General features: G+C 35.6%; 1 protein-coding gene, 4 long non-coding RNA genes and 1 pseudogene across 28 annotated transcripts; 2 read left to right on the forward strand and 4 right to left on the reverse strand.

Annotated features, from left to right (window-relative positions):
* Positions 1-17,614: 17,614 nt before the first annotated feature.
* Positions 17,615-50,357, reverse strand: LOC140603708 (uncharacterized). Of its 4 annotated transcripts, none has more exons than XR_012006662.1 (6): positions 50,242-50,357; positions 49,827-50,001; positions 44,435-44,532; positions 38,368-38,639; positions 37,259-37,400; positions 17,615-18,479 (listed from the first exon to the last, which is right to left on the reverse strand). It is a non-coding gene; the product is annotated as an uncharacterized lncRNA (long non-coding RNA). The 4 variants fall into 4 exon arrangements; XR_012006664.1 differs by having other exon boundaries at positions 38,069-38,639; XR_012006665.1 differs by having other exon boundaries at positions 49,810-50,001.
* A 79-nt stretch (positions 50,358-50,436) lies between these two features.
* Positions 50,437-227,210, forward strand: EMC2 (ER membrane protein complex subunit 2). Of its 19 annotated transcripts, none has more exons than XR_012006669.1 (16): positions 54,644-54,889; positions 56,411-56,524; positions 57,228-57,292; positions 60,534-60,619; positions 65,984-66,041; positions 76,644-76,729; positions 76,881-76,940; positions 82,399-82,480; positions 83,306-83,416; positions 85,542-85,646; positions 111,082-111,242; positions 203,390-203,443; positions 204,131-204,228; positions 215,326-215,686; positions 224,530-224,606; positions 224,863-227,210. XR_012006669.1 is itself a non-coding variant. In XM_072774238.1 (12 exons), the coding sequence occupies exons 1-11, from the start codon at positions 54,826-54,828 to the stop codon at positions 111,235-111,237; spliced, it is 987 nt and encodes a 328-aa protein (XP_072630339.1). In that variant the 5' UTR covers positions 54,643-54,825; the 3' UTR covers positions 111,238-111,242; positions 167,972-167,994. The 19 variants fall into 19 exon arrangements, 7 of the variants coding, with proteins under 7 accessions (XP_072630343.1, XP_072630339.1, XP_072630337.1 ...); XR_012006668.1 differs by lacking the exons at positions 215,326-215,686; positions 224,530-224,606; positions 224,863-227,210 and adding exons at positions 161,539-161,641; positions 162,615-162,678; positions 204,514-205,097; XR_012006676.1 differs by lacking the exons at positions 54,644-54,889; positions 215,326-215,686; positions 224,530-224,606; positions 224,863-227,210 and adding exons at positions 50,531-50,574; positions 54,549-54,595; positions 204,514-205,122.
* On the forward strand, positions 103,513-110,528 carry LOC140603713 (uncharacterized). Of its 2 annotated transcripts, none has more exons than XR_012006679.1 (2): positions 103,513-103,704; positions 110,391-110,528. It is a non-coding gene; the product is annotated as an uncharacterized lncRNA (long non-coding RNA). The 2 variants fall into 2 exon arrangements; XR_012006678.1 differs by having other exon boundaries at positions 103,513-103,670.
* On the reverse strand, positions 173,252-175,443 carry LOC140604343 (heat shock protein HSP 90-beta pseudogene; annotated as a pseudogene).
* On the reverse strand, positions 190,172-195,847 carry LOC140603715 (uncharacterized). The gene is made up of 3 exons (XR_012006682.1): positions 195,673-195,847; positions 193,966-194,069; positions 190,172-190,505 (listed from the first exon to the last, which is right to left on the reverse strand). It is a non-coding gene; the product is annotated as an uncharacterized lncRNA (long non-coding RNA).
* LOC140603714 (uncharacterized) lies at positions 205,374-228,862 on the reverse strand. 2 transcript variants are annotated; one of them, XR_012006681.1, is made up of 4 exons: positions 228,524-228,862; positions 227,145-227,202; positions 216,633-216,704; positions 205,374-205,756 (listed from the first exon to the last, which is right to left on the reverse strand). It is a non-coding gene; the product is annotated as an uncharacterized lncRNA (long non-coding RNA). The 2 variants fall into 2 exon arrangements; XR_012006680.1 differs by lacking the exons at positions 227,145-227,202; positions 228,524-228,862 and adding an exon at positions 217,023-217,535.
* Positions 228,863-288,358: the final 59,496 nt, after the last annotated feature.

Raw genomic sequence — 288,358 nt, forward strand, 5'->3', positions numbered from 1 at the left:
AAATATATTTTTAAAGGATTTTATTTATTTGAGAGAGAGGGAGAGGGAAAGTGGCAGAGGAAAAGAGAGAATCTGGAGCAGACTCTGCGCTGAGTGCAAAGCCCGATGCAGGGCTCAATGTCAGGACTCTAAGATCATGACCAGAGCCAAAATCAAGAGTCAGACATTGACTGAGCCAGCCAGTAAAAAAATACTTTTTAATTCTACATTTGTCCCTGCATAAACGATTTTTAAAAAATGTGAATAAAATCACATCACTCTGTCTAAAGTTCTTTAGTGACATTTTCCTGTGCTTTATGATAAAGTCCAAACTCCTTCTAATGCATAATCTCCAGTCTCAGTGCTTACCATTCCCCCTCTAGGTTTTACAAAGGCTGGAGATTTTATCTCTATTAAAAATCTTCCTTGACAGCTCTAATATAGTCCCTCCACTCTGTCCTGCCCTCCTTCCTCGGTTTCTCTTTAAAACATCACCCTGTTTGTTTTTCATTCTAGTACATATCACATTCTGAAGTGATGTTATTTGCTTACTTGTTCATTGTCTGCTTCTTCCACTCGAGTATAAGCTCCACAAAGGCAGTCTTGTTCATGTTAGTATTCCCAGGGCTTAGACTAATGCCAGGTACATAGTTGGTATTAATAAATGCTTTTTGAATGAATAAAAAAACAGTTCTTTCTCCTCTTATCCACAATTATCTCAAATATACACTCTGTATTTTCTGACTGCCTTGACTCTAAGGAAGAAAATTATCAGATGTTGGAAAATTGGTCAAAGATAAGAATAAAGATCAAAGTTTTCTAGATGGCTATTTAAAAATATTATTCTTCCCAAATGTTAGGAAGATAGGCAAATGTGTTGCTATTGAATGGGCAGCCTTTCCAGGTGAGGTTCTAGTCTAATCCAAGTTTTCTGGAGGTTAACATGGCTTCTTAGTGGTACAACTATGCCTCTCACAATGATTCTTCTGCTGTTCTATAGGTTCAGGCATTTTGGGACTGGGTGGGGGGTGCCTATGGATAATTGTGGGGGATGGGGCACTGGTATCTCAATCCCAAAGTTTCTGTTCCACGTCTTGTTGTTCTCTCTTCCTAGTGTCCTCCCCCAGAAGTTCCTCTACCCTCTCTTTATAGGCTTTCTCCCTAAATATTTAAGTTTATTTCTTTGCTAGAAGATAATTGTCCAAAAAAAGATCACAAGTTTCGAATTCCAGTCTTTTGCAACCTAAAACTTGTACACCTTATCTTCAGAAAGTCTAGTCTTTAAAAACATGGTGACATTTTACCATGAACCACTGAAGACTTCATATTCTGCTCCAAATGTACACTTGTTTCTATAGGTCAAGGATTGGAGCAAATAATGCTGAGACCTCTACTGTGCTAGTTAACATGGAAAGAGAAGAAGCCAAGATTGTAGTAGAGGCTGGAACCAGAGAACATAACTCAACAGTGAGATGTGAAAGTTGAAAAGACATTAAGTCCGCTGTGATCCAGGAAGCCATTCTGTCTTGTTACAACTCTGTAACTGGGGAAGGGGTGGTTCCAGGAAACAGTAAATATTTAAAGTCAGGCAAATGTTTTTATTATATCTATTCATGTAGAAGACATTAATTTTGTTGTAAGACCAGGTAAGCAGCTGATGAGTCATCATCTACCATCTATATATTCAACCAGTTCAGCAAGTCAGCCTCAACCTCTTCCTTTCCAAATGCCCTTCATTCACTCAGTAAATCCAGCTTATTATTTATTATTATTAAGCTCATTATTTTAGTTTTCAAGAGGTCCAGAAGCAGGTTGGCCAAAAGTCATGAATGCAGCAGCTCAAAGAACTTGTCAAGGACCTGAAATTTTGTTTCCTTCTTTCTTTTCTGCCATCCTCAACATGTTGGATCTTGTTGTTAGACTTTTTTTTTTTTTTTTTTTTAATCATGGCTGCAAGATGGCTGCTGCAGCTTTAAGCATTATATCCTCACAAATCCACATCAAGCAGCAGAAAAAAGATGAATCCCTGCCTCTGTCCCCTTCTAAAGTTGAGAAAAAAATTTCCCAGAACACTTCCAGCAAACACCTCATTACATCTTACTGGCCAGTGTTTCATGCTTAAAAAGATCACTGACAAGATAAATGGGATAATTATGATTGGTTTACACTAGTCAATATTCACTCTCTGGAGCTGGAGAGGGGCCCATCGGTTGTTTTACTTTCAAATACCTGAACAAAATTTGAATTCTATTAACAAGGAATAGAAGTGAGAATGGTTGTTGAATAGGCAGTTCCAGCAGACACTGTTGGTGCCCCAATGATATTCCACAGGCCTGTGGAATCTCTGAAGGACTCCTGAAGTTTCCTCACACACCCATGGCTTCCTATTTCACTCTGCTTCAAAGTGTTCTCTGCCTATGGGAGCTTGCTCTCTCAGGAGAAATCTTCAACTAATGAAGATAGATGATACTCCTGCTTGCCCTTAATAATGGAACAAATTCAAGGCATATTCCACACAATTTCCCAGGGAAATTGGCCACCAGTAAGATGGACTCCAACTTGCCCACAGTGGCAGTCCACTCATTCACATAACATTCATTGACTTTCCTCCCTTTAGTGTCTCACTGCTTCCTGGTACCACACCCAAATCAATGTCTTGTGTTCTGCTTTTGTGCAAATTCTAAGTCATCAGTCAACAGTGTCTGCCAGTTATAGCACAGGTGCTTCTCTCTTGTTAATGCCTTGCCTGGTCTCCAACAGGGTTGGAGACCCTGTTGGAGGGTTATTAAGGGTTATAAGGGTTATTATTCCTTTGTGTGGCTGCTATCTTATATAACCCACTAATATAACACACATTGTTTCATGTGTACTTATTTCCTACTATATTCTATGTTCCTGTTCTAGTCTTTGCTACACACTTAGTATCCTGCACAGTACCTGACAGTAGGTACTCCCTAAAAGGAAACATTTCCAGAGCTCACTGTGTGGCTTCTTACCGAGGATTTCTCTCAAAAAACAAAATGACACAATCCTTTGACCACCCCAGTCATGACCCTCCCTTCTCTCTTTTATTTTTATTACTTCCATTGCTCTCTGCTTCAACTGCTGCCTGCAAGGTTAAAACTCTGGATTTCTCCAGATTAGGAAGGTATTCATATGGGATAAATATGCTTTCCACGATAAGTGAATACCCCATGACACATTTTTTTTTTTTTTTACCTATGTTTTAGCATTCCAATCTCTGAGATCTTTTAACCTAAATATTGCCTCACAGCTGGCAGATCATGTCCAGACCCACTGAACTCCAGCTCCCTATGAAGGCCAATAATTCAATGGCCTAAAATATGGACAGCAAGGCAGAGGGCTTCCCTGCTGCTGCTGCAAGGAGATTTTATTTGAGAAACTCTAATTCTTAGTGACATATTTAGTATATTCTCATTTCCCCCCCTAACTTTATTGCCTTATCAGTAATACTGAAACTGGGGCACCTGAGTGGCTCAGTGGCTGAATGTCTGCCTTTGGCTCAGCTCATGATCCCAGGGTCTTGGGATGGAGACACACATCAGGCACTTCTCCCTCTGCCTATGTCTCTGCCTCTCTCTTTGTGTCTCTCATGAATAAATAAATAAAATCTTAAAAAGAAAGAGTAATACTGAAACTGCCTTCGAATATAGAAACCGAGTAGCTGGGAAATAAAAGTCACATGAATGATGTAGTTAGTGGTTGCTGTCCATTTGTCTTACTCTTGCTCTTTAAAAATTAAAAAAAAAACAGAAAAAATAATTACTGTTGCCAATAAAATAGATGCCAATTCATGATGTAGAGTGACAGTTAAAGAAGAAAAAATAGAAGATTTGGGACTTGGGGAAGAATTTTATTTTATTTTATTTATTTTTTTTAAATGTTTTTTTTTTTTTTAATTTTTATTTATTTATGATAGTCACAGAGAGAGAGAGAGGCAGAGACACAGGCAGAGGGATAAGCAGGCTCCATGCACCGGGAGCCCGAGGTGGGATTCGATCCCGGGTCTCCAGGATCGCGCCCTGGGCCAAAGGCAGGCGCCAAACCGCTGCGCCACCCAGGGATCCCAAGGGGAAGAATTTTAGAAAGAGGAAGAATAAGATTTTCAGGCCAGTGTGAAGCTAGAGCAACACTAATGTAACTACTGACCTCAATAGCTTGGTTATCAGTGTATTAACAGCTGTTGTGAGGTTGGCTTCCTATACTGATAGCCAATTGGCACTTAGTTGAACACAGTAAACAGGAGCAATGGGAGTGGGGAGAAAGGGTGAGGCTGCATCAAGTGTCAGACAGTAATCTGTGACATGAATGTGGCTCAGATATTATGTCTTGCAAATGTTGGACCTAAGCGCAGAAAGAAACATGTTGCAATCAAGATTTCAGTCCTGCATTAACGGAGGCAAATTTATTGTGGAACTAAATGAAGCTTGGGTTTTAGACTCCCTTCACTCCTACATGTCCCTACTAAGGGCCAGTGCCTAATTTGTATCGATTATTTTTCTTTCAACAAGTTCCCCCAAATTGTGTGAGCTCCAAGCTCTGAAATACCTAATTCTCCCCTACATTTAATTTTTAAGAAATTCCCAAAAATATCAGCCAATATTGTAATGAAATACTGTTTTAAGAGGGTATGAAAGACCCCAATTCTGATAAACAAATAAGTCATATCATTTCACTAAATAAGTATTTATAACTTCTGACAAAGAGGTTTAAGATCTGTTTCTTTAAAAATATTATACTGTAATTGAGGAATCAAGGCTTAGGCTTATGAAAATAACTATTGCAATTAAAATTGAAAAATGGGATGTATTCATTAAAGAAGAATTTGTTGTGAACTCTGTGACAGAGTATACCAGACAGAGTATCCAATAGTTAATAAAACAGACATTAGCTTTCATGAAGCCTATAGTAGGAAAGAAGTTTTTAAAAAGTAAATTAGTGAATAAATAGAATCATTAAAAGTTGTGAAAAGTCCTATAAAAAAGACTATCAGGTTGCTAAAACAGAGATTAAAATAAAAAACCACTTTCATATTGGGTAGTCAGTGAGGATCTATTTGAGAAGGGGGCCCACCAAAAAGGAGAGAAGAATCAACAATGAAAAGAGATGAAAGGAAATATGTTCTGGACAGACATGTGAAGATCTGAGGAAGGAAGTATCTGGGGCCCTCTTGAGCAACAGAAATGCAGCCAGAGTGGTCAGGTACAGTAAGCAGCCAGAGAGAGACATGAGATGAGGCAAAAGACTCATGGTACTTGCAAATGAAGACTTCCAAGTATTTTCCATATTACATTTCCTTCTTAACTTGTAAAATGATGAGACTTGAAAACTGACTTTGCTTTTTAGAACATAGTAGTACCAGTAGTACAAGAGACAACCATTGTGTTCCAGGAGATAGTTTATAAAGTTACAACAGAGGAAGAAAAATTAAGCATGTGCTGTTTCATCAAGTTCTTAAATTCCAATCTCTATTTAAAAAAAAATATAGCCTACCTTCCAGTATTGCACATTAGAAACATGATAATTGGATGCCAATACTATCATTCATTTGGGTTATAAAAGAATGGATAACACTGTACTCCTCATCACCTTTGGAAGAAATTACCAGCATGTTCATGGACTTTAATCATGGGTGAATTTTATTGTATCTATGGTGGAGGAGTGGTATTAGGAACAGCAACTGCAACTGTCCTGACTTCTGAAAAGTAATCTTGCTACCTGAGGTCTGAAAAACTATGTTGGTAAAATTTTATTACTTAATGTTAAGCTAGATAAAAATAACGAAAGGAATTTTGGTAAAAAACTTTTGGTTGATTTCTTTCTTTTGGAGTTCTGAATCCCCATTTCACCTCTCAATGAAAGAGCTAATCAATTAGAGCTTGACAAAGAGGAGGTAGAGAGGGATCTGATCATACCTGGTCTTTGAAGCCAATGGCATAGAGACTGGATTTTGATTTAAAGTCCATGGAAAGCTGGGGCACTAGAGTAGCTCAGTCAGCTCAGGTCATGATCTCAGGCTCATGAGATTGAGCCCCACATCAGGCTCCATGATCAGCGAAGTCTGCTTGAGATTCTCTTCCCTCTCCCTCTGCCCCCAACTTAAAAAATAACTAGATAAAATAAAGTCAATGGAAAGCTATTTAGAAGTCTTATCTTAAAAAATCATTTGGTTCAGTTCATGTTTTAGGAAGCTGTATGTTTTAAGAAGTAGCACAGACAATGAATTCTGTATTGGAAGATTAGTGTGTGCTGATCATAGAGAAGAGGACTTCTGAGTGTAGATAAAATTGAGACTTTAAGTGATGGGTGAAAATTGATAAGCAGGGGAGAGAACAAGAAAGGGTATTTACGGTAAATTCAATGAAATGAGAAAAGGCTTTGAGGTTGGCTAGGGTGGGAGAAGTTAAAGAATATGCCCATCTGATTGAGGTATATTTAAGTTCTAATCAAATTATAATGGATTCTGCTGATCAGACTAGGAACATTTAGGTCATAGGAGACTCCAAAAAATGTATGCATGATATAATGGAAGTAAAGCTTCAGAAACACAAAATTGGTAGAAATGTGAAGGTAGGATCTATTCAAAAGTGTAAAAGAAAGTAAAAACAACTAAATAAGAAAAATCTAAGCAACAAAATACTTTCTGAAGTAAAATATACACTTCATTTTTCACTTTCAGTTAAAACCTAGATAAGCTTGGCAACAGTTGTTTTATTATTTTATTAGCAGACCAGGGAGAAATAGAGAGCAAGACCACAGTAATACAGATGGAGCTAGGATTAGCTGTAGGACAGGTCCCAAAGGAACATGACAAGAATAAAAAATCAGACTGAGTATGGCAACTTGGGCTTGGGTATGATTCAGCTGGTATCATGTATGTGTTGACATGATGATTATTAGTGTTGTTACAATCAGGTAAGTGGTCCTAAGAGTGGGAATGAGAGAGAGGCATGAGGAAGAAGGGAGGCTGGCAAGCTAGGTCATTTGTTAAAACTCATGATGGAAGTTAATTTCCCACAACTCAGTCATAATACAAGTATCCAAAGTTGGATTTGGGGTATTCTGAGTTCAAGTAGGTAAAATACTAATTAAATATCCCAACCATTGGGAAAAAGGGGCACCGACCACTTGCAAGCCTAGGTTCCAGTGGTCTCAGGATGGGACAAATCTGAGTCCACTTAATGTAGGGAGATAGTGTGGTTTAATGTAAAAGAATGTAGGGACCTGGACTCACAACCAGGCTTCTCTCTGCCACTTGCTAGCCGGGTGAAAAGCTATAAAGCTCTGAACCTTACTTTCTTTTTCCAAAATATGAGGATACAAATGCCTAAATGGCATGCTTGCAATGACAATGTTTGTAAAAGTCTTTGATGCAGAGAATGATTTGCTAAATGGCAGCTATTAAAAAAATAATGTCATTAGCAAAATAGTCTGGAACCTATATCAAATGTTACCTTAAGGACTGTTAATACAACCTGAAATACCTATTCATTTCCCCTTAAGATAAAGAAGTCATAAGGATAAACATGAGTATTGTGTCTCTGCTTCCTGGGCCATAAATGGGAATATACTGATGGTAAATAATAAGGAACATCAGATCAGGACTTAGAATGTAGAGTGATTCCTTGGTGAGCATGATCTATACCTTCACCTCTAGAATACTGATATGTCATGGCATTTTAGAAAAGGCTACTCAGAATCTAAGGAAAAACTGTTATAAGCACCAGCTCTTTATGGAGACATTTGAAAAATGATACAGCATCAAGTCACTTGGCAGATGGTGCAGAAGAAGAGGAAAAGTGTTTCACATTAATGAATCTGCATACTGAAAAGCCCAGTATGCTTACAGGAGAAGGGTCTTTAAAAGACTTACATATTACTTTCAGCTATAACGAGTAAAATTATTTATAAAAGCAAAGTTACTATAGAAAAGAAATAGTGGATATTTAGCAAGTAGTGGAGCTACTGAAAGTTCCTGAAAAATAAAGTAGAATCATACAAGGGAAATATAATCATAGAGGAAAGAGAAGTGATTGCTTAGGGGAAAGTCTCTTGATGTGTTCTCCTACATCCTGTGCTTCCACCATTGCAGCACTTACTTCCTAGAATATAATTAACCATCTGTCTATTTTCCCCATGAATTCACAAGCCCCATAGCAAGAGGAAGTCAGTCTAGCTTATTTATGATTGTTGGTACAATCCCCAGGCTCTAGAGCAGTGCTTGGTACATCATAGTAGCTGCTTAATAAATATTTGATATTAAATAATAAAGCTAACATCATAGAAAACACTGTATCAACCTGAATGGAAGATAAAGTAAATTAAAGAATTTCACAGGAGGAAAAAAGAAAGAAAAGAGGCACTGCAGCATATAGGCAGATATGTGTTTTAGAATGTCTTAATGTTTCATGCCTAAAAAATATAAAACCAACTTCTCCATCTGTGACCCTGATGAATAAAAGAGATAAAGAAAAATGAACTCTAAGTTGTAGGTGGGTGTATATTAAACTTTAAATTGTGGCCATAGTGGCTACAAATCAGATTCAAGGTCAACATAGGGTGAAAATAGTTGTCATTTTATTTATCTTATGATTTACAAAAGATAAATACCACTGGTTATTTTACATATATGATCCTGTCTTGGAAAACTTTTATAAGAAAGGAGAAAGAATCTCCCAGTATAAAATTAAAATGTAATCAGGGGCAGTAAAAACAATACGGTTGTTACTTCAGCATCGAAGAAGATAAAACTCCAGGTCCAAGAGCCTCAGAGAACTTTGACAAATGTGACCCATGAGAGATGTAGGATGACCTGGAGGTGTTGGAATTGGATGCACACATCTACTGCTATATGTTACAGCTGGATGATTTAAGAGACCCCAATGCTAATGAATATCACAAGGAACCAGAAACTCCCTTGACAGCCATGTATACACTTGTAAAATAACAAAGAATCTGAATGTAAGTATTTGTACTTCATCACTCAGTCTGAAATTCTACCCAATCCAGTCAGGCCTAGAGAAATGTGCAGCTTTAGCAAAAATCAGTCCCTCCCTCGAAACAAAATATTAATGTTACCACTGATGCATCCGCTGCTCTTCTAGGCATTCTTCATTTCAGATGTTCTCAATAGAGCTCTGACACTGCTTCTAATCAATCCATATTAAAGGGCCAGCTATAGGATGTGACATTTCTTCTGGAAAATTGTATGTGTTAATATAAAATCTGGGCTTTTGCCACAGAGATATTTTTGTAGTGAGTGAAAATTGCTGCCTAAGAAACAAAAAAAATTGCCTGAGGAAAATTGGGAACTTTTTTATCCAGCTTACTTTGATACTGAAATTCAAAAAACAGGACAGGATTAATATGTTGCTTTTTCTATGATGATATTTATGCATTAGATGGAACTACTCTTGCTGTTTGTGTCCTTGTGTTTTCTTTTTTTTTTTTTGTCCTTGTGTTTTCTATGGTACAGTTTACCCCACAGTAGATCTAAATTTAAAACAATAAATGTTTTGAAAGAAATAAATTAGCTTGAGGGAAAAAAAATGTCAGCTAAAGTTCATGTGGACTAGGCTCATTGGACAACCAGACAGCATACAGCATCTTTCTAGAAAGCCTGTGGTTGTATTGTGGACAGTTTATATCTTCTCCTAATATATAAAATATTATATAATAACAAGGATAACTGAGCTTTTATTAACTTCATCATGAGATAACTGGTGCCTTTAATGTCAGAATCATCATTTTTAAGATTTGGAGACTTAAAAAGGCTTTGAGTATAAACTGTAGCCCTGCCTCTTTAATAATTATATTGCTTAATATATACTGATTTGTACTGGCCAAAATTTGATTGCTAATACCATTAATTCAATACAATCCATACTTGCTCAGCTTTTTACAAGACAAAAACATGAACTAAAATTAAAAGCTTGTACTGACAAAATCATATATTGTGATGATAAGCTGGATGATCACGAAAGCTCAAAACTTATAGACATCAACACTTCATGCTTTATTTTTTTTTTTAATTTTTATTTATTTATGATAGTCACACAGAGAGAGAGAGAGGCAGAGACACAGGCAGAGGGAGAAGCAGGCTCCATGCACCGGGAGCCTGACGTGGGATTTGATCCTGGGTCTCCAGGATTGCACCCTGGGCCAAAGGCAGGCGCCAAACTGCTGCGCCACCCAGGGATCCCACACTTCATGCTTTATAACAACTGAGTCTTGCCTGGCCAGAGAGTCTAAATTTTGCTTGGACCTTTTGAACCTCTTCTTCTCTACCCAAGTTCCTGAGTTTAGATAGCATCAGTAATTAGTTCTGGATCCTCTTCTTTTCTCTGTCTAGGCTCTATCCTTAGGCAATCTTACCCACTCCTAGGACTCTATATAACATCTCCAGCACAGACCACTTACCTAAACCTCCACTTAGCTGACACATGTCCATTTTAGAATCTACTCTCCACAGAGTTTCATTTACTTATTTGTTTGTTTATGAGTAGGCTTTATACCCAATGTGGGGCTTGAACTCACCAACCCTGAGATCAAGAGTCACATGCTCTACTGACTGAGCCAGCCAGTCGCCCCCACATAGTTGTATTTTTAAAAAGTGAATGAGATTGTGCCACTTTTCTGGGTACATTTCTTAAGTGGCTTCCATTTCTTTCAGAATAAAGTTCAGATTTCCTTACCATGGTCTAAAATGCCCGGTCTGATGATTTCTTTCTAATTTCTCATGTCATCTCTCCACTGCTCTTAGCTATTGTGATTTTCTTTCCCTTTCTTGGAGGGTTTGCTCTTTTCAGACCTTTACACTTGTTCCTGGACTGCTCTGCTTTTCCTGCAGCTGTTCCTTTGGGCTTACTTATCCTCAACCTTGGGTCAAGGAGCAGAGACCACCCTCTCAGAGGCTTTCCCTGGCCACCTTCCAATAACTTTTCTCCCTCCATTTCTCTCTCCTCCTCACTCAGGGTTTTTTTTTTTTTTTTTCTTTTTCATCTTAGTAATATGAAACTACTTTGATTTTTAAAATTTTGAATTTTCTAAACATGCTTTTGTTCTCCCACCTATTTGTGTCCTACTCTTTGTTCAGCTAGAGGCTTCCATTGTCTTAGGGAGGATTAGGGTTGCTATAGCATGAATGAGAGGAAAAGATGGAATCAGCGTTCTGCCTATTTCACTGGCAGCAATTATAAAACATGAAGCCTTTTGATTTACAAGAGCTTTTTAAAAAGGTTTTTGAGGAGGAAAATGTTTTTTCCCTAAACTTCTGAAGGAGTTTTAGTTTATTCACACATGACAGGCTTAAAAGAAAATAGAAAACTATTGATTGTTGTAGAAAATTGAAGAATTGTGGAAAATATAAGTGCGGGGTGAAGTGAGGTAGAGGTGAGGAGCTTTAGTTAACCGTTCTCCACAGGATGCACTTAATAAGGTAGGGGGAAACTGAAAGCCTTTTCTCCCGCCTCAGGGTCAGACTTCCTCAGATTGACTTCTCAATCTCCTGAGAGTCTTTGAGCCAGATGCCCTGTTGTCTTATCAGTAAAATTATGGTAGTATTTCCCACCTCCTAGAATCTTGAGGATTAACGTAGTTAACACATATCTAGCACTTTAGAATAAGGTCTAATAACACAGGGAAGAACTCAATATTTACTAGTCTTTACGACTTTCTGCATAACAACCTCTCATTCATTGTTTAAAATTGTTTAAGTCTTATAGCTCTTCTCTGAAGACTTTCTTTAAAATTATCCCTTTCCTAATCCCTCTACCCCCAAAACACACAAAGTATTTGCACCTTTGTTCTTTGTATCTATTTGAATTACTCAGTATTGTGAAGAATTTACGGCTAGTCCAAACCTTGTAAACTAGATAAAGATGGGTTAAATTTTTCTCAATTACTTCTAATTCCTTTTAAAGGAACAAAAATTTCTGTAATGGTAATTTCTTAGAAATATATATAAATAAAATTATGGAATTACAGAACTTTTAATTACAAGTAAAGTTTATCTCCCCAAAGAAACTTTGAGTCACACTGGTAACTTCATTTTTTAAAAAGAGCTTGAGAAGAGTATTTATATGCTGTTCTCAATCATTAAACTTTATAAATTGAAGATTTCTCTAAGTGATTTATTATTGGGAGGGATAGTATACCCTTCTTAAGTTCTGAATCAAATGTTAATGTCCTCATGTTATACTTATGGCATCATTATTATAAGAACACAAAATCATATTCCAATTATTTTCAATTGCATGTTGCTATGACTTTTTCCCTCTGAGATTGTTTACTTAAAAGTACATCACATGCACATGTGCGAACTTCTAGAAATCACACTAATTAAGTGCACATGGAAAAATTCCTTAGCATTCCAGGGTTGCTTCATAGGCTATACTTAGATAATAGATTAGCACAAGTGGAGCAAGAAAAATAAAGTAAACCATAAGTCAAAGGAATGATCAGTTTTAAACCTGTGCCCTGAAAGGTAATATATACCTTCTACCTTAGAAGATTGCTACTAACCATTTATTGTATAGAAGCTTTTAAAAATACATGTTGAATCAATAACTACAGTTTTTGGAATTCTTTATAATTCTAACAAACTGCTATTGATATATGTCAGAAGACAACTCTGGAGATTAAGTTTCTAATCAACGAGAGTGATTCAGCTGTAATAAAAGTCTCTGAAACACAATTCTATTTTGGTAAAGTGTTGAATTTCATCTTTGGTCTTAGGAGTGAACATACTCGTGATCTAAATAATTTCATTGATATAATGAAGATCTTTTGCCTTTCTCCATGAAAAACTTTTCATTAACCACCTTGGTGTTATACTTGGAAACATATTTACATAAATAGTCATTTCCGGGGATCCCTGAGTGGCTCAGCAGTTTGGCGCCTGCCTTTGGCCCAGGGCGCGATCCTGGAGTCCTGGGATCGAGTCCTGCGTCGGGCTTCTGCATGGAGCCTGCTTCTCCCTCTGCCTGTGTCTTTGCCTCTGTCTCTGTGTGTCTATCATAAATAAATAGATAAATCTTTAAAAAAAATAGTATTTCCTTTTCAAATGACTGTTGCAAACCCAAATGTATAAAGCATAATTTTTAAAAGATTTTTATTTATTTATGAGACACGCAGAGATACAGGCAGTGGGAGAAGCAGGCTCCATGCAGGGAGCCCAATGTGGGGCTTGATCCCAGGTCTCTGGGATCAGGCCCTGGGCTGAAGGCAGCACTAATCTGCTGAGCCACCTAGGCTGCCCTAAAGATCTTATTTTTAAGCAAGCTCTACACTCAACATGAGATCAAGAATCACATGCTCTACCAACTGAGCTATCCAGGTGCCGCCTATATATGTGCTGCCAAAGCAAGCCAGGTACCTCCTATAAAGCATACCCTTTAACCTACTCTTGGAATGTCCTCCCTTTTTATACCTTACCTCCTATCAAATACACTTTCCTTTCTGCATCAAAGCTCCCCCAAATCTCACCCTCTCCCCAAAACTTTGCAAACTGTCAATCTATTATGCTTTAAGCCTAAATCTCACAAAATGGGCCAGTTTAGTGTAAAAACATTACTTTGTCTTTTTTTAATCCAGTCCTTACTTGCCTCTGCTTGTCGTAACTTCACTCCTACTATAGAGCTCTGCTCTTTATGGCTCTTAGCCTCTATTTCTATAACTTTTACCTGTCTTTCATTCCATTCCTTCAGGGCTTTCAAGTGATGATTAGATCATTTGAGAAACTAATTTGAACTAATGTATTGAGGCAGTACTATCTATGGTCATGTGATAGGATGGGTATAAAACACAAAATCTGAGCCTGTATGAGCTCAGAGAGCAGAGATCATTAGTCACCAGGCAAGGGACCTGGAACCAGCTACTCAGATTCTACCACAATTAGGGAAAGGCTTCATTTCTGGTATGTTTTATACCTTATGGTATATATTTTAAGTTTTGGTATCTTAAGGAAAATTAATGACTAGTAAAATTCTTCATTTAGAGAACACAGTCTTTAAAAATCTCATGGAATAAATAGGTGTTACTGGAACTAAACCTTAATGAATTATAATTAAGTGGCTATTGTAATACATGCCTTCTCATTAGATATTACTTTCCTTGAGCATACTCTGACGCACCAATCTAAAAGCCAAGTGACTTCATTCTTCCCAGAATGGCAATTTCCCAGCATAACACACCCTGGAATGTATTATTGTGGTTTCAAATGGTCTGTGTAGTGGCAAATTTGTCATAATTAAGATGTTTTGCAGAAAATAATGACAGCCTATTAAATACTAAGTGAAAGTTATTCCTAATTATAAATGTTGATATGTCTAAAGATTTATGTATATAAATACATATAATATTCTTTTGCATTTATATTTTATACTTATATAATTCATAAAAATGTATATAAATACACACATATAACTCATATGGCTTTATATATATTACATAATTTAAACTCATTTTAACTTTTTCCAGATTTAGTTCATAGTCTTTCGCCATGCAATTTATTTAGCTGGCATCCTCCTTAACTATAAAACTTCAGAGGAGACTGATGAATGAAGAATAAGGTAAGTGAAGTCTTCATGAATTTAAAAAGCAAATAAATTAACACCTCTCTTAGTAGGAGTAGGGGGTAACGGGTGAGTTCTCTTATCACTAGTGAAGATGTATATTGTTATTTTTTTTTTCCTGGAGGTCAAGTTAGTCTTCATAGTTAATGCCTTAAAGTTGTGCATACCTTTTCTATCTAAAAAATCCCCTTCTAGTGATTCATCCTAAGGAAATAATTAAAGTATAAAACTGCATATATAGGGATGTTCACTGTAGCACTGCATATCACATTAAAATGATGCTAATCATCCAAAAGTACAAAAAGAAAAGCTTGATTAAATATATTGATATACCACTAAAATGAACAATTCGTGCTTTAAAATGACTATGCAGATTATGTAAATTAACATGGAAAATGTTTATCTGTGTTCAGTGAAAAAAGTCATAATATAAATATTATACACAGTATGATCCATTTATACTTAAAACATGTATTTATATATTTATAAACACCTTGTGTGTATGTATGCATGTGTGTGTCCACATTTCTTCACACATGAAAAATCTACATTTACAGTACTGATGAATGAGTCTTCCGTGATGAAGGAAATGTTCCATGTCTTTGCTAACACAGTAGTCCCTAGCCACTTCTGGCTGTTGAGCACTTGAAGTATGTCTAGAGCAAATGAGGAACTGAATTTTTATTTATTTATTTTTAAGATGTATTTATTTGAGCAAGAGAGATAGCTAGTGAGCACAAGAGAGAGCAGAGGAGGTGGAGAGAGGCGGGTACTTGGCTGAGCAGGGAGCTGATGCAAGGCTCAATGCCAGGACCCCAAGATCAATCACTATCTGAGCTGAAGGCAGATGCTTAATTGAGCCAAGCACCCCCTGATTTTTTATTTTATTTATTTTAATTTAAATACCACATGTGGCTAGTAGTTACCACATTGAGCAGCATAGAGCAAGAAGGGTGTATGCCATGATATTAACAGTGGTTATAATTTGTTATCGTTTATCTTTTTTTTGCCCTTCTAATCTCTAAGGTTTACAAATGAACATGTATTACATATATGATAAGAAAAGAATAAAGTTCTTTTTTGAGAAGTCAAGGATGGAATTCAAGTATTGATCTAAGTAAGAGTCTGAAGACCTGGATTTGAGTACCAGTTCTGCCATTTATTGGCTATATTAATTTTTAGTTCAAATTTTTAAGCCTGGGGGATCCTTGGGTGGCACAGCAGTTTAGCCCCTGCCTTTGGCCCAGGGCGTGATCCTGGAGTCCCAGGATCAAGTCCCACGTCAGGCTCCCTGCATGGAGCCTGCTTCTCCCTCTGCCTATGTTTCTGCTCTCTCTCTCTGTCTCTCAGGAATAAATAAAACCTTAAAAAAAAAAAAAAGATTTTTAAGCCTGTGTAATGCCTGTAGCATCTCTTATATTATTTCATGGTATTTTTATTAAATTAATTAATGTTTGTGACCAATGACTTCATTTAGAGAAAGTTAGGAATAAAGTATTCTATTTCTATGTTTTAATTTTTATGTAGAGAATTAAAGAATGTTTAAGAAAGAAGAAATTTAAGAATAGTGAAATCAACTATGATTCTGATGTTTATGAAATAGGAAATAAAAACTAAAAGCTTGCATAGAGTGAGAGAAGAGTGGCCATACTTACCAAAGAAGATGAAATTACTTGAGACAGAGTCATTAATGTGAAAAAAATCTTTGGCATGTGCCTTACAGTTAGCTATTAACCATTTTAATAAGGCATAATAAATACAAAAACATTCATCTAAGAATCTCACTGATTAGATGAGTTATCCAAAATGTTAATAGAAGCCATGAGCTCTCATTTAAGTTTCACTAATTAAATTTTAAAATCCGCATGAATGCAATGAAAATATCACATTTTGTTTGTCCAACAAACAATAACATTGGAATTAAAAAGTAGTTCTCTACTTTTAGTAGTAGTTTGAAGAGACTGGACAAAGATCTTCATAAGATAATATTTCGTAAATTCAGAAGAACCCTGCTTAAAGAGTTCTCAATTCAGTGAAAAGGCTTATTGTTTCATGAGGTCAACAGAAATGCTCTGATGGTAGTATTTTAAAAAATATAGCAACACTTTATTTTTATTTATTTAGTTTTTAAAGCTTTTATTTATTTATTCATGAGAGGCAGAGAGAGAGAGAGAGGCAGAGACACAGGCAGAGAGAGAAGCAGGCTCCATGCACGGAGCCTGATGCGGGACTCAATCCTGAGTCTCCAGGATCACACCCTGGGCCGAAGGCGGTGCTACATTGGTGGGCCACCCAGGCTGCTGCATATCAACACTTTAAAAGCATTTATTTAGAAGTCAGATGAACACCAAATTATGGATTTTATACTCATAAATGAAATTGAACATACAATATAATGGCACTTGGAAGCTGACATTTAAAGCAACCCAAAAAACTCTTGTCATGGATGTCCATGGAGAATAATGTTTTCAAAGAGTACTGAATGTATCTTAGGATATTATTGTAGGTTTCAAATATGAAGTCAAAAGAAATAAACTATATGAAGAAAAATAAAAGATAAAGATGTTATTAAATATATTAGGTATGAGAAAATTGAAAGAGTATCTCGACTAATGATTAGATTGAAGTGTTATTATTTATTTTTAAATTCTTTGAAAAACTTGTTTGTGGCTGATTCATCTAGGTGGCTACAAATGGATGAAAGACCAAAGATGGCACTAAAATATATGAGAAAACAGGTAATTTTCTCAACTGAGAAATTTCCAGTTTGTAACTTTCAATTCTTTCCTCTTACGTTTTTAAAGGCATTAGCTGAAGACATCACAAGCCACTAACAATAATTTCAAACCCTGAGGAGACTGGCCAGATGCCAATGGGCTAGGTTCTAAGTGCTTATAACCACAGAGAGGAAAAAAACGTTAGAAGCTATAGATTCATTACATCAACTACATAACTCAGAAAATATTGATATATATTTCAAAGAAATAGACTTGCAGTCATCTAGACCACAGATTTAAAAAAAAAAAAAACAAATTTGGCCCTTTTTCTTTCTTCCTTAAGATTTTATTTATTTGAGAGAGAGAGAGCAAGAGAGAGTGAGAAAGCACAAGCAGTGAGGAGGGGCAGCAGGAGAGGGAGAAGCAGACTTCCTGCCGAGCAGGGAGCCCAATACAGCTTGATCTCAGGACCCCAGGATTATGACCTGAGCCAAAGGCAGGCACTTAACTGACAGAGCCACCCAGGTGCTCCTACCCCTTTTTTCTTTGTTTGTTGTAATTTAAAAACGACCATAGCGGGCACCAGGGTGACTCAGCGGTTGAGCATCTGCCTTCGGCTCAGGTTGTGGTCCCAAAGTCCTGGGATCGAGTCTCACATGGGGCTCCCTGTGGGAAGCCTGCTTCTCCCTCTGCCTATGTCTCTCATGAATAAATAAGTAAAATCTTTATAAAAAATGACCATTGCAATTATTTCTAAGTTTTTGCATTTGAGCAAGAGATTGCAATATTAGTTATTTGTAGTTTATAAAATGTTTTTGCATGTTGCTTTTATTTTTACCACAAAACCTTAAGTCAAGATTGATTAAGACGAGAATTTTACAGATGAGAAAATTCAGGGAAATTGGTAAATTTATCCAAGGTAAGTGGCATTGGTGGGGCTTGAACCTTGGTTTCTTGATTTTAAGGCTGGTCTCCCAGACTTTATGACCACTTTGAGGCAGAGTCATACCAGGTACACAGCTGTTTATGGATCCAGACATCTTTATGCATTCCCAGAGCTTAAGGGATGAAGGCCTGATGCATCTTTTCTCCTCTTCATTACTCACGGCCCCACTCCCAATAGCATAGGCAGTGTGGCTTCTTCCTGGTACTCAATTATTCTTGTTTTGAGTCAGGGATACATGCCCTTCTGTTTGGAATATAGCAGATTATTACCATATACTTAAAAAATAAACTCCAGTCTAGACCCATTGATTCTTTTAACAACATGCAATATCAAACTACATGTAAACATTATTATAAGCTGCTGTTCTGAAATGTCAGGAAACTATTGTCCCAAGGACAGAAAATCCTCAGACCCACATAGTTACCTAGTTTTACAAGCAAAACATGTAACAGGAAAGAGATATTTGGTGTGTCATTTGCAACTGTTTGGTTCTTCTCCTTTCCAGAGAATTCTTACACTGAAAAGAACAAACTCTTTATACCAACCAAATGAAAACTCAGCCTGTGGTTGACAACTTAATAAAGTTATCTGTGGTTGTATAGCACTAGTGCAAATGATAAGTTTGGGATTCTCCAAGCCAAAAAAGAAAATATAAGTTAAAGCTATATTTACCTTTGCACATACATGCATGCATGTATTTTCAACAATTATATCCCTTTTTTCCATGAGTTTTTAGAAATGTTTTCATTTCTTTTGGTAGAAGTGATGTTTAAAGTTCACATATTGATCTCCAAGATAACCCAAACAGCTGAACCTTTTCCAAATGTATGAGGCAAATGAGAACATGAAAGAGTCAACTATCTCCTTAATCTGCATGAACACGACTAGTTCATAGAACAGCCATACTTGCCTCTTTTCTTGTGGAACTCATTTCACAAAAGCTATTTCCAACTTGTAAAATAATTTAAAATAATAATCATGTTGGTACTGAAGAACACCTTTTATTTTAGTCAGGCCTCTCTCTGGAGGGTGACGTTAAAATCTGGTGAATATGACGTGTGATAGTAACTCTTCTTTAGAATTCTGACAGAACACACATTTTGCTTATGGGGTAAGAAAAAACTGATAGTAACTTAATCATGTTTTAAATAAGACATTTTAATTTTCATGTTTATAATATTTATAATACTTTAACAATTACCTTGAAAGGGTGAACATACAATAAATGTAGAATTCATGCTCAAATTAACATATGAATTAGCTTTTAATATTTGAATATGTCTTGAGCATCTGTTATGTGCTTGGCATTAAGCTAAATGCTTTACCTACATTATCTTGGCTACCCCTCATTAATAATCCTAGGCATTTAAAAAGGATTATGTCCCATGTTATACATTTATTTTGTATATTAGCATTTCCCAGCATGTTCCATAGATCATTAATTCTAAAAATCATTCGATGAAAAAAAGGGCTCTGTGGTCAAAATCCTATCATTGTTCCTCCTAGAGATTTAAAAAATACTTTATAAAAGATATAAGAATTAACAATATCAATAGCCTGAAAAAGAAAACCAATATAATCTTTTCAACAGCTATAGAAAAATAATTTGACAAAATTCAACATCCACTCATGATAAAAGCTCAATGAACTAAGAAGGGAAGGGGACTCCTTCAACCTGATAAAGGAAATTTACAAAAACTTAGAGTTACCTATCATATTTAGACTGAAAGCTTTCTCCCTCAGATCAGGAAGAAGGCAATGATATTCTCTTCACTAGTCTAACATTGTCCTGGAGATTCCAGCCAGTGAAGTGAAGCAAGAAAAGAAATACGATTAATCCAGATCAGAAAGTAAGTAGTAAAACTTTCTTTATTCATAGATGACATGATCTCCAATACAGGAAAGCCTACAGTGTACAAAAAAGTCACTAGAACTAGTAAGTGAATAGAGAAAACTTGCAGATAAAAATATCAGCAAAAATAATTATATTTCTACATATTAGTGACAATTGCAATTTGAAATTTGAAAGGAACTATTTATAATAGCATAAAAATCATAAAACACTTAGAGATGCACCCCGATGTGTATAGCAGCAATGTCCACAAGAGCCAAACTATGGAAAGAGCCCAGATGTCCATCAACAGATGAGTGGATAAAGAAGACGTGGTATGTATATACAATGGACTACTACTTGGCCATCAAAAAAAAAAATGAAATCTTGCCATTTGCAATGATGTGGATGGAACTAGAGGATATTATGCTAAGCAAAATAAGTCAATCAGAGAAAGACAATTATCACATGATCTCATTCATATGTGGAATTTAAGAAACAGAACAATCATAGATGAAGAAAGGAAAAAATAAAACAAGATGAAATCAGAGAGGAAGACAAAGCATAAGAGACTCTTAATCATAGGAAATGAATTGAGGGTTACTGGAGGGGGTGGGGGGGACAGGGTAACTGGGATATGAACATTAAGGAGGGTATGTGATGTAATGTGCACTGGGTATTATATAAGACTGATGAATCACTGACCTCTACCTCTGAAACCAATAATATATGTTAATTAAATTTGAATAAAAATTTTAAAAAATAAAAATAGAAATATACATAAAAATAAATACATGAAGCATAAAATACTTTAAGAAACTATTAAGATAAACATTTTGTTAAAAAAGAGATGAACCTTTAAGATACATAATATTTGTATCCTGAAAACTACAAAATATTAATTAAAGAAATTAAGTAACTTAAAGATATGAAAGAACACCTAAATAAGCAGAGATAAATCAAATTCATGGGTTGGAAGAGCACATTGTTACGATGTAATTCTCCCCAAATTTATCTCTAGATTCAAAAAAATCCCACTCAAATCTGAGCAGTCTTTTCTGTAGAAATTAACAAGTAGATTTCCAAACTTTAATGGAAATGCAAAAAATCCAGAATAGCAAAAATCATTTTGGAAAAGAACAAAAACTGTAAGACTCATGTTACTTGATTTGAAGATCATGAAGCTGTAAAGGTAGAGTAATCAGTGTTTTGGCTTAAGGATAAATGTTTAAATAAATGGAACAGAATAGAATCTACTCAATTTCTAACAAAGGTGTAAAAAAAATTTATTGGGGAAACTGAAATTTTAATTTCAGTTTTTAAATTTTTTTAAAAGATTTTTATTCATCCATTCATGGGAGACACACAGAAAGAGGCAGAGACATAGGCAGAGAAAGAAGCAGGCTCCCTCTGGGGAGCCCGATGTGGGAATCTATCCTGGGGCTCTGGAATCATGCCCTGAGTCAAAGGCAAGCCACTCAACCGCTGAGCCACCCAGGCACCCCAGGTTTTTGATTTCTTGAAAAGACTATAGCCTTTTCAAACAATTATCGTATGACCAAACAATGTCATTCCTCCACATTTCTCAAAGAGAAATTAAAGTATATGTCTAAAGATCCTGTTACTGAATATTAATACTTAATATTTATTAATAATCAATATTAATATAACATTGTTGCAATTTAAAACTACTCAGCAATAAAAAGAAGCTAATTACTGATAGATGCAATCTCAAGATGTATCTCAAAACATTATGCTAAATGAGAGAACTCAGACAAAAAGCTATAAACTGTATGATTAGACTAGAAAGAGCAAAATGAAAGAAGCAGAAAGCAGATGGTTGTTTGCCATGGGCTGCAGAACGAGAAGAGAATGATTGTGAAGCAGATGGAAGGAACTTTTGGGAATTATGAAAATGTCCCATATCTTGACTGTAGAGGTGTCTATATAACTGCATATTTTTATCAGAATTGGCAGAACCATACATTTAAAAAGGGTATATTTTACTGCAGGTAAATTAATCTTCAGTGAACCTAACTCAAGCAAAAGACTCTCACAATACTTTAGTAAGAAACTGCTTTAAATATTTTTTAACTCAAAGATTTCTAAGATTGTTTTACTGAAAATATTTGAAAAATATCTTTCTGAAAATATGAAAAATATTTTACTGAAAATATGAAAATATTTATATCATAATATTTTAGAATATAAGTATTTTATAAATACATATTTTCAATATTTATAATTACAAAAATTAAGTTTCTTAAAGTTATTTTTGAGGACCACAGTTATAACACAGACAAAACATTCCATATATTTGAGTACTAACCTCAGAAAAGCAAAGACACGTTTCTTGCCTTCAGGCTGCTTAGAATAAATGTAGGAGATTGGCAAGCCAACTGTTATTGAAAATTCAGCACAATAAATGGAATGTTAGAGGTGTTTACATTACGATATGGAAGTACTCAAGAGGATTGTTCAGTTCTAACTCAGAGAGGGGCAGGTGTGGAATGGCTCAAGGAAAGGTTCCTGGGAAATGCCTACACTAAGTAAGAAAGGACAGGTTGAACTGAGCAAGGCATGGAATGTGGGGTAGGGAGAGAGAAGAGAACTGCAGAAAAAAAAATGTATGATGTATGAGACAATATTATCTTTGAGAGAAAGTTCTAATGATTTAGGATTGTTGGAATGCAAAGAATTTGTGGAGATTTTAATTGGGGAGATATCAGATCTGTATTTTAGAAGGCAATTCTAATTGCTCTGTGGAAGTGACTGGAGATGGAAACTGAGAAACCAGTTAGATCCTTGTGGCAGGAAATTGCTAGGATATGAACTTGGTAATGGTAATGGACATGGAAAAGAGAAGACATTTGATAGAAATATTTAGAGGTGGATTTGGTGTTCTTTGAAGACTGAAGTGAATGGACATTAAGAGTAAGATGAAAGGAGGGATCCTTTCTGGCTCTTGTTAAGAACACATGTAAGTGAAGTTCCAGATAAGAATCCTCAAATTATTAGCACAGGATATAAAACAATATTTATACGAGTTTATTCCCTACAACTCCCCACAGTATGCAACAGGCAGGAGATTCTCAAATACTTCCTGTTGGATGAATGACCAAATGAAAGAATTACAATAGTAATGAACTAATAGGAATAGGTAGGTGAATTTTGTAATAGAATTTCAAGAAACTACAATTGTTCCTAAGGCTCCAGAAATTTTGTAATAGAATTTCAAGAAACTACAATTGTTCCTAAGGCTCCAGAAAGTACAATTCTTCCCAAAGCCATGAGTCAAACATATGAAAGACTTCATAAGATTAAAGGCTCAGTATATTTTTTAATGCCTTAAGTATGTTATAAATTTGAAGATAGTTAACAAAAAATATCAAGATCTTTTAGTGCCATTAAAGTTACATAGATGTACCATTTCTTTGAACTTAAAAATTTTTTACATTTGTATTTCTCTTGAAAAGAACAGCTGTAATTTTCTATTTTAATAGATTTTACCCTGAAAAAGCATTTGCATGCTTCAATAAATTTTCTACCTTATAGTCATCATTCTAAATCTTTTCCATTTTTTCCAAATGTCCATTCTTATTTTTATCCTTCTTATTTTCAGTTGAAGAGCCACCTCCCACTTTACTAACAAAATAGGCATCCAGCCTGAATTCCCTCATTCTCCTTCTCCATACCTCTTAAACTACTGGAAAGAAATTTTCCTTCATGGAAAATGATTTCCATGTATTAGTGAAAGTGACTCACTTTTGGTATATTGGACAAAAAACTAAATATGAACCTTCCTAATATTGTGATATACAAATTGTATATTGATTTAAAAGATGAGCTGGATTTACAACTTAACTTTGACTTATTCAATTAGAGATAAAGAAACTAAGGTCCAAAGAGGTGCAATAAATAGTCCATGATGGCCAAGTGATTTTTCACCTCTAATGGTTCACCCTAGCTCTAAAAATCTATTATCCTATGATTAGAAAGAAAATCTATGAACAGTTTGTGGGTAATAGAAAAATACAAAGTAAATTGGCTATGATTTACCAAAATAAAAGTAGACTATGGTTATTGAAAATCTAGCTGTGAATAAGTTAAAAGTAGAGTATATCAATATATGTTAATTTATTTTTAAAGTGTTCATTAAGGGTCTTCTATATGCCAGGAACTGTTTTAGGCTGTGGAGATAGAAGGTGAACAAAACAACAATCCGTCTTTGTGGGGCTTATACTCTAATGAAAACAAAACTAAATAAGCAAACTACACATCATATGAGATGGTGAGAAGTGCTGTGGATTATCAGAGGGAGAAAGGGGTATACTAATTGCCAAGAGTAGGGTGGAGGGAGAGTTACAGAAAGCTCTCTCTCACTAAGGTCATATTGGAGCAAAAACCAGAAAGAGAAAGAACAAGCCATGCAATGACCTAGGCAGTGGAGGGAGTTTGGAGGGGTGGAGAGGGACGCAGTGGGAAGGTGGAAGGATGCAGGGAAGTGATCTTTTAGGCAAAAATAAAATCAAGGGGAAAAGCTTTGAGGTGTACTATTTCTAGCATGTTTCATGATCAAGAAACTAGAGTAAGAAGGCCAATGGGGTTGGAGCAGAGGAAAGTAGGAGTTAATAGGTAAGAAGAATAGGGAACTACCATAGTAGCAGACTGCTGTAAGGCCTTTATTAAGAATAAGATAGAGGCTGTTGGAAGTTTTTTGTGTAAAGAAATGATAGGATCTACATGATAAATGTTGGTGAGGATGTGGAAAAAAGGAACCTTTACTTAGTGTTGGTGGGAATGCAAACTGGTGTAGCCACTCTGGAAAACAGTATGGGGGTTCCTGGAAAAGTTAAAAGTAGAACTACCACATGCTCCAGTAATTGCACTGCTGGATATTTACCCCCCAAATACAAAAACAGTAGTTCAAAGGAATACATGTACCCCTATGTTTATTGCAGCATTATTTACAATAGCTAAATTATGGAAGCAGCCCAAGTGTTCCTCAACAGATGAATGGAGAGGGACACCTGGGTGGCTCAACGGTTGAGGTCTGCCTTTGGCCCAGGGTGTGATCCTGGAGACCTGGGATCGAGTCCCACATCAGGCTCCCTGCATGGAGCCTGCTTCTTCCTCTGCCTATGTCTCTGCCTCTCTCTCTCTCTCTCTCTCTCTCTCTCTCATGGATAAATAAACAAAATCTTTAAAAACAAAAAACAAAAAAACAGATGAATGGAGAAAGAAGATATAGTGTATATATATTCAATGGAATATTATTCAGCCATAAAAAGAATGAAATCTTGCCATTTGCAGCAAGATGGGTGGAGCTAGAGCATATAATGCTAAGTGAAATAAGACAGAGAAAGACAAACACCATATGATTTAAGAAACAAATGAACAAAGGAAAAATCCAGAGAGAGATAGAGAGAGAGAGAGAGAGACAGACAGACAGACAAACCAAGAAACAAACTCCTAACTATAGAAAACTGATAGTTACCAGAAGGGAGGGAGGTGAGGAAATGGGTAAAAATAGGTGAAGGGGATTAGAGTCCACTTATCATGATGGGCACTGAGTAATGTACAGAACTTTTTTTTTTTTTTAATTTTATTTATTTATGATAGTCACAGAGAGAGAGAGAGGCAGAGACATAGGCAGAGGGAGAAGCAGGCTCCATGCACCGGGAGCCCGACGTGGGACTCGATCCCGGGTCTCCAGGATCGCGACCTGGGCCAAAGGCAGGCGCCAAACCACTGCGCCACCCAGGGATCCCCATGTACAGAACTTTTGAATCACTATATCGTACACCTGAAACTAATATAACAGTTAATATAGTTAACTGTATGTTAACTATACCAGAATTAAAAACTTAAGAAATGATGGGATCTTACTTATTTTTCTAAAGGCCTATTCTGGCTTTTATATTGACTGTAAGAGAATAAGGGGTTATGCAGGAACCACAGGAAGGCAGTACTCCAGGTGAAAGATGGACATGGTGAGAAGAGGTTAAATTCTGAAGATATTTCAAAGGCAAAGCCAGAAGTATTTGCCGACAGATTGGATATAGGATATGAGAGAAAGACTATAAGATTTTTTGGTCTGAACACCTGAAAGGAAGGAGTTGCCATGACTGAGGAAGAGGAGACTATCGGAGACATTGGTTTGGATGGAAATTAAAAAATAGAATCCTAGGTGTTCAATTTTAATTATATTATGAAATGCTTTTGGGATCCCTGGGTGGCGCAGCGGTTTAGCGCCTGCCTTTGGCCCAGGGCGCGATCCTGGAGACCCAGGATCGAATCCCACATCGGGCTTCCGGTATATGGAGCCTGCTTCTCCCTCTGCCTATGTCTCTGCCTCTGTCTCTCTCTCTCTGTGTGACTATCATAAATAAATAAAAATTAAAAAAAAAATGCTTTTTAGACATCCAATTAAGAATGTCAATTATGGGGCAGCCCCAATGGCCCAGTGGTTTGGCGCCGCCTTCAGCCCAGAGTATGATCTTGGAGACCTGGGATCAAGTCCCAGGTTCCCTGCATGGAGCCTGCTTCTCCCTCTCCCTGTGTCTCTGCCTCTCTCTCTCTTTCTCTCTCTCTCTCTCTCTGTGTCGGTCATGAATAAATAACTAAAATCTTAAAAAAAAAAAAAAGAATGTCAATTATGCAGTTAAAATCTGGATGAGATTAAAGAGATGCTCAGAGACTTATAATTCTAATGTTTCTAGGCCAAGAGATATGGAAGATCCAATAAAGGAGTTTAAGAAGTGATCTTCAGGGTAGGAGGAAAACCAAGACAGTAAGTGCCCTGGAAATCACTGTTTAAAACGCTGCTCTTAAGGCAAGCAAGATGAGGAAATAAAATGAACCAGTGTATTTAGAATGGTGAATGTCATTTGTGTTCTTGATAAGACACAGGTGGGGAAAGGAGTGTATGAAGTCTGATATAAAAAGCTACAACACGTTTTATTGCTTAGGATCCATGAAAAAGCAGGAAAAGAGAAGAATTACTGAAATGACAGCCTGAATTAAGAAGAGGGCATGAAATCTAGTGACCAAGTGCAGGGGTTGGTCTCAGAAAAAAGCACAAACAACTCAGAGGAACAAGAGAGAAGTCAGAATATATACTGTTTTCAAAAACAGCTTATATTCATTTATTACTATTACTTTTCTTAGATTCATATTTTATCCTTGACTTATGAGCTCATTATTTAAAAATAATTTAATACCTTTTAATTTTTCTATATTTTACTTTTATATGTAATAAAATAATCTAGAATTTCTAGATTCTAGAATAACTCCTCTCAGTCCAAAGAAGACCAAGCAATTCCAGCATAATGTAAAACTATTCCGAATGGCAGAAATAACTCAGATTCATATGGGGCATTCCAAGTCTCTTTACTATTTTTCTTAACCAGAAATCTTATAAGGGCATTCTGTTAACAGGGATATGCCAAGATAGTATTGTTTTCACACTACATGATTTATGTCAAATATAATCTCCATATATATGAAAAGCCCTGGGATAAATAATATACAGGAAGATTATATTTCAATATTCAGGGAGATAATATTTGACATTTGTTATGTTTATATTAAATAAAATATAGTTGTCCTCTTTCCTATTATTCATAGGAGGAAGTAAGGTTATGTCAGTAAATTATTCAGACTTTAAAAATATTTGTATTGATTTATTAATAAATAATAACCTAAATATTAATAACCTAATATACCAGAACTACAAGTTTCAAAAATTCAAGTTGTCTTACATATAAATGAGAAACGTTATTTTTCAAAGATAGTGACTTCTAAGTTTGTATCTCCCACCTAGAACTTTCTAATTTACTGACTATATATACATGTATATATAAAAATGTTTGCACATATATACACATGCAAATTATATACATATGTAAATTATACATGTGTATACATAATTTATATATAAATATATATAAGTATATAAACCTATACATTTCCCAGAAAAATGGCTCATATACTAGCTGTATTTGAGCTTTTAGCCTAGTAAATTTCATCTGGTAAAACAAAAAAACAAAGCTAATCACACATGTACTCCAATGATGCTACTGAATGCACGACTGACTATATAGCAGTTTTATTCAAGAGGTATAGGTTGAGCGTCTGCCTTTGGCTCAGGGCGTTATCCCAGGGTCCTAGGATCGAGTCCCACATTGGGTTCCCTGCATGGAGCCTGCTTCTACCTCTGCCCGTGTTTCTTCTCTCTCTCTCTGTGTCTCTCATGAATAAATAAAATATTAAAAAAAATAAACACAATCAGGAATAATGTGAAATATAACATTAAATTAACAAAATCGGCAATCTTTTCTCTGTTTCTAAGAAATAATTTTTTTTAAGATTTTTATTTACTTATTCATGAGAGAGAGAGAGAGAGAGAGAGAGAGAGAGGCAGAGAGGCAGAGAGGCAGAGACACAGGCAGAGGGAGAAGCAGGCTCCACGCAGGGAGCCCGACATGGGACTCAATCCCAGGTCTTCAGGATCACGCCTTGGGCTGAAGGCGGCGCTAAACCGCTGAGCCACCCAGGCTGCCCAATAATCTTTCAATTAGTGAAATTTCTAGGAAGGAATACATGATATCCTGGGACAACATGTGCCACTGACTGACTTTTTTTTTTTTTTTTTTTTTATACTAAAGCAGTGTGTTTGTTTTCTAGGGCTCACATAACAAAATGCCACAGACAGGGTGGCTTAAACAGCAGAAGTTTATTTTCTCACAATTCTAGAGTCCAAAATCAGGTGTCTGTAGGGTTGTTTCCTCTGAACAAGGAGAGAGGTTGGCCTCTCTCCTTGCTTGTGTGTTGTGTTCTTCTCCCTGTTTTCACATGATCTTCTGTGTTTTAACCTCCCATTCTTGTAAGAACACCAGTCATTGCCTTATAGGGTCCATCCTAACAAATCGATTTTAATTTAATTACCTCTTTAAAGATCCTATCTCTAAAAGTCACATTCTGAGGTAGTGGAGTTTGAGCTTCAAAAATATAAATTTAGGGTGGGAGGCACAATTCAGCCCATAACAAACACTATAGTTAGTTACAAGAAAATATGCATAGTTTGGAGAAGGCCTTATGGTATTTTTCTATTCTGAAATCATAATATCTTAAATGTGAGGTCCATCAAATTCATCCACTGAAATTCTTTTTATCCCAAAGTTTAAAATGTTCATTCCTTAAACAGAATTGTCAGTCAGCATTCCCTGAAAAACCAAAAATGGTTGAATGGATTATACAGATTTCTTTATAATTTACAGGGCATTTTCATATATCTGTTGTTTGAGTCACACAATTCTGGGAAATTTAGAAAATATGGCTTCTTCATTCTGCATTCAGTGGCCATTTAATTACATTATGTGACACCTAGAAAAGAGAATGGCAGGTGAAAATTTATGAGCATGAGGATTTGGGAGACTCAAAAAATCACCTCATGTGTCTGAGGTGTCTTCTTTGTCTACAAGAATGACATAGGCCTAAGCTCACAGTTGCACAATGCTTTTTTCAAGGACCACAGAATGACTGCATCCATGATATGGCAGCAGAAGCAGGGTGAAATTAAGAAAGGACATACTCATTTGGTAAACTTGACTAAGCTATTTTCCTAACCAATCTGGTATTACTTAGCATATAGTTTATAACCAGACTTTCCTCAGACTCTGATAAAGTAATTTGAAAGTTCTGGCCAAGGTTTAAAAAGTTCAGATGACTTCTGGTGGTGAAAAGTGACTATGGTGAACTAAAATTCTGTACTTTTTTAAGACTGCAGTTTAAAGTGCAGAGCACACTGATAGGATCAGTGGCAAACACATTGCATTCTCCTTCTCTAGGGATGTCCCTCAAGCTCCATCACTCAGCTTGATCATATTAACTGAATCATTGTTCCACTCATTGAGCCAGTGTGTTCACTGACTAAAAATTCACAATGCTGCCAACTGTGGCTACCGCTATTATGGCGTACTTTCTCCTATTGGCTAGTATGATGCTTTTTGTTAAGGAAAACTATAGAACATTATAATTGAAATTTCTCTATGTAAATTCAGGAAAATTTTTCATGCTAGGCCTTTTTTTTTTTTTTTCATGTTGAAATCCCTAAAATATTTTACCCTGGGGAAAAACTCAGGACCTGGCAAGAGCAATGAGCAGAAACATCTTTTTAGAAGGGAATCTAAATTTATACATGAAGGGAGAAAACTTCTGATTAAATATGCCTAAATTTCCTCATTCTCCTGAAGCCCCAGTAAGTAAAGGAATAGAAAGAGAACAACAACAACAAAAAAAGAACAACAACAAAAAATAAAAAGGGAGATAAAGATGATGAGAGATTTCAACAGAATTCTCTGGGAAATGGAAAGCAGCTGGCTAGTGGTGTTCAGTAAAGGAAGCTATAACATGAGTGCCTACATAGGAAGTTATCTGTAAAAACCATGCTTTTTGCCTTTTTTTTCCTCTTTCTTCCTTTTTTTCTTTTTAGTATATTTACCCTACAGAAACCTGGAAAAGTTTAGGATATTGAGGCACAATGTACTGAATGGCAAAATGTACTCAATGCTAAAAACAAGGAAAATGGTTGAAAGTAGCTAGATCCTCAGATTTTGTCTACTACTCCTAAGATAAATAATTCCCTCCCTATTTTCTCCCTACTTATACTTTGGAGGAATCAATGTTTTAGCTTCTAGATAAATTACTACATTCAAAGGCTTTGGACCATGGACACTAATCAGTGTGAGGTATGGGATGGGAAATGAGGCTGAAGCCAAAAGGATTAAGTCCAGTTTTTATACTGATTGGTAGGACTCTGGCCCCCCTTCCCTATCCTGTTCCTAGAATAGAGGTGTTAAGACATACACTCAAACTGGTAGGAGAATAAGAGAACACTTCTCTGGAGAACCAAATGACCTCAAAGAAAAGACCTAATGAAACTGACACTGACAGATCCTAATTTAAGGAAAAAGAAAGCAGGCATCCTATTCATCACAAACACATAGTATTTCCATACAGCATTCTGGTGTCTTATATTTAAATATGAAACACACAGCTAAGTATCACAAGACATTTGAGTAAAATCTTCTACATGAAAGACATACATTAGAAAAGAAAAAGAGAAAATAAAATACCTAGAGAAAATAGAGACACTGAAAGGAGCAGAACATACTTTAAGGAATATTCTGAGAGAGATAACAGATAATGATTGATAGCTAAAACAAGAATAACATGCTATTTAAAAAAAAAAAAAGAACAGAGGACAATGAAGACTTGGAAATGAAAAATAAGATAGCCAAAAAAGACTAATTTAATAGAAAATTTGGAAGATAATATTGAAGATATTTCCCAGCTAGTAGAACAAAAAGATCAAGGAGATGGGAAAGAAGAAATGAAAAAATTAAAGGGTCCAACAAAAGATCTAACTTTCAAACAAGAAAATAAAGGAAATGAAATCATCTAAAGAATTACACAAGGAAATTCCCCAGAACTGAAATGTGTAGAGAACAGTCCAGATTGGAACAAGGCATAGAAGAGAAATAAGAGGAAGAAGAAATTGACTATTGAGCTCTCATAAAACAGTATTGGAAACTACAGTAAATTTAGACAAACTAATAATAAAATCTGGCAAATGAAAACTTTAAGTAGTTGCTAATTCCAGGAAAAAATGAAAGATTGTAGAGAAGGAAGGATCTCTCTGTCCTACTTGACCTATGATGACAAATGTATTTGGGTGTTTGAATAAAGTAAACCCGATATAGAAAGGATGGGCAAAGGGGAAAAGAAGCATTGGCAGAGATAACATTGCTCTACTGAGACAGCAGTAAACTATATTATTCAGAAATACAGAAAAAGCAGGGGGAAACATATATTTAGAAGAACTTAGTGTTCGATTTGGGAAACATCTATTTAGAAGAATTCAGTGTTTGGTGTTATTATAAGTCTTTTAGTGAAATTTACCTCAATATAAAGTACGTACATATATTTGATGAAAATAAAAATTGAATTAATACAAAAAGGGAAATCTAAGATTATAACAAAGGGTAAGAGAGATGGAAAACAGTCAAGACTTATATATTTCATTTACATATAAAATTCATTATAAAAAAAACTTTTAAATATAAAGTTGGACTCCATAATAGTTTTTTTTTTTAGTATGATCAAATAATATTTCTCTTATTTTCACATTATGGTAATCGCTTGATTTATGAAATTTACATCTTTGGCATCTTTATACTAATGTATGTCCTAACTTTTTAAAAATAAAAAGATCCAAATTGATATCTATATCTTACTAAGTTAATTATAGTAACTGTTTAAGAATATATCTCTATGAAACTTTGTTTTCAAGTGAGACTAGGGTTACTTCCTACCTTAGTCATTAGTTGTAAGGAATAAAGACTCAAACTAGCTGAGAAATGATGGAAAATTTATTTAAAGGATAAAACACTTTTAAAAACTCAGGGGCAAGTTTTTTGAGAGACTGGAACAAGGAAACAATGCCATCAAGATCTAAGGCTGTTGATTTCATTCTATTCTCTCCCTCCAGGGCCAAAGGATTCTCATGTCTTTAGTTTTTTATGTGCCTAAAACAATATTTTCTTGCTCTATGGAGATTTCTGGGTTTCACTTATGCAAGCCCAAATGTGATCACTCCAGGGTCGGCTTTCTGTGATCTCCCTAAATGGTCCAAAGTTGCCAAGTAGAATTTCTAAATTCCAATTCCAAAAGCTTGGAAGATGAATGATTGGCTCAGCTTGAGTCAAGTACCTACAATTGATCCAATCAGCTGTGGGTTGTGTTTGGGAGCTGTCATGTGACCTGATACTCCCTGGCAGGGATGGTGGAAGGAGAGAAGAGATTGGGTCCCCTGGGTGGCTCAGAGGTTTGGTGCCTGCCTTCAGCCCAGGGTGTGATCCTGGAGACCTGGGATCGAGTCCTGTGCCAGGCTCCCTGCATGGAGCCTGCTTCTCTGTCTCTGCCCCTCTCTCTGTATCTCTTATTAATAATAAAAAAATAAAATCTTAAAAAAAAAAAAAGAGATGGACAAACAAGCAAATTGACTAACACATTTGCTTTACTTTTTCAGTTATCTTGATAAGGGCTCAAAAAGTCTCTTTTTATTCCTAGCCCGGATGCTCCAAACAAAATAGACACTCCAAACAAAGTGGAATAACTGACAGGTATCCCAAATGAAGTGGAGAGTTGTGAAAAGTATAAAGAATATATGTCTCTCCTCCTGTTCTTGAGCTTTCTTCACATGCATAAATTAAAATTCTAAATCAGGGGAGTTATAGGAAACGTCTTAGTCTTATTTTTCAACGGAGAGACATTCCCACAATTGACCGATATTTTAAGGCCAATATGATTCCCTGGTGATGTTGTTACTTGAAGATTGGCATTATGAGAGTAGAATGTATGAGAGTAGAACCTGTGTCACAGGAAAAGTTTCCCAGAAGTTAATGTTTATGATATTTAAAAATTACAGTTATATTTTCAACTACATGAAGCCAATTCTTGCATCCTTATCTATTATTTTATATCCTGTGTAGAGAAGTATTGAGGAATGGGGTTGGAATGAGTGATGGGCTAGAAGAAATAAACTAGATTCGAACACACAAACTATTTGAACTAGCCTTATGTTAGCCCCCATTAAAATATCACATATGTTCCTTTCTTGGTAACTGTTTTTATTTTCTTTTAAAGCTGAAAAAAAAAGAAAATTATGTTAAATGACACTTCTATCTTGGCTTTTTCCCTAAAAACATTAAAGAGAAATTTCAGAGACAGAAGAAAAAACTTTTTGTTACCAGGGTTTTTCAGTAGTGTTTTTTATGGGTAAAAGAGGTTTGGTTTTAGATTATGTGTGGGAAGAGACGTGAGAACAGATGTGATTATAATGTCATTGCATTCCACATCTTCATAGACAGGTTAGTTTAGAGTAGGCAGTTGCTTATTTTATAAACTGAATAAACCATTTGGGCTTCCTGGATTTCTGGCTGAAAATTTAAGACAACTGCTTGCTGAGTTTATGAATTTAAAATAGATAGATTTGTAAAGTGTGAATAAAAATGCAACAAATAGGAATTATCTCTGCTTCTTCCAAGATATATTTTCAAATCTACATCAGGCTTCTATTTAACTGTCACCAAGGAAATATTACACAGTTTGCTAGATCATCCTGTACTAGAGTTGAATGATGAATGGAAAAGAAAACAGAAGCAGTCCATGAAATGATGACTTCATTACAGTGATTATTTTTAACCCTTAAAGTTTTATTTTATTCATGTCAGGTATTGTGCTATGCCTTCACAGACATTTTCACATTTAATCTTTTTAATAGCCCTTTGAGGTAGGTATTATCTTCTAGCAAATGAGATAATAAAGGACTTATGCCAGGTCATGTTAGGAACAATTGGTAAAGTCAGAAATCAAGTCAAAATTTTAGAATTCCAAGGAATATCACTGTTTTAATATATAAACTGCACTTGAAAAAAACAATTTAATTGAATTTCTTTTTTGGCAGTAACTGTGAGAAATAGCATGTCTCTATATTTGTGTCATGTATTCAGTGATTTTATTCAGATCATTATTTGTATCCCTACTATTTCATTTGAGTTCTATCCCTTAGTGACAATTTCTTTGGAAACAATGGTTTTCTCAGAGGTTTGTCCACTGGTAATTCAAAGACATATTTCAGAAGCTCTGCTTTCAATAGAAAGTTTTTATACTTTGAGTATATGTACTCCCCCCCGCACTCAAATCATAAAAAAATTCTTTTCTAACTAAAAAAAAATATATATTTAAGTTAACTAATGTAACTGCTCTAAAGTGACTGTAATCTGAAACTTTAGAAAAGAACACTCAGAATCAGACCAGTGTACTTTGGTTGAACTTTGGTTTAATTTGGCTAATTGTGTTTAGCATGCAGCTTAGGTTGATAATCTTGTTTGTGCTGACACCAAAGTATCTACTTAATGATATTATACTGACAATTATAACTGTGCTTTAACTGATAAACCAAAGTTAGCTTCTGATAGTTTAAAAATATTTAACTCTTATCATGATATAAATGATATAAATAATTGATATCATCAACAGCATTTTTTTTTTCATTTCCTAGCATTTTTAGAATGTGAAAACTTTTGTTCAAGATTAATGGTTAAAAGTGTTATTAGCTATTCATGAATTAAATGAAAACCTGCAAGACCAGCTTACATTTTAAAAAATATATAGTGTAAGTGTGACTTCTTATGCACTCTACATATATTGAATCAGGCTAGATTAATGATAATAATCATAAATACCATTTCTGGCTACTCAGTTGTTCCTTTAATTAATATATTACGTGGCATCATAATTGAGACAACCAATACATTAAAACAGATTACTTTGCACAAATCAGATTATACATGTTATGTACGTCAAACCAGAGTTAAATGTTTTACTCTTTTATTTTCAAATAATTATGATGAGGCAAAAAAACTCTCTGTAAAAAAAAAAAACATAATTCATCTTGAAAGTTTACAATATATAAAGATCTATATAATACATAAGATTTCTAAGTTTTATTCCTGCATATGGATATTGTTGATCTACTACTTTATTGAGAGGCTGGACTTTAGCTGTGAAATTTACTTGTGAAATTGTTTTATAGCAGAAAATAATATGCTTTTATTTTCAGTATTCTATTTAGTGTACTATTGTAGGAAAAAATGGACTAAAACCAGAATATTAAGGCCTTTTTCACTTTTTTCCGCCTCAGGACAGCAAGAAAGTTATAATACAAAGCAAAATAAAAATAAGAAGAAAGCAGATTTGTGAAGGCACAAGTCAGATTCAGAAATCTCTCCTTGCCTGAAGCATTACAAAAGACACAGCATGCAGGCAGAATCTTTAAGGGAGTCTCCTGTGTCATCAGGGGTCTAGATTACATCATCACTGATTTCATCTTTTCCATCTCCTAATTTTAATGTCTCTGCTTTCCCAAGGCTGCTGTAATTTATCCCATGGGTTCTCAAAATAAGTGACATTTAAAATAGAAACATAGCTTCTGTGTTTTCTTTATTGTCTTTGCCATTTGTCGATACCACACGTATTTGCAGATAAGTACCTTCTGTTCCAGTTCTAATAAAAATGTTCTTTACATATCCACTGTTCTGTCAAGAATTTTTGTGATTTGTAAAATGAAATAAAAATAATACATTTATGTTGCTTTAGTGTAAAACTTAATCAAAATGAATTTTGTTGAATTTATGAGACAAGAGCTATATTCAACATAAATTTGCCAGAAATGTTTTGCGTCATGCGATACTTCAACTATAATTTTATTTTTCTTCTTACATCAGACTGGAGCAACCCTTCCCCAAACATGTTTTAAAGACAAACAAAATTATAATAGTTCCTACTTTTCCTACTTTCTAGTATGTTCACTCCTTCAGGGATTTTTTTTGGGAAAGAGTGAAAAATCTTGAAGAGGATAGTAAGTCCCAGCTGAGAATCATGTGCCAAGATGTTCAGTGACTTTTTTTCTTTAAAGACACAGATGATAAGAATAGGAAACCAACTTTTAGCTATTTGGGATTGTTTCTTTTTCTTTTTTTAAAGATTTTATTTATTCATGAGAGACACACTGAGAGAGAGAGAGAGAAAAAAAGAGAGAGAGAGAGAGAGGGAGACAGAGAGAGAGAAAAGCAGGAACATAGGCAGAGGGAGAAGCAGACTCCATGCAGGGAGCTCGATGTGGGACTCGATCCTGGGACTCCAGGATCATGCTCTGAGATGAAGGCAGATGCTTAACCGCTGAGCCATCCAGGTGTCCCGGGAGTGTTTCTTAAAAAAAAAAAAAAAAAAAAAAAAAAAATCTAGAAGTTGCCACTTTGAAAATAGCTGAGTTATTATTTCAAACTGACTTCTCTGAGAGTAGGAAGGGATTTAAGAAGTTTTCAGCCATTCTTAAATATGTCTGCCATGTGGTGCCAATTCAAGTAGAAGCTGTCATTGATCTCTGGTAAAGAAGTTAAATTTATTCCTTTTCAGGGACTATTCTTATTGAACCCTATGACTCTCCTTTGCTGTTAAAATAGTAATTTTAAGATGAAATTATGGGAAGCTAAATTGCAGTTATTACTTTTAATGTCCTCACTTAGCAAAATAAAAAGTTGGCAACTTATATTGGCTCCTTTACCTTTTTCCTGGAAATTTTACTGGTTCATAAAGCCCCAAATCAGCATTGGTCTAATGAAGCTTCTGTCTTTCCACAAATAATTATTGAGTCTCTTGGGACAGTTCATGAACATGACGCACAGATGTTGAATGGAGCTTAGAGTCTAGTGATAGACACAAATGATGATATATAAGGATTATAATACAGTGGGGTAAGTGCTACAAGGAGAGGAAATACTGGAGCATATGAGCAGGGCACCTAATCCTGATCTGGGCAAATCAGGCAAGGAGGTCTCTCTAGGAAAGAGATACAAAATATGAAGTAGAATATATTGGCTTTGTGAGGAAAATACCCTTTTCAAGGTATCTACGTCCTCAGAAAAGCAAACCAAAGTGTTGCTTTAGCATCATGGAATCAGAACAAAGAGCTATTAATTAGAGCCTATTGAACTTTGATGAAATAATCACATCCCAGCCAATATAACTGTTCTTTAGTGGTCAATTTCTCTAGAAACGAGGCAGTAGGATAACAATCTTAAGGTAAGAAGTGATATTCTCTTTCTCTGCCCATCTCTCTGAGCGTGAAACTTGCCTCACCCTCCTCCACCCTCCTGTCTCATGGAGAGAGTGTCAGGGAAGAAAACTGGGAAGTCAGGAACCTCATTTTTCTGGGTTTGTTTTTCAAAACTCATCAGGATATACATAAGCATGACTGATGTATAACTGATATGGCTGTACTGGTTGGTAAGTTATTAAAGTACTTTGCATTCACTGATAAATAGCCATTTACCCAGAATCACCTACCCTCCCCAAACTAAAGGATGATGCTTACGATAGCAGAGGAGGCTCCAGGATGCTGCATGAGCAATAAGCCAGTTTCTGCATCCTTTCTGATTGTTTGGAGTATTAGTTATCTATTGTTGTATAGCACTTTATTCCCAAAACTGGCAGCTTGAAGCAATAATAAACAATTGTTATCTGACACAGTTTCTGTGAGTCGGGAATTTGGCAACAGCTCAGCTGCTCAGCTGAGTTGTTCTGGCTAACCATGTATCATTGCAGTCACAATGTCAGCTGGATCTGAAGTCTTGACTGGGGATGAGAGGACCAGTACTAAAATATGTCACTCACATGGCTTGCAAGTTGCAGGAGACCTCAGTTCCTCATCACAGCAGTGCATTCGAGCCATTGCTTCAGAGAGATGGATCATGCTCTCAAGTTGTCGCACTGTAATCCTCCATGAAGACTTGGTTACTCCAGAGCCATCCCTCTGGCGGAGACGTTTATACTGTTCCACAATGAAGTCCTCTGACTCTTTAGAAGTCTCTTTAGTCCTCCTCCCTGCACGGAGCCTGCTTCTCCTCCCTCTGCCTCTCTCTATGTCTCTTGTGGATAAGTAAAATCTTAAAAAAAAAAGAATTTTAGAAATGCTGCCATTTTACAGAGTTATACTATTATTCTTGGAAAGATGTTTAAAAATTCTAAATTATTTGTATATATTTGGAATCTGACTGAAAAAAGAAATATGAAATCCTAGATAATTTATCAATGGTAGTAGCATTAATTCCCATCCCAAGAAAAGAATGGATAATTACTGATTAGTGTCTCATAAAAAAATAAGCAAATTTTCAAGTCTCTTTGAGCTATCTATAATCTACTATGTCTTTTCTTCAATGCAAAGCAACCACTGCCGAGCTATTAATCACACACCTTAATCACACACCGGAGAACAACATTCTGTGGAGTTGAAATAAAATTTCCATGTGAGACCTGCTTCTCCACAAAAATGGAAGATTACACCCAGGATGGAATAATAATAAGAATGCTACTGTGGCAGCTAGGGAGGTGCTCTGTTAGAATCTCCCTTCAAGAAAGAACTTGCTATTTAATTGCAAGGAGTGCACCAGCCAGCTTCCAGCTCTTAAAGCCTTCAAAATTCATCTCAGCTTCTGAGCTGGGGTCATGCTCCTCCAGGTACCTTCCTCAATGACTGAACCTTGTGAGGGTTCTAGGGCCTGGCCATTTCTACCCAGTATAGCACTTCTCTAATGGGAAGTCTTTGCTCAGGAGCTTTTCTCATTGAATTTGGCTGATACTTTGTCAGATCTAAATCATGGTGTGAGGCTATTTCTGTCCAATCCAGCTTCCTACTCTCTTTTGTTTCACAGGCATCAAATATGCATTGTGGTCTGAAAGCTTTCCCTCCCCAAGCTTTCCCTTCCAGGAGTACCCAGACGACAAAGCTATTTTTTTTAAATAAAATCCTATTATGTGAAGGACATTGTATAATAATGTGTTTGGGGGAAATTATTTAACCTCTCTAAACTGTTACTTCATCTGTAAAGTGGGATTGTTGTTTGAAATAATCTACAAAGAGCAATTTGTAAAGTGCCAAGTACACAGTAAGTACTCAATAATTGGTATATAATACTATTATTGTACCACATGCCAGACTCTGTGTGATAAATTCCAGTGTTTATTACTTATAATCCTTGTTATAATCAGCAAGTATTAATATGCTTATTTGACATATAGGGAAACTAGGATTCAATGAAGTAAGACAATTTGCTCAAATTGCTTAACCACATAGCTAGAATGAGCAACCTCAGATTAAAACCCAGCAGGTTCTGTAGAAGAGAGTAATGTACATGTATGCTGGCAAATTATCTATTGCTTGGAATGTAATGAAACTCCATGCCCTCTATGACATGGTATATACAATTTATAACTAATACAAACTACTTTGGGAACTCTTTTATAACTCTTAAGTCTGTGCACTTAATTTCACTACATATATGACATTAGAATCTGTCCATGGGCATTTAACACTAAGCATTTGCCTAAAAGCTTAGGAGAGGATTTATATAATGTCACTGCCACTCTCTGATGAGTACCGGTCAGTTATTCTCATAGAATGACTCTCAATCTGGGTTTGTCCGATGTTTTCTCAAGATTAGACTGAGGTTATTTTTAATATTCCATTTCTCTATTGCTAGAAAAACTACATCAATTGGAATCACTCCCTTCTGACTGTTGTGGTTCCCACCCCACCCACATAAATGCTCAAGCCCATTATTAAAAGATGGAAAAGAATCTGTAACGGAACCATAATGGTAGAAGGAAATTAAAATACTATATTGGTCAATTTCTAGTGAGGTGACAGAAATTTGAACTGAGTGGCAGCTTTTGAAGCTCACTTATACTGTTCCTTACCTCACAGTTTCAAGATAAAGAACCACAAGGAGATATGACCTTACACCTATCAGCATGGTTAAACTCAAAGACATGAAATAACAACTGCTGGTGAGGATGTGAAGAAAAAGGAACCCCTCTGTACTGTTGGTAGGAATGTAAATTGATGCATCCACTGTGGAAAACAGTATGGAAGTTCCTCAAAAATATTATAATCCAGTATAATCCATATTATAATATTATAATCCAATATTATAATCCATATAACCCAGTAATTCCACTACTATTTACACAAAGACAGCAAAAACACTAATTTGAAAAGATATATGGACCCCTATTGCAGCATTATTTACAATAATCAAAGTATGGAAGCAAGTCAAGTATCCATCCATAGATAAATGGATAAAGAAGATGTATGTGGTATATATGGACAATGGAAAATTACTGAGCCATAAAGAAGAATAAGATCTTGCCATTCCCAACAACATAGATGGACCTAGAGGATATAATTCTAAGTGAAATAAGGCAAAGAAAAACAAATACCTTATGATTTCACTAATACGTGGAATCTAAGCAACAAAACAAAGAAAAACGGAAACAAATAAACAAAACAAATAAACAAATAAAAAGGCAGACTCTTAAATACAGAGAATAAACAGGTGACTCCCAGAGAGGAGGTGAGTATCTATTTCATAGATATAGATGAAATCTATATCTATTTCATAGAAATAGATAAAGGGGATTAAGAATGCACTGTTTATTTTTTTCCCTTTGTAAACGGTTTTATTGTCAGTGATATTAACAACACTATCTGCCACTTATATTTACATATCTTTTTTTCATCTTTACAACAGCCTTATAAGGTAGATACAAATATTAGACACATTTCACAGATAAGGAAACAGGCTCAGAAAGGTTAAGAAACTTGCCCAGTCACCCAACAAATAAGTGACAGCACAGGCCTCTCCCCAGAGAAGAGTTAGTGAACCCCTATCTCCCCACCCCGGTTACCTGGTAAGGGCAAACATCCGAACCCTGTAACATACAATCTGGGAAATAAATTTCAAAGCTTTTTGTGACTATGGATCTCACCAAACTCCAGGGGTCAAGGACAGAACCTTCCAGCAGTGTTCCTGGTCCATTTTGCACATAAATGCACTGCTTATGATGAGCACTAAGTACTGTATGGAATTGTTGAATCATTGCATTGTACACCTGAAACTAATATATAACACTATGCTAATTATACTTCAATTTAAAAAAAAAAGAATTTTAGGGACAACTGGGTGGCTTAGTCAGTTCAATGTCTGCCTTCATGTCAGGTCATGATCTCAGGGTCCTGGGATTGAGTCTTGAGTCGGGCTCCCCGTTCAGGGGGGAGTTTGCTTCTCCCTTTGCCCCTTGCCCTGCTCATGCTCTCTCCTTCTTTCTTACTCTCAAATAAATAACATCTTAAAAAAAAAAAGAATTTTAACTACAATTTTTAAAAATTATGTTTAAAAAACATTTGAGATCATGTGCTTCCACACTATGAGATAGAGATAGATGAGGCTGGTAGAATGGACTTAGGGGGTGGACAGTTTTCTTAGCAAAATTCTGCTGGGAAACCAGTCTTTTTTTCCAAACAAATTTAAGGGGTTGACTAAGCCCTCCTACATGCAAAAAAGCATATTATTTATGATCTGAAAAATAAGATGGACATGTTGTCTCAGTATTGCTATTGGCATTTAAGTGAATTCTAACCAAGAGTGGTTGGCATGACCATGGAAAGAAAAAGATGACCAGTAAAGTAAATGATATTGTGGCCTGATGGCAAGGGTAAGGTACATCAAAACTATAGGTCTGAATGAACAACTTAAGACACTTGCAGCTAGAATGATGCTAACAAATCTGTAGAAAAATTAAAATTTAATTTGTAACAGAATAACATGTACTTAAAAAATGTATAAAGTTGATATTCAGATATTTTTAAAATATTTTATTTAGAGAGAGAAAGAGAGAATGTACACAAGTGGGGAAGGGGGAGGCACAGAGGGAGAAGGAGAAGCTGACTCCCTACTGGGAAGTTTTATGAAGCAGGGAGCCCCACATGGGCTCTGGATCGTAGGACCCTGAGACTACAACCTGAGCTGAAAGCAGATGCTTAACTGACTGAGCCACCCAGGCACCCCAATATTCGGTATATTTTTGTGTGAGCTTACCCATAATGAAAGTTATTTATTGTGAATACTTTTTTGAACATTTTTTAAGTATAGAATTAGGTTATACTTCTATTGTAGAAAATGGAGTCTAGATGGGTTCCCGAGACCATCAGGTTACTATAATAGTTTACAGAGACTCCTGGATGTTTGGTACCCAAAAGGGATATTTACAAAAATACATTTTTGCACAAAGACTTCTACATATATACAGATGTATGTATGAGAACAGAATATGCACTTTGGGGAAATTAAATAAATATCATTTGAAAAAGTGGACTTTTAAGTATGGTTATAAATCTTAAAAAGAAACAACTCTAATTTATTGCTCATGTGGGAGAAATTCTGGGTGTACTCTTTCTGGATGTACTTTCCTGTTCAATGTTACAACTATGGCACAGAGGGGTAATTATCAGTTTGTGAATTCTACTGTGAAAGAACCAAAGTGATCTCACTGGAAATGTTTCCCAGAGACTCTCCTTTGCTTTCTAAAATAATATAATTGGATGTGAAATGAACTTCTGGCACATATTAAGACATATATTGCATATGATAGCAAAGTTGGAAAAACTAGAAGTGCCTAAATGCTACAGTTGGGCCAGCAAAGGGGGTATAGACTCTTGTGTTTGGAGGCTGGGACATATTAAATTACATAATCTTTTAAAAATGTAATAAACAATGTTCAGAAGGTTCCTAAAACAACTTCATGTTAATCTGGCTTTTGGTAAATAAAACTCTAAGGAAAACTTCCTTCCAAATGTGAATGTGTCACAGTGAAAATCTATTGACATGGAATGAAGATGAAATAAGCAATATTTTGCCTTAAATACAAAGGGATTTATGGCTATGATTCACTAATTAGAAACAATAACATGATTTAAAAGCTATAATAAATTTTATATGAGACTTGTAGTGAGACCAATTTACTTTCATGGATAATTGTCACAGTAAATAGAGGTTATAAACTATGCTATATATTATGGGATATTTTAATTCAGTATGATTAAGATGGAACAAAGCAGATAGTAGATTCTAAATAAATGATGATGATGTTGGATACTGCAAAATCAATTCAAATGGCATTACGCTGTCCTGTTGTATGATGTCCATTTTATAAATGCCATAAGGTTTATTACATATAAGAAGTTGCTTTAGTCTTTCATAATATCTGAAGTTATTAATTGAATTAAGTAAACTTTGACCATAAAAGAGAAGCACTTCAAAGAGCTTCATAGGCCAATCTAGCTTGATAAAGCTTATTCTACCTTAAAGAAAGTGTAGGCTTATTCAAAGTTATTCCTTTCTGACTAGTTCATTCTGATGTATTATTGTTCTAATTATTCAAACATAAGCTTGTAAAAAAATGAAAATCATGAGAGTGTTATATAAAAAAAGCAAGTCATAGATCATATTCATGTGCCTTTTTCATTGATCTACTGAGATCATTAAATGAGACAGTTATTTCCCATGGTGTCTAACATGGCATAATTTAATATTTGGCTGCTTGGATATTTCCTTGATATTTGTCACCAATACTGGGCAGTGTTCAATCAGAGAAACTGGATTAAATATTTTTAACATACATGAACGAATACTTTTTCAAAGGAGTGAAGGTGAGAGAGAAAATTTTGAAAATATTCTATAATAGAAAATTTTGAAAATATTCTATAAAGGTAGATTTATAGAGAGTATGATGTTTATGTTCTCAGGGTTATGGTTTTATCTATGGAAGACATTTTTTATTTACATTTATAATCACATCATAAAATAGAATAAAGAAGAATAAAGAATTTTTGTCACTTACATACCAGTTTTTTCCTGAGTGTTCCGGAGGAGGGCAAGTTTTATTAGACATCTGAAATGTTACAATATGTAAACACAGTCACTTCCCCCGATTCAGAAAGTACTGTTGTTAAAAAAAAAAAAAAATTCTACTTAAATATATTTTTCCTTTAAGTATTTCACCTTTTATCTAAGATTTAAACAGCTTATCTCCTTCATATGCATTTCCCCTTTGTCCTACTAGTGGAAAAAGTTGAGTAAATCCTATCACATCAGGGCCTCAGATTAGAAAACATACACAAAGTTCATTAGTTTTTCAAAGTATGGCAATTACCCCACTAATGGGTTGCAAATAGTTTTTATATATAAAAAAAAAAAAGGAAATCGACTCAATTTGAATAGAAAATATACACACATCATAGTCTAAATTTTTTTTTTTTAGCCTGTAAATTTTGTTTCAGTTTTATATATATGGACACATACTGCGTAATGTCAAATGTATTCCTTAATATAGGTTGCAGGCAAAAAAGTTTTGAAAAGTACAGTTTTAATGATTCATAAATACCTTCTAAGTCTAAAATAAAATCATTCAAGTTTCCAGGTCAGAGATCCTAAAAATGACCTCCTTTAACATAGTGACATAGTTTACTGCCTGAGAGACACTAGCAGCTATTCACAAGGGCATTTAGTTGAAATGACTAGAGAATATTTACTCTCTTAATTAGTTCTGTTAATATCCATTGTATTTAAAAGACATTTTGTTGAGCTTTCACCTACTCAAAAAATTCAACAAAATGTTAGGCATAAACAATTTAGTTTAGTCTACAAATATTAATTTGTAGATGTATGTCACATATACATATGCCACATATTGTGGTAAGGAGCTGGGAGATGTAAAATGAATTGGTATGGTCCCAACTGTGTTTATAATTTTTAGGAAAATATCAGATATAAAAAGAGAACATCCTATCCATAACCAAGGAGTAAAGTTCATATGTGCACTACTATGAAATATTATCCTAATAATCACGAATTCAAGTTGTTGTTTTTTGAGTATCTAATTCACTCATTCAACAAACATCTACTGTATGCCAGGTGCTTTACTAGGTTGGATGTTCCAAGGCTAAAATGACAAAGTCCATACTCTCAAGGAATTTATGTAACAATCAAAAATACAGAAAATAAGTAAACAAAAAAAATCAAAGTGGTAAGTGTTATAATGATGTAATAGGCATTAACTAGGAGTCACTTGTTATTGGATAATCAAGAAAGGCCTCCCTGTAAGTAGATAGTTTTAAATAAAACTGAGATATAAGAGACAAAAATAAGACAGCAACTTAAAGCTATGAGAGGAACATTCCAGGAAAAGGGATATTGGGCAAATGCCAGACCCAAGGCAGAGAGGAGTTTGGAATGTTTGAGGAATAGTAAGTAGGCGAGAATGGCTGGGGTTTAGTGAAGAAAGAATAGTATCCTGATCAAAACTCTTCAGAGTGTAGGGATAGAGGGAACATTCCTCGACATCTTAAAAGCCATCTATGAAAAGCCCACAGCAAATATCATTCTCAATGGGGAAGCACTGGGAGCCTTTCCCCTAAGATCAGGAACAAGACAGGGATGTCCACTCTCACCACTGCTGTTCAACATAGTACTGGAAGTCCTAGCCTCAGCAATCAGACAACAAAAAGACATTAAAGGCATTCAAATTGGCAAAGAAGAAGTCAAACTCTCCCTCTTAGCTGATGACATGATACTCTACATAGAAAACACAAAAGTCTCCACCCCAAGATTGCTAGAACTCATACAGCAATTCGGTAGCGTGCCAGGATACAAAATCAATGCCCAGAAGTCAGTGGCATTTCTATACACTAACAATGAGACTGAAGAAAGAGAAATTAAGGAGTCAATCCCATTTACAATTGCACCCAAAAGCATAAGATACCTAGGAATAAACCTAACCAAAGATGTAAAGGATCTATACCCTCAAAACTATAGAACACTTCTGAAAGAAATTGAGGAAGACACAAAGAGATGGAAAAATATTCCATGCTCATGGATTGGCAGAATTAATATTGTGAAAATGTCAATGTTACCCAGGGCAATATACACGTTTAATGCAATCCCTATCAAAATACCATGGACTTTCTTCAGAGAGTTAGAACAAATTATTTTAAGATTTGTGTGGAATCAGAAAAGACCCCGAATAGCCAGGGGAATTTTAAAAAAGAAAACCATATCTGGGGGCATCACAATGCCAGATTTCAGGTTGTACTACAAAGCTGTGGTCATCAAGACAGCGTGGTACTGGCACAAAAACAGACACATAGATCAGTGGAACAGAATAGAGAATCCAGAAGTGGACCCTGAACTTTATGGGCAACTAATATTCGATAAAGGAGGAAAGACTATCCATTGGAAGAAAGACAGTCTCTTCAATAAATGGTGCTGGGAAAATTGGACATCCACATGCAGAAGAATGAAACTAGACCACTCTCTTTCACCATACACAAAGATAAACTCAAAATGGATGAAAGATCTAAATGTGAGACAAGATTCCATCAAAATCCTAGAGAAGAACACAGGCAACACCGTTTTTGAACTCGGCCACAGTAACTTCTTGCAAGATACATCCACGAAGGCAAAAGAAACAAAAGCAAAAATGAACTATTGGGACTTCATCAAGATAAGAAGTTTTTGCACAGCAAAGGATACAGTCAACAAAACTCAAAGACAACCTACAGAATGGGAGAAGAGATTTGCAAATGACATATCAGATAAAGGGCTAGTTTCCAAGATCTATAAAGAACTTATTAAACTCAACACCAAAGAAACAAACAATCCAATCATGAAATGGGCAAAAGACATGAACAGAAATCTCACAGAGGAAGACATAGACATGGCCAACATGCACATGAGAAAATGCTCTGCATCACTTGCCATCAGGGAAATACAAATCAAAACCACAATGAGATACCACCTCACACCAGTGAGAATGGGGAAAATTAACAAGGCAGGAAACAACAAATGTTGGAGAGGATGTGGAGAAAAGGGAACCCTCATACACTGTTGGTGGGAATGTGAACTGGTGCAGCCACTCTGGAAAACTGTGTGGAGGTTCCTCAAACAGTTAAAAATATACCTGCCCTACGACCCAGCAATTGCACTGCTGGGGATTTACCCCAAAGATACAGATGCAGTGAAACGCCGGGACACTTGCACCCCGATGTTTCTAGCAGCAATGGCCACGATAGCCAAACTGTGGAAGGAGCCTCGGTGTCCAACGAAAGATGAATGGATAAAGAAGATGTGGTCTATGTATACAATGGAATATTACTCAGCTATTAGAAATGACAAATACCCACCATTTGCTTCAACGTGGATGGAACTGGAGGGTATTATGCTGAGTGAAGTAAGCCAGTCGGAGAAGGACAAACATTATATGTTCTCATTCATTTGGGGAATATAAATAATAGTGAAAGGGAATATAAGGGAAGGGGGAAGAAATGTGTGGGAAATTCCAGAAAGGGAGACAGAACGTAAAGACTGCTAACTCTGGGAAACGAACTAGGGGTGTTGGAAGGGGAGGAGGGCGGGGGGTGGGAGTGAATGGGTGACGGGCACTGGGGGTTATTCCGTATGTTAGTAAATTGAACACCAATAAAAAAAAAAAAAAACTGGAGGGTATTATGCTGAGTGAAGTAAGTCAGTCGGAGAAGGACAAACATTATATGTTCTCATTCATTTGGGGAATATAAATAATAGTGAAAGGGAAAATAAGGGAAGGGAGAAGAAATGGGTGGGAAATATCAGAAAGGGAGACAGAACGTAAAGACTGCTAACTCTGGGAAACGAACTAGGGGTGGTAGAAGGGGAGGAGGGCGGGGGGTGGGAGTGAATGGGTGACGGGCACTGGGTGTTATTCTGTATGTTAGTAAATTGAACACCAATAAAAAAAAAATAAAAAAATAAAGATTCAAAAAAAAAAAAAAAAAAAAAAAGAAAGAATAGTAGATGAGGTGAGAGATGTAGGAGAGAGCCACACTGAGTAAAGCCCTATAAACTGTGGTAGTGTTTAGAGTATACTTTCATTGCCTGGGGGAGTCATTTGAGAGCCATAAGCAAAGGACTTCTGTGGTCTGATTTTTTTTTTTTTAAGACAGTAGGGCTGCTAGTATAGAAAATAGATTTTATACAGCTAGAATGAAACTAACATAGTTAAGAGGCTATTACAGTCAGTAAGGTGAGAGATGGTTGTGGCTTAGACTGAAGTAGTACCAGTGGAGATGCAAGTAGACTTGGAAAAAGTTTTGGAAGTACAATACAGTATTTACCGACAGGCTACATATAGGAGGTGGAGAATCGACAATACTTCCTAGAATTTTAGTTTGTGCAACTAAGTGGATAGTTTCATCAACTGCAGTGGGGAAGCCTATTTGGGGGGTGTGGTGGAAGGAATCCAGAATTCTGTTTGGGATATGTTAACTTGGAGATGTGTATTAGCTATCTAAGTGAATATGTCAAGAAAGCAGAACTGGGTCTCAGAGGAGAATTTGGGAGTCATCAGCATATAAGTAGTATTTATAGCCAAAGGACTGGTACCTCCATGGGAGTGCCATGCAATATCTCTTTTAATTTTGATAACAATTCAAAGTAGGTATTTTTCTTTTTATATAACTATAATTAGCTTCTTTTTATACATGAGCAAATGGGATGCTCAGAGATATACATTCCAAAAGTCAACCAGCTACTAAATATTGGAGTTTGGGTTCAAATCTGTCTGATAGAGTTCGTGTTCGTTCTATTGTTTTCTTGAAGCATTAGAATACATGAATTTCTGAGTGGAAGGTTTTTAATTTTTTTGAATGAAGAATTTCTAAAAGGTCTGTTAAGTTTGCAGAGAATGAAGCTCATTCAGAATCGATTCCAAGTTTCTAAGTTCAATAGTCTTTTCTGTCCTTATGTAACTTCTCTGTGGCTGATGCTATTGATAGTTCCTTTTACTTTTTTAAATTCTACTCCCCTGGCTTGTGGGATATGACCCTCCTTTCTCCCTATCTTGATTGCCTCTTCATTGTTCCTTAACTATGGCTATAATGTAGAGATTTTTTGCCTTCTTTCCTCATTTTACATATTCCCTTTACAATTTCATGTTTCCATTGTTTCAAATATTAAATATATGCATATGAATTTAAATTTCTTTTCTTCTACTCCAGACACGTCTCCCTAGCTCTAGTAGACTAGGTCTAATGGTTCCAGAAAGCAAATAGCTTGGTGGGTGAGGGTGGGAAAGGAGGCTCCCCGCCGTGAAGTGGTAGAGGAGGAGCCAAGTGCAGGGACTGGGACCGTCTCCTTTGTACATTTATTCCGTATTTCATTCATTCACTTATTTATAAGGATTTACATGTTGGCTGGTCTTACGAGTTTTCAAATCTAGAATGGCAGACGGTGATCCAGGTTGCCAAGAAGACTTCACGTGAACATTTATTTACTCAGTCCTCGGCCACACAAGCATAATGCGTAAAGGCAGAATCTCGCTTAGTCTCTCAGAGAGATTTAAACAAATTTTTGGAGTGCATCAGTTTAGTCGGACATTCTAAAAGAAAAATGGAAAGCAAATCCCATTACGGAAGGAGGAAAGCTGGCAAATAAAGGACTGGAGCAGATGTGACATTGCAGCAGAGCATGAAGAGAACAAGGTTAGGGAGTGGGAAGAAAACGAATACACCTACGTAGGGAAAAATGAAAAGCCGGGAGTGGCGCATATTAAAAAAAACAAAAAAACAAAAAAAACAACAACCCGCATTTGCTAAAAATCCCTGGTAAAAAAAGTCACCTCGTCCTGGGCGGACTTCACCTTCCGGCCCTTAAGTCACGGCGTCCTCAGAGTCCCTGAACGCCACCAGCCGCCAAGCTCGCCCCGCCCGCTCCGCTCCGCTCCGCTCCGCTCGCCCCGCCCCCTTCCCCAACTTCCCTGCCAGGGGGCCGCGTGCACGTGCGCGGCGGATCCCGCCCCCTCCGGCCCTCTCGACCAATGAGAAAGGGCGTCGCAGTTCGCCACCGCCCGGTCGCAGGTCACGTGACGGTGTCTCCCCGCCCTCTCATTCCCTGCCTCTAGGTTCTGAGAAGATGGCGAAGGTCTCAGAGCTTTACGATGTCACTTGGGAAGGTAACTGCGGGCGGGGAGGGCGCGGAAAGACCAAAAGCCCTGGGAAGCGGTTCGGCAGTACGTGCCGCCGGGCGGAGACCTGGATTCTTTGGTCTGTCTTCCGCACTGGAGCTCTCTCCGGACCGGCCAAGCTGAGGAGGTGGCCGAGGTGGATTTTGAGGCTGACCCTCTCCTTGGCCCGGCCGCCGATTGCAGTCTGTGGTGTTCCCCACCGCCCGTGCTCATCAATAGACTGACTGACCCATGTACCGCCGCGCTGTGCAGTAGCCCAGGATGGCTTCCATTCTGAGACGGGAGGGCCGTCACGCATGTCGTGTGGCTGCTGGGAGGCGCGGAGGAGGCGGGGTGGTTCCCTGCCGAAGCTTCCCTGCAGCCGAGAAATACAGGGCCTCCGAGGCCTTTCATTAAGCTGTGTGAGGGTTACGACTCTGGGCTTTAAAGGTCTGTGGAAGACCCGTGAACAAAATTGATCCTCCCACGTGCCACTTTACATTTCGTTCTCTGCAAAACTGGGTCTCGCATTTCTCTTCTTCAATATCCGCTCCCCCATTCCCCTCAAAGCACACTTAGACACGTAACACAACTTTCTTTCTGCTTCCTGCCAGTAATTCCTTTTCTGAAAGGGGAAAAGAACTGGTTATTTTAGGTATATGCTCAAGTGTGATGGACTTCTTTTCCCATTCTACTTTAAGGGAGAGTGTTCTTTAAATCTGGAAGCAGCCAAACTTTGAGCCCGTTTTACAAGAGATTTTTGTGTTCTTAAAAACTTTAGTGGGAAGCATGGTTAAGAGCCTTGAGTTTCTCTAAGGCATGATAGTTGTGTAATTGAAATTTCTTTTCCCGTTATTTAACGGTAGCTTTAATGGCTTATTTGTTTAGTGAATGCCTTCTTCAGATACTTAAACAGTGACCTGATAACATGTGGACTGAAAGTTATATTGGCCATTTGATGGTGACTGTCTCTCTCAGATATTACAAAATTGCAAACATATGTGGGAAAAGGTAAAATTCCTTTATACCTGAACGGAATTCAGTAATTTATCATTAGTTTTGTGGCCTCTAGCTCACTGTAACCTCAGTATTTCTACCTGTATTGGGGGAGTTCATTATATTAAATAAAAGTATTAGCTGCTTAGTGCTAGATCTTGGGTATATTAAATTAAGGAACACACAGTCCTTACCTTTAGGGAATTTACAGTCTAAGGGAGAAGACAGACCTGTAAAATACATAGTTTTAAAAGGCTTCTGTCAACTGTATATTCGGAAGCCAGATGGTAGATATGTGGCTGTTACTTTTAATGCTTTTTAAAATTTTCTTCGATTATTTCATACTTTTTAGAAAGTGCTACTTTGAAGGTATGTTCAATTCGGTTTCTTAGATGATAGGAGCAAGTAGATATGACCTATTAGCAGATAAGGTAATGATTTAGTAGGTAACTTGGATCTTACCCTTGGGTATTGTAAAGAGGAGTGGATTTAGAATAATAAATACAAACTACTTCACAAGTATGATTGAACAAAAGAGAAAACATGTTAAAATGCTTTTACACCATTAAGTGCTTTATAAAAAGATGATCTAGCTCCTTGTCCATGACTCCCACTTTATCTTAATTATTTCGCCCCTTACTCTTTGGGCTGGCTATGCTGGCTTTTGTTGAATTCCCTAAATGTGTTCTGCTCCTCTTATCTTAGAGCTGGACAGATGCTATTTCTTCCTACTGGGAGTGTTTTTCCTTTCTTGCTCTAGTCTTGCTACCATTATACATTACCGTGTATCGGAATTTCCCTCAAAGGTCATATATTTTGGAGAGCTTTCCTTGACCACCCTATCCTATCCCTTTGCCAAAATGTTTTGAAAAAAAGAATAAAAACAACAACAAAAGCAACAAAATGTACTTCTGGTCCTTTAACTCTGTGTCCTCATATTATTGAAGTCCTTATCCAATTTGTTAAGTTTTAAAATTTTGTTTCCTAGAATGAAGGGAGGGCCAGCCTGTTTTATTCTTGTGCTAGACATTTTGGAAGAGCTTAGTAATTGTTTACTAAGTGAATTGTTAATAGCATTAATAATAAACATTAACAAACTGTCACAAAGGACTATAAGTCATTTTTCAAGTGTTGGAAAAATTTCTGTACCTTAGGTAGACTTCGGCAGCTCATTCTACTAATAGGGTATAGTTTACTTATTTGGAAAATGAAGGTTTCAGACTTTTGTGGAATAAAAGTTCTGTTTCAGGGCTTTTAAAGAGATCCCAGATTTTTCTTTCAAAGACTTATAGTAACACATTTTTAGGATGTTAGAAGGTGATGGAGGACTCTTGAAGATAGTTTTTTGTTTAGATTTTTTGGGGAGGGCATGTCAGCTGGACCTGTGTCCTTAAGAATTCCATTGTATAACATCATGAATTAAAGCTGTGGAAATGGCTTGTTCAAAAAGTACTGTAGTTCTTGTGATAGGAGGATTTGTCACATTTATAAAAGACCCATGTAGTAAGTCTAACACTCTTTTAATCTATTGAGCTCTATAAAAAAAGGTAGAATATATGGTTTACCTATTCAGCCAGTTGAAAATTAATGCTGTTTGTTAGAGTAGTTACTGCTTAGGAGTTTAGAGGTGGGAAAGAGAGTTGTAAGAAGGGTATAGCCAAGTTTCTCAAAAATAAGATATTTGGCCAGGATATGGATAGGATGTCTAGCACACTGCCTTGCCTATAATAGGTACCAAATGAACATTTGTTGAAAAAATACTTGTAAAAATGTTTATTCTCTCTACTTTCTCTTTATTCAGTCCTTCAAACCATAATTTGGTTTCTATGCCCTATCATTCCAGTAAGGTTTCTAGGGAGACCTAATGCCATGTCTAATGAATGTGTTTTTTACACCTGTACTATATTTGTTGTTGCATATCACTCCATGAAACATTCTTTCCTTGGTTTCATAATAACATTAGGGGTCTCACTTTTCAGACCTTACCTTTGTGAGTTTTCTGTATCCATTTATTTGCTCCTTGATTTTTAGTGTCCTTAATAGTTCTTTTCTTAGCACTCTATTATCAGTGGTTTATTAAACCTGAGACCAACAGCCTCCAGACTGATGGAGGGATAAGTTTTATGTGGTTTTTGAATTCTATGAAATTGTATGTAAAATTGAGTATATGTAAACATGTACATATTTCTGGGAAAAAGAGGGTTCAAAGGTCTCATCAGCTTCAAAGAGTACAAAATTAAAAAGTTAAATGCCTTCTGTGGTTGATCTAATTCACATGTAGCTTTAACTATTGGCCTATATACTAAATAACATGTTAATTAAATACATATCTGGAGTACTTGTAACAGGCACTGTTCCACTTCTTGAGGATACAGTGCTGAACATGACAGGCAGGATCCCAGATCTCACGGAACATACCCTGAGATTTCACTTCTAAGCTAAAGATCCATATTTATGAATATGTTTATGTTTTGTGAAAGTAATTTTTTTCAAGGTAAGAGCTAGGTTGTCACCTTGAATGCTAGCGTAATTTGGGTTCAGCATGTGGGCAAAGGGTGCGATGTTATGGAACAGATCTGTAAAACACTAATTTATATTCCCAAGACACTTAACTCCTCTTTTAAAATAATCTGCCAGGTTGGTGTGCCTGGGTGGTGCAGTCATTTAAGCATCTGACTCTTGATTTTGGCTGAGGTTATAATCTCAGGGTCTTTAGATGGAACCTTGGGTCAGCCTCTGTGCTCAGCAGAGTCAGCTTGGGTTTCTTTTTCCATCTCCCTCTGCCCTTCCCTGCTCGTGCACGCATGTGCTTTCTCTCTCTCTAAAATGAATACATAAATAAATCGTTAGAATAAAATAATCTGCAAGTGAACTGTGTTATAGGGGATAGAGTTTGAATGAATTCTGAGAACCCATGCTTTGGTTCTAAGCATAAGGTTCTGTTGTGATGTAATAAGGGATGTGTATTTGTTTTTTTTTGTCCCCAGTTGTGTCACAGAGCTCCTAAACCCTTAGAAATTTCTTGAATGATAAGGTTAGTAGCAACAGCTTTTGTTATATTTAATCTTTTTTTCTTGGTTTTTGACTTAAGAGCCTCTAAGATCTTTGGAGTTTCTAGAATGTTGAGTATCTTTTTGTATGCTAATGAGACTGTTGGTGGCTGGATAGCTTCAGATTGGGGGCTGGTCATCCAAAAGACCAGGGAAAGTAAAAAATTGGAACTCTCATTTCTTGACTTCCTGGGAGAGGATCTGGAGATCAATCATGCCTTGGAATGAAGCCCCCATAAAACCCACTAAGCTATGGTGTTTGGAGAGCTTCCAGGTTGGTAAGCACCTCAAGGAAGGTACTAGGATGGTGTCTTGCTGAGAGAGAGTATGAAAGTTCCTCTGCTTTTCTTTTCTCTTCTCACTTTGCCCTATATATCTCTTTCATTTGGCTTTTCTTAGTTGTAGTTTTTATAAATCCATAATAGTAAGTGAAGCACCTATCTGAGTTCTGTGAGGTATTCTCACAAACCTGAGGAGGAGGTTGTGAGAACCCCAGACTTTATAGCCAGTTAGTCAGAAATACTGGTGGCCCTGACTCTTGATTGGTATCTAAGTTTTGTGGGATTGAGCCCTTAACCTGTGGGGTATGAATGACCTACTTTATTTTTTTATTTCTTAAATTTTTTTGTCTGTTCATTTCCTCTTGAACTTTGTAAGAATCAGTTCAAGGTTATTTCCTTTGCGGAGTGAGAGTCAAGGTGATTTCTGGTTGTCAGTAGAAGGAATTAACTGTGTTAATTTGATTTTTAAGACCATTTAGGATCTATTTTTGTCTTGCAATTTTTTTTTAAGACTTTGAGCTATAGGAACTCAGATAATGCGTATGAAAGTAGTGAAAATTTCATGTTTCTTTTATACTTATTCTCTAGGGGCCAGCTTATGTGTTCAACAATTTAACTGTTTAAATCTCTTCTGTGTCTGTAGAAGGAAGAGGTGGTACCCAGATGAATAAATATGTTAGATTTTCTCAGGTAGGAGTAAGAAATCATATATGTGATTGGCAAATTGGATAGTTCATTCTACCATAACTATATGAAAAAGGGACCTTTTGTTTACTGGATTAGATACTTTTTCCCAGTTATTTCTGTTGTTATCAAAATACTGTTCATTACAACTCCTCAGTTTCCTCTTATTTTATGATATGCAAAGTTGTTCTTGTGACTTTTGCTAGTGCTTTTTACCTTACTTTACATTATTCTTTTTACTTATTATTATATATATAATTGAAAGATTTCCTTTGTTCTGATTCTTTTGCTGTTTATTTTCTTGCATAGCTGTGTATCTTTATACATTATATGTACTGTTAATGTTATTAGGAAGTTTTATGATGAATGTCCTTTCAGTGCAGACAGCCTAATATGATCCCCTGATTATGAAATTTTACATTCTTGAGTGGGTGAGCTTCAGGAGTACTTTGGATTTTTGAGATTTCTACAAATAATTTTGTGTTCCCACCTACAACCCCCCAAAATTATCCCTAGCTTTTATCAGGTTCTGAAAATTGTCTCTAACTTCAAAAAAGTTAAGATCCATAGTTGCTTTAGATCTTAAATCTTTGTAGCAGACCAATCCTATTCATTACTTTTATATAGTTGTAACATTAGTTGTAATGTCTTTTTAATCTTCTAAAGGATCTGTTGCTTTTGTTAAATTTATTTTCTGCTTTATGAATTTTGACATACCTTAGACTTATATCAGTGTGACTTTATTTTCTCTGCCTGAAAAGTTGATTTCAATTTCCTTATCAATTTTTGACACTGATCAAATATATATGTAATAACAAGCTTTATTTTTTTCAGAAATGCGAGATAAAATGAGAAAATGGAGAGAAGAAAACTCACGAAACAGTGAGCAAATTGTGGAAGTTGGAGAGGAATTAATTAATGAATATGCTTCTAAGCTTGGAGATGATAGTAAGTGCTTTATTCATGCTCTTTCCTGTTTTGGGTTTTAGTTTTTTTATTTTTATTCTTTTTTGGGTTTTAGTTTTTTTAAAAAGCATCTTTTCATTACGTTTTTCCTGCAGTCTATGATTTGCCCCCTATTTAAAAAAAAAAAACTCAGGATGTCTAATGATGCATTATTTTGAGAAGGATTTCTAAATTGGCTGGTTGTAGTGAAGCATTCAAATAGACATTTTTGCTTTAAAGCTTAGAGGGCTATAGTCTTGGTCTGGTCACAATGTATTTCATAAAAAATTTTTTAGTAACGCCTGTGTGGCTCAGCTGTTGGGCAGCTGCCTTCGGCTTAGGTCCTGATCCCAGGATCTGGGATCGAGTTCCGCATCGGGCTATTCTGAGGGAGCCTGCTTCTCCCTCTGCCTATTTCTCTGCCTCTCTGTGTCTCTCATGAATAAATAGATAAATCTGTAAAAAAAAAAAGAATTTTTTAGAAGAGGAAAGGTATTAAATAATAGATTTTTTTAACCTTATAAGGTATTAAAATATTTTATATTACTGAAAGCATAGAAGAATGCTTTCTTAATCTATATATAATGCAGTAAAACAATTTTCAGTTACAAGTAATGTTCTCTAAAATATCAGAAACAAGAAAAATGTCTGATTTCTTTTGGGAGATTTTTACATTAAGTTCAATTTTTTTTCTCTCTGTGTCTAGTTTGGATCATATATGAACAAGTGATGATTGCAGCCCTAGACTATGGTCGAGATGACTTGGCATTGGTAGGTATTTAAACTAATTATATTTTATTTTATTTTAAATTTACTTCGTGAATTATAAGTACCTTATAAGCTTTAGTACATGGCTTGTACTTGAATGCTTTTAATGTACAAGCCATGTACGTTGCTTGTTAAGTACCTTATAAGCTTTAGTACGTGGCTTGTACTTGAATGCTTTTATGGGTGAATTTCAGTGCTACTCCTAAGAGTAGGTGAGACTAACTAGGTACTTTGGGACAGTTAAATCTTTTTAACAGTCTTGGGAAGTAGATATTTATTATCCCAGTTTTACTGAAAAGATTAAATTGGTTGGTGAAGGTTGTCCACTTAACAGGTGAATTATGCTATTATAGAGTTTAAAAAAAGAAGCAGATAGTTTAAAACAAGTTTATCTTTTGGGTTTTTGAATGACTTTTATAACACAGAGAGTAGGGATCCCTGGGTGGCACAGCGGTTTGGCGCCTGTCTTTGGTCCAGGGCGTGATCCTGGAGATCCGGGATCGAATCCCACATCGGGCTCCCGGTGCATGGAGCCTGCTTCTCCCTCTGCCTGTGTCTCTGCCTCTCTCTCTCTCTCTCCCTGTGTGACTATCATAAATAAATAAAAATTAAAAAAAAATAAAATAAAGTATAACACAGAGAGTAGAGTCACTGACTCATGATGATTTGACTTACAGTTTTTCAACTTAATTAATAATGGTCTGAAAGCAATACACATTCACAGGAAACTATACTTTGAATTTTGATCTTTTCCTAGGCTAGTGATAAGTGGTACAATACTTTCTCATGATGCTGTGTGGTGGCAGTGGGCCCTACCCTCCCAGTCAGCCATATGATCATGGTCACCAGGGTAAACAACTGATAAACTTACTACCATTCTGTACCCATACAGACATTCTGTTTTTCACTTTCATATAGTATTTAGTAATTAAATATAGTAATACTGTATTTCATATAGTATTTAGTAAATTTAGTAAACATGAGATAGTTGATGTCTTATTATACAGTAGGCATTGTGTTAGAAGATTTTGCCCAACATAAGCTAAAGTGTTCTGAGCATGTGTCAGGCAAGCTAGGCTAAACTATGCTGTTCAGTAGGTTAGGTGTTATTAAACACATTTTTGACTTTCAATATTTTGAACTTAATAATTTATTTATTGGGATTTATTGGGATGTAACCCCACCATAAGTGGAAGATCTGTACATAATGTTAAATACTATTTTGCATTGTTGTAAATGTATCTCTTAAATTATTAGAAAATCCTAACATGTATAGAACATGACTTAGAATATTAATATTGCTTTTAGAATAAAAGAATGATAATAGCTATATTTTTGAATACTCATGTGATAGCCATTGTGCTAAACGCTTTATATCATACTTTATTTAATCTTCACAGTTATTTCTTGATTTGTGCTTGATACTATCATTATATTCATTTTGTAAATGAAAAAGTGAAGGTTTCTGGTTTTTCGTTTTATTGTTCTATATTCCAGAGTTCTTCAGTACAACTTCATGCTATTTCCTCATTTAAGCCAAAAAGAAAGTACATGCAAACAAAGTAGAAATATTAGGAGAACATATGCATATCTGAATTAGCATTGCTTTTTTTCTAAGGTAATTTATGCTACATTGCCTATATATCTAATTTCAGTGGAGCTACTAGTGGTAAAAGAAAAAGTGTTCCATTAAACCTTTTAGATTACCATCAGAACCTATGAGATAGTCTGTCTATCTATCTATCTATCTATCTATCTATCTGAGGGGGAGGGGTATAGGAGAGGGGGAGAGAGAATCTCAGGCAAGCTCTATGCTCAGTGCAGAGCCCAACCCAGGGCTTGATCCCATAACCCTGAGATCATCACCTGAGCTGAAATCAAGAGACGCTTAACCAACTGAGCCCTGAAATAGTCTTTCAAATATTCATAGAGATTGCAGCTTGCATCTTTTTTTTTTTTTAAAGATTTTATTTATTTATTCATGAGGGACACAGAAAGAAGGAGAGGCAGAGAGACACAGGCAGAGGGAGAAGCAGGCTCCACGCAGGGAGCCCGATGTGGGACTCGATCCCGGGTCTCCAGGATCAGGCCCTGGGCTGAAGGCGGCGCTAAACCGCTGAGCCACCCGGGCTGCCCCTGCAGCTTGCATCTTAAGGGAAATGTTTACTTGTTTTTTAAGAAGCCAAATGCCATTTGATGAAGTAGGAGATCAAATTAGATAATATTGGTAACCAAAGCCAGAGATCAACTTAAATGGTAGCTTTTTTTGTAACATAGTATTTTTTTAATGTTCAGAATTTCTATACAGCTTGATTAACCAAGTAGTATGAGTTGTGCATGGTGTCAAAGAAATAAACAAACATCATCTCCAGTTTTGACTAACTTGAATATTTTTCTTAGTGTGGCAGATGTTTAGCCACGTACTTGGAAGCTATACTTCCAGATCATGTTATAACTTTTTTATTACTAATTAATAGTTTCTTCACTAAGGAAAGGTATTTTTTTTTTTTTTTTTTGGTCACTTATGCTTTGGGGCACTAGAATGGACTGTTTTTATAATCCTTAACATTTTAGTGCTTCCAAGACTCTTAAAATCCTCATATGTTGCTGAGAACATAGTTGGTACTCAATAAATACTTGATTGATTATTTATTTATTTATTTATTTATTTATTTATTTATTTATTTAAGTTGATAGGTGGATTATGGATCTCTCCCAAAGGGGATTGGTACTCTTTAGATTTGGTGTCGGTATTTTATAACCCCAAGTCAGGATATGTGTACTGACAGGATGATTGATTAATACATGATTTCAACAGGGCAAAAGTGTTATAGTATTTGGAAGACTTGAGAGTACTGTCAAAGAGCTAAATTTATATCAGGAGAATGCTTAGATAATAGAAACTAAAAGCCAGGAAGTTGTTGTAAGGGTTTAAGTTGGGCCATTATGGAAGCAATTCTGAAGGAGGAGTAATATGGCAACATCTAAAGAATTATTAGTGTATCCCATGACCTGCTTATTTTCCCAGTTAAGAGCATGATCAGTTTCTGAGTACTGTAATTTCAGGGTTCTTCTTTTATCCCTTATTCATTACCAATTAATTTCACTTCATGTTGTTAGAGTACACTAATGAAATGATTTAAGAAGATATATTGAAGATTATATAGGCCATTCCCTCTAGCTCATTTAGTATATGTAATGTAATTCCTACTTCTTAAGTCTTTTTTACCAATTATTTTTTCAGTTTTGTCTTCAGGAGTTGAGAAGACAGTTTCCTGGCAGCCACAGAGTCAAGAGACTAACAGGCATGAGATTTGAAGCCATGGAAAGGTAACTGAACCTTAAAAACAGTATAATCTCAGGGAATGCCTCGGTGGCTCAGTGGTTGAGCTTCTGCCTTCAGCTCAGGGCATGATCCCGGGATCCTGGGAATGAGTCCCACATCGGGCTCCCTGTGGGGAGCCTGCTTCTCCCTCTGCCTATGTCTCTGGCTCTCTGTGTCTCATGAATAAATAAATAAAATCTTTTAAAAAACTCCAGTCTAATCGCATTTTAAAATGGTAAATGTGGGGTCTAGATATAGGTCCTCCTATACTCATGACAGCATCATTAAGTGTGCAAGAACTTTTGCTTTTGAGCTGCAGAAAAGTGTCAGTGCTTTCTCAGCATAAATCTTGCCAGTTACTCCCAATAAATAGGATTTGACATAGGAGTGCAATTTACCATCTCTGACCTAGTGAAATGGGTTTGTGTTTTGGAGTAAGGACTGGTTTTATATCCTGTTCTACGATTTATTAGCTGTTTATCTGGCACATTATTCAACTTATTTAAATCTTTTAGCCTTATTCCTCTGTAAAATGAGACTATTACCAACTTGTCAGGATTGTTTTGGGAATTAGTAATGACATATGTGTAGTACCCTGACAGGTATTCAAGGCATAGAAGCTATTACTATTTCTTAAATGGTATATAGTTGGCATTGTATTAGTTTCAGGTACATGACATCATGATCTGATATTTGTGTATATTGTGAAGTGATTACCACAGTGGGTTTAGTTAACATCCATCACCATACATTGTTACAATTTTTTTTCTTATGAGAACTTTTAAGATTTTCTCTCTTAACAGCTTTCAAGTACATAACACAGTATTGTTAACTATAGTAACTATACTGTATATTATATTCCCCAGGACATATTTTATAACTGGAAATTTGTACCTTTTGAGCACTGTTACCTATTTTCCCACCCCCAGTGCCTACCTCTGGCAACCACTAATCTGTTCTCTGTTTCTAGGAGTTTGTGTTCTTTTTGATTCCACATATAAGTGAGATCATATAGTTTTTGTCTTTCTCTATTACATTTACCATATGCCCTAAAGTTCCATCCAAGTTGTCATAAATGGCAGATTTTTTTTTCTCTTTTATGGCTGAATAATATTTCATGATACCAGTCTTCTTTATCCACTCATTTGTTAATGGGCTTTTAGACTATTTCTGTGTATTGGTTATTGCAAATAATGGTGCAATGAATGTGAGGTTGAAAATACCTATAAGATAGTGATTTTGTTTGCTTTGGTTAAATACCTAGAAGGAGAATTGCTGGATCAAATGGGAGTTCTATTCTGAATTTTGTAAGAGACCTCTACTGTTTTTCATAGTGGCTGTGCCAATTTACATTCCCACTAACAGTGCACAAGAGTTCCCTTTTCTCTTCATCCTTGGCAAGACTTGTTATGTCTTGTCTTTTTGATAATAGCCATTCTGATATGTGTGAGCTAATAGCTCACTGTGGTTTTGATTTTCATTTCCCTGTTGATTAGTAATGTTGAACACGTTTTCATGTACCTGTTTGCTATCTGTATGTCTTCCTTGGAAAAGTATTCAGTTCCTCTGTCTCTTTTTACTTAGGTTTTTTTTCTTTTTCTTTTTTTTTTTTTTTTGCCATTTATTGTATGAGTTCTTTGTACGTATTAGATATTAACTCTTTAGCAAGTAATTGAAAGTATCAGATAATTTGCAAATATTTTTCCAATTCCATAAATTATGTTTTCATTTTTGTTGAGTGTTTTCTTCGTTGTACAGAAGCTTTTGAGTTTGATATAGTCCCACATTTTTTTTGCTCTTGTTGGCCTTTTTTTTTTATAACCTCAGTTATAGTAGCTTTTAGTAAGTAGAATGTATCGATATAATTTTTCTTAATCTCTTTAATCCTTAACTTTTGACTTATGTGTTTGTGTATATGTATAGTTTAATCCCATTGGATTGTCTCTGTAAGCAATCAAAGAGCATAGGTAAAGAAAAATAAATAAAATAGTATTATTCTAGGTTAGCAGAAAGTAATTTAGATTCAAAGGACAGAATGGAGGAAATCTACAATGGATTGTTCCTGAATCTGTGTTTTCACTAATATCATTTTTTGTTTTATTTCAAGTGGTATAAATTTCTAGACCATTCTTAAAATGTATTAATACCCAAACATCCCAGAGTCCAAGATGGTTGATTTTTAAAATTATCTTGTAAAGGTTTGAGAGGTACTAGTTTCCAAAGCACACATTTTAAGTAGTTACTAGCCCTCTACCCGCCTTCCAATCATGCAAAAAAATTGATAGGGTAACAATTTATTTATTTATTTTTAAAGATTTTATTTATTTATTCATGAGAGAGGCAGAGACATAGGCAGAGGGAGAAGCAAGGCTCCCTGTAGGGATCCTGATGTGGGACTTGATCCCAGGACCCCAGGATCATGACCTGAGCCAAGGGCAGACGCTCAACCACTGAGCCACCCAGGTGCCCCACAGTAATTTATTCTTAAGTTTTCTAAGACACAGGTGAACTCTAATTCTTCTAAGCCTTACTCTTTAATTGAAACTCATGTAATCATTTTACTCAATAAGGTTTTACTGCTTTTTTTCTTGGAAGAATGACTACTATGTGTCTTCATTACATAGGACCATTAATAATTGATTCTCATACACAATTGTGTGAATTAGAGTGATCTGTGGAATTTAAAATACATAGTTCCCTACTCCCCACTTAACTGAGATCACTTTTTTAGGAGTGTAATCAGAATCTTTCTTTTAAAAAAAGCCCTTCAGGAGAAGAGACAAGTAGGTTTACAAGTAAGTTTAAGAACATTGCTGACTAAAGGTAAATTCTTGTGGACCTTCAGTGTATTAGGATTCTCTAGAGAAACAGAACCAAGAGGATATTGGTGTACATATACATGGGTGGGAGGAGGGAGGAAGGATATATAGGGAGAGGGAGAGGCTTATTATGAAGCAATCAAGGAAGCTGAGAAGTCCTAGAATCTGCTGTGCAGCTTGGGAGACCCAGGAAAGTTGGTACTGTAATTCAGTTTGAATCCCAAGTCCAAAGGCCTGAGAACCAAGGAAGCCAGACTGAGGACAGGAGAAAATGAGATGAGATGTCCCAGCTCAAGTAGTGAGGCAGTAAAAAGGAGTGAACAACTCTCTTTCCTTTGTAGTTTTATTCAAGCTCTCAAAGGATTGGGTCATGTTCACCCACATTGGGGAAGGCAATCTATTTTAGCAGTAAATCTGTCCACAGATTCAAATGCTAATCTTATCTGAAAACATCCTTAGACATACCCAGGAATAGTATTTAATCTGGGCAGTGCATGGTCAGTCAAAGTGATCTGTCACACTCAGAAAAATTAACCATCACAGTCAGTTTTTACAGAACTTACTATTTTTTTATAGTAAAATTTAAATATATTTAAGTAAACAACTAGCTATTAATGTTTTGTATGTATAGTTTTTTGTGTTTTTTTTCTTAAGATTTTACTTATTTGAGAGAAAGAGATCGTGCACAGGCTGGGGAAAGGGGCAGAAGGAGATGGGGAAGCAGACTCTGTTGAGTAGGGAGCCTGACATGGGGCTCAATTCCAGGACCCTGATATTATGACCTGAGCCAAAGGCAGATTCTTAACTGATTGAGCCACACAGCGGCCCCTATGTATATAGTTTTTTTTTTTTTTTTAAAGATTTATTTATTTATTCATTCAGAGAGAGTGAGAGAGAGGCAGAGACACAGGCAGAGGGAGAAGCAGGCTCCATACAGGGAGCCTGACGGACTCAATCCCGGGTCTCCAGGATCACACCCCGGGCTGCAGGTGGCGCTAAACCGCTGCGCCACCAGGGCTACCCCTATATAGTTTTTATACAACTATAAAAACGATGTAAATTTTCTGATAATACCGAAAAAACTAGAAAACTGCTAAAATTTAGATTATCATTATATTAGTGAAATGAAGTTTCCTATTGTTTTCTGTCATTTGGTGTGTTTTCTAAAGCTTATGTAGTTGGAAAAAAGATTCCCAGGGGGTTCTCATTCTCATGTACTGTATCTTGTGAGCACCCTTGCTCTATAACATTAATTTTGTCCTTGTTTATATACTTCATTGTCTTATTAATATTTAATGATTTTTATTTTACGTTTCTCCATTTAGTTGCAGGTTCTATTGAGGCTAGCATCCTTACTGTATTACCATGTATTTGAGGTCCAAACTAATTTTATTTGAACTAGTCAAGTCTGATTGACTTAGTGTGCCATGATGTTATTTGGCCTCCATATGGTATGAACACATTTACAAATTAAGTCTGCTTTTATTTTTCTCAGTTGTCTACTACAGTTAAAGTAGTCTTACCTACTAGCATGATTATAATCACAAAGAGACTTGGGTGCTAAAATTGTGGGGCAGTATTCAGTTAAAAGATATGTCATTATAATGATACAGAATATTCATGTATTGAATATCATTAAGAGAGAAATATAAAATTAAAAAATTCTCTTAGGAAACTTAAGAAGAGATCTCAAGAACATAGCTATTGTTCCTAGTTTTAGAAACATTGCTGTGAAAGGTTTTAAAGATTGCTTTTTGTTTTCTTTAAAGATCGATATCTGGAAATGGAGAAATTGATTTGAAGTAGAGTTGGGGTTATGGATACTGTTAGGAAGGAATTTCAGAATCAGCTTTTTCCTTACACCTCAAACAAGAGTCATACAAGAGTATATGATGTTCTTTATGTGATTTCTGATGTATCCTTCTGCTTGATTCCTTATCACATAATGTTTATTTTGGCTTGTTAGACATAGGCAGACACATTTGATTATTTTTTCATTTGTGTTGTTGTAAATTGTTAACTATTCCCTTTGTGAGGTTGTAACCCAGCAGGGTGTACTGCAGGTGTATATTTAACAGGTACTTAATGAATTGAACTGAACCAGCTAACTAAGAAAAGCTAAGTATTTATTAAAGGAGAATTAAATCATGGATCATTTCCTTGTGAATTTGTTAAAATGAAACTTGTTCTTATGCTTTATTGGCTATAATTCTAGGTTTACCTAGGACCACAAAGGTATCTATGTTGCTAGTTTTTACCTTTGTATTTAAGCCAAATTGAATCATTGTATTTTAGTTCATCTCTTTTTTTTTCTTTGTTCATGAATCTGTGTTTTTAAAGTAAGTTTTTCTAGAAATACTTTATTCATGAATTTTTTTCTGTAAAAAATAATACTGTAGCAAATTTCTGCTGTTACGTGAAGATCAGAAGAGACTTGGATTGCAATTGTAAACACATTTAAAGCCCTACCAGTTTAATTGTTTTCTGTATTTACTATTTGTCACTAAAATTTGAAAGTAATGATTCTTGATTTTCTTTCTTTTTAAATAGATATGATGATGCTATACAACTATATGATCGAATTTTACAAGAAGATCCAACTAACACTGTAAGTTAGCTGATTGCCCTGGTGATTGTCTAAATTTTATTTTAAAAGGTGAAATTAATTGATTTTTGAAATAATGGAAAAGTAAATATGAAATCAGGTTTTATCTTCTTATTTTAGATACTTTATGTTGGGCCACATTTTAAAACTAGATTTAAAACTCTTCAGTGAAATTTGACTCGTGTATCTTTTTGGACAGAAACTGTGGAAATTTAGAAAGAAAGAATTTTACGTGCTTGCAAAAAGGTCAGCAGAGCTCAGTGGTTTTATAATATTTTGAAGTTTATGATAAATAACTTGTTTGGGTAGTTATATTTTAGTTTTAATGAAAAATGAAAGGGGTTATCAGTAATTGGTATATGGAATTAATAAAGGTGTTTTGATTTGGTTTTACTTTTTCTGTCTTACACTTGAACAGTAATACATATATGTACATATATTTAATATACTTGTGTATGTATACATATACTTGTATATATATGTGTGTATATATATATAAAGAAATATATATATTTTGTTTCCTGTAAGATAACATCTTTAATTTATCCTGATTTGAACAAATATATCAGTATATCGGGCAGAGTATTTGTTCTAAATATACTTATATAGTATTATTTGTCTTAAAAATATGCTGAAGATTTTTTTGATTTTTGAGAATAGTTAGAATTTTATTTTAATATTTTTGCATAATGGCTTTCCTCAGACATACCTTTTACTCAATGAAAAGTTATAGAGATTTTAGATAACATATCAGGCATTTTAATATTTTTTTTATACCCATGCACACATATGCCTGTTAAAAGCAAATCATATTTTAAAATTTTTAAACAAAAACCAGTTTGTTTTGCCCTTTTATAGGAGATATTGCTATATTAACACAAATACATGAACATTTTCTCTTATTTGGCAAGTGTTTCATTGAAAATATACATTTTTGTTAAGCCACTTAATGTGTAATTGTGGATTATAAGATGCAGAAATAATAATTGAACATTAGTTACTTAATTTAAGTAAATTATTCATGCTTTCTTTGGGCAATTATTTAATATTGAAATGTGTAATATTTAGTTAGCTTTTATCTAAGGCTTTCTTTGGTCATAAATCTGATCTCTGCTTGTCTCTTCTGATACTTTGTGGTAATACTTAGATCTATTGCTTAAATGATAGTCTTTTTTCAGCTTTACTGAGATACATTTGACAAGTAACATTGTATAAGTTACACAATGTGTGCATGTATATGTGTATGTGTATGTGTGTGTGTGTGTGTGTGTGTATATATATGTAGTGAAATGGTTTAGATTTTTGCTTTTAATATAATCCCATCCCAGGGACATTTATTCTGGAAAATTCCTAGGTTTTTGGGGGGGTGAAGAGGTAGAGATAGGTACTTGAATGGCAAGGATTTATTATTTTGTGAGGATTCTCAGCATATACAATTTCAGGGAGAAGTTTTGAGAGAGCTGCAATTCTACCCTTGGTAAAAAACAAAAAAAATCAAAAATAGAAAGAGCTTTTGTTAGTATATCTACATATTTCCAATAAAAGTTCATAAAAGTTATGAATAACTTTCCAATTTTAACTATTCTACTCACTTGCCACCTGTTTTAATAAAATAGCACCATTTTTCTTTTCCTGAAGCATTTTCATTTACTTACTTATAAGACTTCACTACAATTTCAAAGGTATTCATTTTTCACGCAGCCAAATATTAAAAATATGAAATCAAGTTTCCAAAAAAAGTTTGCTCCATTTTTTTTTAATACCAAGTTAAAAATCAACAGCTTTTGATTTTTTCTTGGTATTAGGAGTCAAACATTTTACTTCTGTGTCAGTTTAAGTTGGGGATATTTTTAATAAATTATTTCACTTTTTCAGGATCTAAGATAGTATGTAATGATTTTTCTGTATTTGTAGTAATTTCTATGTTCTCTGGCTCTAAGATTGACTAAAAGAGAAATCCAAATGGTTTCAGTCATAGACTATATATGAGGTGTTGGTAACTATGTCCCTTAGTTGCTAGGTAAGTATTTTAAAACAAGGTGACTAAATACATTTTGTTAAATGTATTATTCTTTCATTAAATATTATCTTTAACATCCTCTTAGTGCCTTCTGTAAATGTTTATTGAGTATCTGTCATGAGTCACCAGAATGTTGGGTGTTACTAAGCATAAAGACAGTTTCTATGTATCCATAGAAAGCACTGTGGTAGACTTTGAGAGAGATAACAAAACCATGTAAACCTAGAACTAATTAAGTCTAGTAGGGGAAGACTTCACTTATATTAAACAGTTAAGTGGCAGTGTAGAATACATTACAGTTTCTTTTTTCAAACCAACTATAATGTATTACCTCAAAGGTGGGAAAGTCTAGTTTCACCCTCATCCATAGTTATAATTCAGGCTTTTATACTGTGATTCTTTGTGTTGTATGAAAGTGATCATATGACTATTAATGGTCTTGTGCCTCTGTGTTTCTAGATATCCAGTATAGAAATGAGGTTGTTCATTCAAGCTTTAAGGAGCTTGGAGCTTCCCTTTTATATGTGTTCATTAATCTTTCAAAAAAAATATTTAGTGCTTATGGTGTGCTTGGTGCTGGGAATAGAAGAACAAATTAGACACCCACCTGACTGTGCTTAGGGATGCAGAGTGATCTAGTGAACAGATTATGGACTTTGAAAATAGACTGTTAAATTTTTATTCCTTAGTCACTTGCTGTGTGATTTTTGAGCCTTGCATGGCTTGAAGGATGAGTGTGGTTGAAGTGAAGTAGGGTGGACAGAAACTGTGGAAATTTAGAAAGAAAGAATTTTACGTGCTTGCAAAAAAGTCAGCAGAGCTCAGTGGTTTTATAATATTTTGAAGTTTATGATAAATAACTTGTTTGGGTAGTTATATTTTAGTTTTAATGAAAAATGAAAGTTCTTGTATCTCCTGAATGAATCCTTAGCACTATTTAAGTACAAAGTCTATCTAAGGAAGAAAGAATAAAGTGATTAGAAAGGAAGTTTTCAAATTTCCTTTAGGGAGGTTGCTGAAATGGACTCCTCCCGCCCCTATCCCATCTATTTTTAAAAGGTTGTGAATATTTTTTTGAAAAAGTAATACCTATGTTAAAAATTACAAACAATACAAAGAATATATGGTAAAAAATAAGTCCTCTCACCCCGGATCTCATGTTCTCCTTCACTTAGGCAAACATTGTTAACAATTTCTTAATGTATTCTTCCAGAGGTTTTTTTCCCTCATGTACACACAAATATGCACGTGTGTATGAGTGTATCTCTTTTTTTTTTTTTTTAACATTTTTTATTATTTATTTATTTATGATAGTCACACAGACAGAGAGAGAGAGAGAGAGAGGCAGAGACACAGGCAGAGGGAGAAGCAGGCTTCATGCACCGGGAGCCCAACGTGGGATTCGATCCCGGTTCTCCAGGATAGCGCCCCGGGTCAAAGGCAGGCGCCAAACCGCTGCGCCACCCAGGGATCCCGAGTGTATCTCTTTTGACAGAGTTGTTGGAAAAGCAAATGGTGGCATATTCTCTCTTGCATGCATTGTAAAGATCATGCTGTATGTCAGCACATCCTTACATCATCCTCTCAATAGCTGCATAACATTGCATTGTATGATGTATAAAAAACAGTTTCTTGAAAAACAGTCTCTTGAAGTAAGACCCCTTGATGAACTCTTAGATTGATTCTGATATCTTCCTCCCTGGAACAGTGCTTGCAGTGAATGTCATTTGTACGATGAATTTCTACTCGGGAATCCATCTGGAGGTCCATGCATTTTAAATTTTGATAGATGTTACCAAATTTCCTTGCACAAAAGTTTTTTAGCCATCCATATTCACTTCTGTGGTATAAGAGAGTGCTGCTTCTCCTGTATCCTCCCACATGGTGTACTATCAGCTTTTTTGTTTTTAACCTCTGGCAGTCTAATTGGAAAAAAAAAAAAGTTATCTTGTTATAATTTGCATTATGAGAGACGTTGAATATTTTTAAATATGCTTTAAAAGCCATTTGTATTTCTCTTTCCAAACTGCCTCCCTCCTTTGATATGTTTTCCAAATGAAATTTTATTTCTGTTCTTGTTGAAGAGAGGGCATGGTTCTGGTGCTCTAACTAGTTAACCTCATCCTTCTTCCCCACTCTTTGACTTCTGAGAAAAACTGGGGTTTTGAGGAGCAATATTTTATACCTCTGAATTGGTTCATTGTACACAGTGACTGGAGATGCATCAAGAAGTCCTGTGTTGGGTATCCCTGGGTGGCTCAGCAGTTTAGCGCCTGCCTTTGGCCCAGGGCACGATCCTGGAGTCCCGGAATCGGGTCCCGCGTCTGGCTCCCGGCATGGAGCCTGCTTCTCCCTCTGCCTGTGTTTCTTCCTCTCTCACTCTCTCTATATATCATGAATAAATAATATCTTTAAAAAAAAGGCCTTTGTTTTTTAACAACCTGGTATGTGACACTTAAGAATTTTTATTCTTAGAAAATGGAGAACGAATGGGGTGCCTGGGTGGTTCAGTCAGTTGGGCATCTTTCTCTTGATTTTGACTCAGGTCATGATCTCAGGGTTGCAAGGTCGAGCCCCGCATGAGGCTCTGAGCATGGAGCCTGCTTAAGAGTCTCCCGCCATGCCCCTCTTTCACACACTTATTCTCTCTAAAAATAAAAAAGAAAATGGACAATGACTAGGAAAATCCACCAGATTATTTTTTATTTTATTTTATTTTATTTTATTTTATTTTATTTTATTTTATATTTTATTTTATTTTATTTTATTTTATATTTTATTTTATTTTATTTTATTTTATTTTATTTTATTTTATTTTATTTTATTTTATTTTATTTTGTTAAAGATTTTATATTCATAGAGACACACAGAGAGAGAGGCAGAGACATAGGCAGAGGGAGAAGCAGGCTCCACACAGGGAGCCCGATGTGGGACTCAATCCCGGGTCTCCAGGATCACACCCCAGGCTGTAAGCAGCACTAAACCGCTGAGCCACCAGGGCTGCCCACCAGATAATTTTAGAAATAACTTTGTTAATAATACACGAGATAGGGGCAGCCCCAGTGGCGCAGTGGTTTAGTGCCGCCTGCAGCCCAGGGCGTGATCCTGGAGACCCTGGATCGAGTCCCACGTCAGGCTCTCTGTATGATGCCTGCTTCTCCCTCTGCCTGTGTCTCTGCCTCTCTCTCTCTCTGTCTCTATGAATAAATAAATAAATAAATAAAAATCTTAAAAAAAAATAATACACGAGATAGTTTGAAGAAAGTGCAGAGATTAAATAATTTGTAATTGGGCAGCTGTTCTGTTTTAGGCCAGAGATCACGGGGATCTAAACCTAGGACAAGTAGAATTGGAAAGGTTAGGGAATGGATGAAAGACTATTTTACAATAAAAGTACGCAAACAATTAGAATCACTTAGCTGTGAATGGTTTTTAGAAAGGTAGTTCTCAAATGTGAAATTTTAGTTGTTAACCAGTGAGAGTCAAATATTGGATTAGTCTTACTGTGAGCTTTTATCTCTTAGCTTGCCTAAGCACCAGTCAGTTTTTTCTTTGCTTGCTTTTAAAATAAAAGTAGGCTTTTCTTCCTTTGAAAGCTCCTTAATGGAAAAAATTATGTCTGTTGCATAAACTAATGCCTAGCATATGGTAGGTCTTGAGCGAATACTTGTTGAATGAATACTTTTCAGAAAAGGGGTGTAATAATTATTGTGTTTTAGTTGTATTTCATATTTCAGAAAGAACAGATTTTACCTTGAAATGTGAACTCCCTCTTATGATTTATGAAATATTTAAAGTTTTGTTTTGGAATTAGACGGAATTGCCTCTGTGCCAAGGGTGAAGATGCTTTTAGAATGTTACATTTCCCAGGGTGTTGGGCGTAAGACTTGGTGAACCCAGAACACTGCTTTCCTTCTGTTGGCCAGTGTCCCAGCATCTGCAGTATGGGGAGATCTAGATTGTATTTTGCTGGTAGACCTTAATCTTTTAATCCTTTCCTAGGTGTTCTCCCCCACTTTGCCCCCCAAAGCTTATATTTTAAGACATTTAAGACAAGTTTCAGGAAGAACTGCTGGTTAGCCCCTTTGTACATAATGTTACAGAAGGCATGTAGTAAGTTTGATGAAGATTTGTTCATAGTCATCAATATTTTATATTTTATAATAGGCATTCTAACTCTGTTATTAAATCACTTAATAATCACTTAAAATGTGGAACAGTTTTTGTTTTTAAGACTTAAACTGGCATTTGCAAAGATCGATCCAAACAAGACATTTAGAGAAATTCAGAACATAGGCATATTTTTCAGGAAAAAAAACTATAAGAAAGAAATAAATGGAAATTGATAAATATTCAAGATCCTACTTAACAGTCCAATTAATTCTATTTTAAAACTGTTTTGACATATAATTGATATAGAATACACTGCATATATCTAAGTAAGATGTATAGTTTGATAAGTTTTGACATTTGTATACTTGTGAAACCATCACCATAATCAAGATAGTGAACAAAACTATTATTTTCAGAAGTTTTCTTTGATCCTTTCCATTTTTATATTTCCAAAATATATTCTTGAGCTTTCTTGTGGGATATAATTAAGTTACTTGAAAACGATTTGATCCTTTTGGGTCTTAGACCTTAGAGAGGTCCAGAAAATGCTTATAGGGCTAGTTACTTATTCCCCATTACAATCCTTCTGGGTACCCAAAGCTGAGTGACTCAAGGGAAACCCTTGAGATTCAAGAGGAATCTAGAGTTTTTATTCTGTATTCTTTGTTTCCCAGTGCTGTGTCTACAAACTCTAGCCTTTGATCTTCCTGGGCTCGCAGCTCCTGAACTCAGAGAGTCCACTGAACTCAGCCTGATATTTCTCTTTTTTTAGATTTTTATTTTTTATTTTTTTTAAGATTTATTTATTTATTTATTTATTCAGAGAGAGAGGCAGAGAAACAGGCAGAGGGAGAAGCAGGCTCCATGCAGGGAGCCCGATGTGGGACCTGATCCTGGGACTCCAGGATCACGCCCTGGGCTGCAGGCGGCGCTAAACCGCTGCGCCACTGGGGCTGCCCTGGTTTTTCTCTTTTTGCACAGGATCCCTGAAATTCTCAAAGCAATGAGCCAGGGCAATAAAAATAGGGCTCACCTCATTTATTTTCAGCCTCTCGGGGATCACTGTTTTTTGTTGCCTGTTGTCCTGTGCCTTAAAATTGTTGCGTGTATTTAGTCTAATTCTTTAGTTGGTTCAGGCAAAAGGATAAATCTGTTCCCATCTTGGCCAGAAATGAAATCCCTATAAAATTATCATGATAAATAAAGATCGGTTCTTAGGCCAGCATGTGGTAGTATTTTTCTTTAGAAGAAATAAGGTGGAAACGGCTGTTGCTTGGTATGTAACTTAATAATATATTATTGCCTGTATGATAATTATTGCCATGTAGGTATTTCTTTAAGCTATCATACATAATTTCATTAGGAAGATTGGCTTTGTGTAGCTAAGAGTTGCCACTTAAAAGTTTGTTTTAGACTTTAGACTATTAGGAAATAAAGTGCTGTATCTTAAGTTTTACATGATCAGTCAACATACTGCTTATATAATAGAGATTTTAGGGTATGATTCCTAAGTTGTTTAATATACGTTGGCAAATTGAATTAAAAAAAAAGGGTATATTTAAAACCTTCAGTGAAATGTTAGGTGGAAAGCTCTTCATTTTTAAAATAGGCTGTTGCACAGTTAATACTGAATTTAAGTTAATAGTGAATTTCTCACTTGACGGGATGAGCACTGGGTGTTATTCTATATGTTGGCAAATTGAACACCAACAAATTGAACACAACAATTTATTTATTAAAAATAAATTTATATTAAATACTGAATTTCTCTTTGTTTTACATTATTATAAAATTGTAACATTCCTCCCACTACAAATATGTATAATACAAAATAATAATAATAACTTGTTTTACTTGTAATATTTCGGATTCTTTCAGGAAGTTTCCTAGAAAGATCTAGCATGGGAATCAGAAATTTCTGATTTTATTTTTAATCTTACCTCTCTGATGGCATTTAAGTTGTTTAAACCTCTGATTTCCATCATTTACAAAAGGATTGTTTTTTAAAAGGGATTTTAAAGATTAGTTATCTTTGAAACACTACAGCAGTGCTTTACAAACTATATTCTACAGCATATTGCTGACCTAAAAAATCAGTGTATGTTTAGCAGTAGAGAGATGGTTCTGTTGTTAAATTACTGAGAAAATGAATTAACAGCTAGACAGGTGTTTTTAGTATACCCATCTTCATTTGAAACTTTTGTGCATAATGGTATCCAATACAGTGTTCATACCATAGCTCTTACCATGACTGTAGAGGTGGTAATTGTTTTTAATGTTTATACTTTAACTTTTTGCTTGATATGTCATATTTCAGTGCAGTATTTTCAACAAGTTTCCCCAGATCTATGTAATATCTCAACTGGTGCAAATCCTATAGAGATTGGGACAAGATACTAATATCAAACTAAGTAAGCCTGTGCTGGGCCTTTAAAGATTTCATAGGTAAAGCTTTTGGCAAGGCTTAACACCTATTTTAAGCATAGACTAACTGTATAAAAAGAAGGAAGATAACATTTATTCAATAATATTATATACTATGTACTGTGTTAGTTGCTTTACATTGATATTTGGAGATTTGTGTATTATGGAGGTTTGGGAAGGTTAAATATTTTGCCTTTGGTTAATAAGCTGGTAAGTGCCAAGAGTTGAGATTTATTTCTTGTCTTTTTTGTTTTAAAACATGAACTCTGTTCTACCATATTGTCTGTAGAAGTAGTATCATGATAAGTGAAAGGAATAAACAGTTAAATATGTTTCAAATGTGTTGGATTGGTGAAATTAGATACGACATATCCAAAAGAAATTAGTTTTTAAATTATATGTTAAGTTATCCATCATCTATTTTCAGAAGAACTTGGGAGAAGGCTCTCATTTGGAGTTTAATATTCTTCCTAAAGTCTTCAGGATTGAGTTACTTTTAGAGCTTTTCTTTTACTTTCTTTCTGAATTCTTGAGGCTTTTTAAGTGGTACGTTTATTATGGCACTTTCATTGTTGTACAAAATGAAATTATTCCAAAATACTTGAGTACCTACCATTTGGCAGGTGTTGTGTTAGACCTTTGGCATGAGCTGAATAATCAAGGATATATTTTTTTTAAGCATTTCATTTTTTTTTATTGCCAAAATGCTGTTATCATTGTTATTATAAATATCACTGATAGTCTTATTTGTAGGGAGTCTCTTGATTCTGGTTTTTTTGACTTTCACTTTTTTAGAGCAAAACACACACCTTTTTCACCCATGTTAGATAGCTCCATTTGTTTAAAGAACACCATTAATTTTATTTCCCTTGTCTGCATCTTGTGGAATCTATATTATATAAAACAATAATGATCATGTCCATAATTAATAAATTTAACTTGGCCATAGCTTTTGTTTGTTTTATTGTTTCGCTATCTACATTGAATTAAATAAACAGAGATGGAGGAGATAGAAATTTAATAATTTATATAATGCCCTCCAGTCTCTGTTAACTACAGCTTTAAATGGATAGCCTTGAGTACACACAATGTTACTGTCTGACTACATACAAAGTTGCTGTCTTCCTTGCCTTTGCTTCTGTGTTCCTTCATCTATTCTGTCCTCCACACAATTCCTTCTTTTGCTTTTTTAATGTCTTCTTGTGCTATTTCAGTGTAGGTATCACATCTGGGATCCTCTGCTTTCTGCCCTTACACTTCCTCCATTCTGCCAGTTTGTGTTAGGCTGTCCTCCATGTTGCCACGACACCCTAGATATCTCTATCATTGTCTTTTTATTGGATGTGTCTTTTTCTCATGAGCTGCTGTGAGGAATTATCTATTCTTTTTTTTTTTTTTGACCTCATATTTTCATTGTTTTGCAGAGTACCTGTTAAACAATAAAGTTCAGTATATATTTGATGAATGCATAAATTAATGACACTGATACTTATATTAGTCATTTAAAAAACTTTAAAATGCAAGGTGAAATGTTTTGTCTACTTATAAAATATTTTTTTCAGGTCCTGTATTATTCTTGAAAGACTTACAGATAGATTTTCTCTTAAAACTGAAAAAAGTTATCAGGAGCTATATTTTATAATGACATTCAAGTGGCCATGGTGAGATTTTTTTTTTTCCTAATCTCTACTATTCCTCTATCTTTTAACGTACAAATCTTATGAATGAGACAGAGTAAAGGACTTTAGGCTGGGTAAAGATTAGAATTCCCTGCTGGCTTGTAATTATCAGAATCTGGATGGTTATTTATTTGAATGAAATGATGCATACATTGTGTACATCAAAAGTAAAGCATATGTGATTGTTAGAGGAATGTTTGAATTCCCCAGTGGGATGTCATAGGGTATGTTTATAAACTCCCACTAAGCAGTAGTTTGACAATGGAATTTCGCTGGCATTGAGATAATAATTTGCACAGTCAAATTACCTTCTTTACAAAAACCCAGGGAATCATGAGGGCTTAATCCTTTATTAATGTCAACCCATAGGCTGCAAGAAAGCGTAAGATTGCCATTCGAAAAGCCCAGGGGAAAAATGTGGAGGCCATTCGGGAACTGAATGAGTATCTGGAACAGTGAGTGTCTTACAAGAGGATTGTGTTTTGTTATTCTGATAAATCTTTTTTAATTAAAATGGAATTTGCATTTGATTTTCCTTTTTTGCTTCCATGCTGTTCATTTACAGAATATCTACACCTTTCCCCCCCACCCTTTTCCTCTCACCAGATTTGTTGGGGACCAAGAAGCCTGGCATGAACTTGCAGAACTTTATATCAATGAACACGAGTAAGTTGTAAATTTTGTTAGGAGTGCAGTTTTTTATCACTATTAGATAAGTTCAGAAGACATAGTGGTTTCTGAAGGATTGGTGAAAGAATATGAATCATGTCATTTTAAATTAACTAAATAAATGATAACAGATCAGTTTGTTGATTATAATATGTGAATTGCTTTAATTAGCTCATTTGTGTTTTGCTAATTATTTTTGTTTGAGGAATATGTTTTTCTTTCAAATACAGATGGATTCTTTGGAATTAGAATGGCCTGTATTTTCTGAATTAAGGCTGTTTTTAATGATTCAAAATTGTGAATTTTTAGAGTCTAAGTTGTTCTAATATACAATGAGTATTATACTCCCTGCTGTTTAAAAATTCTGTCAATTGTATGCATTTATTAGTCTTAGAATTAAGAGAATCAACTTTTCCAAAGTAGAAGCATTCTGTTGCCTGGGTAAAAGACCAAGAATAATCAAGAATGTTGAATGCTGTAGGAACTTGCTTATTGGATATTTAATGTTTTTGTTAGCTTTTTTATTGATGCAGTGACAGGAGGAAATCCCAGTGTGAGAGGATTAGCCTAGTCTTAGTCAGTTTTCTAATATTGCAGCATTAATGCTAACCTCCATCTATAGGCAGGATTTTTTTTTTCTTTTCTCCCTTAGTTCTTCTCAATCCGAAGTATATACATTGTTTTGTTTCTTCTTTCTGAGGGAATAGAATCAGATTCTCATGTGCATATTCTTACTGTGTATGAATAACTTCATTCTCATACTACAAATAGCTGACACAGGAAATAAAATAGAATGAAGACATTTATGTCTTAGCTTTGCCCAGGGCTATATGTATAATGTGAAATGGAGAATTAAGGTAATTATCTGTTATTTGTAGTAAAACCAGAAGCTAAAATAAAAGTAATAGCTATCATTTAATGAATGTGTACTGTATTCTGGGAACCATTCTTCAGTTCTCTTCTGTGCTCTGGCTGTCAGAATCTTTTTTTTTTTTTCTATTAGTAAATTATTTTCTGAATCATGTTCATATAGATGTATATATGCTTATATGATCACATATGTAAACATACTCAGGATTATCTTATGTATGTGAGAGTGGTAGTGCATTTGGCTTAAATGGTAATGTCTCCATCTTTCAAAGCTTTGTTCTAACATTTATTTTTATTTTTATTCTGGTATAGTTAATATACAGTGATATATTAATTTTGTATTCCATTTCTCATAGCTTTAAAGTCAGCATTTGTAAAGTATACGGTATATAATTTGAATAACATGAAACTGAATTTTTGGAGAAAAACAAAACAATCAACATTAGTTTTATTTTGTCCCTAAAACAGATGACAGTTATTTAAAATTTTTTTGTGACTTTTGAAGATATCATGATTAAAAGCATTTAAAAACATTTCAGATTAATCAAGGAATTTAAGTTAAAGAAATACCTAATGAAGAAAATTTGGAAAACAAAGTAAAAAGTAAAGACAAAGACCAGAATTATGTGTAATTGCATCACCTTATCTATAATTTATATTTTATTTTCTTTAGTACTTCTTGAAACAGAAACCTAAAATAGAATTATTTTTATAGTTTATGCTTTTCACTTAATCATGTTTTAACATTTCCTATCACAATAAATATTTCACAGTGTGATTTTAATGACTATATTACTCCATCTTATTGATGTTCTCTAATATTTTTAATCAGTTTCCTAGAGGAATAGATATCTTTTTTTTTTCTCTCCCTTTTTTCATTTTTACTGTAATTCTGTATTAGTTTGTTTCCTTGGACTAAATTCTTAGAAATAGAATTACTTGATTATAAGATACGCACATTTTTAGTGGTGTTGATAAATCATTCCTGTTGTTCACTAGAAAGATAGTTACCAGTTTACTCTCACATCAGCAATTATTAGATCCCCCTAACACCGAGTGCCATTATTTTTTTCAATCTTTGTAAATTTTTATAGGTGAAAAATTGGTTACAACTTTGTAAAAGATTTTTAATAGCTCTATGTATAAAGGACAAAAAATAAAGAATACAAACCTTTGTCCTGTCAAAAATATATCCTTGTTATGTATCTTTTTAATATTGATTTTTAACTTACAGGAACTTTGTATTTTTATATAGTGAGATATATCAGTTTTTATTGCTTTCATGTCCTCTAAGAACTACATAAATATATCACCTCTGTTTTCTTTTTTCTTTCTCAGTTTAACTTTTTTGCATGTGTTTCTAATATTTCTGTATTTAGTTCTAAAATAGGCTATAGTTTATTTTTAACCTATTATTTATTATTTGGTTCACCTTGAAATGGCCACGTTCAGTATTGCTTTGAGTCTCTAAAGAGTCATTGAGATAGAGTTGAATGTATACTTAAGAGAAATGAACTGAAAAATCGCAAGAAATCAAGAAATATAAAGACAGAAAAGCATCTGAAAAGTAACTAACTCTTAGGGGAAATGATAATTGTGTTCGACCTAGTCTTTTATCTTGTATCACAAAACTCTTTTTGGTCTTGAAGCTAGGTGTTTACAAAATGACCATTTATTTTTTCTAATTGACCACAGAGGCAATTTTCAGGTTTAGGGTGAGTGGAAAATAAATATCTCTATAGTTTTTAAACTATATGAAAATCAGAATCTGTTCATTTGATTCATTTAACCTGTTTGGGCAAGTCATTGTAGTAAGTAAGGGATTTTTTTGTTTGTTTTATTGTTTGTTTTTGGTAGAAAAGATGAGTTACTGTGTTACCAGTTTAGTACTGTTTTGTGGACACGGTGGCAAAATGTAGCAATTTAGGAGTTGCTGGATATATTTATCATCTTGCCATTCTTTTTTTGCATGGGAATAAGCTACTTTAAGCAGCATTGCTACTCTAGATCTAGAGTTTTTACTCCAAATAAATTTCCAAAGTAGAATGTTCATATAAGCCTATTCATTGTTGTTACAGAAATCAGAGGATATGGAATTCTGCTATGCCCTTTTTAAAAATATCTTTAAATTTTCTTTATATTTGCTTCTGATTTATAAATTCTAGCTTCTATTCAGCGATTGCAGTGGTATATATCATACCAATGGATCATATTGAGACATTTTACTTGTTTTAAATATAAAAAGTTAGTTAAAATGTGTACATTAGTACTACCAGAATGTGTTATAAACAGAAATATGTGTTTTGAACACAATTTTTTTTTTACTTGACTTGTAGTTAAAACTAGATGTTGTATCAGCAAGAAGCGATTAATAATATAAAGTAATTATGGTTGTGGCTGTGGTTCCTTTTTGTAGGTCCAACCTTACTATTAAAATTCTATAACAAATGGAATTATCAAAATCCTATAAGGAAAAATCATAATGTTGATAAAGCAATATGGGGATAAATGTGTGACCTATACAAATGCTTTTAAAAGTGAAGAACTGAAGAACTATGAAAACTTTAATTATTGACTCTGACATACTAATACTAGTGGTTACTTTAAATAGATTAAAATAATTTAAATTCTATAATCAATGAGTCATTGTAATGAATTAACGTTTTTATGGATTTGGAATGGAATTGGCTGTGTACTGTTCTTGGGAGAATTGAGAAAATGGTCACTCACATACTTTCCAATATGGTTTAAATACTCTTGAGTGAACTTCTGTTCAGAAAACTGTCTTGGACCATCTTCTGCTTCTTTTAGCTCTAAGTTTATTTGATTCTATACTTTATCCACAAAATTAGTTTGATTTTATACTTTGTGAAATTAGGAGAAGGGATCCTCCTATGTATAAATATATCCAGCAACTCCTAAATAAATTTTGAGAAAAATATCTTGGCATTCATTTTTCAGTAGACACTCCTACCTATTTTATCTTAGTTAATACTGTATAAAAACGGGAGTCATAGTTGTGCTCAATCCATTTGAGTCTGTAAGAATATTTATTCTTAGCATTAATATGAATTTTTTGTATCATCTTAGTAAAAGGAACATATTTAGAAGGGAAGTGTTTAAGGTAGAGACCACTTTCTTCTTCTCTTACAGAATGATAAATATATACCAGATAGGTAATCACAATACTTTTGTTCTAGACATTTATGTAATCATTCAGTCATTTATTATATACCTATCACATGTCAGGAACCAGTGCTAGGTTTTGGGTATAAAAATGAAAAAGACTAAATAGCTGTATGATCCTTGATAACAGTATGTATATATAAATCTAAAGTGCTATGATTTTGGTAATCTACAGGGTGTTTTTGGTTTCTCAGGCCCTTTTAGTTTGATTGCTGTACCCATTTTTATGTTACCATTGACCTCTTCATCACTACCATCATTACCATGGTTTTTTATTGTGTATAGTGCATAGAGGCAATATGCAGAGTGGTTATGAGTAGGCTGTCCAGAGTGGCATCGCCTAGGTTTCAGTTAGTATCTCTGTGCCTTCTCAACTATAAAATTTTGATAATTTCCTGCTTCCTCGAGTTGTGGTAGGATTAAATGAATTAATACATATAATACACCTAGAGAAGTGCGTGGTACGTAATGAGCATATAAGTTAGCTGTTATTAGTACATATATGTGAAATTGCAGTATGTATACTTTGAAAAGTATATTAGACTTGGTGTGAAGATCGGTAGCTTTGTATGTTGGTGACAAATGCCAAAAATAATTGTAGGTAGCCGTTTTCTGTTAGCTACTGTCATCACCTTTCATGGGGAATAAACTTTAAAACACCTGTGTTCTTTAGGATTTCCTATAAATAGTGACGATATTTACATTGCTTTAAACATAAAATGCATTAATGGGAATTACAGTCACATGGTGTAAAACCATTTTTCCAGAGCCCTTTGTAGCAGTCCTCTCCTCAGGTTTTGAGGAAGATGTTTTTGTTTCTTTACCACATAATGAAATAGTAGTAGAGTACGTATCAGAACCACTAACTTGATCTACCTTTCATGGGTTTAAAATTTCTAACTTCATTATAATTTTGTATTTGACAAACAAGTAATGAAAAGTCTTTGTAATACAATGTGTGGTAGATAATGTCACTAAAGGATTTTTGTGGATAGTATTTAATAAAATGTTTATTTCCTTTTTACACTTCAGCCATTCAGATATTTTATTAAGTGATCAATGGGCTTGAAGTTATTTTATATGTAACCTGATACAAGATTGTGAAGTCTGTGTTGTGAATAATGTTTGGATTTCATAATAGTAACCCAGTTTTAAGAATGTAATATCTACTGATGGTTCATAGGCTGCTTTAGAATCTAAGCCTTTGTTATTTGTATTTAAGAATTCAGCATAACAGGCTTTTTATTAATAAAGCTTTAAATTTGGGGAACAAAATACCTAATATCACAAATTGTTTTAAGATTATTTTCAATCACTGTTTTAAATTATTTTTAAGTTATTTTAGCTAAGGTGGTATTTGTAACTTTTAAAATTGATTTTTCATCTTCATATTTTTCAGCTATGCTAAAGCAGCCTTTTGTTTAGAGGAGCTAATGATGACTAATCCACACAACCACTTATACTGTCAGCAGTATGCTGAAGTAAGTGCTCTCAAAAACAACATGTATATGATTTTATTTTTGTTGATGTTAGGTATTATTTTGGAACTAAGAACATGTCCTAAATGTGAGGCAAGTATATAAATATTTAAAACATCTGATGAAAACTGTAGGTTGTAAAAGATTTAAGTTTTTATTACTATAATGGGAATATGACTTTAAAAATAAAAGCACTTACTTAAAACAGTGAAATTCTTTGTATTTTTTATTGTATACTCTTTAATTTTGAACTAATGATGCCTTAATTGTCACCATTTAATGGCTTCTGAAACATTTACAACAATTATGATTTTTAAATCCATATTCTAGGAAACATGTTAAGATCAATATTTTTGGAAGTAGGAAGTATTTATTTTACTATAAAGAATAGTAATACAATTGAATGCTATAAGGCTAGGATTTCATTAATAAGGAATGTCAGGGTGACTAGAAAAGGGCAGCTCCTATTTAAGTATAGATTTAGAATGCTGCTAATAGAAAATATAAAGTTGTTAGGCATTTAGGCAGCTGAAAAATAAATTATATTGGCTTTTTTACGGACAGCATTTTTTTTAATTAAAAAATTTTTTTTAGCATTTTGTTTTAAAAACTACTCTTATGATCTTAGTGTTCGTAGAATAGAATTTTCAGGGAGATTATGCTTTAAAATTTAGATTAGCTTTAACAACTTTAAGATGAATTCTTTTAACATCTTGCATTTGTTTACAGAATATCTGTTTCAATTACTAATGCCTATGGTATGATGAAACATGCTATATTTCAAAGTAGTAAAATAAACAGATTTCAGCACTCTGCAATTTCTAACAGGTTAAATATACCCAAGGTGGACTTGAAAACCTCGAACTTTCAAGAAAGTATTTTGCGCAGGCACTGAAACTGAACAACAGAAATATGAGAGCTTTGTTTGGGCTTTACATGGTGAGTAAAGATGCATGTTTAATGTTATTTTATGAAATCTGTCATTTAAAGTCCATTAACTATCCCATCCAATCACTTCCCTCTTTTTTTTTTTTTTGTATCTTGTTGATAAGATTATTTTTTCCCCTCTAGTTAAATACTGAAGTTTTATTTTTAAATGGTAATACATCCTATTTGATATTTTATTATAAAATGTGTCCTATTGTATCCGAATTTGTCTACTCTATTAAATAGTAGCAGATATAAAACCATATTATGTATTTTAATTGTTTTGATATTCTTGGGTTTATGCCCAATATTGTATTTCTTACCTTAAATTATAATTGTATGGCAGTTTTAAACTACACAATAAAAGACATTAGTAATAAAATTTCTACTGTCAAAACTTTTCTTATGGTACAAAAAAGAGCTTGGGAATTGTGGGAAGCATGTAATTAAATATTTCTGTGGTTTATGTATGCCAAGTGACGAGCTTAGAAAAGTCAATTAACAAGAGCTATGGGAAATAGAGGAAGAATTTGCTGAGCTTTAAAATATACATAAAATGAGCCCCTCTCTCTACAATTAGAAAACTTTTTTAAATAGGCCAGTTCTTTGAAATTTTAATTTATCCTGATCTTTTCAAGGACTTTGGATGAATGTCTTATTGGGGCTCAGTGAAAAAGAATTGATTGCAGAAATAGAGGCAGGAAGAAATATAAATGAAATCATTTTTAGGAAAGGAATAGCAAAATATAATTAGAAAATGGTTCAAAGGAATTTCAGGAAATTTTTCCTAGATCTACCAGTGCCAATTACAATAGGTTGGAGATAGAGTAGCAGTGCTATCTCTTTATCAAATAAATGAAGTACTAATTTTAAAAGAATTAGTATTTAAAACAATTATTAAATTACAAATCTATTAGTATTTTAAAACAAATTATTAATGATAGTTTATATATAACACTTTATGTGCTAGGCATTATTTTAAATCATTAAATCCTTATATCAACTGTTTGAAAAGATACTATTATTACTACCATTTCACAGAAAGTGAACCTAAAACACATAGAGGTCTAGTGAATTTGTTGAAAGATATCACAGACTTACTAAGTGATTGAGCTGGGATATCAGCTTAGGCAGTTGATTCCAGAGTCATTCTCTTAATCACTGCATTTGCTTAAATTTGTACCAAGAAGGTGATATTAAAGACATAGAAGTATAAAAATAAGATTTTGGTCAATAAATTCCTCACTGACTAAGGAGGAGAGAAAAAAAGACCCTGTAACACAAGCTAAGTATAAAAGAAAGGCTTAATTTTTTTTAATCACTTGGACAAATCCTCTTAAGAATATGATATATTTAAGCGTAAGATAAAAGATCTTCCTCTCTCAAGAAATACAAATATATGCTTAAAAATTAGTATATAATTTTGGTGGTTTACAGATTCTTTCATGGATCCTAGATTAACAATCCCTTGTTTAAGTACATTTTTTAAAAGGAGAGGATGGATCAAATTGCAGTGATTCTAATTGGTACTGTGGAAACATAGTTTGGAAACTCTTGGTAAACTGAAAAGAGAACTAGATTGGAAATGAAGATCTCTTTCTATTTTTAAGGCTTTCATAACTTGCTTTGGTCAAGTCAAATAACTCCTATTGGACTTAAATTTTTCTTCACTTACTAATGTAAATTGGACCAAATTATTTTTGAAATACCTTTTTACATTAATATTAAATCATTCTATAATTCTGACATAGGAAAGCTGAAGTAATACAGTATTAAGTAACTAGAAATAATAATTTAATAACAAGAAGTAATAATGACCTTCAATATTCTACTATTTAAGTGATACTCTACAGTATTTAAGTATTTAATTTTACCTTTAAGAGTTGTGGTAGATAACTAATAAATTTAGGTATTATTTAAGATGCTCTCTCTTTTTGTCATTTTATTCTGTATTTTAAAATATATTTTTATTTTTAAATAGTAATTTCATTCCACTTTATTTTTATTTTAAAAATTGTTTTGGTACAGTTTTTAAAAACCCTTTGTTTTCCCATTGCAACTAAGATCCTACATGTTTTTTGGTTGTCTTGGCTAGAAAAAAGGAATTTTGTTTTTGATGTTTCTTTTTTGTTTATAGTCGGCAAGTCATATTGCTTCTAATCCAAAAGCAAGTGCAAAAACAAAAAAGGACAACATGAAATATGCTAGTTGGGCAGCTAGTCAAATAAACAGAGCTTATCAGGTCAGTATTGATAATTTTATATTATCATATAGGTGAGTTAATATATTTCTTAATTGTTTTTTCTTTCATCAAACTAAGAAGCCAAATGTCTATCATTGAACTTTTATGCCTTTGAGTCTTAATCAGATGTGTTTTAACTGTAGAATTAACTTGTAGGATCACTTGTTTTTCTTCTTTTTTCAAAAGAAGTCCATTACTCTTATGATCCCATAAGTAGCCCTGACCATCTGGAAATTTCAGTAGTCAGCATTTGGGAAATAAAAAGTAATTTTAAAAATCCAGAAAAGGTAAGCAAAATCACAGTGTATTTCAGAATCAGATTGGATATGTGAATATATTATTAATTAGAATATCTCAAGTTATTAAAAGGGAAGAAGAAAAGCCTAAAAGGAAGCTCGTCAGACTATATAAAAAATATTTTTGTACTCTGCTTACATGTCAGATCTTATCTGAAACTTCTCTACTCATTTCTTAGTTTTCTGAAGCTTGTCCCTAAGAGATTCTTCAGGAAGAGCTCATGGGAAAATAGTATCTTCTTAGATCTTGCATGTTTATAAACTCTCTCTGTAGTCTTTATATTTCTGGGATAATTCGACTTTTTTTTTTACAACCTTTGACTTACATTTACTTACCTTTAACATGTTCCATTGTGTTTTAGGTTAAAATATTGCTGTCAAGAGGTCTAATCCCATCCTGATTTTCTTTCCCTAAGTGACTTAGACTTTTTGTCTGGATGTCCAAAGGAGTTTTTTCTTTAACATTAAAATCTGTTAGTTTCACTACAGTGTATTTTGTTGATTGTTATTAGGTCAGTTTTCCCAAATGCATATTAGTCCCATTCGAAATGTAAATTTAATCCTCTGTTAATCTGATAAGAGTTGCTTTTAGTGTTAAATATTTTTTCTGTTTACTTGCCTAAATTTTTTTTCCAGCTCTCTAACAGTTTATTGGATTTCCTCTCTCACCTCGTTCCTCTATCATTCATTTTCTTTCAAATCTTTTTCTGTCAGTTTGGTTTTTTTCCTCTAGTAATTTTTTTATGGAGTTAATCTGTATTCTTTTGTTGTTTTCCTTGTTTAAATCAGATAGTTTTTATTGGAAGAAGGTTTTTGTGGAGTAAGGGTGTCGGAAATAGGATAATTTTCCCAACTTGACTTTTTATGACTTCCTCTTTGATGTACAGAACTTAAATAAGACCTTCTGTATACAGTCTTTCTCAGAATCAGTGTGGTTCAGAAAGATTTTCTGGCTTCGGCCTTCTTTTCTACCCCTAGAGCTCTGTAGATCTTGAATTCTGAGGTGTTGCCCTCAGCTTTAAATGTTGCATTTTGTTGTTAGTTCTTTTATTTTATTCTGGGATTTGCTGACTGTGGACATCACTACCTTTCTCTTACCCACTCCTCTCCCTTTAGTGAGCCATCTCTCCCTTTGTGTTTCTGCCCTATTCAATTTGGTTTCAGTTTCTGGTGATTATCCTTCAGTGTGAGATTTTTTTTTTCCTTCCTAGAAGAGGGTGTTTGCTGGACATTTCAGAGTTTTTGAGGTTGTACACTATTAGGGTTGCTTAACGTCATATTACATGCAGCTTTTAACACTTACCTTTGATTTTCAGCCTTTGGGACTGTCCTGGTTTTTCAGACCATTTGCAGATTCATCAATTCATAACTTTGTTCATTTCTTCAACTTTTAGAGTTATACGTTATTCATCCTACCATACGTAATCCTACCATACAGCTGTTGATCTTTTGTAGGTCTTTCCACTATTGGTGATAAAACCAAATTACAGGGTTTTGGAGTATTGCCTGTAATGTAGGTTTTTTTGAAGATGTTTTCTTTGGGCTTGTTTTTTGTTACTTTGTTTTGGTACTGTTTCTTTTTGTACTCCACCTGGTTGGAGAAGGTTGAGGAGATTAAAAAAAAATCAGTGCCCTCATGATCACATTTTTTAAAGTCACTTGTGTATTTTTATTATATATAATAGAGAATATTAATTCTTTTGGCATATTGTAAGTCAGAATATTCATAAATATTAGCCAGGCTGTGCTTCTTTAAATGTAGTTAGTTTGAGATAGCACAGATCATAATGGGTTTCCATAGTTAGTAGGCCGAGAGAGAGAGAGAGAGAGTGTGTGTGTGTGTATATGTGTGCATGTGTGAGAGAGAGATTTAAAGATAAGACTTGGATAATATAAAACTAAGGGTATGCAGACTATGTCCTTTTTTTTGAGATATTTTTGAGAAACAACTAGCTGCTCAGAGAGTGCTTTTTTTGACATGGCATGATTATATTTTTAAAATCAGTTTTCAGGGGATCCCTTGGTGGCGCAGCGGTTTAGCGCCTGCCTTTGGCCCAGGGCAGGATCCTGGAGACCCGGGATCGAATCCCACATCGGGCTCCCGGTGCATGGAGCCTGCTTCTCCCTCTGCCTGTGTCTCTGCCTCTCTCTCTCTCTGTGTGGCTATCATAAATAAATAAAAATTAAAAAAAAAAATAAATAAAATCAGTTTTCATTACAACATATATAGAAAAAAGAACCCAAGTAATAAATATACATTTCAGTGAATTATGCAAGGTAAATGTATCCATGTCAAGAAATGGGAACATTACAGTACCCCAGAGCCCTCATAGTACATCCTCTTAATTTCTACTTCTATTAACCTCAAGAGTATTGATTCATAATCCCTAGTTTTGGCTTGTTTTTGAACTTTATAGTATCATAGTATGTATTCATTTTTGTCTAGCCTATTTCACTAATATAATTATGACATTTATCCCTTTTCATGTCTAGTTCATTTATTTTCATTGTACTATATAGTCTGTTGTATGAACTATACTACAATTTATCTAGTCAGTTGTTGGTAGGCATTTGGGTTATTTCCTGTTGGGGGCTATTTTGAATAATGCTATACTGAATATTGCTGCAGTCTTTTGGTATACATGTGCTTCTGATGAGTGTATGCCTTTGAGTGGAAATACTGGGTCATAATTTATTTTCCAAATTAGCTTTTTATAGTCCCACCAGTCATGTTTGGCAGTACTCATAGTTCCACATCTTTACTAATACTTGGTCCTGTCAGTTTTTGTAATTATAACCATTCTGATACATGTATAGTGGCATCTTAATGGTTTCATTTTTCATCTCCCTGATGACCAGTGAGATTGAGCATTTTTTCATGTTTATTGGCTATTTGAATATCCTCTTTCTTGAAGTCTATCTTTTTAATTGATTTATGACTTTTTATTTTGTTTTTTAGTTTTCTGATTATGAGCTTTTTGTTATACGTGCAGAAAATTTCTTCAATTGCTTACCTGCTATCTCATGATTTTGATGAGTAGAAGTTCTGAAGTAAAAAATGTTCATTTATATTCTTTTATGGTTTGTGCTTTTTGTGTTTAAGAAATTGGTTGCTACTCATAGTCATAAAGATAATTTTGTGTGTCTTGAGAGTTTTTTTTATTTCTTCTACCTTTTATATTTAGATCCATAATCCATTTGGAATTGATTTCTATGTATGGTGTGAAATAAGGGTCAATTTTCCCCCATGTAGCTATCCAGATAACAGACAACTGGATAACAGACATCTCTGTTCTGTCATGAATCCCATTCGTGGAAGCTAGTATCACCATGTAGGAGTTATGAGAAGAACACCAGTGCTGGATCTGTGTTATATGTCTTCAAAGTTTGGTTCTGACATTAATTATTTATGCAGTTTGGGATAAATTGTATACTATTTCTGGGCATAGGTTTTCATCTCCAAGATGGCTATAGAAGTTTTCTGAGGATTAAAAGAATTAATACATAATTTTCATCAAATTGCTCTAATATGTATTATGTTGTTTTTAATAATTACATGCTCCAGGTTTACTTTGTGATGCTTGCTGTGTTCATTGCAAATATGACCACAACAAGAATGGTTATAAGAGCAAATTCTTCTAGAAAATTTCTTATGAGGTATTTTTCCTATTTTAGAAATAAAGAAATTAAAGCATTGAAAGATTAAATAACTTTCCCAATTAACATAGCTGGTTAATAACAGCTATTTTCAAACCTAGGGAGTCTGACTCCAGAGTTGGTGCTCTTAACAGCTACAATAAACTGCCTCTATAAAGAAATGTCAGGTATAAATGTATCTGAAACTAGAAATGCAGTTTTTCACTCTCCTCCCAGTTATTTTCTCGTGTGAACAATTGAATAATGTGAACTAATTTCAGAGTTTAGTTTTGTTTTACTTTCTCCCTATCTCCTTCGTAATACAATGCCAGACAAGTATGCCCTTTTCTGCCTTAGGAGATGCACCTTACCACTGGACATGAATCTGTTATTTCAGTATTTTAAGCCACTGTTTGTAGATCTAAACCCTGTTAGTAATATTTACCCCTGCCATTCTTTTCTTCTTTTAAATTTTGCCTTACTAGATCCATTCTATTTATAGATTTATAAAGTCTTTGTTCTTTGGAAAGACCTCTAAGAATGTCATTGGTACTCTTCAGTATTTGAGTTTTACATCATAAACTCCTTAGTCCACAGAGATGTTTTACACATCTTTACTGAAGATGTGATTTGCTTTCTCTTGACTCTATAGGAAGGGATAGAAAAAAGAACTTTTGCCAATTTCTATCATTTTTAGATACCACTGCAGGAAGGTAACGTATCTCTGTTGGTCGTGTCCGGTTTCTGTATAGCAACTTCCAATACTCCTCAACTACACCTATCATGCAAAATTTATTTGTCCCTCGGCACCACTAACAGATTTTAAATAAAATCTCTTTGTTCTTTTAAAGCTTGTATATTCTGTGCTTTCTCTTTAGAGGTTTTGTGTTCTTTCTATGAATCAGATTCCATAAATATTTGTATCCATTACCTTTTGCTAACTTAGTGATTTAAAATAACAACTTATTTGCTTATGATTCTATAGGTAGGCTGTTTAGCTTGGACTCAGTTGAGTAATTCTGCTCGTCTCGACTGGGCTTATTTATATTTCTTCAGTATGCTAGTGGTTGATGGCCTCACTTAAATTTCTGACTTTGGCTGTCTGTCAGCTGGGAGGGCTGGGCCTCTTGTTTCTCATTTGGCAGGATAACTTGGACTTACTCATGTGGTGGTCTTAGGATTCCAGGAGTAGCAAACAGTCAAACTCTACTGTGCAAGGACTTTTTAAGTCTCTGCGTCACATTTTCCTAATTTTCCATTGAGCAAAACAAGTCACATGGTCAACCCAGATTCAGGGGATGTAATACTTCACCTCTTGGGAAGAGAGATATGTGGTCATTTGGCAATTTATTATACTATTGTAAAGCTTCATAGTCCCCACCTTCTGTTTTCATTTATCTTGCCTTTTTCTTTTTATCTGCTTTATTGAAGTATGATTTATATACAGTAATGTACATACATTTTAAATGCACAGTTGAAGTATTGACAAATGTATACACCCTTCTTACCATCATCCCATTGAAGATATGTAGCATTTCTGTCACCCCAGAAAGTCCTTCTGCCACTCTGCAGTCAGCCCCTCCTGACACTACAGACAAGCACTGATAGCATTTTTATGACTATGAATTAGTTTTGCCTCTACTAGAACTTTATATAAATGAGATCATAGGTTATGTACTCTTTTGTGCCTGGCTTCTTTCACTCAGTGTAATGTTTCTGAGATTGATCCATCCAGTGTTCCAATTTATTTATCCTAGTACTTTGTCCACCCATATTATTTTGCACAAATTATGCAAAGGTAAATTTTAACCCAATTTATTCCAGTTACCACAGTGGATAAATTATTGACCTTTGAGTTTGATAAAAAAGTTTTTATTTGACAGTGTTTTCTGGTGAGTTTTCTTTAAGATCCATAGAGAATTATGAAAGGAGAGTTTATTTAAGCAAAATCTAACTGTATGAAAACAAAAATGCAGTATTTGTGATTAATATGGAAAATATAACTTTTAGAGATTGACACTTTAGTAATTAGATAAATCTCTGGGATCTAATTGAGAATTTTATGACTCATGTCTAGGCATATAAACAAGTATAAAGTATATAATAAATACTCCTTATTATAATGTTTTTCTAGGCATTTATAAATTAGAGAAAATGAGATTTTAAGAACTGGTTTTCCTTCTTTCTTTCTACTTAATAATGAAACAGAATATGGCTACTACTTGCTCTTCAATTAGGTAATTGGTTTAGCATGTTCAGTAGAGGCAGGCAAGTTTGATTAATGCTCATGAAAAACTTTAATGTGAACCTACTCACAATAATTTTCCAGATAAATGCTTCTTTGGTACACTGTTAAATTCATCTGTGCTAGCAATCCATATGTTATTTATGATTGCAGAGGTGATTCTGTTTCTATCCTTTTGGGAAATGGAAAATTAAATCATGATTTGAGGGAAAAATAGGATTCCGGCTTAATCAGTTAAATTGCCATATAATTCTGGAATAGACAAAATAATTGCATGTCAGGCAAAATTTGAAGTGATAGATTTATATTTCCAACTTTCTTTTTATTTGTTCTGACACAAATAAGTTTGGCTTATTCTAAATTGTACTGGCCTGTCATAGTGTTGACACACAATCTTAGGTGTTTTTTTTAATTACCTAATTTAAAAAATCACAAATTTGTATTTACTATTATTATGTTTAAGTACAAATCAAGAAAAGTGCTGTATTTTAAAATAGTGGTTATGACTTCAGTTCTACAGAAATTTTTCATTGTTCTGTTTTGCTAATTAAAAAATTGGAGTTAATGTTACTATGTGGTATCCTATGTTGGTCAGATCCATCAAAGCTTTTTCTTAGAATTAGTCCTTTAAATATCTGATTAAGACCATTCCTGTTTACTTTGGATAGGCAGTAGTAAAAGAAAAGGCTTTCTGTTCTTGGTAAGTCCTTGTGAAAGTGAATTTATCAACTAGATAATAGGAATAATAACACACCTCATATCTTTTAGTCACCATCGGAAATTATGAAAAGTCAGAATTTTAATTGTATTGCTATTACCATATTTTGTAATTAGGAATTGTATATTTAACATTTGAATTCCTTAGTAATGTCTTATAAAAGGTATAAAGTGATCTTGATTCCTATGAGAAGCTTTTTTCTTCCCCTGGCATTTCTCTAGAAATCCCCATTATTTACTCTATCAAATCAAGATTCAACCATAGAAGCTAATGGTTTAGGAAGTAGAAGAATCATGATGTTAACCTGCAGCCAGAGAGGTCAGAGGCAGGTTACCAATTCCTGAAGTCTATTGCTTCTGTGATTTTACCTGTGCTTGATCACTTAATCTTTCTCAACAGGTCATGAGAAGTTTGCCAAATTAAGTTAATTACAAAAGAGAAGGAACACATCATAAATCAAGTGCTAAGTGCTTAAGACAGCATTGGTATTTGCAGAGAAAATCAGTCACTTGAAAATGTATGAGTGCTTAGACGTATAGTAAAAATACTATATTTTGCTAATAGCAAATGTTAATCAATACTTTAAACAGGGGTACAGAGAATGTTGATATAATAAACCTTCTCTTACCCCCACAAGGAACATTTATTTAGTAAATCTGTAGTATTCAAACTGATAAATGATGAGAATTGTCAGTCTAGTTAGAAAACTCATTTTGAAATCAGCATGGGGTATTCAAGTGTTTTCCTTACTGATTATGTGCATTGTATTGAATTTAATATGCCATGAATTTGCTTTTAAATATGCAAAGATACCGTTTTTAATGCATTGTATTTTGTTTTAATTATAAAATCCAATCCCAATTTGGTTTTATAAAATTACAACTTTATAAACTACTAATGCATATCTTAAAACATGTTTACATTATTTTAATATGTAACAGAGTTTTTATTTTTTTTGTAACGTAGAGTTTTATTTGACAGCCTTTGCTGCAGTAACATATCATCTAGTCCACTAATAATTCCAGAAACTTTTTAAAGATTGTGACTTAATTTAATTAATTTTAGAGATGTCTTACAACTTGAAAATATTTAATAGAAAGTACTTGTACATTTACATTTTACTTTGAAATTGTAAATATTTTTTAGATGTCTGACAAGTAGAAATGGTTTACATTTCTACAGAAGTATAAATTTCATTTGTAAGTTAAACTTTTTATTTCATGAAAGTTTCTAGTTGAAAGAGGATAGTTTTAAAATCAAATTTATGTTTTTATAGGTTATCACACTAAAGCATTTAAATTGGCCAATTTTGCAGTGAAATCATAGTGCACTTCAACTAAAAATGAAACCTTAATGAAAATGTAAAGTCCAAATTTTGAACTTTGATGAAAGAAATTAAAGACGACACAAGCAAAATGGAAGGATATTCCATATTCATGGATTGGGAGAACAGTTATTGTTAAAAGGGTGCTTATTGCCCAAAGTAATCTGAAGATTTAATGCAATCCCTGTCAAAATACCAACAGTATTTTTCACAGAACTAGAACAAATAATCCTAAATTTGTATGGAGCTACAAAAGCCCCTTAATAGCCAAAGCAATCTTAAACAAGAAAAACAAAGCAAAGCTGGAGGTATCACAATTCCTTCAAGTTATTCTACAAAGCTGTATTAATCAAAACAATATGGTCCTGGCATAAAAATAGATCAGTGGAACAGGATAAAAAGCCCAGAAGCAAACCCACAATTATATGTTTAATTAATCTTTAACAAAAGAGGCAAGAATATGTAATGGGAAAAAGTTTCTTCAACAAATGATGTTGGGAAAACTGGACATAGCTACATGCAAAAGAATGAAATTGGACCATTTTCTTATACCATACAGAAAATAACTCAAAATGCATTAAAGAGTAAATGTGAGACCTGAAACCAAAACCATAAAAATCCTAGAAGAGAGCACAGGCAGTAATTTCTCTGACATTGGCTGTAGCAACATTTTTCTAGATAAGTTCTGGAGGTTAAGGAAATAAAAGCAAAGAATAAAACCCAAATTTTGTTTTATTGAAGAAAAGATACTTGATTTCATGCTAGTGACAAAATAGATAATGTTAACTCTTGTCAGCAACATAAAGGTAAGATTATGAGTTTGAACCTGCCATGAAATTGAGCCTAATTGCATTTTTTTTTTTTTTTAAATTAGTTTGCAGGTCGAAGTAAGAAGGAAACTAAATACTCTCTTAAGGCAGTTGAAGACATGTTGGAAACACTACAGATCACCCAGTCTTAAGGTTTCAGACTCTTTCACATTACATTTCACAACTGCACAGTTGAACTTATTGGCCTGTGACTTATTTACTAAATGCCTAGTGCTATTTATATACTAATTTTTGTTAAGAGGGCAATTGTAAAGAATGTTTATATAAACCTAAAAATGCCTTTTATTGCTAAGCAGGAAGATGGAGAAAGTCCATGGAAGAGAGATTTAACAAGATTCATATTGATTGTACATCATTCTCTTCATATCACACATACAGAACTTCTTTTAAGCCACAATGTGATGTAGAAATCCCATAAATAAATCATGTGATTTATTAAACTTGTGTATGAAGATTCTAGATTCTTTTTTGTTATACTCAAGTAGTGAATATGTTGTTTTAGAACTCAGTTTCTAGCTAACTCCTTATTTGTGAAAAGAAATAGATAGCATGCATACCAGACAAGCAAAATATTGGCAAATTATTTTGATTTCTCTTTATAGTGTTAAGTTGGATTTTGCTGTGCATTCCAGTGGGTTATTGTTTTATGCACTATAATATTATTCTGATAAGTCTTGCTTAATATATATCATTCTCCAAAGTTTAGTAATATCTCTGTAAAATTTTTGTTTTGCCATAGGCCATAACTGAGATTTTTTACCTGTAAGCAGTTTTAAGGTTCATATAATAATCAAATTTAACCTTTATGAAAGTTAAAGTTATTAAACTTTTAAGTATAAACTACATAAAAGAATATTAAGACAACATAGTAGAGATTAAAGAGATTTCAGTGAAAAAAAAAGGTTTCAGTGGCTGAGTTATTTTTACTAGGGAAAATAAAATCTAAACTATCTTTAGGGGCAAAATTTTTACAGTTCTCATATTTCATTACTTCCTTAATAAGAATTTCTCTTTCCTTTTTCTCTTTTCATGATAAACAACCATTATACTACCTTCAATAGTGTTTTGCATGTTTCAGTGGAATAGAAAGAAATTTTGAGACACTTTTAAGAACTTTATTCAGACACAAATCAGTTTTTAAGATAGGCAATTAGCCATTCAGGGCATGTATTGGTAGTAGTAGTAGTTTATAATTTACATATATAAATTACATGTTCTATGTATCGCATACATGTATAATTACATATATAAATAGTTTACATATATAAATAATTAGTTCTGTACCATTAGTACAGAAACTTCTACATACTTGTCATTGCTGGATTTAGGCAAATGGGGTTGATGGAGGAATTGACAACCTGGAAGTCTTTAGGAAGAAAACTATTGTCAATATCAGTTTTTAATCTTTTGAATAATTCTGTTAGTAAATTATTCTCCATATCTGGTCTAATTCTTTTATTTTGCAGTCTTTTTAGTTTTATTCTGCCATGAGAAGTGAGCAGAATGTAAAATTCCCCACATAAAGATAATTCTTATCAACAAATCTTTGTTATCACAAGATACACTCTCTTTTGCCCATGAATTTAGTAACTGCATTTTCAACGTAATCACCCATCTCAGATTTGTTTGCTATAAAGTGCTCGTATATTATTCCACTACCTTTCTTCCCTCTAACCTCGTATAAGTCACTAAGGTAGTGTTTACTTTAGCAATTAAATTTGTGTGAGGTAGTGCCTTTTATAATCATCAGCCTAAGTTTCAATTTATTTTTCTAATTTTAAAACCTGCTTGCCAAGAATTTTTTATGAAATACATTGTTAATGTATATAAATTTAATAAACCTCAGTTTAAGTGTACTGATCATCCTATCGTGGCAGATATTTGCCAACTGCTTCTACCACCACTTTTTCCTCATTAACAGTATCTTACATTGTTCGGTAGGACCAGAGATCCTTGTTCTTCAAGGAGATAAGGACCTTACTTTACCTCAGCCCTAGGATATATATCATGATTGATCTAAAAAAACAGAGGTGATTTCATTTCTTATGGTCTGTGATATGCCAAGGTAGTACTTTTTGCAGTGAAGGAAATCTTCTGTTATTTGTGGTGTTCTGTATGGTAGCCACTAACTAACTGTATGTAGCTACTGAGAACTTGAAATGTGGCTAGTAGAAATGAGAAATTGAATTTTTAATTTAATTTTAATTTAAGTAGCTGCATGTGATTCATGGCTACCATAGTGGGCAGTGCAGATATCCAGAGTGCGGGCATGTTACCTATTTAAGGCTAATAAAATGAACAGAAGACTATTGGGAAGGGTTTTCCTTTCAAATTAAAAAGTCAGAGCTTTATGAAGCTTTTTGCCTCTTTCTCTTCCTTCAGGCCATGAGTGTAGTCAACATGTTTAGAGATACAACAGCCATCTTACAACTATGAAACAATAAATAGGAGAATGAAAGCTACCTTTCAGAGATGACTTTGTAGAAAGACTAGGGAGAGCCTGCATCCCTGATGGCATATTGGATACTTGAACAAACATGAGTTGCCATCCTCTGCACTTATCACATGAGAAAAATAAACTCTCCATTGTTTAAGACATTGTTTGGATTTTCTTGTTACTTTTGCCATGTATGTTTCTCACTACTACTATGTCCATTAATTTTTTTAAATATGCAAAGCTCTTATTTTAGACATGCTGGGAATGGTGTTTCAAAATGTAATGATTTAAAGTTAGAGTAGACAAGTACATATAACAAAAGTAGTAATACTTTGTTGTAACTCAACATACACTATTTAAGCCAACCTTAGCCATAGGATATTATTGACTTGGGAGCAGAGGAGGATGTAGAAAAGATAGAAAAGGAAGACCAGTGCTTCAGCATGCTGGGAGCATATAATTTTTATTGATAAATGCTTCAGAGAATCTTTTTTTTCTGATGCCACAATCCATTTATTCTCAAAGTAATTTTATTTCATAGAACTTTTAAGATTTTAGAAGGGACTTTATTATTACTATTTTTTAAGATTTTATTTATTTATGCATGAGAGACAGAGAGAGAGAGGCAGACACAGGCAGAGGGTGAAGCAGGCTCCATGCAGGACTCAATCCTGCGACTCCGGGATCATGTCCTGAGCCAAAGACAGACGCTCAACCGCTGAGCCATCCGGGGCATCTCTGGAAGGGACTAAATGAATTAGTTATATTCTATTTTAGGATGAGGAATCAAGGTTCTGAGAAATTAAGCTCTTCTGTGAAAGAGCAGGACCAGGATGTCAGGGGTTCCCAAGTCCGTGTATTTTCTAGTATACTCTGAGGTATGTATCTATTCTGTGATATATTCTTCCTATTTTAGAATGAGAAAAATAAGAGATAGATGTATCCGAGGGACGTTACTTGTTAGCATAGCGGGGATTAGATTCATATTTTCTGACTTGTAAAACAATTTTTAGTGGAATAATTAAAGTCATAATTTATTTATGAAATTATACTTTCATTTTGAATTAAACTGAACAAACTAAATTGCCCGTTTAAGCTATATTACTTCATTTTTAGTCATTGTGAGAACTATTTCAGACTATTTAGAACTACTTTGAACCTCCCTTCTCACTCTTGACAAGTAACCTCTTGTTATAGACTGAATTGTGTCCCCCTAATATTCATATGTCAAAGTCCTAACCCCCAAACCTCTGAATGTGATTTTATTTGGAGATAGTCTTTAAAGTGATAATTAAGGTGAAATTAGGTCATATGGGTGGGCCATAATCCAATATGATTGGTATCTTTATAAGAAGAACTTAGGACACAGACAACAGAGGAAAAACCATGGGAAGACAAAGAAAGATACCCATCTACAAGCCGAGGAGTGATTCCACAGAAGAAACCAACCCTCCTGACACCTTGATCTTGGACTTCAGGCCTTTAGAACTATGATGAAATAAATTTCTGTTGTTTAAAACACCCAGTTCTCTGTGTGCTTTGTTAAGGCAGCCCCAGCAAACTAACAGAGCTTTCTGACTAATTCACAGAGAAAAACATACCCAGTATCAGACGTTTTTGTACTTGACCTAACCTCTTTTTCTCTTAGAGTAGAAAAAAATAGCCCTGCCCTTGTCTGAATGATTTCCCACCACTGTCCTCATTTTTTATACCTAAGCCTTATTTTAGTTTCACAAATTTGCCTTACTGACTTCTACCACAGAGCATCCTGTCTTCTCTGAAATGTCACATCATTGCTTTTCTTCAAATTTGTCCTTAAACTATTTTTCTTTTGTATCTTTTCTTTCTTTCAACTAGAATTCTTCCTGTTAACACTCATATATGTCCATTTCATTACCTTTTTAAAACAACTCCCTTCATTTTCATGATTCACCTCCAGCTACTACCCTGATTCTGTTTTTTGTTTTTGATTTCAGTCTAATTCCTTCAATTTTCTAAACTTGTATCTGTTCTTCCCCTCTCATTCTTTAAATTGCTCCAGTTTGGTACCTCCCCACACTCCCACTGTATTCCTTTGAAATGGTTTAGTTCTGTGTCATCAATCTGATGGATGTTTTCTTTTAAACCATAACTGTGTTCTATTTATTTAATGCTGTATTACACATTTCAGATCTGCCCATTCTTGTCCATTTTCATTGCCACCACTACCCTGGAACAAGCTGTCATCACCTGACTCCTAAACCACAATAGCCAGAAAGCTAGATTTCTTGCATCTTCACTTCTCAGTCTGTTCTCCATTGCAGTGAGAATATGACTACACATCACTAGAAATGCCTTTTTACCTTTCCCCTCATTAAAACTCTTCAGTTGTTCCCCTTTGTTGCTCTATACATGGCCTGTGAGGTTCCACGTAGTATCAGAACCAGGAAGGATGGTTCAGATTTCCTGATTATAAACTATCTTCTACTCTTCTCCCCTCTATTTCTGAATTTAGCCATATTTAAATTCTGTGGCTTTGTTAATGCTGTCTTTTTCCACAAACTTGGTACTCATTCCCTCTGTATAGAGCAAAAAGCCTTCCTTGACTCATCTATCAGAGGTCAGGCCCCTCTTCTTTCTTCCTACCCTTGTTTTTAAAATAGCGTTTTATTTTACAATACTTTGACTCACCAGAAGTTGCAAAAACGGTATGGGAGTTCCCATGTACCAGCTTCTCCCTATTATCTTAACCACAATATATTGTCATAGGAAATTGACATTGCAGCATTACTATTAACTGAGTTACTGGCCTTATTTGGTTTTCACAATTTTTGCATGCTCATTTTTTTGTTTATAAAACGTTATATATTTGGATTCATGTTACTATCACCATAAGCATAATATAGAACCTAACATCACAAACTTCATTCTTGCTACTTACTAGTTATACCTTCATCTAACCCTAATGACCAGCATCCACTGATCTTTTCTCTATCACTGTAATGTAACTTTAAGAGTGTTACATCAATAGGATCAGACAACTTGTAACCCTTTGAGACTGGCTTTTCACTCAGCATATTTGCCATTTAGATCATAACTGTTGTTGCTGTGTTGATAGTTTGTTCCTTTTTATTGCTAAATAATGTTCCATTGTATGGACGTACCTCAATCTGGTAATCAGCTACCAAAGAAAGCCCTGAATTGTTAGCACAACCATATGATCATATCAATTGATGTACAAAATTATTTGCAGAATTCAACACCCGTTTATGATTTAAAAAACTAATTTAGCTATAGAAGGAAACTTCCTTGATCTGATTTTTTAAAGACCTGTAAAACATATCTAGCATCATCTTGATGAAAGAATAAATGCTATTTTCCTAAGATTGGAATGAGGCAAGGATGTGTATTCTTATCACTTCTATTCAACATAGTACTTGATATCTTTGCTGATGCAGTAAGAAGAGAAAAAGGAACAAAAGGCATACAGATTGGAAAGAAGTAAAGCTGTCTATATTTACAGATAAGCTGATGATCTACATAGAAAAATCCCAGGAAATCTCCAAAAACATCCTGAACTAATAAATGAGTTTTATAAGATCAATACAAGGTCAACAAAATTCAATCATGTTTCTATATGTTAGGAATAAACAATATTTATAATTGCTCAAAATATTAAATATAAAAATTTAAAATATACAGGATATGTTTGCTGAAAACTACAAATGCTAATGAAATCAAAGAGCTAAATAAGTGGAGAGACATACCATGTTCATGGATTGGGAGACAATATAGTAAAGATGTTAGTTGTCCCCCATATGGACTATAGGTTTGGTACAATTAGTATCAAAATCACAGATGCTTTGTAGATAGAGCTTTATAAAAATATATGAAAAGCAAAGGAACTAAAATAGTCTAAACAACTTAACAAATGAAAATAAAGTGGGAAGAAATCCGACTACCAGATATTGCCATATGTAGGTATAGTAATCAAGACAGTGTGGTATTGTTACTGTGTGGTTTTGTCAGAATGATAGACGCATGATAGAGTAGTGGAACAGAACAGAATCCAGAATTGACCCACACCAGTATGACAAACTAATTTTTGAGAGAGATGCATAAGCAATTCAATGGTGGAATTGGGCTGGGACAATTGAAGTTGAAAAAATCAGACATTCATAGCAGAAAAGGCCCTCAAACTAGACCTCTCACCTTATAAAACAGTTAACTCAAAATGGGTCATGGATCTAGATGTTACATGTAAAACTACAATGCTTTTAGGAAAAAAAAAACAGGAAAAAATTTCTTTGACCTAGGATTAGGCCAGAATTCTTCAAGGGACAGCAAAAGTGTAATCCTTTATAAATGAATCAATCAATCTTTGTCAAACAACAAAACCTTGTTCTGAGAATGACCTGTTAAAAGAGATGAAAAGACAAGCCATAGACAGAAAATACTTGCAGTTATCTATTCAATAAAAGACTTTTGTTCAGAATAAAGAACTATGAAAATTCAATAGCAAAAAAGAATGGGCAAAAGACTCAGGCACTTAAGGAGGCCATAGGGATGGCAAATAAGGACATGAAAAGATGTTCAACATCATTTGCTATTAATAAGGATGTGCAGATTGAAGCTTTAATGATAACACCCCCAACACAGAATGACTAGATACATACCCATAATTTTGTATGCTGATGATTATGTGGAGCAACTTGGAAATAGCAAACGTTTAGCTACTCAGGAAAAGTTTGTTGTATACTTTTATATTATCATATACTTTCATTTGGAGCATTTATCACCTTAATTATATTTTTAAATAATTGTTTCCCTCAGTAGATTCTCTAATTACAGGAGGTCAGAGACCATGCCTATATCTGTCCATTTCTTTCTTTCTAGGTTATAGCATGATACCTGTGCATAGTACATAATTCTTTTAATAAAAAAAAATTACTATGCACATCTTGACATAATTTATTTAACAAATCTTCCAGAAGTAGTTTAGTTTCACTTTGTTTTGTGGCAAAATAAATTATAATCAGAAAGTTACCCAAAAATCTAATCAGCATGTTAAATGAACAATATTACAAGGCTGCCAATGAGATTGTATATATGTCATAAATAATTTTAAAAATGCAATGCTTAACAATATAAATGAGATATTCTCAATAAACTGTAGAAATTTCCCAAATGTAAGGATATTGCAACTGGCCAAAAGTGACTAATGGACTGTTGAAAATTTTTGTTAATGGTTCTCAAAGTATTTCTGGACTTGTTAGAAATGCAAATTATTGAGCTTAATCCCAATCTACTATATAAGAAAACTCAGGACACAGTCCGGCAATTTGTGTTTTAACAAACCCATCAGGTATTCCTGAAGCCCACTAAAACTTGAAAACCATTTTTCTACGGTTGACTTGATTGTTGGAAGACTGATTGGAAGAAGCAAGTGATTCTGTGGAGATTGTGTTATTTCCTTTGTTTCTTGTGTTATATTTGTGTATGGTGTTCTTTGTGTTATCCTCTCCTTTGCTTCCTCCCCTTTTTCCCCATTTCATTTTTTTTTTTGCAACCCTATTTCCCCTTGATGCCAAAATAAAAAAAAAAAAAACATGTATACATTTGTTTTATACGTTGAATGTTTTTTCCCTTTGTAATTTTAAAATTAGTACATATGTAGAAATATCGCTATTATTTTTTCTTGGCACTCAAACTGAATTTATTTGATTTGTATTAGTTACCCTCAGTAGTTGTTGTTTTTTTTTTTTTTTTTTTAGACTTTTAAGTGAAAGGAGATGGAAGTGGGTCAGTGGTCTTTAAAAAGAGAAATTCTATGTATTCACACACATACACAGATGTTCATATATATGCCTTTCTCTCTTTCTATGTATACATGGTGTATTTGTATTTTTTGCACTCAATTGTAATAACCATAATGAGGGTGTAGATGGCTTGAATATATATGACAGTGGGTATAGTAGAAAATAATAATAAGTCCTCTGTTGTTCTACATTCATTGTTTCTTAAAATTCTGATTAATAGAAAGATTTTGATGCTTAAAAATTAAATTAGGGGGCACCTGGGTGGCTTAGTTGGTTAAGCATCTGCCTTTGGCTCTGGCCATGATCCCAGGACCTTGGGATGGAACCTTGCCCCACGTCTGGCTCCTGCTCAATGGGGAGCTTGCTTCTCTCTCTCTCCCTGCTTGTGCGCTTTCTCTCTCTCTTTTTCAAATAAATAAATACAAATCTTAAAAAAAAAAAGTTATATTAGAACCATATCACAGCAAACCATTTCAGCTGCAAATGAGTGAATTCCAGTGGGGTCAATTGCATGTCTATTGTTGATGTAAGAAAACAAGCATTATGAGAACATACAACTCCTTTTTAGGTCTTTAGGTCCTAGGTCTACCAACAAACTGCTGCCCCAAAACAACTTGGAGACTAATTTACCAAATAAGTCACTGATGGGGAAATATCTACTTGCAGATGTCCAAGTAATACTGAACTTTTCCAAGTAGAGAATGGACACTAACTTTGAAGAAATATGAGTTTATACCTAAGTAATTTGAGAGATATATTACTAAGATATCCTTTGTGAGTTCAATTATTTTATAGGCAACCTAAATATTAGGTGAAAACATGGGTAAAAATGATTTGAATATGTGATTGTATCAGGTTAATGACCAAAAACATTAAGATTTATCAAAAAAAAAAGCTCTTTAAAAATCTAGGTAACAACGTCTACCATAATATATCAACTTAAAATCAGTTTGAAGCTCTCCAGATTGTTAACTATAGGCAGTAATGTTAAGAATTGGACTCAAATGACAATTTATTTTGGATTTAATTTCACTATATGTTTTATGTGTCATACTTCATATGACAGAGAGAACCAGGGAAAACACAGTCCTTTGGTTGATAATTTCTCAATGTAACCCTCGCCCCCCAATCTGACCAAAAAAGTGTGGGGAAAAATTACCATAATTCTTGTGAGGGTACTCAGAGTTGGGAGGTTCCAGATAAAAATGCCTGAAGAAAAACTATAAAAATTGCCTTCCTACAAAGAACTTCAAATAGCATGATGATTTAAAGGAACTAACAGCAGTCAGGAAATAGACATTATACCAAATATGTGATTGTATCATAAGTGGCACCCAGGAGTCAGAACACTGGTGCTTGCATAAATGCAGTCTTGGGAATATTAGAATGAGAGTTTAAAAAATAAAGATGTAAAAATAATTGAGTATTTTTTTCATTTTACAGGGTACTACTCAATATTTCAGTTTTCTGCATGAGATTTTTTTAAAGATATTTCCACAAGGAAGAATTTAATAGTCTAAAGAGAATCATAATGGAGTATTTTTTGTTAATCTATCCTAATTTAGCTTAGTAACTTTAAATTTGCACTTAATTTTCTATTGACAGATCTCAGATGTTCGTGAACTAATATTGGGATTCATATTTTTAACAGTCATTGATCAGAAATGAAAAAGCTTGATTTTCAATACTTTTTTCCTCCAGCAAGCTTATAGAAGTACGCCACCTAGAGTAAATTTTATTTTACTTTAATTTTTTTTTTTTTATTTTACTTTAATTTTTAAAGTATAAAACTGTTGGACTGATTTAATGTTCCTTTAAACCCCAGAAAGTAGGGATATATTAATCAAAATCAAACTAAATCATATAATTGTGGATTTTTTTCATATATGTTGTTTTCACATGTGACTTTTTTTTTAAGTAGGCCACACATCTGATGTGGAGCCCAACCTGGGGCTTAAACTCATGATCCTGAGATTGAGATCTGAGCTGAAATCAAGAGTTGTACACTTAACTGACAGAGCCACCCAGATGCCCTATATGAGACAATGTTGCTGTATAAAATATTCTGTTAATAGTTTTTGTTAATAGTTCCAGATTAAGCAGTTTATTTAATAAACCCTCTTGCCATGGATAACAAATTAAATCCAGGAGTTACACTTTTTAAAACCCAGTTCAATGAAATTAGGGCTGATTTTGATATGTCATTACCAATTAAAATAAGTATGGAAATATTTGAAAGATATTATGAATAATGAGTTATACACACACACACACACACAGTAAACCTTAATCTTGGTATGGTCAATGAATTTTTTAAGTTTAATTGTAGAAGACATAGCCAGTGAGTGAGCTTGTTGTCGGACCATTACAAGTAGGTAAAGTTTTTCAAATGCTAATAAAATGTGAATGGAAAGAACCTTTTATTTGGTCCCTCATGGTTTTTCAGGTGGGACACGAAGCATATAAAAGAACAAGTTTTAAAATTTATTTGTTGATAAAACACTGCAAGATTTTGAGACCTATAGATTTCTTCGACTAGACAGTGTTAAAAATCATTTTTCCCCCTTTATGGAATATTAAGTGACATATAACATTGTGTAAGTTTAAGGTGTACAATGTAATGATTTGATGCATGTATATATTGCAAAGTGCTTACCATAATAAGATTAATTAATACATCTTTCACCTCATGTAATTTCCATTTTGTTACTGTTATGAAGAAAAAACATTTAAGATTTATTCTCCTAGCAACTTTCAAGTATACATTACATATTGTTAACTAGAATCACCATGCTGTACATTAGATCCCTAGAACTTACTCATTTTAGAATTCAAAGTTTGTGCCCTTTGACTAGTATCTTCTCATTTCCTCAAACTTCTAGCCCTGTTAATTATCAATCTCCTGTTTCTGTGAGTTTGACATTTTTAGATTCCACATATGAATGAGATCATACAGTATTTGTCTTTCTTTGACTTATTTCACTTAGCATAATGCCCTCGAGGTCCGTCTATGTTGTCACAAAAGGCAGAATCTCCTCCATTTTTATAGCTGAATTATATACACACACTACATTTTCTTTATTCATTCATCTATCACTGGACATTTAGGTTCTTTCTGTGTATTGGCTATTATGAATAATGCTGCAGTGAATATAGGAGGGCAGATATCTCTTCAAGATAGTAATTTCATTTCTTTTGGATATATACCCAGAAGTGGAATTGATGGATCCTATAATAGTTCTATTTTTAATTTTTAAAGGAACCTCCATATTGTTTTCTATGGTGCCTGTACCAAGTTACATTCCCACTGATAGTGCAGTAGGTTCCTGTCCCACCACATCTCCAGTATTTATTTCTGATATTTTGATGATAGCCATTCTTACAGATGTGAGGTGGTATCTCACTGTACTTTTGCTTTGCATTTCCCTGATGATTAGTGATACTGAGCACCTTTTCATGTACTTGGTGGCCATTTATACATCTTCTTTAGAAAAATTCAAATTATTTGCCCATTTAAAAGTTTTGGGTTTTTTGCTACAGAGTTATATTATTCCTTACATAATTTGGAAATTAACCTTATCAGATGTGTGGTTTGCAAATACTTTCATTTTTCAGGTTGCCTTTTTATTTTGTTGGTTGTTTTGCTGTATAGAAGCTTTTTAGTTTGATGTGGTATCACTTGTAATTTTTTGCTTTTGTCATTTATCCCTTTGGTGTCATATCCAAAAAATCATTGACAATTCTGACGTCAAGGAAATGTCAGTACTTTGTTGAATAGCAGTGTGAGAGTGGACACCCTTGTCTTGTTCCTCATTTTAGTGGGAATGTTTTCTTTTTTTTTTTTTAAGATTTATTTATTTATTCATGAGAGACACAGACAGAGAGAGAGAGGCAGAGACATAGGCAGAGGGAGAAGCAGGCTCCACGCAGGAAGCTAGACGTGGGACTTGATCCCGGATCAGTGGGAATGTTTTCAATCTTTCACTGCTCAGTATGATGTTATCTGTAGGTTTGTCAGGTATGGCCATTATTATGTGAGGTATATTCTTTAGCCTACTTGTTGAGAGTTTTTATTATGAAAGAATTTTGAATTTTGTTCAGTGCTTTTTGTCTGCATCTATTAAAATGATCATGCGATTTTTTTCCTCTAGCACATTAATGTGTTTTATCATATTGATTGTTTTTCACATAACCATCTTTGCATTCTAGGGATAAATCCCACTTGATTATGGTGTATGGTCCTCTTAATGTGCTTTTGAATTCATTTGCTAGTATTTTGTTAGGAATTTTTGCATGTGTATTCAGCAATGATACTGGCCTGTAGTTTTCTTGTGGTATCCTATTCTGGCTTTGGTATTAAAAAAGTTCTGGCGTTGTAAAATCTATTTGGGAATGTTCTCTCCTCTTCAGATTTTTGGAAGACTTTGACAGGATTAGGATAAATTATTTAAATGTTTAATAGAATTCACTAGTGAAGCCATCTGGTCCTGGACTTTTTCTTTACTGGGAGATTTTTGATTATTGAGTCAATATTCTTGCTAGGAATTGATATGTTATGATTTTCTAGTCATGATTCAGTTTTATTGGGACACCTCGGTGGCTCAGCGGTTGAGCGTCTGCCTTTGGCTCAGGGCATGATCCAAGGGTCCTGGGATCAAGTCCCACATTGGGCTCCCCGTGGGGAGCCTGCTTCTCCCTCTGCCTATGTCTCTGTCTCTCTCTCTGTGTCTCCCATGAATAAATAAATAAAATATTTAAAATATGATTCAGTTTTATTTATTGTTTTTAAAGAGATTATTTATTTGACACAGAGAGAGTGAGCATAAGCAAGGGAAACAGGAGAGGGAGAAGAAGCTTTCTGCTGAGCAGGGAGCCTGATGTGGGGCTTGATCCCAGGACCCCGGGATCATGATCTGAGCCAAAGGCAGACGCCTAATTGATTGAGCCACCCAGGCACCCCATGATTCAGTTTTAATAGGTTGTGTATTTCTATGAATTTATGCATTTCTTGGAGCTTGTCCTATTTGTATGATTGTCCATGGCAGTCTCTTATGATTATTTATATTTCTCTGGTATCAGTTGTAATATCTCCTCTTTCATTTATGGTTTTATTTGAGTCCTCCTTTTTTTCTTGGTAAGTCTACCTATGGGTTTGTGAATTTTGTTTATCTTTTCACAAAACGAGCTCTTCAATTTTTTTATTTTTGGGGGTTGTTTTCTACTCTCTCTCTTTTTAGATAGAGAGCAGGTGCGTGTGTATGAGTGGCAGGGAGGGGCAGAGGGAGAGGGAGAAGTAGGCTCCCTGCTGAGTAGGGAGCCTGACTCAGAGCTGGATTCCAGAACCCTGGGATCATGACCTAAGCTGATGGCAGATGCTTAACCATCTGAGCCACCCATGTGCCACCGTTTTTTTAGTTCCCTAAGGTATAAATTTGGGCTATTTATTTGAGGTCTTTCTCTTTTTAATGTAAGCTCTTATTGGTATAAAATTTTCTCTTAGCACTACTTTTTCTGCATCCCATACATTTTGGTAGGTTGTGTTTTCAATATCATTTGTTTCGAGATATTTTCTAGTTTCTCTTTGTTTTTTGTTTTTAATATTTTATTTATTCATGAGAGACAGTGAGAGAGAGAGAGAGAGAGAGAGAGAGAGGCAGAGACATAGGCAGAGAGAAGCAGGCTCCATGCAGGGAGCCCGACGTGGGACTCGATCCCGGATCTCCAGGATCACGCCCTGGGCCCAAGGCACACTAAACCGCTGAGCCACCCGGGCTGCCCTCTAGTTTCTCTTTGATTTTATCTTTGACTCATTGGCTTTTCAGGAGTTTAATTTTTATGTATTTGTGAATTTTCCACCTTTTCTCCTGTTACTTATTTCTAGTATCAAATCATTGTGTTTGGAAAGGATTCTTGAGGGATCCCTGGGTGGCGCAGCGGTTTGGCGCCTGCCTTTGGCCCAGGGCGCGATCCTGGAGACCCGGGATCGAGTCCCACGTCGGGCTCCCGGTGCATGGAGCCTGCTTCTCCCTCTGCCTGTGTCTCTGCCTCTCTCTCTCTCTCTCTGTGACTATCATAAATAAATAAAATTAAAAAAAAAAAAAAAAAAAAGGAAAGGATTCTTGGTATGATTTCGATCTTCTCAGTTTGCTTTGTTTTATGACCTAATGTATAGATTAGTCTAGTGAATGTTTCTGTGCACTTGAGAACAGTATGTGTTCTGTTGTTGTTGAATGGAATGTATATTTCTGTTAAGTCTTTTTGGTGTAAAGTACAATTTAAGTGTTTCCTTATTAATATTTTGTCGGCATGGTCTACTCATTGTTGAAAGTGGGATATTGAAGTCACCTATTATTAATATGTTCTTGTTTATTATTCCCTTCAGATCTTTTAGTATTTGCTTATATTTAGGTGCTCTGATGTGGGGTACATATATATTTATAATTGTTATATATTTTTGATGAATTAACCCCTTTATCATAATATAATAACCTTCTTAGTTTCTTGTTCGATTTTTTGACTTAAAGTCTGTTTTGTCTGATATAAATGTAGCTATACCTGCTCTTTTTTGAATTCCATTTGCTTGGCATGCCTTTTTCTGTCCTTTCACCTTGAGCCTCTGTGTGTTCTTGAAGTTATTGTGTCTCTTATAGGAATCATATAGTTGGGTCTTGTTTTTTTTTTAATCATTTAGTTGCCCTATGTCTTTTTTTTTTAATTTTTTAAAAATTTATTTATGATAGTCAGAGAGAGAGAGAGAGGCAGAGACATAGGCAGAGGGAGAAGCAGGCTCCATGCACCGGGAGCCCGACGTGGGATTTGATCCCGGGTCTCCAGGATCGCGCCCTGGGCCAAAGGCAGGCGCCAAACCGCTGCGCCACCCAGGGATCCCCACCCTATGTCTTTTTATTGGAGAATTTAATTCACTTACATTTAAAGAAATTAGAGATAGATAAAGACTTACTATTGCCATCTATTTTATTGTTTTCTGACTCTTGTAGGTCCTTTGTTTCTTCTCTTCTATCTTTGTGGATTGATGATTTTCTGTCGTGGTGTACGTTGATTCCCTTCTTTTTATGTTGTATGTATCTATTGTAGGTTTTCGTTTATGTTTATCCTGAGGCTTACATTAAACATCTTATATATATAGCAGTATATTTTAAAATGATAGCAACTTAACTTAGATTGTATGTAAAAATTCTACCCTTTCCTCCTTCCCCTCACATATATTTTTGATGTCACAATTTATATCTTTTTATATTATATATCTAACAAATTACTTGTATCTACAGCTGTATTTAATGCTTTTTTCTTTAATCTTTATCATAGAATTAAGTGGTTACCACACCATCATATTAAAGTATGAGAATATTTTGAATCTGACTATATACTTACCTTTACCAGTTTATTATATATTTTTATGTGTTTTCATATTACTAATTAGTGTCCTTTTACTTTGCCAGGTAAAGTATCGTGGTTGGCAGTTTTTATCTTTCAGAACTTTGAATATGTCACCTCACTCTCCTAGGCCTGCAAGTTCTCTGCTGAGAAAACCAGTGATAGTTTAATAAAGATTCCCTTGTATGAGGGAAATGATTTTCCTCCTGTGCTTTTAACATTCTTTGTCTTTGATTGATTTAAAATTCATGATAATGTAACTTGAGAAGATTGTTTTGGGTTGAGATGTGGGGACACTTATTAGCTTCATGAATTTTGATGGCTAAATCTTCCCCCAGTTTTGGGAAGTTCTCAGACATTATTTCTTTATATAAACATTCTACCCCTTCTCTCCCTTTTTTCCCTTGTGACTTCACTGATGTATAAATGGTTTCCTTTAATGGTATTTTATAATATTGTAGGCTTTCTTCATTATTTGTTAATTTTTCCTTTTGCTTATCTGACTGGATAATTTCGAATGATCTATCTTTGAGTTCATTGTTTATTTCTTCTACTAGGTTGGTACAGTCTCCTGTTGAAGCTTTTATTGATGTCCTCGGTGCAGCCATTGTATTTTACAGTTCCAAAATTGCTCTTTGATTCTTTTTTTATGTTTTTTTCATTTTGTTTTTATATTTCTTTTTTGATTTTATTTTTTGTATTCTTTTGTAGCTCTATGAGCATCTTTATAATAATTACTTTGAATTATTTTATCAGGCAGTTCCTGGATCTCCATTTCTTTGGCATCATTTACTGGAAATTTACTGTGTTCCTTTGGTGGTGTCATGTTTCCCTGCTTTCTTCATGATCCCAGTAGCTTTGCATAAGTGTGCAATTGAAGAAGGAGTCACCCCACGAGACTTTATGGACTGACTTTGGTAAGAAAAGATCTTTACCTATGTTGGGGGGCACGCTGAAATGTGATATGGGGACTATTGGTTTAGGATAACAAGTGCAGGTATGTGTGGTGGGTCTGAGCCCTGCAGGATGTGATTTTTCAATGGCTTGGCCTGCTGAAGTCCATAACATCTACAATTCTGTGGCCCTTGACGAACATTGTGGGGAATCTGCATTGGCTGCAAAGGCTTTTGTTCCTTGGCAGCAATTTCAGGTCCAGTGGCTAGAGACCAGGGCAGGTAGTGGTAGTGGTAGTGGTTAGAGCTCGTGGTATACACACCTTTGGCTCTGGGCACCAGCTGCAGGCTCCAGTATAGTGACTGGGGCTGGTTGTAGACATTCACATAGTGTCAGGGGCCAAGGGAAGCAACAAGGAGTCAAGGAAGCTGTGCACTGGAAGCTGTGGGGGCCTTGGCTGTCAGTGGGAATTCTCATGGCTGCAGGGTTGTGCCTTGGGTATATGTATTACAGTGGAGGTTGGTGATAGGAGTCAGGCTGGACTTATGCAGGAGCACAGCTAGAGGAGCTAGCCCTGAGCATGTTGCATGGTGATGGGATCAGCCATGGGGGTCTAGGCTGAGATCTTGCAATTGTGCAGCAGTAGAATCTACAGTGGAGTGTCAGTGTGGATCTCAAGCTCTAGTAGGGAGGGAATGTGAAAGTGGGGAGAGGAATTCAGTATCTGACTTTTGTCAACATGCAACCTGGGGGGTGAAAACCCATGAAATCTGTGGGGAGCTCTACGTGACTATGCTGGTTTCCTCAGTGGCAAAAACTCCTGAAGTCCTTTGCAGAGGAAGTCCCTGGGAACCATGGTCACTCTCACTATCTGGCTGATATTGGTAGCCCCTGTGCTTCTTATTCCTAGCCATAGCTGTACTTTTTGGCTTTGCTGATGTCTGGGTGATGTGAAACTGAAGGATTCTTCATGCAGTGCTCTGAAAGGATTAGGGAAGCTGATCGCTCATCCTATCACAGTGAGGGGAACCTTTCTAGCTGGTGAGTTCCCTTTTGGCAGGGAACAGTGCCAGCCTGGGGAGATTGAAGCAGGCAAAATGAAGCTGTTCTTTCTTTCCTTTTTGTGTGGCTATTTTCAAGTTTTTTATTCTACTGTATTTGCTAAATTTCTTTTTTTTTAAATTTTTTAAAATTTATTTTATTTTATTTTATTTTTTATTTGCTAAATTTCTTAAGTGGACTCCTGAGCTCTCCCAAAACTGGTTTTTTTTTTTTTTTTTTTTTTTTTTTTTTTTTTTTATGAACAGCTGCCTAATTGTTGACCTTGTGGAGAATTGGAAGCTGGGGTCTCCTACTCTGCCAATTGGTGATGTCACTTTTCAGCATTGACATTTCGCAATGAATGTGATGGGGAAAGATTTTTATAAAAATCAATGCAAAATATTTTGGATTTAAAACCAAACCTATTTGGAGATATCATGAACCTCTGTCTTATCTAAGCTTTAAGAGATGCTTTTCTAGTTTTTTGTATCTGTTAATAAGTAATGCCTGAAATTTTTGCTTTGGAGAGTTCAGACTTCAAAGCAATTGTGGGCAAATGTTGTTTCTTATAGCATCCTATAAAGAATCAGATTTTCTGGTGAAATATTACTTGATTTATTAGTGCCCTATATAAGTGACTTCTACAAACTATGGGAAAAATTCCTGCAAAGTTGAGGTCTTGTCTTCAATTTCCTTTCCCTATAGCATCTGACATATATTGTTGCCACTGTGGATGCTTATAAATATTTGTCAATTTCATATTTTGTCTGTAAGCCAACTGATATTGGTGAGGAATGTCATTCAATTGCTAAAGTTTAACACTCAAGTTATAAGACTGTAATTTTAGTTAGCAGGTTTTTGTTTTTGTTTTTTAGATTTTTTTAAATTAAGTATTGCGAGTTTTACTTAAGCACAGCTGAACCTCCTTGATAGCAGTTATATAGTACAGAAGTTCAGAGTGAAAAACTTATAAAAATTTCTTAGCTCACTAAGAATATGCACCAGACAGAAAAATACCCATTGGGTAATAGTAAGTAGTTAATGTTAGTACTAAAAACTGAACACATTTATATTTCAGTTATAAGGGATGCATGCATTTTATTTACTGTATAGCTTCAAGATTTTATGCTGTCCAGTTGCTATGGGGAGTTCTGTTATCCGTCATTGTGGGGTTTCCTACTTGGCAGCATTATGTATTTATGACGTCATCTGTGTTTGCTGGTTGTTGCATTTGCAGTGGAACTTGTATTTTGGCTAGTTGAAAAGGGAGAGAAAAAGAAAGCAAACTAAACTTGACTCCTTGGCAATGAAGCCGTAGCTTCCTGTTACTTGGAGCCTTATATTCCAAGAACGCCAAATGTAACTTCTGTTGTGGGCCATAGTTACTCTACCTATAATTGACTATGTTTGCATTATAATTATTATAATTATTATATTATTATTATATAATAAACTTATTATTATATAATAAACTTGTATAGTTATATGAAAATCCAAAAGATAAAAACTAAACATACTGTCTTATTAGTTGACATGGTGCTTTTCAGGTGGAATTTTAATATGGGAAGTTAGCCTATGTAGAATGATGCTTATTTTGTTTATTTTGATCAAAGAAAAACCATCATCATTATTAATATTATTATATAAGCTTTTATTTACTGAAAGTACATGAAAATCTAAATGAACTGATAAAAGAAGTTTTCCCTCAATTTTTATAAGATAAGCAAAATAGAAAATAAATTTAAACTCATTAATATCTGAGACTTCTTTTTAAAAACAACTTCCAGTATATATTTTCAAGTTAGCACATACTTAGCTCACAAGCCAGTGTTCTAAACCATCTACATCTACCACATAAACCTGTGATATTTGTTTATAAAGATTTTCAGGTATCCCAAGAAATACCTTCTTAATATTAAAAACACAGAAGCACCTTCTTTTTTTTAAATTTTTTTTTATAAATTTATTTTTTATTGGTGTTCAATTTGTCAACATGTAGAATAACACCCAGTGCTCATCCTGTCAAGTGCCCACCTCAGTGCCCGTCACCCAATCACCCCCACCCTCCACTCACCTCCCCTTCCACCACCCCTAGTTTGTTTCCCAGAGTTAGGAGTCTTTCATGTTCTGTCTCCCTTCCTGATATTTCCCACTTATTTTTCTCTTTTCCCCTTTATTCCCTTTCATTATTTTTTATATTCCCCAAATGAATGAGACCATATAATGTTTGTCCTTCTCCGATTAACTTATTTCACTCAGCATAATACCCTCCAGTTCCATCCACGTTGAAGCAAATGGTGGGTATTTGTCGTTTCTAATGGCTGAGTAATATTCCATTGTATACATAAACCACATAAAGAGGATATTCTTTTTATTTTTTTTATTTTATTATTTATGAGAGACAGAGAGAGGCAGAGACACAGGCTCTCTGTAGAGAGCCTGATGTGGGACTCAATTCCGGGACTTGGGATCACAACCTGAGCTGAAGGCAGATGCCCACCGCTGAGTCACCCAGGCATCCCCAGAAGCACCTTCTTAATATTGATTCTTAATGTAAAAAACTAAGAATTAACTCCTTAATGTTGACATATTAAGTGATATTCATTGTAACTTGTAGATTTATAGATTATGTTCATTGTAGTGTATGTATTTCATTTTATTTTTTGAATATTGGCAGTCTATGAGACAAAGTTTAGTAAATATCTACTAAGTTAACTTGAAACATTGTGTATGCCTCCAACTATGTTGCACAATGATATTCCCTGGTCTGTGGAAGCATATGAAGAAAATGCATGGGTATTACCTGTATGTATAAAACATGTGGAGACAAAAATCTAATACTGAGATCTTGCCCTTAAAGAGCTTACAATTTAGTTTGAAAGCCAGTGTATGAGAATGAAAATTCTATTAGTGTAAATATCAAGTAACTGTCCAGTAGGACAATATAAGAGTAATTCTTACTGCCTGGTGATTTAATATTTTAGTATTAAAATATTATATATAAATATTAATTTATAAACATAAATATATTTAGTATATCTTCAGAAGATATCCCTGTAGGTTGAAAGTTCTTTAGAACTTGGAGAGGCGGAAAAGACTTACTCTTGATACTGAAAGTTGGATGATAGTTTAGATTCAAGGTAGGGGCAACAATTAATTAATTAATAATTTTTAAAAAGATTTTATTTATTTATTCATGAGAGACATACAGAGAGAGGCAGAGACATAGACAGATGGAGTAGGAGGCTCCCTGCAAGGAGCCTGATGTGGGACATGATTCCTGACTCTGGGATCGTGCCCTGAGCCAAAGACAGATTCTCAACTGCTGAGCCACCCAGGCATCCCAGGAGCAGCAGTTTATATGTCAGTCTTGGGACAAAATAACCATCTAGAAATATAGTAAGCAAATTGTTTTCTTTAGGATGAGAATTTAGGAAAATGAGTATAGAGAAAGAGTGATGGGAAGTGTTAATGTTTAGAACAAATACTTCTCTAGCACTTTACAATTTATAAGGTATTTCTGTGTAATTCTCATTTAATCTTTTTTTTTTAATTTATTTTTTATTGGTGTTCAATTTACTAACATACAGAATAACCCCCAGTGCCCGTCACCCATTCACTCCCACCCCCCGCCCTCCTCCCCTTCCAACACCCCTAGTTCGTTTCCCAGAGTTAGCAGTCTTTACGTTCTGTCTCCCTTTCTGATATTTCCCACACATTTCTTCCCCCTTCCCTTATATTCCCTTTCACTATTATTTATATTCCCCAAATGAATGAGAACATATAATGTTTGTCCTTCTCCGACTGGCTTACTTCACTCAGCATAATACCCTCCAGTTCCATCCACGTTGAAGCAAATGGTGGGTATTTGTCATTTCTAATAGCTGAGTAATATTCCATTGTATACATAAACCACATCTTCTTTATCCATTCATCTTTCGTTGGACACCGAGGCTCCTTCTACAGTTTGGCTATCGTGGCCATTGCTGCTATAAACATCTTAAATACCTGTAGTGTAGTATCTCATTATTCCTATTTAAACAATAAATATAGGACTAGGTAACTGGGGTTATAATTACAAAATATAAATGAACAAAGTATAAATGTAAGCTTTGATGATCTTAAGAGAAAAATATAATAAAAATAAGAGAAGGGTGGAGATTACATACAAGGAAAAATGTGATACTCTAATTTTCATTGCAAGGAGACAGTTTAGTGATAAAACACATAGCTTCAAAAGTGACAGAAAAATTTTTATAATTTTTTCATACTTTTAGAGAGTTTTTATGTAAATCTATCTCTTGTGGAGTTATACTTTTATCTGAATTTCAGTAATGCCTTCTATTTATTTAAAAAATTAATTAAAAATAAACTTGATTATTCTATTTTTTCCTGAAATTATATATATATCTGACATCTGAAGTACTCTTTTGCAAATTGTACAGATTTGTGAAGATGTTCAATAGGAATTGGCAATGATTATTTTGGGGTGATGGAATATTGGTAGTCTCTTTTAGTTTCTTCCTGGCACTTTCTAGTATACTTTCTAAACTAAATGTGTACCATTTTTTTCCTCAAACGATAAAGGCATTATTAATTTTAAAAATTCCATAAAGTACTGTTCTGAGGAATATACTTTTGGGAACTACTGATATAGGTAATTACTCCTAAACGTTATGGATGAATTTCACAATAATATATGACCCACCATTTGCTTCAACGTGGATGGAACTGGAGGGTATTATGCTGAGTGAAGTAAGTCAGTCGGAGAAGGACAAACATTATATGTTCTCATTCATTTGGGGAATATAAATAATAGTGAAAGGGAAAATAAGGGAAGGGAGAAGAAATGTGTGGGAAATATCAGAAAGGGAGACAGAACGTAAAGACTGCTAACTCTGGGAAACGAACTAGTGGTGGTAGAAGGGGAGGAGGGCGGGGGGTGGGAGTGAATGGGTGACGGGCACTGGGTGTTATTCTGTATGTTAGTAAATTGAACACCAATAAAAAAAAAATATATGATTTTTCAAACTCAGAAGTTCTAAAAATTACTTTCCAATTTTTCTGTGGCATGTAATGAAGTGATTTAGCAAAAAGTTTTTGTAATTACTATATTTTATTCTTAAGTGATAAACTAAGAGAAAAAGTTGCTACTTATTAGTATACCTCCACATATATATCATAGATATTAGTAGTTTATATTCCCAGTTCAAATAAAGACAAATTAGATATAATAGTCAGTATGGTTTATTTTACTATAATTGCTTTCTGAGGTACAAGAAATACTGATACATTTTTAAAGAATTTTGATGAGACAGATTGAACTAATGAATCTGAAGGAGATCATTTTGAGGCAAATTTATACATTTATTATGTTTATACTCACTAATAGGTGTTAATATATATATTCCAGCACTTTCTTATGTTATCCTTATTTAATCAATGATAATTATGGACATAAATTAGGTAATAAAAGACCAAAAATAGGTTATATAAATTTAAGTAATGATTACTACCTTCATGATTACCAGTAGTGCTCTGCTGAGTTGTAAAAAAAAACTGACAATGACTATATCTGGAGGACCTCCCTCTGATTTCTGATACTCACTATTCATTCTACAGCACTTGCCCTCCCAGGCTCTTCACATGTTCCATTTTAGATGGATATTTAAAAAATAATTTTTATCAACATTTTTAAAAGTAGATACTGAAACAGATACCACTGTTAAGTTTAACATCATAATCTCTTATAAGACCTTTGTAAACCCTTGAGGATTACTATTTGGGAAATGGCCAAATAGGAACTAATGTAGGCATGGATTTCCATGTAATTCCTGAGGAAAAGAGAGAATGTTGAGTGGGGAGAGCAGAAAGTAGGGGATTGAAGCTTAAGGTTTATGACAATTTTGGGGGATAAATACCCAGTAGTGGAATTACTGAATCTTATGATATTTTAATTTTTAACATTTTGAGGAACTTCCATACTGTTTTCCATGGTGGTTGCACCAATTGGCATTCTCCAGCAACAGTGCACAAAGGTTCCCTTCTTTCCACATCCTAATTGACACTTGTTATTTTTCATCTTTTTGATATTAGCCATGCTGATTGGTGTGAGGTCATAGCTCATTGTGATTTTGATTTGTATCATAAGTACAGGGAACAAACTCCTGGTTGCCAAACACACTCAAAGAAAGGGATGGGGGTTGACAAATTAAGTGAAGGAGATTAAGAGGTACAAACTTCCAGTTATAAAATAAATAAGTCAGAGAGATGAAAAGTACATAACATAAGGAATATAGTCAATAATATCATAATGACTTATGGTGACAGATGGTGATTACACTTATTGTGGTAAGCATTGATTAATGTACAGACTTTTGAATCACTGTGTTGTACACCTGAAACTAAATAACACTGTATGTCAACTATACTTCAATAGTAAAAATTTTTAAAAATAATTTTAAATTTAAAAGTAAAAAAAAAAATTGGGAGTGGAAGAAAAAAAAGAGTAAAAGACAAAGAACTAAGGAAATATAACAATTCCAGGGCAATTGCCATAGAATGAATGACATTATATACTGTATCTTATTTCATACAGTATCCAAACCTAATTAGAATGAGAAAGTCGCAACTTAGAAATATAGTTGGAGGAAGGAAGTAGGCTAATTAGAGAGGTGAAAAAAAATGTGACTATAGTAAAAAAGGATGAGAGAAAATGGGCAGATTTAAGAAATATTAAAACTTAAAAGTAGTAAGACTTGATGAAATAGATATGGATGAAACCAGAGAGTATGATGCTAAGTGAAATAAATCAGAGAAATACAAATGCTGTATGATTTCACTTATATGTGGAATTTAACAAGACAAATGAACATAGGGACAAAAAAAAGAGAGAGGCAAACTAGAAAACAGACTCTCTCTCTTTCTCTTTCTCTCTTTTTTAAAAGACTTATTTATTTATTTGAGAGAGAGAGCATGAGAGAGGGAAAGAGAAACCCAAGGAGACTCAGGCTGAGCACAGAGGCCGACATTGAGCTTGATTCCACAGCCTGAGCTGAAACCAAGAATAGTCTGCCTAACTGACTGTGCTACCCAGGTGCTCACAGAAAACAAACTCTAAACTGTAGAGAATAAATTGAGGGGAGGTGGGTGGTGGGATGGGTTAAATAGAAGGGTATTAAGGAGGGCACTAGTGATGAGCACTGGGTGGTGTTGTTAAGGTTTTGGCCATTAGATTTAGTTCTGGTCGACATTTAAATTAAAAAAAGAATACTTTTATTAATTTCACTTAGAGAATTTAGGAAGGGATTCAGGTGTTATTTAACATTACCAAGTTAGAAAGGTAATTCATAGAAATTCTATTTGTGCACTTTCAAATTTGACTTGATTTAGAATATTATCAAATAGAGGAGACCAAATTTTAAAAAAAGAGAACAGCATCAATTTGTGGCACAGAGCTAAATGATAACATTATATGACAAGATTAATAAATAGCTTCATTTAATATTAGGTTTTGATGCAACACTTAAAACACTGCTTTGGTTCAAAGTAAGTTATTGGATCTAGGTAACAAGGAAATGAATAAGATTATTAGCATGTAACAAAGCCCAGAAATGAAATATCATTTGGAAAATAGCAAGCTGGTTAAAGGCCAGGAAGGGAAAAAAATAAGAAATGCAAATGTTCCATCAGAGAACTTGCTTTGAAAATGAATAAAAGAAGTAAATGTATTCCATTTAAATGTTATTTTATACTTATTAGACTTTCATTTCTAAAGGACAAATAACAAAACAGGATCTGGATTTTTTTAAGTGGGAGTAAGAGCTATTGTTCCCTTTTGATTTTAAGTAGGAATATGTTTTCTCTTGATATTTCAATCTAGGACTATTTCTTTTTGCATTAAAAGTTTAGATAGACCAATCTAAAGCAACAAATTACACCAAAGGGAAATTGGAACAGATAAATGTCTTTTAGGACCTATGTTACTGTTTATTAAAAAATACCAATCTTCTACTTTTATATAAACCAAAAGGTTTCATACTTTCTTTTCAAAAGTAGCATGGCAGAAAGCTTTTGTAGGTTAGAACTGCAGAGTAAACACTGTACAAAACTTAATCATGAACAACCTTACTTCCCAATATGGCAAAAATAAAGTATGTAGTTTTGTAACATATATTGCTTATAGAAAGCATTCTATACCAAAAAGCACCGTCTCTTTAATAATTTAAATTCCCCCCCCAAAAAATAAATAAAAAATAAAAAATTCCCAATGAACAAAAGATATTAGTAAGAAAGGAATTCAACTTTATTAAAATCTCCTACTTTGTACCTATGGTGAAAGATGACCTCCTTAGCTTACCAAGTGTTTTAAGCTCCAGTGATTATTTTTCTCTTCCTAAATCCCTAAATGGTCTCTGATTTGCTATCGTGTTTGCTGAATTTGTAGGATTATTCACTTTCACTTTAATCAGTTGAAGATTTAGTAAAATCCAGCATCTTCTTTGATGAGTCAGTAAATAGTTTTTGTATCTTTCAACCTAAGAGTCCTCTTCTCCTGCCCTTTGCTTGCCTGACAGCTTTGTGCTTAGTTTGTTTTAGTTAGAAGGATATTTAACATTGTGGCTGATTTGGACTGCATGAAATAAGATAGTCAACTGGTGGAAGCCAATTCAGGCCACACATATTTAATACTTAAATGCTGAACCTGTATGGTGCATAGGTGTTTTGGAAGTTGCCAAATGAGCCATACAGCCTACATGCAGATGACTGGGCATGGTCTAAAATGGCTTGAACCTTCCAAATTTTCTGACTTTTTCCCCTCATTTTGAATTATACCAAAACAATTTCCTTCAGCATTGAAGCAGCTGGCCAGGTCTTATAGTTTCTTTTTTCTTATGTTCAACTAAGGAAGAAAAATTGATTCAGGGGGAAAAAGGTATGGCTCACCCCAAAGTTTGTGCTAAGGATAAGGCTCAGTGGCACTAAAATGCCCAAGTCTGTGTTTGTGTGGATTTAGGGTGAACAAAATAACGGTATAATTATGTTCAGGAAGTAGAAAAATTAGATTATATCTCTAATTTTTGAGTAAGAGTGCGTCATTTTCTCATTTGTATTTCTCCTTCATTAACACCATGAATTTGTTTAATACTAACTTAAAATTTGTAATATAAGTAATAAGTTTCCTTTGTTGAGGTCCAAAAGTACATTCTCTTCTTAGGTAGTTAGCTCATGTTTCTAGTGATTGAATTTAAAAGTTATTTCTTAATTCCATACTACTATATTATTCATCACCAAATATAAGAGTGATTAGGGATATCTATTAGCTAGCTGGATTAAGAACAAACCATTTTTGTGACATGAAATTTTAGGCTAAACATGCAAATTATTGATTTGCTTTTGATTTTGCTAGTTTGCCAATGATTCTCTTTGAATATAGGGCTTTCACTTAGTAATCTGAAATAATTCTTTGCTATAATATCCTGTAGATGTGAAAAGCATCCAGCCTTACAGTGCACAGAAAATATAAAGCATCTCTATTTAGTTTTGTTGAAGGAAATGCCCATCTATATGGTATTACAGTAAAGAGTTATTTCAGATATCACTAAGTAAAAGCACTATATCCAGATAGGAAACAGTCAGCAAAAGTAAAAGGCAGCCTACAGAATGGGAGAAGATATTTGTAAATTACGTATCTGATAACCGTTAGTATCCAAAATATATAAAGAACTTATAAAACTCAATACCCAAAACCCAGATAATCCAATTTAAAAATGGGTAGAAGACATGAATACATATTTTTCCAAAGAAGACATACACATGGCCAACAAACATGAAAAGATGCTCAGCATCACTCATCATCAGGGAAATACAAATCAAAACTACAATGAGCTGTCACCTCACACCTGCCAGAATGGCCAATATCAACAATGCTAGAAACAACTGGTGTTGGCGAGGATGTGAAAAAGGGGAACTCTCTTGCACTGCTGGTGGGAATACAAACTGGTGCAGCCACTCTGGAAAATGGTATGGAGGTTTCTCAAAAAGTTAAAAATAGAACTACCCTACATCCAACAGTTGCACAACTAGATATTTACCCAAAGAATACAAAAATACTAATTCAAAGGAATATATGTATCTCAGTGTTTATAGCAGCATAATCTACTATAGCCAAACTATGGATACAACCCAAGTGTCTATCAACTAATGAATGGATTAAAAAGATGTAGTATATATATACAATAGAATATTTACCTAGCCATAAAAAAGAATGAAATCTGGTCATTTGCAATGATATGGATGAAGTTAGAGTGTATTATGCTAAGTCAAATAAGTCATCAGAGAAAGAGAAATACCAGGTGATTTCACTCCTATGTGGAATTTAAGAAACAAAACAGATGAACATAGGGTAGGGGAAGGAGGAAAAAGGAGAGAGAGAGGCAAACCATGAGACTCTTAACTATAGAGAACAAACTGAGAGGATGTGGGTGGGGGATGGGCTAAATGGGTGGTGAATATTAAAGAGGACACTTGTGATGAGCACTGAGTGTTGTATGTAAGTGATAAATCACTAAATTCTACACCTGAAACCAATATTAAACTGTATGTTAACTAACTGGAATCTAAATAGAAACTCAAAACTACAAAAAAAGTGAAAAGATAAACCACTGAGAAGTGATACCTGCAATTATATAGCCAACAAGGGATTAATATCTCTCTAGATTATATATATAGGATATATAATTATATGTATGATAAAAATAAAAAAATATTGCATGTTATATATTTACATAAAGCACATAATAATAGATATATTATTAAGAATTAATAGGAAAAATTATTTATAGAGCAGCTCTGCCTGGCAACTGCTATAAACCTCTGAATTATTTTAAACATCCCTCTTAATTGTTCTAAACATTCCCCCTCTGCATGTTTTTTTATTCCATTAATCTCCAAGTCCTTTTGATTATATTTCTAAACTTTATTTTAAATTATTCTCTTTCTTTTTGGTCCCACTAACTTGGCTTAATATAGTCCCTTCAACTTAGGGGAATAGATTTCCAACTGATTTCCCTCCCTTCTTTTAAACATTTCTTTTGCAGTGCCAACAGAAAAAGGTTTCTTTTTCTTTAAAAAAAAAAAGTAAAAAAATAAAGTTTTCTTAATACATTCAGAACAAGCTTGTTATTCTTTTACTCAGAAATTCACCATGGTTTATAATTCATAGCGTTCATTTTAATTTTTATCAAACTATATATGCACATAACTTAGTCAAATAATTTTTGTAAGGTCACTTATTCATCCTTTTAACTTATGTCCATTTAATTTTTACCATTACATTGATGTCTTGAGTTCATGTTGTTTCTTCTTGATTTTTTCAGTTTTAAGCATAATATGTTGAATTTTCATTATAAAAGGTGAGGGTTTAGCTCTCTTCCTCTATCCCTACCATATATAAACACCCTTCCATATCCCCATCTTCCTGATACAGTTAATACTGCAATTTTGATCATATTTTTAGTATTTCATGTCATTTTGACTATGCAGATGCTATTACAGCTGGTCCAAATATTAAATTGTTTTTACTTTTCTGGATAACTTCTTGTGTTCTTTATCTGTTCTTGTATTTTCTTGCAATTATTACTAATTTAAACTCAAACTGTTCCCAGTTGCCTAGTCCTTAATTCAAGATATTCAGATACATCATGCATTCTATCAATTCTGTCATCCTGAAGAAGTTGTTTCTTGATACGTAAATTCCTAGCATAGTACCATTCATATATATGGTCAGTAATCAATAAATGTTTATTGATGACTGGAATGTTACCCACTAAGCTTCATAAATATATTTCTACAGTTTATGCCTTCTGAGAAAAACTAAAGTTAGGTAGGTTATTTCAAATTTTCACAATTTGGAGAAACCTCAATTTTCTAATCTGCAAAATAGGACCAAGAATTTCTACTTCTAAGATTGTTGTAAGGATTGATCATATAATGATTATCAGCAGTACTTGGCACATATGAAACGTTGAATGGCGATAGATACTGATTTAAAGTAATGATTGTGTACTGCTACTATTACTATCCTGTTGGTAATTCTGTGACCACTTGGATTCATATCATGAATTTCCTTAGGGATTTTCAGTGACTTCTTATCAAAAGAAAGAGTTGGAGAAAGATTTTTTGCTATTTCAATGTTTTTCAAGAGAATTCCCTTGACCTTTTTTTTGGGGGGGGGGGATCTTATTTGAAGAGTTTGGGATGCCACTCCTCTTCTTTAAATACCCTGTCTCAGGGATAATATAAGTTCTTTCTCATTAGTTTGGATAATAATGTGTCAAAGCAAGTACCTATAGGACTTAGTTTACAACAAACTCAGTTTTAGCTATTCATATTTATTATTCTCATCTCTTCAGTGAATTTATGGGCTTTACTTATTTATTTTGTATTTTATTATTTTATTTTAATTCCAGTGCAGTTTAACATATAATGGTAAATTAGTTTCAGGTATACAATATCGTGATTCAAAAGTTCCTTCTTATACTCAGTGCTCATCAAGATTAGTACTCTTAATCCCTGTCATCTACTTCACCCATCCCTCCATCCACCTCCCCTCTGGTCACCCTCTGTTTTCAGTAGTTAAGAGCTTGTTTAAAAAAAAAAAGTGTGTTTTTTGGTCTCTCTCTCTCTTTTCCTTTCTTCATTTGTTTTGTTTCTTAAATTCCATATGAGTGAAATCATATATGTGTCTTTCTCTAATTTCACTTAGCATTATATTCCCTAGATCCATCCATGTCTTTTTAAATGACAAGATTTCACACTTTCTTATGGCTATTTTCATGCTTTTTTTATATGTATATTACATATACGTATAAAAGCCATATTATGGATTTTTATGGCTATTTTCATGCTTTTTTAATATGTATATTACATATACATATTCCATATATGCATATTCCATATATATATATATACACACATATACACACACACACATATATATCTTCATATCTTCTTTATCCATTTACCTATGGATAAACACTTGGGCTGCTTCCATATTTTGGCTATTGTAAATAATGCTGCTATAAACCTAGGGGTGCATATATTGCTTTGAATTACTGTTTGTATTCTTTGGTTAAGTATCTAGTAGTGCAGTTCCTAGATTTTAGGGTAGTTGTATTTTTAACTTTTTGATGAGCCTCTACACTGTCTTCCAGAGTGGCTGCACCAGTTTGCATTACCACCAACAGTGCATGAGGATTCCTTTTTCTCCACATCCTCACCAGTACTTGTTTCTTGAGTTTTTTATTATGGTTATTCTTCTGATGGGTGTGAGGTGATACCTCGTTGTGGTTTTGATTTGCATTTCCCTGTTGGTGAGAGATGTTGAACATCTTTTTGTGTGTCTGTTGGCCATCTGTATAATCCTCTTTGGAGAAATGTCTATTCATATCTTCTGCCCACTTTAAAATTGGATTATTTAGGGGGCACCTAAGTGGCTCAGTGGTGGAGTGTCTGCCTTTGGCTCAGGTCATGATCCCAAAGTCCTGGGATAGAGTTCTGCATTGAGCTTCTTGCAGGGAGCCAGCTTCTCTCTCTGCCTATGTCTCTGCTTCTTTCTCTGTGTCCCTCACGAATAAATAAAATCTTAAAAAAATTTTTGATTATTTGTGTTATCAGTGTTCAATTATGTAAGTCCTCTATATACTTTGGATACTAATCCTTTATCAGATATGTCATTTGCAGATACCTTCTCCCATTCAGTAGGTTGTCATTTAGTTTTGTTGGTTGTTTCCTCTGTTGTGCAGAAGCTTTTTATTTTAATGTAGTTTTTTTTTTGTTTGTTTGTTTCTCTTGCCTCAAGATACATATTAGAAAGATGTTACTATGACTGTTGTCAGAGACCTTACTGTCTGTGCTGTCCTCTAGGATTTCTGTTTCAGGTCTGATGTTTAGATTCTTAATCCATTTTGAGTTTTTGTGTATAAGAACGTGGTCCACTTTCATCCTTTTGCTGTCTAGTTTTCCCAACACCATTTGTTGAAGAGAATGTCTTTTTTCCCATTGCATATCCTTGTCTCCTTTTTTGAAGATTAATTGACCATATTATTATGGGTTTATTTCTGGGCTTTCTGTTCTGTTCCATTGATGTATGTGTCTATTTTTGTGACAGTGCCATACTGTTTTGATTACTACAGTTCTGTAATATAACTTACAATCTGGAATTGTGATACCTCCAGTTTTGTTCTTCTTTTTTATGATTGCTGTAGCCATTCAGAGTTTTTTGTGGATCCACACAAATTTTAAGATTGTTTGTTCTAGTTCTATGAAAAATGCTGTTGGTATTTTGATAGAGATTGCGTTAAATGTGTAGATTGCTTTGGGTAGTAGGGACATTTTAACAATATTTATTCTTCTAACCCTTGGGGATGGAATGTCTTTCTATTTCTTTGGGTCATCTCTAATTTCTTTCATCATTGTTTTATAGTTTTCAGAGTATAGGTCTTCCACCTCTTGGTTAAGTTTATTCCTAGGTATTTTATTATTTTTGGTACTAATTGTAAATAGGGTTGGGCTTGGTGTAAGTAAGCTAGGTAGTTAAGGTTGCCAGGATCTTGCAAGTGGCCCTGTGTTTATGCTGGGGGTTGGGGGAGGGGAGTGCATCTGCCAGCTCCATTGTTCCTGTAGGAATCCCCTGTGAACCTTGTGAGCATGTTCCTCCAGGACATGCTCTAAGATGAGTAAATAACTCTCCCTCTTATATGTTCCAGATATTTTTCAAATGTTTGCCTCTATGCTATCATCTCCTTGGGCTATTTGTTGTGCTGTCTCTTTAAGGGTGGCAACTTGGCTTCCTGTCACCCTCTAGGCTCTCCAAGAATGGAGCCTGCTGATTTTTTAAAATTCCAGACTTTAAGTCCCTCAGTTTTAAAAACCCACAGAATTCAGCCCCTTTGGCTTTCAAAGCCAAATGTTACGGAGATTCATCTTCCCAACGCAGACTCCCCTGTGTGATACTGTTTCTCACTCTTCACTGTGCCCTTCACTCTATTCTCCCAGTGGATGGCCAAGGTCTGTTTAGGGTGCCCACTGAGTTTCTGCTGTTCCTACCCTCTTTGATGTGGTCTCTCCTCTCCCTTTATGGAGTTTGTTCTTCCTGTCTTCCGGTCTTCCATTTTCTGGGTTATTTATCATGATGTGAATGTTATCTTGTATCCGTGTGGCAAGGTGAGCTTAGGGCCCTCTTACATTGCCATCTTCCCAGCCTTCTGATTGTATGGGCTTTTAAAATGCCTTCTGATATAATTGCTTCTTATATTTTGTACTTTTTCCTCTGAATATTTTTATAGCATTGAGCATTATGGTTTAATTTGGCACCACGAATTATAGATGCTTAAATGATATTATTATATTAAGTCATCTAAGTTTCAAGTGAGTAAGGAAGAGAAGGAAAAAACTTAATTTCCCATTGGTACCTAAAATTTCTGGGAGCATACAGAAACATTCTAAAATGTTTTGCAGCCAATTGTGCTATTTTGCCTTATTCCTTCATTTCTTTTCAGGATGTTTTCCCTATGAAGTCTTTTTTTGGAAATTCTGCTTTATGTTCATTTTGGAAATAATGTATTAAATCAGATTGACTCAGGGGTGCTACAAAAGAACCCTTCGGCCAGAGAAGAAAAATCTCTAATAGCAGAGTGGTCCCAAATCAACAATTCCTACTGAGGCTGTTCTTAACTGCTTATTGTGCCTGACATATAGGAATTTCTGATAGTTCATTTGGCATTCTTATTTCCCTGAGAAATACAGAAGGCATTTTAAGTTGTCTATTAAAGATGTCTCTCTTACATGTCATTTTGGAAATCTTAAGGAAAAAATGACCATCATTGCACATAGAGCCAAACTCAATCTCTCCCTTTCCTAGTTGAGCTAACTTTTTGTTTAAACTCCACGTATAGTTGAGAAAATAAGAGATTATTTTTCAATTATCAAACATTTGTGGATGTTTTTAAATTTGTAATAGCTGGTTTAAATGTGGATTTTTAAAAACTTTTTAAGAAAATGACATGTTGAGTAAATTTTCATTATTGCAAAATGATTTATTTTTAAACTACTAATTGTACCAACTATGGAGAGAGAAAGGAATTCAGCTAAATTTTTTTTAAGATTATTTATTTATTTATTCATGAGAGACACACAGAGAGAAAGAAAGAGGCAGAGACACAGGTAGAAAGAGAAGCAGGCTCCATGCAGGAACCCCTATGTGGGACTTGATCCCGCTATTCCAGGATCACGCCCTGAGCCAAAGGCAGACACTCAACCGCTGAGCCACCCAGGTGTCCCAAGAATTCAGCTAAAATGTAAAATTGCAACTGATTAGTGAAAACATCAGAAGAAATTCTAGAAGATAATTCTGCACAAAGAACATTGGGATGTACTACTGACACCTTGCATTCAAGTTGCTCTGATCAGATTTATTATTTTTTTCCTTATACCCATGCTCCCTTTCTTGGTTAATTTATTTACTGCCTTTTTACTCACCACTTTATAAACTTTGACCTCCTTCCTGCTCTTCACTAAGTTCTGGTCATTAAGTTACAGTTTTATCACTGAAATGCCTCTTGACTGATTTTTTTCTATTCCCTTTTCATTTCTTTGATTCAGAGCTTTACTAAGCTATTGCATTATGCCCTGAACTGGTTTTCAAATCTCTCTAGCCTCCAATTGTACTTTAGGAACTTTTGATTGTTTTGCATTTTTCAGGATCAAAATCTAACTTTCTTGGTAAGACCATTAAGATCCTTTGTTGCCTCAGTATTGTTACTGCTAATGGGTAAAGCTAGGGCTTTAGGGTTGCAAAGACCTGGATGCAGATTTTATCTTTATCACTTCTTGTGTGATTTGCTCAAATAGGTTTCTTAGCTTTACTAAGAATAGTTTCCATGTCAATAAATTGGTAATGAATTGGTAATGATAAGAACAATAATAGTTTACAACTCCTAGAATTTTTGTCAAGATTAAATTTGCTATAATCTATTTAAAGTGCTCAGTGTGTGACAAGTGTCAGGTTTGACCTGGTTGGTAGTGAAATGAAATAGAGAGGCCAGGCAAAAGTTGGTCGAGGCAGGCTTTTAATGGATGGGCTCTCCGGGGAGGTCCCGCAAGGGGGTGGGGCCGGGCAAGTCGCACCCAAAGGGAGTGCATGTGGACTTTTTAAGGGGAGCGGTAAGGGGTTGTGTCTGTATGGGGTGATAGGTATTAGGGCATATTACTGGTGGAATCGGCATGGGGCGATAACTGCTTATGCCCTTATATGGGGGTTGAGTAAGGTGTGGTTCAGGTTTCCTGCATAGGTCCTGTCTCCCCATGATGAGGCATCCTCGGGTGGTTGGCTGGTGGCGGGAAAGTCCCGAGGTGAGGGTAACAGGGTGGAGGGCCCGCCCCCATATTGTTGGTGCCTCCCGATCCCCCTTGATCCCGCTGGCCCAACAATAAGCATTCAATATGTTAGTTTTCATTTTTCTTTCTCATTATTTTAGCCACCATGCCTATTGCTTACCATGATGAATTTCCAGATTTCATCTGTCTGCTTATGTTTTCCCCTATCTGATGAACTTCTACTTGTTCTCCAAAGCCCTATTTATTTATTTTTATTTATTTATGATAGGCACACAGTGAGAGAGAGAGAGGCAGAGACACAGGCAGAGGGAGAAGCAGGCTCCATGCACCGGGAGCCTGACGTGGGATTCGATCCCGGATCTCCAGGATCGCGCCCTGGGCCAAAGGCAGGCGCTAAACCGCTGCACCACCCAGGGATCCCCAAAGCCCTATTTAAATGTCACTTCTGTGAAGATTTCCTTGGTTCAACTGAATTAATTACTCTTCTGAGAGTCACATTGTATATTCATACCACTAATGGTGTTCATAACACTATATCATAGGTATACTTTTGAAAGCCCTTTTCCCTTATCCATTTGAAAATCTTCAGAGGTTGAGACCTCTGAAGTTGAATGCTAGAAAATGCAAGCATTTCCATTTGTAATCCTAGTTTTCAGCTATATTTCTCTTGAGTTAGTCGCCTCTTAAAATAGATATCTGAAGGTCTTTCTTAAAGATAACTTTAAAAATAGTAAGTTGAAAACACATTACTATTTTAGCACTGCTACAGAAGGTTTGGAAGATGAAGTAAAAAGCCACCCACAATCATGCTGTTGTCATGTGATTTGTATTATTCTTTTGTATTTTCCCTTCTAATTGTTTTCCTGTAAACATGTATTTGCCTAGTTGCAATTCTAATGCACATTCAATTTTTTGTTGTACTTGGGGTTTTTTTTTTAAGCATTATGTTTTAGGTACTTTGTATGCTATTAGAGGACATTTATAACCATTGAAAAACTACTTATTCTTCAAGTGAATATTTAATTATTTGCTATATATTTCTGTCTACTCTTTGTCTCCTGTCTTGCTATTATAAACACTGCTATAGTAGACAATTGCATGACAGTAGCCTTTTGTACGTTTTGGATTAATTCCTTGATATATGTTCCCCAAAGTGAACTTAATGCTTTAATGATAATTCACTTCAGTCATACACTGTGCTAGGATTATAACTACAGTATTTAAACAGGCCAGTGGTGAAACTGAAAAAATGCTAGGGTAGAAGATTAAGGAAGAAAGAGGAGGTTTTTTGTTTTGTTTTGTTTTGTTTGTTTGTTTTTTTGTTTTGTTTTTTTTTAATAAAAGTGTATACTCCTTAAGGAGAGGTACCTAGCCTTATAGTTTTTTGCTCTTTCTCTTATGAGGAAACAATGTTCATTGATTAAATATTTATTGAGCACTCTAAGTACAAAAACGTAATGCCTGCCCTCAGAAAGCTTACAGTTGACTGAGAGAGGCAGACATCCAAACAGGCCATCAGAATACACAGACATAAGGACTACAAGGGGTATAAGTGTATCCAGTATTAAAGAACATACAGAAAGAGCAACTAAACTCATATTGGAGGGTTTAGAGAATTCATTCAAAAATTGTGTGCTCGTTACTAAAGATAAAATTCTGAAGTTCAGGGGGCTCCTAGTTTGGTGAGATTGACACTCATTTTAAAAATAGCTATAGTGGATTTAAAATTCCAAATGAATTTCTAGACCAAGATAAGGATTTCAAGTGAAATATCTGAAACTCTGTTTTATGATTCAGAGAGGATATAAATGGGATGAAACATTGAAAGAGCATTTAGGAGGGGCAACAAGAATGGAAGAAGAAGAAGAAAGCCACATTCCCTTTCTATATCCTATTTGCAGCCAAGTCTATATGGGGAAGGTGGGCAGAAATACTTATCCTCGAATAAGATAAGGTTGGTAAATATATCAGACTAGCCCTTTTAATTTTATAAATCAAGGCTGCATTTTTGTGACCCAAGTAAGCATATGACATTCTGTTCTAAAAAGAGATTAGAAGAAATAAAAAAGAAAACATCTTTTGGTGTCATACTATGAATCTTCCATATTCAATTTACCAGTTGTTATGGCTATATACATACACAGTCTTAATTTCCTAAATGGTCAGAGACTTGGCATGTCATACCTTGGTGCTCATTCTTTAAGGTTGTATAGCATAGTCAGCTAATTACCTCAAATCTCCTTTCTTTTGGTCAGAGAACCCCAAGATTTCAGAAGCTGACAAAGCCATCCAGCTAGTGACTACTTTTTCTAGCCTCTTTCACAATGAGGTGTATCTATGTGACTATATTTTGGCCACTGGTGTATGAGAACTAAATTATGCAGCTCTGGGCTACTTCCTTTAAAAAAAGAAAAAGGAAACTGAATACCTCCATATCCTTTTTCCTCTTTGCCATGCGCTGTGACTTGATGAGAATTTGAACAACTACCTCAGGTTATAGAGCTATGGGAGCTATGTGTTATAACAGAACTGCCTTGCCAACCCTACCTCTGGATTGTTAGAGAAGTATATATTTATATAATTTTAAATAAAAGAGAGAGACCTATTATTTTGTATCTGAGTATAATATGTAACATTATTTTATTCATTGGGAGGAGATTTTCTTTTAGTAAATTAGCCTATTCCTTGCTTAATTCAGAAAGAGTAGTGGTGTAAGGCTAGAGTATTCTAGGCAAATGGATAAAAGCTATAAAAGAGTGGGTGATTCAGGAAAGTACAAGCATTTTGGTATGGCTGGACTGCAGGGTATGAGAAAGTGTGAGAGTAGAAGTTGGAAAAATAGATAGTAGCCAAATCATAAGGAGACTTGTATATCACACTGCCAAATTTAGATTTTGTCCTATCAGCTCTAGGGAACCATTGAAAGTTGTTGAATAGGGGGCATGGTTTAAAGAAAGATCACATCGACAATAGTATAGAGGATGAATGACTTTTGTCCTGTTGTAGTTTTGGATTGTTTGTATCTTTAATCCCCGTCTTTAAAGTTGGATAATCAAGGGTAATGTAACCTGGCTTTTCTTCAATTTAGTGGGGCTCATATAAACCTAAAATCCAGGGTTCATTATGAAATCAAAGGAGCAGGAAAAACCTTTCCAGAATCCTCTTCCTCAACCTGAGCTGTTATGAATGGGTTGGAACCCTAGCACTGCGTGGTGGAGCTATGTGCCTTTCCATCAGTGCTAGCATTCAGAAAATTCTGGGCAATTTCTCCTCTCAGATTGGAGCTAAATTCACATCCAAACTAAGCCTTTATAGAGAATTACTCTTCCAGTTATATTGATGACAAATCCTTCCTCTGTAGTCATTTCCTCATATTGCACAGCTTTTTTATCATGTGCTTGCTGAATCACAGCAACATTTAGTTCCTTGCCTTGGGCACTTGAATCTTTTGGTGTGTACTTCAAGAAGAGCCAATCTAAGCGCCCCTGGTTTTGTTTTCTGTTGTTCTTCCTGCATATTATATGTAGGATAGTAATAACAAAGTACTTGGTTGCTTTTAGTCTTCCTACAGGATTTGCACTGAGTGTTTTAATGTTCATTAGCCTACAAAATAATATAATTCATATACACAAATAGAAAACACTCATCCAACTTGTAAGTTTTTCTTTACACCTTAGCAATTAAAGGTGAGCAGGTTTTTATGGCTTTCTTGCCATTTGCTTTTGTTTTGTTATTCTCAGAAGAGAAAATAGGAAAAATTTTCTGGTGAGCCAAGCCCATTACCCCCAAGGGACTATTCATTCTGCACTACACTAGAGGGAAGGACAGCTAAGATGAGTGATATCTTGGCCTGCTGTAATCATGTTCATTTGGTGATATTTACAGTCCTACTGCTCACCCCTCCCTTGAATGGTGTCTCAAAAGCTTTGGATAACTCAAACTTTGCCTGTAACAAATTTTCTCAACATGCCTCCTTTGCCTCTACAGATTTTAAGCAGATGTATTGAATCAGTAAAATGAAGATGTGGTAAATTCCACTTTATTTTGAATAGAAACAATCACCAAAGCTCAAGCAGATTTCTCTTTGGCCTTCTTTTATTTGAGAGAGGCAGACACAGAGCAAGCCTAACTTTTAAGAGAGTTTTTTTTTTTTTTTAAGGTAACACCTCAAGGTCACCTGACCTTGGGTCTAAAATGCTTTCCAGTAGAAATTGATTTTTATAATGATGATCCTTAAATACTTGAAAAAATACTTTCCAAATCATTAAGGAAATAATGATCCATCAGCAAGTATTTATTGACTATCTACTATTAACCAATAACCAAGTAAGCTTAGTATTGTTTGTTTTTTTAAAGATTTTGTTTATTTATTCATGAGAGACACAGAGAGAGGCAGAGACACAGGCAGAGGGAGAAGCAGGCTCCATGCAGGGAAGCGCGACATGGGACTCGATCCTGAGTCTCCAGGATCAGGCCCTGGGCTGAAGGCGGCGCTAAACCGCTGAGCCACTAGGACTGCCCAAGCTTGGTATTGTTAACTGTGATTTAGAGATGAGAGAACTCAGGCATAGTTAGTTTCAAGAATCTGCTCAAGATCATACATGTGGAAACTGGTGAAAGAAGGAGTAGTACCAAACCTCATAGTAGTTTAGCTTTTCTTAAGGACTTGATAGTATGGGTGGGAGAATAAACCTAACACATGAAAAAAAATGGGAATAATTAAACCCAGAACCATGTGGTCAAGACTATGGATATAATATACAGAGGATAAAGAGTTAACATGGCTTATAATAATTAGGCTTCAACCAGAATGTTAAATTTAAACTAGATCTTGAGGATGAAATAGAACTTCCATAGGCAGAGTGGATGGAAAATACAATTCAATCATGAAGAAATAGAGCAAACTATTACAGAGGAGAATCATGGAATGTAATTTCAGAGCAGTTTCCATGTTGCATACATTTAATTTTATTCTAGTTCTTCAATTTCAGTAACCCATTACCATACCCCATTTCCAATAATATAGATAGATAGATTTTACTAAGAAAATCTATGCTAGACATTTAGGGCTGGAATTTCTTATCTGGAATTCAATATGCTTTCTCTACCACCACACTGCATGGAGTATGGGTAATGGGGGTGGGAGGAGAGAGAGCATATAGTACTGGGTATTCTCAAACTGTCTCCTTTTCAAGTACTAAGCAGATCCAATTCTGCTTAGCTTCCCAGATTGCAGGGCTGTCAGATGGAAAGGAAAAACAAAGTATATGAAGTTTCTTTTAAGGTGCACATGTGGACTGGTGTTTCTTTTCTTGGCTTTTAGAAGGCGCCTTCATCACGGCACAAAGGAATTTTCTTGATACTGTGGGGATTTATTGGTACACGTTATAATGTACCATAGAGGCACTTTTTTCCTCTGCAGAATTATGTTTGATGGGTGACAAAGCAAATACCCAATAGGCTTCTGAGATATGATGTGTGGATCCTGTAAAGAAAGGAGTTTGAAGATTGAAAAGGAAGGAGGAAAAAAGGAGCAGGGTGACAAGGTTGCTTTTAGCTCAACCTTGGTCTTCCTATGGAAATGATACTGTTTTTAAAAAAATCTATACTCCACAGACATTAGCTTTTGGCCAGAAGGCAAGCAACTATTCTTTTAGCAGATGGGTAAGCGAGAAGGTGTAGAAGGAAAATGAAGTTTAAGGAAATGCCTGATTCTTAGAGGATTCTTGGAAGGTCATGCAGTTCTTAAAATCTGCTTGGGAGGTTTTTAAAAATGGGAGTGGTACAGTTGTATCCTCTTTGATACTTTTTCACCCAGTTCTGCCTACAAATGGATGCAGAGAGTTGGTTTAGATGATTTCTAATCCAGCCTTGCAGATCTGTGGTTATATTCAAGTTCTTTTATTTTTTTTATTTTTTTTAAAGATTTTATTTATTTATTCATGATAGACATAGAGAGAGAGAGAGAGAGAGAGAGAAGCAGAGACACAGGCAGAGGGAGAAGCAGGCTCCATGCCGGGAGCCCGACATGGGACTTGATCCCGGGACTCCAGGATCACGCCCTGGCCCAGAGGCAGGCGCTAAACCACTGAGCCACCCAGGGATCCCCTATATTCAAGTTCTTTTAACCAAAGGAATTAGCCTTTAGAGATTTAGAGGTATTTGATGGGGGCATATTAGAAAGTCTGTCTTATTAAAATGAAATGACAGAATTATTAATATAGTTAAAAAATTGGAGGCCTAGGACAACAATTTCAGAAAGAATTCCTGAAGTCTTTGTTAATTGAGAAAGTCATGTCTAAGTAAATTTTGTTTCTTTGTAATAGAGGGAGTGCCTTGAGATATTCTGTACTTGTACAACAATATAAAGAGAAAGGTCTGTCAAGGTGGGCTATGTCACTTACTGTGTCTCTGCCTTGCTTTTGTATTTTGGGACATGCATCCTTAAGTAAATGAGCAAAAAGTCTTCAGGAAATTGGGGTCTCTTGACAGTATAGATGTTATACCTGAAAGGAGAATTGCATACTATTGCATTATTTATGGGGACTTTACATTATCTGATTATCTTTTTTTATTTTTTGTTCTTTTTAGAGAGGGAGAAAGAGAGGGGAGTGGCAGAGGGAGAGGAGAGAAAATCTTAAGCAGGCTCCACACCTAACACAGTCTGACATGGGGCTTGATATCACAACCCTGAGATCATGACCTGAGCTGAAACCAAGAGTCAGACTCTCAGCCAACTGAGTCACCCATCCATATACCCCTCTGATTATCTTTTAAGAGTAGAAAATTCAAGCAAACAGAAAGTTGATGTTCAAAGACTCCTTACTTCCCCTATAGGTTTCCTGGGTTCCATTCATTAAGTAAACATCTATGTGCCAGTAGTAGTTCAAAACATTGGGAATACAATGAGAATAGATCAACATGGTTCTTATCATTAAATATTCATTGTCTGGACTTTCAAGCTTTTAGGAGGATATCATACCTAGTAATAATTTAATATAATTAGAAGAAAGTTTCCTTTATATAAAGCTAGATTGTTCCCAGAATTATTGTAATACTTACAAGAGAAAATTTTGAAATTGAAAAGGACTTGGGAAATGTCTCCTTTCAGTCAAGAATCCATTTTAAAAATCACTGGTAGTTCTAGAAAAATCAGATTTTCCAATTTATTCATAATGTGGTAGAGTCAAGTATACTTTCATAGATCTGCAACAGCACATTGGTAAGGGAAGCCTGCAACAAGAAACCAATTTCAAATTTTGTTTCTTATTTCTGAAATGGTTTTCTGTCATAACTTTGGAAAACCAGCACCATGAATTTTTCAAATTATCCTTAGGCAGCTCTGGCATAATTTATGTTAAGAGGTTTTGGCCTGTTTATGTACCCTGGAATTTGCCAAAATTAGTAATGTGATATTCCATATTTAGCAAACCTATAGAGCAATAAATAAGGACATATGACTATTGGGGAGAGCTGTTTGTTTAAATTCTTTTTTGTGGCATTCATGAAATGTGGGGGACTTCCAACTCAAATTCTGCAATATTAGGCAGCAAGTTGTACTCTGAACCAAACCAGATGGTGATCAGCTCTATTCCTATTATCAACTCACTACAGCGATGGTTACCAGACCTTACTTGCAACTTTAACATTTGGAACAGATTAACAGCAGTTAGACTGAAATGAGAAACCTCCATTTTACTAAAAGTTTCAGAACATATCATGCTGTAAAATCAGAAAGACTAGTAAGAAAAATTATGAGGGAAAGAGTTCACTCTCTACCTTGGTTTCTCCCTGCAGGATGCATTATTTCCCTTTTATGAATGCCCTCTTCAAAGGAATTTTAATGTGGAGTATTGTGAGGATTAGGGTCTGTTAGCCTGTCAGCCTCCTGGGGTGCCCCATTTCACAACCCATTGTTGAATTTATCTAGGTATAGCCATGAATAGTGCAATCTTGATGCACACAAAGGGGTTGTTTGGGGGATTCCCTTTGCATACGGTTACAAACACACACACACACACACACACACACATACACGCACACATGCACACACACACCCTGTACAACTTAAGAGGTTCAGCCAGCCATTCAAATTCATAAACATTTGGGCTGCCCAGATTTGGTCTGTGGATCTGAATGTATTTTGTAAATGCTTTTGCCTTGTCTACCAATGCCATATACTGTCTACTTCTCACAGTAACCTTGTCTTTTTTGGCATCTATTGGTCTAGGACAAATCAATGTGTGTCCTTTACATCTAACTTTGAATACAGGTGATACCATGTTAAAGTAAACACCTTGGCCAGCAAGTCTTAAAGTTACAGCTATCAGGACAAAATGTAGAAATAAGACATATCACTGAATTCAATGCCCATTTTGTGTTACATAAAAGTGACGTATTTAGTTAAAGAACATACTAAAGACACAGTTGGTGTGAGTGGTAGATGTGATGAGGACAGATATGAGCGTTCTAATGTATCAACATTCTTCTATGATTATGGTTCAGAGACAGGAACAAAAAGGTAAATTCTCTACTTTCAATACTTAAATGGTGGCAGCTCTACTCTTGTTCTTCTGGTAGACTGAATAGCTTGCCAGAGAAACCCTTCAGAGAGAGGCCGACTGCTTTTGTGCATTTTTGTTTATTCTTTAGCCAAGATCTTGCTTCAGGGTTGATTGAAAATCCATTTGCCTGTTTCTTGGTGTGATTGGAAATAAAAATTCCTTTTCAGGAATGGATTTTTGAAGCGTCTTGTACTGTACAAATCAGGAAAGATGAAAATAATGCTTAGTTCCAGGAGGATAAGAATACCTCACTTTTGTCTGCTGGAACTGAATTTTGGAGTGCAGTTGTTAAAAATGCAGACAATGGAGTTATGATATATCGGGAGAAGAGTGGCAAGAGAGACAGAGAGGAGAGAGAAAAAACCAGACAGGGAACAACAATTGCAAATTGCAAAAAGGAGAATGTTTGTTATCCTACAAGTGGAAGGAATTCTTCTAAATATTTTTAACTGGAAATGACATGATAGGATTGGAAACTATATGACTATACTCTAGAAGAAGTAGGATTATTACAAGAATAATGAAAACCAGGTAGGAGCTTATTGCAGTAGACGAGGTGAATGATAACTTTGACTGGTATGGTCCTTCAAGTCTTTGTTCTATTCACCCATAATTAGGGCTTTAAATATATTTAAGTAAAATATATTATACCATATTACTGTTTAAACTCTAATTTTTTTTAGCTTCAGAATTTATGGTGAACATTTTTTTTTTGCTATTTACCATTCTTCTATACTAATTTTTAGTAATCACATGAATTTCCTTATAGGAGAATATTATTGTTGTTTATTGAGTTATCCCCTATTGAGTGATACTTGAATTTTCAGTTTTCAATAGTCACTACTGTTATGACTATCCTTATAAGTACATCTTCAGTCACATTATGACTATTTCATTAGTATAACTTCTTAGAAGTGGACTTCCTAGGACAAAGAGTATTCAAGTCTTAAGTTTTTCAGGGTATTGCCAAATTGTACATGCAGTTCAGCTTCTTTTGCTGTATAGCTGATACCCAAGGAGCAGTGTATGAGTTGCATATATGATCCCCACACTGTGTGTTCTCATCTTCTCAAATTCATTAATTGTGATTCTTCCTTAGAGGGTAAATTACCTTGTAATCAATGTACTTTGCTTATTGTAATAAATAATCAGTTACCTCTCTTATTCTAGACACTAGAGTTAAAATTCGGAATGAGAAAGGACTTGTGAAATTCTTCTTTGAACTAAGAATACATTTTTTGAAATCACTGGTAGATCTAAATTTATCGTATTTCCAATTTATTCATAATGTGAAAGAATAAATAAAAGTTTATCCATCTTAGACATGAAAAAAACATAATCTCTGTCCTCAAACATTCACACTTTCTAAAACAGACTTTTTTAAGGCTAGTTTTAGATACAAAGAAAAATTCAAGGATTTTATAATTACTCCCCTGCGTTCCCCCCCCCCCAAAAAAAGAGGAAAGAAGAAAAACAAAGATCAGAGACATAAATAGATGTGTATTTTTAAAGTGAAAGGAAGTTATTGTTTTTCCTTTGAATTTTTTGGAAGGTAATATTGTAATTTGTTAATGCTTGGAACTGCTTACAACAAGGATCTATCAGAGGCTAGATCCCTTTGGTTGAAATTCATGAGAACTTAGTGAAGAAGATCTTGAATGGGCTGACTACAAGAGAGTTCTTATTCCCACAGTGGCAGTTATGTTTCTAATGAGATGAACATTAAAGCTGACTTGGAACCATCTTATCTGTGTTGAATATAATTCCTTGTTACATGTTAACATGCCACAAACTTACCTTTCAAGTAAAATAATACCCAACTCCCATTCTTCTTTTTCTTAATTCAAATACTATTTTGCTAAATGCTAGGCACATAGTAGATTCTTAGTAAATGCTTGATTAATTCATTAACCTAGAAAGTAGCTGGTAATAGAAGATTCTCATTTTGGATCTGCCTTGCTATGAATATTAGTGGCAAAATATGCTCTCCATGCAGGAGAAACATGTTTGAGTTAATCAAAGTGAGTGCAGTAACTTAAAATCTTAACTGATATTCTGGGTAGCAACTATTAACACCTCAGTTACTTTTCTATTGTGCTTTAAGAAATTCATTTCTACTACATACTTATATTTTCTCAACTATTTTGTGTTCTCAAATAGTCAAAACAAAACCCAAATCAAGACAAAACAAAACCCCAAACAAAAAACAAAAGGACAGCCTAGCCAGACTCTAACCAAGTCATCCTATAGGAAACTTGTTTCTTTGGGACCTCTCAAGTTCCCATTTATTAGTCCTTTCTCCTTTTACTCTATTTCTAGAATAGTAATACCACTGTGATGTCTCATCAGCCAAGTGCATTTTCTTTTTTAAATCTTGTTAACTAACAATTCAGAGGAAAAGTTTAAGATATTACTGTTTTCAAGAGTTACTTTTATTAGGAGGAGTCTTTAGAAAGGAAAAAAAAAACCCCTTTATGATTCATAGTAGCAAAGAATAGTGGAGGGGATTTAAGGTGACCTATGGATGCCATTTTGTGAGTTCTTTCTAATATCTTAAGTATTGGGGAACTTACTTAAATTTTCCTTTCAAAGCATCATCCTCCTACTCTCATATTGTAACCACCAGAAAAGATGGCTTCTATATACACTCTAGCCCAATCAGAAATTTTCCCACCAAAGAAATGTGTGCCTGTTTGAATTATTTCCCCATTTGTGATATAAAGCTAAACCCCCAAAAACCTTGCTATAGAACATCCTTGGTTCCAACATTTTATATAAAAGTGGCTTTATCTTAATGTATACATCTTTATACCTAAAGGAAATCATCCTTTTAAAATGTTTACAATATTCCTTTTTAACCCTAAGGTGTTATAAGCCAAAGCTTCATATTAAATAAATGAATGAATGTGATCTTGACTTTATTTGTGATGTGGGGTATCACACTATGATTGGGCTGTTTTAGTTAATGTTGTTAATTATTTTTTGAGTTTTCCACCATCCAGACTCTTAATCAGACCACAATCTATTTTCTTTTTTTAAAATATTTTATTTATTTATTTGAGAGAGAGAGATAGGGATGAGGGGGGCAGACAGGGAGGGGCAAAGAAAGAGGGAGAAGCAGACTGCTCACTGAGCAGGGAGCCTAACCTGACTTGGGGCTTGATCCCAGGACCCTGAGATCACGACCCAAGCTAAAGGTAGTAGCTTAGTCAACTGAGCCAACCAGATGCCCCTCACAATCTATTTTCTACAGTATCCATTATTACATAATTACTTTTTAATCATAAAAGATAATTATGAATATCATATATTATATAAAATCATAAGAAAAGTAAGGAAACCATTTTTAGGAGAGTGGTGGAGAAGACAATGGAAACTAATTCTAATTTTAATCAAGATAGTAAAGCCTAAGCTTCATAGAAAACAAACTATCAAATCTCATTGACTTGACTCATTTGGTCCAGGTGACTCTCCAGGGAAACTTGTCTTCAGTACAGTAACTTGACAATTGATGCTACTGAGATCTTGAGGTTCTAATGTCTCCTCACCTGAGTAGGATGCCTCAACAGGAGAAGAGTGAATAGAGCATTTATAACCTTTTCAGATCCCGCTGATCAGAGATAATCAGATGGCTCTATCAAACAGTAAAAATTCTGAGAATCATAGTGAGCGTTATTAATGAGAACAGAGTTAAATTTATCTTAATTATGAGAGAAAGGGCTCAATCATCTGAAAGAACATCAGGTCTGAGAAGAAATGAATACATTTTGGGCATCTATTTTTAATTTTTTGAGGAATCCCTACACTGTTTTCTATAGTGGCTACACCAGCTTGCTTTCCTACAAACAGTGCATGAGAGTTCCTTCTTCTCTGTAGCCTCACCATCACTTGTTATTTTTTGTATTCTTGATTTTAGTTATTCTGACAGGTGTAAGGTGATAGTGCAGTGTAGTTTTGATTTGCATTTCCCCAGTGATGAATGATATTGAGCATCTTTTCATGTGGCTATTGGCCATCTATATGTCTTCTTTGGAAAAATGTCTGTTCAAGTCTTCTGCCCATTTTTAAATTGGATTGTTTGTCTCTTTTGGTGTTTAGTTATATAAGTTCTTTTTATTTTGGATATTAACTCCTTATCAGATATGTCATTTGCAGAAATATTTTCCCATTCTGTAGGTTGTCTTGTTGTTTTGTTGATAGTTTTCATCACTGTGCAGAAGAAGCTTTTTATTTTGGTATGGTCTAATTTTAGTCTTAACCACAGTTACTTACTAAAAAGATATGTGAGCATCTTGGACACTACACACCTATCAGACATTGGAATCAGATTGGCCACCACTTTCATTTCCTGTTCTATATTGATTTTCATGCTTATTTGCTTTCTGTCTAACAATCATCAATTTCACAAAGATATGACATCACTGAAAGGAATGTGTAATTTAATGTTGAAACTGTGAACTATGTTTAGCTAGTAGTTCATACAGTGGCTGACAGATTTTGAATATTGCAGTATTTCCCTTAAATGTTTAAAATGCCAAAAAAAAATGTTCAACAGCACTTCTCTAAGGGTGCTGCAGTGCCCTGGGGTGCCTTTATACACAGTATGGGAACCACAGGCTTATTACATGGGTACTATGTATAAATCACTTCTCACAATAATTTGGAAGGTAAGTGTTATCATTCACAATTTGGATGAGAAAACTAAGGTTTGAAAACGGAATGAATTCTATCCCAAAACTTCTACTTAGTAATTAGCAAAGCAGAGGCTTGAACCCCAGCCTCTGGCTCAAAACTCCATTGCATCATGCCATGTGCCTCGAGATTTGCAGGATTAAGGTTTTCACAGCTTCCTCTCCCCATGACCTTTCCTGGGTTTCAAAAACATTGAAATGACTATTTTTTTAAACATGTGGAAGTGCTTGAAACTCATGGAAATGATTTTAAGTCATGTCTACATTTTTAGCTTTAAGGCACACCTGCTAGAAAATAAATTCTCTTGAGTGGAGATTAAAGAACTTTAAAATGGTCTTAAAATGGCCCCAAGGAAGATTTGTTTAAGCTTGAAATCAAGACAGTACATTTCTAATTAACTTGTAATTATTTTACTGCTAATTTTTAATGTGACATTTAGTATGTACCACATATCACTTTTTCTCCAGCTGTCAGGACAGTCCCTTAAACTAAACCTTCTTCACCAGCTGTTGCCTAATTCAATATGGTCCATGCTGGAATTTTTCCAACTCTGCCTGCACATAATTTCTAAGTCTCAACAGACCTGTGCAAACATGAACCATAACTATAATCTTTCATGTTACTCATAGTTCTATTTAATTATCTGAAATACTACCTGATAAATAGTGTAATCAGAAGAATTCCAATTTAACAGTAACTACTTCCACATCACTTTTCTACTCTCATCTAATTTGAAACAGGTTTTGGATTACTACCTCTAAATTATGTAAACTCCTAATCAATGATTAATTTAAGAATCTTCATGCTGCTGGTTTTTTTTTTTTTTCTCTCCTTTTGTGTGTGGTTCCTAAGTGTCAATAAATTTAGGCCTACTCAAATGAAAATTTTTTCTTCCTTAGACTTTTTAGGTCTTTATTTTCTACTGAGCTTATTGAGGGGACAGAGGATGAGTATTTGTAAACAAAAAAGAGTCAATCCTTACAACAGAAAATTGTTCTTAAAGAAAATCTCTCTTAATGTAAAATTAAAAGTACATTTGTATTAAATACTCTGTCACAATTATAGTTCAGAGATATCTGCAGAGGAAAAACTGTTCTTAATTTAAAAACAAGGACGCCTGGGTGGCTCAGTGGTTGAGCATCTGCCTTCAGCTCAGGGAGTTATCCCAGGGTCCTGGGATCAAGTTCCGCATCAGGATCCCTGCAGGGAGCCTGGTTCTCCCTCTGCCTGTATCTCTGCCTTTCTGTGTCTCTCATGAATAAACAAATAAAAATCTTAAAAAATAAAAATAAAAAATAAAAACAAATTCATCATGAATGGCTATAGAGTGACATTTATTGAGCAATCTGTACATGCCAGGCATTTTATGCTTATAATTTTCTTTAAACCTAAACACAACAATGAGAAGTCATTGTTATTACTTTCATCTTGCAGGTGAGGAAAGTATAGCTGAGAGTTTGAGGAATTCTTTCAAGTTAACAAGTGAATGAATGTTAGAGCTCACATTCAAACTCAGCCATGGCTTTTGCCTGCAGGGATATCCTATCCTCAGATCAAGATAGATGGAGATAGTCTCATCTTTTTTAATGGTGATTGCATATGAAAACATAATATTAATCTTTAAAATTTATCAAATACTCTATTGGATGCTACAATGTGATTTGCTTTCTTCTGGGAGCTAATTAGTGCTAATTATCAATACTGACTGTTGAAAGTATATAGCATATGCATTTTCTAAAAGTCCATGATTTATTTTTAGCTTTTCTGTTATTTGTCATTAGGGATCTCACAGGATCATAGTGAGTTGCTGATGATCTATAATACAGAAAAAAGTTTTGGGCTGGATCCCAGGAGACCTGGATTCATATTTGCCTTTTCCACTTGTTACCTTGATATTTAAGAGTCAGTTTCTATGTCCAGGGCTCAGTTTCTTCATTTGTATAATAAAATAATTGAGATGTATGCTCCCTAAGGTTTTTTTGAGTACCAAAGTTCTATGATTTTACAAAGCGCACTTATGTTTTATATGTCAATCCCAATGATGCATGTAGATACAGTTAAATGCTGGTGGTATATATAATTCAGAACTGAAAGAAATACCTTTGGATTTGGCTTTCACAAGCATAAATGAAGTACAGTAAGTGAAACCTTTAAAGCACTATATCAATTGTAGTTTTTCTATTAGCTTGCTATTGCTATGTAGCAAATTACCACAAATTGTGTGGCTTAGAATAAGACACATTTATTATCATGATTTCCATGGCATAGATGTCTCAACCTGTAGTTTAGCTGGGTCTCCTGCTTGGGATCTCATCACAAGGCTGCAGTCAAGGTGTCAGGAGGCTACATTCATTTCTGGGCTTGGTCTTCTTCCAAGCTTAGGTTGTTGGGAGAATCCATTTCCTCATGGTTGTAGAATGGAAGGCCCCATTTTCTTGTTGGCCGTCAGCTAAAAGCAAGAAGCTCTCAGCTCCTGGAGGTTGCCTGCAATTTCTTGCTCTGTGGCTCCCTCATAAGCCTTGTCAAAATCTGGAAACTTACTTCTTCAAGTCAACAAGGAGTAGTCTCTCCTGCTGTCTGCTAAGATAAAGTGTTAGGCAACTGTACTGGGTTAATTGGTGTCCCCCCCCACCCCCAATTCATATCCACCTAGAACATATAAGAAATAAGGTCTTTGCAGATGTAATTAACCAAGTTAAGATGAGGTCATACTGGAGTAAAGTTGGTCCTCATCTAATGACTGGTGTCCTTTTAAGAAAATGGAGGCACAGAGACACACAGAGGGAAGATGGTCATATGATAACAGAGCCAGAGATTGGATTTAGGGTGCTATAGGACAAGAAATACTAAGGATTACTGGCAACTACCAGAGGCTGGAAGAGGCAAGGAAAGATTCCTCTTCTAGAGATTTTTAGAGAGGGTATGGACCTACAGACAACTTGATTGTTGATTTCTAGTATCCCGAACTATGAGAGAATAAGTTTTTGTTGTTCTAAGCCACCAAATTTATGGGATTTTCTTATGGCAGCCCTAGAAAACTAATACAATAGCATAATGTAATCATGGGAATAACAGTATCACATTATCTTAGCTATATAACAACCAAATCAAAGCAGTGGCATTCTAATACCTTTAACATTTTCTCTTAGAAGCAAGTCACAGAGTCCTCCCACACTGAAGGGGAAAGGATTATACAAGGCATTGGCTAGTCACTGGGGGTCACCTTAGGATGTATCTCCCACGTCAACACAAGTTTATGCTATTTTATTTTGTGACAGCAGGCCCTTCTATTATGTAGAAATTGAATTAAGTTCTATTTAATTCTCTTTTACCACTTCTAATTATTTCAGAATTATCTACAGAGATATTTTATTAAAAAGTTTCAGTGTGACTAATATCTTTTTTTTAAATGATGGCTCTTTTTCTTGCAGTCTATTACTCTTGACATTTTCTGTGCTCTTAATTGTCTCCTTAAATTGGATTTGTTGACAACTTTGGCTACATGTTGCTCTGAAGATGAAAGCTAGTCAATCATTTGAATGTATAAAAAAGAAAAAGAAGTTTATTAACTAAACTTTGGTCTCTTAAAAAATCATTAGCACTCTAAGAGATATTGGTCAATAGATCAATATTCTATTGAGCACCTACTATATACTTATCATTGTACAAGATTTTTAAGTATATTTTAGTACATATTCACTATTTCAAATGATAAAATGATGTGGTCAAAGGCAAGCTGAGACTCATCAGCCAGAAAGTCATTGCTGTCAGATTATCTAAGATATACTTATACAAAACATTAGCAGATTCAATTATATTAGAGTTCATAGAACTGCAGTTCAGGGTTATCAGGAACCAACAAAGCAAAGCAATGACTCTATTTGACTATAGGTACTCTTGTTTTTATACTGGCTCTTGAATTCAAACTTCCACCAATGCTATCATATAGAGTCAGATTTGTGAACTAGTGTTTCAGACACATCTCTCATATTTTCCTATGGATTTCTTTTGGGACTGTTAGACAGACATGTGTTTTTCTTTGGGTACTACCATAGAAGTCCCTAATGGGATAGATTTCAACCCTTAGTCAGCCTTGGGGAAAAATAAATGTTTCCTTATATATGAACTTAGTGCATATCATGTTGCATAGCTATTCCGGGTGCAAAGTGCCTGTACGTTATTCTCTGGAGTTCAGACTTTTCTTTCAGAGATAGTTTGTTTGGAAACCTATCACTATTGTCAAAGATAGAGGCTTGCATACTTTCATACACAATGCTGTCAAAATCTGGTCTCTAAACTATTCTTGATTCTATAAAGATCATAATTAAATTTCTCTCTTCTTGCCAAATTCCCATCTTTAACACTGCATGAATAATCCTTTAGGGTATTGGTATTTAATACTGCCAGAAAAAGGTATTAAATACTATAATTCCAGGAAGATTATTTGTATAGTATCAAACATGAAAAAGTGAAATGCATTTTAGGTCTCTACCCTTGGAATTGCCATATAATGTAATGAAGTGAAATTGCTTCATGTAAAGAAGTTTATATGGTTGAGTTTCTGGCTCTAGATTTTGGCAAAATGAAGTGTTCCATAGGTTCCTGATGAAACCAGATGATCAAAGGCAGCCATTCTCCTTTAAGTTTTTTTTTTTTTTTTTCCGTGTACTTTAAGTTTTCTGTAATGGGTCCCTCAGTGAGAGAGGTCAGAATCCTACAGATTAAAAAAATCACAATTTGACCTAAGTTCAAATTTGAACTCAGGCACTTTTTAGTTATAAAATGGGATGATATGTTGTATCACAGGGCATTTGTAGTGATTAAATAATGAATGTAAATTGCATAGCTTGAAGCCTAGCTTCATGTAAGAAGTGCTCAATATATATTAGGTAAAATGAATTAAAAAAATAAAATTTCAACTCAACATTCTCTTCCAACTGTGAAGCAAGCTTAGACTATAAGGTAATTTGCAAATGATCTTGGGATTTTCTTTTGACTGAAATATCAGCACCACTTATTATGGTGGAAGGAACAAACATTCATTGGCCACCTACGGCATGTCAGACAATATGTTAGAATTTTTGCATAGATGAAGTCATCAAATTCTAAAAAAAACCAAAACAAAATAAAAACAAACCAAAATAAGCAAACAAACATATAGGTCTCATTTCAAAATAAGGAATTGAGCTAAATAATAAGTTTCAGAGCCGTGATTTGAATTCATATCTATTTGACTCTCTAAACCAAGCTTTTTCTGCTGTACCATGCTGCTTCTCAAGTGGCAAAGCCCTCTGAAATTCACCTGTTAAATGACTTCTGTATGTCATAAAGAGAGACAAAGTCTTTTACCAAAAAAAACCTGACCTTTATTATGGAAAGGCATAAGTGATTTCAAATGGTAAACAACAAACCTGCAAATTTTTTGAGAGGCTTTCATTTTTTTAAAAAGAGATTTTATTTATTTATTTATGAGAGACAGAGAGAGAGAGAGAGAGAGAGAGAGAGGCAGAGACATAGGCAAAGGGAGAAGCAGGCTCCATGCAGGAAGCCCAATGTGGGACTTGATCTTGGGACTCCATGATCACACCTTGAGCCAAAGGCAGGCACTCAACCACTGAGCCACCCAGGCATCCCTTTGAGAGGCTTTTAAATGTGATTAGGCACAGGGGATCCCTGTGCCTGCTGACCCAGCTGCCTTTTCTGGGGGAAGAATGTGGTCTGAACTCAGGGACAGCTCTCAGCCTAGGCCTTCTGCAGGTGACCTACAGAGTCTGCATGTTCTAGGGGAGTTGAGGTAATGATTAGGACCCCCTGTTCCGTGTTGGACATAGTGGGGGTGGCTGCTCAGAAGTGCAACTGGTGCCACACCCCACGGCCTTCAGGCCCTCATTCTGCCTGCCTGGCCTCCCCGTCCCTGATGGTGCCTCCCTCCATCCCCCCAACCCCCACCTCTGGGCTTGATCTACTCTGGTCTGCAGTTGGCCAATAAAGTTGTGTCTCCAACCTGGCGATTAAAAAAAAAATAAAAAAAAAAGCAATCAGACACACAATCAGACATTTTCAGACTTGCTTATTTAGATATTTTTCTTTTACTCCCACCCACACATACATGCAGTCACATTTGCCTGGACCAGTTTGTATCTGCTGACAATCTTGGGCTCAGTTAAATGCGAAGTGGGTGGCTGGGAATAGTGACTGGGAAATAACTACATTTGCATTTTGAAAAAATCATGCTGACTGCAGCACATAGATTAGATTAAAGAAGGCTAGATGAATGCAGGGAGATCAGTTAGGAGGCTACTGCAGTAGTTTAGGTAAAAGATGGTACTCTTAGAGTACACTAGTGATAATTAAGAGGATGAAAAGTCAGTGGATTTGGGTTGGAAGTGAAGTCAGTAGGGCTTTATGATGGACTGGATATAAGTGGTGAGGTGAGGATGGTTCAAATAAAACTCTTATATCTGACAGGTTCATTGAATAGGGAAACCAGAAGTACATTCACATTTTAGGGGAAGGATCAATACCATGGTTTTATATATATTGAATTTGAATATGGCAAATTTAGTATGTTGAATTTGAGACTTCCAAATGACTAGAGATACAAATATGGAGTGTAATCGTAGTATATATGGTTATTAAAGCTGTGGACCTGGATGTGATTTTATCAGGAAAGCATAACAGATGAGATGAAAAGTTTATCTACTACCCAGGCTTTTGAAAGTCTAATGTTTGGTAGCTAGATGGATGGGGGATGAGCCTGCAAAGTAAATACAGGAGTGACTAGAGATAAGAGAGTAAAATCAAGTAGCTATGGTAAGAAAGTATTTCAAAAGAAGAGGTGATTAACACATATATAGTAGATGCATACTGAAACAGGTCCATAGATTGTGACAAGGAATTAATTAATGACCTTAGTAAGATTTCTTGTGGTAAAGTGATGAAGGTAGAAACTGAATTTTTGAGGTTGAGGAGTCAGCAGGAGGTGAGAAATCAGAATAGTGTGGAGGAAAAATAAAACCTCTTGAAGAGTTTGGTTAGGGGGCAGCTGGGTGGCTCAGTGGGTTAGGCATACAACTTTTGTTTTCAGCTCAAGTCATAATCTCAGGGTCATAAGATTGAGTCCCACACTGGGCTCTGCACTCAGCATGGAGTCTCCTTGAGATTCTCTCTCACCCTCCCTCTCTGCTTCTCTCTCTGCTTGTATGTGTACACATGTGCATGCTTCTCTCTCTCTCAAATAAATAAAATCTAAAAAAAGAGGTATTTACAACCTATTTAAAGCAGTTAGGCTTTCTTTTTTTTTCTTCTTTCTTATTTGGGAAAAGTAAAACATTGTCACATCTTAGGGCAATTTTTTTTCTTGCACCTGAACCAAAAAAGAAAAAAAAGAACAGAAAAAAAAAAAAAAAAAGAAAAAAAAAAAGAAAAGAAATAGAGCTAAATTTAAGCCAGGTCTATGTTTTGTCTAGTCCTGTATTCTGTGTGTTAGAAAAGCCAATTATATCTCCTGCTTCTGAAAGTAATGGCCTTATGAAGAAGGGATCCTGTAGTGCCCAGGGCCTGGTGCTTCAGGGAGTGCCTCCAGTGTGTGGTGAGTATGCTTTGTCATGATTTTCTGGCTGTTCTGTTCTCCAGGTCAGTCATCTGCAGAGGCTTTCCTTACCTGCCACAGATAGTGTTTGGTCCCTGGCCTGAATGTGTTGAGTTTTAACTAGGCGTGCTTTTGTCTGCTTGTGAAATGAGACCTGTCACCACCTCCACTGTAACGGAGACCTTGCAAAACTTTCTGGTCAGGAGATGTGATGTGGGCAGGGGTTTGTGCTGTTCTGGGGGAGTGGCCCATTGCAATGAGACTGAGGTGAATGTAGCTAAGATAGCAGTTCCACTGAAGTGTGTGGGGTGGGGCTTAGTATAAGCCAAGTAGCTGCTTCCCACAGGTGGCTCTATGCTTATGCAGAGGACTGGGGGAAGGAAATGGTGTTGGCCAGCTGCTTTGTTCTCAGAGAGGTGTCTCTGTGAAAGCTGCTTCTCCGGGACAAGCTCCAAGAAGAGCAAATAGTTTCCCCACTGTGTGCCACAGGAACTCTTCAGATCACTGTTTCCATGTTGTATGCCTCTGGGTTGTTTGTCTGCCTGCCTTTTCTCCAAGAGTGGCACAGTGCCCTGGGGACTCTATCCTAGCCAAGCCCACTACCTTTAAAACTCTTGGCTGTAAGCCCTGCTGGTTGCAAGAACTCATGAAATTCAGCCCCTCTCATTTTCCAAGCCAGTGGCTAAGGGAAAACATTCTCCTTGTGCATTCCTTTGTGTGCTTCTCTATCTCTGTCTATCTCTAGCTCTATCTTTATCTCTCTCTCTCACTTCTCTGTGACTATGGTTCCCTCTACTCCACAGCAGAGCACTTGGATCCTTTTCTCCCTTAAACCACATCTCTATACTTCCTATCTTCTTCCATGTGGCCTCCTCTCTTCCTTTAATAGTGGAGTTTGTTCTATTGGTCTTCAGGTCAATTTCTGGGGATTTAAGATTATTTGATACTTATCTACTTGTATTCATGGGACAGGGTGCACCTAGGATCCTCCTACTCCACAGCTATCTTCCTGCCTCCACTATAATTTTTTTAAAATTAAAAATTACTTAAATGAATATGTAATAATACTGACTTTGTTTTGCTTTGCTGTTCTATGAATTTAAACACATGTATAGATTCCATAAATACCACTCTAATCAGGATACAGAACTATTTCATCACCCTAGGAATCCTCCTCATGTAATTTGTACCCCTTCCTCACCTAAACCTTGGCAACCACTGATTATTCCATGTCCCTGCAGTTTTATCTTTTTGAAAATGCCATATAAATGGAGTCACAGAAGGTGTAACTTTTTGAGGCTGGCTGCTTTTACCTGGGAATAGGTGCCTTTGAAATTCATCCACATTGTTGCATATGTCAATAATTCATTATTTTTTATTTCTGAGTAATATTCTATTATATAAATATACCACAATGTATTTATCCATTTATCTGTTCATGTAAAATTACTTCCAGTTGTTGGCAGTTATAATTAGAGCTGCTATAAACATTCTTATACAGGTTTCTTATAAATATGTTTCCTTTTTTTTAAGATTTTATTTATTCATGAGAAACAGAGAGAGAGAGAGAGGCAGAGACACAGGCAGAGGGAGAAGCAGGCTCCATGCAGGGATCCCGTTACAGGACTCGATCCCGGGACTCCAGGACCATGCCCTGGGCTGAAGGCATGCACCAAACTGCTGAGCCACCCAGGGATTCCCCCCCCTCTTTCTTTATAATAACTAGGAGAGGATTACTGGGCCATATTGTATTTAACTTTATAAGACACTGCCAAACTGTTTACCAGGCAGCTATACCATTTTGTATCTTGGTTTTAAAACTAAAATGAGATACACTTCTATTAGAGTGGCTGAAATTTTAAATGCTGACAATTTCAAATACTGGTGAGGATGTGGAGAAACTGCAATTCTAATGCATTACTGATGGGAATGCAAAATGGTACAGCTGAGTGAAAAAAAGCTGGAGGTCACAGTCTTTGGTACTCCAGTTACAGAAGTGACATTTTATCACTTTTCCATATTCTTTTCATTTGAATCAAGTTACTAAGTCTAACCCATATTCAAGGAGAGGGAATTACTGAAAGGCATGAATATCATGGAGGAGGGATCACACTTGGAGTCATTTAAAAATGCTTCCTAAAACAATTTAAAGAACATGAGAAGGACTAATAACATTTACGGGGAAGAATATTATATTTACACATATATTTGCCATTTTTACTATTATTCTTTATTTCTAACATTCCAGTTTCCTTCTGCTATCATTTTATTTTTGTAAAAAAAAATCTTTATCAGTTATTTCAGTGCACATCTCCTGAAAGTGTATTCTTTTAGTTTTCCTTTTTCTAGTAAAGTCTTTATTTCACCTTAATTCCTGAAGGATATGTTCATTGTGTATAGTGTGCTGAGCTGACAATTCTTTTCTTTCAGCTCTTTGAAAATGTTAACTTTCTTCTGGCCTCCATGTTTGATTTTTTATTTTCATTTTTTAAAAGATTTTATTCATTTGTTAAAGAGAGAGAGACAGACAGATAGTAAGCAGGGGAGTAACAAAGGGACAGGGACAAGGAGACTCCTTGCTGAGGGCAGAGCCCAATGTAGGGTTTGATCCCATGACCCTGAGATCACAACCTGGGCCAAAATCAAGAATCAAACACTCAGCTGAGTGAGCCATCCAGGTGCTCCCCTGGTCTCCATGTTTTCTGATGAATTTGAGTTATTTTCACGAATAATGTGTCATTTACTCTGGTTACTTTAAAAATTTTTGTTTAACTCTCAGCAATTTATGTTTCTTGGATTTGTAAGTTTCTCCTGTTTAGATTCACTGGGATTCTTGAATCTGTAGATTTGTGCATTTCACTATATTTTAGAAGTTTTTAGTCATATCTTTAAAGTGTTTTTGAGCACTGGGTTCTTTTGCTTCTTTTAGGACTCCAGTGACTAAAATATTAGATATTTAGGTAATTAGTGTAAGTTCTTGAGGGTCTGTTACTTTTTTTTTTTCCCAGTTTGTTTTTCAGCTAGGAAAATATCAGTAGATCTATGTTCAAGTTTACTTGTTCTTTTCTTTACCATTTCCAATCTGCTATTGAGCCTTCACAGTAAATTTAAAATTTTGGTTATTGGTTTTAACATTTCTAAAATTTCTATCTAGTTTTTTTTTTTATAACTTCTACTGTTATTGCTGAGTTTTTTCATTTTTTTTTCTTTTTTTCTAGAATATTTTCCTTTATTGGAACATTTTTATAATAGCTGAAATGAAGCCTTTGTCCAATAATTCCAATATCTGTGTTATTTCAGTGTTGGCATCTGTTGATTGTCTTTTGCCATGCAAGTTGAAGTATTACTAGTTCTTTATATGCTGGATAATTTTAGGTTGTATTCTGGATATTTTGAATGTAATATTATGAGTCTCTTGGTCTTGTTTAAATCCTATGGAGAATGTTGATATTTTTGTTTAACAGGCAACCAACCCAAGTAGTATAGATCACAAGTTTTGACCAGTCTTCTGTAGGTTGTGGTTTCAATATCAGTTTTATTTTCAAAGCCTTTGCCATACTATTCTGATATGTCCCATGTATATACCATTCATTCAACGGCCAATCTGGGACTTAGCTCTTAGTTCAGTTCTTGTAGTCTTTGTTATGCTGTTTCACATCTGATCCATTCATGTGCAATTTGGGGGTGAGTCCAGGAGTTCATAAATAATTTTGTGGTGTTACTTTTTGAAGCTCCTTCCTGACTCCAGAACTTTTCAGTTTCCTGATGTTTACATTTCTCGTTTTCTGGCTAGAAAGCTGGAATTTATTTAATCTGCTTTGTTGCCCATTTCTCATTACCGCATCTGTATCTGAGGTCCATTGTTAGGCAGAGAGAGAAAAGAGCAATGGAGTTTTGCCCCATTCTCTCTGGTTTTGACTTTCCTTACCCCCTGAGCTCTAAAATACATTCCCTGTCATTACAAACTTTATTTATTTATTTATTTATTTATTTATTTATTTATTTATTGGAAAGAGTTTGAAAGAGGAAGTCTTTTTGCTAAAAGCTGGCACTTTTTTCATTTGAATCAAAGCCTGTAGTTTTATCTGTTACCAAAGAAGCAAATGGTAGGCCCAGTTGTTCTGGGTAAGTATCATGTACTGAGAGAATTCTTTGTAGGATACGAGATCTGAAATTAACTGTAAGATGAGGGATCATAAAATAGGAGGTGCTGAAAGAAGGGTACAAAAGATAAATGGCTAGTGAATCTAACAGGTACTGCCTCTCCCACACTGACCTAATGTTGAAGTGAAAGTATACTCTTAGCCCTGAACAAAGATAAGTTCATATATTTTTGAGTCCTATTAGGTTCTTGAGTTTATAAATTCCAAGTCCTACAATAGCTTTCCTGTATAGGTCTTAAAGCTGTTTAAAATAACATTTCTGCCCACAGTAGGCTAATAATTTAAAGATCACATTTTAATATTCCAGGACTTTGGCCATATTCTTTTTTTTTAATTTTCTAGGTTTAAGGGATTATCATTTTATATAATTTCATATTTTATTTAAATTCAACTAACTAACATATAATGTATTATTGGTTTCAGAGGTAAAGGTTAATGATTCATCAGTCTTATATAATACCCAGTGCTCATTACATCACATGCCCTTCTTAATGTCTATTACCCAGTTACCCTATTCTCCTACCCCCTTACCTCCAGCAACCCTCAGTTTGTTTCCTATGATTAAGAGTCTCTTATGGTTTGTCTTCCTCTCTGATTTCATCTTGTTTTATTTTTTTCTCTTCCCCTATGATCTTCTGTTTTGTTTTTTAAATTCCACATATGAGTGGGATCATATGATAATTCTTTCTCTGATTAACTTATTTTTCTTAGCATAATTTCTAGTTCCATCCACATTGTTGCAAATGGCAAGATTTTTTTTGAAGACTGAATAGTGTGTGTGTGTGTGTGTGTATACATATATACCACATCATACACACACACACACACACACACACACACCACATCTTCTTTATCCATTCATCTTTGAATGAACATCTGGGCTCTTTCCATAGTTTGGCTATCATGGACATTGTTGCTATGAACACTGGGGTGCAGGTGCCCCTTTGAATCACTACATTTGTATCTTTAGGGTAAATACCCAGTAGTGAAATTGCTGGGTTATAGGGTAGCTCTATTTTCAACTTTTTGAGGAACCTCTATACTGTTTTCCAGAGTTGCTGCACCAGCTTACATTCCCATCAACAGTGTATGAGTGTTCTCCTTTCTTTGCATTCTCACCAACACTTGTCATTTTCTGACTTGTTAATTTTAGCCATTCTGACTGATATGTGTTGGTATCTCATCATGGTTTTGATTTATATTTCGCTGATGCCAAGTAATGTTGAATATTTTTTCATGTATCTGTTGGTCATTTGTATGTCTTCTTTGGAGAAATGTCTGTTCATGTCATCTGTTGGTCATTTGTATGTCTTCTTTGGAGAAATGTCTGTTCATGTCTTCTGCCCATTTCTTTATTGGATTATTTGTTTTTTGGGTGTTGAGTCTGGTAAGTTTTTTTTTTTTTAAGATTTTGTTTATTTATTCATGAGAGACAGAGAGAGAGAGAGAGAGAGAGAGAGGCAGAGAGACAGAGGACGTGGGACTCGATCCCGGGTCTCCAGGAGGAGACTGGAGGAGGCGCTAAACTGCTGAGTCACCTGGGCTGCCCTGATAAGTTTTTTTTTTTTTTTTTTTAAAGAGTGAACATTTATTTATTTATTTATTTATTTATTTGATTTATATATATATATATATTATTTTTAACCTATTCCTTCAACAAGGCTTTTAGAAAAATCCATTGGTATGCCACACACCAACAGTACAAAGAAGATGAAGACACCATCCCTGTCTAAAAATATACATTATAAATTCTTAACATTTCCAAGGGAGATGACCTGAAACTTCTCAAATCCCTAAAATCGAGAATATGGAAATGCTTTCATAGCATCCTGGCTTTTCTCTTGAGTCATATTTTTTGCTTGGAGTCATAAACAATCTATGAATATTTTCACACCGCACGTTAACCTCCTTTTCAACATGACTTGAGCTTAATCTCTTTAGAAGGTACTCACTCTTTTCCTTACGCATAGAAAATGGCTGTTTGTTATGTGTTTGCTCCTGTTCAGAGATAGAATCAGTGATGAGCAGAGAGGATCAGAATCGATGGGTCAGGAGGTTTATCTATTTACCTGATGCCCAGACTTGGACCAGAAAATTATCCATTTGGACCTGATATCCAGTCTCATAATTCAAACAACTGAACTGATGCCCGAGTTTACATATTGACATATTTTTTCTCCTGTAGTTGACAAAGTGTGTGTTAAACACTTAAATGCCAAGACTCAACCACAAAATACATCTTTGTTCTCACGCCCAACTTGGCTCTCTGAGTGTTGATGCCATTCTGTCCTCTGGGACTTGACACCTGTTAAGTTTTTTATAGATTTTGGATACTAGTTTTTTATCTGATGTGTCATTTGCAAATATCTTCTCCCATTTTGTCAGTTGTCTTTTGGTTTTGTTGACTGTTTCCTTTGCTGCTCAAAAGCTTTTTCTCGATGAAATCCCATGAGTTAATTTTTGTCTTTGTTTCACTTGCCTTTGGAGATGTGTCTAGTAAGAAGTTGCTGCAGCTGAGGTCACAGAGGGTTGCTACCTGTGTTCTCCTTCTGGGTTTTGATGGATTCCTGTCTCAGATTGAGGTCTTTTATCCATTTGGAGTCCTTTTTTGTATATAGTGTGAGGAAATGGTCCAGTTTCATTCTTCTGCATGTGGCTGTCCAATTTTCCCAACACTATTTGTTGAAGAGATTTTTTTTCCATTGGATATTCTTTCTGCTTTGTAAAACATTAGTTGACCATAGAGTTGAGCATCCATTTCTGGGTTCTCTATTCTGTTTCACTGAACTAGGTGTCTGTTTTTGTGTCAGTACCATACTGCCTTGATGATTACAGCTTTGTAATGAAGCTTGAAGTCCAGAATTGTGATGCCACCAGTTTTGGTTTTCTTTTTCAATATTCCTTTGGCTACTCAGGGTCTTTTCTGGTTCCATACAAATTTTAGAATTCTTTTGTCCAACTCTGAAATAAGTTGATGGTATTTTGATAGGGATTGCTTTGAATGTATAGATTGCTCTAAGTAGCATAGACATTTTAACAAATTAACAATATTTGTTCTTCCAGTTCATGAGCATGGAATGTATTTCCATTTCTTTGTATCTCCCTCAATTTCTTTCATGAGTATTCTATAGTTTCCCGAGTATAGATAGTATAGCTTCTTTGGTTAGGTTGATTCCTAGATATCTTATGGTTTTGGGTACAATTGTAAATGGGATTGACTCCTTAATTTCTCTTTCTTCTGTCTCATTGTTAGTGTATAGATTTCTGTGCATTGATTTTATAAACTGCTGAATTCCTGTATGAGGTCTAGCGATTTTTGGGTGGAGTCTTTTGGGTTTTCCATATAGAGTATCATGTCATCTGCAAAGAGTTTGACTTCTTTGCTGATTTGGGTCCTCTTTATTTCTTTTTGTTGTCTGATTGCTGAGGCTAGGACTTACATATAGTACAGTGTTGAGCAGCAGTGGTGATAGTGGACATCCCTGCTGTGTTCCTGACCTTAGGGGAAAAGGCTCTCAGTTTTTCCCACTGAGAATAATATTTGCTGTAAGCTTTTTGTATATGGCTTTTATGATGTTGAGATATGTTCTTTCCATCCCTACACTGAAAACTTTTAATCAAGAAAGTATGCTGCCCTTTGTCAGATGCTTTTTCTGCATCTATTGAGAGGATCGTATGGTTCTTGTCCTTTCTTTTATTAATGTAGTGTATCACATTTTTGATTTGCAGATGTTGAACCACCCTTGCAGCCCAGGTATAAATCCCATTTGATCATAGTGAATAATCCTTTTAATATACTGTCGGATCCTATTGGATAATATTTTGGTGAGAATTTTTGCATCCATGTTCATCAGGGATATTGGTCTGTAATTCTTTTGAGGCGGGATCTTTGTCTAGTTTTGGGATCACTGTCATGCTGGCCTCGTAGAAAGAGTTTGGAAGTTTTCCTTCCATTTTTATTTTTTGAAACAGCTTCAGAAGAATAGGTATTAATTCTTCTTTAAATGTTTGGTAGAATTCCCCTAGGAAACCATCTGGCCCTCGCCTCTTTTTTGTTGGGAGATTTTTGATTACTGATTATCTCAATTTCTTTGCTGGTTATGAGTCTATTCAGGTTTTCTATTTCTTCCTGTTCCAGTTTTGGTAGTTTAGTCATCTCTAGGAATGTATCCATTTCTTCTAGATTGCCTAATTTGTGGGCATATAGTTGCTCATATGTTCTTCTAATTGTTTGTAGTGCTCTCTCCTCTTTCATTCATTATTTTATTTATTTGAGTCCTTTCTCTTTTATTTTTGATCAGTCTGTTGGCCATAACTCTTAACACTTTTCCAAGGTGAAAACACAGAGGAATCTCATTCAGGGATATATCAAACCTCTAAATATCTAGTTTTATGAAAATAAAACATTTAATAAGTATCATCCATTTTTTACTATGAATTGGATACTTAAAACCATGTGTCTGGTTATCAGAATAAAAATAAAATGGTTTTCAATAATAAACAAAATCTCCCAAGTAATACATAAAAATGATGTCATTGAAATCTGAAAACTCTCCTTAACAGTTTATGTTTATACAAGGATGTCTTGCTGATGTCTGATGTAAGGAAAAACAGAAAACCTCTTAGAGAAAATTAGCTACTTGAACCTGGGCTGTTGAAAATGCATTTAGTAAGTCTGAAAATTTTGGCAGAATGTCACATCATCTAAATGGGGGAGATAAACTTGAGGTGTAAGGGATATGAAATACAGTTTGCATTCTTGATTCTCCAGACAGTAGATTTTGGAAGGTGATAAGTTAAAGCTTTTGTGGGAAAATGGTAAATTAATTTTGAAGCTGCCAGTGATATATCCTGGCTGGACTAAAATCAAGGCATTTTCATTAGTCTAAGTGACCTAAAAGCAATTGACGTGGGACTCTTTTATTTTGCTTTTTTTTTTTCTAAAGATTTATTCACTTATTCATGAGACACACACACACACACACACACACACACACACAGAGAGAGAGAGGCAGAGACATAGGCAGAGGGAGAAGCATGTTCCCCACAAGGAGCCCGATGGCTCCCAGATCCCAGGATCATGCCCTGAGCTGAAGGCAGACACTCAACCACTAAGCCACCCAGGCGTCCCTTATTTTGCTTTTAAGATTCAATTTCCACATTGTTATTTTATCAAGAATTTTCCTTGGGGAAAATTGGGGATCTTACAGTTGAGTACACATTCAAAATGGCTCATCTTTGCAGCAATGAGAAAAAAATATCTTGAGCATCAGTAACATAAAAATAAATAATGTTTAGCTAAAGAATAAAGAATTATAAACAAGGTACCTCTTAAAAGAATTCCTCTACTTTCTTCATAATTCTCGTATGTGATAAACAGTGTACATGAGAGTCAAAATGCTCTGAGCATCTCTAAGTATGAAAAGCAATTTGTGTGAAAAATAAGAAAACTGCTTGTAGCCAATCTATATATTATCAATAGATAAATGGTTGAGGATAGACATTATTCTATTACCACTGATTGCAAGAATTTATGATATTCACTTAGCTGGTGCCAAATTTGCCAGATTTTGTCATATAAATATCTCAAGGGGCAATACTAGGTTAGTGGTCAAGAGTTTGGGCTCTACTGTCAGACTTTTCTAGGTGTTATTTCTGGCTTCACTATTACTAGCATTGTGATTTTAGGTTCACTGTTTGTTTTTTCTTAAGCTTCATTTATCCCATCACAAAATGGAATTAATAGTGTATATTTCATAGGATTGCTGTGAGTATTAAATCATCTAATATAAAATCCTTAGCATAAGTATTAGCAAAATCATTTTGTAAACACCCCATAAATGTTAGCCACTGAAATGACCTGGAGATTCTAAAGAACAAGTAATTCAGTGAAAGCTCTTTCCATGAAAATTGTCTTATGAAAGACTCTTACCTTAGGTATATATAATCCAATCCAGCAAGTTTAGGATTGCTGGTCTTACATGTTTTAAAATCTGGTGCATAATAAATGGATTTTTATTATAATTTACATTTTTTTCAAATTATATTTGTAAAATTAAGTGCCATTTAAACATTTACAGAAGGGACACCTGGGTGGCTCAGCAGTTGAGCATCTGCCTTTGGCTCAGGGAGTGATCCCAGTGTCCAGGGATCAAGTACCACATTGGGCTCCCTGTGAGGAGACTGCTTCTCCCTCTGCCTGTGTCTCTGCCTCTCTCTGTGTTTTCTCATGAATAAATAAATAAATAAAAATCTAAAAAAAATAAACATTTACAGAAATGGATGTATGCCTGTGAACTCTCAGGTTTCTTAAGAAAAGAGTTTGTAAAAAAAGAAAAAGAAAGAAAGAAAAAAAAGAAGAAAGAAAGAAAAAGAAAGAAAGAAAGAAAGAGAAAAGGAATTCAGTGTGTAAACCTGAGTTATACTGAATCTTTTTCCCTTTTGCATATAGATTCATATACAAAATTTAGTAACAATCCATTCTGCCTACTCCAGAATCAGAATATTTACTTTATTCTTCTGAAACTATTGTACCTTCAGATGGAGGACTTAAAATAAAATCTCTTTGAACTGATTTAGAATCTTTTGAATTAACTTTATTTGTGCCATTGAATATGGCAATTGTCTATATTTTTGTTATGTACACTAAGATGATAGGACAAAATGAGATGTTTATAAGAGTTCCATGACTTAGTGAAAATGATCAAGAAAAGATTGAGCATTGGCTTCTACTGATAAACTTCTAGGACAAAGAAAGTGTAGGTTTATGCTTTATGACTACTAGAATGCTTGGTGATAATGATGCTCAATGCATACTTTCTGAATAATTGAATTCAGTTCAGTTTTGTCTGTACTTGCCTTTTCTCCCCAGCACCAAGAACATACACCCCTCTGTTTATCCTTCAAGACTCAGTTCAGTTCATATCTTATTCTTGGAAAATTTGCCACAGTGTTGATCTTCTACAAAAAGTGTGGTAGGTATCCTTTGTAGCAGTTTCATAGAAGTTCTTTTTACTCCATTTAGGTGAAGGCATACAGCATATCACTGACTCCCCCTGCCCCCGGTCTGTATAGTGCTGAATATGTTGTAGTATCCCAGTATTTATATGTTTTTTCATTGTACTTAAGTGATTCAAATGTGTGACTTGAAGCCTCTGATTCTACAGATGCTTTGTTAATCATTTTTGTGAATCAGAGCTGGCATTTCTAGATTTATAATTGAGAAATGAATTTATAGATGAGATGCTTTCAGTATAAAAGATGCAGTATTTTTATTCCATCAAGTTTTGCCATGCTTCTGTAAATATGTCTCAAGACTCCCCTGAAGTCTGGAATTTGTGATCTTCAGCTGTCACTAGAGTGTTATTTTCAACTTAGAATGAGTAGCAGAAATATTACTTTACTTCATTAACTTTGAAACCTAGAGGGCTTAGTGTATGTTTACTAAAAAGGTTTTCAATGTCAACTAGAGGGCCGTGAGAGGTTCTCTGGGCTCTATTTTCCATAATTACTCAATTATTTAGCTCCCCTCTCTGTGTTCTCTTATGAGAATAATAAACTATTGTTTAACTCATTGGAACTCAGTGCAAGTTGGAAGAGTTTTCATTTCATAGCAAGCAACAATTTAGTGAATGTAATAATTAGATGATGAGAACTGCTTCTTGAGGAAAGGGGTAAGAAAGAGGCATGAATGAGGCCAAGAAGACCGCTCTGGCAAAGAGAGGAGGTTTTTTTTAGCAATGAATATAGGGTATACTGAGGTTTTATTCTTATGCATGGAGCCCAAATTCCCTGGAAAAGGATTTAGCCTGTACAAACTATGGTGCCCAAACACAAATGTATCATAGAAGCCTGGGCTGGAAGATTCTATTTGGACCTTATTCAGTGGGTTGTTCTTGTTGTCCATCCCACAGATTATCTTCTCCCTACTAATTACTTCATTTCCAGATGCTACAAATGAACACTGCTGCTGTGTGCATGACTAAAAAAATAAGTGGAAGACAAAAGCAAAGTAAGACTAATGATAGATCTTTTACACTTAAGCAAACTCCTGAAGGTTTGGATTCTAAAGAGACCCACAGTAGGAATACTTCCTGAGCTCCTGTTACAGACATGTGAACAGCTGTTCTGGACCTTCTCTTCTGTAAAAATCCTCATTGTTGCTTGGTCTCTGCAAGTAGAAGGCAAATTGCTCAGCTTGCTTTGAATATGAAAGAGAAATTAATTGTAGTTGGGTTTGACTTGACAAGGATCGAGGTCAGAATTTTTAGAATATTCTCTCAAATATTCCAAATATTCCTACCTTTCTAAAATATCAATAGATGGAGACATTTCTGAAATCATGAAGTAAAATAAACCAGGCAATTTTGGGAATATCCTGGGGGTCCGAGGCAGTGGGCAGCTGTTTTATTTTGTCCTATAAGAAGCAAAGTCTGTGTTGTTGAATAAGCCACCCTATCAAGGCAGCCACAATGCATGAGAAATAAATCTTCATTGAGAATTTGGAAGGACATACACAAAATGGGTTAGACTTAGAAAAACTTTAAAAACTTTCTGGTCATCTTTCTCATTTTATTGGTGTACAAAATATCAGTTAAAGATTACTACCTGGGGCAGCCCTGGTGGCCCAGCAGTTTAGCGCTGCCTTCGGCCCAGGGTGTGATCCTGGAGACCTGGGGTCGAGTCCCACATTGGGCTCCCTGCATGGAGCCTGCTTTGCCCTCTGCCTGTATCTCTGCCTCTCTCTCTCTGTCATGAATAAATAAATAAAATCTAAAAAAAAAAAAAGAGAGAGAGAGAGAACAAAACAAAACAAAACAAAAAGATTACTACCTTGGTTGTTCATCAAAAAAGGAGGAGCCAGAAATGGTTGACTTGAAGTCTATAACCACGGCTAGTGAAGTGATTTTACTGTTGGATTCTGCTCCATTGACTCTTCTGAGCATTTCACAGAAGAAAGAGCATGGTGTGTGAAGTTCAAAAGAGGGTGGATAGTTCCTTGCTTTCTATTACGAGCATGATATTTTATCTCTGAGCTTTCTTCCTCTGTTACTATAGGGTAATAATGATAACACATACTATTCAGGGTTGTTTTGGTTGTGAGGATTGACTGAGGCAATGCAGAGCTTAGGATATGGCAAAATTGGAAGGCTTTCTCAGATTTTAGATCCTTTCTTTCTCAGTACTTATCAGTTCCTTTTAAAGTCATCTGGCATTTGAGATTCAGAGACCTGGATGGGCCTAATATGATCTTGATTTTCTTCCATTTAGGTGTTTGTTTGCACATAGATGTGCAGACAGAGTTTAGGGGAGGAGAGTTCAGGGTATCTAGGTCAGAGCCCTGGCTTTAGAAATGGACTTTGAAGTAAATGTCAGTGAATGAAAGATTCACTTTGCATAGTGCCATTTCAAAAGAGACTGTAGAGTTTCATCCCCTCTTGGGAGCCCACTGTATGGGCATGATGCAAGTTAGAACAGGCACAAATATTTTATGGCTTTTCTTCAGTCTTGTTCATTTAGAGGTAATCATTGCAGCTCTCACAAAGGCCAAAAAATGATCACATGAACGCTCCTTACTTGGAAGATTGGTATTCTTACTGGCAAAAACTTCTAATTTCTCAGGACTGCGTGAAATTGTTAAACAATTAACAATTGTGAGTCTCTGCATATAGTTTCTTCATAACTCCTAACAAGCCAGTTCAACTTCCTCCTATTCCATTAGTCAAGACTACCGTCATCTCCTTTTTAAATTTTTTTTCCTTTGCACAGTTGTGTGTTTTCCAAAGGTTTAACCACAGTTGCATAAATATTTTTCCTGTTATGAATCTAAAGCTGACTGTAGGGAAATAAGATAATTTAGTCAACCAGATTTTCTATCTGGGAGTAGAAAGGATTCAGTGGAGCTTCCATAGGGTGGGACAATATCCTCCTGGGAAAACATCAGTCACACTAGTGCAGATTACACTAAGCAGTGCTACTGATGACTGAAATTAGAAAATCCCCATGATTCACCAAACTTGAACAATTGCCTAAAATATAGCGCTACATGTATTGCTTATCCATTTAAAAAGCCAGTTGATGGGATCCCTGGGTGGTGCAGCAGTTTAGCGCCTGCCTTTGACCCAGGGCGCGATCCTGGAGACCCGGGATCGAGTCCCACGTTGGGCTCCCTGCATGGAGCCTGCTTCTCCCTCTGCCTATGTCTCTGCCTCTCCCTCTCTGTGTGACTATCATAAATAAATAAAAATAAAAAAAAATAAAAAGCCAGTTGAAAGAGTCCCAAAAGGTTTGCTTAGGCAGAAAAGACCTCCAGATTTCCAGAATTGGCAAAACAGCTATAGTGGGGATAGAGGGTATCAGATACTTCTCACTGTAAAGGTGTGTGCTTGATTCTCCTACCAGTTCTTTAAATTTTCTGTGATAGTTCCATTAAATTCATTAAGTTTACTTCATACAACCCACACCCTGGTCAAGAACTAAAGCAAATATTTTCTTTTTTTTTTCTTGTTTTCTTTCTTTCTTCTTTCCTTCCTTCTTCCTTTCCTTTCATTCTTTCTCTCTCTCTCCATGGTATTATTCTCGGCCTTCATTATAGCTATTATTTTTCCTTTTTCATTTATTTTTTTCCCTTCCTCCCTATCTTGTTGCTGCTTAGGTTTTTTTGATACTACTTTTATAGAATTGGGTTGATGACAATTTTCAGTTTAGCCAAAGGACATCATTAATCCCTGCTCAACTTCCATTTTATATATATATTTTTCATATAATTTCTTTATTCCCTGTATTGCCCATTTCCAAATCTGTTTTCCCTACCATAGGCACCTATTCTTGTCTTTTAATGTGAGTCATTACAAACCACCTTTTTTTGTGTATTTATTTGCGGATATGTATAGCCATAAGCAATATGTATTATTGTTTTAGGTATGTGCTTTCAGTTTACACAAATGGTCTTACTTGATATATTCTGTTACTTTTTTTCACTCAACATTATGTTTCTGAAATCTATATGTCAATGTATGTAAAACAAGTTCATTCTTTTTAATTATATGTATTTTATCTCTTTGCCCTATTAATGGATATTTAGTTTGTTTTTAACTAGCTGCAGTGGTGAACATCCTTACTATATGTCTTTACCAGCAGAAGTTTTTATTGGGGTTCGGAGACATTGTGATTATAAGATTATAATCACTAGGTTCAGAGTAAATCCATAGTCATTTTTGTATTTATTTCCAATTTTCTCTTCACTATTGCTATTCCAGCATACATTCCTGCATGAAGATTTTGACTTCCCTACATCTTAGTTTTAACTTTGATACTTCTCAGCATTTTATTTTTGTCAAAATTGTGGGTAGAAAGTACTATTTCATTGTTGTTTTAGTTTAATATTTCTCTGACAATAAGGATGAGTACTTCATTATTTGTACATCAGGTGTTTAGTTTTTCTGTCTATAGATTGCATATTTATAGTCTCTGCCAATTTTACTATTGGGTTTCTCATTTTATTCTTGCTCATTTGCTGGAGATCCTTATATATTCTATGCATTTTTTTTTTTTTTGCAAAATGCAAATCTTTTCTCTGGGTCTGTCAACAGATGTAATAAAATCCATCAAACTTCTCCTTCATAGTTTGTGCTTTTATATCTTACTTAAAATCCTTCCCTGGAGGCACCAGAGTTGCTCAGTGGTTGAGCATCTGCCCTTGGCTCAGGTCATGATCCCCGGGTCTTGGGATCAAGTTCCACATCAGGCTTCCCTTAGGGAGTCTGCTTCTCCCTCTGCCTATGTCTCTGTCTCTCTCTGGGTCTCTCATGAATAAAAAAATAAATTAAAAAAATTAAAAAATAAATAAAAAAACTTTCCCTAATACTGCATGTTTGCAGTATTCTTTTACATTTTTAAAAATAGTATTAAATATTATCTTTAATACTCAATATTCCTGGAGCTCATATTGCAATAGAAAAATCAGAGTAAGTATGAAGGGTAGAAACGGAGTTGATGTAATTATTTATGTAAAATATTTATAAGAATAAGAAAATTATTAGAAGTAAAAATTTAGCAAGATGGCTGGATACAAAATCAGCCAATATTAAAATGGATTTAGCATTAGAAAATTAATTTAATTCATATGTTAACAGAATAAAGGAAACTAATCATATAACAATCTTGATAGATGTAGAAAAATTATTTGATAAATTCAACAATTTAACATAATATAAAAATGTTTATAATAAAACCCCACAAAATTAATCTGAAATAGTGGCACATTACATCCTAAAATATCAATAGCTTTCCCCTTTACCAGTAATCATTAAACAGAAAATACAAAACCAAAGTACCAATGATAATAAGCCTAACAAAAATGGGTAATACTTTTACAGAGAAATAGTTAAACACACTTCTAGGGAAACCCAAAAATGATCTGAATGAATGGAGAGATGTACTGTATTTCTGAATGGAAAGACAGCATCGTAAAGGTAATGTTTCTTCCCAATCCAACATATAAATTTAATGCTATCCAAATAAAATTCCAAGGTATAGGATTTAGATAGTGAATATCTAAAACCATCTTGAAGAGTAAAGATGAGAAACTACCCTTAAGATATAAAGGCTTATTTCAAATATGTAATAATTAAATTATTCTAGTACTAGCATAGGAACAAATAGACTATCATAATAGAATAGACATTCTGAAACCATGCCTGTGTACACATGAGAAGTTGATCACGACTGATTAGCTACTGAAAACAGTTATGAAATAATTATTTTAAAAATAATGTTGACATATAATAATAATAAAAACAACCACCAATATTTATCAGATGCTTACTGTGTTCCAGCACTGCTCCAAATGTTGAAATACCTATAGATTCAGGCTTATAACAATCAAGTGAAATAGGTGATATCTATAGCATCATTTTACAAATGATAAAACTGAGGCACAGGCACAGAGGGATTAGATAAATTGATAATTCCCAAGTGGGGATTTCATCCTAGGCAGTTTAGATTCAGTGTCCATCCTCTTAACCACTATTCTAGACAGCTATCTCAGATCTACATTGGCTCATTCTAAGCAGAAAAATAAAATTAGGTCCTTACTTTAAACTATGCACACACACAAAAATGATCTCTGGATGAATTATTTCCTTTTTAAAACACTTATAACAATCTATTATTTCTTGTCACTAATATCAGGGGTGTGGTGACTAACTCTCCTAATATGCATCTAAAAACTCTGAATGTCTTAGAATATCTTATTTACATCAGGATGTTCACTTTTGTTTTGTTTTCCCATTTCTTGTGCTTAGTACCTGACAGAAGAAACAAATTTGCTCTATGAAGAATTGCAGCTATTACATTACAGGAAGAATATAAAGAAAAAAGTGATAGACAATGAATGCTCTACATCAGAATAGAACTTGCTATCTAGAAACAGTGTATACTACTGGGACAGATTAAAAAAACTCCTGAAAAAGGGAATTTTTGACACAGAATCTTGAGCCATACGTTCATAGAAGCTCTTGGGGGTATATTAACCAAATGTCAGGATGCTTCCTGAATATGAATTCTGGGAAAAGCAACAAAGTACTCTCTTAGTGATATAGAGTCTGGAAATAAAGGTGTAGACCTAGAAATACATAAATTCATCTTTACTTCACAATCAGAATAAAGTGGATACTCATGGGTTTAAATGCCAGCATAGAAATGGATAAACTTTCAGTTTATCTAAAATTTTACTTTTGTTTGTGTTATATTAACTGGTATATTAAAAATGTCTAATACAACTAAACTCTGGAATTTTGTCATTTCTTCATCTCTTTCACATTTACCTCCATTGATTTTCATTCAGTATCTTATATGTAACCTCTCCCTCTACCCTCAGGGCATGGTTGGAGTTTAGATAAGCAGGATACAGACAGGAATTTCAATGTTTCTTTTTATCTCTCACAAAAATTTAAGGGAGTCGAAGAACATAAACTACAATGATTATTGTATCTTCTTTAGTATCTGTTATTTCGAAAATCCTGGGAGACTTGGCCCTCAGGTGTTACAAACAGCTGTTATCTGTGTCATTCTGTATTGAGTATTGTGAAGTCATACATATTTGCTCCTGACACATGTCTTCTCTCTCACATTAAGTCTTGTGATGAATGGAACATTTCTTCCATGATAATTTCTTTTCTTAACAATCCATTACATAACTTTCTCTCCAATAGGGAGAGAAGGAACTAATTTTACAAAGTAGGTGTGCAGAGGGTGGGAACCGTGGATCTATATATGTTAGTTACATGGGCATATATATGTCAATGTTTTTTCTCCTAAGTCCACCAAAGAGTTAACATTTCTGCCACCCTTCTTCCTAGATAAAAACTGTCAAAAAAGAGAGAGTAAAAGTAAGAGCCTGGAAACACACCTAAAATTCCTTAGAAGGAACCTAAATATTTTTGTCTTGCCATTTGGGAAACATGATTCTTTTTTAATTATTTTTTTTTAAATTTGCTTCCTATAAACACTAGTAATATTTAGTCCTATACTAAAGCCAATTTTGAGGTCTTAGATCTACCAGACTTCTAGTCTCTATGTCGTACCTGAAAATCATACTGGGAAATAAGAAGCTGGGAATTCAACTAGATGAAAGGAGGAAATATTTGTTTCCAAGCTCTATTCACCTTATTTTGTGTGTGTATGTGAAGCATTTCCATATTGCTTAGTTTTAATGGGTTTCAGTAGAACTATAGAAAAAAAAAGTGGAAAAGAACTATGGCTTTCAAAAAATTGGGATCAAAGTGCAATTGGCATGCCTGATTATAAGAAGTTAGTTTCAAATGCTTAATTACCCAATTTCAAACCTCCTGTCACTATCTTGGAACTGTGAAGGTAAAGAATGTGAATTTCAACCTGCCGTTGCAGATATCTGCTTAAAGTTAGTATCACTTCTTTGAAGAACAGAATTTGACTTTTATCATAGTGATGTTAATAACTTTAAAGTGATATACTCCATAGTTATCAAGATACACCAAATAACAGGTGACCAAGAGACTAAGTAGCTATCAGTTTTGAAGAGTTTTAAGGAATAATCTAGTGTGATTAATTATACTAGACCACCCAAGCTGAGATTGTGATTCTGAGTATGGTCTTATTAGAGGGGCCTTCTACGATTATCTTGTTACTACATATTTAGTAAGTGCTTTCTGTAAATCTGCCAAATCCCATGTACCAACTTCCTCAATAAAACCAAGCATTTATGCCTGTCATCACTGTAAATGCCAGGGAACCACAGAACATCACGAGGAGTTATTTCACTCATGTTTTCTGTCAACAAAATCGCAATATCAGTGTTAACAGCATTTGTCATTTAAGCTTTTTTTTTTTTTTTCTTCCTCCTAAAGGAGAACACTGTAATGAACCATTTGGGGAATTTGGATTCTAGAAACACTATTCTTAGAATTCTGGGTTATCCCAGGTGGTTGATCTGATTTTTTACTATTATAGTTATTTTTACAGAGTGGATTAACTTAGTTATGTTGTAATTTGATATATGCCCACTCCTTTCAGTTTAAGGAAAAAAAGATACTTCCCAGGCACTTCTTAGACAATGCGGTTAGTCCAGGACAGAACACCTCCCAAGATGTGTCCAGGGGACATTGAATTGTACAAGGGCAGTGGAAGCCTGGCACAGCACAATTTTATCTTCCCTGCAATAACTGTGGGGAAGGCAGCTTGGAATGAATTAAGTTGGCCTTAGAGAGTTCTGTGTGTTTGTGTAGCAGTCAGATAATAGAGTACACAGCAACTGGAAATGCAATGTCCCATGACTGAAACTGTTCTCAGAAATGAGATCCAGAATCTGTGGAAGAGGTTGTATGGTCCCATCTATTACTCTCATGGGTGTAAAAAAAAAAAAATGTCATTTTGTTTTCTCTTTGTTCTCTCTGGTTTTATTTCTACATTTGTCTTTTCCTGTCTTTTGGGGGTTACTTGAGTGTTTTTTTTTTTAAGATATCTATTTTGATATATCTTTAGTGTTTTTGAGAATGTCTTTGTATATAACCTTTTCAATGGTTGCTTTAGGTGTTACATTATATTTACCTAACTTAACAGTTTACTGTTGTCATCATTTGACCAATGAGAGTGAAATATAAAAACCTTCCCTCCTATTTTATCCCTTTACTCTCCTCTGTTTATAATTGTCTTAAACATTTACGTATATTTGTAATCACATCAGACAGTTTTATAATTTTAAAAATATTTTATTTATTTTAGAGAGAGGGAGCTCTGGAAGGGGCGTAGAGGGGGAGGAAGAGGGAAAGGGAGAGAATTGCAAGCAGACTCTGCTGAGTGTGGAGCCTGATTTGAGCCCATGATCCTGAGATCCTTAATTGAGCTGAATCCAAGAGTTAGTCACTTAACCAACTGAGCCACCCAGGCACCCCAGAAAGTTTTATAATTTTTGCTTCAACTCTCAAACATAATTTAGAAAACTCAAGAGGAGAAGGAAAGCCTATTATATTTATCCATATGTTTGCTCAGTGTAGTCTTTCTTCCATTTTGAGATTCCATGGTTCTTTTTTTAATAATTTATTTTTTTAATCACATCCTTTCCATTCAAGGTATTACTTTTAGCCATTCTTTTAAGGTAGGCCTTCTGGAGACAAATTCTCTTATATTTCTTTTATCTGAGAATGTCTAATTTCCTCTTCATTCCTGAAGGATATTTTCACTAGGTATAGGATTCTGGATTGACAGTTCTTTCAGCACTTGAAAGATACTGTTCTGGGCAGCCTGGCTCAGTGGTTTAGCACCGCTTTTGGCCCAGGCCTGATCCTGGAGACCCAGGATCGAGTCCCGCGTCGGGCTCCTTGCATGGAGCCTGCTTCTTCCTCTGCTGCTCTGTGTGTGTGTGTGTGTGTGTGTGTGTCTCATTAATAAATAAATAAAATCTTAAAGAAAGAAAGAAAGAAAGAAAGAAAGAGAGAGAGAAAGAAAGAAAGAAAGAAAGAAAGAAAGAAAGAAAGAAAGATAGATTGATTCTGTTCCACTTCCTTCTGGCCTCTGTGGTTTCTGATAAGAAATCTACTATTATTTGAATTGATTTTTTCCTATAGGTAAGATATTGTTTCTCTGGATTCAAGTATTTCCTTTGTCTTTAGTTTACCGAAGTTTGGCTGTGACATGTGTCTTGGTGTAGATTTCTTTATAGTCTAAAATTTACATTTGGAAAAAAAAAAGGTAAAATTTATATTTGGTTGTCCATTAAACCTCTGTTTCTTTGCTAAGACTCTATTTTTATAAACAATTGTTTCAAGTAAATTTGTAATTGCTTGTTAAAGCATTTTTTTGTGATGATTGCTTTATAACATTTGTTAGATAACTCTTCCATTTCTTTCATATCATTATTAACACTTCCTGATGGGCTTTCTTCATTCATTTAGAAATTTTCCTGGTTCTTGGTATGCAAGTGATTTTTTTTTTAATCAAATTTTGGACACATGGGGTATCATGAGAATCTAGATCTTCTTTACACCTTCTCATTTGGCTATCTTCCTGTACAGAGAAAGGAGTGCTGTCAGGTGGGAGCCTCTATTGTCACCTGAAGGGAGTGCTCCTTGTTATTGCTGGATGAGGTTTAACTCACCACCAGGTCTCCACTGACACCATGGTAGGGGTTTACCTCATTATTACTGGGCAGTAGTAAAAATCTTGACTCTCTACCAGGATTCCTGTGGTGTCACTCCACTGCAGAGAGGAGCATACATCTGTTATCCCAGGGTGGAGGTAGAAATCCAGGTTCCCCACATGGTCTTCACTAACACTGTGACTCTTATTACCACCTGGGGGATAAAAATTCCAGTCCTCTAGTTAGCCTTCTCTGACATGATTCATTACATTCTGTCAAAGGTAGAAGTCCATACTCCCTGCTCAGCTATTGTTATTTTGAGTAGAGAAGGTCACAGTATTTTTTTTTTTCTGTTGTGTTTGGCTGGAACAGAACAGTTCTTTTTTAATAAGATTTATTTATTTATTTATTTATTCATTTATTTATTTATTTATTTAGAGAGAGAATGAGCATGCACAAGTCAAGAGAGGAGCAAAGAGGGAAAGAATTTTAAGGCTTGTAGCCTGAATGTGTGGGTCGGGGGGTCCTCAGTCTTACAACCCATAAGATCATGACCTGAACCAAAACCAAGAGTCTGTTGCTCAACCGACTGAGCCACCCAGGTGCCCCAGAGCAGTTATTTTCTAAATTTCTTTCTTGCTAACTATCCTGTTCTTGTCCTTTGACTAAAGAGAGCAAACTTTGTTTGTGTGTGTGTGTGTGTGTGTGTGCGCGCATTACTGTTTCAGGATTACCAGTTTATTTGGCTCAAAGTCTGGGATATGTATGTCAAAAAGAAAACCCAGGGTATTCACTACCATATTGACTTGAGTCTCTTGCTGGTCTGCTATCTTCTCTCCATCTTTCAGAGTCGTCTTTTTTGTGTGTGTGTATAAAACTGTATCTTCTTTATTTTGCATACTTTAATCTCAGAACAAAATAAACAAACACCACAATACACATCCAAACCCCTTGTCAAATGTCATGAAGGCTAGGGCTTAAGGCCCTTCTTTCCTGCTTTGAACAAAGACAGGAGGGAAAAAAAAATCCAATAGACATCAGCAGGGATCTCATCAGGAACAGCAGCACTGGGTTCCTCTGCTGTCACTTCATCTTCATCAATGCCCAGGTCTAGCTTGATCATGTGGTAAATGCGGTTGGAATGAGTCTGGGGATCCTCCAGTGAGAAGCCAGAGGAGAGCAGAGCTGTTTTAAACAGTAGCACCTCCAGGTCCTTGACAGCCTTGTAGTTCTTGTCTGCCTCTGCCTTCTGCCACAGTGTCTCCACAATGGGGTGGTCAGGGTTGATCTCCAGGTGCTTTTTGGCCATCATGTAGCCCACTGTAGAGTTGTCCCAGAATGCCTGGGCTTTCATTATCTGCTCCATATTGGCAGTCCAGCCATAGGTGCTAGTCACAATGCAGCAGGGTGAAGACACCAGCCTGTTGGAGATGGTCACCTTTCAACCTTCTTATCCAAGATTTCCTTCATGAGTTTGCAGAGATTCTCAAACTTGGCCTTGCTCTCCTCCATTTTCTTCTCCTCCTCTTCATCCTCAGGCAACTCCAGGCCCTCCTTGGTAACTGAGACCAGACTCTTCCCATCAAACTCCTTGAGCTGCTGCATGCAGTACTCGTTGATAGGCTCTGTCGTATATACTACCTCGAAGCCCCGTTTCCGAACTCGCTCCACAAAAGCAGAGTTGGCAACCTGTTGTTTGCTCTCACCAGTGATGTAATAGATGGACTTCTGAGTCTCCTTCATATGGCACACATACTCTGAAAGAGAAGTCATCTCATCTCCAGACTGGGAAGTGTGGTAACACAGCAGCTCAGAAAGGCGGCACCGGTTAGTGGAATCTTCATGGATTCCAAGCTTTAGGTTTTTAGAGAACACCTCATAGAATTTCTTATAGTTTTCCTTGTCTTCTGCCAATTCAGAGAAGAGCTCAAGGCACTTCTTCACAATATTTTTGTGAATGACCTTCAAGATTTTGCTCTGCTGGAGCATTTCTCGGGAGATATTCAGGGGCAGGTCCTCGGAGTCAACCACACCATGGATGAAGTTGAGATACTCTGGTATCAATTCATCACCGCTGTCCATGATGAACACACAGCGGACATAGTTTGATGTTCTTTTTCTTCTTGTTTTCAAAGAGGTCAAAAGAGCCCGATGAGGGATGAACAGCAATGCCCTGAATTCCAGCTGACCTTCTACAGAGAAGTGCTTGACTGCCAGGTGATCTTCCCAGTCATTAGTAAGGCTCTTGTAAAACGCTCCATATTCCTCCTGGGTGATGTCATCAGGGTTTCTGGTCCAAATGGGCTTAGTCTTGTTCAGTTCTTGATCAATGTATTTTTCCTTAATCTTCTTTGTCTTTTTTTTTTTTCTTGTCCTTGCCACTATCATCCTCCTCATCTGAACCCACATCTTCAATCTTAGGTTTCTCCTCATCATCTTTATCTTCTTCCTCTTTCTCCCCTTTCTCCTCCTCTGCCTCATTATCACTAATTTCTTTCTCTTATTCCTTCTCCAAATAAAGGGTGATGGGATAATCTATGAACTGGGAGTGCTTCTTCACTTCTTTGACACATCTCTCCTCTAAATATTCTGTTTGGTCTTCTTTAAGATGGAGGATCACTTTGGTACCCCAGCCAATACAGTGAAAGAACCCCCAGCAGAAGACTCCCACGCATACTGCTCATCAACATTGTGCTTTGTGATAACAACCACTTTATCTGCCACCAGATAAGCAGAATAAAAGCCAACACCAAACTGTCCAATCATGGATATGTCTGCACCAGCCTGAAGAGCCTCCATGAATGCTTTAGTGCCAGACTTGGCAATGGTTCTCAAATTATTTATGAGATCAGCTTTGGTCATACCAATGCCTGTGTCCACCAGAATCAGGGTGCGTTCCTAGGGGTTAGGGAAGATGTCAATTTTCAGCTCTTTACCACTGTCCAACTTGGAAGGGTCTGTCAGGCTTTCATAGCGAATCTTGTCCAAGGCATCAGAAGCATTACTGATCAACTCTCGAAGAAAAATTTCCTTGTTAGAATAGAAAGTATTGATGATGAGGGACCTGAGCTGGGAAATTTCTGCCTGGAAGACAAAAGTCTCCACCTCCTCCTCTCCATGGTGCACTTCCTCAGGCATCTTAAAGGAGAAGAGCTGTGAGCACTACAGCCCACGGTGGGCAGGGGCTGTGTCCGGCTACAATGCCACACCAAGGCTGCGTGAGGGTGACTCCTCGGAGTCGTCTTAATGTTTGTTTTGGATCTAATGTCCAAGGGTTTTGTTTGTAAAAACAGGAACATGGAAAAATTTTGAAAAAAAAAAAAAAAAAAAACAGGAAAAATGATGTCTATCTTCCTTATTTATTTATTTATTTATTTATTTATTTATTTATTTATGATAGTCACAGAGAGAGAGAGAGAGAGAGGCAGAGACACAGGCAGAGGGAGAAGCAGGCTCCATGCACCGGGAGCCTGATGTGGGATTCAATCCCGGGTCTCCAGGATCACGCCCTGGGCCAAAGGCAGGCGCCAAACTGCTGCGCCACCCAGGGATCCCAAAAAATGATGTCTATCTTCCTGATAGCAACAGTCCCTCTAAAGGCTTTACTCTCTTATAACAAGACATGGAAAACTTCTCATCAGAAATCCCACACTCCTTGATTTTAAAAGCAAACCTTCAGGATGAACTTCAGTGCTTCCAATTAACATTGATTTAACTATTTTGCCTCAAAAAATGATGAGATAAAATATTTTAGAAGATCTCTTCACTAATATTGAGAGCATCAGATCAATCCCATTCTTTTTTTACTCACCGTGCCCTTATTTGAATTCTCTGGTAAATACCATACTGATTTTTTTTGAGGCATCTAGATTTGAGCTTTAAGAGTCGTTGGCTTCACTGTCATGTTTATTCAGCCAACTAATAAATGTAAGTCATGTCTAGTCTTCATTATAACAAGTGTAACCAGCATATTGAATTGAATATTAACATGAAATTTTTTTTATTATTTTAATAAATCCCTCCTGGGCATTCCAATACAATAATACAAATTTGCAAAAGAAGGCCAAGATTTTTGGCAGGTATTTTGGAGAGATCTAGCACTCTATGGTGAGCAAAAATTGGGATTTCCACTTTCCTTCTTATATCAAGATGCTTGTTTCTGGACCATTTATTCTGCCCCATTAGTTTTTCATTTTGTCTGTTTTAGACCATTTATTGCCATGGCTTTCTAATATGTCTTAGTACCTGGTGGAATGAGTCGTGGTTATTTGGAGATTTTATTCTTTCATATAAACATCTAAATGTTTGGCATGTTCCCCTAAAACATTCTGCAGACATTTTATTGGTACTATATTAAATTTAAACATGATATGTTTATTCAGGTTTATTCAGGTCTTCTTTTATGATAGTTAAAGGTACTTGATACATTCTCTTCACAAATGCCTTGTTCATTCTTTATGAGATTACTTTCACTTTATGTTTTTTTTTAAATTCTATAATGTGATAGCATATTTAAAAACTTGGTGAATTCTCTTATTAATTCCAATGGGTATTTTTTTTTTGTTTTTCTTTTTTTAAATGATCATACCATTAGGAAATGTCTTGCACCCTCCCTTGCAATTATCATAACTCTTTCTTATCATATTTATCTTTCTTACTGCATCAGTTAGAATGTTCTGTATTACTGCACTGAATAGTAAAAGAGACAATGGAAATTTTTATATTGTTCCAGTTCTTAAAGGTAATATACTTAACTTTCAGGTTTTACTAGATAGTTTTTTATCAAGTCAAGGAAATTCCTTTCACTCTAGCTTTCTGAGAGTTTAGTCATAAGAATCTATTGACCTTTATCAAATATAGTTTTTCTTCATTTATTGAGATGATTATGTGATTTTTTCTTTTAGTTTATAATGTTTAAATTGCATTAATAAGTTTTCTGATGTAATTAAACTATTTTGGATTGGTTGAATCCACTACATTGGATTCTGGTATATTAACTTTTAAATGAATTGATAGATTTGGTTGTCTAATTACTTAGGGATTTTTGTGTGTTTAAAATTTTTATAAGTTAACTATACCTATACTTTTCCCCTCATTATTTTTTATCCAGTTTTGAATTCATGGTTATACTAGCTTCATAAAATTAGTTGGGCAGCTTTCCCCTTTCTCCTATTTTTCTGGAACAACTTGTATGAGAAAGGGATTATCTGTTCTTGAAAGTTTGGTAGTATTCAACTACAAAACCAAATGGGACCAAGGTTTGGTCATTTTTGGAGGGGGAGTTCTTGACTCCCATATCCAGTTCTTTAATGGTGATTCATCTATTCAAGTATTATATTTCTTCTTGGGTTTATCTTGGCATCTTACATTTTTTTCCAGAAATGTATCCATTTAAGCTAGGTTTGCAAATGTCTTGGCATATAGTTGTAATAGTATTCTATTATTTTAAAAAATCTTTGTTACACCAAAAGCTTATTGCTAGTTATTTTTTCTAAATTTTATAAAGCAAAATTTCCAGGGTTTTTTTCCTCTCTTACTAATCAAAGAATTAGTTTTGTTACCCATCTTTAATTAAATAAGTTTTATGTAAAATTGATATCTGATGTTATCTTTGTCTGTTCCCTTCATTTTACCCAGTTTTGTTTATTATATTGCCATTTTTCTAATTTATTTTTGGATATGTACTTTAATTATTTTATATCTTTTCTATTTTTACTTAGATTTCTTCAAAGCTGTAAGCATTCTTCAAAGTGCAACTTAACCTCTGTTTGAAATTTTGATACTTAATACTTTCATTGTCATTCACTTTTAAGTATACTATAATTTTTAGATTATTTTCTTTATATCCCAAGATTATTTAGTTGCATGTTTTCAGATATATATATATATATATATATATATATATATATATATAATCTGTATTAAATATGAGTTTTAGGGCTATCTTATTTTAATTGATTTAAATTTTATTGTATTATGGTTATAGAATATAGTCTGTATGCTGATGATTACTTAGTATTTACTGAAGATTATTCTGTGCCTTAGTTGCCCTACTACTAGTTATTTTTTGTAAATGCCCCATGTTTGCTAAAAATGTATGTTCCTTTCTCTTTTTCATGGGTGTGAATGTCCTTATATATTTAATGTTCAATATAATGAACTATGTTCTTTAAATTTATTATACATTTGTTTATTCTTGGTTGCTTTAAACTATCAGTTTCTGGAAAGACTGGATTAAAATCCCCAACTACAAATTTCTCCATAGTTCCAATATTATTATTATTATTATTATTATTATTATTATTATTATATTTTGAAGCTTTATTGATAGATGCATATATATTCGTGGTCATTATACTTCAATCTCTCTTTTTTTCCCAGTACATAATATTCTCCTTCACACATGTTGTGAGGGTTAAGAAGCATTTTTGTTTTGGCAAAAGATACAGAAACTTAACAGATCTATTTACACAAAATAAGAAATCATACATCATAATATCAGTTCATGGAATCATAACTACTAGGCATAACAACTTCAGCATTTTATTTTATTTTTCTTAAAATATGCTACATGACCTTTCCACTTGTGCATAATTCTGGCAGTATATCTCTTCATAGGAAGTGCGGGTGAGTAGTGCAAAGAGCTCCAGTACATTTTTTTTTAGCATTTATTGTGAGACTGAGAAAATTTAAGATTAGTTTTCTGGGTATGGATATTTTCCACTAGAAAATGCTTTAGGCATTTTTAATCAATCTATTGACTTAAAATTTTTATATTTTTCAGTGTGGATGCAATAGATCTTACCTATAAGAATATTTGTTTAAATCTATTAAGGTGGTAGGGAAATGTACTATCTTAGCTTTGAAAAAAGAAAATTGAAATTATAAGAAATTGTACACCAATTAATTTAATGATATTGGTTAGTAATATTAGTGATGACTTTATTTTTTAAAGCACATTTTAGATAATTGTCTTTTTTGTGACATTATGGGTGAAAAGCTTTTTGTCAACATAATGGGTTTCACTGGTATGGTAATTTCTGGATCTTCATGTTACTTAGCCTGCCAGGAGCATTTGACAAAGTTGAATAATCCTTCCTTCTTGGAACACTGTCTTCAGATTTTTCCAAGACTGTTTTCTCCTCACTTTCCTCCTTTGTTCCCAGCTGCTTCTAAATCTTCTTTTGCTCCTCCTTTTTTTGATCTATAAGTGTTAGAGTGGACCAAGGCCCAGTTCTTGTAATTCTTCTCTATCTACTCTACTTCCTACATAATGTGATTGTTTTATAAATAGCATTTATATGGTAATTACTCCTAAATTTATTGTTATTTGGCTGAACTATATGAAATTTCTGATACAACTATTTTTTGATATACAAATGTGGTAATTTTACATGATCAATGATTCAACCTAAAAAAAACCTATCTATAATATATATATATATATTTTTTTCCATGTGAGCATCCAAGGAACTACTCTCTTCTCTCACAGCAATGTTATCAGCAAATCCTGCCAACTCTACCAGCAAAATATATGATAAATCCAATCATTCCTCATCAATCTTACCACTTCCACCTTAGCCTCAAACTGTCATGATAGTCTCCTGACTGGTTTCCCTGCTTTCATCCTTGCCCTTTTATGGTCTATTGTCAACACAGTTGTCAGAGTTATCCTTCTAAAACATAAGCCAGAACTTGTCAAACCTGCTGACTTTTCCCCATCAAGTTCTGAAATCCTTTCCATGGCCTGTCAGACATTACATGTTCTGACTCTATCTCTCCTTAAATTCATCTGCCATCTTTCTCTCTTCTACAGCCACTGTGGCTAATGTTCCTCAAACTTGCCCAATGTGCTCCCATTTTGGGGATTTGCCTTTCAGGCTTCTCTGTATGGGATAATCTCTTCCCAGCCACTTATGGCTCACTTCTTTATGCTTTAAGTGGCTCCACGGCCACCTCTTTAGAGACCTTCCCAGACACCTCTGCATAAAATATCATCCCTTACTGTTACTCATTATCCTTTTATCCTTTCTATTCTTTTTCATAGTACTTATCAGAACCTATAGTGGTTATGTATTTATTTGTATGTTTATTTTCTGTCTCCTTCAACTAGAAACAAGCTCTACCACCATAGATTTTGTCTGTTTTGTTTGTGTTTTTGTCTCTAGTATAAGACAGTGCTTGGCACATAGTATATACTCAGTATTTGTTGAATGAAAGAATGCATGCATAAATGAGTGACCTGGTTATAGGGAGGGGACTTTTTCTTTTTTTTTTTTAAGATTTTATTTATTTTTTATTTATTTATTCATGAAAGACATAGAGAGAGGGGGAGAGAGAGAGAGAGAGAGAGAGAGAGAGAGAGGCAGAGACAGGTATAGAGAGAAGCAGGCTCCATACAGGGAGCCTAACATGGGACTCGATCCCGGGGTCTCCAGGATCAGGCCCTGGGCTGCGCTAAACCGCTGAGCCACCGGGCTGCCCGAGAGGGGACTTTAATTTCTTTTTTTTTTAATTTATTTTTTATTGGTGTTCAATTTGCCAACATATAGAATAACACCCAGTGCTCATTCCATCAAGTGCCCCCCTCAGTGCCCATCACCCAGTCACCCCCACCCCCTGCCCACCTCCCCTTCCACTACCCCTAGTTCGTTTCCCAGAGTTAGGAGCCTCTCATGTTCTGTTTCCCTCCCTGATATTTCCCACTCATTTTTTTCTTCTTTCCCCTTTATTCCCTTTCACTATTTTTTATATTCCCCAAATGAATGAGACCATATAATGTTTGTCCTTCTCCGATTGACTTATTTCACTCAGCATAATACTCTCTAGTTCCATCCACGTCGAAGCAAATGGTGGGTATTTATTTGTCCCTTCTAATGGCTGAGTAGTATTCCATTGTATACATAGACCACATCTTCTTTATCCATTCATCTTTCGATGGACACCGAGGCTCCTTCCACAGTTTGGCTATTGTGGACATTGCTGCTATAAACATTGGGGTGTCCAGCCTTTTCACTGCATCTGTATCTCTGGGGTAAATCCTCAGCGGTGCAATTGCTGGGTCGTAGGGCAGATCTATTTTTAACTCTTTGAGGAACCTCCACACAGTTTTCCAGAGTGGCTGCACCAGTTCACATTCCCACCAACAGTGCAAGAGGGTTCCCCTTTCTCCACATCCTCTCCAACATTTGTTGTTTCCTGCCTTGTTAATTTTCCCCATTCTCACTAGTGTGAGGTGGTATCTCATTGTGGAGGGAACTTTTCTTAAAGTTCAAGTTGTCACTATTTGTTTACTCATAGTTCTCTCTGTAGGTTGAGCTTTTAATCATTTTGTACATTACAATCAGATATCTCTGAATGAATCGTGGTTTTTGATAACAAAGTGTTCCAAGCTTATAGTGATATTTTCTGCTGTAAACATGGAATTGTATATTTTTTAAGAAGTCTTTTTTAAAATGAATTATTTTAAAAATAATTAGTATTTTAAAAACAAAAATACACATTCTTTTGCCAAAATTTCTATTACCTCTTTAATTTATTGGCAGTGTCTTATCTGTAATGTAGGAAACTTAGTGTTGAACATTAATTCTCTTAATAGTAAGATAAATACAGATACTTGTCTATAATTTAAAAGTCAAATAAAAATATTAGATTATTTAATGGGAGTAAAAATGAGAAATGACAGAGACTTTAAAAACTTTATTCAAAATATTTAAGTGGAAAAAGTATTATAGGTTCATACATTCACAATAGTATCTGGAGTTCACAGGAAAAAGAATGCATAAAAACAAGAAAATTAGTGTATTTGGGTAATAATACATTTTAGTTATAGTTTTATATTATTTTACATTTCTGTACATTTATACTTATATATAACTTGTATACTATATAGTTTTATATTTAAAACATTACGTTTACATAGTTTGCAAATAAGTAACTTCTGTCATTTTTGGCCTATCTTCATATTTTTTATTCATATATAAAGCAGACACAGAAAATTTAATGTGATATAATTATAGGAAAACTTGGGGTATATATACAAATTATTGCATGACTTAAAAATGTCGTGTCTTCACTGCCATTTTGTGTTGTGAATAATTACCACTTAGGCAATTTTTCTGGGTAACTTGATGGAGAGTTACCATAAAATCACCAAATGTGGGAAATACTTTTGCCAAAATTCAAATAGATGACCGACCAGATTCTGAGACTTTTGATTTGGACTAGATGGATCCTGAGCCAGTAATTCATTTTTAATGAACTGCACAAGGGATTCCCAGGAATTTTAACTGCTTCAGATTACAGTTTTCTAGGAATCCAAGAATACTAGAAGTTGCTACATTGTGTGCCTTACTTGTGCTTGTATGTAAACAAGAGAAACCCTATTTGACACCATTTACTGTCAAAGTCATGAAGGATCACTGGTATTCTAAGGCATTTAGGTTCAGTTTCAATCTGCGTTAGGGCAAGGCATTCTGAGAATTTCTTTTTTTTTTTAATTTTTATTTATTTATGATAGTCACAGAGAGAGAGAGAGAGAGGCAGAGACATAGGCAGAGGGAGAAGCAGGCTCCATGCACCGGGAGCCTGATGTGGGATTCGATCCTGGGTCTCCAGGATCGTGCCCTGGGCCAAAGGCAGGCGCCAACTGCTGCGCCACCCAGGGATCCCTCTTTTTTTTTTTTTTTTTTTTTAAGATTTTATTTATTTATTTATTCCTGAGAGAGAGAGAGAGAAAGAGAGAGAGAGAGAGGCAGAGACACAGGCAGAGGGAGAAGCAAGCTCCATGCAGGGAGCCTGACATGGGACTCGATCCTGGGTCTCCAGGATCAGGCCCTGGGCTGAAGGCTGTGCTAAACCGCTGAGCCACCTGGGCTGCTTCTTAGTGAAGCTGCTGCCTCCCCTTTTCTTTCCTTGGGCAGCCATTTTATCCTGATAGCTGTGGAGTATGACTTCCTTGTCACCATGTTTTATCTAACTTTCTCCTTCATTGCTCTTAGGGCTTCCTTCAGGTTGACCAAGTTGGCATTATAGGGAATGCAGCAAAGTGTCTGGGGCATTTTGACTTCTGGGTTCCTTAGGCAAAAGTTTTGCTAATTAACTTTGATATTTTTACCTCAGCTCAGTGGTAGCACTGTGTCCCCCCCCCCCCCCCCCAGTGTTAGCACTGTTTATTTCATATCTTTCTTTTCCAGTTACCTTTGATGTAAAAAAATGGAACAAAACAAAAATATAACACCAAAAACCCACCAATAACTAAAAACACATTTTCCCACTCTTCTAGTAAAAGAAGGTGGAGTGATGGGAGAGCAGTCCAACAACTCCACACATCCACCTTTTCAGTTCAGAAATTGTGGTATTGTGTGTGTGTGTGTGTGTGTGTATGTTTATTTCCGTGACTCCAAAAAGTTTTGTAGCCTTAGACAATATCAGGATATGTGCCAGCCTCTTTCTCATCAGTCAATTTTCTACCTACTAGACAGTAATCTTTCCCTAAATATGTACTACTAAAAATCTGACCTAAGTGAGATCTGGTAGTATTAGCATGACCTAGGAGCTTGTTAGAAATAGAAGCTCTTACAACCTCATTCTAAAGCTAGTAAATTCATTGACTTTTGAGTTCATGATCATCATTTTCTAGTCATAATGCTAGTATTCTTTATAGCTGTGACTACACTGGAAATTGCCTATAGTGTTCTTGATATTGATATAGTTGTAATTATTCTAATGCTTTTCTCCTTTTAAACTTTTCTCTATAGAACTTTAGGATTCCTTGAAAATTGCTTCAGCACATACCTCAGGGATGACGGTTGCCTTATGGATGGCATCCTACTCCTTCTTGAGACTATCTTTTCACCAGGGTAGCTGTGTAGGTTGAATTGTGTCCTCCCCCATGACACCAAAAAAAAAAAAAATTGCATTTCTAACCCCTGGTACCTGTGATTGTAACTTTATTTGGAGATGAGAACTTTGCTGTTGTAATCAAGTTAAAATGTGGTCAAACTGTATTAGGGTAGGCCCCAACCCAGTGACTGGTATCCTTGTAAGAGGGGAATTTGAACATAGACACAGACGAAACACACTAGGAAGAACACTGTATAAAGATGGAGGCAGAGATTGAAGTGCTATGTCTACAAGCCAAGGCATGCCAAGTATTAATGGCAAGCACAAGAATCTGCAAGACAAGCATAGAATAGATTCTAACTCAGAACCTCCAGAAGGAACCAACTCGGTGACACGTGGATATTGGAATTCTAGCCCCCAGAACTGTGAGAGAATAAACGTCTGTTTTAAGCCACTCAGTTTGTGGTATTTTGTTATGGCACTACTAGGAAGCTAGTATCTTTGATCTGTCTTTATATCTGCATAACATACCACTTGAAGGAAGAATTGGCTCACTTGTGAAATGTTTAGAAACCATGACTATTGTCCACTGGTGGTAGTGGTAGTAGGTGAGAGGAGGCCGTGGGACAAAAATTACTCTTTACCTCTGACAAAAACTCTAGTTGGAGAGGCAGTGTGTTCTAGGTATTCTGTAGCACTTACAATAATGCATTTTTTCATTTGATAAATCTAAATTACTGTTCCCTTTCCTCCCTCCCATGGCCCATTCTTTGAATTGCTTGGATGAATTGTAATTTCAGCAATAGATACCTCAGTGATACAGTGTACTCAAAACCATTCATCTTTGCTAATGGACCAAGGAAGTACCTTGACTCTTATTTCTTTTAAATGAATTCTTTTCCAATGTAGTACACTGACTGGGAAGCTAAGCAGCAACCATTATTCTTAGATTGTTCTGGGACCACTCCTCACTCCCAAGAGGCCCAGCCATATTTTTTTTCCCATAAGGTCCATAAAGTTCTCATGGAAATAAAACAGTTAGGTCCACCTTCCACTCCTGCCCCGAAGACATGTCTTGAATTCTCTTTTCACATATTGCTAGAAGTCACTGAGAAAAGGATTGAAGTGGTATGCAAAATTTTGTCTTAGGCAAAATGAATAAAGATAAATTGCTATTTCATTTGGAAGGGAAAAGTAGGCAGCATGATTGTATAAGCTCATTAAGGGCTGTGTATCTTTTCCAAATCCACAAAGTCATAGTTGCCTGCTGGTACTAGCTAAAAAAGCAGTAGGTAAGTGGATTAGTAGAGCTAATTTGGTCATTTAGAATTGTTTTTACTTTTTTCAATTAAGGGTATATCAATTTTCTTAGTGATGTTTTAACACAGCAATTATATTTTAAATAAACAAGTGAAAGAATGCAGACACTTATTCAAAAGAGATATTCATAAAATTGTTTTATATTTTTAAATTTATAGCTGTGTTCAGTGGATTCCAATAGGATTTATTGAGTTTATTTCCTTTTTGGTTTTAATTAGGAAATTCTACTGGAATTGTGGATAGCTATACAAAGTGGAGGAATGGATGTTTTTATTTTATCATATTGGATGTTAGATTTTTTCTTTAATAAATTTTCAGAGATACTATGGTGTTAGTTGAATTTTTTTTAAATGATAGAAATGAAACCAAATATTTACTTAAAGTCATTTTGAATGTTGCAAAAGAATGTGCTTATTGAGAAAGTTGAGTTTTCTCTAAGAAAAGCCCTCCAATTTCTATGTTTTGACTGTATATCAGTTTGAGATTGGGTCTTGTGAAACTCCAAATAAACAAAAGAAGTATTCAGAAAAACATTCTTCTACTTGTGGTGGTGAACAGAGACAGGACAGAAGGGAAAGGCCTTGGGATAAAGGAACTATTTCCTGAGATTTTCTAGAAGGGACCAGTTCGAATTCTTTTTTGATTTTTGACTGAAAAATAAGAATATATATGGGTCACTCCATCAGCTCATCTTCTACCTTTGTAATTGAGAACCAAAAAACCATCAGCAGTAAAGACTCAGCCATGAAACTGAGGGTTCATGGTGATTGGTGTACAACTGGGGTTCTAACAGAAACTGTTCCTGGATAGTTCTCTCTTTAATTTTACATATATATCTTATTATAACTAATAGATGACAGATGACATATCACGTCTTGCCTACTTCATCCTGAAACTGACAGTGATTTTCCTAAAAGCACAACACCTCAAGAACTGTCTTCTCTTGAACTCTCCCACTTCTGTTCTGCTTGGCCCTGCTCTTGCCAGAGTTTACTCTGATTTCCTCTCTTTACCCCCACCCTATACTCACTATTATCCCTTACCCATCCCACCCTTTAGGCCACAATTCTATTATTAAAAAGGTCTCATAGATATTGATCTTTCTCTTTTCTTCTTTCATTTCATTGCCTTAACCTAAATCTGTAATTATTAGATTCTGGAGCAATAAGGGATCTTGAAGGTCAATTTACTTTCTTCTCATCTCTAATAGGTCAATATATTGAAGACTGTATATGATCCAAGGTTATATAACTATGTAGGAGTACTACTAGAAGTACTTGTATTACATATGCCTCTGACATTTGTTAATACCATTGTTATTATTTATAATAATACTTTATCTCTTTGATTATTTCTATTAAAGCATTATACAGTAACAGAAATAAATTTGATAATGATGTGCAACACCAATTAATTTATTGAACACATTTATTGAGCATATGCTAAGGTCAATGATTGTTCTAAATTCTAGGAATGAAGCTGTAAATAAGGTAGAAAAAATTTTCAACTTTCATAGACTTTGCATTCTTGTGGTGGAAGATAGATTCTAAATTTTTATACATATGGGAAATATATACTGGTTTGTGATGATGCTGAAAATTCAAGCAGGGAAGAGGGAGAGGAAATGTAGGGGTTCTATGGTCTAGTATGTATGTCGAGGGAGGAGGTGAGGGAGTAAAACCAAGACTTTGAATGTGAGGAGACAGTATACTGGAACTGAATAAAACAAGCATTTGTTCTTCTTGCTTTAATTTTTGCTAATGAAGGATTACCAAATATAATCCTTTCAAAGTTTTTCTTCCCTTCCTCCTGAGATGAATAACGTAAAATTGTGGCAGATAGTAATAAGGAAGGTATGGTTTTGCCCTGGCTGCCACTCTCATTACCTTAATTTTTCTTTGAGATTCTCATTTATCTAAAAGGCAGGATTCACCCATTGACATGGCAATCACTAGTTAATTTAAATCTAGAGTTTGCATTTCTTCATCTTTAACTGAGTTTCTTACTTGAAGGCAAAGAGTTTAATTAAGGCTGCATGTAAGAGAAAAAACAAGATGCAAAAGGAACTTAGAACTACTAGTGCCTCAGCTCAAATGCCATATATTGGACATTTGTAGAAGAGGGCAACAGCTTAGAAACCTCTTTACTGAAGGAGGCTGGAGAGGTAATTGACACGGGTGACTTGGAAAACCAAGAAATAAGTGCTGATCAGTTCTCTCTGCTTTTTGTAACCCAGTGAGTGGTATAGTGTTTCAAACCTGGGTGGAGAAAATCCTTCAGTTGAGTGGAAGTGATTAACTACGGGGAATAGTGTGTAGCAATTATTTTTCTTACCTTGTATTTGTGTATGCATACAATAGTGTAGGAGGAATGGATATATTAAATTTCCCCTGGTGTTTTTCCTGCTTTTCCTATAATTTCTCTTTCCTTTCTTACTTCCCTTCCTCTCCTTGCTCTTAATGTTGGTGTTGCTTTGAGTTCCATCCTTATTTCACTGCTGTCCTCCCTCCTGCTCCTTTCTCTGGTAATCTTGCTCATTCACAAGGTTTTAGTTGTCACCTAAATGGCAATGATATCTCAGTTTCTTCACACCTGAACTCTCTGATCACTAGACTAATAACGTTTTGCTTGCACATTATGTGGGCACCTTAAATGTATGGAAATTAACTAACCCACCTTTGTTTTACAAGTTTCTGCATCCTTTTAGTCTCCATCTCACTATACATACCATCTCCCAAGCCAAATACTCAAGTCATTTTTGACTAATTTCTTTTTATCATCAATCAACCCTGATAATTTTCCAATAATATTTTAATTTTAATTAATTTTAATTTTCCAATAATATTTTAGGTTTCTTTGTCTCCATCCCTATAGTTCTTCCCTGAGCCTTATCTCATCTCCCTTCCTCCTCTAACTCCATCCATCCTCCACATTGCTGCTGGAGAAATCTTTGAAAATGAAAATCTGACTAGATAATATCTTGCTTTGGCCATTTCCCATAATTGACTTCCCTTAGGGTCAGGCTTTTTCTTACCCAAAAGTGATCTCTATATTGTTATTTGAAAAAATATGGAAAGGAACGCTTGGGTGACTCAGTCTGGTAAGCGTGCAACTCTTGATTTTGGCTCAGGTTATGATCTCAGCGTCATGGGATCAAGCCCCGCCTCAGGCTCAGTGCTCAGCATGGATTCTGCTTGAGGATTCTCTCTCTCCCTCACCTTCTTCACAACCTCCCTCCACTTGTGCTCTTGCTCTTTCCAAAATAAATAATCTTTAAAAAAAGAAATATGGAAAAACGTTCAACAAGTATATCAAAATGATAGAACCACAGAATCACAGGATTGAAAGACCCTTCAAAAGTCACCAGTGGAACATCTTTCTCTTCTCAAGAGGTATCCAAGCAAAAGCCAGGAGTCAAATGAGAGGGACTGAAAATGGAGAGAATTAAGTCTCAGATATGATCTGATCCAGGTGAACTGAGATCTCAGTCTCTTTCCAAGCCAACTCTGGATTGTTTGATTTGGAGAAGCCTTATTCATTTTCTAAGTCCAACTTAATGACATTTTCCTCCTGAAGTCTATCTTCATTTCTAACTGGAGTGATTTTTTAAACTTTGTTTCTTCTCTGAGGACAGAACCTGTCTTCTCTTAGTAAGTGCTAAATGAATATGTGGATACAAAATAGCATAGTTTTGGGGCAGCTCTGGCGCAGCGGTTTAGCACCACCTGCAGCCTGGTGTGATCCTGGAGACCGGGGATTGAGTCCCACGTCAGGCTCTGTGAATGGAGCCTGCTTCTCCCTCTGCCTGTGTCTCTGCCTCTCTCTCTCTCTCTCTCATAGCATAGTTTCTAAGGGTTTAGTTTGTATTATTGTTGGTATAATGTCAAGAACTCAAACTTTACCTTCAAGAAGACGTTAGTTCAAATCACAATACTTACTAAGTTGTGTGCTACTAGAAAAGGTGATTGATTCATGACAGTGAAGTTTGGTTTCCTCATATGTAAATTAGAAAAACTAATTTCTGCTCTTAGGATTTTTGTAAGGATTAAACAATAAAAAAGTAAACCTCTTGTCTGTAGTCTCTGGGGGAGAAGTTCACATCTAAGTTCATTGATTTTGTTGACAGAATTCATTCCCTGTAGTTGTAAGAAGGAGGTAGTTATATCCTTCTTAGCAGTTAGCAAAGAACTTCTCAGCAACTGAGAGGCTACCCACATTCTGTGTCACAGTGACTCTCTGTATTTTCAAGCCAGAATTTGTGGGTCAGATCTCCCTTTGCCTTGCCTTTGAATTCTTCTTCTATCAGGTGGAGAAACCTCTCTGCTTTTAAGTGTTTATGGGATTAGATAAAACCCACCTAGACAATATCCCTAGTACACTATAAAATATAATCATGGTGGTTATATCTTATATTCACAGGTTTCAAAAATTATATTATTGAATTTCAAGGGGCCATTTTAGAAATTAATACCTGCTGCAAATGTGCGTTACCATATAAAATAACAAATAAAGAAAAAATAAATATAACAAAAATAAATTCTAAGTTTTTTGCATATTTTTGCTTTTCTACTTAGCTTGTATACTGTTAAGGTTTTTTGCAGCTGATATTTATGTTGAGCAAATACTACATATTTCATGAATATATAAAGTACAGAAAATCAGATATGAGAAATTTTCATCACTTTTAAAATAAATTCCATTTTTATTGAGCATTTATTATGTGCTAGTTTTCCGCTCTAATTCATCTCATCTTAAAAGCAATCCTGTGGCTGATGCTATTACCAGCATTATTTTGTAGAAGATGAGAGACAGAGATAGATTAAGTAAAATCCTCAATGTCTCACAAGTAGTAAATAGTAAATCCAGAATCTGAATCCAGCTAGTCTGTGTGCACATGCCAGGCTCTTGACTTTTGGGATTTTCATATTCAGCAAATTGTTCCTATTGATCAGTCATCTGCTCAAAGAAGATGTCATCCAGCCATATGGAAATGCAGCAAATCTGGTGCAAGGAACTGTGAATCTTTGTTGGGCCAATTCACTTACATTTCACTGAAAAATCTGCAAATAAACAGATGACTTCTTAGAGGAAATGGAGGAGGAGCTTCCCAGTGATTTAAAGTAAATTATTAATCATGTTCAGATCTTTAGAAGATTTAACTGGATTAGAAGGACTTATTAACAGTATATTACTTATTGAAACAGAAAGAAGGAACCTCTATTTGTAAGGCTTAACACTGTAGATAGAAGTAAAGCCCAATGAGCAGCTTAGATAGGCTCACTTAAGCGTGCATTTTTACCTGTTCCTTGCTAACATGATTGAGTAAGTGCTTCCAAACAGTTAACAGTTTGGTCATAACCAAATCCCACTAATCATGAGGTATAGAAAACTCATTTAGATACCAGGGGAAAAAGGGAGAGAGAAAGAGAATTGAATGATCTAATGAGGTCTTCCCATCTCCAGTATCTGTGAAACGTATTATTTAGTAATACTTTAGAGATACTTGTGTAATTTGAAGTAAGTTAATATTATAACCAGAAGTATCTATTTTGGGACACAAATCCAATTGCAGTTGGTATGCCATGTCTGTCCTTGTGTGTCTGCCTGGTTACCAGGAGAATATCTGTCCTGGGCTCTGCGTTGGGCAAAATATGCTTTATCTAAGCGTTTGGAGGCTTGCATTATTGAGTGACTGAGGGGTGAATTGCAGTACTTCTTAGACTCTCCAACTCACATCTTATGTATTCACTCATTAGTTCATTATGTTGATGCTCAATAACTATTTCTTGAATAAATGAAAAAAATCCTCAGGAAGATAGTCATTCAACCTCATTCTAAGGACATAGGGACATAGGGAAAGCAAAGCAGCAATGTTGGAGATCAACATGAAGATCTGGACATTCTTTTGAGAAATTTTTTAAAGATTTATTTATTTTAGACAGAGAGAGAAAGCACAAGTGGGAGAGGGGAGGGTGGAAGGGCAGAGGGAGAGGAAGAGATTCCTCAAGTAGACTCCTTGCTGAGCAGAGTCCAACGTTGGGCTCTATCTAAGGACTCATGAGATTATGACCCAAGCCAAAATCAAGAGTCAGCTGCTTAACTGACTGAGCCACCCAGGTGCCTTGAGAATATTTTTGAATTTTTTGAATTCGATCAAACTCAGCACAGAATCTCACCAAGGGAATGGAATTTGTCCTGTATGAGGCAAAAGCAACCTATTTTTGGATTTTAGCCACATATCTGGGGGCAAAATTCTTGAGGCAACATAAGATAGCCTCAAAAGTCACCTGTTTGGCAACATGGTATAGGAGTGGGGGTTTACAGACAGAGACACCTCTTTAGACAAACCACCAACTAAGTTCCTAAGTCTTTATAAAAACTATGCAGTGTTTAATAATAATAGGGAAAGTACAATAGCATGGAGATTTCCATAACCCAAGAGACGAGCATGGACTTATTGTCTGTAATGTAGCTGCCTATTAAAGTGTTCAGGTTTGTAGGTCTGTTAACAGGTTGGCAAAGGATAGGCCATGTAACTTTGCACTGGCTCATAAGAATAATGGATAGAAACTATTTTTTAGGACAAGGCAATTTTGTGCCTCTGGTACTTTAAGAATATTGCCTAGGGACTATGAGCTTCTTAGGACTCCATAAAAATACTTGAGGACTGAAAAAGATGTTGACTCCCAATATGAAAAGACAACAGCAAAATTGAAATTAATAAATATTTACTTCAGTGTATATAAGGTATAACATGTTATTTTATTGTTTGTTAAATATATTATTAGTTAATATTGATTTTATTTGAAAACAACTTGTAGCTTGGATTTTTTTTAACCTTGCCAAAATTCTCAAAAAAGTGATGACTGTAGAGAATTTATTGCTATTTTCAAAGTAAATGAATTACCACATAATTTCTAAAATAAAATTATGAAGATCTTTCAAAATTTTTATAGCAAGATATTATGTTAATCATATTAATTAATTTAGGCATTTTAATAGTTTGATACAATGGCAAAATTGCCCAAGGCTAAATCAGGTCTTGAATTAGAATGTGATGATCAGCAGTCGGAAGATGTCCATATATCAGAGAAATTCAAGAGAAAGGATCTAAAGAGTCTAACTAATTGGCAGAGTCTAGAAATGGAAACTAGGCTGCCAGAGATAGTCGTTAACGTAGCCAGCTTTCCTCCCAAACCATGAGAGAACTGGCAATAGCAAGTCATGGCTTCAGCCTTACAGAACAAAACGGGAGTTCAGGGTCAGGGCTTTTTTTCTGAGTAATAAGTCAGTTGCTGGATTACCACAAGCTAGCACAAGATAAAAGTTGGCCTTGGCAGCAAGTTTGACTTGTATATGAGTCCCTTGAGTTTTAATCTAGTTTTTCCCTTAACCAAGAACAGATCCCAAGTCTAGAGAAGGGTGTGCACATGAGGATCATGACAGTCAACAAATATCTTTAAGCACCTGCTATCTGCCCAGGGACTGTCTAGGTACTGGGAATGCAGTAGAAAACAATTCAGATACTAACTCATAGGCCACCCTGCTTACTGCCTAATGGGAAAGGTAAGACATTAAACAATAACAAGTGGGATAAGTGCTATTGAAAAGGACAGAGTGCTAAGAAAGTAGCACAAAGACTGTGAGAGCGAGAGATCAAGACAGAGCATTAAAGAAAAATCAAGTAGAGCAAGCGTAACCAGGACCAGGGACCTTATTGATAGGAGAATTTTAATCTAACAAAGGACATCACAGCAGCAGTTGCTGGAGAGCTGGACAGGAGCTTGGGGGCATAGAGGCACAGCTGTGGATTTTGAGGGACTTGACAACCAGGGCTGGAGAGTTCATGGTTAGCCCAGCATAGACAAGATCTTTCCCAGAGCAGTCTGTAATATTGAGAAGCACTCTCTTGGAATATGTTTGAGGGGCCCTGGATTACTGTGCTTTCTGTCACAAATGAACTATTATTTAAAATTTATCTCTTCTACTAACACTTCCTCTCAGACACTATGGCTACCACACTTGCAAACAATCAGTTTGTGTCAGCCTGCTGGACTGTCCAGTTGAAAAATCTGTCCTTTTTAATCTTTAACGTGTAACTTAGGCCCTTGGAGACTCAGACATCCCTAACACATGTATAATTCTTTAGAATTTTAAATAAGTTGTGTTCAACACCAATTAACATCATCATCAAAAATATTGTGCATGGCATACATCTCAAGCAAGCAGCAAGCATTGATTGTACAAAGTACTCTCAACTGGAACCTGCCCAGCCCCAAATGACTTCATGCAGAGAAAATAAATAGCAGTGAGCAGGCAGCTTGATCTGGGTAGAGAGGACTTTTTTTGTTGTTTTCTTTTTCTACCTCCAGCAGCCCTTAGCACAGTGCCTTACTCATGAAATAGTCGTTAAAATGGAACGCATACAGAAGTTGGTATATTTTTTCAATGCCACAACTGAGTTTGAGAGTCAATCAGTTCAAGTTGAATCCCCTAGCATTTTTATTTTAGAGATAGTACCTTTGTCTCTGCCTTCCTCCAGAGGGGAGAGATGCAATGTAATAATGTAGTCATTTGTACTGAGTATGTTCCAGCTGAAAGGCCTCTGTGTAAGTGCTTTGAGTCTAAAAGAAAGGTATTCATTGTTAGTCTCTAGTATTTGAAGATGACCTCACTGATAGGGTTGTATCCCTAAGTGACTGAAATGGCTGTGGTCTCAGAGGCGCGTGGGAAGGCTTTTCTTCGGTTTGTGGTAAGAGCCTGTTTGCAGGCCCTGGTATTTGTAGCGCCACCTTCCTTCAGGCTGCTTGTCAAGATGAGTTGGTGCATTTTTGTTAGGTGTATACCAGGTTCCTCTGTTGACAGGTGTTCTGTTCCAGAATTTCATAGTTATTGAGAAATGGACTATGTCAGCACAAGATTTTATTGTATTTTGAGGCACTTTGGAGCCTCCGACAGCTGCTCTCATTTTGCAGAGCAAACTGCTGCTGAAGGTTTGGCAAGGCTTAATTTTTAAATGGATTCTATGCTGCTATATGCGGCATTTCCCTTGGCATTTGAATCATTCAGCACATATCCTCATCGTTAGATCATTTTTTTTTATGAAATTTTTGTTGGTCACCTTTAAAGCTGCATCAATCACTTGGTAATGGAAAAAAAGTCAATGTAATGATCTGCTTTGAAAATAAACAGTATAACTTGACTTTGGCGTTGAGAGCCTATTATCATGTGGTAACATCATTCTATTCCAATGACATTATCTGCTAAGGATATTATGATGGTGGAAAATATTCCGATTTTGTTATCGGAACAATGAAACTGTGATATTTAATTATAGAGAAGCATGTTTAATTTGGGAAATCTGGTATGTTGACTGTCATAGTGTACTCATCAGAAGCCTGGGTGGTGGTAATCCAATTTGAACAGAATGTTATTTAGGAACCCACCATGTTATTGATTTAACACTTTTTCTCACTTTCTTAAATCTTTTCCCTTGAAGTTTGAATTTTCCATTAAGTTTTCTGATTAAAAAATTAACTAATGACTCAATTAACACACTGTGTAGTAGGAAGTAGAGAAGGGTGAGAAAAGGGAGAATAGCATCTGTGGCTAGTTTTTATTTTGGAGGGGTGAGACCTGTATGAATGACACAGTGAAGGCATTTCCCAGTTGAAATGTTAACAAATTAGAGAACTGAATTCTCTCTCTCTCTCTCACCTCTTTACACATATATACCATGTATTGAGGAAATTAAAAATAAAGCAGTTGTATGATTACATTGATTAGACTATTATGTGAATAAATAAAGGCTATCCTTAAAATGGTTGAGAAGGTGGTATTGGGATAAGATTTGAAAGGCAATACGGGGTACTTCCTTTTCTATAGTTAACTTTCCTGCTAATAATTCATTGTGCCATCCTACATTCTTAAATGCTCTTCAACTACAGCTAATGATTAGCCAAGAAATAAGTGAGCCCCTTTTACTGAGTACCTTCTATGTGTCAGACATCATGCTTGATCTAAAGGGAATGTAGAATAAATAAATAAAATCTTTAAAAAAATAAAGGGAATGTAGAAATGGATAAGGCACATGTTGTCCTCAGGGAGCTCTCCATCTCATAGGAGGCAGACACAGCAAATAACTGTTCTTGGTGTTCACATGTGGGTCAGGGGTGGAAGAGGACACTAGCAGTGGGGAAAAGGTGAAGAAAGCCATATCACACTTACTCCAGTCTCAGCAGTACATGAGCAAGAAACAGTGAATTAGAAAATAAGAGAATAATTATTTCTGGGCTGGAAGAAACTCAGAAAGCAGAGTCCACCCTAGTTTGACAATGAAGCTGCTAAACATCTGAGAGTCAAATGGCTTTTCCAAGGTCATAGAGCAGATTGGTGGCAGAGATAGAACTAGAACCCAGTCTTCTGACCAATGTTCTTCCTGCTATATCACATTTCTTTCAAAGTTCTATTTCCATCTTGGAGTCAAGGATAATGGACCTCTGCAGGAGGAGACTTGGTCCCCTCACAATTTTCCTTGGTGACAAGTCCTGATACGGAGTCTTTATGTTTCCTTTTCATTTATCCGAGGGCACAATATATATTCTAGGTGTACCTGGCTAATGGTAGGATATTTCTGCAGCTGAGTCAGAGGTGCTCTGTGACCTGGTTTTGACTTCTGAAATAGTCTGAGTTACTACTTGGAGTGTCCCCAGATTCACTAAAGTGCCACAGAGACCACAAAACAGAACTTTTGTCTATATAGAGGGTTGGGAAGAATGGAGGAGGTTGTATTGAGGACTACCACTAAATTCACATGGGGATTGTGTTCTCAAACAGAATATAAGGAGACAAAAATGCCTTTCTTTCTGGCAGGGGGCCACAATCAGCCTCAAGGCTGGTGGCATTATACTGAAAAAAGTAGCCCAGGCTTCGTATCTACTGGCACTGAGTGATTTGGGCAATCGAATGGAAATATGACCTTTTTGGTTTGTGCTACTTCAGCTCAGTGCCCTCTGTAGACTCTTAAATATATACAGCATGCTGAAAGCTCTTCTTTCATAGACTTTTTTTTTTTTAGGTAGAATGTATATCTGAAAGAAGCCATTCAAGAACTGGTTTTAAATAACCTAAATATTTAATTGTAGGGTGGTAAGTAAATATTGGTGTTATTGCATTTTAAATGGAAGCTTTACTTTGTTCATTCTTTATAACTTTATTTTTGTAAGTATACAAATTTACAGAATTGTCTCTGCCAAATAAAGAGCCCCACTCCCAAATCCAAACAACTGAAGTTGATCACAAAGGCATACACATTGCTGGTAATTATGTATAGGAAACAAAAGGAGGAATAAATATAGCCCTGGTTACTGCAAGCTCATCTCACATCAGTACTGGCTTTGTGACACAGAAAATGATGTATAAGTAAAAAATGCCTTGGAAAAATAGGAATTCTTTAAATATGGACTATGTTGATCTTAATCTAGTTAGCAACACTTCATATTAATGCATGACTGTGTTATATTTACATTTCTTTAGGAGGTGGTGTGTTGAAAGAAAAAGGCATGTGAGTTGGACCCATGATGGTTAAGATCCTTACTCAGGACCTGAGAAGTTTACTTCATTGTTTTGAACCTGATTTTTCTCATTGGCAAAAGGAGTAATTTCTCCATGTAAAAGTCTTGGCATAGTACTTGTTGCATTATAGGCATTCCATAACTGTTAGTCCAATTTTCCTTCTTAATTCCTATGAAAATAAACCAGTAAGCACATGATTTTTGAAGTTCTCATTAACTATCCTTTTTTTTTTTTTTTGTATCTCATAGCACTCTTACAGTTAGTTGGGTCTCCTGGTGGGCATAACTCAACATTATTATAAAATTCAAACATAAAGACAGCTTGGAAGGGAGGCCCCAAGAGATACTGTACATCTCATCTGAGAAGAAAAGGAAAATCAATCAAGGGCAAAGCTGTGGTGAGAGAGGAAGAAACTGAGACACACATCTCTCCCCTTTGTGGTATCAGTCAGCATTCCAAGCTCAGGGCCATCCCATCTTTTACTGTCAAAACTGGGATGCTTTTGAAAGTGAAAAAGGATAGGGAAAAGTGCCAATAAGACAGGATGCTGAGAGAACAGTCATACAACTGGACTGTCCAGAGCAAATCAGAACATATGATTACCTTGTCCATAGGAGTCCTGGGGGCCTCAGGCAGCATGGTGTCACACAGACCATGGCCAGAATTCCAACTGGGTTCCCAATGGTTAGGCACACGGTGTGATCAGTTATGCAACCTCCCTGAACCTCAACATATTTATTTATGGAAGAGAGTTAATGAAAGCTGTGCCTCAGGCTGTACTAAAGATCAGAGAAATACATCTAAAGTACTTGGTGTGCACTATATAGAGATTGTTTTTTTATGTATAATGCATGCAGAAAGCCTGCATGGAAAGGATCTGAGAATAAAAGTAAATCTCCCAAAGGGAGAAAATCTCCCTTATCTCTGACTTCAGCGTTACAAAATTTGGAACATGGAGCAATGGGAGAGTAAAAGGAAATTTACTGCCATCTTATACTACTTGCTGTTAATTTTGGACTTCATTAACCAACTTTATTAAGTGTTTTTTGCCAGATATATTATTATATTTTTAATTAATAATATGTGAGTATAAAAGATCAGAGATCAAGAGAGAGGAGATGTGTTTGGGGAAAGAACTATTGCCTATAGACAAGTTGTGGGTGCTGGCAGTGAATTTGCACAGGTTAAGAGAACTCAGCTGCAGAGGGTTGCAATTAATTGCTTCCCCTTCCCTAAAAGGAATAACATAAATGGCCTTGTAGGTTCTGGAACCTGCCAGGGAAGAGGGCAGCAATCCCCTGGTTTGCATGGCTCTCTTACCATTCATTAGGAAGAAAACTTTCCGTCTGTGTGTAAATAAGAACACATATCAGACATATTTACTTTGATTCATAATTTGAAACCACCCAGGCAGCACTTTAAAAAACATATCAGCATTTGTTGAGACTGCTGATCCTTGGATAATTATCCAAGTGCCTTCTCAGTATAAGTGTCATCTCCTCAGACGTCATCCTGAACACATTAATTATGAAATAACAGAGGGCTTCTGAATATCTTCTCATGCATGATTGTTCAGTTAACAGAATTTGTGTTCACATTTTTTGTATTTGTATTAGCAAAGCAGAAGAGGAGGCTCAAAGCTGGAATATTGTAATTGCTTTAGTGGACACAAATTATACAATGAATAGTTACTGAAATGACATTTCAATACATCTGTAAAGAGAAAGAACCACATAGGCTGGATGAGGTTCTCCACACTTTGACGTACTTACAGACATTTTTCCTTAAAGTCAAACCACTTCTAAAGATCCTGATTTCGTGAGGGTGGGTGTTTTCTACATGCCTTTTAAGAAATAGTCTTGCTCTTTATTTCATTTCATTATTTTAATAAACTATACTTTTTGGGGGGCTATTGAGTGTTTTTAATATTTTTGAGTGTTTTTAATATTAAGAACAAATTAACACGTATATTTATATCTTCACTGAGACTTTATTATTCTAGCAAAGAAATTATATATTTTTAAAACCACACGAATGACCAAAAAATAGGCTTCTTGTGCATTTCCCCCCCATTTGTCCTTTCTGTGATCTTCGTGTATCTATCTAAAATGAGGCCCAGTTTTGCAGTCTTTATAATGGTAATGTTAACTTTGAAATCAGAATTGAGCAAGTGAAATTGAGGTGTTTATTTCCCAACAGAAATAACGTTCAGTTTGATGAATTTAAATAAGCAGTAGTAAGTACCCCATTCCTTTGGTAGGAAGGGAAATCATCCCAACCCCATGTAAATGTTATCTTGTAATTGGTGGGGTTTGGTTTGGCAATTAAACCTGCCAAGAATAACAGAACCTGGCTTCCCTGAGTCTTTTTTTTTTTGGCAGTTCTTATTCTAGCAAATTTTTTGGAAGTTCTTTTGTAATTCTTGGAGAACACCTTTAGTAATGTGCCTGTATGATTAAGAAGCACATCTCGGCTCGACAATTTAATGCATGTCTGGTAGGGCAATCTAGTCTGGCTAGAAGTAGTTGGCAAACTGTTGTCTATTACCAGAAAGTAAAGGGAGTGAATAAGAAATTTCCTAACTTCTTCCCTCATCTTTTCATTTTATTTTAATTGGAATTAACAGAGTAAAATCGAGCTTTTTGGTGTGCAATACTGTGAATTTTAATATATGCATAGGTTTGTATAACCACCACTACCATCAGGATATAGAACAGTTCTGTTGCCCCCCAGACTCTTGTATTATGTCCCTCCACTGGCACTTTGACCCCATCTGTAACTCCTTGCAGCTACTAATCTGTTCTCCATTATTATAGTTTTATCTTTTCAAGAATGTCCTATAAATGGAATCATATATTATGCAACCTTTTCAGACTGTCGCCTATCATTTATTATAATGCCTTTAAGAATCATCCAGGTTAAAAAAAAAAAGAATTATCCAGTTTGTATATATCAATAGTTCCTTTCTTTTCATTGCTAAGTAGTATTCAGTTGCATGGATGTGGCACAGGGTCTTTATCCATTGAAGGACAATTTTACTTCCTTCTAGCTTATTATTATTATTATTATTATTATTATTATTATTATTATAGAGCTGCTGTAAACAATATATAGGCTTTGTGTAGATATGAATTTTATTTCTCTAAGATAAATAGTGAGGAGTGAGATTGCTGTGTCACGTAGTGTGTGTTTAACTTTATGAGACATTGGCAAACTATTTTTCAGAGTTACTATACCTTGCTATCAGCAATGTGTGAGAATTCCATTTATTCTGTATCCTCATCAGCACTTTGTATTATTCATATTTCTAGTCATTTTAATGCGTATGTAGGGGCATCTCATTTTAGTTTTAATTTGCATTTCCTTAATGAGTAATGGTGTTGAGCATCTTTTTATATGCTTATTTGCCTTCCTTATCTCTGATGAAGTTTTTGTTTGAATCTTTTGTTAACTTTTTAAATTGAGCTATTTGTTTTTCCAGTACTTGAGAGTTCTTTATATACTCTGGATATGAATAATTTGTTGAATATGTGATTTATAAGTATTTAAAATATTTTCTTTAGTCTGTAGCTTCTTTTTTCACTTTCTTAAGAGTAACTTTTGAAGAACAAAATTTTTTAATATTGATAAAGTCCAATTTATTAATTTTTGTTTTATGGATTATGCCTTTGGCATTATGTTTTATGTTTTACATTTTTAAAAGGATTTTATTTATTTATTCATGAGATACACAGAAAGAGAGAAGCAGAGATATAGGCAGAGGGCGAAGCAAACTCCATGTAGGGAGCCTGATGTGGGACTTGATCCGGGATCCTGGGATCACGCCCTGAGTCAAAAGCAGATGCTCCACTGCTAAGCCACCCAGGTGTCCCTGTGTTTTACATTTAAATGTGTGATTCATTTAGACATTAATTTTTGTATAATGAGTGAAGTTTAGGGCAAAGTTCATTTTTATTTTTGGATATGGATGTCCAGATTTTCTAATACCATTCATTGAAATGACTATCCTTTTATCTTTGCAAAACTCAGTTGGTTATATTTGTCTATTTGTCTATATAATGTCTATTTCTGGACTCCATGCTGTACTTTGATCTATGTGTCTATCCCTTTACCAGCACTGCACTCTCTTGATTATTGTAGCTTTATAGAAATCTTAAGAATAGGTGTTGAGATAACTTTAATTTTATTCCTATTTCTCAAAATTGTTTTAGCTACTTCAGTTCTTTGGTTTTCAGTATATATTTAAAAATAAATTTGTCTGTATCTACAAAACAAACAAGTATGAGCACCTGGGTGGCTCAGTTGGTTTATCATCTGCCTTCAGCTCAGGTCATGATCCTGGGGTCCTGCAATTGAATCCCACATTGGACTCCCTGCTCAGCAGGGAGTCTGCTGCTCCCTCTACCCATCCCCATTGTTCATGCATGCATGCTCTCTCTTTTTCTCTCACATTCTCTCTCATAAATAAATAAATAAATAAATAAATAAATAAATAAATAAAGTAAGTCTTTGGAAAATCGTAACAAAAACAAGCAAAAATAAACAAAAAAAACTTTGCTGTTATTTGAAAAGAATTGCATTAAATCTGTAGATCAATTTGGGAAGAATTTACATCTTTATTATGACTGAGTCCTCTAATCTGTGACCATGAAATGTTCCTCTGCTTTTTAGGTCTTTTATTTTTTATTTCTTTCATCAGTGCTTGTAGTTTTTGGAAAATAGATCTTATATATTTTGTAGATTTATACCTAAGTAATTCATTTTTTGGAGCTATTATAAGTGGTATTATGTTGCTTTTTTTTAAGATTTTATTTATTTATTCATGAGAGACAGAGGCAGAGAGAGAAGCAGAGGGAGAAGCAGGTTCCATGCAGGGAGCCCAATGTAGGACTCTATCTCAGGACTCCAGGATCACGCCCTGGACAGAAGGCAGCCGCTAAGCGGCTGAGCCACCCAGGGATCCCCAATCTTATGTTTTAATTTTGTTTCCAGTTGTTTATTGCTTGTGTATGGGAATACTACTGATTTCTGAGTGTTGACTTTTTATGTTGTAATCTGCTAAACTCAAAAGTTCAAGGAGTTATTAATTTTTAGATTTCTTGAGGTTTTCTAGATAGAGAAATAGATTATCAATAAGTAGTGATGGTTTCATTTACTTTTCCTTCAGTATGCCTTTTACTTAGTCTTACCTCACTGCACTAGCTCGGACTTCCAGTGTGATACTAAATAGAAATGGTAAGAGTAGACATCCTTGACTTGTTTTCAGTCTTACGGGGTAATTTTTCCTTTTGTCTCTGAGTGTTTGGAAACCCCTTTCCTTCTCCTTGAGACAGAACTACAGGGCTTCTCCTGCTCTCCCTTTCTATACTTATGCTACTTCCAGGTCTCAAATTGCCTAATGTTCAGGCCTGGTGGTAGCAGAAGAAAAAGAAATTATGAACTTACCACTAATTTGGTAATAAATTAAACTCTCATATTTTCCCCAAACTACCTGATACTCTTCTGAGTTCTCAGATAGCTGTTCTAAGTATGCTGTCCAGGTTTTTTAGCTTCATTCAGTGGAAGAGACAGGATAGAGCGTACCTCCTCCATTTTATCTGGAACCAGAACCTTTTTATGTTTTTCAAAATAAGAGATTTGTTTGTTTGTTTTTGCACATGCCTTTTTTCCATCAAATTTTTAGGAGTAATTTTTAGGGGAATTTTAAGGGGAAAATATTTTAATCCTGGAAAATGGAAAAAGTACTTTGGAAAAATTTTTCTTCCCTTTATGTTTTTTAGTATCTATTTATTGAAGGATGGGAGTTTATGTGTTATATTTCACAATATTTAAGGCAATAGAGATTATAAAGTGCAGGTAGAAAATAAAATGGCCTCCTTTTCCTAGTACTTAATGCCAGACACACTCAAAGGGACTAATTATTTTGTTGTCTTTCAATCAAATTTTGAGTGGCCTTCATTAATCCACTGCTTACTCTCAGGTGTAAAAACAAAACAAAACAAAACAGGTCTCCAGTCATTTTATTATGTCAAACCAATTCAGTTCAGGAACATTATGTACATCCCTATATAATAACTAAAACTCCAACTTTATTTTAAAGTTGAAGCTTTTCCTCTGAGACTGCTCAAAACCAGGGTCTTATAGGAGCAAGGAGGTGGGTTTGTCATTTTCCCTGTTTTGCCTACAAACATTTTTTTCTTTCTTCTCCATTCATTAGACACAATTGACTCCCCCAGGACTGAAGAACAGAGTAGGAAATGTAGAGAAGAGCTAAGGGTCAGGGAAAGTATTACTTGGCTGGCACTATAAGGAGTTGACATTGGCCCCAGACTTGGAAAGTATTTAAAGCCAGACTGTTTCTCATTTGCAGGGTTTCTAGACACTCCTCCCTACGCAGCTGGTCACCTACAGTTCCATGACACAGGTAATGCACCATCTCCATATAAACTGTAAGTTTTGGGCTTAAAACACTCATTCAGTGGCTCTTTTGAACAAAATTCATTTAAGATCAGGGTGTTTCTCTCTCTGTCTCTCTGTCTCTCTCTCTCTCCCTCCCTCTCTCTTCACATATGCGTAGTCCACAGGAAAATCACTTATTTTCCCAGAGCATACCCCTGTACCTCTGTTTCTTGCCCTTAAACTCCCTTGGGTATGAGTCAGACCACAGTCAACTTTATCCACTAAGCTATTCAAATATTCTTGAGTCTTTCTGGATTTGCTCCATACCTGGTAGGTCTCATAGCACGTCAGCAATTCTCTTGAAAGAAAGACTGCACTTTTCTACTCACTTGTCTCAGACTCCTCAGTCTATTTTATAGGATGGAGGTTAATGGGAAGGTCACAAAGTGGTTCTCTACCACAATCTTTACAAGTCTGACTTGTATGGCCTAACCAATACTGAGAGGAAAAGTCTCCTTTTTAATCTCCTATTGCCTATATAAGTAATCCCTTTGGTCTTTATATGACTGATATCTTATGTGCTAACTGGAAGAATATAAAACATGTATCAAATGTAGCTGGTGACTTAGAAGATAAGCAGTCTGGTTGTATGCTTATAACAGTACCAGTTAGATTCTTTAACATGTATTTTTTATTTTAATGGTCCTGTCAGTGAAGACTTTCTATAAACAGTCTTCAGGATTGGATGTTACTGCAGAAAAGAAGAGAGAAAGAAGAGAATCATTGCTCTACTTTGGATTTCAGAAATCTGTAGGTTTCAGCCTTTTATATTATTTATCAAAGTAGTGGGTAGTGTGGGTGAATGCCTGTTAATGTAAAATGATTTTTCCACCATACAGAGAGGCAGGGGGAGAAAAACTTCATAAGAAAGGAGACATAAAAAGGTTTGGAAGAAGGTAAAGGGATCCTCATATGTCTCTCTTGATCAAAATGTAGGTCAAAAGAGGAATAGTAGATAGGTTTGGGGGACCCAAGACCAGAGATTTGTATTTTACTCTATAGAATGACTCTAGGAAATGCTCCCCATTTTTTTAGAGATCCCACATCCAGGATACAGCAGAGATTGGAGCAGCAAAGCAAAAAGGCAGGGAATGACATAGAGAAGACCTGAGACAAGCCTCTTAACTCTAATGGTCTGAGAGAACCTTCAACATTTCCCAATGATCATGATAGGACAGAGTAGCAGATGGCCCAGAAGAAGCCTTGTAGAATGCGGACTGTCTGGCTCTGAATATTGGCTACCATGCAGGGCCATGAGTATCAGCAGCTTCCAGAAACTGGATTCAGGACTCAGTGGCCAAGAGAGGCAGGGCATATTAAACCTCAACAGGGAGGTCAATGATTATGGACTGGACTTGGACCCACTCCCTGTACCCTGCAACGTCCAGAATACCACAGTGTTCTGAGCCTTCTCCAAGACCAGACACCACCCAAGAAGAAGGGAAGGACAAGCAGAGAATGAGACTCCTGAATTAACTGATTTATTAACAATAAAAATATTAAGTTTTAAGCCAGAGATATCTCAAATTGGCAAGATTAGGCTTTCCACTACTGAACTGGATCCAGTTTTGCACAACTGAGTCTATGACTGTGAAATTAAAATTCATTATATACATACATACTTGCTCACTAAATTTTGAAAAAATGAGAGCAGAGCATGGTTTTTTGTTTGTTTGTTTTTGTTTTTGTTTTTTTGTTATTTTTTTTGTTATTTTTTTAAGAGAGAGAGTGTGTGTGCAAGTGCACAAATGGCAGGGGAGGGGCAGATGGTGAAAGAGAATCTTAAGCAGGCTCCATGCCCAGCACAGAGCCTATTGCTGGCTCAATCTTACAACTCTGAGATCATGACCTGAGCCAAAATTAGGAGTTGGATATTTAACCGACCAAGCCACCTGAGTGCCCGAAGCCCAGTTTTAATGTATCCATTTTATCTTTAGGACCCAAAAAAATACCTGAAAAAAAGGTAAAAATTGAGGTAGCAGGTATTTTTATTAAATTATTATGGTAGAAACAAAACTCTTAATTTGTGAATTGATTAGTTGACACCTGCCCTAGTAAATGAAATTGCCACCACTTAATGAAATTTTCAACTCTCTAGTTCCTTTACCTCTGAAACTTGGGTCTAGCTCACTTGTCATAATAGCAGGTGAACTTCTGTGATTTCTCTGATACTATTTTTTTCTCCTCCTGTATCTTTGCCAATCTATTGTTTGCAGATGAGGGTCACTCCTATGGCTCATCCCTCTTTCTTCTTATAAGTTACCAGAAACATGCAAAACTGGAAAAAAGAGTTAAAAGAGAAAAAACACACATTAGAGAAAGGATTCTGACAAAGGGAAAGTCCAGTAATTCATTGTTGGGAAGACTTTCTTAAAAACCTGTTTGTAGGGGATCCCTGGGTGGCGCAGCGGTTTGGCGCCTGCCTTTGGCCCAGGGCGCGATCCTGGAGACCCGGGATCGAATCCCACATCGGGCTCCTGGTGCGTGGAGCCTGCTTCTCCCTCTGCCTGTGTCTCTGCCTCTCTCTCTTTCTCTCTGTGTGACTATCATAAATAAATAAAAATTAAAAAAAAAAAAAACCTGTTTGTACCATAACATGATTCCTCTATTAGGAAAGGAAAAGGTTTTCTCATATGGACCCCTCCTAGATATCTCTGAACAGTTAACAAAACTTTTCTGCTAAGTTGGGAAACCACTTTTCACTGCCATTTATTAGTGATATCTCTTTCACTTCAGCTATTGTCTCTTTTCCGATACAAGGAATAGAAACAACTGAGTGGAGGGCAATTCCACATGAACCTTTGGTAAGATACCTTGTTAAGTAAGTAATTTCTTACTTAAGTTTTTTTTTTAAGTAGTATTTATTTATTTGAGAGAAAGAGAAAATGCACCTGAGCAGTGGAGGGGAGGGGCAAAGGGAGAGGGAGAGGGAGAGAATCCTCAAGCAGACTCCCCTCTGAGTATGGTACCCAAAGTGGGGCTCAATACTAGAACTCTGAGGTCACTTGAGTTGAAACCAAGAGTCAGATGCTTAACTGATTGAGCCACCCACGTGCCCCTAAAGTTATTTATTTATTTATTTAGCCCCTAAAGTATTTTTTTTAAGATTTTATTTATTCATGAGAGACATACAGAGAGAGGCAGAGGCATAGAGACAGGAAGAAGCAGACTCCCGGCGGTGGAGTCCCTCTGATGCAGGACTCGATCCCAGGATCTCGAGATCACAACCCGAGCCAAAGGCAGATGGTCAACCACTGAGCCACCCAGGCACCCACCCCTAAAGTATTTTAATTCTAAGTGTAATTTTTAGAAAACACCAAGACTTCGTTGACAGCTAGAATGGTTAATTCAAGGACACTCTTTTGCTTTTAACCATATGTGAGAAGTACCTTCAAAAACCTAAGTCATCAAAGAATGTTTCCAAAGTATTGCATAGATTAACTAGAAGCTTTCTTCAGAATTTATTTTTTAAAGTATAGTTTGCATAATTTTGAACATGAAATTTGATGAAACATCAAATACCTGGGATTTTTCTCATTTAGAGAAAATATAATAGAGCTGTACAGGAGTCACTTCATACTCAGGTTTTGCGCTATTAGGAAGAAGACTATCTAGGTGGACTTTCAATCGAGAAGGTGCACTTCTTTATCGAACAAAACAAAACAAAACCCAAAACATAGTTTGCAGTAAACATGATAATAGACTACGAGATGGTGGAAATGTTGGCAATTTTTAGTGATTTGTTCTTATCCTGTCTTTGAAATTGTAGGTTAATGATATGATACTACTTAGATGAGATCAACAGGTATTTCTGATGATGAAAATAAAAAGATAATTCCCTATACTGAAAGGAAGTATAATACTATAATGAAAATGTAAGTTCTAGGATCATATTGCCATGAGTGGAATCCTGGTTTCTCTGCTTTCTAATTATGTGAGCTTAAGCAAGTGAAATAATCACAACACTTAAGTTTCCTTATGTGTAGCATGGGGATAGTAATTTACCTCAAAGAGTTGTGAAGATTGAATGAGTTAATACTGAATGTAAAACAACTAGAATAGAACTTGTACATTGTAAGCACTTAACAATGCTAGTTATGTTGAATAATTATTTTGAGTAATTGGCTTTTGTTATCATGTCCTAGAAATAACCCCCATATCCAGTTAGTGTTGCTGTATATTATTGCCAGAAAGGATAGTTTAAGATCAGCACTCTGATATCTAAATCATCCACCCTGAGAGATGTCAAGTGATATTTAATTGATTTATACTCAATAGTTCCATACTGCAAGACAAGTCATTTATTTACCCCAGGGGTATAGAAAACTTATCTCAAAAAGTAGGTATGTATACTATATTTCCCAAAATTAGATATCATCTTTGTAATGAATCATTACAATTGACTTTTTGTTGTTCTGAGAGATGACTGGAAATTCCTACCTAAAAATTTTCAAACTAAAATTCTTATGGTATGTTGTATTGATCTAGAGGTTCAAGGCTTTGATTGGCCATTTATTCATCTGTGGCTTGACACCAGGTCTGTTATCAGAGAAAATGTTGACGCTGCATGCAAATAATCTCTTGGCCATCCAAGTGAGGTGGCCTTTCATTCAGATATGAGTCTTGATTAACTGTTAACCTTAATTTCTGCATAGTTGGTTGTTAGGTATGTAGTAGAGTATTTGCAATGAATGCTTCCTCTAGGGAATGTTCTTGAACTTTTTGATGACTGGCTGTTATTGAAAAAAGAAAATTCATTTGTGATAATATTTATGGAAAATTACCTAAAAGATATGAAAGCTTTAAGATATTCTACATCTTCCTCTTACATTAAGCAATAACATGAAGAGTAGGACATTAACACTATATTGTTTGGAGTCATTATAAAACTAATTTTATTAAATCATGCTTCACCATGTTCATCACTGTTGGTGCATCATTGAAGACTTTATCCGCTACATAAAGGAGAGCACTGGACAATTAATCTCGGGTTTTTCAGAGAAAATTATGATTCTTCCATTATTACAAATCTTTTTTTAAAAGGTATTCTGGGTGGCAACTAGGAATCTTGTTTCTAACAACTTTTAATGTACTATCTCTCTAAACTATTATCAGGTCATACACAGAAAACAAATGTTTATATTTATATGGCATGACAAGGACAAAAGAGGAGGCTGCATATGGCCAGAGATACAGAGATATATTTTATATATACATAATATACATATATATTTTATATGATGTGTATATTTGATATGTATATATTTGATATGATATGTAGATATTTGATATATATAATATATATTAGATCTCACTATAAATATGTGTGTGTGTTTGTACAAGTATTTGTGCTTATTCCTCTACTCAAGGACAAGTTTTTGTCTCAAAATATACTTTCTCGACTCCAAACAACTATTTATTCCAGCCAACCTAGTTTTCCTATTGTTCCTCATACTCCTCCTTTTTTCTTTTCTTGATCCTTTTTTATTCCTTCCTTCCTTCTTTCCTTCCTTCCTTCCTTCCTCCCTCCCTCCCTCCCTCCCTTCCTTCCTTCCTTCCTTCCTTCCTTCCTTCCTTCCTTCCTTCCTTCCTTCCTTCCTCTCTCCTTCCTTCTTCTTCCTTCCTCCTTTCTTTCTTTCCCTTTCTCTTTCTTTCTTTCTTTCTTTCTTTCTTTCTTTCTTTCTTTCTTTCTTTCTTCTTTCTTTCTTTCTTTCTTTCTTTCTTTCTTTCTTTCTTTCTTTCTTTTTCTTTCTTCTTTCTTTCTTCTCTCTCTCTCTCCTCTCCCTCATCCCTCCTTCTCTTTCTTTTCTCCTTCCTTCCTTTCTTTCTTTCTATTTTTCTCCTAACTACTTTTGCTCAAACTATTTGTCCTTATAAAGGCCTTCTTCCCTCTTTCTAATAGTCCTAACTTGCCATCATTTAAAGATGCAATTTGTTTATGAGAAGCTTTCTCTGGCTGCTATACTTGAGTCAGAGGACTAATTTTCTCTTTGATTCCAGAAGCTGTGGTTCTGCATAGTACCATTAATAATTTATTATTTGCACTTCTTGATAGTTTCTTTGTTGGTCCTTCTCCTGTAGTATTATATTTTTTGGCATTCACTGGATTGCAGACTTCTTGAGTGCAGCAACTTGCTTTCTAGGTCCCTTAAACTCTCTTTTCACAGATTAGTACAGGTTTGGGTATAGAAAAGGAAGCTCCCTGTAGCCTGTGTTTCAGTTGTCTATTACTTTATAGCAAACAGCCCCAAAACTCAGTGCTTAAAACAACCATTTTATTTTACTCATGATTTTAGGTGTGAGAAAGTTGAGCAAATGTCTTGGCTGGTGGTTTGTCTCTCATCCCTTTGATAGGAGCTGGGGCAGCTGAGGCTGGAGGATTCCAATTTGACTTCTTCACCTACATGTTAGGTTTCTTGGTATTCTGTGGCTGGTCTCTTCCTTCATGGTGTCTCATCCTTCAAGGCCCTTTCATGTGTCTTAGACTGTTGTCTTGAGGAATCATACTTCTTGCATGGTGGCTGCTTCTAGGAAGTCAGAAGCTGCCAGGCTAGGTAAGAGATATGCCTGGAACTGGCACAGTGACACATTAGTCCTATTCCTCTATTGGCTAAAGCAGTCAGAGCCTCTCGGATTCAAGGGGATGGAGAAATAGATTCCAGTTCTCGATGGGGAATGTGATAAAGTCACACTGCAGGAGGGCATGCAGGATGGAAATTATTGTTGAGGCCATTTTTGAAAAATATAATCTGATTCAATCTGTGGGTATATTCAGTGGTTTTATTTTGGACGTATGTGCATTTGAGTAAAATGTACAAGATATAAACTGAGGAGTCAAGAGTTAGAAATGTATAAAATGAATGCTATTTTAGAATAACTAATCAATTAAAAAACAAATGTACAGACCAGCATTTTATTAAGAGGATCTGCACATTTAGGTTTTTTTCTGACTAAGGTGCTGTGGTCTACCTGAGGACTATGATATGATAGGCTCCTGGTACAATGGCAGACTCTGCTATTTGATTAGGTAAAATGTAGTAATAACTAATTCTTTTGTGACAGCTTTTGCTGTGTCAAATGTAGTAATGGCATGGCCATGATATTCTCTGTGTAAATGGACTGGAATTTAATTTGAACTCCAACTTTTTATTAAAAAGATATTCATGGCTTTCTAGCTTAGCTCTCCAATCTCAAGGGTCATCAATTCCAATTTTAATATTCTTTTCAGTTCTGCAGACTAATCTATAAACCAGGCAAGAAAACAAATTTTATTTTATTTATTTACTTTATTATTATTATTAAAATATATTTAAACATAAACTATTTTTCAAAATGCTTTGTATGTCATGCAAGATAAAAAATACATTGTAGTTAAATTGAATGGAATAAGATCTTAGTTCCTGACATCTGAGACTTCAGTCCTTTGCGTGTATGTGTCTGTATATATGCATGTGTTATTAGGATTTAAGTGAATTTGCTGGTATAAGCTACATAAAGAACTAGACAGTCTATCTTGAAGGGTTTTTTCCTTTTTAAAAATAGGTTTTATTTATTTATTCATAGAGAGAGAATGAGAGAGAGAGAGAGAGAGGCAGAGACACAGGCAGAGGGAGAAGCAAGCTCCATGCAGGGAGCCTGATGTGGGACTCGATCCTGGGTCTCCAGGATCATGCCCTGGGCTGAAGGTGGCGCTAAACCACTGAGCCGCCCAGGCTGCCCTATCTTGAATTTTTAAGGTAGAATATTACTATTGTATATTGAGTCTTATCTTCACTTGCTAAATTGGAAGTTCTTTAAGGTGAACACTGTGTTATGCATCTTTTTATTGAATACTCAACTCTGGAGTTTCTATGCAAATGGAACTGCTACTGGTAAACTAATTCTGATTTGGCCACACTGGGAATTCGAAGTCCTAAAACAGGCCACTCTAACTTACTGGAACCTTTAGGAAAGGCTGCTTAGGATTACATTTTGGGTGAATCTTTCTATGCCTAAGTCTCTCCCCTTCAGTTTCTCTATTATTTACACCAATTTACCTGTACTCTTAGGAACTGTTGATGATAGAATCTTTTCCAAGGTGCTTAAAATCAAATACCTCTCACTGAAACATTACTGGATATGGAATGAATCAAAAACATGTGGATTAAATTTCCTTGAAAATTTCTTTGGTTATAAAAATTAAGGAGAAAAAGTGTTTGGCCAGATGCATTGTGGGTGATGCCAAACCTAAATTGTTTGAAAAATGTGTGTGCTGGTTAGATAAACAAACAAACAAGTTTTATTTCCCTCTTGCCTTGTAAAACCTCACACATAAAAAAAATCTCAGGTCAGCTTACAGTCAGGTTTTATAAAGTTTTTTTAATTTAAATTCAATTAGCCTACACATATAAAGATTTTGAGGAGTCTATAGTTTCCTTCTTTACTTGATCATGGGAGGGAAATAACTATATAGGTAAATGCTCCTGAGAAACAAGTAAGCAATGCTGATTTTCTCAATAGACTGCAATGGATTGAGTGATATAAGATGTATTTGTGATATGTAACATTCAGATGGTTTCTGAATGTTAATTGAAGATTTTATCTAAAAGTTTTTTTTTTCCATAAGAGAAGCAGTTGACTTTTTCAACTTAAACTATTCCTAAAATACTCAAGAGCTTTGAGATGTGTATGTGTGTGTGTATACATACATATATATGTGTGCGTGTATATACATATGTGTGTGTGTGTGTATATATATATACATGCATGCCTTTAGCATGCAAACAATAAACCTGAAATTAATTTAATCCCCAAATCCAACCTAATGAAAGAAAGCATTCTAAGGTTAAATTTCACCGCAGCCTGGGTGTCTCAGCAGTTTAGCACCTGCCTTTGGCCCAGGGCCTGATCCTGGAGACCCGGGATTAAGTCCCACATCAGGCTCCCTGCATGGAGCCTGCTTCTCCCTCTGCCTGGTCTCCACCTCTCTCTCTCTCTCTCTCTCTCTCTCTCTGTGTCTCTCATGAATAAATAAATAAAATATTTTTAAAAATAATAAATAAATTTCATTGTAATGGTTGTTATCATTCTTCTTGTCTTCTCCATCAAAAATCATCAAATAATTGCTTAACCATCTGTGTCTCCGTACCCAGCATAATTTAAGGAGAATCATGTTGAGATGGTCCCTAGCAATTAGACAGATACATGAGCATGTATACCCTAGTACAACAGAATAAAGACATTAGGAAATAAATAGGCCACAAAATAATTTCAGTGGCTCCGAAATTTAAGTGTCCATGGGTATCACCTGGAAAGGTTATTAAAAATAAGGTCTTTACAGGGCTAGCAGTGTGCAGTATCTGTGTTGTGGGATGTTTGGATAGATGGTGGTCACAGCATGCAAAAGACTGGATAAATTGTATAAAACCTGATCTTGTCCTCGAAATATAATATACATGGGAATTATATATATCATTTACTCGTTGAAGACTTATTGTCCACGCTAGTCAATATTTGCCTCAATTTTCAGGATTCTATAAATATGGAGTTTTTTCAATTAAACATGAAGGAAATGAAAATTTGGTCACATTGGAAAGATATTTAAAATTTGTAGATTAAAATAGAGTTTATATATACCAATGGACAGTGAAATCTTCTATTTCTAGGGTTTTTTATTTTATTTTTTTATTTATTTATGATAGTCACACAGAGAGAGAGGCAGAGACACAGGCAGAGGGAGAAGCAGGCTCCATGCACCGGGAGCCTGGCGTGGGATTCGATTCCGGGTCTCTAGAATCACGCCCTGGGCCAAAGGCAGGCGCCAAACTGCTACACCACCCAGGGATACCTATTTCTAGGGTTTTAAATAACCTTAATGCCTGAGAGAAAACATTAAGAGCAAAAAATCAAAATCACTAAATTTCCTAAACTAGGGAACCCACGAAGATGCAAAAAAATCATATAAAATATCTGGGAATAACAACATGTTCTTGACCCCTTCAACATAATGGCTGTTCAGTAGCTAGTAGATTGTAGTTGATATTTCAGATTATAGAGCCAAGGGATGTTTGTCTTATAGTCTGGTGATGTGCAACTGGGCTCAAAGGAAACAGGCTGATGCTTCAGATGGATACATAGTGCTCTCATTGGGATGAGACTTGATATACAGATAAGAACTGGTGACAGAGTTTGGCTAGGTAAGGGTTCTTGTGTATACTGTTGTCTGATTTCATTCTTCCTCAGCAACATCTTTGATCTCATCTCCCTTCTAACTCTAATTATGAATGCCAAGTAACCACTGTGACTACATTTTTCTATCAGTGAACTGATCTGTTATAAATTACCAGAAAGGTATATATTCATATATTTGTTCAGGACTGATATTTATTTTCTGGGTACCAACTCTTGGATTCTTCAAGTCCATATTATTTCTGTGTTAAAAAAAAAGTGGGGATAAAGATAGTGTCCCTTGTTTCATAGGTTTCTGGGGTTAAAGAAACTGGAAACCACTTAATATTTTTCTAGCTCAAGAAATATTAAGATAATTAAAATAATATTTAACAATTTTACCAAAGGCCACAAGAATAATGAATATTTGGGAATCAAATATTAGAAATGTAAGGATCAGTATAATTTTCCAAATGAGGAAAGGAGCTGGTTGGCTTGCCCAATTTCACATAGTTAACCAATGTTTGAGCTAGGTCAAGTCCAGTTTATCTCACTTTCAGCATCAGGCTCTGGAATGTTCCACAAGACCAGAGCTTTAACAAGACTCATCTAAGAATTGGTGCTATGATTCGTTACTGAAAGCCCCTCAACTCAAGATAAACTGATCTATGTAGCTCTAAGCATACATTTGACATAACATAGGAACATGCAATGTTAAAATGAGAAAGCACAGTGGGGAAGGTAGTCCAACTTTTAAAATTTTTTTCGATAAGAAATGTATTATGTGAGACTTTCATGCTCCAGTGGCATCCTGGCTCTAGTTCATTTCTTCTTCAAGCTTATACTACTTTCTTATTGCTCTTCTGTAAATCATTACAGCTTAGATTTGCTTGACATGGCTATTTGAGTTATGCCAACTTATTATCTTCATTGGCAGCAAAATAAAAAGCCTAGGTCTTCTATATATTGTAAGTCAGGTAGCAATCTCAAAATCTCAACTGTGAGTCACTTCTGCTGCTTTGCTAACCAGTCATTTAGAACATAAACTTCTTGATCAGAAAATTAAAGAATTCAGAGAAAAAGAAGCAATATTTGGGTGAGTTCGCTGGGCTTTCTTTGTTTCTTTAGTATTCAAGTGGACAACTTGTACAATTTCCCTTGCTTTGATCTTACCAGTCCATACTACCAAGTTGCAGGCACAGTTACTTGCCCATCCCTTAATCTACAGACTTTGAAGAACATGTAAAAAAAAAAAAAAAAACCTCAACCATTGTGCAACTTGCAGACTGAAAGTGCCTTCCAGTGATCGCTGCTGCTGACATGGGCCATGTGGGAGGAGTCAGCTCCCACTAGGTCTGCCCCCAAGTCACCTACCCTGCCAAACCCATTAATCTTGCTAACATCATTTCCTGAATAGTGAAGCTCCTCAATGCATGTCCACTGGCATGCCCTTGGAAGAGCAATTCCAGTCAGGAATTAATTAATGGAGAGAAGGCAAGACAGAGCCTTGTATTTAACTTGGAACCATGATAACCACGAAATGGCTGTGCATATTTTGTGAATCAGATTGCTGTCAAATCCATGTGTGTTTTGACTCGGATACAGATACACTTCAGTGATTGTATGTTCTTTAGTAAGAACTATTTGATGTTCAAAAACCTTGAAGCCATTCAGACCACTTTCTTTCTCCTTTCCAAATAGAAGTTTGCATTTTGTCCACCACAAGGAAGATGTAAATGCCAAAAGGCCTGAGTTCACTTTGAAAGTCCAAAGCCACAAACTCTGATTGGCTTCTCCACTTGGCCAGATATATTCTCCAGGGCTCCAGACCTTACATCAGTGGGACACTATGATGTCGTAATGAAGAGTGTATACTGTGGCGCAGACTACCTGAATTCAAGTCCCTCAACTGTACCTTCAAATAAATTGCTTCATCTTACTTAGCCCCAGTACTTTATCTTCCGAGAAAGTAATAAGAATACTACCTTCTTGTATACTATATTTGGAACATTTAAGAACCTGACAAACAATAATTTATGAGAAGATTGGGGAGAACTTTTTGGTAAGGTTTATTTGTATTTGGGTATTTCCTATTCATGTTAATGAATTGAAATGATCTTTATTAATAAAGAAGACTAAGTTATTACACAGGGTTACAGACTTTTGGTTTTTAAAATCCTTTTCAGGTATCTTGAATAGATATTACTTATACAATAATTTCTGTCCAACATATTGCAATATTCCCTGCAATATTTCTCTTTCTCTTTTGCTTTAGCCCAAACTAAAAGTCTTTTCCCATTTTCACTAAGCCTAAATTAATATTTCCCCTTTATTTCCCTTGGGTTACTTCTGAGTGCATATCAATTACATTTGACATTTTAGTTTGGTTTTAAAAATATTTTCCAAAGAAATGCACTAATTGTGGTCAGAGATTAAAAGGAATAGGAATGGAACTTGCAAAGACAAGAAGCAAGAGGAAGGAAGGAGGAAGAGATCCAGAGATGTCGAAAAGTATGAGCTAGAAAGTCCAACTATGACAATTCCTATAAAAAGAGATGGAGGAGGAATCAAACTTAATACTTACATGCTAATAAACTAGTGGTAGAGTTTTAATAGCATTCAGATAGATTCCAATGATAAATGAGTTATGTAATGACGGAGGCTTTTGTGAGAAACTCGGAGTGAAGGCTCAAAAATTTAATTGACTTCAAACAAGGGCATTTGGATGAGGGCCAGCAGATGAGCATTGAATGCTGTACTTACTTCACACAAATATTAAAATATGTGCTTCATGGTAGACCCCAAATAGGTATATCATATGAATGAACATGAGAATAAGTGAATGAATTAGTGGACAAAGTAAATGCGATAGCCAAAAAGATGTGGGAAGCAAAATGTAATTAAATTTATATTCCAAGTATAGAACTGTACTAGTAGAATGTTCTGAACCTGTACTATTCTAATAAAAACTGCCTTAATTGAGTAGTATAAGACTAAAGCATACTTACTATACAGAGAGGTCAATATCTTGGATCTTCCTAAATGAAAAATAAACCAGATGGGTCACTTTTTTCTTCTCTCTGTGAGAGGAAAAGACAAATAGAAAAGTGAACCAGCTCAATAAATTGTTGCTAGGTATCCTTTCCATACTAGGAAATGCTGGACAACATCTAGGGGCAGAAGCTGTAGAGCGGGCAAGAGACCAGTTTCCAATGATGGCTCAGGAAAGGTCACTGCCTTAATAGAAATCACCAAGATGAATGTGACTCAGAAGCCTAATATCTCATGACAGCAAAGCTTTCATCTAGGAATTCATTAGCACCCAGATAATTATTAAATAAAATGCATCTGCATTTTATTTAGGATACTTCCTAGGAGGCCATACAGATTACACTAACCAAAGCCCTGGACAAGAAGCAGCAGATGAGGTCTCCTTTAATAGGTCCTTCATTTTCAACCATTTCTATATTGATGCAAATTCAGTTGTAATTATTGTGGTCTTTACTTCTAGATTGTTGCAGGTTGGGCTCCCCTAGTAGTTGGACATTAATGTACAAGATACTGAGAAGCACTCTGGAGATGAGTACTGATAGTTGCAGGGGAGGGAAGCAGAGCTGGGCAAAGAAGTGAAGCTGTGATATAGTTTTCCTGAAGACTTCAGCAGGTCCTTTGGGAGCACTGGAGCTGGGATGGCACTTTAGAGTTGGGGGCAAGGTGGCTGGACTTTTATATCCCTGCAATGATTTGGATAGGATGAGGACATTGGATAGTGGCTTCCCCTCAAAGTAGAGGTAACCTTAGGCAAAGCAGTTTTCTTCTGACACAGTTCTCCAAACAGGTTCTGACAGCAGAGGACCATCTTTAGGCAGCACTCCCAGTAGATAGATAAATTCCATGTTCTTGAAGGGGAATCTGGGCAACACATGATTGCATGCCACAGTTAGTTCTCAGGTATTTATCATGGTTTCTTTATGAGGTCAAAGTAAGCAAAACATAAGAACTGTAAAAATAACTTGTTTTATAAGATAAACTCAAATCAGACAAATTACTATGTGTAAGTGGAATCCCATTGTATAATCCCAGTTGGACATTTAATGGTGATCCTATAGTAATGCATTTTATTTCCTTAGATTATTTTTGTCCAAAATTCTTATCAGTGTTTAATGGAAGATTTGGGAGAGATTTCTTAAAAAGCAGGTAGAGAAAGTAGACAAAACTTCTTTATTTTTTTGTTATGGTCTATTATACTGGGATATGACATTATGATAAATTTATGCTCTCAGAAAAGAAATTTATTTCTTTTCACATTATAAGATCTTTAGAGTACACTGACTTTCATACCAAACTAGGAAAATATACCAACATGTACCAACTTAGAAATATACTAAGTTCCAAAAGTTTACTGCTAAGCCATTGCTTGGAACTTCAAGTTGTAATTCAACTTTGTTCATAGGAAATTTATTTCACTACACTTCAGCCTCTCTGGGTCTCGGTTTCATCATCTGTGACCTAAGGAACCAAAGGATAGACAATTGTGACAGCTCTTCTATTTCAGCTAGAACATATGGTTCTTTGTATGTAATGGTAGTTCTGTCACTGATTATCAGTGCTTGTTGGAGTACTTCCGTAAATGTTTGATTCTGTGCTGTTTAAAGCTTTTTAATGAATATTTTCCACCACTCTGTAGCCCATAGGGACTGATACACTGAAAATACTATATATTCATTGAAATAGCCCAGGAAGGGGCGGGGCAAGATGGTGGAGGAGAAGGGTCCCCAAGTCACCCGCCCCACCAACTTAGCTAGATAACTTTCAAACCATCCTGAAACTTACGAATTCAACCTGATTTAGAGAGAACAGCTGGAACGTTACAGAGAGAAGGTTTCGCTTCTGACGCGGCGGGAAGGGGGCAAAGATGAAGCCGCCTCCAGCGGGGCGGGGCCGCGACGATCCCCGGAGTCTTCCCGCCGGGAGGGCGCTCGCAGGGAGCTCGGGCGGGACCGCAGGAGGCAGCGGAGCCGCTAGCGGGAGGGCGCCCGGGGGAGAGCGGGCCGAGCTCGGGGAAGGGCCAGAGCCGCGCCGGGGGGCCTCGGGGAGGAGCCGGGGGGCGGGCGGGGGCTCCGGGCGGAGGGGGCTGCCCAGGGCGCGGGGGACACAGCCCGGGACCCTGCTCCCCCGGGACAGGCGGGGCGGGGAGGGCCCGGGACAGCGGGGACGCTCCTGCCCCGGGCCCCGAGCTGTGCGGGGCAGCGCCCCCCGCCCCCCGAGCATCCAGGCCCCTGCGGACTGGGAGCTGCGGTGGTTATGGGGGAGCTGACTCCAGGGCTGGGGGGCGGCCGCCGCCAGGGGTGGTGTCCCTCCTGGTGTCACCCTGTGCCTGGGAGGGGCGGACGCCAGGGAACAGGGGCCTCGGGGTACACAGCTCTGACTGAGCCAGCACCTGGCAAGGGGTTGGGGCATCTCCCCAGGTGCACACACCTGAGTCAGCACAGCAGGCCCCTCCCCCAGAAGACCATCTGGAAGGACGGGGGAAAAGCAAGTTATTGACCAAGCAGCGCTGGAAAGCTCCAGGGGAAGTCAAGGAATTTGTAGTATATAGAACCAGAGGATACCCATCCTTGTTTGTTGTTGTTGTTGTTGTTGTTGTTGTTATTTTTCTTTATTTGTTTCTTTTTCTTCCTTTTTCCAGTACAACTCATTTTTAGCCACTCTGCAGTGAGCAAAATGACTAGAAAGAACTCACCACAAAAGAAAGAATCAGAAACAGTCCTCTCTCCCACAGAGTTACAGAATTTGGATTACATCCAATGTCAGAAAGCCAATTCAGAAGCACAATTATAAAGCTACTGGTGGCTTTGGAAAAAAGCATAAAGGATTCAAGAGACTTCATGATGGCAGAATTTAGATCTAATCAGGCTGAAATTAAAAACCAATTAAATGAGATGCAATCCAAGGAGGTCCTAATGATGAGGGTTAATGAGGTAGAGAAAGAGTGAGTGACATAGAAGACTAGTTGTTGGAAAGGAAGGAAGCTGAGGAAAGAACAGAAAAGCAATTTAAAGACCAAGAGCAAAGGTTAAAGGAAATAAATGACAGCCTCAGAAGGAAAAATCTACTGTTAATTGGGGTTCCAGAGGGTGCCAAAAGGGACAGAGGACCAGAAAGCATATTTGAACAAATCATAGCTGAGAAGTTCCCTAATTTGGGGAGGGAAACACATTCAGATGCAGTAGATAGAGAGATCCCCCCCTAAAATCAATAAAAACCATTCAACATCCTGACATTTAATAGTGAAACTTCCAAATTCCAAAGATAAAGAGAAGATCCTTAAAGCAGCAAGAGACGAGAGATCCCTAACCTATATGAGGAGAAGTATCAGATTAACAGCAGACCTCTCCAAGAGACCTGGCAGGCCAGAAAGGGCTGTCAGGATATATTCAGGGTCCTAAGTGACAAGAACATGCAACCAAGAATACTTTTCCAGCAAGGCTCTCACTCAGAATAGAAGGAGAGATAAAGAGCTTCCAAGATAGGCAGAAACTGAAAGAATATGTGACACCAAACCAGCTCTGCAAGAAATATTAAGGGGGATTCTGTAAAAGAAAGAGGAAGTCCAAGGAAACGATCCACAAAAACAGGGACTGAATAGGTATTATGATGACACTAAATTCACATCTTTCAATAGTAACTCTGAACGTGAATGGGCTTAATGATCCCATCAAAAGACACAGGGTTTCTGACTGGATAAGAAAGAAGACCCATCTATTAGCTGTCTACAAGAGACTCATTGTAGACCTAAGGACACCTACAGCCTGAAAATAAGAGGTTGAAGAACCTTTTACCATTCAAATGGTCCTCAAAAGAAAGCAGGGGTAGCAATCCTTATATCAGATAATTCAAGTTTATTCCAAAGACTGTAGTAGGAGATGAAGAGGGACACTATATCATACTTAAAAGATCTATACAACAAGAGGACCTAACAATAATAATATTTATGCCCCTAATGTGGGAGCTGCCAAGTTTATCAATTAATAACCAAAGTAAAGACATACTTAGATAATAATATTCTAATACTGGGAGACTTCAACACAGCGCTTTCTGCAAATGACAGATCTTCTAAGCACAACATCTCCAAAGAAACAAGAGCTTTAAATGATACACTGGATCAGATGGATTTCACAGATATTCACAGAACTTTACATCCAAACGCAACTGAATACACATTCTTCTCAAGTGCACATGGAACTTTCTCCAGAATAGACCACATACTGGTCACAAATCAGGGCTTAACCAATACCTAAAGATTGGGATTGTCCCTTGCATATTTTCAGACCATAATGTTTTGAAACTTGAACTCAGTCACAAGAAGAAATTTGGAAGAAACTCAAAAACGTGGAGGTTAAAGAGCATCCAGGAAATTAGAGAAGAATTAAAAATATTCATGGAAACTAATGAGAAGATACAACCATTCAAAATCTTTGGGATACAGCAAAAGCAGTCCTGAGAGGAAAATACATTACAATACAAGCATCCCTAAAAAGTTGGAAAAAAAACTCAAATACACAAGCTAACATTGCACCTAAAGGAACTGGAGAAAGAACAGCAAATAAAACCTACACCCAGCAGAAGAAGAGAGTTAATAAAGAGTCAAGCAGAAATCAATGAAATAGAGACCAGAAGAACTGTGGAACAGATCAACAAAAGCAGGAGTTGGTTCTTTGAAAGAATTAATAAGATAGATAAACCATTAACCAGCCTTATTAAAAACAAAAGACTAATAAAATCATGAATGAAAAAGGAGAGATCACAATCAATACCAAGGAAATACAAACGATTTTAAAAACATTATGAGCAGCTATATGCCAATAAGTTAGGCCATCTAGAAGAAATGAATGCATTTCTGGAAAACCACAAACTACCAAAACTGGAACAGGAAGAAATAGAAAACCTGAACAGGCCAATAACCAGCAAGGAAATTGAAGCAGTTATCAAAAACCTCCCAAGACAATAAAGTCCAGGGCCAGATGGCTTCCCATGGGAATTCTATCAAACATTTAAAGAAGAAACAATACCTATTCTACTAAAGTTATTCTGAAAGATAAAAAGGGATGGAATACTTCCAAACTCATTCTATCAGGCCAGCATCATCTTAATTCCCAAACCAGACAAAGACCCCACCAAAAAGAATTAAAGCCCAATATCCCTGATGAACACAGATGCAAAAATTCTCAACAAGATACTAGCAAATAGGACCCAATAGTACATTAAGAAGATTATTTACCATGGATGCAAGGCTGGTTCAACAGTCATAAAGCAATCAGTGTGATAGATCATATCAAGAGAAAAAACAAGAACCACATGATCCTCTCAATAGATGCAGAGAAGGCATTTGACAAAATACAGCATCCATTCCTGATCAAAACTCTTCAGAGTGTAGGGATAGAGGGAACATTGCTCAGCATCTTAAAAGCCATCTACAAAAAGCCCATAGCAAATATCATTCTCAATGGGGAAACACTGGGAGCCTTTCCCCTAAGATCAGGGACACGACAGGGATGTCCACTCCTACCACTGCTATTCAACATAGTACTGGAAGTCCTAGCCTCAGCAATCAGACAACAAAAAGAAATAAAGGGCATTCAAATTGGCAAAGAAGTCAAACTCTTCCTCTTTACAGATGATATGATACTGTACATAGAAAACCCAAAAGACTCCACCCCAAGATTGCTAGAATGCATACAGCAATTTGGCAGTGTGGCAGAATACAAAATCAATGCCCAGAAATCAGTGGAATTTCTATACACTAACAATGAAACTGAAGAAAGAGAAATTTAGGAGTCAATCCCATTTACAATTGCACCCCAAAGCATAAGATATCTAGGAATAAACCTAACCAAATTGATAAAGGATCTATACCCTAAAAACTACAGAACACTTCTGAAAGAAATTGAGGAAGACACAAAGAGATGGAAAAATATTCCATGCTCATGGGTTGGCAGAATTAATATTGTGAAAATGTCAATGTTACCCAGGGCAATTTACACGTTTAATGCAATCCGTATCAAAATACCATGGACTTTCTTCAGAGAGTTAAAACAAATCATCTTAAGATTTGTGTAGACTCAGAAAAGACCCCGAATAACCAGGGGAATGTTGAAAAAGAAAACCAGAGCTGGGGGCATCACAATGCTGGATTTCAAGTTGTACTACAAAGCTGTGGTCATCAAGACAGTGTAGTACTGGCACAAAAAGACAGACACATAGATCAATGGAACAGAATAGAGAATCCAGAAATGGGCCCTCAACTCTATGGTCAACTAGTATTCAACAAAGGAGGAAGGACCATCCACTGGAAAAAGGACAGTCTCTTCAGTAAATGGGTCCTGGGAAAATTGGACAGCCACGTGCAGAAGAATGAAACTAGATCATTCTCTTACACCATACACAAAGATAAACTCAAAATGGATGAAAGATCTAAATGTGAGACAAGAATCCATCGAAATCCTAGAGGAGAACACAGGCAACACCCTTTTTGAACTTGGCCACAGCAACTTCTTGCAAGATATATCTATGAAGGCAAGGGAAATAAAAGCAAAAATTAATTATTGGGACTTCATCAAGATAAAAAGCTTCCGCACAGCTAAAGAAACGGTCAACAAAACTAAAAGACAACCTACAGAACGGAGAAGATATTTGCAAATGCCGTATCAGATAAAGGGGCTGGTACCCAAGACCTATGAAGAACTTATTAAACTCAACAGCAAAGAAACAAACAATCCAATCATGAAATAGGCAAAATACATGAACAGAAATTTCACAGAGGAAGACAGGCATGGTCAACAAGCACATGAGAAAATGCTCTATATCCCTGGCCATCAGGGAAATACAAATCAAAACCCCAATGAGATACCACGTCACAACAGTGAGAATGGTGAAAATTAACAAGACAGGAAACAACAAATGTTGGAGAGGATGTGGAGAAAGGGGAACCCTCTTGCACTGTTGGTGGGAATGTGAACTGGTACAACCACTCTGGAAAACTGTGTGGAGGTTCCTCAAAGAGTTAAAAATAGACCTGCCCTACGACCCAGCAATTGCACTGCTGGGGATTTACCCCAGAGATACAGATGCAGTGATACGCTGGGACACCTGCACCCTGATGTTTATAGCAGCAATGTCCACAATAGCCAAACTGTGGAAGGAGCCTTGGTGTCCATTGAAAGATGAATGGATAAAGAAGGTGTGAGATCTATATCTATATCTATATCTATATCTATATCTATATCTATATCTATATCTATATCTATATATAATGGAATATTACTCAACTATTAGAAATGACAAATACCCACCATTTGCTTCAGCATGCATGGAACTGGAGTGTATTATGCTGAGTGAAGTAAGTCCATTGGAGAAGGACAAACATTAAACAGTCTCATTCATTTGGGGAATATAAAAAATAGTGAAAGGGAATAAAGGGGAAAGGAGAAAAACGAGTGGGAAATATCAGTGAGGGTGACAGATCATGAGAGACACCTAACTCTGGGAAATGAACAAGGGATGGTGGAAAAGGAGAAATAACAAGGTGTTGGGGTGACTGGGGTGATGGGCACTGAGGCGAGCACTTGATGGGTGAGCACTGGGTGTTATGCTATATGTTGGCATATAGAACTCTAATAAAGAATATAGATGGATAGATAGATGATAGATAGATAGATAGATAGATAGATAGATAGATGATAGATAGATAAAAAAAAAAGAAGAAGAAGAAATAGCCCAGGAATTGCTGTGGTAGTTGAAATGCCACTCACCTTCTCAGCTCTGAGAGGAGTTACTTACATTTACTATTTTTGGTAAAATAGAAAAGAATGGTTCAGTGACTTTATGTTCTGTTTTGATTTTTAGATGGATTAATGGGACAAAACAGACATAATGTAGAAGTTTTAGTAACCATCCAAACCATTTCACCGAGGCAACAAAATGTAAGCTATGATAACAGGCCATCACTGTTGGCAACATTGTCCATTATTTATTAAGGTAATAATGCTATGGGAGGCCCAAGGCCATCCCAAATGACCTGGTAAACCATGGTATCCTTTATGCAAGTATTCATTTCTAAGAAAGAAAATTATTACATATTTGTGCCAGACATAATGGTTCACAGAAGGGTTTAAACCTTTATTTAATCCCAAGAACAACTTTATCATATAAATTTTATTATCAATCTTAATTCTACAGGTGAAGAAATTGAGGCACAGAGAGCTTATGTAGCTTTTAAAGTCTTAGAGTAAGTATTCAAATCCAGATGTTATCTTTTTCATTAACAAATGCTATTATCTCTATAAAACACTGCTTCCAAGGAATAGAAACTAGGGACTTTGAATAATAATAAAAAACACTTGGAGTGCCTGAGTGGCTCAGGCCATGATCTCAGAGTTCCGGGATTGAGCCTTAAGCCAGGCTCCATCCATGTTCAGTGGGGGAGTCTATTTGAGGATTCTCTCTTTCCCTCTCCTTGTGCCCTTCTTCCCACTCACATGCTCCCTCTTTTTTTTTTTTTTAATTTTATTTATTTATTCATGGGAGACTCGGAGAGAAGGCAGGGACATAGGCAGAGGGAGATGCAGGCCTCTCACAGGGAGCTCAGTGGGGAACTTGATCCCAGAACTCTAGGATCACACCCTGGGACAAAGGCAGATGCTCAACCACTGAGCTACCCAGGTGTCCCTCTCCCTCTCTCTCTTAAATAAATGAATAAATCTTTTAAAACTTTAAAAAAAATCTAAAAATAAGCAGAGTCAGAGTTTAGTTATTGAAAATTGGAAGTATGGAGTATTGTCCTACTGAACGTTCTGCACTTCTCTTAATCCTACATGTATATACAGATGTTGCATTGATTGTGTCACATTTTCACCTTCTGTCCACATTTTCACCTAAGAAGTGGATGAGTCACAGTAATATGTCATAAATGGTAGTGCAAGCTGAATGCTGGGCAACCCCAGACCACAGCTCCCTGTGCGGTCTCTGTTTCTATGGAATGGGTATAACTTGGGGTGGGCATCCTGTCTCCAATTTCTAGTTGGATCTTCAGTGTAACTCCTGCTCTGAGAAGGTGGAAGGTCTAAGAGTTAAAAGAGATCTTCAAGTTCAGCCTTTTGGTTCTGGGAGAGCAGTTATTCATATACATCTTGCTTCTCTAATTTGAAGCTAGATCATTTTGCTAAGTTATTCAAAACAAAAAAGCACGTTTATGAACAAAAGTTGCTTAAGCTAACCCTCTAAATGTCCACATCACTAATGACTTAATGGTCAAATCACTGTGTGGGAGAAATGTGAAAAGCAGGAGGATTTGTGCTGGAATCAGAGACAAAGATGATCTATGTTCTTTGCTGCTTCTTAATTTTTTATAAAATAGCTTTTTGAAAAGTATTCCATTTGTCATAGGGATTGAGAGGCTTATTTATCTTGCTATTACCAATGACACATAATAGAAGCTCTCCTTTGTTTTATTTTTTTTTAAGATTTTATTTATTTATTCATGAGAGACACACACAGAGAGAGAGAGAGAGGCAGAGACACAGACAGAGGGAGAAGCAGGCTCCATGCAAGGAGCCCCATGTGGGACTCGATCCTGAAACTCCAGGATCACGGGACTCCAGGATCACACTCTGGGCCAAAGGCAGGGGCTAAATCACTGAGCCACCCAGAGATCCCTTTCCTTTGTCTTAAATTGACTTCCCACATCTTTACTTTTGTTAACATGTATATGTTGCAGTTTCAATACCTAATGTTTATTTGCATCTTTCCTGACTTCATTAGTTTTCCTTGATTAACCTGTAGAAGCTGGCATGTAATGCTCACAAAGAAATGCTCAGCAAATCCATTTTTTTTTACCATAAAAGTTTAGAAGAATTTCTGAGTTTAATGCAACAGAGTAGTAGAGTCCCCTCCATGTGTAAGATTGAGAATCATTAAGAAAATTTCCCGTGGTATTTTCTCTGTGTGGTAGCAGGTTGGGATGGGGCATGGGTAGACAAAGAAAGGAAACTAACATTTATTAAACATCTGCCAGCAATTGTTGCACACATTATCTCATTTAAATCTTTAACAATTTGGGGGAAGTAAATATTTCCACACCATTGTATATGTGTGAAAAATCAGGCTTCAAGAAGTTAATTTGCTTTCTATCATATTCTTTGTGGTAAAGCTGGCACTCAAACTCAGGTCTGTCAGAGGAAGACACATGCCATATGATTTCACTTATATGGGGAATCTAAAAAAACAAAACAGTGAACAAATAAACAGAAAATCGGAAACAGACTCATAAATACAAAGAACAAACTGGTGATTGCCAAAGGGGAAGGATGTGGAAGAATGGGCAAAATAGTTGAAGGGGATTAAGAACTACAAACTTCCAGTTATAAAATAAATAAGTTATAGAGATAAAAAATACAGCATGGGGACTATAATCAATAATATTGTAATAATGTTGTATGGTGACAGATGTTGACTATACTTACTGTGATGAGAACTGAGTAATGTACAGAATTGTCAAATCAGTATGTTGCACACCTGAAACTAATATAACAATGTATGTCAGCTATACTTCATTAATAAAAAAAGAAAAAGAAAAACAGCTTAGGTCAGTATGTCTCCAGATTTGTGCATATTCTTTCCACCAAACTACATGTCTTTGAAGGATATCACTTAGCAGGAGTGTTCAGTTTCCTAATGACAAAGCACATTCATGACAGTCTTTTTAGATACATAATAACTTTTTTTGATTTTTGGAATCCTTTTCTGGTGTTCAGTGTTTTCTTCCCTTGTTGCCCCTTCTCTATTCCTACTCTGTCTTCTTGGTAGGAAGTCTTTAGTAAGAGTAAAGAGAAAGAAATTTGGTTAGCATCATGGCATCTTGAAGAGATATATGAGAATAGTCAGCACCCATAAGAGGAAGTATTTTTGTTTCAATCTGAAGAATCCAAAGGATCAAAGTCTCTTTCTGGAATCCTTCCTTCCTCATCCTATTTCTACTCTTCCCATGATGTATGGTCCTTGGCAGTCTGATGTAGATGGAACTGGAATCAAGGGGATTGTGTTATTAGAGATAGCAGGAAACTTCTAGATACCCAGCTGAGATTATTTTGATTTTAATTTTCCTAAAGCAGACCACAAGACGACGCAAAGATAGTTTATTTAAGGTGAAGGTGAAGGTAGTTTATTTAAAGGTGGTCCTAGAAAACACAAGTGAAGAAGTATGGAAATTGAGGTAAGGAAGGGGAAAGAAGAGCCAGTACAAGGTGTTTTAATGAATAGGTTACTGCCGAGGGCCAACTAGATTTAGTTCCACTTGGGTATCCTCCAAGAAAGTAAATAAGATGGGGATGCTAAGCATTTATTTATCAATTTCTATTTTGTATTGGTTGACATTTGCCCCTAAGGGCTTTACTTCTCCTGCCCTTCTAAGTTGTGCCTGTCATTGGTAGGTCCTACAGTCCCTAAGAAGCCTTCAGGAAGGGTAAGAAGAAACCTGTGTGAGACGTCATATGTTAATCATGAATTTTACTGTAGCTGTAAGTGAAATAGGGAGCCAAGGGGCTATGAGAAGGATATCAACCGCATCTATTACAGATGTCTCTATGAACTGACAGAGACTTGATGGGTAGAGTACAGAAGTGCCTTGCATCATTCTGTAGACTCCTTGTAAATATGTGATTGATAAGTGATAGGACAGTCTGGAGAAAGACAATATAGTGCAGTGGGTACTACCATGGACTCTGGTACTGGATTCTAATCATCCCTGTTACTTACTAGCTGGATTAACTTGGTCAAATTATTTAACTTCTCAGTGGTTATTCATCTTTATATAATGAGGATGGTGGTAATAAAGCTTACTTACCTCAAGGGTATTTGTGTCAAGTTGAAATGAGCTAATGTGTGTTAAGCATTTGCAACAGGGCCCAAGATAGGTACTCAGGCCTTTGATTTCTGGTCATGCAAGAGACTTCCATTGCCTCCTAAATTTTACAAATGTGGAATGGAACTTTCAGAAAATCTTCCGAGTGAATTCTTAACTAGAGAGACTTCTTTTACATACTGGCTCTCCCAGACCCAGGACTTCACATATATCTTACTTAACATGTGATCTACCCAAACTTTGAGTAATCAAAGAATTCAACTTTTAAGCAGTATAAGTTTATAAATGGGCAGAGTGACAAGAAAAAACAGAAAGAACTGATGTTGCCATAAATAGTCTGGATGTCCTCAGAATTCCACATAAACAATACCCACTATGACATAGATTCAGTTGGATAAAATATACTATGATTTCTGCTGATGGAATGTGTGCTAAATGTACTACACATATTATCTCATTTAATATTTATATCAAATCTATGGGGTAGCTATTACTAGCTCAGTTCTTCAGTTGGAGAAACAGAATCAGAGAGCTGAAATAACTTGCTCAAGATCCCACAACTGGTAATTTGTGGGACTGGGAGTCTTGACACCAAAGCATGTTTTTGTAACCACTATGTGCAATTGAAACACTGCAATAAGCTCAATGTTATTCTCCACTGACATCAGTTGAGGCTGATACTCAGAGTAGTTTCAGAATTGAAACTTGTGTGGAGTTCTGCTCTATTACTTGTGGCCTTGGGCATCACTTAATCTTCCTGAATTCATGTTTTCTATAAAAGAGGAATAATGGTGTTTACTCCATAGCATTTTTGGGGGGATCCCATGAAATTATTTAAGTACTTTATAATTAAGTATTATATAAGTTTGATCATGTAAAAGAATGAAGTTTTAAAATGAGAAGCTGAGAGTCTACATGAATGAAAACAGTAACAAAGTAGTTCAGATTTTAAATGGTTTCATAATTAACTTTATATTCACATATTTCAGTTTCTAATTGATATTCTTTCTTTCTTTCTTCTCTTATTAGTTCACTTCATAGCGAGGGTTAAATATTTACTGTATAAGGCATGTTTTATGAGTTAGGAATATATAAATGAAAGTAGCATAGTATCCACATTATGTTTTGCTCATGCTATTTTTCATTCTGCCCCTCTCTTCCCTCTTTCCTTCTTTCCCTCTTTCCTTCTTTCCTTCCTTCCTTCCTTCCTTCCTTCCTTCCTTCCTTCCTTCCTTCCTTCCTTCCTTCCTTCTTTCCCTCCCTCCTTGCTTCCTCCTTCCTTCTTTTCTGTAATTTTACTGTATCTTTTTTTTTTTTAATTTTACTGTATCTTAACTGAGGAAAAAAGATAACCAACTCATCATCTTTGTTTGCCTCTACTCATTGTTTAGAAATAGTTAAGTCTGAATGCTTTTAAGTTAGTTTAACAGTATGTCAAGACTCTGAAGATATGTTCATTTATAGATACCTCTGTCTGCAAATTAGGCCTTCCTACTACTGTGAAACATTAAGGTCTTTAAAACCATTAAGATTGTTAGCTTTGGCTGCAGATAAGCAGAATAAACAAACGCCTTTCCAAGGGGGACTAGTTCTGCTGTCTTCATTGGCTTTCGAAGCTCAAGGAAGCCACAAGTCTCAAAAAAAAAAAAAAAAAATTCTTATCCCCCAAACTGAGGACTTTCTAATGGGCTTCATTGTTTTTTGTCTAGTGTTTCTTACAGGTGCAGATAGCATAATGTTTCTGTGTTGGCTGTGAATGTACTTTAGTGGTTTTCTGATTTGTGCTAATCTTCATACTTGTATATAATTAGTTATCTACCTACCCATATCTTGTCCCAATGTTGGCTCTGATAGACAAAACACATAACAAGTGTCTTTTCACTCATGAATAATCAATCAGTATATAAGTGTAAATAAAGCATGGAAATATATTTCTAAATTTTGAGGGAAAAATTGATGGGTTTTCATGTTAATTCACTAGTTTCAATGTCTTCCTCTAACCTGGTGGTTCTTAAGGAATAAATTTGCCCCTGTAGGACATTTGGCAATATCTTCATAGGTTTTTGGTTGTTATAACTGCTACTGCTGTCTAGTAAGTAGAGACCTCAGGGATGCTGCTTAATATCCTGCAATGCACAGGACAGTCTCCTAGAAAGAATGATCTGACCCCAAGTATCTATAGTACCAAGGTGGAGAAACTATGAGTCTAACCTCATTCTTATTTGAAAAGTTTGGGAGATATAATTGAATTTTTTAAGGTTAGTTCTGCCAGCCATAGCCTTAGATTTCCCAGTATCAGAATAAGCACAATCTTGAGCAAAGTAGGGAACCAACAACACTTCACTCAATATATTTTATTATTCCAAAATGAAACAAACCAGAATTTTTACTTCCTTTGACTCATTTAAAAGGCTCTCTTTAAAGACTTTTATTTTAAATGTTGTATGTATATGAATAGGAATGACACCATAGTCTTCTCAGTGGTTAAGATCTCTAAAAGGCTAACATGGCTTTGGCCAATCAGGAGAAGGGTAGAAGAATAATGAATGCAACCACCACTTGTTAAAGTACTACAATTTGGTGATCATCGTGAATTACTTTCACTTTTTTCTAGAATCTCCTTAAGGTTTTCTCACTTTAAAACCCTTGCTCACACTATTCCACTTTTCCCCAATGGTTAAAATTCTACCTATATCTCAAGGTCGAGCTTCTGGACCTTTCTGGACCAGTGTAAGAAAAAATCATTGCTTCTTCCTTAAATAACTTTTGTGGATTCTAGCCCTCTTTCTGTGGTCTTCTGTCAAAAAACTATATGCACATGTATTTATAGATATGTTTATCTTATTAAAAATCTATGGCGTCTTCAACTGAAATTTAAGTATTTTATATTTTAAAGGTAAGGCTCTCTATATCTTTTGTTTCTCCTAACATCTATTAGCATGCACTTAATTGGCATTTAATAGATTCAAGTTGATTAGTGTTTTTTGCAGGTTTGCCTTTCTCATGGAGTTGAAAACCACAGTAAAGATAAAGATATTACCAAAATAACATTCTTTACTGTGCAGCGACTGTGTACCATTAGCATGTTGAACGGAATTACTTATTGTTCCTCCTTACTTGGTATCTCTCAGATACCCTCATTTAGATTATTTTAGTGTTTTTAAGTCCCAGAAATAGATAGCCACAGCAACATGAATTATCCTGTTTTATTTGGTGTATTTTAAAGCATTGTAGATTTCCTACAAATCTTTCCCACAGAATGTTCTTTCTTGTTAATGAAAACTCTGGAGAGAGAGGTGGAGGTTGAGAGGTGAGGACAGATAAGAATTTAGCTGTGTGTTTCTCACAGGGCAGCAAGTTGTGGGAGACTTTGACCTGGATCCCTGGAGCTTATCTCACATATTTGTTAATCATGTGGAAGAGGGAGCATGCAGATTTTAAACTGTTAGCTGCAATACAAACCATACATGTGTTTGGTTAGGATAGCAATGAAACATAAAAGCAGGGAACCAAGGTTTGCAATTCTGCACTTGCTTTTTAAAAAGTTATCCTATGTTCATACCGTAAAGAACAAATCAAAATATGATGAGGTAAACATTCTATATAGTCATGAAATGAGATCACAGTTAAATACTAACATATTTCTTTCCTGTATTCCCTTGAAAGTGTTTTCATCTCTTGCTTTCCAGTTCACAAGTAGCTTTACTCTTCCCTTCTCAGTACTAAAAATTCTTTTGGACTGTTCAAATTTTCTTTTCCAAGCAAAACAAAATTATATATTGCAGATGTGAATTCTTTAGATTAAAAATAGGCTCACAGTTTGAAGTTTAAAGATAAGGTATAGCAGTCAAAATGTTTGCAGGGTATACTTTATCAATTATAGATCATTTAATATCCCCAGTGTGCTGACTCTGTTGCCCACTATACAAAATAATTCTTGTTGAATTATTTTGCTCTTGAGGAAGCTTATTCATTTTTAAGACTCTCTACTCAATTTTAACCTGGAAACAGGCTTAATTTTACTATAGGGATGCTGCAGTTATAAAGTTTGATATATCTAAAAAAAAAAGATTTTATATTTGTAAAATACCAATTATACCCTATTTCAAGCAAACATATTCTTCAAATACAGGAATAATATGTAAGAGGTACATAGTAAGTCAAGCATACTTAATATAAACTTTATGTATGCTCTAAGCCACAGAAGAAAAATCAGTGTAGAATTGAATTGCTCAGTAATGTAGCTAGTTGGCTTGATGACCTTGGATTCCAAGGCCTAATTTGCTAGGAGCCAGAATCAAGATGGTTTTATTGAACAACAATTAAACATCTCATTTAGCCTCCTTCATTAGTCTCAATGATGACTCTAGACAATATTCTTTTAGGATTATAATGTCCATTTTCTTTCTATTAATTACATCTTTTGTCTACATTTACATTATTACATTATCTCTAATACACTTATTTTTGATAAAACATTATTCTGTTTTTGTCTCTATATTGGGGAGGTCAGGAGTGCTATTATGTGATTTAAAATAAAATCTTCAAATTAAATTTTACTCAGAATTTCCCTCTTACAGTTCAAAATTTTATGAGATCATGAGCCTCTTTCATTTGATTCATTGTTATTCTTTTGACTTACACATGTAGCAAAAACTTAGATACCTGATCCCTAGATGGTCTATGGAGCTATTTTTAGCATTAAAATTTACCATGTAAAACCTGCTTGAGTTGGTATTTATTTGTGATGTAAGAACAAGTCATTTTATTGGTGCCTTATCAAATATGGCATTATTTTCCCACTACTTTTCATAAGATGTTTGGCAGCTGAGGGTGAGAGTGGCTACAGAGGTGATTAGAGCCAGTGACCTGATGGCTGAAAAATTGTTGAGAATCTGATATGGACGATGGTGATATACAATGTTATCAACCTTCCTGGTTCTTGAGTGAAGACAAGAGACTATGACATTGAGATTTCCATTTGTTTAAATGTATGCTGTAAAAATTGAATGTTTTTTTCTGAAATCATTATATATATACAACCTGTCCATTAGTCACCTCATACATTTTATTATCACTTCATACTTTATTTTCTTCCTTTGACCTCAGGAAGAATCCCAAGTAATTCTAAAACCCATTAGTATCTCTGAACACTCACAAAAAATCCATAAATGATTTCTTAATGGTCATTACTAATCGGTATTAAGCAATCTTGGACTGGTTAGAAGTCATTGTATAGAGACTTTAAAAAATCTTTAATACATGAATTCTCTTATGTTAAAACTATCATTTCCCTTTTGAGTATCTAAAAATAATACAAGATGTTTACCCCTCAGTAAAACCATCATAATAAATGGGAAAATTCCACTTTCACTCTCCATTATTATAGTATGTTGGATCTTAAAATAAGAGAGTTGCAAAAGTTTTTAATTTACAAATAGGTTGAGAAATCCTAATTATTCCCCATCCCCCACACTTCCAGTTGATCCCTTGAGTAAGACAGCTATAGACAAAGGCTTAGTAATATTGAGTTTAGATATGGTTTCCAGCTTCTTTGGACACTTGTGCCATTTGAGGGATGATCTATAGTACTGTGGGATATAATATATTAACACAGAACCATAGGGTTTAGAATAATACAGATGGAGTTCAAATCCTGGCACCATTATATTGTAGTTGTATGCTTAGGCCAATTGCTTGTAAAGTAGGGATAATGCTAATACTGACCTTAGATAGGTTGTTAAAGAATAAATGAGATAATGAATAAAAACTCCTAGCACAATTCCTATTATACAATGAGTATGCAATAAGGTTAATCATTACTCTTTTTTGTGCTTCTGTGCCCAAGAAATCTTTCTCACACCTCAAAGGGGAGGACCTACTATAGGAGCAATATAGAAAGAATTAAGAACAAATCCCCAAAATGAGAGATGAGAATTTTCACTGAGACCCACAAGATGGGCAATGGTGCTGTTTATTGGGGCTTAATAAGAGTCATAGGCAACTATACAAATAAAGACCTATAGAAAAATCTGCAGTTTTGTTCTCTGAGTTATGCTCAGTATTGTCACTGAATTTGGTACATTAATGGACAATCTGGTCAAAAGTAAAAATTGTCTCCAATATTCTTCAAAGTTGCAACACCCCTGTTTAGAAGCTGTAGAGCTAATTCAAACCAATTTTGTCATTATTTAGAGTTCTACATAGCAAAAGGACTTTTGACAACACCATCTATTACTATCCATAAAAGTTGTGAACTTTCATCTTAAGTATGTTTGAGTGTAACAGGCATGATGAAGAGGTTTGTCGAAATGCTTTTCACATTCACCACGGGAAGCAGACATAGTGGAGATAGTGGGGTGTCTTTAGGATAATTTGTGTAATACGAGCCTTTCTACTTTCCCAGATATTATAGGAACAGTAGACAGAAGTTATTCTACTAATAGATGACCATATAGTGTCCATTAGACCAGTTACTCTTAGCAAGCCTAATGAGTTTGGGCAAAGGGAAAGACCATCACAGTGAAGGACCTTTCATGCATGAGGACACTGATGCCCTGGAACTTGGCATTTCTAGATCCTTTTTGTCTTAGAACTTACTCCTCTAGCCTTCCTCAGCTATAGCACTGAAGAAAAGAAATCAGTGGCTCCACTAGTAGGGAAGTAGTTGAGCCTGGCAAATTGGTTAAGCAGTCTTCATTTGAAGTCAGACTTCCTGGATTTAAAGTCTGACTCAGCCACTTTTACACCTGGCAACTTTGGGAAATCTTTTAGCCTCTTATCTCTACTTTCTCCATTTCTAAAATGAGATCTACTTCATCAGATTTTTGTGGATAAAATCACAAAAATGAAAGTAAACAACTTAGCACATTTATTGGAACATTTTATTTTTTTATTTTTAAAGATTTTATTTACTTAGAGAGAGAGAGAGAGCATGAGCGGGGGGGCAGCAGAGGGAGAAGCAGAATCCCTGCTTAGCAGGGTGCCCGACATGAAGCTTGATTCCAGGACCCTGGGATCATGACCTGGGCTGAAAGTAGACACTTAACTAACTGAACCACCTGGGGGCCCTACTGGAACATTTTAAATGCTCAAAATAAATTAGGGTTTTTGTTGTTAATATTTTGGGGACATTTTTGGTTCCATGTTGGAAAGCTAATCTAGTGAGATAAAATTTTCTTTGAGTTAAAGAAAACTTTGTAATAGCAATGGGATCCTTAGGGAACTACAAAATTAAGAACTTGGAGGATCATACCCTAGCCAGCACTTTGGGCTAGAAGAGTAGTGGCAAGAAATTATAGAGTCTAAGAAAACTAGCAAATCACACAATTTGCGGACACATTAGAGTGATGATATAATATCAATCAGCTCAGTAATGCCCCTTTAGCTAGGACTTTGGATACCATTATGTTGGATTGTGTTTTCTCAAAACTCATTTGTTGAAGTTTCACCCCCAGGATCTCAAAGTGTGACCTTATTTGGAGGTAGGGTCTTATGGATACCAAATTAAAATTAGAGAGGGCACTAATGCAATATGACTGGTGTCTTTATAAAAAGGGAAACTTTGGACATAGAAATATAAAGAGTGGGAGAATGCCATGTGAAGAGTCACAGGGAGAAGACAGCCATCTACAAGTCAAGGAGAGACTCCTGGAACAGATCCTTCTCTCACAACCCTCAGAAAGAACCAGTTATACCAATGTCTTGGATTTTGAAATGTGAGACAACAAATTTCTGTTGTTTAAGCTACCCAGTTTATGGTACTTTGTTATGGCAGCCCTAGCAAGCTAGTATAGATACTCAAAAAAAGTGTCATGGAGTAGACTTGGTGATGATATTCTTGGTGCAGGTACTGGCATATGAAAAAAATAAAGCCTCTTTGGATTATAAAACCATGGTTACGGACACTAGGAAAGGCATCTTAGTTGCCAGTTTAGATGTGGACTGATACTGTTAGTCATTTGGGAAAAACAGGATCCCAGAACCTTCCCTTCCTCTAGTTTTCTAAGGGGTTTGGAGCATAGTGGTAATAACTGTCCCATTTGCTTTCTGCTTGATGTTGAAAGCATGCTCAGAGAACTTTACACATTTAGGTAGGGACTCATATTTGGTTTGAGACTAGTGAGAAGGAAAAGGTTTGAATCTTACTTCCTAACTCTTCCATTTTTGTAAATCAAACTCAGATGATAGGAAACATCAATGGAAATAAATATTTCTACCTTTGTTTTGAATGTTACAGGCCTCTAGAGTTGTACAAAATGAATTAATGTATTCATCCAGTCTTTTGTCAGACCTTTATTGAGCCCTTACTATATATCAGGTTTTATTGATATTAAGGCTTTGATGGGAGATAAAACTTGGTTCCTGACGTCACAGGATTTAGAATCTAGAGAGGGAAGTATACAGAAGGCTGAAGCAGACTGTAACAATCACTAAGGAACTCAGGGATGCTATGAGAGATGAGATTCTATCTTATGCTGCAGGAGATTGAGGAGGCTATGAAATGCATCAAGGAATACATGACACTTAAGCTAAGTCTAGTAGGCCCTCCTTGCTAGGTGAATACACGTGGAGGGAAAAGACAGGACAACCCGGACAGTGGGTATAACACAGGCAGTATCATAGGGGAATGAAAGAATATGACACACCTACAGTAAGTGCAAATAACTTGTTTCAAGGATGGGTTAGGTACTGAGGGAAGGAGAAAGGATCGGCAGTTAGTAGAGGGTATGCAGTCACCATATGGAGTAGAAAATGAACTGATTTTCAAGTTAGAATTCATGTATCCATTCAATAGATATTTATTGAAGTTCTAAATATATTAGGATTGGAGGATAGAATTGTCATTGTTGACCTCATGGAAAAGGCTTATATTTGCATTTTTCCGGTGCCATTTCCTTGCTATGTGGCTCCTGAGCAAGTGACTAACGTAAGGTGGAAGACTCTGGATTTAATTCCCTCATTGGAAAAATGAGAGAGTTTGATCAAGGTTGCTCTTAGTTCTAATGTGACTGCCATGAGCAGTAAGAACATGTTCTCCTAGTTGACATTGATAGAATGTGGGGTTTCCCCACCACTCTAACTTAGAGCATCCTGGGCCCAAGTATACTGAGTTAATAATTCCATATTGGGAAGAAAAGTATTCAAATTAACAGTCCCATTAGGCAATGATCCATTTCTCCCAGAGTAATAAAAGTCACACATTTATGATTTGTATGAAATAAAAACTGTGAGCTTTGTTTTTCTTGTGAAAAATCTGTCATGTCTGTGGAAACTGGTTTTTATCACTCACAGGGTTACTGTAATAATTGTAGACTTTTCTACACTCATTCTCGCTCCAAAAAACAATGGGATATTTACATCTTAGTTTATGAGCAATTATGACTCAATTGTGAAAATATTAAGTGTTGAGAGGAGAGAAACATGGCTGGCCCTGGGGAAATATCTCAAGCAAGTAGAATTTGTGCTCGTATCCCCTTCCCTCCCTGATCATGCTTAAGTACTCCTCCTTTCTTTCTTTACCCCCACCTCAATCTGTCTTCTCATTTAGGTTGGTAGCCTGTGAATTCCTTATCAGACGCTAATTATAAACTTAAAATGATCTCTTGTATTCCTTATAATAATTCATGAAGAATATACCATTATCCCTTTTTCACAAGTAAAGAAACTGAGACTCTGAAATAGAACTTTTCTGAGACCATATAACTAGTAAATTCCAGAGTTGGGATTAGAACCTAGGTACACTTTCCCCCAGGTTTTGTTCTTACTCATATTTTCTCTCTCGATCGATCTCTCTCTGTCTCTGTCTCTCCCTGAAAACATAAACTCACCCCCAATGAGCATGCTTATTGTAGGAATCAATTTTGTAGTTGTTATATCAATATTGATGTCTAAATATGAACCAGTATTTATTTCTAAATCATACTCTCTTGGAGATTGGCCATCCATACCCCTTAATTAGCTTCATTGGTTACCACCCTCACATATAAGTTTGGGGGAACTAAATCTCTTCTTTCTGCCATAAAGTTAGGCATAAGCCTTCCAACAGAATGCATTTTTTGAAGCAATTAAACACTATTTGGATGGGGTGTTAGCTATTTTATTTTATATGGTTTTAATGGGAAAAATATTTTTCAAAAATCTTGAAGACAAGTATCTTTTTCAATGAAAGAGACTATAAGCCAAAGGCAAAGAAAGAATTTACCAAGTAGAGAGGACACCTGGGTGGCTCAGCAGTTGAGCATCTGCCTTTGGCTCAGGGCATAATCCCGGGTCTGGGAATAGACTCCCATATCCAGCTCCCTGTGAGAAGCCTACTTCTCCCTCTGTCTATGTCTCTGCCTCTCTCTCCATGTCTCTCATGAATAAATAAAATCTTTAAAAAAACTTACCAAGTAGAAGATAAAAAAAACAAAACCCCGACAAATTGAGGCTCCTCACTGACCTTCCATATGGCCATTTAGAGAAAAAGAAGTAGGTGGGTACAGAACACAAAGCAGTCAACCAGGACTGTTCTTATAGTCACACAACTTAACCTTATGGTGGAGAAATCAGAACAAAAATAGAATAACTGATGGAGAAACCACAATAATAAACTATCATCCCTGCTCCCACCCTTAACAAAATGGTATTTAACAAATGAGAGCTGATGAAATAAGCCTAGAAACAAGAAAATTATGTTTTACCACTTGTAAAAAGAGTTGCTTAGCATTATCTATGTTCAACCAAATATTCTTCATACTTTCCACCTATAAGTTGTCTCTCTCCTCTCTTGATACTGTACCTCAGCTTAAAATCCATTAACCATAATGGAAAGGAATAGCCATATTGTGGACCTGTTGTAACTTTTGAAGATGTTCTGCAGGATATGGCTAACCCATACCAGTTGAAAGAATATTCAGTTTTTGCCAAACCTGTTCATTTGTCTATGTTCACCTACTCCATTTCTCTTCTTTATTTTGGCAATATGGCTGACTTTCAGGGATTTTTCCATTCTAAGAAGACTTAAGACTGCTGCCCCTCTTTAATCATCTGGAGAGAGAGTTTTCTCAACTTGGCATTGCTGCTAACAACCTTGGCAATGCCAGTGGATTTGCACAATATTGTATTCACAGCACCAAGTGTCCCCAAAATGAACTACATTTCAGAGTGAAGAGTTCAGCGCATAGACTGCCTGAGTAGTAGAGGTGATCTGAGAGTTTTCTCCTGCTCTTAAGTAGGTTTTTTCACTCTGGCTTGAGGTGGTTCAGAAGATTCCCCTCCTTCTTATTCTTTTTCATCACTGTAGCTGGTCTTTGTATCTTTCCTCTTCACTCCCAGCCCTGATTGTATAGACTTCCAGTCTCATATTGCCAACTCATTGTGTCTCTTTACAATTTCAAATATATCATGACCAAACCAAGTGCTTCACTTTCTCCATTGCACTGGCTGGCCTCTTTCAGAATTTCTCCCATGTCTGTTTTTTTAAAAAAAGTAATGTTTGACCCCTCCCTCAAATTATTCTCCCTCTCTTTTTCTTTTTAATTTTTTTTTTATTTATGATAGTCACAGAGAGAGAGAGAGAGAGAGGCAGAGACACAGGCAGAGTCTCCCTCTCTTTCTTCTCATTATTAATTCAATTTGAATTAAAAAAAAACAAAAAAATTATTGTTTCTCCCTCCACACTATATCTGGTCCTAGTTTTTTCCCCCCCACTACTGATGTTCTCCCAGCCTTTATACCCAAGAAGCTATGATCATGTCCTAGTTAATATTGCTGTCTCTTTTTTCTTCCGATCCTTTCTGCAAATCATATAGTTACACTGTTTTCAAGACCGTGTTTCCCTTGAGTTTGTCCTACATTTAGAAGCCTGAAGTAGGATCCAGGCTCTCCTGAATCAGCTTTAAATACTTTGCTAATTTTTAAGGTGTTATAGAACCTACTGCAAATCTATCAGACATCATTTCTTGCTGTTCCCTTAAACACATTTCTAACATCAGATAATTCTCATTCACCTCACCAACACAGAGTTTATTTCTAACTTTCTTATCCCTCTTCACTTAAAAGGTTTTTTAAAATACTTCTTTTTTATACTGATCTTATTCATTAAAATCTAAATCTCAGCTCATATCCTTTTTCATGAAGTTTTCCCTGACCATTGTAGCCTGCAATCTTTTTTTTTTTTTTTTGTAGCCTGCAATCTTAATTGATTTTTTGTTTCTTTGAATTTCTGTTGGTCTCTACTGATTGTTGTCTTGTATTTTTCTTTAATATTTTCATAACCATTAATCACATCTTTCCAATTAGAGTATAAACTCATTGAGGATCAGAGACTACTCTAAATTCTCTTTCAAATTAGCACGGAGGTTAATTTTTGTGATGTGTATCCCTTATTCTCTGATAAAAGATAAAGTTTTCTGTCATTTACATTTAAATGGCCCTTTAGAGTCTATGGCATCTTTTAATATATATTATTGAATCAGAAAGTCTTAACAGGTTTTAAATAATTTGTATTTTCAGAGGCAGTAGCTGCCTGCCATCCTCTGTAGAGTTGCAAGGACACCCTGGAAAAAACCTTGCTACCTATTTGAGTAAACAAATAAATGCCAGATATAGTGACAAAAAGTTGCAAGAGCTTCTGTTTCATTCATCAAACTTCTGTCAGGATGAGAAACTTTTTTTTTTTAATTTATTTTTTATTGGTGTTCAATTTACTAACATACAGAATAACCCCCAGTGCCCGTCACCCATTCACTCCCACCCCCCGCCCTCCTCCCCTTCTATCACCCCTAGTTCGTAAGGGAAGGGAGAAGAAATGTGTGGGAAATATCAGAAAGGGAGACAGAACGTAAAGACTGCTAACTCTGAGAAACTTTTAAGTGGGAGTAGAAAGCCTGCTTGAGGAGCCCACAGAGTTTCCTTCAGCTCCTTCTCCCTGAGATTCAGAACTAAGGAGCTCTGCTTGTTTTAGGGTGGTCCTGACAGTCAGCGGCAAGAGGCAACATGAGCCTTTAAGTTAAAATTAACACAGGTTCAGAGGAGGATGGTGTTTAGGAGAAGGAGGAGTGAACATTGTGTTCTGCCTGAGGCAGCAAACACTAGAACTTTCATTCAGCTCTTCTTTGGGATGATCTCTCATGGGGAACAAAAGACCCAAAATATCTGAAAATTAAGGCTATCATACATTTGGAAGTCAAGCCTACACCAAGGCTCAGCATAATGCCTCTATGAAGGAGCCTTGCAGCTAGCAGTGGGCAGTATAAAGGGATTTTAGTTCCCATCACTTTTCTGGGTATAACCATTGGAAACCACTTTGCCCAAGGCCAACACTCCTCAAGTTTCACTCAGAACTCATACCTGATAATGGTATATCCTATAAAAGTAGCTTTGAAACTGCTTTGATCCTAGGAGCCCCAGCCTTCTTTAATGATTGTTCACTGGGGAGTGAACCTGCCCCTCCTCAAAGAATAGAATGGAAGGGAAGGAAGGAAATGGAGAAAGAGAATGGAAGGAAAGGAAAATTTGTCGTAGCTACTATGCTTTGGCCATGATCAGCCAAATTAAACCCAGCTTCTACTCAGCAGCTTTCCATGAGAGTAAGTACTTTTCTTCTCTCCTACATACAATTAAGCATAAAAATTTCCTTGAAATTAAAATGTAGAGAGGGTTGAGGGCTTGAAGAAATGCAGACCAAACTTCCCTCTTCTAATAAGTGAAAGGTCAAGTATAGTTGTATTTTGGGATTTGACTGAGTCATATTCTGCATTCTACATGCATGCAGAATATAAACAGGGTTCTATATTATTTTGATCTTCACAATAAATTTGTAAATTAGGAAGGCCACATATTACTTTCCCCATTTGAAATGTCAGCTCTTTGTAATGGATAGTCAAGAAAGGCTTAGTGATAGCATAATCTTCTAAAATATCCAGTTTCCTTCTTGACCTGGTGGTCACTTCCCAAATGTCCACTTCCTAATCCCTGAAACCTGTGCATATGATATTTTACATTGCAAAGGGATTTTGCTAAGATGAAATATCTTGAGATGAGGATACTATCCTGAGTTATCTGGTTGGACCCTATATAATCACAAAGATCTTCATAAATGGGAAGTCAGAGTCAGAGATGTGATCACAGAAGCAGATGGAGAGCAGGAGAGGTAGAGGGAGAGAGAGAGAGAAAACATCTAAAGATGCTGTGCTGCTGCTGACTTTGAAAGTGGAAGAAGGGGCGTGAACCTAAGAATGAAGGTGGTATCAGAAACGGAAAAAAGTCAAGAAAATAGATTCTCTACTAGAGTCTGCAGAAGGAAGGTAGTTCTGCTAACACCCTTATTTTAGGACTTCAGACCTCCAGAGTTGTAAGATCATACATTTCTGTTGTTTTAAGCCAGTAAATTTGTGGTAATTTGGCACTACAGCAATAGAATCTAATATACGCAGCTAAGGCACAATTAGTGGCAAGTCTTAAGCAACAAAGCTGAAGATATAATCTATTTTACTACCTATTTTTGAACAGAAAGCAAAGTTAGTAAAATAATTAATTGGAAAGAAATGATTTGGTGCTTACTTACCTGATAGAGTCGTTTTTCTATTTTCTGGGTATCACCACCTTCTCTCTCCTTGCAGCTCATTCAGCTACTGCAGCCTGACTTTGAATATATTCTGTGTGCACGTGTCTGCCCATTTCACACTTGAGCATGAAAATAGAACTATGGTTAGGGCCAGTGTATATTCTGAAGGGTCAGTGAAAAACTTTGCATTCTTAAAGCTTTTTCAAGCTATTTTCAAGGTTCACTAATACCATCTTGCTTCACAATTATTAATTAAAAATGAGAATTTGCTTTTGTGACATTTGAAGAATTCTTCCCAGACACTTCTACGTACTTTTCAGTTTCAAAATTTTCAAGGTTGTCTATTGGACTTCATTGGAGAGAAGTGACCTTCACATGAATGTAATTTTTTTTCTTTACTATGAGTCTTATTTCATCTCATGTTCTTCATGCTGTTTTCCTCATTATTTGTGTTGTGATTTTTCAAGAGGTTCAAGTTAAGTCAACCCAGATATAAATGATAAACTTTCAGAGTTTCCAAAGTCTCTAGCATTTATTTTTTTCTAGAAATAAAATAGGCAGACATTGCCATAATTCCACAACTTGTTATATACAGCTATACTGAGTAATGAGTTTGAAATGTTATGGGTATAGCCTTGTACTCCTCATAATCACTAGCAATCATTGAGTACTTACTGTATGTAAGTTCTGAACTAATATTTTACATTTATTGGCATGTGTAATTTTTAAAATGGCTCTATATCATATGGTAGGTTGATTTTATTAATAGCCATAATTCTTCACACATCCCTTGTTTTAGTCTGTTCAGGCCACCATGACTAGATAGCACAGATGGGTGGCTTATAAACAACAAAAAATTATTTCTCATAGTTCTGGAGGCTGGAAGCTCTAGATCACGGCTATGGCAGGCATGGTCATGTTCTCTGCTAAGAGTCCTCTTCTTGGTTCATAGCTAGCACCTTCTCACTGTGTCCTCACATGGTGGAAGGGGCTAGGGATCTCTCTGGATTCTCTTTTATAAACCACTAATTCCATTCATGAGGGTTCCACCCTCATGACTTAAGCACCTCCCAAAGGCTTTTCTTTCTAATACCATTATCTTTGGGAGTTAGGATTTCAGCATATGAATTTTGGGGAGACTCATTCAGACCAAGCACCCCTGAATCCATACCTTTTAATAATTTCTTTCAACACTGATTCAAGATCTGGCCATGTGACTTGCTCTGGTCAATGGAACCTTGGCAAACTTGATGCAAGCAAAGGCTTGAAAAAGTGCTTATACATTTCCCTTCTTTTTCTTGGACCTCTGCCACTACCAGTGAACAGATCTAGACTGGCTTTGTGGAGAAACAGGAGTTATATTGTAAAAGAGCTAAGATATTCTAAGTAAGGATATTCTAACCTATGCAGCCCCAACTTCCTTTCCAGGTGATTGCAGAAGTCTGAGTGAGTCTAGCTGAGGTCAGCCCACTTTGACCCAGACTGTGAGAAATAGTCCATGCTTATTAGTTTAAACTCTAAGTTTTGAGATAGTTGGTTACTTAGCAATAGCTAACTGACCCCATGTAGATACTAATATTCTTATTTTATATATGAATAAACTGAATTTTTAGAAATATTAAGTAACTTGTTTAAGACTGACTCTAAAGCCTGTGAACTTGACTATATGCAATTAAACCATGCAAAACTGCGAAATGAAATCCTCAGCCTAAAAATTGATAGACTAGTTCTTGTACACACACACACACACACACACACACACACACACACAGTGTTCTCATTCTTAAAGGAGAGAAATGAGAATTATGAAGTAGATGTAATATAATGGAGCATTGTGTGATCATCATTGATCTCTTAATTTCTCATAGATGACACTATTGACGTACTGTACAGAATAATTTTCTTTTTTTTGTTTTTTTTTTCAGAATAATTTTCTTATAGTATAGTACTCTTCTAGGACTGTAGTATGTTTATGGACCTTGCCCCTAAAATGTTCCTAATGTCCTACACCCCTAGTGATAATGACCATTAAAAATGTCTTCATAGGGGGTCCCTGGGTGGCTCAGCAGTTTGGTGCCTGCCTTTGGCCCAGGCCTGATCCTGGAGTCCCAGGATCAAGTCCCATATCAGGCTCCCTGCATGGAGCCTGCTTCTCCCTCTGCCTGTCCCTGTGCCTCTGTGTGTGTGTGTGTGTGGTTGTCATGAATAAATAAATAAAATATTTTAAAAAATGTCTTCATAGTCATTTTGATTATATATCTTGGCATCAACCCGCTGTCTCAAATTTTCAAGCCTACTTGAATGGGGGAGCGGGCTGGGAAGAGATATCACTTCTAGTTGAGAACCATTGTTGCAATTTTTAAAATATTAGATTTAATACAAAACACATATGTGTTTTTGTTGTGTAGATACCAACTAGAAATAATTTAATTTCACTGTTTGGGACTAATAAATTATTATTAGGAAAACATCATTGACATCAACACACACGTGAAGAAGTACTTTGTCAGTCAATCTCAGATACCTGCCCTAGGTTCCCTGTCTCTAATGCAACCCCCTCCGTCTTCTCACAAGTAACTAATATCCTAGATTTATAATAACCACTTCTTAAATTTTAATTTCTCTGTAGTTTTGTCACCCAAAATGTGTATCCTTTTAAAAATTTTTATTCCTTTGTAGTTTTAATCAACCAAAATGTGTATCTCTAAGTCTAAGTGTATCTCATAGTTTTGTTTTGAATATACTTAAAAAAATATGCCCTTACCAGCTCTTTTTAATCTAAAGGTAACCTCTCCAACATTTTCTTTTATTTATAATTTATTTGTCAAGGAATATTGGATATTTAAGTATTTCAGGCCTAAGGCAATAAATATTTGAGAACACATTTTTTGTTTGGAAAAAATGGCAATATCATTTATATAATCAACTTATGCATAGTTTATTCAGAGTTTGTCACTACAATGCATTGGTTCAGAAAAATACTGTCATTTTTGCACAGTTGTGTCTTAAGACAATAACCCCACTGTTTCTGCAGTTAACATCATGGCCATGGAACACATCATGTTAAACAGTGAGGTAAATAATTATTTCTCAAGCAACAGGCCTTGATTGCTTCCAGGGAAGCTATTAACTGCAGCTCTATTCCACCATACCTGTTCATGAATGATCATCACTTTAGCCATTATATTTAGTGCTTTTTCAATCAGGAATAATATAGAAAATGCTTTTGCTTCAACTCTTTCTCTGTCCAATTGCTGTGCCATGGCTTTCTCCTCCCAAATTAGGAAGAAAATCAAAGCCTAGTCATTACATTGGATCATAATGCTAGAGATCAGGCTGCTTTTTCCTAATTCTGTACTTCAAGTTGGAATATTTTAGAATATCAGTTTACAGTATAATAGGGAAGGTAAGAAGCTACTTATCCTTTTGAAGTTGGCAGGTAAGTTGATTGCCTGGAAATCTGAGTGCTATTTAAAACCAACAAAATTTGCTTTCTGATTATAATAGCAATATTTAATCATAGAAGACTTTGAGAGAAAGCAGAAAAGTACAAAGAAAGTTAGTCAAAATTAGAGGATGATGCCTTATTGACAGAATCCATTTTCCTTATTTTAATTTTGAGACCCATATGTTTAGCTGTCATTTTCAGGGACAACACACCAGTGCCACTGCCCAGATACAGTTTTGTTAGCCCTGCACTGATGCTGATGGCCTGTCTGGGCTGGTATGTTTTTCTCTCTTCTGACATGTATTTCAACTGTCACTGCACTCAAGATTAACAACAGTGAGGACTCCCCCATCGTGTGAACTCATACACAATTTGGTTTTGTCCATAATCTTGCATGGGAATGTCTTCTATTTTTCTCTATACACCCTTCCTAAGTTCTTTGGACTACGTGAGCATTCCTCCAAAGTGAGCTGACTTATGTGACAGGTGGATCTCTATCCAGCGTGGATGGTCAATTGGGGTGTGAAATAAGACTAAATTCATTAATCTGCAGCCCAGGCTAATAATATTCCTAGTTAGCTCTCATTGAAGCTTTTCTTTTAAATCTATAGTTAGAAAAGGTCTGATCATTAAAAGATTTCATAAACTTCACTCCATCTTTATTTCCCATGTGGTCTCTTAGCATCCTAGTCTCTGAGGAAGAATTTAACTGCTCCTAGGAAATACTATTGGTATATGATAATTAATAACGAATAATGTGTACTTGACATTGTGCCTGGCAAAGTGAAAACTCAAACCTGTGAGTGTTAGCAAATACAATGATTAGTAGTAAAAATTTTAAGTGGGAGGATCCATGTGTCATCCAAATGAATATGTTCAAACACATAGTTAGAAATACATAAACATATTTAAGAAAATATGAAAGTGTTTAATTAGCTAAAGGATATATTACCTATCATTCTTTTTTGTATATTTTTTATTGGAGTTTGATTCGCCCAACATATAGTATAATACCCAGTGCTCATCCTGTCAAGTGCCCCCCTCAGTGCCTGTCACCCAGTCACCCCATCCCCCTACCCATCTCCCCTTCCACTACCCCCTTGTTCATTTCCCAGAGTTAGGAATCTCTCATGTTTTGTCACCCTCTCTTATTTTTACCTATCATTCTTTAATAAGCTTGAATAATCCTAGAGAGACATTGCCAAAGCTGGAAAACTCCAATGGTCTGTACACTTCCAGCTTTACTCAGAAGACAAACATAACTTTACCTGCTCATTCTCCAATAATCCATGGTGCCAAATAGATTTGTTTTAGGTTTAGAATTAATTAATAGGTTTAGAATTAATTTAACTTGGCTACTGAGTTGTACATTCTTTGAGAGCCAAGAATGTGTTTTCCTCATCCATCTAGCTCCCAAAGCTCCTGGCAGAAGATCTAATAGTAGATCGGTTTTTAATAAATATTTAGTGAATGAATGAACCCATAGATTTACCTAGAATAAGATTGTAGGTTAAGCCTACTTTCTGTTTCCCTAAGAAAAGTTTTGGGTACAAAAGTTATTTAATTCATTTTAGGAATTATTGCAAGTCCATGACTATACTCTGAATAATAATCTGGTAAAGGTAGAATACTAATCCTTAAGACAAAACATCTCTACATTCATTCATTTATTAATATACTCAGCACACATTTATGAGCACTGACTATGTTCTAGGTGTCATATTAGGCAATAGGAATGACAGTGTGAAAGACTGACATCGTTCCTGCTCTTAGGGAACTTAACAGTCTAATGAAGAAGATAAGTAAATGGTTAATTTCAAGACTATACAGTTAAGGTTATGATAGAGCTATAGATACATTTCTTCGTTCTTGCCTTTTCAAGGAGAGAGATTGATCTTTAGCCACTTCTTGCCACATATAAGTTTTGTAAAATATAAGGAAGAAGTTCTTTGAAGTCAGATTTTTTTTTTTTACATACCTATACTCAATTTTAAACGTTTATGCCAGATTTCCCTGAGAGCAAGGGGGAGATAGAAGTTCCTTTGAGATCCAGAAGAAAAGGCATATTTGGGTTAGGCTGGAGAGAAATCTGAGGCCAATGATGAGAGGTCTGTGATCAGAGAGAAAGCTTCCCCATTTTATAATCATGTCCTAGAGACATGGCAAAATCTCCAAAATTGGACCATCAAGTGAGAATGATCCTGATATGGGACCTCCCAGAATTGCCCATGATTGGCTTATCCTACACAAGGGGCATAGAAATAGCAGAGCCAATAGAGTTAGTGGAAGTTATGAAAATGGACATAGGGCAGTGCTGAGTGATGACTAAGGAACTCTTCTCACCCACACTCCCAATAATGTGGTGATACATAAGTCTTTGTGCCTCTTACAAACCTGGAGAAGGGAAGCAGCATAATCAAGAGAATGGATTTCTTGCCAGCTGAACACAAAGGAGGCTTGGACAGGATTCGAATAAGTTTAATAAGCAATGAATAAATGTTACTTCTTACACATCTGAGTTTGTGAATTCAGATTATACTTGCCTTTCTTGGATAATATGGCAATTACAAAATTATTTTAAAAGAAATTGTGAAATCAGGAAACCATTTCTGATACACATTTTCGTACACATTTTCGATGAGTTTTCAGGCGAAAGGCTAATCAAAAACTTCATGCTTAACATGTGCTTAAGAAATATTTATTAAATTGAAATGACTCTATTAGAATATTTCTAAATCATCCAAGTGTGTCAATGCTAAATGTTCAGTTTAGGATAAAGGATGCAGTATATTGTAAGAGAGCCAATGTAGTGCTATGTTAGGAAGTAAGTTCAGTAGATTCAAGTGTTTGATAATTATATGACCTTGGACAAGTTAGCTATTTATTCTGCACCCAGTTCCACATTGGAAAATAAGTGTAATAATAGATCTCTCATGGTTCTTGTGAAGATTAAATTAACTAAGTCTTTGGATTTTAAAATGGAAGAATTCATAGGTATCTTATGCTTTTGGGTGCAATTGTAAATGGGATTGACTCACTCCTTAATTTCTCTTTCTTCAGTCTCATTGTTGGTGTATAGAAATGCCACTGACTTCTGGGCATTGATTTTGTATCCTGCCATGCTGCCAAACATTAATGACAATTAATTGGCTATATCCAGTTTGCATGGCTGGATATTTCATGAATGAGTTTCAAACAAACATGACATGCCTTTTAGGGTACATTATTTTGGGGGGCTTAGAATTAAGAAATTTTCAAAGAGCTTAGAGTTTGTTGTTATTGTTGTTAAACTGTGATCTGTTTTAAGGCATAATTAACTGAGATTCTGTATAATATTCAGTGCATTAACAGACAGTTTTACATTATCTGGAAACACTCTCAAGATATTTAAAATCAACTAACTTGATTGTCTTTGAACTTCAATGTGGTTTTTACTCATTTTTGTCCTTCATAACTCAGGTTATAAAAATATACATTACCTGAGCTAAAAAAAAATAGGGCACCCTGTATATGTATATTCCAAGTGTGGTCCTTTGTAACATTACATTGGAGAATAACAAAGGGATGGGTTCTTCTTGGTTATTTCATCATGTTAAACATCATATTAAACATCTGGATGTTTCATTTTAGTTTGTATTATAGCTGCTTTCTCAGTTACAGGCATACAGACTGTCCTTTCCCCACATAAGCTCTGTTTCTTGTAACTCACCATCTCCTATTTGATTCCTTAATTCCACTGGCAATTTGGAGCAGCCTGCTTACTCATGTTGTGTCTGCAGCTCTGGAATCTTAGCCCTTGAGTCATGTAATCTCGGAAATCTTTGCTTTCTGCCTTATGTATTCACAGCAATCAGGCAGGCCCTTAAGGCCTTCCTGGAAATATCCCAAAATACTTCATTTTTTATTTTGTATTTAGTTTGAAGGGTTTCCAGTTAAGTTAGCCTTGGATTCCTAATTTTGACTGGCCATCCAATTGCAGACAGCCTCAGAGAACTCTAGTTTGGCAAATCAGCACCCTTGGTAGAATTCTGTGGATTTCCTACATGTCACACAACCAACTTGTGATGTCAATTTTTCAGAATCATTATTTTTTTTTATTATAGGAAAATTCTGCAACCGATATTTAGTACTAATAATTCCTTTCCTTCTTATTTATCAATGAAAGATTGGGTTCGAAAGTAGAAGAAAATAAGGATTAAACATTTGTTAAATATAAATATATTTTAATGAAACATTAATAACTGTAAGATGGAGTTTATGGAACATACTATTAAGAAATTGATTCAAAAGATTATTAACCTACTACATGCAGGTTATATTACTAGGTCACTGGAAAAGCAAGAAGAACTCTGACCCATTTTCTGCTCATGAGAAGCTTATAGTCTAGGTTGAAAAGCAGAGAAATAAACCACTAATTTCAGTGCAGTTAAGTATTATGTCAAAGGTAAGTACTGAGTATGATGACAGCAAAAGAAGGTGGCCTCTTGGAGGTGGTTATATTTAAGTTATGATAAGAAGGAGAAAAATAATCTAGCCAGGAAAAGAAGAATGCATTTTGAACATTCTAGGCAGAGAAAACAATTGTTCAAGAAGTTGGATTATTCCGGGATGCCTGGGTAGCTCAGCGGTTTAGCGCCTCCCTTTGGCCCAGGGCATGATCCTGGAGTCCCAGAATCAAGTCCCACTTCTGGGCTCCCTGCATGGATCCTGCTTCTCCCTCGCCTAATGTCTCTGCCTCTCTCTCTGTCTCTCATGAATAAATAAATAAAATGTTAAAAAAAAAAAAAGAAATTGAATTATTCCAACCAGTGATGGACTTGTCTTAGGTCTTTCTCACATACTATACTAGTTATAATAGATTGTAAAAATGGCCACAAATTCTTCCCCTCTTTGTTTCCAAGCCCTTACAATGTGATGTTACAGACCCTCCCATAAAGAGGTGGAATATATTTCGCTACCTTTTGAATATGGGTAGGGCATATGACTTGCTCTGGCTAAAGGGCCTAAGCAAATGTGCTACTAGCAGAGTCTTGGCCCATACTTGTACATTGGAGCCTGACCTGTTGCTGAACTAGAGCCCTGAGACCATCATATTTTATGAGCCCGAGTTAGCCTGTTGGGTGAAAGAGAGATCACATGGAGGAGAATTGAGGCATCCTGACTGACAGGTTGCCAACTGCCAGATATTTAAGGGAAGCCATCTATAGAGAACAAAATAAGCCTTCTCCCCCAAAGATCTCCACATCCTAATCTCAGAACCTATGAATATGTTACCTTACATGGCAAAAAAGATTTTGAAGATATGATGAAGTATTTTGAAATGAAGGGATTATTCTGAATTATCTGACTGGGCTCACTGTAGTCACAAGGGTCCTTAAAAGAAGAAGATAGGAGAGTCAGACTTAGAGAAGGAGATGTGAGAATGGAAACAAAGGTAGAAGTTACAGCAAGATCTGAAGATGCTTTACTGCTCACTTTGAAAATGTAAGGAGGAACCATGGGACAAGGAATGAGGTGGCCTCTAGAATCTGGAAAGTGCAAGGAAACAGATTCTCCTCTGGATCTTCCAGAAGGAATGCAGTTGTGCTGATACCTTGCTTTTGACTACAACACTTATGATTTTCAAAACGGTAAGATAAAAAACTTGTATTGTTTAAATAAGTTTACAGTAATATGTTTCACCAGTAATAGGAGACTCATACAGCATGCTGGGCTTTCTAGTTGTGAGCCAATCTGCTAGCAAACTACAGCTGCATAGCAGTGCCCAACAGAGATCAGTCAAGCTGGTCCACACCAGAAGAACCACCCAGACTACTCCGGGATCACGAGTGATATTAAGCAGGTGTTTTAAGTAACCAAGTTTTTGAGTCATTTCTCACACAAGAACAGCTAACTGATAAACTGATCTATAAGTTTAAAATTTTTAAAAATCAAAAGTTTTTAAGTTACTTAAAAATAGTTATTTCCTTAACTCTCCTATGGACTTATGTGGGCAGCTCTCTAAAGTAAAAATTCACCATTCCTGCCTCTGAGTCCCCAGTCTGTCTTGGTTCCTGACCTTTCTAAGTTTGATTGTTCACCTCTTATTTGGATTTCTAATTTTCCTCAGTCTTCTTCCAATACAGTTCCCTTTTTTACTTAAACTAGCGCTGGCTGGTTTCTGTTACTGCTTGACTGTGAGCTTTGTAAATGCAATTTGAGAATTCTTTCTCATTATCAACCTGTTATAAGTTTGTTAGGTATTCTGGTATTTGGGAAGCATGATAGGAAAAACATTTGCTCATCTCTAGATTTATCTTTCAAATTTTTGTCATTTTGTACACACTTAAAAGAAAGCTATACTGAGTATTATTTCATTGAAACAAGTCAACACAAACCTAGAGCTGGTTACAGAGAGCCTCCATGTCATTACTTGTCTCACTTTCTACTCAGTTCAGACTAAGTCATCTCGTTGGAATGCCATGAGAAGACATTCTATCCTTTGTTAAGGGACTTGACTGACCACAATTATATTATTATGCCTATGTGTGTTGAAAAATTCCAGGGAACGTTAGAAAGAATCACATGGGATTTTGGCTTGAATCAAATGAAACCAGTTTGGAATGAGAAAGCAAAGATACTTTGAGCAATGAAAGAAATTTCACAACTATTAAAAGTATCAGTTTTACTGAAAAATTTTCCTTCCTTGAATGTCCTATAAATTGTACTTAGAGTTGTGTACTTCTTAGAGTATGAATAAGAATTTTGGTGTTGCAAAATGTAACTTCTGTTTCATGGTATATAGCTTCTTTGAGTCCCAGTACTATACTATATCAATTTCCTACATTATGTGTAAATATTTCTTGCCACTCCTATTATACATGCTTCTTGCTCAGTTTGGTTCTGTGGTCATCAATTCTATGATACTGTCACCAGAATCATTATTTTTCTGCCTCCCTTTTCTTCCTCTGCCCCCACTAATCATTCCCTAACTCTTAATGAATTCAAGACCTATCGTCCCTGCTTTACCACATAGGCTACTGAACATTGTGGAAATAAAATCATATAACCACAAACTGGGAACTACTACAGGCTTGGTATTTTCAAGTCTAGCTGGGTTCTCAGTGCCACTTGGCAACCCTTTTACTTGATGCTGGTTTCATAGCCCAAAGTCTTTCTCTTTCAGTAATAACTGCTCAGTCTTGACAGAGGAAATAGAGGCTGTCAGATGCTAATAATTTCCCTTCCCTACATTATAAAAATGCTGAAAGTAGCATCCATCCTTCTTTTTTTGTATTAAGGGAAAATGAGTTGATATTTATCAGCTATATGCTGTATATCCAGCCAAACCTCTTCCCTGAACTCCAGACTCATACTTCTTATTGTCTACTAAACATCTCCACTGGATATCAAACAGGCTTCTCAAATGTAACATGTTCAGAGCAAAACTCCTGATCTTCTTGCCAAATTCTGCTTTTCCATTGTATTCCTCATGCCATTAATGGTGACCATCCTTCTAGTTGTTAAGGTCCTAAATTTTGCAATCATTTTGCTAACCCAGTCACTGTCATCTTTTATTTAGATTATTGAAGTAATCCCCTATTTTTTCCTCTTTCATCTGCCGTTGTGGCCTTACAGACTGTTCTCAATAGGGTAGCTGAAGTCATTATGCTAAAAATGTAAATAAGATCACAGTCTTTGCTCCGAACTCTCCAGTGTCTTCCCATTTCATCCCACGCAAAAGCCCAAGTCTTTACAGTGATCGGTAAAGCTCTATACCAATAGACTCACCATTGCATCTGACTTTATGACTGACTACTCTCCTTACTTATCTACCTCTTCCTTGAATAGGATGGACTTGTTTTGGCCTTAGATTTTGGCATTTGTCTCTTTCTTGATTAGGATGGACTTGTTTTGGCCTTAGGCTTTTGCATTTGTCGTTCTCTGCCTGCAACAGACTTCCCCAGGTTATTTGCCTGCCTTTCCTTTTACTTAGATCAGGTTGTTGTTGAAATATATTTTTTTCTCCATGAGCTTTTTCTGATCACTTTATTTAAAATTGAGCCACCAAGGCAGCCCAGGTGGCTGAGCAGTTTAGCACTGCCTTCAGCCCAGGGCCTGATCCTGGAGACCTGGGATCGAGTCCTATGTTGGGCTCCCTGTATGGAGCCTGCTTCTCCCTCTGCCTGTGTCTCTGCCTCTCTGTCTCTCATGAATAAATAAATAAAATCTTTAAAAATATAAAATAAATAAAATAAAAAAAATAAAATTGTCCCCACCTACCTAATCCCACTGATTACTCTCTAGCTCCCTTTCCTGCCTTACTTTTCTCCACAGTGCTTTGATACAACATTTTGTATATTCACTTCTTTTATTCATTGTCTTTTCCCGCCAGAATGTAAGCATAAAAAAAGGAATTTTTGTTTATTTACTGCTTTATTTCTCAGTGCGTATAACATCGCTTGACACATAGTAGAAATTCAATAAATATTTGCTGAATAAATAAATGTTTTTTCCTTACTAAGGGACTTCTTTGTTTATATACTGAATCAATTTCCACTGTCTGTTTTAGGAATTCATTCATGAACTATTTTCAAATTTTCTTGCATTTTTCCTCTCTCTCATCTAAATCAATGTTTTCAACTACACATTTATAGTTAAATATCACTAATATTTTTAAAGATTTTACTTATTTATATTTCTGAGAGAGAGCATTCATGTGAGTGTGAGTAGCAGGAGGAGCAAAGGGAGAGGGAGAGGAAAAGAGAGGAGAAAGAATTTCAAGCAGACTCCGTGCGGAGCTTGGAGACTGATGTAGGGCCTCTCTCATGCCCCAAATATCATAACCTGAGCTGAAACCAAAAGTTGGATGTTTAACCCAGGTGCCCCAAATATCACTCATATTAAAAAAAAAATCCCTGTGGTTTCTGCTTTCAGGCTGAGATTTTATGAAAATTATAATAAGGAAACACAAAATGAAATAAACACATTATTGGAAAGATAGGATAATATGGAGATCAAAAGTGAATTTTTAAAAAATGTCTAAAAATTGGAAAAAGAATAGGAGCAAGTTGAAAGATGAAATAGAATCTGAGGGCAGCTGTAGCCCAGAAAACACGAAGTGTGTGTGTGTGTGTGTGTGTGTGTGTGTGTGTGTGGTGATACCTAGAGAGCATTTGGTCCCTCAGTTGGCAGGGAAGAAGGCAGAATGAGAAGTAAAGCTAGAAGGAGGGGATTTTTTTGACGTGTTTATGGAAAGCTGTACCATTTTGTTCACTCATTTCCTCTCCCCATTGTTATACACAGAGCTGTTTATTGTAGAACTAGTAAGTGGGCCAAGACAATGTACTTTTGAATTTTTAGGTAATGAGCATCTATTACTTTGACTTAGATCTAAAATAAAGATGCAAAAATGATTAAGGGTAAAGAGGAAAAGGCAGGGGAGAGAGAGTACTCTTAAGAGCACAGACTCAGGCACCAGACTGGAGTTTGAATCCCAGGTATGCTACTTACTAGTTGAATAACCTGGAATAATTTAGTTTGTGCCACAGTTTTCCTGTTTTTAAAATGGACATAAATAGAAGCATTTTGCTTATAGGGTTACTGTGAGGAGGAAATCAGTTAAAATAGATAAAGTGCTTGAACTAGTGTTTGGTATATGTGATATACTATAATTATGTGCCTGGACAAGGAAAAGGGAAAATAAAAAAAAAATCTTCCATGAACCAACCGAATCGGTTTTATTTCCTCTAACTTGATCCATGTTTAGTTTAACTAATAATTCTGGTTTTGGTGGTCTTTTGATGGAGAAGAATAGTGTTGCAAATGACCAATTGCTTGGGATTTCTGAATAAGGAGCAAGGAATGAGGGAAATTTTAATTTGATTGGATGTTTAAAATGCAACTTGTATTCTAATCATCATGCCTTGATCAATACCTTTGTTTCTGCTCTTGTCATCTTGAAAGAACTTTCATCCAATTTTTTCATATCCTAACTAATTTTAGGGAAATAAACTAGCCCTATCCCTCTACAAAGACTTTGATGAAAGCAAACTCACAACTCACAACTCACAACTCTCTTTACTCTCTTGCGTATATTGTTGGTTCATTCCATTTAGCCCCATTTCAAATTGTTTAGTCTAATTATTGGGAACACAGAAATTAGTACTTTATCATATACCATTATGTAGAATATATTTTATTAATTACTACAAGTTTTTGGTGTCTATTTATTGGTAGCAATTTTTATGAAAGGACATTGATTTTCCCTTAATCTAAACTTTCCTATAAGATCTTATACTTTCTTCTTTTTTTTTAAGATTTTATTTATTTATTCATGAGAGACGGGGAGAGAAAGAGAGAGAGACAGAAAGAGAGAGAGGGGCAAAGACACAGGCAGAGAGAGAAGCACGCTCCATGCAGGGAGCCTGATGTGGAACTCGATCCCAGGACTACAGGATTATGCCCTGGGCTGAAGGCAGGTGCTAAACTGCTGATCCACCCAGGGTTTCCCTGCTTTTTTCTTTTTTTTTCACAATTAAATCTTTAGAAATGGAACTCTGCGTTTAGTAATAATGTGGTTTCCAATTCCATAGCTCATTTACTTCTTAAACCTCTATAAATTGCCTTAATCCTGCTATTCTGTTAACACTACTCTCTTTGGGGTACACAGTGACTTCTTAGTTGCCAGGGGAAATATACACTTCAGTTCTTATTTTTCTTATCAATTCAACATAAGTATCTTGAGCACTTCTTGAGTCTTGAGTCCTTCTGAAATTTCTTGAATCTTCTTTGTTGGATTCCAGAAAAGTGTCCTTCCCAGTTCAGCCTTCACCTGTGACCATTTCTTCTCATCCTATGAAGGTATCAGTATCCAAGATCTTTCATAGATCTTTCATTCCACAGCTGGTTAGTATTATGTATTCAAAATACAATTTATGGTGAATCAGCTAGTAAGCAGGGTTACTATCATATTTAATGGGAAATATTCTTAAGAATAGAATTATTGTAAACCACAGTAACACATCAGATAATACATTCTAAGGGAAAGAAAATTATTGAGATAAGAGCCTGGTTTTGGGTACCTAGAATTGTGGGAAAGTTTCTGTGGGAAAGTTAAAAGACATTTTTTTTTTGATATTTAGAAGTGTAATTAAAAAGGACACTTACAAAGCCAAAACCATTGCTAGAAAAAAATTTTAAATGTAGTTCTTTGAGAATTTACCTCCATGGAAATTTTCTCTTACTCTCCTATGCTCTTCCAAACACTACTCTGTAGAACAGATACATTAATAGTGCATCAATTATACATCATTTGGGGGCACTGATAGGAGTAGAAAGTGCCCTTATTCCTCACTCCTCTTTTCTTTCAAAAGGAATTTTTCCTTCTCTGTCCCCTAGGAGGGGCAGAGTAATTTAGAGTTTGATGACTTTTAGAGGGGCAAATATAGTCCGCTCCTCCCCTTTGAGTCTTTGGGGTCTACCTGCCTCCAGGGAATCTGCCCTGGTAGGGCATGTGGAAGGCATAGTGGTAAAGGTTCCAAACTTGCTTTTTATTTGGAGTGAGTAGATGAGAAAATTTGCTTAATTCTAGAGACTCAGAATTAGTAAGTCCATTTTGGCCACATGTTCTCCAAGGGCCCTGTTTTGGTCTCTATCTGCTTCATTCTTCTGTTCATCTCAAGGAAAATATTTCATCTTTTGAACATCTTATGATTCAGGAGGGGACAACAAGGAAGTTGTTTAATGATCCCCTCAAACTCCAGTATTATCTACCAATAGAGTCATTCCTCATTATTTGTGACACCAAAACAATCATTTCACTGACACATTGTTCTACCTGGCAGTAGCATTAAATACAAATCTTTCTATGATTTTTTTAAAATTGAAATATATCCACTTTTGGAATGATTTCATGGTTCCAAAGAAATAAAAGTACAGCCCCATGTGATATATTCACTGTATTCATCTCATAATGGTGGATTCAGCTAGAATTCTTGTGGTCATGTATTTTTGTTCCTTATTTTTGTCGTGTAGATAACAAAAAAATTCTATGATGTAACAAAGTAGGAGAAGACTAGAAATAGGCACAGGAGAAATCTTATTTTCTTTATTGGAAAATTAAATCTTGTCTAATATATAGTTCTCATTTCTAGGATTTTCTTAAATCTTTCTTTCTTTCTTTCTTTCTTTCTTTCTTTCTTTCTTTCTTTCTTTTCTTTTCTTTCCTTTTCTTTTCTTTTCTTTTCTTTTCTTTTCTTTTCTTTTCTTTTCTTTTCTTTTCTTTTATGATTTTCTTAAATCTAAGATGAATGAAAATCAATTTTCTCCAAACTCTAGAATTTTATTTTTCTGATGCCATTTCTTAGAAAACAAAGCAAAACAAAACAAAACAAAACAAAAACCTTTCAAATTAAGCTCATAATCCATGACAAATGAAAAACGCTTTCCTTTGGGGTTTTGCTACATAATAGTCATAAAATGCATTTCATAAGTATTCACTTGAGGATATTAAAATATTATAGACTGTCATAGACAGTTTCAATTAGCAGCTCTAGTTTATATCTAAGGGAAATCTAGAGTCATTCCAGGCTAGAGGGAGATGCCTGGCACAGTTAAAAACTGAAATTCTAAGGTTATAATTCCAAGCCATATAAGGTTCAGTCAGCTTAGTTTAGCAAAAATTTACATTGTAACTGCCATGTATAAAGCGTGGCATTAGAAACTAGGGATTCAAAGATTAATCAGACCTGGTCTCTGAGATTCGTAATCATAAATGGGAGAGACAGATGTGAATTCAACCAGGCAACTGCTCTTCCTCTGATGAGGCACCAGGATACAAGCCTATGTTTTGGCCAAATCCATTAATGTTAGATTTGGGTTTCTAAAGTCTGGATCTTGGGCTGGTAAGTGCTCTAAAGTATCCAGTACTGAACAGAATTAGTTGATAAACAAAAAAACAAACAAATAAAAACAACAACAAAAACAGTATGGAGAATTTTAAGGTGTATGACTTTCAGGCTTTAGGAATAGAATTTAGTCCCCATAAATTAAAATCCAAAGGATCAAGAGTCTGGTAGACACTAGGACCAAGTAGAGAATGAGAACAAGGCAGAAGGAAATTGAGAGGACTCAAAATCTTTGCAGAGAGCAGGCTGGCCAGCCCATGACTCATTTCTGGTGGCTGCTGGCCATGTGAATTGGGAGCTAAAGGCCTGAGTTGGGAGGACACCAGCCAAGTACTAGATCATCATAGTATAGTGGAAGGAGGACAGGGATTCAGCAAATCATGTAAGTTCGTTGTTATTTTCATCAAGTTCAGTTTTTAGAACTGGTATATGGGGCTTTCCCTAGAAGAAGCAGGGTTATACAGAGATGGGCTACCTAAAATCAGCAAGATTTTATAATATTTTATATTTATAAAAAATATTTTATATTTTATATAAATATACCTTTTGGGCTTCCTGCATTTCCTCTTTTGTATGTCATGTGCTTACCTGTAGATCTGGGGGTAAGTGAGACCAGCCTCACTTCAAACCATTAGGAACAAGAAGGGAACACAGTTCTCCAAAAGGAATACTGGGGTGCCATTTCAAAATTTAAGAGGAACAGATTTCAGACTGGCAAAAATAGTTGTCCTGCATGAAGAGGAAAGTCACAATATCAAATGCAATCGGACAAGGATTATGAGGAAAGAAAAAGACGTCTGAATTTATCAATAATCACAAAAGTGATATAAGAAGCAGGCTGTTTAGTAAAGCTTCACAGCCAGGGAGATACCAGTCTGAATCCTGGTTCTGCTTCCTCAATTTTGTAATTTCTGAGCCTTAATGGCAAAGCCAAAATTATAATTTATATCTGATAACTTAAATATGTAAGATTAGAATCCCCCCCAGCCCTGGTACATTGGTGCTAGTTATTATTCTTAAAAAGCCAAAAAATGAAGGAAAGGAAATAAAAATAATAAGTTTATAGCTCTTATATAAGAAGGGTAATCAAATGAAAGAAAATAGAGAAATTAGATTATAGGTAGAAAGTGGCAACAAGTTAAATTTATTTTTTACCAATCTTGTTCTCCCCACCTCAAGATAGGGCAGATCTGTAAGACTTACCAGAAAGAGTCAACTGAAGAACAGATAATAAAGAAGGATGATAAATTAACGAGTCACTTAAATAATGTGAAGAAAAACTATTTATCTTCCAAGACTAAAAATAGAGAGAAGATGACAGCCATTTATCTTCATAGGCCATTTCAAATGTTAATTTTTCTGTAAAGTTCTTTGATGCCTCTAGCTAGGCCCAGTTGCTCCTGCTTCTGGCCCTCAATGTCCTTGACATACCTTCCAACATAGTCCTTACCACACTGTAATGTGAAAGTCAATTCATACATGTCTTTCTATCACGTTGTAAACTTCAATGCCAGTATGGTCAGTGCCAAACACAGTTCTTATATTACCTAACTCACAAATGTTATTTGAATGACTGTATGAATAAGCTTAAGCAATTGCTTTCATTTTATCCTAAAACAATACTACTGCTACTGACTTGAATCTCTTGGGTGATTTAATAGAGAAGATTAGTGTCTGGCCAATTGTTTATATACTGGGACATGTGAAAGACAGTCCTGTCTTAATAAACTTGAAGGTTAAGATTTCATCTGTAGAATGTACCCAGAAGAGCCATTGTCGTCCTCCTTGCTGAACTACAAGTTTACAAGTCTCTCTCTTTTTTTAACCACGTGCTTCTCCAGGCTAAAAGCCAAATCTTTTTCATCTTGGTATATATATCCCAGATTTCTCTCACCCCCTCAACTCCGTAGCAGAAACCTCATTCAGTCCCTGACACTTAGAGAAATTCTGTAAATGTTTGGGTAATTAATAAACGAGTATAACCCAGGTAAGTGATATTTAAACAATGCCTAGAGTGGTATTATTTAAATGTACAGTTAAATAGTTGTGCCTCTATTACAGAGCATTTGTTTATAAAATGATTTAAGCACATCATTCACACATCATAAAGCTGCCCTCTTTTAATCCTTTTGTTATATTACATTGTGAAACAGTTAGCTGTGTGATATCCCCACTGAGAGTTTTTAGTGTAGACAATTAACTCAGTTCATTGGGAGAGAAGAATAGATTTGAACTGTTACTTATTTCTTGTATTTGTAGCTGAGCTGGCCATGTCAGAGAAAAGATTTTCTTATTTACTGCGTATAGAACATGGAAAACTATCTGTGGTGAAGGGGAATAACTAAATAAAGGAGACTGGGGTCTGTCTTTGTACTGAAATGTAGTTTAGTATTAAGAAGGAAATCTTTCATTCCCAAAGATTGACTAGGGTGATACATAGAAGAGAATCCCATATGGTTAAATTTAGGACCTTGAAAGAATTCCACCCAACAGCCTCCTCTAGCATTTTCATTTGATTATGATCTGGATCATTTTCCTTTCCTTTAAGCCATTCCCTTGAAATTACTTATTCCAAGATTCTTAAATCAGTGGCAAAAGAATTGTTGGCCAAAGTTACTGCCTCCTTTATACAAATGGTCTTTTCAAATTATGTGACTTTCATTTAAAAGTGGCTCTAGGCAGCTATGATGTCTCAGTTTGCAATTGTACAAGAACTGTTTGTGATCTTTGCCACTGAACCTGGCCTTTTTCATTTTTCTTCTTTCTTGCAGCTCTTATCTTTGCTGTTTGCTGAGGTGATTTGAGTAACAGAAACATGGAAAGGCTTATACATAATTGCACATTGGTCTTTTTATTTTCAGTTTAAGGTTGAGCCTTTCAAGGACAGATTGGCATGGATCACTGCTTATTGCTTAGAGTTTCAGTAGTCATTGGACAGACATTTATAGAGCATTGGCTATTGGCAGACACTGAAGGTAACTGTGTGTTCATCTACTCAAGAAGCCATGTCTTATACAGAAAACATTTAAGCCTTAACATTTCCTGATTAGTGTGATGAGTGCTATAATGGTAAGAACAGGGGCTTCCAAAGCACTGACATCTAATTCCACACTGAAGGGAGTGGCCTACTCTGTGGATGGGTCACACAGTCCTTAGAATAAGAGTGAAAAAATAAAAATAAAAAAAGAGAATAAGAGTGAGAGTTACCCAGGGAAGTGGGGGGAGGAGTTGTAAGACAGACAAGATGAACAGGCCCTTATGAAGAAGTAGGAGTTTGTGAAACTGTAAGAAATTCTATGTAGCCTATAAAGAGCGCAAAGGAAGAACTAATGAGATGAGGCTGGTGGGGCCGAACAATGACTGAATTATAAGCACTTACCATTTTTCATCTCCAATCTTCTATAAAATGTGGACACAAAAGATAATCACCCTTATTTATTGGATGAATGAGAGATGGTGATGGAAAATGAAAGAAGCTAAGAAGTGCTTCCTATACTAAAAAAAAACGGATAGATCCGTAGGGAGAGAAAAGGATGTGGGAGGTAGAGCCTAGAGTCTTGGGTAGTCTGGATAGAAAAAGAAGCAGATGGACGAGTTGAGGAGATGATGGTGGAGATAGAGGGAAAGGGAGAGATCAAGAGAGAAAGACATACACACATAAAAATATACACACAAGACAGGGACTCTAAGAGACATACAACTGAGTGAAATAGAGGCACTTAAAGAAAAGAATACATGTCCATCAGTGAATGAATGGATAAAAAGAAGCTGTGATTTACACACACACACACACACACACACACACACACACTTGAATATTATTCAGCTATGAGAAAGAAGAAAATACTGCCATGGGCAACAGCATGGATGGCTCTTGAGGGCATTATGCTAAGTGAGACAAGTCATAGAAAAACAAATACTGTATGATATCACTCATATGTGAAATCTAAAAAAGCTGAACTCATAGACACAGAGAATAGAATGATAGTTACCAGGGCCTGGAGTGGTTGGAATTGGCAAGATGCTATTTAAGAGTACAAACTTGCAACTAGTAGATAAATAAGTCCTGGAGGTCCGATGTACAGCATAGTGATTATAGTCAACCATACTCTATTATAAATGTCAAAGCTGCCTTAATTGTTCTCGCCACAAAAAAAGAAAGGATAGCTTGATAGAGATATTACCTAATGCTATGGTGGGAATCTTATTCCAATATATAAATAAATATATACAAATAAATGAAGTCAACACTTCATATATATGAAGTTAATACACTGTTATATGTCAGTTATCTCAATTAGAAAAAATAAAAGAATGCACACCAAGACAGAGCGAGAGATAGTGAGAGAACAAACAGAGAAATAGAGATAAAGACATATTTAAAAAGACAGATATTAAATAGAGCTATAGAGAACAGGAGATGAAATAGCTACCACAGAGACTAGAACTTTGGAACAAGAGAATTGCTTATAGAGGTTTTTAAGAAAGTTTCTCTGTTTACTGTATTATGTAATGTTTTTTGTTTAGTAAAACTACCCTTCTTATGAACATTTTTATAATTTTTCACTTTAGGATGTATGAACATGGTCAGACTGGCCCCATAGGTGCCCAGTTATGTACTGTAGAGATGAACAGTGATGAGAGCAGGGAAGGCAAATATGCCCCATTATGGGATTGGCTGTGATCATGTGGTCAGAATGTGACTTTTCTCTGTTCTGAACCGAGGACTCATACAGAGAGAGCTCTGAGGCATCTGGCTGCATCTCAGAAAGCAATTGGACATCACCTTGCCTGGGAAGTCTTCCTAGATCTTGCAGACTTGGGTAGATGCCCCTCTTCTGTGTTCCTACAGCACCCTGCTTCAGCCCATTTATCACAGGCAGAAAATAGGTGAACTCTAGTTGCACAATCACATGCGCTATGTATCCTCATTCTCCATGTATATTTTTAATAGACACCGTGAAATTTGATATCAGTAGAAACATTGGATTCTGACTTTATAGTGAATGAGTACAGTATGTGCAGGAAAATTTACCCATTTACCCATGGACATGTTGTTACACAAACAAGTCCTGGAGAATAGCTCAAATAGAGAGAAACTTTCAGAGTTATTCAACTAGCCAAGCTCAGACAAATTCTGTTATTATTATTATTATTATTATTATTTGCTTTTCTAACTTACCAAAATCAAGTTAAAGGTTCAATGGTGGGAACCTGGGCGCCATAATCAATTAAGCATCTGCCTTTGGCTCAGGTCATGATCCCAGGGTACTGGGATTGAGTCCGGCATCAGGCTCTCTGCTCTGCTGGGAACCTGCTTCTCCCTCTCCTCTGCGTGCCACTCCCCCTGCTTGTGCTGTCTCACTCTCTCTGTCAAATAAATAAAATCTTTTTTTAAAAAAAAGATTCAATGGTTTGCAGGTACCTGCTAATAAATGTTATTATTCCCACATTTTCTAGGAGAAACAGCCAGGAGATATTAAGGGAGATTGCTCAGGATGAGGGTAGTAGTCAATGGCAAATCAAATCTGGATCATAGATTTTCTGTGTATGCCACTGTTATTTCTAATCTACAATACTGCTTCTCACCTCAAGAGAGTTCAATGATTTGGAAGAAGTATATAGATGCTTCAGCAAGCACATTCCATACACGTATGCTGTCTCTAGAATATCAGGAGGCCAGGTGGAAATTATAGGTGGTTGGAATACCTATAATTTTATCATTTTTTCTTTATAAAGTATAGATTCTCACTCCTACTAATGGTCAAATACCTTGAAATTCTTTTTTCTTCCTTATGTTAGGCACAACTAACTATGAATAGTGAATTTACAGTGGGACAGGCCCAGTAGAAAGGGTCCAGGACTTGGAAATGGTTTCTCCCACTGTGACAGGCATGTTCCGTGATAGAAACAGATCCATCTACAGGCAGGGGGATAACTCCAGCAAGTGGAACTTGGATGTCAGTGAGTGAATTATTATATAAAAGATAGTAGCTAGGGCAGCAGTCTTCCATGGTGGGAATGAGATAGAAGTCTAACAGGGAAATTGTTTCAATCGAGGGAATAGCATTGTAATAAGGAGTGTGAAGCAAGAATAGCCAGAAGCAGACACCTCGCGCTTTGGTACCTGGGCAGGATACCCTGGGCCAAGAAGGTAGTAGAGGACTAAAACAATACAAGAAAGGTTTCTGTCCCAAGGATTTCTGAATGCATTTAAAGCCTAGGCTCTAATATGTGAGAAGAACATGGCTGGACTAGCAGGAAGAATAATGACATCAAGTCAAAAGATGGTGAATGGAGATCCATAAGGCCTATTTACCTAAAGTCGGGATTTGTCCTAGAAAATGTGGTTATCTAAATAGGTAGACCAGAGTCAAGATGCAAAGAAAGAGAGTGCAGTCTAGGATACAGCAGAGGCTTAATACTTGTTTATTGAATACATAGCAGTACTATTTTGGAGCATCTGACTCAGCTGCTGATGCAGAGATGTGTGACAAGACGGAAAAGTGGCTCTAAAAGATGCTTGGTTAAAAACAATATGCTTGCAGCACAAAAACAATAATGTAAAATGTCTGTTGAGATAAGAAATAGGGTAATGCTAAGAATATATCATTTAATTAGGATGATACATAGGAATAATTAAACACTTTCGTCACTTGCATTTGCAAAAAAAAATGTTTTTATTGCCTTTGTGTTGAACAGAATACTGTAGAGGGAGAAAAACTCATCACATGATACAACATTAAAATAATAAAAAGCAACCTAAATATTTAGGCACAAGTTTCATTTATTTGGATTGAATGACTCCAAACTTTCCAGTTGGAAGCTCTTTTAAGAATGAACCTAGTTACACATTCTTTCAAAGAGCCACCGCCTTCAAAAACAGATTCCATGTGTTATCTAATTAATCAGATGGCAGCAAAGGTGTCAACCTAAGATAAACTTATTAGATGTGATTTGCTTATATGCCTAAATCTAACATGTAGGAGCCATGGTAGCTACAAAGTGAATGTCAATACACATGTTAGCAATGATCCCTAAAAAGACTAAAAACATCACAGCCATGAATTAGGTCTGAAGGCACTGATAATTATTTTCTGGACTGTAGGCTAAATATTAATCTTGATGGGTCATCCTCATTACCCACTATATAGTTAAGGCTATAGTCAAGTTTAACCACAGCTTTTGGACATAGGAGTGGCTATAGAAGAGGACTTTCTTTTACCTATTCTGTTACATTAAATCATATGAATGGACCCCTGTCTGGCCTTATACTATAGCTTCCTCTATTCTTAATTATCTCAGTATTGAAAGATAGGAGATTGAACAACAGAAGAAAGTAAATAATAGAGACTTTACAAAGCATATTGTGGTCACATCTTACCTCTTGGCTCAGTTTTAAGGGCATCAGGGTTTTGAAGACCCAGTGTCTTAAAACCAACAACCAACTAAATAGAATACTACGTAAACACTGCATTACATTTACCACATTATGCAGCATTATAAATAATTCAGCACAAGTGGCACTTCTAGTGCAAATGAACTTAGGCCATTTTGTAGCATTAACTTGATGATTTTGTTCACATTTACTTTCTAATACAATCTTGGCTCATCTGTAATGGGTTTCTTAGGTCATCGATTTAAAATAGCCAGGTTTATTCTGCACTCATACAGAAACAATAGCTATTTCTCAAATTGATAGTTGTAAAGAGAGGTCTAATTTCTCAATATGGATTGATTTTTTTTTTTTTTGGTGCAGTAAAGAGGATCTCTGTTTTTCAAAGCAGCCTGTGCCACATTGGTGGAACCTAGTTGGTCTAGATTAAAAACAGATTTGTGTCCTGGAATGCTGAGTACAAGTCCTAATTGTGTGGCACTTCTATTTTTTGATTAGTCAAACAAGACTGACCAATCTCTCAGGATGCAGAGACAATAAATTAACACAATATTGTCAAGTATTTTTTGGTCGATAGAATATTATAGTAAAATGATATATTTTCCTTCATGATATTTGGTGATGAATGTGGATTAAATGATGGAATTTTCTTAGCCAGAGGCATAGTTGCTCCTTCTGGAGGAGGATTTTGTTTTTCTTTTTTTCCTGTGTTCTTTTTTCTTCTCTGTTAAAGATGCAGACACAACCATAGATTTCTAAAGAAAACTGTCCTACTGATAAGGTAGTTTCAGGCAACCATGTTATATAAAGAGGATATGTGGCATATGATCCATTGCCCCCAGGTGATGAGACTCAATAGGGCAACTGAGTCAAGGTTAGCCCATCCATAGCATGAACAGCAACCCATGATGTGATATTATCCAAAAGTTCTGTTCCAAAAAAGATGAAAGTTATTAGTTGAACCCATTAGATTACTTCTCTTAGGACCTTGCACTGAAGGGAATAAACCAGAGGGTATCAGGAAGAGAACTAGACAGAAAATAAGAGGTATGCAGAGAATAACTAAGCGAGTTGAGAAGTACATATTTGGACTGAAAATCTATGGGCTTTTGCTGCTAGAGCTACCTTAGAGTCTGCATGACTCTTTCATTCCAACTTCCGTGAGCTCTATCCTGGTTTCTGCCTTTCCTGATATCTGGCTCTTTAGCTTCCCTTGGCTTCTAGGAAGATAATCTATATAGACAGGGGCATGTTTACTTATTTCCATACAATAAAATCCCTATTACAAGTTTGAGTTAGTAGCTGTCCTTATGACAATGACTAATAAAAACAGAAGTAAATAGAGATTGTGAGCGAGAGGTTCTGAAAAAAATCTATTTTAAATTGGAGTCATTTTCTGCTCTCCTGTCTACCAAGGAGAACACATGATGCTTTTAGATTTTAAACTACAGTAGCATCATCTCAATATTAATAGACTCAGGGGATCCATTCTGTAGTTCTGAAATCTTGAATTTTAGTTTACCCCCTGCAAGGAATACAAAGCTTAGTCTGGGTTTAATCTTTTATAAAGGGGGATGTGTGCTGGTTGTTTCCCCATTTGTTCTTGGATTATTCCCCTGCCTTTCTCTTCTGTTTTATATAACAGGAAACTACATTTCCTAGATTTTTTTTGCCAACTAGCTTTAGATAGGTTGTAGGACAGAAGGAAGGAGGAAGCTAGAGTAGTTCTCCCTTTCTTGTTCAATAATAGATGAAGCACCAGCATCTCCTTCACTTGCTATAGCTGCCACCAGACAGGTCTACCCTGTGTGATACAGACTCCTGGCAGGACAGGTAAGCCTTCTGTGCTCCCAGCTTTCACTGGATGACCCTCAGATTGTGGGCTCTAGGAAGATGACCTCTCTCCTTCTCTCTTACCCTAGGAGCACAGAGGCTTCTTACTGTTGCTCCTCTCTCTCATTTATTTATTCCCTATCTGACTTTATATCTCTTTTCTTACCAGTGTAACCAGTTTCCTGACCTGGGTCAGTCATTTAACTGAGCATCCACTTCCACATCTGCAAAATGGAGATATAAGACACATTTCAGAATGTTGTTGAAAGAATTATATGCTGTTCCAGAGTGGCCTCAAACAAATCTCAAGAGGCTAAATGGGATGATTAAAAACTGAAAGATCCAGGCTCCTGAGGTGGAGTCTAATTTGTTAATACACTGCAGTTAATTCTTTAGCTCTAGGTACTGATCTCAGACTAATGAGTACCTATGGTTTAAAAACAGTAGGTGTGATGAAATTAAGCCATTTTGCAGAAAGGAAACATAAGTTGATCCTCAGGGGGAGGGAGGGATATATATATATATATATATATATATATATATATATATATATATATATAACTAGAAACTTCCTATCAAAATGACTCTGGATATATGGCCTAGGATATTAGTAAATTTCCAAGTTTCTAAGAATGCCAAGAAAAAAAGTTAATTAGCATTAAAAAGTTAATTAGCATTTTTCTACATGGCAGAAAACTTTGCTACCACACCAGTTTTACACTATGGAGCTTTATTCTTTGAAGAGAAATTATGTCATCTTCTTATTGGTCTGTAAGTCTAAACATCCCAGACAAGGGACTGTGTTACCCACTTGTTGATCAATAAGCTATGGCTGGGGCTGGTGGGTATGATTCATGCTGTATTAAGGAAGCAGCTTCTATGGAACCATTTGGAAAGAATGGGAAGGCCAACTACTTCCTAAAGAAGGGATACTGTGAACAGAAAACCCCATAGGTATTCATTAAAAAAGTATGCATGAGGTAAACAAAAGAGTGTGCAGATATAAAAATAAGAATGTAGCCAGTGAAGTATAACAGATTGGGAAAAAAAGAGGTTGGTGTTTCATAAGAGAGAGAATTTTCAGTGAATGGCAGGTACAGAAAAAGAGGATTCATCAAAGATAACTACAAGGTTTAAAATATGAGCGATGAAGGAATATTTTGTTTAAACACTTATGGAGTGCTTATGACATGCCTGCAACTATTTTAAGTACTTTATATACATTACCTGATTTAATTCTTTTTTTTTCTGATTTAATTCCTATTACAACCTATTGTGGCAAGGAAAAAGGCACACAGAGGCTAAGCAACTTGTCCAAGACAACACACTTAATAGGTAGCAGAGTAGGGCCTCAGAACAAGCAGGTCTGTTATAGAGTAACAAAATGACAGAGGCAGTCAGACTGCACATACACCAAACCATCCAGGGGCTGAGACACAGTCTCTGGTGATTGCTGCCAGAGAATATAGAACAAATATCTCTTCATGACTCATTCACCTTGAATGGGTTATGTGTTCATTCCTGAATGGGTCATTGTGACCAGGGTGATAGGCTAATATATATCATTAACTAATATATATTAGAGTTGGGACAATCTTTCCTAAGCAACAGGACCAACAAGAAATAAGGAATTTCTACAAAGTAAAATTTTGGTTGCCATTGCAAGAAGATGGGGAAATGAAGGTTGGTGACAAAAATGGCAAATTAATACCGTAGAAAAAAAAAGGAAACCAAGCAGAGGATTTGACTCTTAGATGGGATAATGGAAGCTACTGAATCAGGAGCAGAGGAAAAAAAGAGACCACAGAATGGATAAGAAAACGAATAAAAGTATGATCTGGGGTCTTACTGAATTAGCCGGGGAGATTTCAGCAGGGGCTAGTGTTCTCCACTGTGATTATTGGTACCACGACAGAAAACCCTGATCTGTCACTATTCTATGGCCCTATTTTCACCCTCATGTTGTTGACTTAGAGAAAGCTGAACCCTCTACACCTCTCATGTTGAAACATCTTTTTCTGCTGGCTTTTTGTCAGCACTGTATTCAAGTGTATTTATTTTATATACATGCTTCCTTTCATCCTCACTTTGAGCAGAAAATCAAGAAGTAGGATTTTCATAGATAATTTGGTCTTGTATCTTTATATTTCAACTTAAAAAAAAAAAGCAACTCTTGTAGCAGAGTGACTTTATCAAGGTTAAACATAGTGTAAGAAAAGACCTCTTTTTAACTTTCTCCTAATTTTTGCCCTTCACCTCTATTCTCTGAGGTTAGATGTGGTCAATCCTAGTTCAGCCTCAAAATAGTCATTCTCTTGGATGAAAGATGTTAAAGCCAAGACCTGAACCTTAAAGAAGAGGAAAATATAATATGTAAACACTAAGGTGCTGTGGCTCATATGTCGTTCAAAAATATGTAGTTTTACAAAAGAGCCTTTCATTCAAAACATAACAAGTAAACAAGGGAGAAAAATTACCTGTGGATTTTAATTAGAATGACCATTGAATACTGGGTAATTGATGAGTCACTCTTTTTAGCTAATAATAAATAAGAACTTCAAAGATCATGGAAATTTCTCCCTGCTGCATTTAAACACAGATGTGTAGATTACTGGTAAGTGGTAGCTAACTTACTGGCTGCACAGTGCTTAAACTGGAAAGGAACCACTTCCTGAATTTTGTCATTTCTATAATAATCCAGTTATGACAAAGAAAATATCAAGTTATAATATAGGAAAATTCATATCCTATAGATACATTTTAATAGTTTTATTCATTTCCCCTTTATATACATAATTTCTAAAAGTAGCCTTCCTAGATGTCATTCATCTTTGGAATGAACAGTGCAGAGTATAACCTTCTTTTGCCTCCTCCTCATTCCCCCCAGATTTCAGCATATGTACATTCCCCTCTTTAAATGAAAATAAATCGCATTTTGAGTACCTTCTCCCGTAATACTAAGAAGCAAAGCAAGACTGTCATCTGCTTCATTTTATGGACACTAGTGATTTTCCTGTAGAGGGATAACTGTTGATTAAATATTTTCCATGCTCCTTCTACATTTCCTGGTTCTGCAGCTCTTGTTTCCCTGACTTAAAACAAAAATATTGCTTGGTTAAGACACCATGCTCTATTTCAAATCAATTTGCCACCAACATTTGGTTATTGGGATATTATTTAAAAGACAGTCTACTCATTTTTGAATATTATTCACATGACCAAAAACAAACCAGGACACCTTCACAATCAGTTCATTAAGTTAATAAATGGCTTTTTAGAGCTCTTTATAATTGTCCTGCTTTTAGAAATATAATATCTAAGCTGATATGTCACTATTGTTTAATAAATCTATCAAAGCATGTACAAATACATAAAAGTATATTTATACCATCTACAATCTTAACAATTACCAACTGGAGCAATTATATCTGCTAATTGCTGTATTGACAGTAGTCACTGGCAGATCTTACTAGAGCAACTATACCATTTTCAAAACATATCATAGCAAAACAAATGACAATAGCATCAACTCCTACCATTGGTACTACCACAACTCTTGGTAATTCTGTATCTACTAATTTTAAGTGGTAAACCTGATGGCCACATTAATTCCCATCTTAAATGAGGAACCTAAAGATGAGCACATTTTAATCACTTATTCAAGGTCAAAAGGACATATCCAAGGCAGAAGCAGGGAAAGAAACCAGGTTTTCTGACTTGCAAGAATACATATTTTGTTATCTGGTATTTTGTTATGTTGATACCTGATATATCAAGAAAGTTTACATCAGTATTAAAAAATTCACCATGAGCTTTGTTGGATCCTGATTCCACAAATTATAGAAGAAAAAAAAGAAAATTTGCCTCTCATCAAACTAAAATCAATAAACACATTTATACAGAAATACCACATAAAAATGTTTTTCATCAGTCCTGAGAATCCAAACTTCTTGGTCATTATGGCTGGCTTTCCTTATCCTCCAAAAATTTGTGATTTTTACTTGGAGTTAAAGCTAGAGAAGCATATTTGGATATCAGTCAATAGTCGCCATAATTGAACTGCTATTACAATATTAATCCAGTTTACATTGCCAGATCTGGAACTCTGTTGTTTATGCATTATATTTAGGCACAGAGAATATTTTTTATGACCTGGGAATCTTGGTGCCTACAATCCTGGCTCCTTAGACACATTATGCAACCATTCCCTTCTAACGTCTTGCCACCTTCTGAGGTTGCTGTCACAGAGCATATGTGGATATTGCTCAGAGGGCTCACAGATCTCATTCCCTTTTCAGGCTGTTTCACCTTATCAAATGCATCATCTCTCCTTCCTTCCTAGACTTCTGAAACCCCAAAGTATCATTTCCTCTCTGCTTCCCACCTTGCCAAAATCTCTAGAGGCTGGGGCTATAAAAGGTTGATATTCTGCTTCAGGAGTGGCTGTAGGGAGGACACACACATGTTATCCTGCCAAACACATTACTATAAAAAGGTAATCATCATTGGTCTTTTTAGTTATTTTAAAAATCTACTGAGCCCTAAAGCTTTCATCTTCTGTTCTGGGCTGAAAGAAATTTTGGCTGATGACATTTGCATTGGCCATGGTAAAGGGTAGAAGGAAATCACCCATCTTCTAATTCTTGGTAGTAAGTGGAAATTCCTTATGACTCTGGGCAGACTCTTATTTGAAGCAATAATATGTTAATTTTATTTTTCTAATTTTCATAAGATACCATATAAGATTTTTCAAAAGCCCAGTAAAATACACCCACTTGTATGCTTTTCTATTATCAGCTTATCATTGATATGCACAAAGCACATGGAAATGCCAGTTATCTCCAAAATGAAAGAATAGAGCATTTTCCAGAGTAAGTGAGCAGTCCCATCTCCCTTTCTCACGTCTATTTTCCTTGCACTCAGAAAAATGTTAACATTGGAAGTATAAATAATATGTTAACTCTGAATTTGGATAAATTACTTGACCTTTTATTAAAAGTCCTTTCTTTGCTTCATGAAAAAGTATACCTTAGTTTCATTCCAATTGAAGTTCCTCTATGAACAAGTGGCCAACTGTGTGCAACATTTACTGGGGTCAGAAGCACCATCTGCTTATGGAATGGCTTACACTGAAAGGTCTTCAGGAAAAAAAGGGTTATCCTAATTCAGTTTAATCCAGTATGAGGCATTGTGTAGCACAATATATGAGAGCTTTAGATCATTGATAAGATTTTCATTCTGAGTCTTCCACATGCTTCAGTGCTGTGTGGTTGTGGCTGAGTCTTAATGCACCCATGATATCACTTCCCCATTTTAAAAACAAATAAAGATCATAGTGATTTATTTTGATACTTTAAGCTTGGCTCCCTTTACTTACTTTCTCAACACCCCACAAGATTTCAATAAAACTGGCTCATCTTCCAGAAACAGATTAAGAATCCTTGAAAATACTTATATCCAACAAAGATTAAAGTGCAACAGTTCTATACTTATGTAGAAGATCTAGATACAGAAATACATGAAAGATGAATAAATCCAGTAGTTTGTGAGCTGTTACCAGGAAACTTTCATCCAGTGTTCAATCTAGCATTAAGATTCAACGAAACAGAAGGAAATAATACCAAGGAATAAATTCATTTTAGGTTAAAGGAAAAGGAAAGAAAAATGAAATTAAATAAAATATTTAAAATGCAATTGACTTACAAACCTTTAAGCTCTATTTTAAACTTCAACATCCTCACAAGATCTGGATCAAAGTTCCAGAGAATGACCAATGATGGTCATTAATAAAAAAAGAAGAACACTGGAGAAATTAAGAGAATATCATACCTATGCTTAGCAATATGATGTTTTTAAAATGTACAGTTGGAATAATAAGATAAAACATTTCATTAATCTTGTCATAGGTGTGTTTTTCTTTGTTTTTTTCTTTCTTTTTTTTTTCATAGGTGTGTTTTTTGAGCCAGGAAAGAACTCTGGGACCTGATAGGGTTCTATAGAAGCCTTGATTGAGTGTGGTTGCAAAGTAGATGATCTGAATTATTAACAGGAACAGATGGTGGCAATTCTCAGTCTTGGAAAGATTTTTTTTTACATTTGTCTAGGAGTTATCCAGTTATTTGTAAAAGGCACTTCTCACTGGGTTTAGGACAGAGCCAAAGGTTAAACACTAGCTCAGGGTCACACAATATCTTGATTTTCTGGCCATTATGAAAACAGGGCTCTTACTCCTTTCCACTGACCCCTGAGCTGTACTACCTTGTTGTCAGGCTGAGAAGATCTGCTTGTTTCTGTTTGTGGTTGGATGAAAGATGTTCACATGGCTAATTATCCCTGTGGCCCAAAGAAAAGCAGGTGAAGTCTGAGGTTAATGCAATATTGAAGTGTTAAGAGGCTTTCACAACTCAGAAAATTCTCTTAGCTGAGCTGGTTCTCCTGAAACGTTGAGTCCTGTTTTCCGTGGCATGGTGCAGCTGATGTTGTCACTCTGTGGTCAGGAGCAGGAAAGCTGGTGGGGTGGAGAGAGATTAGCGGTCTGAAAATATGTAATTGGAATTGCATGGCAACAGGGAGTTGACAGCCCTCAGGGACCACAAACAGGAGAGGACCAACAGCTCAACTGAATTAAAACAAACTGTGATTTTGAAAAAATAGTGGGGGAGAAACATCATTGAGTATTTAAGAATTTGATAAATTATAGATGAATTCTGTAATGCCTACCTTAGAAGATAAAGTGTTAAATGAGATAATATATGTAAGAAAATTAGTATAGTGCCAGGATCATAGTTATTAATCAATTAAAAACCTGATAGTTTTTATTCTTATTATGTATGGGGAGAGCAGATCAGTATACCTTAGTCTTAGAAGCAGTATTATTTCATTGGAATTTTCCCCCATTTGCACTAGAGAATTTTGATCCTCGATTCATATCCTGTACCTGACATTGTGGGTGGAAAAACTCCACTCATGAATTCAGAGAGGGCAGGCACTTTGCTACGGCAGTTGCCATCCAACTGACTGTGGTTAGTTTGTATAATTGAAGCCAAGCAAAGCTAAGGCAATGCTCGTACATGGATCCTTCTGTTAAACTAAATAAAGAACAATGAGACCATTTTTATGGGGGGAGGAGAAAAAAATATTTTTAAAAGTAGAGAATGGCTTGAGACTAGGAACCTTAGGATGTATCTAAATGTTACCAAATATTGAGAAGAAACTGCACAAAAAAATCTATTTAGTCACCTACATGTTTCTAGAAATCCAATGTTTGATTTCATTATAGACAAAATCAGAGGAGGATTAGATTTTTTTCCCTGGCATTATGAGACACGGTCTCAGCATCTTTCTGGCTTATAGGTCCCTCTATCTAGAATTAGAATAAATTAGAATTTATATCATGTATTCATTCAGGACCAGCACAGCTGCTTTCTGGGATGCCAGTCCACTGTTAAGGCCCCTCTTCAAACTATAAAGGACTATTTGTTTTGTGAAGAGTTTGCATAGTATTGGAGCACAGTTTGAGGTCTGGTTCATTGGAATGAGCCAGCCAAGTTTGGTATCTTGGTGGTTTAAAGTCAAAGGATTAAAATTTACAAAGCAATGACGTTTAACTTTCCTTCCTGTACCTCAAATCTATCTCAAAGAGATCAACCAACAAAATTCCTTCTGAAGTTCAAAAAAATTAAGTCAATTCAAATCTGTAATAATGTCATCTGGAGCATCTGGGAATTTTAGCAAGAATAGTTTTTGCTCAGAACAAGATGATAAAGAATGAGCAGTATAGAGATAGGTTTAATATAACACTGTACACAAAGCAGATGTTCCAAATGTTGGTTGTTGAGTGAATGAATTGAAAAATTTTAAATAAAGGTGGTTTTGACATGAAGATCAAGAGTTAAACACAACTTTTCAACTTCACTTGTTGTATGTAGAGGAAATATAAGTGTAAAAGCATGACCTCAATAGTCTGAAAGACATGGATTCAAATCCTCAGAATATCACTCGTGTTTTTCAAGTTTTCTCAATCATAAAATATTTTTTTAATCTACAAGAATTTTTTTGAAGATCACATCAGATATTTATAGAGAACTATACCTAACTCACAGTAGGTGCTCAATAAATATTGGTTCTCTCTCCCCTAGTTGTTCTTTTAGCCCTCTTTTAAGCGTGATTTTAATTCCAAGCTTAAATGCTTAGCATGCAAAGGAATAAAAGGAAAATTCTGAGATACATCTTTTGGAGATTCAATTCTAGTGATCCACTCCATATTTATCTTCTATGATTATGTCATTGGATGGACTATACAGCAATGAGCAATGCATTCAAAGGAGTATTGGCAATAATTGATCAATTTATTGATGAATATATAAAGATTTTAACAAATTCATCAAAACTCATGGGATATTTAAATGGTATTACAAAATCTACCTATGAAGTTGTTTTGGGGAAAAAAATCACACAATGGGATCTTCTTATTCCAAGAAAAGAATTCCAGAGAACTAATGTTATGGCTAATGCAAGAAACTATAACATTTAGAGAATTCACCAGTCTGCCTAAAAATCCTATGAAGCTGTCTCTGTTATCCTCAAACATAGATCAAAGTAAGACTTTTCTGTTATGTTCAGTACCTATCTCATAAAGTCAGTACACATTTGGAGTACTAGTTCCTGCCTTATTATCACATGACTTCAGAGCATTGAGCCTAGGGAGGAGTAAGTTGCTATGCAGTTCTACACTGGAAGAGTCTAGGCAATGAAAGGAAACAAATCTTGAGGGCAACGAAAGCTGAATGTAGCCATCCCTCACTATGGCAGGGAATGTGGTTCACAGGAAGAACATAGACAGTAGTCAGCTTAGTGAAACAGCCAAGCAACAGGAACAGGCATTTCACAGAGAACATTACAGGGAACCAAACCTCAAAAGCAACCAAAAGATAAAGATGACTTCAAACAGACTTCAAATAAGCTCTCAGCATAACACAATCCCAGGGCAGATTGTATGGGCCAAAAACCAAACACTGTGGGAGATACAGAAAATCAGCAAACCTAGAAGAATCCAGTTGAAATCAGAACAGACATAACTATTTTGACCACTCTTCTGCTCATTCCCTAGATGAGAAATAACCAAATATTGATATCAGAACCCTACTGAATAGTATTTGACTTATTATCAATATCTTAATTTAAGTTCAAGTATGGCAAATTGTACAGTTCCCATGTCAATGAATAGATTCAAACATTTTCAAAATCTCCTATTATTTTCATACAGTCCCAAGTTAAAGACTTTATTAAACATGGGTGCCTAGACTACAGGAATCCAACTTGACAATTATAGTTAAATATTGTTACCTGGAGTTTGCAAAATTAGATTAGCACCCTTCCTTAAAGACTCTTGTTTCAACAAGGATTTACCAACATGTTGTACTATGATTGTTTGCTTTTGTGCCTGTATTCTCCATATACCATGAGCTTAATGAGAATGTTTATTTGTGTAAATATACATGTGGTATTATTTGGTGCTCCATGAATTTCTTAAACAGTGGTGTGTATGTATATGCATTTCTCTGCATATTGTAGAGATGGGAGTGTGGCCTAAGGTATTTTTTAAAAATGCTTTCCCATTTATTCCTACTATGCACATAGGATCACTTATGAGCTAAATTCATCATGTCCAACACGAGTTTGATTGACTCTTACTCTAAAGAAGATGGGGTGTACGTGACATGATGAGCGCTGGTGTCATACTCATGTTGGTAAATTGACTTTTTAAAAATTTTTAAATTTTTCATTTTTTATATGTATATTTTTTATTGGAGTTCAATTTGCCAACATATAGTATAACACCCAGTGCTCATCCATCCCATCAAGTGCCCCCCTCAGTGCCCATCACCAGTCATCCCATCCCTCCACCCACCTCCCCTTCCACTACCCCTTGCTCATTTCCCAGAGTTAGTCTCTCATGTTTTGTCACCCTCTCTGATTGTTCCCACTCATTTTCTCTCATTTCCCCTATAATCCCTTTCACTATTTTTTTATATTCCTTGTTTGAGTGAAACCATATAATTATTGTCTTTCTCCAATTGACTTACTTCACTCAGTATAAAACCCTCCAGTTCCATCCATGTTGAAGCAAATGGTGGGTATTCATCATTTCTAAGGGCTGAGTAATATTCCATTGTATACATAGACCACATCTTCTTTATCCATTCATCTTTTGATGGACACCGAGGCTCCTTCTGCAGTTTGGCTATTGTGGACATTGCTGCTAGAAACATTGAGGAGCAGGTGTCTCGGCTTTTCACTGTATCTGTTTCTTTGGGGTAAATTCCTAGTAGTGCAATTTCTTGGTCATAGGGTAGCTCTATTTTTAACTCTTTGAGGAAACTCCATGGCCTAAAGTATTATACTGGGAACAGCTATCCTTATCTTTTCATCTTGCCTGTTATAACCCATCAGTCTTCACTTGGTTCCAGAAACATCATACTAATTGTCATGGATTGTATATATCTGAGTGATAAGACCAGTTAGTGAAAAGTAGTAATACCAAAGAGACAAAGGTCAAAAAGTCTGAAGATTCAATGTCATGTGGGTCAGTGGGCCTAATACTCCATGGAAGTTATTCAGAAATTCTGTAATTGAACCATGGTAGCTAGGGTTAGCCTTGTCTGTAGACTGCTATGGTAACTAATTATGGGACCTCATTTATGAGTTTAACATGTCATATGAACCAAAACAACTAGTAGTTGTATGGATTGAACTGGGTTTCAGATAGGCAGGGCCAAGCTGCATGACTCCAGTGGGGCACCACTCACATTGTCATCTATGTGAATTGTGCTCCATGGAATTGTGCAGCGGATAATGTGTGAGTTATGTATGTACTCCGAAGGGAAGGTAGATTTAGATGTGTAGCAGATGCTATCAGTGCCCAACCCATATTACTCAAATGTCTCACTTTGCTCTGCCTGATTTCCAATTTCCAGATAAGCCCAGGGACTTGTCCTCTCCAATCCCATTACCTCAACTGTGAAAAGTGGCATGTAGGAAGTTAATACTTATAGAATAGTTCTTGACCAATAATTCTGGAAGTTGTCATATACACACATGCATATGTGCACACACACACAAATATCATTGATTAATTGCCTTCCATTTCTTGTGTCACCTCTCCACTTTGCTTTCATTATTGCCTATACTTGTCAAGTACTTGTATACTTGACTTGTATACTCTATGACTTCATATAATCTTCTGAGAGATCTGAAACTAAAACAAAGTACAACCTAGATTTGCTTAAAAATTTCCAGAATGTGGTTGCGGCTCTTGTCCCTTTAGAGAAGGCCTCTTCTTTGTCTATTGGAGTTGGAGTAGTGGCCCTGAACAGCTGCCAGGATAGAAATGGACATTCTTGCAAAATGTAACATCAAATCTATCATCTATGCCCATTAAATAAATAATTTAAAATCCTAATTAGAGTCCCCTAATGAGTCACAAGACATCAAATGAATGTTGTTTCTGTTTCTACCGAATATTACAGGCTCTTTAAAGTAATTCTGGTCATAATCTTATTCTGTTTTCAGATACATGGAAGCAAAATGTAAAAAAAAAAGAAAATTAAAAAACTTTTCTGCTAGCCATTTAGAGAATTAAATGGTAGAAAATTTTAAATTTAGAAGAGGTGACACAGAATTTCAGAGGATGTGACACAGCAGTTAAAAATACACTAGGAAATGGTGAGTATGCTTGCATTTATACCAATGGAACATAGACCTAGGCCAATGCTATCCATAGTTGTTAAAAGATACTCATTCCAGAGAATGTCACTCATTTGGAAACGAATGGAAACATGTCATGTTGAATACAGTTTAGTATGGGGAATTATGACAAGGAGGTAATACCGTTCATATTAATTGTATCATAGTAACAAAATAATTTGAAAGTAGAAAGAAAAACAAAAAGGATAGATGGAGAAAATGATAAACTAGCTTTTTAAAAAAGGAGATACAATTGTGACAGACTTGTGTAAAAGGTGGGGGAATATTGAATGTGAAATTCTGAAAGTGTATTCAAAAGGAGAATTATCATAGAGGGGAAGGGAAAGATATCAGGATTGGATAGCAGAAATAATGTTAGAAGTCAGTAAGTTAGGAGAACATATACGGGATACCAAATCTTACTTAAGAATACTTTTGGGGACTTTAAATCAGCTCCTGTCATTCTTTGACTCAAATCTTCCACTGGCTACCAATCTCCCTCAGAATAAAAGCCAAAAATCCTTCCAGTGGAACCCTACCTGATCTTCCCTCTTACTTCTCTATCTTCATCTCCTCTATAACTCTTCTTGTTCATTCATCTCCATATACAATGGCCTTCTTTCTGGACCTCATACATGCTAAGCATTATCTGTCCTATCCCAAGGTCTTGGCGCAGGATATTCCCTCAGCCTATGGGGATATGTACATAGTTCATTCCCTCTTCACCACATCTTTACTCATATGCCACCTTCCCAATTAGGCCTTCTATGATCATCCTGTTTAAAATGTCAACTTTCTCCTGATCATATTGCTGTATTTTCTAAAATAATATTTTTGGCCTTCTAACAAAATGGCCTAATATACTTAACATATAAAATTTATCTTTTATTTAACTCCTCTCCCTGCCCTTCAACTGGAACGTAAGCATGTGGAGGGTTGGAATTCTAAGTTTCTTTTCATTGACATACCTCAATCTGAATGAATGAATGAATGAATGATGACTTGTTGGTTGCTCTGTTAACACCAGCAACTGGCACAAAATAGTTACTGAAAAAATTCAATGAAAGAATCAATGAACCTTTATGGGCTTGACTAGAAAAATCTTATAGATGTTGAAGTAAAATTTCAAATTAACCTTGACTTTGGTCACAGACACGAAAATGTAAATCAAAACACTATTCACAGGCTGATTATTTATTTTCACTACTGGAATTTATAGTTTAATCTTTAGCTGTGAGATATCTCATCATAAATCTCTTAAATCCAGCATCTTACTATCTAGGCTAAATGATATGAATTTTATTTAGGTGACATTTGTGAGATAAATACAGTTTCTAGGAGACAATTTGTGATATGTCTATGGTGATCCAGCCTAGAGGGAAGAGAATATAATCTAGTTTCTCTTCTTTCTACCATGGTTCCAAATAATTAGTCATTCAATCTGTATTTTTATAAATTTTTTTAGTATATATGCTGCTAAAGCAAGCACTATTTTTACAAAATTTTCAGTAAACACAGTGTAAAAATACTGACCTTAACATAAACATAAAAACATAAGAATATTAAGCTTCTTAAATAAAGATTACTTTTAACTGAATAAATTAACATAAAATGCATTATATACATATCAGTGAGCTAGAAGTATGTTAGAAAATTTTCTAAAAAATATTTGAAAATATAGTAGCTTCAATTTAATGTGAAAAAAATATTGATTTTTGGCTGAAGTAGTTTCAAAACAACCTTGGTATTTTGACCTTTTCTGAAACAAATGAATCATGCGCAATTTGACCAGATGACTCTTTTCCAAAAATGGCTCAAACTCTAGCCATGTTTCCACCATTACCTTGTGGCAAGAGGGAATATTGACAAGTAATGACAGTTACTTTGACTCCTTGTTTTTGCCACAAAATACATCTTTCTGTACTGATCAGTATTTTAATTGTACTTGGGCATGAGACTAAATGTGGTTAATTGACCTTGGAGCCATGAGATTGTGTCAGACTACATCTTCCTGTATACTTTTTAATAAGACTTGAATTTAAGGGTATGTTCAGATAGATGAGTTGTGACAAGCTACAGTGATTCAACCTTTGATATTTTGTTTTTACTCTATCACCAGCTTGCAATGGCACCCCAAATTCAGTATGGTCTTGAAATAGATCACTGTAGATATTACTTTGACCATGACCATATCTAGATTTCAAGTAGGAAACCAGTTTTCATGCTGTGTTTCTCCTGGAGAGGGTATCACTTAAGAGAAATGCCTATTTTTACCTCCAGAACAAAACACTAGATAAAATGCATTAATCCTTCTTTACATTTTTCAGGGGAGGATATATTTTCATAAAGAAGAAATTCTTTTTTCCTCCAGTTTTATTGAGAAATGATTGACATACATCACTGTATAAGTTTAAGGTGTACTGCAAGATGATTTGGTTGACACCACAGTAGGTTTTACTTAATATCCATCATGTCATATAGATATTTAATAAAAAGAAAAGAAAAAAATCCCTTCTTCTTTTGATGAGAACTCTTAGGATCAACTCTCTTAACCATTTTTCTACATATCATATAGTAGCATTAACTATAGTAATCATAGCGTACATTATTATATTTCTAGTACTTATCAATCTTATAACTGAAGGCTTGTAAGTTTTGACCATATTCCTCCAGTTTTCCTCTCCTGACCCTCAACTTCTGGTAACCACAAGTCTGATCTCTTTCTATAACCAAAGTTTCGTTTTTTAGATTCCACGTATAAATGAGATCATACACTGTTTGTCTTTCTCTGATTAACTTCTTGGCATGATGCCTTCAAAGTACACCAGTGTTTTCACAAATAGTAGGGTTTCTTCATTTTTATGACTGAATAATATTCTTCACCTATGATGTACTAGAAGTATATGTAGTTGTTTTTATGTCTTGGTTATTGCAAATAATGCTAGTATGAACATGGGGGTGTAGATATATTTTTGAGTTAGTTTTTTCATTTCCTTTGATATATTCCCCAAAGTGGAATTGCTGAAACATATACTAGTTGTATTTTTATTTTTTTGAGGGATCTCCATACTGTTTTCCAAAGTGGTTGTACCAACTTATGATCTGAGAAACAGTACTCAAGCGTTGGTTCCCTTTACTCCACATCTATGCCAGCATTTGTCATCTTTTCTCTGTTTGATGATGGCCATTATAACAGGCATAAGGTGATACCTCATTGCAGTTTTAATTTGTACTAATGACTAGTGATTTTAAGCATCTTTTCATATACTTAATTGGCCTTTTATGTATCTTCTTTGGAAAAAAATGTCTGCTTGGGTACTTTATTCATTTTTTAACTGGATTATGGGTTTTCTTTGCTATTGAGTTGTATGAGTTCTTTGTGTATTTTGGATACTAATCCCTTATCAGATAAATGGTTTACAAGTATTTTTTCCCATTTCATAGGTTGTCTTTCATTTTGGTTTGTGTTTTTTTTTTTTTTTTTTTTTTTTGCTGTACAAAAGTTTTTTAGATGGAACTCCACTTGTTAATTTTGATGTTGCTTGTGCTTTAGGTGTGATTTCCAAGAAATCATTACAAAGACCCATGCCAAGGAGCTTTTTTCCTGTTTTTTTTTTTTTTTTCCTAGCAATTTCATGGTTTTAGGTCTCACAGTGAATAACTTTAATTCATTTTGAGTTAATTTTTGTGACTGGTGTTAAGAAAAATTCTTTTAGAATATTAAGTGAAGAATGAAGATGACAAAAACAATAGCTTTCAATTACATAAATATAGTATTAGAAAATTTGGGCTTTGGGGGAACTTAGTTTTATATTAGCATGTCAATTAAAATATCTGGAACATGTTTTCCTATGCTGCTGCTGCTGCTGCTATTATTATTATTATTATCATCATCATCATGCCCATGCCTAGTTTTGTTAGATTCTTTTAAACAAAAGAAGACCACAATTATTGTTAGCTCTACATATAGCCCATATAAGCCAATTATGGGATTACTCTAAAAAAAAAAAAAAAAAAAAGAGAAAGAGAGAGAGAGAGAGACCCCAGCCACTCACAGGAGGAACTGAAAGTCACATCCAAAGAAATGTGATCTTAAGCCCAGTGATAAATTTTGAAGAGGCTGGAACAAAGCAAAAGGTGAGGGTGATGAAATGTTCAACCATGTCACTGCTAACTGCCTAAAGAAATGATGGAGACCATGGATGCAAAGATGTTTCAAGGCAATAAAACTTGTTCAAAAAGTAAAAAGTAGTAGAGTCTGCCTAATATAAAACCCCAGAAGCTCATGGCACTAGCACAATATTTTCTTTATAACTGAAGAAGGTGATTTAGAAAAGGACTTTTTAACAAAACAAGTACTGAAGACTTTTTAAAAGTAAGTGTGTTCTAGAATTTCCATTTGCTGTTTTAGAACTACTTCAATACAATTTAATATTTCTCCTTAAATTTATATTTTCTGTAGCACCTTGAGCATGCCAATCACTATTTTGCCAACCACAATACTTTTAGGAATACAATTCCTGAATTTAGAGAGATATTTCTGTAAAATTTATAGAAAAAAAGAAATGTTGCAAAATGTTAACAGTGTTTATCTGTGGGTGAAGAGATCATAAGTAGCTTTTATTTTCTTTTATGTTTCTTTCTATATATTTCAAAATTTCTCATGTCTAGTTATTATTTTCATAATAAAAATTCTGTTAAAAATGACTGCAATTTTCTGGGAGACCAAGAGAAAAGATCACTTGGTTAGTTGGTAGAATTTTAATACTGTGGATGGGTACTAGTACTGAGACTTAGTTATGTGTTCATATGTTGACAGTCTTTGCCTGTGGTTTTTGTTTGTTTGATAGCCCATATGTCTGGGCTAGAAATGACCAGGAATAATTTCACTTGGTTGATGGGAAAAGGCAAATGGCTAAAACCATTAAAATGGTATGGATTACTTCACCCATGCTTATTTGTTAAAGGAAGAGAGAGGGGAATGGAGTGGGAGAACACACTTGGCCTCAGCCAAGTGACTACTAGTTATTAAACCTTTGTAGACGTAATCTTTCTAAGTCTCCCTTCTAATATACTCTTCTTCCATTCATTTCCATACCAATAAATGGCATCTTTTCTCTCACGCTTTGCACCTAGAAATCTAGAAGTCATCTTGACCCATTTTTCTCCTTCATTGCTTAAATCAGTCTTTTTTTTCCTTTTTTTTAATTTTTACTTATTTATGAGAGAGAGAGAGAGAGAGAGAGAGAGAGGCAGAGACATAGGCAGAGGGAGAAGCAGGCTCCATGCACCGGGAGCCCGATGTGGGATTCAATCCCGGGTCTCCAGGATCGCGCCCTGGGCCAAAGGCAGGCGCTAAACCGCTGCGCCACCCAGGGATCCCCTTTTTTTTCTTATATCAAAGTCTTCACCAACCATCAACTAATGAATAGATAAACAAAAAGTAATGTATCTATGCAATGGAACATTACTTAGCCATTTAAAAAGGAACAGACTGATCCATGCTACAACATGGATGTACCTTCAAAATACTATGCTAAGTTAAAGAAGCTGGGCATAAAAGATTACATATTATATGGTTTCCTTTGTAAGAAATATCCAAAATAGGCAAATATAGACACATGCCATGAGCTGAGGAGACGAAGGAATGGTGAGTTATTTGGTTTTCTTGGGCTGCCATAGCAAAAAACCACAGGCCAGATGACTTAAACAGGATGGCAGAAATCTATTTTCTCACAGTTCTGGAAGCTAGATGTCTGAGATCAAGGTGCTGGCAGTGTTGATTTCTTCTGAGTTCTGTCTCCTTGACTTGTGGATGGATGTTTTCCCCCTCTGTCTTCATATGGTTTCTTCTTTGTGTAGGTCTATGTCCTTATCTACTCTTCTTATCAGGAAACCAGTCAAGTTGGATTATGGCCCACCTGTATGATCTCATTTTACCCTAATTTCCTCTTTCTAGGCAGTATTTCCAAATACAATCATATTCTAAGATACTTAGGGTTAGAACTTCAACTTATGAATTTTGGGGGCTAGGGTACAGTCACAGTTCAGCAAATAAAGAGGAGTGACTGCTTAATGGGTATAAATCTTTTAGGGTGATGAAAATGTACTGAAACTAGACAGTGGTGGTGGTTGCAGACATTGTGAATGTACTAAATGACATTGAATTGAATACTTAAAATGGTTAAAAATGGCAAATTGTATGTTGTATCTTACCTCAAAAAAAAAAAAGTCATCACCTGGCATATTGATTTCATCTTTTAAAATGAATCACATCAGTGTACATTTGCCATCTCTACCACTCTAGCCAAAGCTACCATTATTTCTTACATGATATATGTCAACAATTTCAAACTACTCGTCTTGTTTCCACCCTTGGTCTGCTCCAATTTGTTCTCTGCCCTGAAGCCAGCTGGGTCTTTTGGAAATGTGGATTCAATTATGTCACTCCCCAGATTAAAACATTTCAGTGATTCCTCATTTTCTTTAGAATCAAATCCAAAGTTTTTGTTTATGGCTACGGGCCCATTATGCTCAGGTCTTTGTCTACATCTCAGCTTTGTTTCTTCTTTGTTTCTTTTCTTCTTTTTTTGTTTCTTTCTTTCCCCACTGTCTAATTTGCTCTAATCTTAACCTGTCTTCTTTTAACTTTTAGCAAGCCAAGATATTTCTTATCTCCAGGCTTCTGCTTATGCTATTCCTTTACCCCTACTGCCCTGCCTTCACTCCTAGCCTACCTAAAGTCTATCATCATTTTTATCTTACCTCAAATATCACTTCCTCAGGGAGATTTTTCTTTGATTTTTCCATCTAAATTATTCTTTTTCATAGCACTCTGTTTCTTTTTTCAAAGTACATAGGACAATTAAAAATTACCTATGTATATTTATCTGTTTAATGTCTATCTCTTCTACCAGATTGTAAGCCTTGTGAGAATCGGAATCATGTGTATTTGATTATTCTCAGCACATGGCACCGCATGCACTACATAGTTGGCATTGGATATTTTTCATTCAAAAATATTATTTAATAAATAAATGAAAAAATTAATAGAATTAGACTAGAACATTTCAAAAGCTTTATCCATCAAATGATGATGTGGTTTATAATTAAATTTTTCCCTTCCTTAATATCAGGGATTGAATATAGAAACTCATATAAACTGACAGACTCTCACATAAATAATCTCACAGTGTTCTACTGTGGCTCTCAAAAACTTCCAGTAATTTACACAGTAAGGACCAACTTCTGCTGAAACAAGGGCAGGACTCAGTAAAGAGATACATAGGCATTAATAAAATAGAGTACATAATAGATTAAATCACAAAAATGAGAAGTTAGTCTTTTGTTTTCTTTGATAAGTATGTTAAAGAAAAAAAGAAGATAAAATAATATAAAAGAAAGAAAACATAGCTACAAATAGTAATGTCAAGAATTCTTGACAGAACACCATGAATAATTTTTTTGGTTGAAAGGGAAAAAAAACAAAGAAAATGAATAAGTAAGGAAGTATAAATTATTTCAAATGACTTGAAAAGAGGTAAAAATTGATTACATCAATTATATTAAAATCTATCCCTATAAAAGAGATGAGCTCAAAATTAATTTATAGGCAAATTATGTTTAACTTTTTTTTAAGATTTTTTTTTTAATTTGAAAGAGAAAGAAATAAAGAGAGGGAGCAAAAGCATAGGGAGGGACAGATGGGGTGGTGAGAAGAGAATCTCAAGTAGACTGCACTGAGTGTGGAACTGGATGTGGGGCTCTTTCTCATGACCCTGAGATTATGATCTGAGCCAAAACTCAGAGTCATACACTCAATCGACTGATCCCACTCAGATCTCGGTTTAACTTTTAAAGAAAAGAAAATTGCTCTGTTAAATAATCTTTCTAAAGAATTAAAATGTTGAAAACTTCAAAACTCATTTAATTAAGCTGCATAACCAGAAAATAAAAG

This window comes from Canis lupus, chromosome 14 (assembly GCF_048164855.1).
Source record: "Canis lupus baileyi chromosome 14, mCanLup2.hap1, whole genome shotgun sequence".
NCBI classification, from domain to species: domain Eukaryota; kingdom Metazoa; phylum Chordata; class Mammalia; order Carnivora; family Canidae; genus Canis; species Canis lupus.

What these genes read in the sequence shown, in the direction of transcription:
- EMC2 (XM_072774238.1), top strand. Translation starts at nt 54,826, where the DNA reads ATGCCTTGGAATGAAGCCCCCATAAAACCCACTAAGCTATGGTGTTTG. An exon ending in AGATTTGAAGCCATGGAAAG is followed by an intron (nt 60,620 to 65,983) that starts GTAACTGAACCT and finishes CTTTTTAAATAG; the next exon opens with ATATGATGATGCTATACAAC. An exon ending in CTTTATATCAATGAACACGA is followed by an intron (nt 76,941 to 82,398) that starts GTAAGTTGTAAA and finishes CATATTTTTCAG; the next exon opens with CTATGCTAAAGCAGCCTTTT.